General features: G+C 41.6%; 2 protein-coding genes across 6 annotated transcripts in view; both read left to right on the forward strand.

Moving 5' to 3' along the window:
• Window positions 1-20,447: 20,447 nt before the first annotated feature.
• On the forward strand, window positions 20,448-242,851 carry LOC122553033 (pleckstrin homology domain-containing family G member 1-like). Of its 5 annotated transcripts, XM_087991576.1 has the most exons (19): window positions 20,484-20,550; window positions 98,207-98,279; window positions 121,847-122,006; window positions 171,051-171,601; window positions 190,136-190,236; window positions 197,523-197,592; window positions 199,824-199,870; window positions 201,440-201,590; window positions 203,884-204,015; window positions 205,181-205,363; window positions 206,677-206,772; window positions 211,404-211,490; window positions 213,018-213,051; window positions 216,568-216,666; window positions 220,355-220,390; window positions 220,583-220,599; window positions 223,482-223,697; window positions 232,178-233,849; window positions 238,511-242,851. In XM_087991576.1, the coding sequence occupies exons 3-19, from the start codon at window positions 121,952-121,954 to the stop codon at window positions 239,542-239,544; spliced, it is 4,581 nt and encodes a 1,526-aa protein (XP_087847702.1). In that variant the 5' UTR covers window positions 20,484-20,550; window positions 98,207-98,279; window positions 121,847-121,951; the 3' UTR covers window positions 239,545-242,851. The 5 variants fall into 5 exon arrangements, with proteins under 5 accessions (XP_043552408.2, XP_087847702.1, XP_087847703.1 ...); XM_043696473.2 differs by lacking the exon at window positions 121,847-122,006 and having other exon boundaries at window positions 20,448-20,550; XM_087991577.1 differs by lacking the exons at window positions 20,484-20,550; window positions 121,847-122,006 and having other exon boundaries at window positions 98,244-98,283.
• A 36,409-nt stretch (window positions 242,852-279,260) lies between these two features.
• Window positions 279,261-288,358, forward strand: part of mthfd1l (methylenetetrahydrofolate dehydrogenase (NADP+ dependent) 1 like) — a 179,048-nt gene continuing 169,950 nt past the window's right edge. The window contains exons 1-3 of the mRNA XM_087991755.1: window positions 279,261-279,493; window positions 286,729-286,813; window positions 287,620-287,664. Coding sequence (XP_087847881.1) covers window positions 279,318-279,493; window positions 286,729-286,813; window positions 287,620-287,664 — 306 coding nt within the window. The 5' untranslated portion in view covers window positions 279,261-279,317. The remainder of the gene's footprint in view (window positions 279,494-286,728; window positions 286,814-287,619; window positions 287,665-288,358) is intronic.

Here is a 288,358-nt window from a genome sequence, read left to right on the forward strand (position 1 = left end):
TTTAAGAAAGATGGTAAGGAAAAACCAGGAAACTATAGACCGCTGAGCCTGACATTGGTGAAGGGCAAGTTGTTGGAAGGAATCCTGAGGGACAGGATTTACGTGTCTTTGGAAAGGCAAGGACTAATTAGCGATAGTCAGCATGTCTTTGTGTATGGGAAATCATGTCTCCTGAACTTGATTGAGTTTTTTGAAGGAGTAACAAAGAGGATTGATGAGGGCAGTGTGGTGGACGTAATCTATACGGACTTCAGTGAGGCATTCGACAAGGTTCCTCATGGGAGAATGGTTAGTAAGGTTAGATCTTATGGAATACAGGGAGAACTAGCCATTTAGATACAGAACTGGTTCGATGCTAGAAGACAGTGGGTGGTGGTAGAGGGTTGCATTTCAGACTGGACGCCTGTGACGAATGGTATGCCACAATGATGGGTGCTGGGTCCTCTACTTTTCGTCGTTTATATAAATTATTTGGATGTGAATGTAAGAGGTATAGATAGTACATTTGCAGATGACACCAAAATTGGAGGTATAGTGGACAACAAAGAAGGTTACCTCAGAGTACAACGGGATCTTGATCAGATGGGCCAACGGGCTGAGAAGTAGCAGACGGAGTTTAATTCAGATAAATGCGAGGTGCTGTATTTTGGAAAAGCAAATCTTAGCAGGACGTATACACTTAATGGTAAGGTCCACAGGAGTGTTGCTGAACAAAGAGACCTTGGTGTGCAGGTTCATAGTTCCTTGTAAGTAGAGTTGCAGGTAGATAAAATAGTGAAGAAGACATTTGGTATGCTTTCCTTTGTTGGTCAGAGCACTAAATATAGGTGTTGAGAGGTGAAGAATCATGTGGTGAGTAGGAATATGTCAGGCTGCTGTTTGACTTATCCGTGGAATAGATCTCCTTCTTGAGATACAATTACCAAGATATTAATGAGGAAGACTTCGCTGGTCAACATTGACCCTGCTTTTTCTCCACTGATACTGCCAGACTTGCTGAGTTTTTCTAGCTATTTCTGTTTTTTTGTCAGAGTTACTTCATATTTCTGCAGGACTGGAATCACATGTAGGTCAGACTGGGTAAAGTTGTTTTCCTAAAGGACATTAGTTAACCAGATGGATAACTCTTCCTGATGAAGGGCTTTTGCCCGAAACGTCGATTTCGAAGCTCCTCGGATGCTGCCTGAACTGCTGTGCTCTTCCAGCATCACTGATCCAGAATCTGGTTTCCAGCATCTGCAGTCATTGTTTTTACCACCTTTATTACTTGTCCCTAGTTAATCTTGAGAAAGATGGAATTAATGTAGTTGAGTGGTTTCAGAGGTCAGTTTAGTATGTGTGAGAGTAAGGAAAGCAGATTTCCTTCATTATAGGATATTACTGAGTTAGACTTCTACAGCAATCTGGGCACTTTACAATACCTGTCTTTTATTTCCAGAAATGTTGAGACATGGTTTGCTATTGTTCTACCAGGGAATTGTTATTGTATGTTGTACAAGTAGTTATGGAGATTATTTTGGATATTCCACTATTTACAGGTTAAGGAGGAAAACAACATATCACACAGGTATATTTGCACCTTAGGTGATTGAATAAGATCTACTCTTATGTCGTGAATATAGATTAGAGGAAAGGCACTGATTTTATCTGAAGTGTTGTTTAGAGACTCCATTTCAATAAGACATGGACTTCTCTTGCAAAGTTTTTTTAAAAACTTTGACAGGCCTATTATATGATCAGTGAGTATGCTTTGAATGTATTACATTCTTCAAGGTAGCCATGTCACTGGCATTCAGTAAACTTCAGTTTATAAATTTGGAGCTTTGATTCTCAAACTGCAGCAATGACATAAGCACTGAGCCTTTCATTAGTGATGGAATATATTAATAGCTAATCTCCATTGTAGTTGGTTTTGGTGTGTAGGAGAAGATGAAAAATGCACTATTTAACCTTATTTCAGAAATGATCTGATCCAAAAGACATCACCTCTGATAAATTCTCTATCTCCATGGGAGTTTCAGCTTAGATTACGCACTTAAAGTCCCTGACTCAGAGCTACTATTGAATTGAGGCCGGCAGCTGAAGAGAATTCATCTTTTTTTTATGTGCGGCGAACATCTGAGTTACAATTTTAGTTTGTTTTATTACAACAAGGAAAGTAGTATTCTTTTATGGTGTCAATCTAATGCCAAAGTTTAATCCTAATTACATGAGGTTGGTTGTGACGCTCGTCATAAATGTATATACCATAAAATCTAAAACAAACAAATAGGAGTACTGGTTGAAAATATGTGCTCTCTGGCTCAGAATATGAAGTACTACTATCAAGTTCATCTTCTGGCACTTTGTTCTAAAAATCTATACTGGACACAGTAATATCCTGATCCAAATATTGTTTGGCTCCTTTAAGATGAAAACTTTACAGTGGTTGAAGTTCTTACCCTTGGTTTGCCTTTTGCTTTTCACTTTTAATTTATTAACATGCCTTTTCGGGAATCTCCAGCTTTGCTGTTGAAGCACTAATGCAAAGACGGCATCTTATCATTTTGTTGACAGGATGCAAGGAGACTGACTCCTAACCAAATAATGTTTTGATTCTGTTATCTCAACACCAACTGCTTCTGGTGCAGCTGGAATTCTGTCCAACAATGTCTATGACTAGACTATATTGTTTGTTTTGTCTCACATGCAGAAATGTTTCAATTCCTTCTATATTTTGATTAAACTTATTGCTGTATCTCAGAATCAACTTGCAAATAAATGCCCTTATTCACAAGTTTAGAACATCCAAAACCATTTCCAAGTTAGTGGTTGCTTTGTTGAAAGTGCAGCAGCAACAGCCTACAAAAAAGCTATGAGATAATGCACAGACATCTGTTAAACTATTATTGGAGGGATACATATTGGTCAGGATACCAGGATGAAGTTCTCTTTGACTTAATGCCATGCAAACTTTTATAGATGCTTGAGAGGACAGACCGACTCTTAGTTTAATGAAATCTCCTACAGGACAGCAAGAACAATTTGTATTTTTGTAGCAACTTTAATGGAGTAAAATGTAACAAAAAGGGGTTTAACACCAAGCCACATAAATGCACAATAGGAAAATGATGAAAACTTTGTCAAAAAATCTATAGGTTTTAAGGAGAATCTTAAAAGTGGACAAAACTCAGCGTTATGAAGATTGTGAAGATAGGAATGGTGAGACCATGTCAGGATTTGTAACCATGGATGAGAATTCTAAAGTTAATGTGTTACTGGTTCAGTTGCCAATACATGTTTGTAAGCACACAGGATGACAGGTGAACAAGACCTAGTTAATGTAAGTTGATGTGTAGGCTGTCTGTATTCTCATTGGACTGTTAGCCTCAATTGTGTTCAAACTCCTACAGTGGGATTAGGCTCACAATGTATAATTCCTAGCAATAATCCCATATGACCAACTCCAAATGTCTTAAACAGCACATCATCCCTTCAAAATCTTGCAGTGCTTGTATTATAGTCACCAATCTTCCAGAATAGGTGGTCTCCCCAATCAGCTAGTCAAAGCCCACTGATTGCTGGTGTCTTTGTGGTGTGTACCTAAAATAGTCATGAGCTTAAACAATCTTTAAATTAAAGCATTTTAAGTACTGCATTGCTGAAATAACAGAGATTTGAAGTACCTGTATGTATATTATTATATTGGGTACAAAAAAAGTTTATGATATGTTAATTATTTCCAAGGGACTTGAATGCAAATAATGTTACGCTTCAGATACATAAAGCTCTGGTTGACCTAATCTGGACAGCTGCTGAAAGGGTTGAAGTGTAAAGATAAAAACAGTTGGGCAGCATCATAGAGAGAAAAACAGAGTTAAATGTTTCAAGTCCATTGACTGCACTGGTGTGCTGCTTTGTTGTGTTAGAGTGAACTGGAGTTTGCTAAAACAGGGAATTAGGTGAAAGACAAAGAGAGGTGATAAGGTCCTCCTATTCTGTCATTGCTGTTTAATATCCAAGTAATGTCTTGGGGAATTGGGGCACAAGGGGAAAGGGGGACCAGCAGGGGAGAAGGCTAAGACTGAACAGAAGATAAAAATTGAGGTCTACACACTTACATGGGAGCCAGAGAACGATAGGAGCCAGGAGAAGAGAAGACTTTGGAAACCGCAACAGTGGGAAAAACAGTAAAATCAGAGGAAATGTTCATGTTGTTGATACTAATATGAATATCTAAGTTGCTTTCAGAATGAAGGTAAATTGAAGAAATATTTATAAGTTTAAAAACTAAAGACCAATATGAAATTTAAAAATACAAATTAAAAATCATTTAAATAATTTAGTGATGCAGAGTCAGGCCCTGAGTTGTACTTGCATGATGTGGGAAATGTTAGACCCCATTGTGGTTCATAATGGCCACATCTGTAGAAAGAGTCAAAAAGTGTGGCGCTGGAAAAGCACAGCAGGTCAGGCAGCATCCAAGGAGTGGGAGAGTCGACATTTCGGGCATAAGCCCTTCATCAGGTATGTAGGTCACACTTTTTGACTCTGATCTCCAGCATTTGAAGTCCTCACTATCTCTACATCTGTACTAAGTATTGGTTGCTCGAGGAGTTGATGTGCTGGAGTCTGAGCTCCACACACTGCGACACATCAGGGAGGGTGAGAGTTATCTGGATGCTGTGTTTCAGGCAGTCTGTTGGCTAAGTACTTCAAATTTAGCCAGTGGTCAGGGACAGGAGGGTGTGACGACAGGTGAGGCATACAGGGGGATCCTGAATTTAGCATTGGAGAAGACTCAGCTGTTGGCCTTGTCTAACTGATATGAGTTACTTGATCCCTTTATGGATGAGTAAAAGGATTGCAGGGAGGATGGGCAAATTGGCCACTGCACAGTGGTACAGGATGCCACTCAAGTGGGGGGAGCAAAAAGAAAAGTGGCAGTGATGGTGGATTCTATAATTAGGGATATAGATAGCATCCTTTGTAAGCAGGATCGAGAGTCCTGCATGGTGTTTACTGCCTGTGCCAAGGTAGGGAACATTTTGAAATGGCTTGAAAGGATATTGGTGTGGAAAAGGGAGAATCTTTAATTCTTTGAGGAGGTGACCAAGCATGTGGATGAAGGTAGAGCAGTGGATGTAGTCTACATGGATTTTAGTAAGGCATTTGATAAGGTTCCCCATGGTAGGCTTATGCGGAAAGTCAGGAGGCATGGGATAGAGGGGAATTTGGCCAGTTGGATAGAAAACTGGTTAACCGGTCAAAGTCAGAGAGTGGTGATAGATGGTAAATATTCAGCCTGGAGCCCAGTTACAAGTGGAGTTCCACAGTCATCAGTTCTGGGTCCTCTGCTGTTTGTAATTTTTATTAATGACTTGGAAGAGGGAGTCGAAGGGTGGGTCAGTAAATTTGCAGATGATACGAAGATTGGTGGAGTTGTGGATAGTGAGGAGGGCTGTTGTCGGCTGCAAAGGGACTTAGATATGATGCAGAGCTGGGCTGAGGAGTGGCAGATGGAGTTCAACCCTGCCAAGTGTGAGGTTGTCCATTTTGGAAGGACAAATAAGAATGTGGAATACAGGGTTAACGGTAGGGTTCTTAGTAAGGTGGAGGAGCAGAGGGATCTTGGGGTCTATGTTCATAGATCTTTGAAAGTTGCCACTCAGGTGGATAGAGCTTGTAAGAAGGCCTATGGTGTATTAGCGTTCATTAGCAGAGGGATTGAATTCAAGAGTCGTGAAGTGATGTTACAGCTGTACAGGACTTTTGTTAGGCCACATTTGGAGTACTGTGTGCAGTTCTGATCGCCTCACTTTAGGAAAGATGTGGAAGCTTTGGAGAGGGTGCAAAGAAGATTTACCAGGATGTTGCCTGGAATGGAGAATAGGTCGTATGAGGATAGGTTGAGCGTGCTAGGCCTTTTCTCATTGGAACGGCAAAGGATGAGAGGTGACTTGATAGAGGTGTATAAGATGATCAGGGGAATAGATAGAGTAGATAATCAGAAACTTTTTCCCCGGGTACAACAGAGTGTTACAAGGGGACATAAATTTAAGGTGAAGGGTGGAAGGTATAGGGGGGATGTCAGGGGTAGGTTCTTTACCCAGAGAGTGGTGGGGGCATGGAATGCGCTGCCTGTGGGAGTGGCAGAGTCAGAATCATTGGCGAACTTTAAGTGGCAATTGGATAGGTACATGGATGGGTGCTTAAGCTAGGACAAATGTTCGACACAACATCGTGGGCCGAAGGGCCTGTTCTGTGCTGTATTGTTCTATGTTCTATGTTCTAATCCAGTTGTTGTGGTCCATATTGGGACCAACAATATATACAAGAGTAGGGAAGCAGTCCTGTTTGGGGAATATCAGGAATTTGGAACAAAACTAAAGAACAGGACCTCAAAGGTTATAATCTCTGTGCAAAAGATAAGAAAATTAGGGAAGTAAGCACTTGGCTAAAGGTGTTGTGCAGGAAAGAGAGGTTCCATTTCATGGGGCACTGAGATCAGTATTGGGACAGGAAGGAACTGTAGCACTGGGATGGACTCCACCTGAACCGATCTAAAACTAATCTCCTAGCAGAAAGGCTAAATAAGGTGGTCACAAGGACTTTAAACTTGTAAATGGAAGGGAGGGGAAGTCAGACAGTTCAAAATCAAGCAATAAGATAGACAGTAAAGAAACAGTCAGGCGTCTTACTTCAGATACTGCAAGGAGTGGCAAAACTATAAAAAGTGTATTGGTTAGACCGCACTTGGAGTACTGCATCCAGTTCTGGTCACCCTATTATAGGAAAGATGTGGATGCTTTGGAGAGGGTTCAGAGGAGGTTCACCAGGATGCTGCCAGGACTGGAGGGCTTATCTTATGAAGAGGGGTTGACTGAGCTCGGACTTTTTTCATTGGAGAAAAGGAGGAGGAGAGGGGACCTAATTGAGGTATACAAGATAATGAGAGGCATAGATAGAGTCGATAGCCAGAGACTATTTCCCAGGGCAGAAATGACTAACACGAGGGGTCATAGTTTTAAGCTGTTTGGAGGAAAGTATAGAGGGGATATGAGAGGTGGGTTCTTTACACAGAGAGTTGTGAGAGCATGGAATGCGTTGCCAGCAGCAGTTGTGGAAGCAAAGTCATTGGGGACACTTAAGAGACTACTGGACACGCATATGGTCACAGAAATTTGAGGGTGCATACATGAGGATCAGTGGTCGGCACAACATCGTGGGCTGAAAGGCCTGTTCTGTGCTGTACTGTTCTATGTTCTATGTTCTATGTATTGATTACACCGAAAGAGAAATAATAAATAGGCGAATAATGAAGCAATGCTGAGGTACAGGTTCTAGTGTATCGCCCAAATAAGGGTTCTATATATGAATACATGGAGTTTAAGGAATAAATTAAATGAGCTGAATGCACAAATTCAAAATGGAGAGTATGATAGAGTCGACATTACAGGGTTATGACTGCAGGATAGTCAGAATTGAGAACTAAATATACTAGGTTATAGGGTTTAGAGGATGGATGGGGCAAAGGGCAGAAGAGGTGGAGTAGCCTTACTGATTAGAAACAAAATTACTGCAATATGAGGGAGGATATGAAGAAGGGAAATCATTCTGTCGAAACTGTATGGATAGAACTGAAGAACAGTAAAGAATCTAAAACTGTAATAGGTGTTGTGTATAGACACCCTTGTAGCAGATTTGAGGTGCTAGTTTGGATAAATCCAGAAAATTAGGCAAATGTGTGGCAAAGTGAGAGTAGAATTAATGGGAGAATCTTATTTTTAGCATAGTTTAAAAGAGACAGACAAAGAGCTACCAGAAAAGTAGTAAATTTCAGGAAAGTTTCCTATTGCAATATGTCCTGGATGCAGTAAATGGAAAAGTAATATTAAATTTAGTAATGAGCCAGATTTAATTAGTAATTATGTGTGTGAACATTTATTAAATAGTGATCATAACTTGATCAAGTTCAATGTTGCATTTGACAGCGAAAAGCATGAATCAGCTACTAGATTTTAGATTTAGCTAAAGTTGACTTTAGCAGGTTTACAAAAGTGCAAAAAAAGGGACCAATCCTGCTGAATGGGAAAGATACAAAGACCAACTAAGTGCACAATGCAGCTTTGTCAGAGCGACTAAAAGAGAGATCAAGATCAATAAGAGGAAATTTTATATTTATATAAAGGGAAGGCAGGTGATTAGGAGCAACGTTGGTCTACTAAAGACTGGAAGTGGAGATATTGTCAATGACTATGGGGAAATGGCAGACATGTTGAATAGTTAGTTTGCCTCAGTATTTACAGTAGAAAAGCAGATAACTTGCTGTAATCACAAGAAAATTAATAGTGGATTGGGAACAGAGATTAAATAAAATTAATGTAAGTAAAATATTGGTAACGAAGAAATGAATGGAACTAAAGAGTGACGAATCCCGGGGACCTGACTGTTTCCACCTGAGGGTATTAAAGGAAATAGGAGAGCACATTGCAGACACCCTGACTATAATCTTTCGGAGTTCTTTAGACACAGGAGTTATCCCTCTGGGTTGGAAAATTATGTGTCATTCCACTTTTTAGGAAAGGTGAAAGAGCAAAACCAAGGAATTACAGACCAGTTAGCCTAACATCTGTGTTGGGGAAATTGTTTGAGTTTCAAAAATCGGGTAACTGAGCACTTTGAAAATTTTCAGTTAATCAAGGAGAGCCAGCAACTTGAGAGTGTGTTGCTGGAAAAGCACAGCAGGTCAGGCAGCATCCGAGGAGCAGGAAAATCGATGTTTCAGGCTGGAGCCCTTTTTTCCAGCAACACATTCTCAACTCTGATCTCCAGCATCTGCAGACCTGACTGTCTCCTAAGGATTCCTGACAAGCAGATCGTGCCTGACACATTTCATGAACTTTTTGAAGAGATGTCTAGGGTAATGGACAGGTAAATGCCTACATGGACTCCCAGAAGCCACATAAGCCACATAAGATAATGTTAGTTAAGGTAGAAGCCCACAAAATTGAGGCAAATTACTGACATAGCTGGGAAATTGTTTGATTGAGTGGCAGGCAACAGAAAATAGAGATAATGGGTATGTATTCAACTGGCAGGATCTGACTAGTGGTTTCCCACAAGAATCTGCGTTAGGGCCTCGATTATTCACATTATTTATTAATGGCTTAGAGAATGGTATAGAAAGTCATATATCCAAATTTGCCGATGACGCAAAGTTAGGCAGCATTGTAGACAATGTAACTTATAGCATAAAATTACAAAGGGATGTTGATAGAGTAAGTGAATGGGTAAAAGTGTTGCAGATAGAATTCAATATAAGTAGTGTGAAGTTATCCATTTTGGACCAAAAGATAATAGCTCAGAGTAATTTCTAGGTGGTATGAAGTTACACACAGTGAATGTCCAAAGAACCTTCAGGGTTCAGGTACACAGATCTTTAAAATGTCATAAAAAGGTACAGAAAATGATCAAGAAAGTTGATGCAGTGCTGACGTTTATATCTAGAGAACAGTAGTACAAGGATGCAGAAGTTATGTTGCAATGATACAATGATTGGACTCCACTTGGAGCAGATATGGACACCACACCTTAGGAAGGATATATTAGCCTTGGAGGAAATACAACGTAGGTTTGCAAGAATGATACCTGGACTTCAGGGGTTATGTCAAGATTATGCAAATTAGATCTGTTTTCACTAGAATTTAGAAAGTTAAAGGGTAACTGATCAAAGTCTTCAAGATCTTAACAATTAAAAACAGAGTAGATAAAGATAAACATAGTTTGAGAACTAGGTCCAGACCATTCAGGATCGATTTTAGCAAGAATTTCTACTTACAAGAGTGGTAGAGGTTTGAAACTCTCTTCTACAAACAGTAGTGGATGCAGGATCAGTTGTTAATTTAAATCTAAGATAGATACATTTTTGTTCAGTCATGATCTCATTGAATGTGGAACACACTCGAAGGGCTGAATGGCCTACTCTTATTCCTATATTCCTTCGTCAGAATTTCCAGCTCTAATGAAGGGTCATTGGACTCAAAACATTAACCCTTCTTCTCACTACAGATGCTGTCGGATCTGCTGAGTTCCTCCTGCATTTGAAGAGAAATACTTGCTGGTTTATGATGAATGAAGAGGAAAGTGAAGTTAATTGAGTAGCTTCGACAGCTGGTGCAGTAATGAAGAGACACATTTATCCCTCCTTTGCTATCCCCTGCTTCTTTGGGCCAAAAATGAGCTAGCCACATTCACTGGTTGTAAGATCACAGTACTGGGTGGGAAACATTCAAATTTATCTCATGTGCACAATTGCCCAAGTGTTATATCTTTGAAGCTACTTGTGACCATCTTCACTTAGCATTAGCGTGTATAGTGTCCAGGCCACTACACAGTGTGCTTTCACATTGACTTATCTGGCCATCAAAGCAGACCTTCTGTTTCTGCAGGAGTGTGGAATACTGCACCTCAGCAGCTACAGGAAATGCTTGATCTTGTGGGCCCATGGGCCTTCGATTTTGTCGGGGACAACATTCCTCCTGCTTGAGTATTCTGCTGTGAGGAGGCAACTTCACCATCTCCAAAGTTAAGGAAGTGGTGGGCGGGCACCTCTTTGTAGCAGACATTCGTGGCCAGACAGGCTTATCTACTCAAGATTAGATTTCCTCTTTGTGTCCCAAGCGTTCTCAGTCTGATCCATCAACATTAGGCCAACATTCTTTTCTGACAACTGCCTCTTGCTCGCCAAGTGTCACCTATAGGATGACCAGCGTGCAAGCAAGGAAACATGGAAGCTGAACGTGTAACTGTTGACTGCAGAACACATTGAGGAACTCAAAAGGGATGATACAAGTTAGAGAACCATGAAACCCCTCTTTGAGTCTGTAGCAGACTGGTGGGAAACAGTCAAGGGGAACATCAGGAGGTTCTTCATCCTTTCTGAAGGCAAGAAAGAAATGGGTAAAGTTGTCAAAACTCCAAAAAAGCATGCAGAACATACTCCTGTTGCAGACAATGGGAGCTGATGTCAAGAAGGACTTTCAAAAGGTGAAGAGCCAGAAAGCTTCACTCTTTGCCTCAGAGGCCTCCAAGATAATCTTCCAGTTCAGGGTCTGCTCCGTGGAGTAGAATGAGATGTGTTCACATTCTTCTTCCAAAAGATGCACAGGGAGAGCTCTGTGATCAGTAGCCTGAGGAAGAAGATGGCTCAGTAACATCATCTCATTCTGACATCGTGAGAATGAACAAATCCTTTTACAGGTATGCCTGACCGTAAAACACAAAGCCCACAGATAGCATGGCCTCCCAATTGTTCCCACCCTCTATCACAAAGGTCTTAGACAACAGCAAGCAAGAGAGGCTGGACTAGCTGTCATCTCTGGATGAGTTGACCAAGGGTCTTGAATTCTTTGAAAGATTAAAACTCCCAGAAGCAATGGCTTACTGATAGAGTTGTATTGGGATATGTGGGATTTGCCAGGTGGCATGTGTGAGTCCATGAAGAAAAGTATCATCACTCTCCTCTACAAGTGGAAGGGAAGAGAGAGGAAATTCAAAATTGGTGACCAATTTCACTGTTGAGCATGGATTACAAAATCCTGTCTAAACTCATCACCAATTGGGTCAGGTCTGCTCTGGGATCAGTGATTCACTTTAGCCAAAACTGTGCTCTAAGAGCAGAACTGAGAGCCTTGCTTTCCTCAGGGAAACAATCGCCTACATGCAGCACAGAGGAATGGATACCTGCCTCATCAGCCTGGACCAGGAGAAGGCCTTTGACAAAGATATCACACACCTACTTGAGGGATGTGCTCTCTAAAATGGACTTTGGGGAGGAAATCCAAAATTTTATTCAACTGCTGTATACCAATATCATTGGTGCAGTTTCAACTGATGAATGGAAATCAGAAAATTTCCTAATCAGATCTGGAATCAGGGAGGCAGCCTCTTTCCCCTGCCTTGTTTGTATGCGGTTTGAGTCTTGCTGAGTCCATCAGGAAGGATGAGAGCCTAAGAGGGGTGACTATTCTAGGTAGCAGAGGCCTGCAGGTTAAAGCCCCCCTGTACATGGCTGACGTTGTTGTTTTCTGTCAATGCAGACTTGTGAGCAGTTGTGACCAGTTCAAGTTGGCCTTGGGGCCAAGGTAAATTGAGGCAAAAGTTTCCAATGTTCTTTCGGAACCAATCCTTTATCCTCTTAACTGTGAGGGCAGATTATCTGAAGATGTGGAGTGTTTAAATTTAAGTTGTGAGTGGATTTCTATGTATGATTTTCTTTAAATAAGAACAATTTATGAAAGGGTATTTCTGTTACAGGACAATGTATCTTATCTACCTCTGAGTCACTTTCCAGATATATCAGATATATCCTTTCCCTGCAACAAAATACAATTAAAATAAAATTTAAAATTCTAAATTTAGTTACTGTCCTACAATTATACTAAATTAATTTATACTTCAAAATTAGAATCATTCTTAGTACTATCAGCTAATTTTGGAATCTTCTCTGTGGTTATCTATATTTTGTGAAGATCAAGTTTCTGCATCATCATAAGTTTTGAAACTGAGCTAATGCAGTTCCACTTCTGAGTCAGAGCTCATGGATTCAAGCTTTATTCAAGAGACTTAATTTCATAATGTCATATGACTTTTTGGCACAGAAAGAGGGAGTGTTGAATTATCATAGATGTGGTCTCTCAGACAAGACATTAGATTGAGGTCCTGTCTCCCCTCTTAGTAATGCTAAGAAGGGAAGTGTTTCCCATTGTCCCATTTATCCTTCATCACTAAAATAACTCATCTTGTCACTTATCTCATTGCAGTTGTGGCATTTCATGTAAGATAGCTGCCTTATTTCTTATATTAAAAGAATGACTATATTTCAAAAACATTTAATCCCCTATAAAACATTTTGGAACATCCTGAGATCTTAAAAAGCATTATAGAAAAGTTTAATAAACCAAAGTCAACCTGGGCTCCTGTTGACTGAATTTAATGGCTAGAAAATTGAGTAGCTTCGCAACTTGTCCACCTGACTTTTCTTAGTTTTCTCTAATATCCACATGCTTCTTTAACCCAACTGCAATCAGAGAAGAATCTTCTAAACTCTTCATAGAAAGTTTCACTTCACTCATCATGCAACAGTACCCTGGCCACTGTAAACTCTCTGAGATTGGGCTTATCTGAATTTGTGTCAAACACTCATCTGAGGCTATCTCTGAGCCTTTGCATGAACTGGCTAATAAAAAAAAATTGAAAATAGCTTGTGTTTGTTAGAGTGTAGAAATTTTGCAAGCATTTTCCAACATTACATTTGGTGTAGTTCCTTGCCTGGATCTTTCTCAGTACATATTGTAGTAATTAAGCAAAGTTTTCACTACAATCTTCATGATAATGCCTTGAAATAGAATTTGTATTCTCAGCAAGGAAAAGTACAAGTTAGAAACAACAGAGCTCCTGCGTGTTAAGTTTGTTCAGCGAAATTCAGAAAAATAGCCAACATCCCAAGATATGTGCAGGTTGGGACTAGGGAAATAAATTGAGCAAGGATATGCATTGGATATAGGCACCTTCTACAGACACAGATCAGACATTAAGGTAGAGTGTCATTGCTATGATCAAGCTGAAGGTCCAGGTGAGCTTCCCAGCAGTAGTCCTTCCCTGCTTTTGGATTTTCTTCACACTGTAAAAGACTAATGTCTGATTCAGATTCATTGACAATATGTGTCATCCTATATTATAGAACTGTTAAAGTATACAAGGAGGCCATTCGGCCCATTGTGGCTGTACCAGCTCTCTGAGCATTTTGACTTAGAACCAATTTCCTGCTTTTTCCCCGTGAGCCTGCAATTGTTTTCCATTTAAATAATTGTCCAATGCTTTCTTTTATGTCTCAATTGAACCTGTCTCCACCAAACTTCTGGGCAGTGTAACCCATACCCTGACTAAGGGTAAAGTAGAGTAGCTAGAGTAAAGTAGAGTAGCTTTTTATTTGTCGTTTCTACCATGTACAAATCATACAGTAAAAATGAGACAGCATTCCTCCAGGTCCGAGGGTGTTACATGGACAGCTCAAACTACACAATCATACATGGCATAAAGTGCATAAGAAGTGCAAAACATGCAAGTTACAGTGTAATAGAAGAATGATAAATAATAGACATTTTTCGAGCAGCAATTCAAAATCGTGCAGTCACCATAGATAATAAAAACAAAAATTGCTGGAAAACCTCAGTAAGTCTGGCAGCATCTGAGGAGAGAAAGCAGTTAATGTTTTGGGTTCAGTGACCCTTCTTCAGAACAGACCCAAAATGTTAACTCTGCTTCCTCTCTACACATGCTGCCAGACCAAGTTTTTCCAGCAATTTCTGGTTTTGTTTCTGATTACCAGCATCTGCAGTTCTTTCAGCTTTTTTTTAAAGTCACTGTCGTCCTACCAAATAGGGCTGTTCTCATTTTAGAGAAATGAATTGGTGGTGGTTTAACCTGAGGGACACCATACCTCAGGTGAGGCAAAAGCTTGAAAAGGAGATTTCTTCCTGGTAATCTTAACCAGTGTAGGAATTGAACCCACATTATTGGTGTCACTCTGTACTGCAAACTGGCTATTCAGTTAACTGACCACCCGCCCCCATAACCTAACTATTCATTGTGAAAGATTTTTCTTACCTTGCATTTGTTTCTTTGCAAACCATGATAAAACTGTGACCCCGGTTCCCAATTGATTTCCAACTGGGAATATTTTCTCCCTATCCACCATGTCCAATTTCCTCACAATTTTGAAAACTATCATCAAATCTCCTTTTAGCCTTTTCCTCTCCAAAGAAAACAATCCCATCTTCTGCCAATCTTTTCTCATAACTGGAACAATTCTTGTAAACCTCTTCTGCCCTCTCTCCAATGCATTCACATCCTTCCTACAGTGTCATGACAAAAACTGTACACATTACTCCAGTTGATGTCTAACCAGGTGTTTTACACAAGTTCATCATAACCTCCCTGTTCTTGCTGCTATATGTCCCTATTTATGAAGTCTATAATACTGTGAGCTTTATTAACTATGACCTCTTTCTGTCCTGCCATTTTTAATAAAAACAAAATACTACAGGTGCTAGAAATCTGAAACAAATACAGAAAATGCTGGTGAAGTTCAACAGGTCAGGCAGCATTTGTGGAGAGAGAAACAGTGTTAACATTTCAAGACCAGAGTTGAACAAGAGTCATACCAGACTTGAAACATTAACTCTGTTTCTCTCTTCACAAATGCTGCCAGACCTGTTGCATTTTTCCAGCATTTTATGTCATCTTAAATGACTTATGTACATATACACTCACGTCTCTTAACTCCTGAACGTCCTTTCTGATATTACCCTTTATTTTATTGTGACTCTTCATGTTCTTTTTATCAAAGTGCATTAACTCACACTTCTCCACATTGAACTTCAGCTGCCACCCATCTGCCCATTTCACCAATGTCTTTGATTTGATTTGATTTGATTTGATTTATTTTGTCACATGTACCGGGTACAGTGAAAAGTATTGGTTTGCATGCTAACCAGACAAATGACACTTTACATTAGTACATCAGTGTAATAGGACAGAATACAGAATATTGTGTTATAGCTGCAGCAAAAGCTCAACTCTAATATGTGAGAGGTCTGCTCATAAGATTAGATTAGATTCTCTACAGTGTGGAAACAGGCCCTTCAGCCCAACAAATCCACACCGACCCTCTGAAGAGTAACCCACCCAGACACACATCCCTCTGACTCATGCACATATCACTATGGACAATTTAGCATGGCCAATTCACCTAACCTGCACATCTTTGGACTGTAGGAGGAAACTAGAGCACCTGGAAGAAACCCACACAGACACAGGGAGAATGGGCGAACTCCACACAGACAAGTCACCTTGGAATCAAACCTGGGACCCTGGTGCTGTGAGGTAGCAGTGCTAACCACTGAGCCACTGTGCCGCCCCTCAAGTCTGATAACAGTGGGGAAGAAGCTGTTCTTAAATCTGTTGGTACATGTTTTTAAACTTTTGTAACATTTGAAGGGAACAGAAGAGAGCATAAACAAGGAGGGAGGGAAATTTGATTATATTGGCAGCTTTCCTGAGCCAGCAGCAAGTGTAGATGGAGTCAATGGAAGGAAGGCTGGTTTTCGTGATGGACTGGGCTGCATTCTCAACTCTGTAATTTCTTGTGGTTTTGGGCACAGCAGTTGATGCATCCAGAAAGGATGCTTTCTGTGGTGTATCTCTAAACATTGGTAAGAGTCATTGTGGACAGGCTGAACTTCCTTAGACTCTGAGGAAATAGAGGTGTTTGTGTGCATTCTTGACTGTAGTGTTGATGTGGGTAACCAGGATAGATAGTTGGTGATATTTACTCCAAAGAACCTGAAGCTCCAACTACCTCCACCTCAGCACCATTGATACAGACAGAGCCAACTGGGGGGGGGGGGGGGGGGGGTAATAGAGCTGAAAGACGTCTGCAAATACTCCCCCCAACTGGTCCAGGAAGGATCAGAGTGCATGGCAGGAATTCCATCTGGGCCAGTTGCTTTTGAAGTTCTATACTATCCTCCTATCAGTTTATAATTCTGCCAAGTTTTGTGTTATCCCCAGCAAATGTCCCTTCGCCCCTTCGCCTATCGCCATCACCACGCCCAACCCCGCCCCCACGCCGATCCCCGTCCCCGCCCCAGACCTAACCCCGCCCCCACACCCACCTCCAGCCCCACACCAGGTCCTAGCTCCCAGCCCTGCCGTGTTTTCACTATCCCTCCAGACCTACCGCTCTCTGAGGATGAAAGATCAGTCCTCAGCAGAGGCCTCACCTTCATTCCCCTACGCTCCCGGATTAATGAATTCAACATGCGGCGTGACATCGAACAATTCTTCCGCCGCCTTCGCCTCCGTGCCCACTTCTTTAACCAAGACTCCCGCCCACCCTCTGACGACCCCTTCTCCCGCCTCCAACACACCCCATCCACCTGGACACCCCGTGCTGGCCTCCTACCTGCCCTCGACCTCTTCATAGCCAACTGCCGCCGCGATATTAACCGCCACCTGAACTCCCCCACCCCACTCACCCACTCCAACCTCTCACCCTCGGAGCGCGCAGCCGTCCACTCACTCCGTTGCAACCCCAACCTCACTATCAAACCAGCAGACAAAGGAGGCGCGGTAGTAGTTTGGCGCACCGACCTCTACACCGCTGAGGCCAAACGCCAGCTCGCAGATACCTCCTCCTACTGCCCCCTTGACCATGACCCCACCCCCCACCAGCAAACCATCATCTCCCAGACCGTCCATAACCTCATCACCTCGGGGGATCTCCCATCCACCGCCTCCAACCTCATAGTCCCACAACCCCGCACCTCCCGCTTCTACCTCCTGCCCAAAATCCACAAACCTGACTGCCCCGGCCGACCCATTGTCTCCGCTTGCTCCTGCCCCACCAAACTCATCTCTGCGTACCTTGACACCGTCCTGTCCCCCTTAGTCCAAGAACTCCCCACCTACGTTCGGGACACCACCCATGCCCTCCACCTGATCCATGATTTTCGCTTCCCCGGTCCCCAACGCCTTATTTTCACCATGGACATCCAGTCCCTGTACACCTCCATCCCCCATCACGAAGGACTCAAAGCCCTCCGCTTCTTTCTTTCCCGCCGTACCGACCAGTACCCTTCCACTGACACCCTCCTTCAACTGAACTGGTCCTCACCCTGAACAACTTCTCTTTCCAATCCTCCCACTTCCTCCAAACGAAAGGAGTAGCCATGGGCACCCGCATGGGCCCCAGCTATGCCTGCCTCTTCGTAGGATATGTGGAACAATCCATCTTCCGCAACTACACTGGCCCCACCCCCCACCTTTTCCTCCACTACATCGATGACTGTATCGGCGCCACCTCGTGCTCCCACGAGGAAGTTGAACAGTTCATCCACTTCACCAACACCTTCCACCCCGACCTCAAATTCACCTGGACAGTCTCAGATTCCTCCCTCCCCTTCCTCGACCTTTCTATTTCTATCTCAGGCGACCGAATCAACACGGACATCTACTACAAACCGACCGACTCCCACAGCTACCTGGACTATACCTCCTCCCATCCTGACCCCTGTAAAAACGCCATCCCATTCTCCCAATTCCTTCGACTCCGCCGCATCTGCTCCCAGGAGGACCAGTTCCAAAAACGCACAACCCAGATGGCCTCCTTCTTCAAGGACCGCAATTTTCCCCCCGACGTGGTCGACGATGCCCTCCACCGCATCTCTTCCACTTCCCACTCCTCCGCCCTTGAACCCCGCCCCTCCAACCGCCACCAGGACAGAACCCCACTGGTCCTCACCTACCCCCCCACCAATCTCCATGTACAGCGCATCATCCGCCGTCATTTCCGCTATCTCCAAACGGACCCCACCACCAAGGATATATTTCCCTCCCCTCCCCTATCAGCATTCCGTAAAGACCACTCCCTCCGTGACTCCCTCGTCAGATCCACACCCCCCACCAACCCAACCTCCACTCCCGGCACCTTCCCCTGCAACCGCAGGAGGTGCAAGACTTGCGCCCACACCTCCCTCCTCACCTCCCTCCAAGGCCCCAAAGGAAACTTCCATATCCGTCACAGATTCACCTGCACCTCCACACATATCATCTATTGCATCCTCTGCACCCGATGTGGCCTCCTCTATATTGGGGAGACAGGCCGGCTACTTGCGGAGCGTTTCAGAGAACACCTCTGGGACACCCGGACCAACCAAGCCAACCACCCTGTAGCTCAACATTTCAATTCCCCCTCCCACTCCACCAAGGATATGCAGGTCTTTGGACTCCTCCATCGTCAGACCACAACAAAACGACGGTTGGAGGAAGAACGCCTCATCTTCCGGCTAGGAACCCTCCAACCACAAGGGATGAACTCGGATTTCACCAGTTTCCTCATTTCCCCTCCCCCCACCCTGTCTCAGTCAAATCCATCAAATTCAGCACCGCCTTCCTAACCTGAGATCTTCTTCCCGACCTCTCCGCCCCCACCCCAGTCTGACTTATCACCCTCACCTTGACCTCTTTCCACCTATCACATTTCCGATGCCCCTCCCCCAAGTCCCTCCTCCCTACCTTTTATCTTAGCCTGCTGGACAAACTTTCCCCATTCCTGAAGAAGGGCTTATGCCCGAAACGTCGATTCTCCTGTTCCCTGGATGCTGCCTGACCTGCTGCGCTTTTCCTGCAACACATTTCCAGCAAATGTCCACAGCACACCATGATCAGGAAAAACAAGGGACTTAATGCCAACCCAGAGTAGCTGCCCTATGTTCTTCCAGCCTGAGCAGTAGCCACTAACTGTTACTCTCTCTTTCCTATCCCATGGCTAATTTTGTATTCATGTTACTATTATCCTCTTTATCCCACAACCTATAACTTTCCCTACACGTATGTTGTGTGACAGTATCGAATGCCCTTTAGAATAAATTGACTGCCTTCCCCTTATTAAAAAAACTTCAGCAAAGACGCAAGGGGCAACGTTTTCGTGCACAAGGTATGTAGGTATGTAGAACGAGCTGCCAGAGGAAGTGCTGGAGGCTGATACAATTGCAACATTTAAAAGGCATCTGATGGGTATATGAATTGAATTCCATTCTGACGCTTCAGAATCAATCCACATTATTCCATGCTACAATTAATTCCGTCCTGAATTATCTAATTTTTATTTATGAGATGTTGTCATGTGCAAATTGGCTACCGCGTTTTTCACGTTACAACATTGAACACGCTTCAAAAATACCTCCGCTATAAAGTGCATTATTTCATGTGCCTATGAACGGTGCTACGTAAATCCACATTTTTTCTGCCACCCTCCGTTTGCACAAACAAAACGGTTGTTAAATCCCTTTCCATAAGGACGTTGCTCCCTTACACAACTGGCTCAGATTTTGCAATGACTATCAGACCTGGAATGTTAACAGATTCCTTCTAACCGGAGATTTGATGCTTGTTCACTCGCCCCTTCTAGTGGTCAATGGATTAGTAATGGTGTAGTAGTCGTAGGGGAGCAGGGAAGGAATCTTCCTCGGCTTCGGAGAGACGTACGCACTCGCGAACTGAATGGGCAGCAACTTTACTACCCATAGGAAGCATAACAAATCTGGAACTTTGGCGATTTTGATGCAACCAACCAAGGCTGTGGCAATCATTATTCACTCAGCTTGAGAAAATAAGTTTTTAAATAAATCTGGATCCTTGGAGATAATTGAGGAAAAAGAGCCCAGACAGCATCCAGTGACACTGTTTATGCGGCTTTCTGAACAATGCAGTGATATTAGTGTAGCTCAGCTGTACAGCTGGCTGACAGCCAGAGAGCTCGATTCAGTCCATTTGAGTAACTGAGAAGCTCTAGCCAGAGGCTGTGCTGTAGCTAGGGAGTGGCGTCAGCAGACTGGAGGATATGCAGTCTGTATCAGAGTTCAGCTCTCTCACCATTCAGAAGTACCTCATTGTTAAACCGCTGTGTGAGTACCGCAAGGCTGTGGATATACCTTAAAGAGCTGGGTAAGTTGTAGCAACTTTTTCACTGAACCACCATTTGTAAAGTAAGAGAAGAAAACTTGGCAAATGAATTGCTTGTAAGAGAACAAGAAAGTGCAGTTTCAGCAGTAATGGAGAAGCTATTGCAGACGATTCTGTACTATCTAGGGAGTTGGTGCACATGCAGTGAGAGAGCTTTGGTTGATGTCTGTGCTTCCATGCAGTGGTTATCCTGACCGAGAGAGAACATGTCCTGCAGTAGTTTTTAATACATATTGTTATTTTTGCATTAAATGTTGACAGCTTTTACATGAATCAGTTTTCTCCCCCACGAAATCATGCGCAGTCTGACTTCTCACGCTGCTATTTGTTTATTCACAAGTCGGTAAGCTCAGCTATAAAGTTTTTGAGTTCACCACTTGATGGACAGAGGCTGGGCCACAAACATAATTGCCCAAAACCAGTAGCGGACTTTATTTGTTTTGTCACCTCGATACTGAGAATGAGCAACTCCTGACTCTTTTAAATGGCTATTTGGAGATAAAATGCTCGCACTGATTCATCTGAATTTAAAGATCCGAATCACTTTCCAAACATCTCGGATCTCTTCAATTTTGTTTTCTGATCGAAAATGCCATTTGACTTCCCACTGGAGCTAATTGACAGCCATAATGGTCACCCTCTTGCGTCTGAGGCAGTAGGTTGTGGATTCAATCCCTGCTCCAGAAGCCTGAACACAACATTTAGATTGACATTGCATTGTTGTACTGGCAGAGAGCCATACTGTCAGCGTTGCAGTCTATCAGGTGAGAAGTTAAACCAGTCCCATAAATTTTCTCAACATGGAAAAGAAAATTCCATGAGACTATTTTATAAAGGATGGGAGTTCCCTAGTGTTCTGGCCAATATTTATCTCTTAATATCTGACATCAATTGTTATTTGTGGGAAAGTGAGGTCTGCAGATGCTGGAGATCAGAGCTGGAAATGTGTTGCTGGAAAAGCGCAGCAGGTCAGGCAGCATCCAGGGAACAGGAGAATCGACGTTTCGGGCATAAGCCCTTCTTCAGGAATGGGGAAAGTTTGTCCAGCAGGCTAAGATAAAAGGTAGGGAGGAGGGACTTGGGAGAGGGGCGTCGGAAATGTGATAGGTGGAAAGAGGTCAAGGTGAGGGTGATAGGTCAGACTGGGGTGGGGGCGGAGAGGTCGGGAAGAAGATCTCAGGTTAGGAAGGCGGTGCTGAATTTGATGGATTTGACTGAGACAGGGTGGGGGAGGGGAAATGAGGAAACTGGTGAAATCCGAGTTCATCCCTTGTGGTTGGAGGGTTCCTAGCCGGAACCCGATGTGGCCTCCTCTATATTGGGGCCCGATGTGGCCTCCTCTATATTGGGGAGACAGGCCGGCTACTTGCGGAGCGTTTCAGAGAACACCTCTGGGACACCCGGACCAACCAAGCCAACCACCCTGTAGCTCAACATTTCAATTCCCCCTCCCACTCCACCAAGGATATGCAGGTCTTTGGACTCCTCCATCGTCAGACCACAACAAAACGACGGTTGGAGGAAGAACGCCTCATCTTCCGGCTAGGAACCCTCCAACCACAAGGGATGAACTCGGATTTCACCAGTTTCCTCATTTCCCCTCCCCCCACCCTGTCTCAGTCAAATCCATCAAATTCAGCACCGCCTTCCTAACCTGAGATCTTCTTCCCGACCTCTCCGCCCCCACCCCAGTCTGACCTATCACCCTCACCTTGACCTCTTTCCACCTATCACATTTCCGACGCCCCTCTCCCAAGTCCCTCCTCCCTACCTTTTATCTTAGCCTGCTGGACAAACTTTTCCCATTCCTGAAGAAGGGCTTATGCCCGAAACGTCGATTCTCCTGTTCCCTGGATGCTGCCTGACCTGCTGCGCTTTTCCAGCAACACATTTCCAGCTCTGTTATTTGTGGGAGCTTGCTGTGTACAAATTGGCAGCCCCATTTACAACACAAATTAAAGACGAAAATGGAAATTCCTCGGAAAACTCAGCAGGTCTGGCAGCATCTGTGGAGAGGAAGCAGAGTTGACGTTTCTGGTCCAGCGACCCTTCTTCAGTTTATTTTCAAATTTCCCGTGGAAATGAAAGATGCTCTATAAATGCAAGCTCACTATTTATTAATTAGCAACCTCTGCTTTTTAATGTGCCTTGGCCAAATTTACCAAAGCATATTTCCGTCTATCCATCAGGGGCAAAGGTTCTCACATAGAATCTTAGCAGTCAACTTGTACAATATATAGTGTTCCCATAAATGGCAACAAGGTAATGACCAGATCATTTTTTTTTGTGAGAGGACTGCAAAGTACTGCAGATCTTGGTGATCTAAAATGAATACAGAAAATGGTGGAGAAATAGAGTAGACCTGGCAGCATCCGTTGAGAGGGAAATGTTTCAAGTCCAATATTTCTTAAGAATGAAAGGGACCAGAAAAGTAATGGGTTTAAACTGTAGAAAATGAGAGGAGGAGGAATAAGTGAAAGTATGGTGAAGGAGTCCCAGAACAAAAGGCAAAGGGTAGTCGAGGATAGATACAGATGAAGAATGGATGTTAATGGAATGTGTTAATAGGTCAGCAGTACTGAGAGCAAATCCATGGAAACAAGTTACTGGGAGGTGGGGAACCAGAGTGGTGGAATCAAAATGTGGACAGAATTCATGGCCTGAGGTTGTTGAAATCAATGTTGAGTCCTGAAGACAGTAAGTGTATTGGTTGAAAATGAGGTGCTGTTTCTCCAGCTAGTGATAAGTTTCCTTGGACACTGCAGCTGGCCTTGGACAAAAATGTAAGCCCAACACAAAATGGAGAAACAGTCTTGTTCTCTTGCTAATGTTTCACCACAGATATGGCCAGAACTGCTGGTTTTCTCTCACGCTCTGCTTCTATTTCAGATCTCCAGCATCTATCTATCTTTGCTGTATCTTAGTGAATCCTTTCAATATTTTAAGCACCTTGATCAGATTACATCACGATCCACTTTACTCAAGAGGATACAAATCAAGATTATGGCACTAAGATTTAACCCTTTGAATTCCAGTATTTAGGAGCAATTGAATAGATTCTGCACACAGCAAAAATGGTATCACGGAACTGAACATGATTGTACGAATCATACTCAACTGCAATGTTAGAATCAGACTGCAGAGCCTACAAATTTTGTAGTAATTATTTATCAAAGTAAAGCCACAAGCTGAGCTTTTGATCCTGAACTCTTTCCAAACTTAAATTGTAACATCTGATTTCAGGTATAATTCTAAGGCTGTTTGAAAACACTGCATCTTGTATGCTGAAAATAGTGTAATTTAGAAGCTTTGTTAAATGTTTCTTCAGTGCAAAAATGTTTTTGATGAACTTATCCTCATTCATGATGAGAATAATAAATTACAATACAAAGTTTTGAAGTGCTGCTACACTCAAGCAATAGCTCATTACGGATGCTGACGTTATATTTAATGTATCGCTAGATGATTTCCAGTGGCATTCCAATGAGGATACCTTCTTGCATAGTTATGGGGTGTTGTTAACAAAATATGATAGGGAATATGTAACAGGAAGTAATTGTAGCACCAAGGAAATGAATGTTATGCATGTGACTTATAATATTTTGCTAGCACATCTCATTGCTTATAGTGAGTCAGAGGATGCAGCTTTTTGGATGCAATGGGATAGGATGACAAGTAGTCAGTGGGATCCTTGCAGGAAATGGTCACTAGCAGAAGACCTTTCAAAAAATAAACATTATAGCTGTATTTTTGCCCCTTGTCCATTTATTTTTTCTCATTTTAGTCTCCTCCTCTGTCCAGTCCCATCCATCCCCTAGGCTGTATAACGTTGGAATGGATGTTATTTGGCTCGAGGTCTCTGCCAATAATGTTAAGATAAAGAGTGCTAGGATGAATAAGTTTCTCTCTCTCTTTGCTAAGAAGTTTTCATGTTGTTTGGGGAACGATAGTCACAATCCAGTTATACTGCTACATGACTTGAAGAGAAGGTAAAAAGACATCCCTTTAAACAGAAAGCAATAACATTGTGGAATTCTCTGCCATGAACCTTTTTAAAAATGAAAATAATAGTTTCTTGAGTAAAAATGAGAGAAAAAGTATTGTGACTGTGATTATGATGTAGTTTTCTTCTTTATCTTCTTCAATCACTGTGGCCTATAACACAGTGGTGACATCCTTTTGCTCCAGCATTACTCTTCAGTTATACAGCTCAATTGTACTATCCTCATCCATTTCCAATTTTACTGATCCTATTGCTCATCTCTGAAAATAGTTTCTCTTCGCAGTTCAATATCCTTGCCCACCTTTATATCCTCATTTACTTGCAGATTATCAACAACATCCAGGATGTTACATTTTCCACAAGATATTAACTAGCCCCAGCTCACCTTGACACCATTTTCTTGACACCTCCATTGCCATTTTGTTTTCACATTTTTGGTCTAATATTTTTTCTTCAATGAGCTGCACTTTGTTCAAAGTAAACATTGGGTAAACCAAAGTTGTTGTTTTCAGTCACATATCTGTGGCATATGACCATCTTCTACTGAATCATTGAAGATGCTTTTGATTAAGCCAACCTTAATTATCCAAGTATTCTCTGGCCTGTCTCACATCTTCCACCCTTCATAACTTTGGTTCTGTAATGTAATCCATGCTCCAGAAGTCTTATCACTCATCGCATGTGTCTTTGCTGGCCTGATTGCTGATTTTCCAATGCTCCAAACCTAAACTTATCATCATCATGGTAGCTTTATGGTAGCCTTATCCGGTCTTTCATTTTACGTTAGAACTCTCTATTAAATATATCCAGGCCTCTCATGCATGCCTTCTCTTTTCATGTCATCCCTCACTGGGAGCTATGCCTCCTTCAAGACCATCCTCAAACATCTAGCTCTTTTGATCATCACCTTCTACTTTGGCTGGGTCATCAATTTTTTTCTGCTTACATTCCTGCAAAGTACCCTGGACCATTTTCATACATTAAAATATATAACTAGAGGTTGTTGCTGTTCACATAGAGTGAAATAATGAGGTTTGTATCTGGGCTAGGGCTGCAGTATTCTGTGACTCTATATATTTAATTTATGTTAGAGACATCGCTACAGTTAGACTGCATACTGTTGGGATAATTTTATGAAGCATGCAAGAGCATCAAATGTGGCAGGCAGGGTGACTGAATTATGAAGGAGCCTGAACTTTGATTTCCTGATGGCAGGTTGAGATATAGAGTTTGAATTAACAGCATGTTGTGCATCAGGACATGCTGTGGTGGATTCTCCCTTGTGGTATATTTGCATGTCATGAATTATGCATTAACATGGATCTTATTTTCTTTGTATATCCTACCTTCAAATGAAGTCAGTGACACATGAGAATTTCTTGGCACCTGGTCTGTGATCATTTAAATATGATTTCCAACAGTTGGCGTGTCTGAGGTTAATAGGTTTCCTTGTTAACTCAGTGGCTCAAAGGAAGGGAGCAGGAGAATGGCAGCTTACAGGAAGGCCTGGCACTTGTAAAAGCAAATCACTTGTGAGGAGTGAGGATATGAAGTGGGGTCAAAGGTATGGCAAAGTGGAAGAAGGATCCAGTGGATAACAGTGAATGAGGAATGGACCTGGACAGTCAGTCAAGATAAGAAAATTAGAGGTCTGAAGTACAGTGTCAGTACTGTCCACATGAGCTCTGTTTGAAAATTGGTTGGCAGATTCCTTAGCTGGCTCTGCATTCACCTACAATATTTCAGTTATGCATTCAAGAAGTGGTCTTGGACAATACCCTTTGCATAAAAGGGAGGACCAGCTGAAATTGCAAGTTCAACCATGCCCCATAGAATGGCGAGTATCACACAAGACTTAAAAATGAGCATTTAATCAGGTAAATGCAAAATACATAATTGTTTCTTTCACAATAAAGGATTGTCCCTAACTACCCTTTAACCATCAATTCATGCCAACTATGAAGCATGCTAGTACATTTAGGTCTGTGACTAAGCTAGTTTCAACAAATAAAGATGATGCACACATGAATAAAGTGAAACCAACGTGGGATGAAATATATATCTGTGTCATTGTTGTGCTCTTGTTTAGTCATATGTTAATAACAGTGGGGTTGGTCAGGAAAGTTTGACCAACATGCAGAATTTCCCTATTTGTCTAGAAGACTCTCTTATGGTTTGCCTGTGTCTGCTTCGCTAGTGAAATATACCATCAGCAAGTAATGAAAATCTTCACTGCCATATTATTACACTGCCTCCCATGCTTGCTGCAAATTTTACATTTTAATTATAATCGTGTGGGAGCCAGCAAACAACAAGATTGTGGAAATGGTGCCCACTTCCTGTTATGCCATCAGGAACATACACCAAATTAAAATTATACCCTGTAGCTTTTCTAGTGAACAAACATTTTTTTACAAAATGTTGAAATAGAACAAATGGATTTGTTTGTAATGTTTTCTGACTTGGAGATTCAATATTTGATAGTTTTGTCCTGATCTGGATTGCCAGCTTTGCTAGGACATAGATCTAGAGACGTCAGTGCAAGAGCTTCTGCCGTTATAGTCCTGCCACTGGTCACAGCACCTGCCAATATTTGCAGTATCCTGCCTTCCCTCACCAATTGGAAAAGAAGTAGACATTTCATTACTAAATTAGATACTTCCTGGACTGTTATTCAAACAACTATTGTTTTTCCACCTTCAACATTTTTATAATTAATAAACACATACCTTCAGAGAACTTTCATTAAAAATGTCTACATGACTTTTTTTTCTCTCCCAGGTTTGTAGCTATGTTCTGGAAATTAATTTTTAATTCTTAATACTCCAATGCAATCCAGGATGTTTGGCTGGTCTAGTGCTGATAGATCAAGAGCGGTTGCTCTTTTCTCACCTAGAAAAGTCACAAACCAATATTATTTCAGTTGAACTTAACCTCTGATGGAATAGAGGTTGTTGGCCAGCCCGGTAGGTGGTAATTGATGAAATATTAAAACCTGGTATCTTGAGTATGTGATCTGCCTGACCCTGTTCATGCTATCCCATTTAGAAGACACTCCTATCGGAGAGAAATGAGAGAATTATCTTAATTTGAGATCAAAAGAAATCTCTGTTTGCCGCATTCATATCGGTTACATTTTGTAGTTAGATGGCAGACAAGCATAGGAAAATAATCAGCAAAGTTGCAAAATTGCATCCATTTTCTTGAAAGAAAGAACTTGCATTTAGTTGTAGCTTTTTTATGCCCTTAGGACAACACAAAGAATTTAACGGCTGGTACAGCAATGTTAAATTGAAGTTACTGTTGTAATGCAGTAAATGCAACAGCGTAGATTCCACAAACAGTTGATGAGATATATTAATCTGTTTAAATGATATTGTTTGTAGGATAAGAACTACTCAACTTCATCCATCTGATAAGGCAGACTGGGTCTTGATTCACCAATTCTTTGAAGGACAGTATCTCTGACGATAAAGCACATTATAATACTGCACAGAAGTATTAGTTTATGTGTTCAAGTCCCTGTAGTGGGGCTTGAACACACAGCGTCTGACTCAAAAGCAGTGCTGTATCAGATCATTGTATAAGTCCACAGCTTTAAAGTGATTCTGTAACCTGATTTTGAATCTACATCATCTGACCTCAGAATAAAGTGGAACCAACTGTACCAAGATGATACCTGGATTAATGGTTGAAATTCCAGTGAAGGGAGGGAGTATGGAAAACTACCTAAATTCATTCAAATTTTGAGGAGGGACACTTTGAGAATTTCAATTAGCATCCAGATGTTTTAACCGCATTTCATTTATGCTGTTGTAAAATTCAAGTCTTGAATATATTTTGTACTTTTGGCTTATTCTCATTATTTTGGGGTGGGCAGGACATGGAAGTAATATCTTTCCTAATGAAGGGCTTTTGCCTAACACATCCATTTTCCTGCTCCTCGGATGCTGTCTGTCTGCTGTGCTTTTCCATCACCACTCTAATATTGACTGTAATCTCCAGCATCTGCAGTACCCTCTTCTGCCATTGAGTAATACTTAGGGGCAATATTTCCATTTCTATCCACATTTAATCAAATAGAACTTATATCACCTGAGGTTGGATACCCAGTCAAGGTCCCGAAAATAAGCAAGGCAAAGATAATCCATATCTGATTGTGTTTGTCAATATGAGCATTGACTTCCTTCACAAAACAAAGAAATTATCCTTGTCCCTTCCAAGATCTTACAGTCTCCATAATGCTGCGTGCTGCTAATAGATGCCAATGGAATAGGGCAAGTATCTGTGAAGTGTCTTGATGGAAATGAAACCTGATCATGTCAATGGGACCCTCTTACTGAGATTTGACACTGGGCCTGTGTCAATTGCTGTCAACAGCAGCTGAGAATCTTACTGCATCATATGCCTGCTGTCTGACATGAATCTCTGAGGTTAAGACCAGTCAATTTCTAACATCAATAATATTTAATTCTCAACCTCATACCAACTCCCATCAGCCCATCACTCTATCAAGCATTGCCTTGTTTTTAAAGATTCTTGCCCACGTGTTCAAATTCCTTCGTAGCCTCACCCCACCCACCCGCAATTTTCTCCAGCCATACAACCTTCCAAGAACTCTCCTCCAATTTGGGCCAGTATGTCTTCAGCTGTCTCAGACCTCAGCTCTGGAACTACCTCCCCATCTCTCTTTCCTTGTTCAAGACCCTCCTTAAACCCTACCACTTTGAGAAAGATGTTAGTCATCTGGCTTAATATCTCTGTGATTTGGTATCATATCTTGTGAGATTACTTCTCTGCAGCCTCTTTGGCCATTTTATAACATTAAAGTATAAAAACAGGTCATTATTGTCATGCCATTGTTGTTTTAAATGCTAATATTAAGTATTGTCTTCAGAACATTAAAAAATAGCATCAGAGTAACTGAAACAGTACTTTTTAGATCAGATCCTGGTGACATTTTTTCTATAACAATAGGTTGAGTTATGAATTGTGATGGGGAAAATGTAAAAGAATGGAAGTGTAATAAAAGTGTGTGTAAAATGCATTATGTATTTAGAATGTAAAACAATTTTCCCCCCACCTTTTGTTCAAATGAGCCTTTATTTTGTGACAATTCATGTTTGCCTCTTCATACATGTTCATAAATTCAAGTCCCAGTCCAAAGATTTGAGCATATAATCTGTGGTGCTGTTCCTATGCAGTACGCAGGGAATTTTGCTGTGAAGGAATTGCTTTCATCAAGAAGAGACACCAAGCATCTCTGATGGATATAAGAGACCACATGGTGATGATTAAGAGTAGAGGGTTAGCCCTAGTGTCCTGTTTAATATGTGTTCCTCAATCAATGTGACTAAAATATATGTCCCAATAATTTATCATATTACTGTTTGTACTGTATTTCTTACAATAGTGGCTGCATTTAATAAGGAATTTCATTAGCTATAAAGCATTGTGGGGAACCCTGAAGATTTGAAAGGAGTTCTGTTTATTTTTTGTATTGTCCTTTTCTTTCTATTTGTTTGTCAATCTATCTACCTCTTACTGCCACTTTTTCTGTTTGTAACTATTTGTCCTTCCTGCTGTCATCCAGTCTTACTTCCTTTCTTTTGCTGCTTCCTTCCTTCTTCGTAATGGAGGTGGAAATGACATGGGTGGAGGGGGATGACATATGGTAGGCAGGAAGCTGGGGTGAGATGGGAGGGTGGGTTTAGAATGGAGGGCGAGAGGAGGACAAGCAGTTTTAGGGAAGATGCGAGAGGCAGCCAAGCATGGAAGAAAGAAGGGCAGAACCTCCAAGAAGGGGTGGAACTACCTGGGGATTATGGAAATGGGGTGGTATGGGAAGGATGGATGTGAGATAGCATAGAAGGAAGAGATACAATGAAAGTTGATGTTGAGATTGGGATGATTGGAGAAGGATTAAAGGAACAGATGGAAATGGGATGAGAAGGATATGAGAAGGATGGAATAGCATAGAAGATGGATTTAAGATCTATTGTTTCAACAAAGAAATTAATTTCTCTGCAAATATTTTGCAGGCATCTCAGTTTTATTTAATACCAACTACTGTTAGTGGAGAGGATAACTGCAATTCATGTATGATGAATGATGTTGTTGCATATTAGGCTTCAGTGTGCTGGCAAGTCTGGAGTCCTTGAAATGAAAGTTTACCTGATGTAAGACTCCATAGCTGACATTTAAGAATAGAAACTGAGCTTGTGGGACACATCTCGAAAACACTGATATTTATTTAGATGTTTGGCATCTCTTTTCAGAATGGGAAGTCAGTACAGCCGACACAGACACACAGGGGAGCCCGTTCAAAAACTGGCTTCTTTCTTAGTGCATTCTTGACAATCATCCAGATGCAGTTTCTCTCTCCCCTCTGCTAATTAAAGTCAGTAATATAGGGTTGACTGGCTTGAAAGCAGATCTGTGGTTCCAAGTTTTACCAAGTTCCAAATTTAAAAAAACTCAGATTATATTCATTTGTGAAATAGAAGAACTGACAGGGCCTCATGTAACCCGCAGCCGTATGAATCAAGTATGTCGTAGCTAATCGCCAGAATCCCTGTAGGGATCAGAGGCTAGGATTCTGTGTGAGTTCTTACATCGTTGTTTAGGAATTTGCAGTTTGAATCTGCAGACACAAAACATAATGCACTTGACCTGGGAAACTCTTCGATGATATTCAAAGAGATTAAGTTCAGAGGTCACCTTTCATTTCTGATAATTTGATATTAAAAGAGAAAATAAAATCTTGAAATAATTTTTTTCTTTAATCAAAAAACAAAGACTTGCAATTGTATGAAGTACTTTTGAATTGTAGTCACTATTGTAATGTCAGAAATGCAGCAGCCAACTTGCACACAGCAGACTTCCACAAATATCAGTTAGATAATGACCAGATAATCTGAGTGATTCCTGTTGAGAGAGAAATGTTGACCAGAATATGAGGAAGACATATTCTGCTCCCTTTTGAAAATAGTATATTGGTATATTTATGGGTTGATGGGGCCTTAATTGAACATCCCACCCAAAATGCAGCACCTTCAAGAGTGCTGCAACTTCTTGGCATTATATGGTAAGTGCAGCACAGATTTTCAGCTCTTCAACATACAACCTTCTGCCTCAGAGTCAAGACTTTGAATCAGAGCCACGGCTGGTGCTGAAATAATTGCGGGGGCTGATGCAAAAATTTTACTGAGATCAGCATAGCGATGCTTTGTGTGAGTAGGTGAGCTATATAAACTTTCTTCATCACATATGTCTCTGGCTGATATGGTAAAAGGGATGACAACTTTTTAAAAATGTGAGCAAGAGAAAGCATTTACTTTGATTGGAAGGTCTGAGTTGCCTGTATTTACCCTGGCACAGGAACAAGTATCAGGCAGTGTTTTCTGGTCTCATAGATGCTATAAGCCTTCCTGGCCTGTTGAAACAGCCAAGCAGGAAATCAATTGCAGCTGAATGGGCATGGTTTCCATATAGAATATAAACAAATCTCCCTGCTTTGAACAAATGCTTGCTTTTGGTCATCGAACCATTATCTTGCAAGTGCTTAGTTTTCAGAACTCACAATTAATTGGTTGATTATCATTCCAACACTCTCTCCCATATTTTCAAGTAGAAGGAAATTTTACTCTGCTTTAAATGTGTCTGTTGCTTGTCTCTAGTCACGGGGTGTCATGCTCACCTTTCATCTGAGCAACAATGCCAATACACGCAAACCCAAGACTTACTGATCTGTCATGCTCATATCCAAGTTCATGAGTAACCTGGTACATTCCGCACAAAGTGACAATCACCTAACCTCCTAGCCACATGACTGTGACTGACATCACAAGACTTTGTAATATATTCCCTAATGTCGGTTGGAAAGGAATTTACAAGACAGCTATACAGATTGGGGAAATCTGTAAAAATAACTTTGTCTGTTTGGCACTGGTGGTGATCAAGTTGTTGGAGAGAATCCTAAGGGATAGGATTTACATGTAATTGGAAAAGCAAGGACTGATTAAGGATAGTCAATATGGCATTGTGCATGGGAAATCATGTCTCACTAACTTAATTGAGTTTTGAAAAAATAACGAAGAGGATTGAAGAGGGCAGAGTGGTGGACATGATCTATATGGACTTCAGTAAGGCGTTTGGCAAGGTTCCTCATGGTAGACGATTTAGCAAGGTTAGATCACATGGAATACAGGGAGAACCAGCCATTTGGATACAGAGGCTAGTTCAGAGGGTGATAGTGGAAGGTTGCATTTCAGACTGGAGGCCTTTGACCAGTGGTATGGCACAAAGATTGGTGATGGGTCCACTGCATTTCATCATTTATATAAAAGATTTGGATGTGAACACAGGAAGTATGGTTAGTAAGTTTGAAAATGACATCAAAATTGGAGATGTATTGGACAGTGAAGAAGGTTACCCGAGAGTACAATCGAATCTTGATTAGATGGGCCAATGGGCTGAGGAGTGTCAGATGAATTTTAATTTAGATAAATGTGAGGTACCGCATTTTGGAAAGGCAAATCAAGGCAGAACGTATACACTTAATGATAAGGTCATGGGGAGTGTTGCTGAACAAAGAGACCTTGGAGTGCAGGTTCATCATTCCTTGAAAGTGGAATCGCAGGTAGGCAGGATAGTGAAGAAGGTGATTGGTATGCTTTCCTTTATTGGTCGGTTCTTTGAGTATAGGAGTTGGGAGGTCATATTGCGGCTGTACAGGACATTGATTAGGCCACTTTTGGAATACTGCATGCAGTTCTGGTCTCCTAAAGGGTTCAGAAAAGATTTACCAGGATGTTGTCAGGAGGATTTGAGCTATAGGGACAGGCTGAGTAGGCTGGGGCTATATTCCCTGGAGCATCGAAGGCTGAGGGGTGACCTCATAGAGGTTTCTAAAATATGAGGAGCATGGATAGGGTAATTAGACAAGGTCTTCTTCCTGGGGTAGGGGAGTCCAAACCTTGGAGGCATAGGTTTAAGGTGAGAGGGGAAAGATTTAAAAGGTACCTAAAGGGCAACATTTTCACGCAGAGGGTGGTGTGTGTATGGAATGAGCTGCCACGGAACTGGTGGAGTCTGCTGCAGTTACAGTCAATTCTGCTGTAATGTGGTAGTTCCGTTCTCATGCAATCCCATGTTATAAGAAAATCATGTTCCAGCAGCACCATTTAAACCAATGGGGTTGAAATTGCATTATAACCAATACTCGCTTTAAAAGTCCGCACTGTAGAAACAGTGTCCCAATTCATCAATCGTTTTGTAATGAATTCACATTAATGAAACGTGCATTATAGCAGAACAACCTGTACAACATTTTAAAGGCATTTGGATGGGTATATGAATTGGAAGGGTATAGAAGGATATGGGTCATGTATTGACAAATGGGACTAGATTAATTTAAGATATCTAATCAGCATGGATAAGTTGGACCGAAGGATCTATTTCCGTGCTGTACATCTCTATGACTCTATGACTTTTAATCCAGTGAACATTCTAAAGCCTCCCACAGGAGCTTGATCAGATAAAATAATTGGCTTGTGTCAAGGAAAGGATGTTCCTCAAAAGCTCAGTTCTAAGGATCATCTGGAACATAAGACCTATTTGATGTTCTGACTTATAATGGAAGGAAGGTGCTTGATAAAGTAATGAAGGATGGTTGTACAAAGGCACTGTCAGGAATATCTGCAACAATGACCTTGGATTAGGATGATTGGCCTCCAACAGTCACAGCTATTGTTCGTTCTGCTGTGCCTGAGCAGTATTCAGCTTTCCCCTGATCCCTATCGATTTAAATTTTGGCAGAGTTCTTTCAAGCCATATTCTGCCAAATGTTGCTTTGTTGTCAAGGACATTCACTATCATCTCACCTCTTGAATTCAGTTCTTTTGTCTATGTTCTGAGGAAGGCCAGGAGATTAGGAGTTGAGTATTCCTGGCTGAAGCCAAACTGAATGTCAGTGAGTAGATTATTGCTGAATGAATGCCACTTGAGAAGACCCCTTCCATCACTTTGCATCAGATCTAGAGGAGGATGGTTGTTTGGTATTTGGCCAGGTTAAATTTGCCCTATTTATTGTGGTAGTACATGGTAATTTTCCGCATTGTTGGATGAATGCAGTGTTGTAGCTATATTTGAATAACTTGGCATAAAATATGCTACTTAGCTAGTTCTGGATCACAAGCCTTCATTACTGTTGTTGTAAGGAGCTTTGCAGCATCTCTAGTCATTTTTTATTAATACATGGAGCCAAGTGGCCTTGTGTTGTAGTTTGATATCACATTTGTAAGTATACCTGGGTGCTCTTGCCCTCCCGCAGTCTTCATTGAAGGGTTGATCACTTGGCTTGATGATAATGGTAGAATGAGGAATTTGTCAGGGTGATGAGTTTAAACATTGTGGTTGAATACATTTCTGCCTCTGTTGATGGTCCATCTCAACTCTCATGGATGTTCAGTTTTGAGCTGTTTTACATCTGTTCCAAATGTATCTTATTTCAACATTGGTAGTGCGACACAATATGGTGAGTGCTACCCTCAGAAAGAAGATGAGACTCCCTGTTTATTAGTCACTTTTATCAACGCTACAGTGAATCGATGTGACAGGTAGATTGTTGAGGATAAGAGCTAGTAAGACTTTTATCCCTTCTATTTGTTTCCTCATAACCTACAACATGCCTAATTTGGGAATATATTCTTTTGGACTCAGCCAGTTCTGTTGGTTGTAGTGCTACTGAGGGAAGTTTGATAATGGACATTGTCTGCACCCAGATTACATTCTGTGCCCTTGCTCCCCTCAATGCTGCATCCATGTGGCATTTGACATGAAGTTGTGCTGATTATTCAGCTGAGGTAGAGCAGATGGTGGTAATCAGTAGGAAATTTCTTTTCCCAAGTTTGACCTAATGCCATGAGACTTCATGGGGTCTGGAGTCAATGTTGAGGACTCCCAGGCTAACTCAGTCCTGAATGTATCCAATTGTACTGTACCACTGCTGAGTCTGCCCTATTTGTAAGGACAGGGATTATCAGATGATGTCAGTGTCTAGGATATTGGAAGAATATAATTACAGGGAGTCCCCCTACTTATGAATGTCCATGCTTACAAATGTGATCCCGTACAGAGGTGTAATTTTAAAGAGCTGACAAACAAATATTTCTTGTACTTAGGAATGACTAGTTTATATTGTCCTGCATTGTGTTCCAACTTGTGCATAAATCACCTTGTGAATGGATTCCATAATGGAACTTTTTTGCAACCTGGGGACTGTGTGTATGTTAGGCTGCTGCCTGACTAGTTTATGGGACAGTTGCCCCAAAATTTGCACAATATGCTTGTAAGGAGCACCTTTCAGGTCAATATAGCTGAGTTTGCTGTCGTTGCTTCCATTGTATTAAGATAATTGATTCAAGTTGGGAGGTCATGTTGCAGCTGTATAGGACATTGGTTAGGCCATTGGTTGGAATATTGCGTGCAATTCTGGTCTCCTAGAGGAAAGATGTTGTGAAACTTGAAAGGGTTCAGAAAAGATTGACAAGGATGTTGCCAGTGTTGGAGGATTTGAGCTATAGGGAGAGGCTGAACAGGCTGGGGCTGTTTTCCCTGGAGCGTCGGAGGCTGAGGGGTGACCTTATAGAGGTTTACAAAATTTTGAGGGGCATGGATATGGTAAATAGGCAAAGTCTTTTCCCTGGGGTCGAGGAGTCCAGAACTAGAGGGCATAGGTTTAGGGTGAAAGGGGAAAGATATAAAGGAGACCTACGGGACAACTTTTTCACCCAGAGGGTGGTACATGTATGGAATGAGCTGCCAGAGGAAGTGGTGGAGGCTGGTACAATTGCAACATTTAAGAGGCATTTGGATGGGTATATGAATAGGAAGGTTTTGGAGGGATATGGGTGGGTGCTGGGAGGTGGGACTAGATTGGGTTGGGATATCTGGTCGGCATGGATGGGTTGGACCGAAGGGTCTGTTTCATCTCTATGACTCTATTAGCTTTCCATTCCAAATTTTAAAAATCAATCAGTTGAATTTAAATGCCACTAACTGCCATGGTGCCAAGATATAAGCTGGGGACTCTGGATTAGTGGTCCAATGAACTTACCAGTCCAACACCAACTCGACATGCAGGTTAGTTCTGCTAAAGTTGAGTTCAGTCAGATAACTGATGAGAGATACTTATCGGTCACCGGGCCAGGAAAAGTTCTCCTGGTCTTCTTTAAGATAGTTCCACCCAAGATGGCAGGCAGGGACTTGGTTTAATGTCTTATCTGAAAGACATAACCTAAGGACAATGTAGTACTCCCTACGTAATGGACTGGATTGGTAGCCTAGATTACTTGCTCAAATCTGATGAAGGGGGTTTGAACATAACCAAATTCATAGACAGAAATACTACTTTCTAAATAAAACCAACACACATAATACAATGACAATAGGTATATTGCAAGAACGAGTTTCCATGAGCTAATATTTCACCTCTCCATCTCTTTGCAATATTTTGGTGCATAACCAAAGGTGTAGAAAGATGTAAATGGCCTCCAAATGATTATTATGTCATTTAGTTGGATGTGATTTTGTGAAGAACAATGTCAACAGCATGGGTTCAATCCCTGTATCGATGGATGTAGTTCTTGGAGTGTGTCTTTCTGCCTTTCCCCATAGGGGTGTTGTGAGAAAGATTTTAAAAGAGGAGAAACAGGCAGCAAGATGTAGGAAGGCATTTCCAAAGTTGAGGATCTCGGTCGCTGAAAGCCAGTGGCAGGGTGAAGGGAGTCCAGGATATGCAAAATCTGGTATGCAGTGATCATGGAGGTTTGTTGTGTTGGAATGAGTTACAAAGATAGACGCTGTGGACCGTATAAATGCAAGTATGAGTTTAAATGTCGTCTGCAATTAGATTCAAAACTTGCAGAGGATACAAATATTAAATCCATCACTTTTAGGTCTGTTTCTCATTAAACTATTTGACTATGAAACTTATAATGTGAATGGATCCACTTTAAGAATGTCAGCTAAAGAATTATCTCTCTGGTTTTTATTTTAAGAGCCTTCTGGTTCAACTTATTTTTTTCTGAAGTTTTTGTCCCAACCCTGATGATAGTGAATCCATCATCTGGTAGCATGTCTTAGATTGTTTGCTGATTACCTTGTGCACTATTTCCTCAGCTATATCAGTTAGTAAGCTACCCGTAAATTAGACTTTGTTTCAATCAGATTGATTGCATTAATTTGCTTGAACTTAATTGTTGCCTAATTTACTTGGCTGAATTTACTAATTTTAGGCCAATGTATTCGTGTGAGCAATGCATAGCAAAAATGGTGCATTCTAAACAAAAGTGGACAAGTGTAAGCTAAGTGTGTTGCAGGTAATGGAGGAGGCCTTCTTTGACATTATTCTGTGCACCCTGACTGGCTGCTAGAAGCTACTAATTTCAGATTCTTCATGTTCTGTCATCTGATTCTAAATCTGGTACAGGAAATCCTGAAGACCTATTAACTTTCAGTACAACTTCGTTACATCTCTTGGGAACACTTCAATGTGAGGCAAAGCAGGCATGGAGTATTCTTGTGATTTCTTTCATTACCTGAATGGTCGATGGCATGTAGGATCCTGACAGAGCTTCAGCGCCAGTCTGCCAGTTTGGGTTGTCAGATTACCCTATTTCAGGCAATTGGGATGGAATGAAAATTACTTACTGATCATATCCATCCAAACCCGCTTCCAAGTGCCAATCTGTACCTACACCATAGGACTGGAATGAATTAGAAAACCGGTTACTACCACCTGCTTAAAGCAATCAGCAAAAGACACTAAATGCTGGCCGAGCCAGAAATGCCTGTAAAATTTGAATGAATGAAAAGTTAGTCTGTCAGCCTTAGGAAGTCAGAAACAAAGTCAATTCAAATCTCAGACAAGACCCACCTTAGGCCTGAAATGCCTTGAATTTAAATTTCTCATCCTTGTTTTCAAGTTCCTCCATGATGTCATAATTCCTATCTCAGTAACCACCTCCTGCTGTACAGCTCTTCAACATGTCTTGATTTTGTTTGCTGGACTGCTGGTGGCCCAGCCGTTAGCTCTGAAATTATCTCCCTCAACTTCTGTATCCTCCTTTAAAAACCCTCCTTAAAACTATTGCCTTTGATCAAGCTTTTGGCCAACTGTTCTAATATTTCCTTGCATGGCTTGGTGCCTAATTTTGTTTGCTTGTTTGCGAAGCCTCTTGGACCATACATTCAAGGCAACAGGATGTTGTTATATTTACTATAGCAGGAGGATGCAATGTTGTAAGGCAAATGAGACTGAGAAAAAATTAATAACCAGGAAGAGCAAAGAGAAAGGACTGGCAATCATAGTTGGGAATAAGTGTCATGTACTATGACCGTCTGTGCGGCGGAGTAACATTCAGAAACTATACTGAAGTTTGTTGGCTAAAAAAAAACAAAGCACGTGGAAATAAAGGGAAATACTTTACATAGAGATTAGGGAATGGTGCCAATAGCAGGATTCTATCAACTGTTCCCTACAATGACTGTGGCATCATTATCTTCCAGTCATATCATACATCAAATATGTTTGTTAATTCAACAGGCCTGGGAAACAAAATAATTGTTTCTTTTTAATTCAGAATGTTATTTACCTTCACTTATTCCCAGGGAGATGTGGTTGTCATAGAGGTTTCCAGCACAGAATAAAGGCTTTTCAGCCCATAGAGTATACATCAGTCAGAAACACCTATACTTATCACATTTTCCAGCACTTGGCCTGTAGCCTTGTATTCCTTGGCATAGCAAGTATACTTACATAGTCATAAACTCATACAGCACAGAAACAGGCCCTGCAGCCCACCATGTCCATACCAATCAACAAACACCAAACTAATCCCATTTACCATAGATTTAGGGTGAGAGGGGAAAGATATAAAATGGACCTAAGGACAACTTTTTCACGCAGAGGGTGATGCAAGTACGGAATGAGCTGCCAGAGAAGTAGCAGACACTGGTATATGAATAGGGGCCAAGTGCTGGCAAATGGGACTAGATTAGGTTGGGATATCTGGACAGCATGGACAAGTTGGACCGAAGGGTCTGTTTCTGTGCTGTACATCTCTATGACTCTCTATGGTTTAGATCATTTATGGAAAAAAATAAGAAGCAAATGTGAGTCACTTAAGGAAATCCAGTTTCAGTGGCATCAGAATGGATCTGTCCTGGATAAACTGGAATCAACACTTGGTAGGCCAACCCACAATAGAACATTGGACTGTCTTTATTTAAAGAGGAGATAGTTTGGGTGAAATTAGGTATTTTCCATTTTTTTTGGAAGGGAGGATGCAAAGAGAGAGAAGAGAGATAAAGAAGGCAACCCCTACAGAACTTTATTGATGTCCAGTGACATACACATCCCTTGATCATCAACCTCTGCTTCCTGCCACTCAGTCAATTCTTTATCCAATTTGCCAAATTTCCTTGGTTCCCATGAGCTATTATTATCTTTGCTATCAATTTCCCAAGCATAACTTTATCAAAGGCTTTGCTAAAGTCAAATTAGACTGCATTGAATACATTGCCCTTATATAGATACGAGATTACCTCTTTGAAAAATTGAATTCTGTCCCTCAGAATTGCTTCCAATTGTTTCTCAACCACTGAGGTGAGACTGACTGGCCTATAGTTTCCTCGTTTATCACTTAACTTCCTCCATGAATAGCGGTACCATGTTAGCTGTGCTCCAGTCCTCTGCACTACTTCTTTGGCCAGGGAGGAATTGAAAATTATTGCCATCACCCCTGCTATTTCCCCCTGTGTTTCACTCAACAGCCTGGGATACATTTCATCTGACACTGGAGATTTGTCTACATTTAAGCCTGCCAAACCACTCAGAATTTCCTCTCTGCCTATGCTCACTTCTTTAAGTATATCACAGTCTTTCCCCCTGATTTCTATACCCACATCATCCCTCTCACTAGTGACCAGTGATACCACAGTATTCATTTAGTCATGTCCCCTGATCACCGTGATCCTTAATGAGCCTTACTCTTTGCCTGGTTATCCTTTTATCCTTAATATAGTTATTGAATAACTTTATTTTACATGCCATTACTTTTTCATGCCCCCTTTTTGCACTTCTGATTTCCTTTATAAGTTTCCCCTCGCATATTCTGTACTCCTACATGGCTTCTGCTGTTTTCAGCCCCATAAGTCTCCCTTCATTTCCTCATTATCCAATCCTGTACATCCCGTGATATCCAAAGTTTACAGAATTTGTTGACCTTTGTCTTTATTGGAACATGTTGGCCCTGTACTCTCCCTATTTCCTTTTTGAATGCATCCCACCACACTGACACAAATTTACATAAAATATTGGGTTCCTATCTAGCCGAGTCATGTCTGATGCTCCGCCATTTCAGGACTTTGATTAAATCCCCTATTATCACTATCCTATTACTTTTACACTTCTCTGAAATTTAAATACATATCTGCTTTCTATTTCTCTTTGATTATTAGAGAGGGGCTATAGGACACTCCTTGCAACATGATTGTTCCTTTTGGTTTTTAAAGTTTTATCCATACAGCTTCATTTGAGAAGCCTTCTCAAATGTTATCCCTCCTTACTGCTGTAATTGATTCCCTGAACAAAATTGTAACACACCCTCCTCCCTCTTGTCAGTTGGGAACTTTGTGGGTTTAGGTTTCATCCCAGTGAGCTGAACACAAAATGTAAGGTGAGGCTCTAGTACAGTGCCACAATGTTAGAAAAACTTTTCTATAGTAAACATAAAAATCCCATACCTGAAAATGTGTTGCTGGAAAAGCACAGCAGGTCAGGCAGCATTCAAGGAGCAGGAGAATCGACGTTTCGGGCATGAGCCCTTCTTTTGGCATTATTCTGAAGAACCAGGAAGATTCCCTGCTGTATCTCTCAATATTTATCCTCCTACTAACATCATTTAAACAAATAATCTGATCATTACCTCACCATTGGTAGTTTGCTACTTGTAAATTAACTGCTAAGTTTCCGACATTACAACAGTGATTGAACTTTCAAGAGTGACTAGTGTTTGAGCTGATTTGAACTCTTGAAAGGTGTTATATTTAAAGTATATCTTTCTTTTTAATCTGACTGCTCATTAGAATGATAAATTTTCATTTTTATGAACCTACTCCTGCAGTTTCAGTGCTCAAGAAATCAAGGTGAAATTTGCAACTGGAGATTTGGGTATATCCACCCCAACCCAAAATCAGAGTAGTGTGTTTTTTCCATTCACAAGTGAAATTGCCTACCATACCACTCAGTTGTAGCAACCTACTAATAAGTCTAAAAAGAATTCAATTGAATGGATCATCTTGCATCAATTTAGGTACTGGAAACAACAATAGCAAACTCACCTTTTCATCCTCACAAAGTTGTCCTTACTAACCTCTGGAACCTGTGCCAAAATTGGGACAGCTGTCCCACACACTAATCAAGCACAACCTGATTTAGTCACACTCACCAAATTACATCTTACAATACCCCTGTCCTCACCAATAGCACTCGCAGGTATATCCCTCCTACTGGCAGAACAGACCCCCTGGCATCAAATCAAAGTTGGGCAGGAAATGGAAGGATATGGGCCAAGTGCCCATATGGTCTTGTCTGGTTTTGGATTATAGTTGGATTGATCCAATTGGAGTGAAGGATCTATTTCCATGCTATATGACTCTATAAACATCCTTCTGATTATCATCTACTACTTCACTATGAGTATGACTCCAAGAAATGTATTGATATGATCTCCCCATTGTTCAGATGGGGGATAATTATGGAGCCTCCTCTGCCAGCATTCTTCTTATTTGGGTATAGCAAGACAGCAGAGTTTAAATATGATTCAGAAGGTGGAATTGTTTAGCTCTGACTATCACATGCCACTTCTCCAATACTCCTCCATACTGTATGCCGATTGAAAGAGATAGCAAGGGTACAGGATGTAATGCTTGTCAATATCCATTTCCAAAAGTGGTTCAGTGGCATCAATGCTAGCCAAGACCTAGATCACATAGTTGATAAACTGATGTGTGGCAGATGGCGAGAAAACATACAGGAAAGAACACTTAGTAGATGTCATCCTCACCAATCAACCTGTCACAGTTGCATTTGTCCATGACAGTGTTGGTAGGAGTGAACACCACAAGGTCTTTGTGGAGCCAATGCCCATCTTTCATGATAAAAATTCTTTCACTTGTGTGGTGCCACTACCACTGTATTAAATTAAAAAGATTTTGAACGGATCTTGCAATTCAAAGCTGGCCATCCTTCATGTGTTATGGACCATCTACAACAACAGAATTGTATTCAGCATACCTGTGACCTCTGCCCATCATATCCTCCAATTTACCATTACCAATAAACCAAGGTATCAATTCTGGTTCACGAGTGCAAGAGGCATACTAGAAGTTACACCAGACACACATAAAAATGAGGTGTCAACCTGGTGAAACTACGAATCAGGATGACTTGCTGCGATTGAGGAAATCCGTGGGGAGATTCGTGCCCAGGTCCAACCTATCGCATCCATGCTGTAGAAGCATGAGCAGGAGATCCAGGGTCTTGGGGAGAGGCTGGAGGAGGCGGAGGGTCGAACTAAGGCCTCGGAAGCTGTGATGGAATCCTCGTCCAGTCGGATGCAGGTGCTGGAGCGAGAGGTGCGGGCCTTGAGAAACCATATCGATGACCCCGAATTGTCGGGCTCCCTGAAGGTGAGGAAGGTGAGCAGACAGTCAGCTTCTTTGAAAGCTGGCTACCGAAATTTTTGGGCCTTCACATCCAGTCCAGCAGATTGCAGATTGAAAGGGCGTATCGGTTTACAGTGCACAGGTCAGGCCCAGTGCTGCACCCCCGCTCAATCCTAGTGCAATTCCACTCATATAAGGACAAGCAAAAAGTCATAGAAGCTTCCAGATCCCTGGGAAAAGATCCACAGGCACTGCTGTACGAGGGGTCAAAAATCATGTTTTTCCAGGATTTCTCTGCAGTTGTAATTCGAAAGAGGAAGTCCTTCGATGAAGTTAAAAAGAGGCTGAGGAACCTGGGCATCCAGTGCTCCATGAGATACCCCGCAGTACTTCATTTCAGCCACGAGGACTCAGTTTATACATTTGACTCGGCGGATAAGGCTAAAAACTTTGTGGACACTTTAAAGTAGACAGATTGGCCTGAAGAATACGGTTAATGTTTGTCCTCTTTTCTATCTTTTCCCGTTTTTTGTTTTCCCTTTTTTTATTCCTTTCTGTCTCCCTAATAATTTCCTTTTTGGAAAGGGGGAAAAAGCTTTGGAATAAGTTGTTCCTTTTTTTTTTAATAACTGGATTTTCTGATGGGAAATTTTGTGGATGTTTTTTGTTGATTCTCTTCCTTTGTTTTCTGTTTGTCCTGCATCTCTTTTAGTCACAAGTAGGGTGACATGAAGCCAGGGATGGGTGGAGTGCTCATCCTGACTTTGTCTTTTTTTCTGTTGATTTAAGGATCATTTCCTTGTTTTTTTTCTGGCCTAAGCCTGGGGCACAGTCCGAGTTTGAAGGAGCTGTGAAGGAGGGGATGGGTAGGATGTGTGCCCCCTATGGGCAGGGGGAAGAGTCTTCCATTCAAGGTTCTATAGTTGGTTTTCTTTGTAGTTTTTTGGTAGCAATAGTTGTTTATAGTTATGATAGAGTAGTTTTTGTATTAATAGTTTTTCGATTCTATGAGTCTTTATTTACTTATGTTCAACGCTTCGTATGCAGGGTTCTCCCTCCGAGGGGTTCAAGAGTGTCTGAAAGGGGATATGGCTAAGTGTGTTATTAAATGGTGCACCTGGAACATTAAGGGAAGTCATTCGCCTGTTAAAAGGAAAAAAGTGCTTTTTAGCCTTAAGAGGGAAAGGGTTGATATTGCTTTGTTACAGGAAACCCATCTTGATGATGGGGAACACCTTAAATTACAACAGGGGGGTTATGACCGGGTATTCTTTTCATCCTTTACTACTAAAAGTAGGGGAGTGGTGGAACTTATCCAGAAAAATCTTCTGTTCACATTATTAGAACAGGTGAAAAATGAGCAGGGACAGTTTGTGATACTTAAAGCCCTGATACATGGGGAGGGATATGGCATTTTAAATGTCTACTATCCTCCGACGCATCCCCTCAAATGTTTGATTAGTGCTTTCTCTAAGTTGAGTGCTTTTGGAACATGGCACATTATTATAGGGGGGGATTTTAATTGTCTTTTGGATCCGACAGTGGACAGGATGCCTTGTGGGCCCCCAACTATTTCTTCGCAGGCCAAGCAGGTGGTTGACTTATGCGAGGAGTTGGGGCTGGTGGATATTTGGAGATGTCTTCACTCTACCAGCAGGGACTTTACCTTTTTTTCAAACCCACATAAATGTCACACGAGGATTGACCTCTTTCTGGTTCCCTCGGCCCCTCTGGATTCGATTATGAGTTATAAAATTGGGAATATAACTATCTCTGATCACGCGGCAATATATTTGGAGGTTAAGGCCAAGAGTGAAGGGCTAAGTTTGCGGCACTGGCGTTTGGAACCTTTTCTCCTTAAGGATTCCAAAATTGTGGAATACGTTTTGAAGGAGTTTCAAGAATTCTTGACTATCAACTCAGTAGTCCGTCCATGCTATGGGAGACTACTGAGGCCTTTGCTAGGGGATTAGCTATTTCCTATTCGACTAGCCAGAAACGACAGAAGGAGGAACAGCAGCGTCAACTTGAGAAACGGTTGAAAGCCGCGGAGGCAGCACATTTTGCATGGCCTTCGGTGACTAAGCTACAGCGGATCACGGCCCTTTGGGCTGCCTTGAATTCAATACTGACACAAGACGCAAAGAAAGACGCTTTTGCTAGACAGAGGCTGTTTGAATATGGGGATAGGTCAGGGAAATATTTAGCATACCTGACTAGGAAAAAGCGTGCTCCCCAATCCATTACTGCAGTCAGAGACAGTGCCGGGGTCCTTACATACGATGCTAAAAAGATTAATCAGGCTTTTCGGAGATTTTACTCTGAATTGTATCGGTCTGAAGGTTATGAAGACAGGAGGGCTAAAATGGATACCTTTTTTAAGAACCTGGAACTCCCAGGGGTAACCTTGGAACAGGCTTCTCTCCTTAATGCCCCCTTGACAGTTCAGGAAATACAGGAAGCAGCGAGGCAACTTCAGAGTGGGAAAGCACCTGGCCCTGATGGTCTTCTGGGTGAGTTTTATAAGGAGTTTATAGGGATTCTGTCAGGGCTGATGTTGGAGATGTACAATCACTCCCATATGCATGAATGCTACCACCATCTTTGAGAGAAGCTAATATTTCCTTAATGCTTAAGAAGAGGAAGGTTCCTGAGGATTGTGCCTCATACAGGCCCATCTCTCTATTAAATTCAGATTTCAAGATTCTGTCCAAGATCCTGGCGCTGAGATTGGAAAGGGTGTTGCCCCATATTATTAAAGAGGACCAGACAGGCTTTATAAGGGGCCATAGGTCCTCTAATAATATTAGAAGGTTGCTGAATGTATTCCAAGTTTGTCAGCAATGATCGATTCAGAGGTTGGTGATTTCCTTAGATGCAGAGAAAGCATTTGACCGGGTGAAATGGCCATATCTTTTTTATGTCTTAGAACAGTTTGGTTTGGGTGGAGTCTTTGCTAGGTGGGTGGAGGTTTTATATCACTACCCTCTGGCCGCGGTCATCGCCAGCAGGGTGAAGTGTGGGAATTTTACGATTGGTAGGGGTAGTCGGCAAGGCTGCCCCCTCTTGCCGTTGTTGTTTACATTGGTGATAGAGCCGTTGGCAGAGGCCATTCATCAGAACGTCCACATAACCACTCCGGAAGTGGGATCGAGGGCACACAAGATTACACTGTCCACGGATGATGTCCCTCTGTTTTTATCGAACTTGATGACCTCCGCATCCCATTTGATACAATGTATCAATTCATTTGGGGCAATTTCAGGATGTAAGACTAACTTTGCAAAATCAGAGGCTCTGCCTTTGGGGAACCTTAAGGATGTGCCAGAAGTTGAAGGTGGCTCTAAGTTCCTTTTAAGTGGTCACGGGCAGAGTTCCAGTACCTAGGTATTTTTATTACCCCCAAGTTTGATCTGTTATTTCGGACTAACTTTGCTCACTTGCTCAACAACATTAGGCGAGATCTCCAGAGATGGGAGGCTCTTCCAATTTCATGGCTGGGCCAAATATCTCTCATTAAGCTGAATGTTCTTCCTCGTTTGCTTTATCCCATGAGTATGCTCCCTATAATGTTTCCCGGGTCAATGCTGTGGAAGCTTATGGGGTGGTTTGGTTCCTTTGTTTGACAACGTGGGTGGCCCCTCATCAAACTTACTAAATTGCAATTGCCTCAAGGGGGGGAAGAGTTGATTTCCCAGACATCAGAAGGTATCAATTGAGTTCCCTGCTGCCCTTTGTCTGCAATTGGGTAGACAACGATTCAAACTCAATATGGCTGGATATTGAGGCCTCCCAAGCAAAGTGCCCTCTTATTAACCTATTGTTCATGGATAAGATGGGGACAGTTATGGACCACTGCCAGAACCCCATTGTCATTAGTACAGTCAAGGCATGGAGGACAATGTGTCAGAGTGAGGGTTGTTTGTCCAAGACTCCGCCGCTTACACCTATAGTTGGCATACCAGGGTTCCAACCAGGGATAATGGACTCAGGGTTCAAACTATGAGCAGCGAGAGGAATTTCTGGTTTGGGAGACTTGTTTGAGGGGGCGGTTATGATGTGTTTTGAGCAATTGAGCTGCAAATACGGGTTGCCCAGCAGAGATCTTTTCCGTTTTTTTCATGTTAGGGATTTCATCCAGAAGAAGACTATGCTTCTCACTAAGCCCTATAAGCCCAATACAGAGCAGTTGTTGCTACGCTCCACAAGCACCCTTTCGGTTAGTGCCCTCTATCGCCTGTTGGGTGGCAGGGCCTGGCAGAATATTAACCAGTTATGTGAGGTCTGGGATCAAGAGCTGGGAGTGGAGATCTCTTCTGAAACATGGGAGAACATATGGGAGCATACTCAAAAGATCTCAATCTGTAATAGGACATGCACTACGCAGTTAAAAGTTCTACACAGGGCTCATCTGGCACCAGACTGTCTGGCGAAGTTTAAAAAGGGGGCATCTTCAGTGTGCCCCAAATGTAAAATAAGTGTAGGTACTCTTACCCATTGCTTCCTAGACATGCCACAGGCTCCATGTTTATTGGAGAGCTGTGGCGGGAGAGGTAGGGAGGGTATTGAGAACTGAAATCAAAGTAGTCCCGATATCTCTCCTCTTAGATCCACCGAATTTACCATCTTTAGATGGGCTTGGGAAGAAACCATTTAATATTGTTGCATATTGCGCATGGAAGAATATTCTGATGAACTGGGTGTCTGAGAACTCGCCGGGCTTGCTGGGATGGCAGAAATTAATTGTGGAGCACATCCCCTTGGATTTTTTTACAAACATGGTACACCACACAACAGACAATTTTTAAAAGACATGGCAGCTTTACTTGAGTATTTGGATATAGATTTGACAGTTACCTTAACTAGGGCGCTTGTTTAACCAGGATGATTAGATTTGTCAAGCCCTGGGCCCTGGAGGCGGTCTCCCGAGTTAACACGAGTATGTATACAATGCTCCTGTTCCTTTGTTTGGGAGCTTTGTGCTCAGCATAGCTGTTCTGTATTTTGTGTTTTTTTGGGGTTTTTTTTGCTTTTCTTTCTTTTTTTGGTGTTGCTTTGCACAGTTTTAGGGTTTGCTTTGTATTATAGGGTAGGTTAGTAGTTAGTAGATAGTAGTTGTATTGTAATTTGTGTTTTTTTTATTACACTGATATTTGTTATTGATTGTTTTTTCAAATAATTTTATATGTTTGTAAAGTTAAAAAAATTTGCTAATAAATATATATTTTTTAAACTTTAACTTTTATGACGACTCCAGGGATAGCTGGGTTTAATTTCCAGTGTGCTACGCCAGTCAGGTGTACTGCAATGATGAAACAAATCCATTCAACCAGAACCAAACGTTTCGGAAGTAAAAAGTGACTTTATCACTGTAAAGATCATTATTGCTTTAAGAAGACAGTCAGTCAGTTAACATCTGGAAGTGGATAAACTGACAAGCAGTCAGGAGTACTCAAGGCAACAGGGCAAAAAGCAGCACTCCAGAAGAAAACCTTCACCTTGGAACTGATAAAAGGTGAAGGAGAAATGTGCTAGGAAAGGATTAAAACAAAGTCACAAGGGGAAGGCAGAAGTACAATCTGTGGGATTAGTTTGGAACTCTGAATAAAGTCAGAAATTCCTAGGGGCAAGGGGTTATAAACCTAACAGAATGGTGCAAAACACCAGTCTGGGAAGGAAGTGAATTGGACCCATCAAAATGTGTCTTACCACCATTGTTAGCAGGCTCCATGATGCATAGCTATAGTAGCTAGATCAAGGGACAGAGCATCTGACATCAAGATAGCATTGAAGCCAACATCTAATGAATAAATTTTTAAAATGACAGCCATACATGCTTTAGTCCCCTTAAGATGTTGGCAAGGCTACATTTTTTATCCATCCCTAGTTTTCCTGAATGCATTCAGAGAGAATAATGTGTTGGGCTGGAGGCAAATGAAGGCCAAGCCAGATAGACTTAGCTGGGCTCATTCACAGTTGGCTTTCATGGCAGTCACACTGTACCAAATACCAGCTCTTCAGGCTCAGAAAATCCTCTCTGAAGTTAATTTATATGCCTTGACACTGCCACTCTTGACCATTAGATATAAAAAGCAAGAAACAGCAGTTAACATCTGGAAGTGGATAAACCGACAAGCGGTCAGCAGTACTCATGGTAACAGGGCTGGTCCTCACTTTGATATATGCAAATATGTCTGATGAGAACTTATTGTTTGGACTTGGGCCTAAACCAAAAAGCATAGAGAGAAAATTCAGGGGCATTGACTTTAGCGATTGGAAGAATGACATCTGCCCATTTTGCTGCTAGAGACAAAATGTCAACTAACAAAATGTCAACTTCCACTTCTCCTCTCACCTTCAGGACACCAGTTTATGTTTGACGTCTCAAGTGGTTGACTCTCTAGCCTGGTAAAATCCCCCTCTTGGAAATATGTGAAATACTTTTGGATAACGTTACATGGGTTGTTTCGCATTTGATTTCCTGTTAGTAAGAGAAACATTGCATTTGGCTGTCTTTTGAATAGAGAGTAATTAGTTCGCCTATGAACTGACATTTCCTAAAGCAATGTTTCTTTTCCTCAAGGATGGAAGCTTGCTGGGAAAACAAAAGGTTTGGTCAGGGCTTGCAGGGAAGTTTGTGCTTTTGAATAATTACCAATTGTTGACTAAACAGTTGACAAGCTTATCACGAGTCAAGGTTGAGAATCCTTTAGCTGGTATGGTTGCTGGGTGTATGTGTAAATTTTTTTCTGATTGGTATCAAGTGCAGCTGGCCTTCCTTGTCAATAGTGGCTTCTCTTTTTTAACTCTTTCAGATTCTCTATCAATTTAAGAAAATAAAGCAATGATCATCAGTTAGGTGTGGATCAAAGCATAAGGAACAGGAGCAGGAGGAGACCATTGAGTTCAATCTTACCACCAGTAAGATCATAGTTGATCTGATGCAACCTTAAGCTCCATTTTCCTGCCTGTTCCCCTTATACTTGTTAATGAAAGTCAATGTAATCCAGCCTTGAGTATATTCAATGACCCAGCATCTGCTGCTTGTTGAGGAAGAAAAGTCCAAACTCTATGACTCTATGATAACACCTTACATCATGTTGTGTAGCACTATCACCATGTTAAATGGAATAGACTTCAAACATATCCAGGAACAGTGGACCACAGCAAGTAAATTAGGGGAGGACTCTGTGAAACAGAGAATGTCTTTTCTACTTTTTCAAGATATAATTAAAAGAATGACCTTTGCTACCCAGCCACGACTGTGGCACACCTTCTGCAGTGAGGAAATCACCTTCAGGAACTTCAGTCGTCCACTGCCACTTCCAGGAACCTGAAGGCTAACTGAAAAATTACAGTCATCCCCTTTTAAGCGACCATTATCAAGCTGAATTGCAGCAATGTGCAGGTGGGTTACCGTGTGGTATCCACTCACGACCAACCCTTTCATCCATCCCATCTCCAGGAGAATTGTCCAGGAATGGGAAGGAGTAGGGGTACACTAACATGCACCAGCCAACATTGCTTCATTAGTTGAGAGTGTGGTGCTGGAAAAGCACAGCAGGTCAGGCAGCATCTGAGGAGCATCCTGATGAAGGGCTTATGCCCAAAACGTCGATTCTCCTGCACCTCGGATGCTGCCTGACCTGCTGTGCTTTTCCAGCATCACACTCTCGACACTCTGATCTCCAGCATCTGCAGTCCTCACTTTCTCCTAGTGCTTCATTAGTGCCTGCATGCCTCTGATCGTGGCTCTGATTGGGGCTAAATGTTCAGCCGCACATGTGGATAGTTTGTATTGATGATGGCCAGAAGCACAGGGTTTTGTATGCTTTTCCCCCTTGTTTGTGCGAACTATTTCTTTCGGGAAGTGCCAGCAAATACTGACCTATCATTTGGTTCACTATTTTATTACTTATTGACATTTTATTACTTTTTTTGGCAGTGTAGCACCAAGTACAGTATTTACTTGAGAGACTAAATAATTGTCAACGTTTGGAAGTTTATCCAGATAATTTGTGTATTTGTTTGCAATGCATTCCATTAAACTTTGATTGCTTTCCGAATGATTTCAACAGCCTTCTCATCTTTCTTGGACCATGGAATTTTTTATAAGTTCTTTCTTTTAACTAGAATGCTTCTTGCAAATTTACCTCCCGGCAAGCATTTCCTGTGTCTGTTTACATCTGGCGCCTTGTAACCTTGGCAACGCATCTGTACTCTAACCCTGAAGTTATAGAAAATACTTCAGGTCCAGCTGTGTTTGAGTAAAGGTAGTTTATTTTCCAACCAGGTTCTCGAAAGTTTGTAAAACAAAAAATGACAAGCATACTTAAAATATGTTGATTGTTAGAGTATATGAACTGGCTGTGGTCAGTAAAAGTTGACACATGATTAATGTTCTAAGACACGGTTTCTAATATCAAGAGTTGCTTCAGTGAAGATTTGTGATAGTGAATAGATGTTTTGTTCCAAGCAGTATGCTACAGTCACACAGTTTTTAGGTGCTTGTTCACTCATTATTCTTGGAGCCAAGAACAGCTACTGGACTGTTTGCAGCCTCATCCAAAGTGGCAGAAATCGACAAAAATGTTTGCAACGAGAAAGAAAATATCGGAACATCTGGTTTCTGTCTGCTGCCAAGAAAAGGAAGGAAGGGGGTGGGGAAGGGAGAGAAGCTTGTTAAATTATACAAGTTGACTTACTAAAATGTTGTGCACAAAGGAAGAAGCAAAGAAACCTTCTAGAAGGTTGTGAGAAGACTTTTTTGATTTAACGGATGTGTGGCAAAGTGATGAGGTAGGAGAATTCAGAGGGAACCTGAGCAAAGACTTCCCAGTTGGGGGTTCCAAGATGGCAGTGACTCAGCAAATCTGAGTCTATAGTGCTCCTCCTCCCAAGACCTAGGCAAAGTGGGCCACCCTCCTCCACCACACTCACCAAATCAATTAAAAATAGTTTTTACTTAATGTAATTAGTGGTTTAGTACTAAATTTATACAGTTCAGTCTCATGTAAAAATGACTAGGGGGAAAGGAGCCCGCAGTTCTCAGCAGGCAGGAGCCCTTCCCCCACCCTCCCCAGCTGCAGCAGAGGCGTCCGCAGCCACCCCAGGGGACTTACCTGCGGTGGCGAGCCTCGCGGAAATAATCTCCAAACTCAACGCGAAGATCGATGCTTTCATAGAAGAGTCCCGAAGTCGGTGGAATTCATTCTCAGCTGCGCTACGAAAGCACGGCCGAGACATCGAAGAAATTGAATGCCGAGTCGGAGGGGTGGAGCTAAAGGCCGCGACCTCCGAGGCCATTGCAAAATCGGCCGTGGATCGGGTCCGGACTCTCAAGCAGCAAGTCCAGACCTTAGAGAATCACATTGATGACCTCGAGAATCGCTGGGCCTTCCCGAATGGGAAGAAGAAGCCAGCTTACAAGGTTCCTTGAACAGTGGCTTCCACAGTTATTGAATCTGGAGGCTGGATCAGGCCAGGTAAGGGTAGAATGGGCCTACCGAATTGCAATACGCGGGCCCAGCTCGAACCAGCGCTCCCGCCCGGTCCTGTTCCGGCTGCAGAGCTATAAGGTGAGGCAGATGCTCTTGGAAGCTTCCAGAAATCTTGGGAAAGATCCCCAAACCATGACTTATAAAGGATCCAAAATTATGTTATTTCAGGGCTTTTCCTCAGCTTTGGTCCAAAAGAGGAAGGCGTTTGATGAAGCAAAGAAGTGTTTAAGGGATTTAAACATTCAATACTCCTTGCGCTACCCAGCTATACTACGCTTTAGCCATGAAGGGTCAGTGTATAACTTCGGATCACCGGAGAAGGCCAAGGAACTTTTGGACTCTCTTAGACAAATTATAAGAGTTAATTGATGTTGTTTTGCCCTACCCCCACCCCAGTTTACCCCCCTTTTTTTACCTTTCATTATCTTACTGTTTAATATTATCTCCGGGGGGTGGGAAGAAGGGTTTATTTATTCATCCTTTACTTAGCAATTTCCTTTCCCACCCTTTTTTTTATATATATATATATAGGCCAGGGGGTATAGTTAATGTAGATGGGGGGAAGGTGGCTACCTTATTTTATCTTTGTCCTTGGGAGCGGGGTTGTTTTCCCCTGTTATTTTGTATTAATATATTTAATTATTATTTGCTGAGACTGTAATATTACAGTCATATATGTTCATATATGGTATTAACATTACCAAATTTATCCAGGTGTTGGTGTGGGTGGGGGGTGGGGTGGGGGATAGGGTACTCACTGTTAGTTCTAGTTCAGTAGTATACTTGAATTTTCTTTATCCGATTGTGGGGTGCCTGGGTCAAGGGTGGGGCAATGGTTGGGAGAGGTTATGATGGGTTTTTTGGAAAGGAAGTGATGCCCCCTGGGAATAAGGGGGAAGATCTCCATTTAAATACGTTTTATACTTTTTTTTACTATTTAGAAATAGTTTATTTTATTATCTTGATCTGAATGCACTAAAGAGCTTTTATTTTTGTGAATTTTATATGCTCTATGCTCGGGATGTTTTGGATAAATATGGGTTTTGTTGTGATCTGATGTTAACACATTCCGAGCATGTATATCACTGCTCAATTTATGTGTTATCCGTTGGATTTTTTATTTTCTCTCTTGAATAATGTAAGAATTTTAATGATACACTCTGGTTAGTTGTAAGTTAGATGAGTAGTTAGTTGAGTTTTGTTTTTATTTCTCTTGGTATTTCTGTTTTCTTGTTTGATAGATTTTGGTTATCATTTATTTAAGATTTAACTGTATATCAATGTTTATATTTGGGTTTTTTTTAGTTTTCTTTTGTAAACTTGTTAAAACATGTTAAAATTTTCAATAAAAATATTAAAAAAAAGACTTCCCAGTTAAACATCTGGGTCTGCTTGATTTTCACATGCAAGAATGCCATCCTACTACTGGTAGATATATTGTTGCAATGATCTAAGTGACAGTATGTTTGTTTTTAGTTTAATTGGGAGTGCTGAACCAGTCTGACTTGGAGTCTAGTAAAGTCTGTCTCTTAATCTGGCTGAAACACTTCATTTCCTACGAAGAATAGTGAATCAGTTGATGGAACACTTGAGGTTTTAAGCGTGAAACTGAAACTTCAACATGATGGATTAACAGGCAAATCTTGTTAGACTTTGTTCTATTAGTGAGGAGCAGGCAGGTAAAAGTGTTCTACATTGGAACAGCGCTAGGCCATTCAGCCCCTTGAGCCTGATCTGTGTCAAATTAAATCAAGGCTGAACTGTACCTCAATTTCATTTATACATTTCGGCTTCATATGCCTTAATGTGTTGTTGTGGTTCTGTTCACCGAGCTGGAAGTTTTTGTTGCAAACGTTTCATCCCCTGGCTAGGTGACATCATCAGTGCTTGGGAGCCTCCTGCGAAGCACTTCTTTGATGTTTCCTCCGGTGTTTATAGTGGTCTGTCCCTGCCGCTTCCGGTTGTCAGTTTCAGCTGTCCGCTGTAGTGGTTGGTATGTTGGAAGACCACTATACCAATAGGACTTCCTATAGGAAAACAGGAAGACAGCTAACAATCTGCATACATGAACATCAACTAGCCACGAAATGACACGACCAGCTATCCTTAATATCCACACACGCAGACAACAAGCAACATGAATTCGACTGGGACAACACTACTATCATAGGGCAAGCCAGACAGAGAACAGCCAGAGAATTCCTAGAGGCATGGGCATTCATCCACAAACTCCATCAACAAACACATCGACCTGGACCCAATATACCAACCACTACAGCGGACAGCTGAAACTGACAACCGGAAGCGGCAGGGACAGACCACTATAAACACCGGAGGAAACATCAAAGAAGCGCTTCGCAGGAGGCTCCCAAGCACTGATGATGTCGCCTAGCCAGGGGACGAAACGTTTGCAACAAAAACTTCCAGCTCGGCGAACAGAACCACAACAACGAGCACCCGAGCTACAAATCTTCGCACAAACTTTGAACACTTAATGCAAAATTTTGAATCGACCATACCGCCATAACATTAATTACTGAGGAGTGAGTTCTATATTTCCACTACCTGTTGTGCAAATATATGCTTTCTGACATCATTCTTGAATGACCTAAATCAAACTTTAATGTTATGACATCTTGACCTAGAATTCCCCCAACAGGGGGAAAATGCTATCAATTCCTTTAATCATGTTGTTTCTTAGCCTTCTGTACTTATAATAATACAAGTCCAAAACCCAAAGAACCGCAGATGGTGGAAATCAGAATCAAAAACAGAAATTGTGGGAAAAACTCCACAGTGAAATGTGCAACTGTGGGGAGTCATAGAGTCATAGAGATGTACAGCATGAAACAGAAACTTCGGTCCAACCCGTCCATGCCGACCAAATATCCCAACCCAATCTAGTCCCACCTGCCAGCACCAGGCCCATATCCCTCCAAACCCTTCCTATTCATATACCCATCCAAATGCCTCTTAAATGTTGCAATTGTACCAGCCTCCACAACTTCCTCTAACAGCTCATTCCATACATGTACCACCCTATGTGTGAAAATGTTGCCCTTAGGTCTCTTTTATATCTTTCCCCTCTCACCCCAAATCTATGTCCTCTAGTTCTGGACTTCCTGACCCCAGGGAAAAACTTTGTCTATTTGTTCTATCCGTGCCACTTGTAATTTTGTAAACCTCCATAAAGTCACCCCTCAGCATCCGACGCTCCAGGGAACACAGCCCTAGCTTGTTCAGCCTCTCCCTATAGCTCAGATCCACCAACCCTGGCAACATCCTTGTAAATCTTTTCTGAACCCTTTCAAGTTTCACAACACCTTAGCGATAGGAAGGAGACCAGAATTGCAGGCAATATTCCAACGGTGGCCTAACCAATGTCCTGTACAGCCGCAACATGACGTCCCAACCCCTGTACTCAATACTCTGACCAATAAAAGAAAGAACACCAAATGCCTTCTTCACTATCCTAACTACCTGCAACTCTACTTTCAAGGAGCTATGAACCTGCACTCCAAGGTCTCTTTGTTCAGCAACGCTCCCAAGGACTTTACCATTAAGTGTATAAGTCCTGCTAAGATTTGCTTTCCCAAAATACAGCACTTTGCATTTATCTGAGTTAAACTCCATCTGCCACTCCCCAGCCCATTGGCACAAATCTGATCAAGATCTTGTTACAATTCGAGGTAACATTCTTTGCTGTCCGCTACACCTCCAATTTTGGTGTCATCTGCAAACTTACTAACTGTACCTCTTATGCTTGCATCCAAATCATTTATGTAAATGACAAAAAGTAGAGGACCCAGCACCGATCCTTGTGGCACTCCACTGGTCACAGTCCTTCAGTCTGAAAAACAATTCTCCACCACCACCCTCTGTCTTCTACCTTTGAGCTAGTTCTGTATCCAAATGGCTAGTTTTCCCTGTATTGTGAGATGACCCTTTTTCAGAACTGATTGTAGTTAGGAAAAAGTTGGCATATATGCTGTAGGTGGGATGGGGGGTGCGAGGAGGACCCGGAGACCCTATGAGTATTCTGGGTGGGTTTCTGTTCTGATGATGCCAGCTTCTACAAGGTGACCCCCAAAATGTCCACCTTCCTCCTCAACAAAGATTTTCCACTACCATGGTTGTCAGTCATGTCTGATCTACCTCCTGCACTTTGGCACCCACCCTTTCTCTTTCTTCCCACAACATCAGTAGGGTTTCCCTCGTCCTTACTTATCACCCTGCCAGTATCCACATTAAAAGGATCATTAACTACCATTTCCGCCACCTCCAACTGGATGCCACCACCAGACACATATTCCTCTCACCCCCCCAGTCAGCTTTCTGGAGGGACCATTCCCTGTTGAATACCTTGGTCCACTCCTGCTCCATTCTCAACACCTTTCCATATTCCCAGGCACCTTCCCATGCAATCACAGAAGATGTAACACCTGCCTATTTATCTTATCCTTTTTTAATACCGAAGGCACCAGACACACTGTTCAGTTGAAGCAGCGATTTACCTGCATTGAAGGGTCACTGGACCCGAAACATTAACACTGCTTTCTCGCCACAGACTCTGCCATTTTTTACAGCAATTGCTGTTTTCGTTCCAGTTTATGCAACCTGTCCTAAATTTCTAACTCTTTTACTTTATGAATTTGAAGAATGTGGGTGATCTACTATTGTATTTATTTGGAATTCTAGTATTTTGACCAAACATGTAGGACTGGTGATTATAGTTTCAAAGAGGATGGTGTTTGTTTTGCAGGTTGTGGTATTCCTATATACCTGTTGCCCTGTCCTTGTAGGTGGAGGTCACAGGTTTGAAAGGTACTATCTAAGGAAGCTTGGTGTGTTGTTACAATGCATCTTTGCTTTTCTAACTTGTATACTTACAAGAGTAAATTAAAGGTGAAATGTTCATTTTGAAAAGTGTAAAAGATTGATAAAAAGGTGAGAGGTTCTGAATTTATCTAGCGTCTACGAGAACCCCAAGATTCTTCAAAGTGCTTCACTGCCAATTGGATTAGTTTTAAATGTTGGATTAGGCACTATGTGGCCCTGCTGGCTGTTTCAGGGAGGTAAACACATAAAATAGATTAGGTGGCTAGGTCCCCACCTTCCCATCTGTCTGAAATTAGCTGTCTCCCTACATATATACATAAACAATTAATGGTCAATTGGGCCTGTTAAAAGCTGATATCGCTTGACCCACTACAAGATATGATTGATGTGGGTGGCTTTGTGGGGTGGGCAGGTGATTCTTTGTTTTAATTATGACAGCAGACTCATAAGGCTGAACGGATGTACAGAACAGCAGGAAAAAGGGAGGTACTGACTTCAGAGAGAGAACTTTGTGCATCAGATACTCTACCCTAAAGATAGCAGTCCCCTTTCTTCTCTACCATCTGCCTGAAAGCCCTACCTGCTGGACTCCCACTACTCCCCCATCCCTCCCTGACTCAACACTCAGATTTACCTGGAATTCATTCATTCATGTCTTTTTTGTGGCGCTGCCTACTGTACCAGCAGCATCCACTCTGAGTTCATGGCACTGTCAGTATTGACTGGCAGCTCCCTTGAGCAGTACTTCCACCACAGTGATGGACAGAGTTAGGCAACATAGCTTGCCTCTAGCATGTCATGGTTGCTGGGCAGACTTCTATCTCATGTCAGCTCCCCTTCTTGGGACCAAGCAGTCTGCTACCTCTCCCTGCTCTCATAACTTTTAACCGACTGCCATAATTGTATTGTAGAACACCCAACAGCCAATTGGCACACAGGAAATTTCTACAAGCAGCAATGAGATAAATGACCAGGTCATCTGTTTTGGTAGTGTTTGCTGATGTACAGTGTTCCTTTCGCAGATTGGGCCTGCAATTATATGTAGTGTCAGCTCACAAAGTATTTATTTGTAATACAAAACACTTGACAACAAGAGTAATACACCATGTGCTTTGCAGTTGAATACCAAGTCTGGCTCAAGATTGCGACAGGAGACTGGTGAACTGTACTTCATTAAGAAAGTGCTGGGTTTGATTTACAGTTCATTAGTTTGATGGATCATGTGTAAAGAAATGTTTTTACCTGGAGTTTCAGGTAGGATCAGCTAATAAGGGTTAAAATCAAACATCAAGAAAAGAATAGCTCAGAACTTCACTGTGACTGGTTCAAAAATCTTCTGCAAGGTGTTGGCATAAAAGGAGCTACTTTTGGGATGCCTTGGGAAGGAGGGGGTGTCAAAAAGGTGAGAAGTGAAGGTGGATCTTGCCTCTAATCCTTGTGCTAAGAACACTAATCTTTGTCTCATCAAACTCATCCAAAATTCAATCTTCCGCAAGATCTTGTCCATTTTGGAAAAGAACCATCTATACATACTTCAGTCTTAACAGTCACCTATAGACTAACTGGAATCCTCCCAAACATCACAGACTATGCATCTAGTCATCTTCACTTTGAAAGATAAATGAGAAAGATACTGCCCAGGATTAGACAATACACTCCACTAAAGTGTACCCAGTGATTTATGAAGATTTACCATCACTTTGTCAGACTCAGTCAGATCAGTCATGATTTCATTGAATGACCAACAGTTTCAAGGGGCCAGATAACTTAGCCCTCCTACTATTTCTTGTGTTCTGATGTTGTTGCTTTTGTACACTGTTTCTTTTGTACAGCATGTGGTTGTGCACTAAATCTCTAGTGACAATTTCAAAGACTCTCCCTACAACAGATGTTAAATTTACTAGTCTGCACATATGACCTTGTCTATGTTCCAGATATTGCCTTACAAGGAAAGATTTTGAAAGGCTTATACATTAATAAATGTTCAAACTGGTTAGTAAAAACATTATGGCTGTACAAAGTATACAAGAGAGATATTAAAAAAAAAAGCTTTTGGACACCAAATTTGAACTTAATTTAATTCTCATATTATTACACATAACCATATAAATGGTATCAAGTGTGATATATTGTAGTTCTGTGGAAAGACTAGAGAAGCTGTAAATATTCTCCATACAGCACAAAAAGTTAAAGCGAGACTTAACAGAAGTGCTCAAAATTATGAAATGTTTGGTAAGAAGAAACTGTTTTAACTAACCAGGTGATTTAAGATAAATAATAAAAATTCAGGACAGAACTTAGGAGGATCTCTTTCACACAGAAAGTTGTTCTGAATTGAAATTCACTGACTGAGAGAATAGTGAAAGCAGATTTAACAGTGACATTCAGGAGAGAATTGGATGTATGCTTGAAAAAGAAATACATAAGTGCAAGGCCATAGGGAAACTGCAGAGGAGCGGAACTAATTAAATAGTTCTTTCAAAGAATTGGCTTGGGCACAATAAGCCAAATGGCTTTCACTTATAGTATATGATTCTCTGATTCTAAGAGAGTGGTTCAAAAGAAAGCTAAAGCCTTAAAGGATGAAATTTATGCAATTATTGAAGATGAATCAACAGAGATGAATTAATTTGGCAAAATGTAATATTTTCCTACCCAAATAGCATACAGCAAACATCAGAAAATATTTTAAAATTAGTGAGTTCATCAAATAAAGAACTGAAGGTAAATAAATCCCCTGGACTATATCCAGTGCTGTGAAAGAAACAAGGGAGAGGCTCTAGTTCCTGTAAAGTTTCATTAGAAATTCAGGGGAAATTAAACATATTGTATTAATATAAAAGCAAAATATTGCAGATGCTGGAAATCTGAAACAAACACAGAAGTTGCTGGAAAAACTGCAGATCTGGCAGCACCTGTGCACTCTCTTCATATTAAAGAAAATGGGACCATTGTAATCTAGGTAAGTAGAAGGCCATTAGTTTTGCATCAATAATTGGCATAATGAAGGAAACCTTTAAGTGCTTGACATGAACCATCTCTGAATTGAAGGGTTGTGAGTTCAAGCCCCTCTTCAGACTGTTGACCATAGACTGTTGTCTTATACACCAGTACTGTACTGAGGGAGTACTGTAGAATGAGAAACAATCAACACCTCAAGCCTGATGTGATTCCTCTTCAGAATGAAGAAGAGGCTCAGACCATCTGGGTATGACCAGGTATGGTCATTCTTGTATAGAGAACAGGGAACATTACAGAGCAGTACAAGCCCTTCAGCTTTCAATGTTGCGCCAACCTGTGGAACCAATCGAAGCTTATCTATCCTACATTATTTCATTTTCATCCATATGTTTATCCAATGACCATTTAAATGCCCCTAAAATTGGCAAGTCTACTCTGTTACAGGCAGAATGTTCCACGCCCCTACTACTCTGAGTAAAGAAACTACCTCTGACATCTGTCTTATATCTAACACCCCTCAATTTAAAGCTATGCCCCCTCTTGCTAACCATCACCATCAAAGGAAAAAGGCTCTCACTGTCCACCCTATCTAACCCTTTGATTATCTTATATGTCTCAATTAAGTCACCTCTCAACCTTCTTCTCTGTAATGAAAACAGCCTCAAGTCCCTCAGCCTTTCTTCATAAGATCTTCCCTCTATACCAGGCAACATCCTAATAAATTGCCTGTGCAGTATTTCCAAAGCTTCCACATCCTTCCTATAATGTAGTGACTGGAACTGTACGTAATACTCAAAGTGTGGCTGCACCAGATTTTTGTACAGCTGCAACATGGCCTCGTGGATCCAAAACTCAATCCCTCTACCAGTAAATGCTAACACACCATATGGCTTCTTAACAACCCTTTTAACCTCGGTGGCAACTTTCAGGGATCCATGAACATCGACACCAAGACCTCTCTGCTCATCTACACTGCCAAGAATCTTACCATTAGCCCAGTACTCTTTATTCCTGTTTCTCCTTCCAAAATGAATCACTTCATTAAATTCCATTTGCCACCTCTCAGCCCAGCTCTGCAGCTTATCTATGTCTCTCTGTAACCTGCAACATCCTTCTGCACTATTCAGGACTCCACCGACCTTAGTGTCATCCCCAAATTTATGAACCCATCCTTCAATGCCATCATCCACGTCATTTATAAAAATGACAAACAGGAGTGGCCCCAAAACAGATCCTTGCGGTACACCATTAATAACTGAACTCCAGGATGAACATTTCCCATCAACCACCACACTCTGTCTTCTTTCAGCTCGCCAATTTCTGATCCAAACCATTAACTCACCCTCAATCCCATGTCTCCGTATTTTGTGCAATAACCTACTGTGGCGAACCTTATCAAACACCTTACTGAAATCCATATACACCACATCAACCATTTTACCTTTATCCACCTGTTTGAGCACCTTCTCAAAGAACTCAATAAGGTTTGTGAGGTACAACCTACCCTTCACAAAACCATGTTGACCATGCCTAATCAACTTAATCCTTTCCAGATGATTATAAATCCTATCTCTTAGAACCTTTTCCAATACTTTACGCACAACTGAAGCAAGGCTCACTGGTCTGTAATTACCAGAGTTGTCTCTTCTCCCCTTCTTGAACAAGGGGACAACATTTGCTATCTTCCAGTCTTCTGGCACTATTCTTGTAGACAATGACGATATAAAGATCAAAGACAAAGGCTCTGCAATCTCCTCCCTGGCTTCCCAGAGAATCCCAGGATAAATCCCATCCAGCCCAGGAGACCTTTCTATTTTCACACTTTCCAAAATTGCTAACACCTCCTCCTATGAACCTCAATCCTGTCTAGGATACTGTATCTCAGTATTCTTCTTGACAACATTGTATTTTTCCAATGTGAATACTGACGAAAAATATTCATTTACCGCTTCTCCTATCTCCTCAGACTACATGCACAACTTCCCACTACTGTCCTTGATTGGCCCTAATCTTACTCTCGTCATTCTTTTATTCCTATTGTACCTATAGAAAGCTTTAAGGTTTTCCTTGATCCTATCTGCCAACAACTTCTCATGTCCCCTCCTGGCTCTGCTTAGTTCTCTCTTTAGGTTTTTCCTGGTGAGCTTGTAACTCTCAAGCGCCCCAGCTGGGCCTTCACGTTTCATCCTAACATAAGCTGCCTTCTTCCTCTTGACAAGAGATTCAACTTCTTTAGTAAACCACAGCTCCCTTGCTCAAACACTTTCTTCCTGCCTGACAGGTACATATTTATCAAGGACGCACAGTAGCTGTCCATTGAATAAGCTCCACATTTAATTGTACCCATCCCCTGCAGTTTCCTTCCCTATCCAATGCATCCTAAATCTTGTCTAATCGCATCATAGTTGCCTTTCCCCCAGCTATAACTGTTGCCCTGCTATATATTCCTATCCCTTTCCATCACTAAAGTGAACATAACTGAATTGTGGTCACTATCACCAAAGTGTTCACCTACCTCCAAATCTAACATCTGGCTGGGTTCATTACGTAACCAAATCCAATGTGGCCTCACCCCTTGTTGGCCTGTCTACATACTGTGTCAGGAAACCCTCCAGCATACATTGGATAAAAACTGACCCATCTAAAGTACTCAAACTATAGTATTTCCAGTCAATATTTGGAAAGTTAAAGATCCCATAACAAATACCCTGTTAACCTTGCTCCTATCCAGAATCATCTTTGCTATCCTTTCCTCTACATCTCTGGAACTGTTTGGAGGCCAATAGAAAACTCCCAACAGGGTGACCTCTCCTTTCCTGTTTCTAACCTCAGCTCATACTACCTCAGTAGACAAGTCCTCAAACATCCTTTCTGCCACTGTAATACTGTGCTTGACTAACAATGCCACACCTCCCCCTCTTTTACCATCTTCTCTTTCTTACTGAAACATCTAAATACTGGAACCTGCAGCAATCATTCCTATCTCTGCTCTATCCATGTCTCCGAAATGGCCACAACATTGATGACCCAGGTACCAATCCATACTGCAAGTTCACCCACCTTATTCCGGCTCCTGGCGTTGAAGTAGAGGAAACGGACCGTTGTGGGTGGCGGTGGCACAGTGGGTGGCACGGTGGCACAGTGGTTAGCACTGCTGCCTCACAGCGCTAGAGACCCGGGTTCAATTCCCGCCTCAGGCGACTGACTGTGTGGAGTTTGCACGTTCTCCCCGTGTCTGTGTGGGTTTCCTCCGGGTCCTCCGGTTTCCTCCCACAGTCCAAAGATGTGCAGGTTAGGTGAATTGACCATGCTAAATTGCCCATAGTGTTAGGTAAGGGGTAAATGTAGGGGTATGGGTGGGTTGCGCTTCAGCGGGTCAGTGTGGACTTGTTGGGCCGAAGGGCCTGTTTCCACACTGTAATGTAATGTAATCTAATCTAATCTAGATACAATTCAAACCACCATCCTGCTTGCTGGTGCACTGTTGCAACCTTGAAACCAATTTTCTGACCTCGCTACTCTCAACCTCCTGGACACTGGAACTACAATTTAGGTTCCCATCCCCTGCTGAATTAGTTTAAACCTTCCCAAAGAGCATTAGCAAATTTTCCCCCAAGATATTGGTACCCTTCTGGTTCAGGTGTAGACCATCCTTATTGTAGAGGTCCCATCTACCCAAGAATGATATTCCAGATATCCAAAACCCTCCCTCCTGCACCATCCCTGTGGCTACAACTCCTCTCTCTCCCTATTCCTCGCCTCGCTAGCTCGTGGCACAAGGAACAAACCAGATATAACAACTCTGTTTGTTCTAGCTCTAAGTTTCCATCCTAGTTCCCTGAATTTCTGTCTTAAATCCCCATCCCTTTTCCTACCTATGTCATTGATACCTAAGTGGACCACAAGTTGCTCCCCCTCCCCCTCAAGGATCCCAAAAACACAATCTGAGACGTCATGAACCCTGGCACCTTGGAGGCAGCACACCAACTGTAAGCCTCTCTTGTTCACACAGAACCTCCTATCTGTCCCCCTAACTATGGAGACCCCAATGACTAATCTCTGCTCCTCTCCCCCCTTCCCTTCTGAGCAACAGGAACAGACTCTGTGCCAGAGACCTGTACCCCATGGCTTACCCCTGGTAAGTCATCTCCCCCCAACAGTATCCAAAGCGGTATACTTGTTATTGAGGGGAACAGCCACGGAGGATCCCTGCACTGTTTGCTGGCTCAATTTCTGTCCTCTGATTGTAACCCATCTGCCTTTTTCTTGTACCTGAGGTGTTACTACATCCCTGTAACACCTTTTAATAACCCCCTCCGCCTCCCGAATGATCTGAAGTTCATCCAGCTCCACCTCCAGTTCCCTAATGCGGTTATCGAGGAGCTGAATTGGATGCATTTCCCACAGATGAAGTCAGCAGGGACACTAGTGGTGACCCTTACCTCCCACATTCTGCAGGAGGAACATTCAACTGCCCTAACCACCATTCCCACTATTCTAAATTCCCAAAGAGACTATTGAAAAATAAAGAATAAAAAAAAACGAGTTACCTTACCAATCCGACGCACAGAACCTTTTTCTTTGGTTAGAGGAGGAGGATGATGGGAGAAGCTACCTAAGTAGTGTTTTGGGTAACTCAACTGCCCAAATATATTAGTTCACATACTCAGCAGTCCCATGTCCACTCCTGCTCAGCTTGTGTTCCGCCTGTTCACGTGATAAGTTCTTAAAGTACTCACCTTGCTGGCAGCACCCTGGTTGTCGCTCCTGCTCTTCCTGCTGCTAAACAATGGAGGCCTGACTCTCGAGGTAAGTTCCGTTTAAGTGGGAAACCTGCCTCCTGGCAGCCTCCATTCCTCTCTCCCTCTCTCCTCTCTGCTCCCAAAAAATCAAATAATCATACCATTCTGAAAAAGGAGGCATGGTGGACCTGAGGCTTGACTCCGTTTCTCTCTCCACAGATGCTGCTGGACCTATTGAGTTTCTCCAAGATTCTGTGTTTGTTTCAGATTTCTAGCTTTGCTGCATTTTGTTTCTATTACTGCACAGGGTCTTTTGGATGAGACACTATGGGCGGCACGGTGGCACAGTGGTTAGCACTGCTGCCTCACAGCGCCAGAGACCTGGGTTCAATTCCCGACTCAGGCGAATGACTGTGTGGAGTTTGCACATTCTCCCCGTGTCTGCGTGGGTTTCCTCCGGGTGCTCCGGTTTCCTCCCACAGTCCAAAGATGTGCAGGTCAGGTGAATTGGCCATGCTAAATTGCCCGTAGTGTTAGGTAAAGGGGTAAATGTAGGGGAATGGGTGGGTTGCGCTTCGGTGGGTCGGTGTGGACTTGTTGGGCCGAAGGGCCTGTTTCCACAGTATAAGTAATCTAATCTAATCTAAACCCAGAGCCAGGTTACTTCCTTTGATGGATGTAGGTCCTGTGGCTTTATTTTGGAAGGCAGCAAGGCAGTACACCGAGTGACCTAGTTGATATTTATCACTCAAATAACATCTCCAAATAGATCATCTAGTAATTTCTCTCATTGCTGTTCTACAGAACTTGCTGTGTGAAAATTGACTTGCATTCCCTGCATTGCAATAGTTTTAATTGACTGAGACGTTTTTTGATCTCCTAAAGTGGTGAAATGTTCTACAAAAATGCAAGATTTTTCTTTCTTTTTCTAAAAAATGCACATTAAGAATATCTTTAAAGTAAGAGCCCTTTATAACAGACAGCATGGATTAGGGAGGTGCGGGTCCTTCTATAACGTGGCTAATCCCTTCAGTATCTTTAAGAATGTTAATAAAGTTGTGGAGTTCATCTGCAGTCTCAGACGAAGTCTCATATTAAAGACTACTAATTAAACTAAATTCACAGGAATCAAGTCTGTAGAGATTGTGGTGAGACATTCATATGCACTAGCTAGACCACAAACACAGTTTAAAATCATGGTCACCACACTTACCCATAAAACAAGAGGAGAAAAACTTAAACTTCATACAGATTTTAGAAATACAAATCGTTGCTGAAAGAGTGATAATCCTCTTATGACAATTAGATGATTACATGGTTGCAGAGGTGTTAGAGTGTCTAATTCTCTAGCTGTCATGGTGAGTGGGTTAGGTGATCTTTTCCTGAATGTTTGCAAATGTTGTAAAAATCACCATATTATTAATGGAATATAAGATGCCCAAGGAATTCAAGCTGCAGTTTGATGAGTTCACCCTCCATGAGCTTAATGTGATTTTCTAATTCACCCTCAATTTACAGCCTTTGTTGGCAAGAGTTAGCATTTATTACTTATTCCTAGTTACCGAGAGAAGGTGGCAGTGGGTTACCATTTTGAGCAGTTTATATAACTCAGCGACTATAAAGATCACTTCAGAGGAAAGTTAACTGTCGACCGTATTGGTGTGGCTCAGGAGTCAAATAAGCCAGACTAGTCCAGGACGGCAGATGTCCCTAAAAGGCATTAATGAACCAATTGAATTTTACAACAATTGGACATTGCATGGCCACTTTGATCATATCACAATACAAACTATTAACCTGCCATGGTGGGATTTGCACTCCATTCTCTGAGATATTGATCTGGGCTTCTAGTTTACCATGTTGGTAATATAAGCATTACTATAACCGGGGAGAAACGTTGATCCTCTCTGAGGTTTTTCTTTTGTATCATAAATGGACAGCACCAGTTTTGTTGATTGAAAGTGTAATCTCCTAAACGGAGAGCCAAGGTCACTGAAATGTGGAATGTGAGGATGGGATTCAGTGCTCAGTGAAGACTATTGCTCAAAGCCAACATGGTTAAAGGTAGGGTTGTTGGTAGTTTCAATTCCTCAGCCAACATTCTGATGGAATGAAGCTTCCTAACAGGTGCGTCGGGTCAATGGGTGAAATCACAAAGTGGCGTGGCACTGAAGGAAGTCTTTCAATCAGTCATCCCTGTACCAACTTTTTGAAACATCCAATTGGTTCCAATTTTCAATGTTTCCCCAAATCCCTGAAAGCGCTCTCCTTCAAATAAATGCTTAAGTCCACTAAGAAAGTTATTGTTGAAACTATTTCCACACAACCGACTCCATCAACCTCCTCACCCCTCCACTTTCAGCAGTGCATTTAGTTCACGATGCAGTGCAAGGAAAATGATTTCTCCTCATGTCACATCTGCTTCTCTTGCTAATTTCCTTAAATCTGATCTTGAACACCTCCACTAAATCCTTTGCTTAATCTTTCCCTCTCTTAGGAGAACAACTCAGCTTCCACTTAATTATGTAACTCAGTACCTCATATCTGGTTCTATTCTAGTAAATTTATTCTGCATTCTCTCTAAGGTCTTTGAAATAACACCATAGATGCTGATATCCCATCACCCTTTATTTACACATGGAGAGTCCTTGACCCTGATCCAGTTCCCTCAGAACCAGCTCTCAGACTGAGAAGAATGCCTGACACTCCTGTTCTTATCTGTCAGCCAGGGCTCCTTGATTGGACCAAATTAATAGTCCCAATCAGGGAACTAATTCTGAGGTCTATCTGGCTGACTTTGTTACAATCGCTACAATGCTTTCTAAAGTTTGATGTCCAGAAATGAATAGAAAACTCAAACTGGTGCTTCACTAGTGCTTTTTACATTCTTAGAATAATACCCAAGTCCTTATGCTCAACACTTCTGTTTATAAAGCCAAGGATTCCATATCTGTGTTTTTAGTAGAGTGTCCTACCACATTTAAAATTTTGTGTACATACTTTCTGAGATGCAAGACTCCACAAACCTTGCATTAATTTTGTTGCAACATTTCTGACTCCCCAGCATTTAGAAATACCACAGGAGTGGCGAGACTATCTTACGTTGAAAGATTGGAGCTACTGGGCTTGTACACCCTTGAGTTTAGAAGGCTGAGAGGGGATCTGATTGAAACGTATAAGATTATTAAAGGATTGGACACTCTGAAGGCAGGAAGCATGTTTTCGCTGATGGGTGAGTCCCGAACTAGAGGACATAGTTTAAAAATAAGGGGTAGGCCATTTAGAACAGAGTTGAGGAGAAACTTCTTCACCCAATGAGTGGTGGGTGTGTGGAATGCTCTGTCCCAGAAAGCTGCAGAGGCCAGGCCTCTGGATACTTTCAAGAAAGAGTTGGATAGAGCTCTTAAGCATAGTGGATTCAAGGATTTATGGGGATAAGGCAGGAACAGGATACTGATTGAGGATGATCAGCCATGTTCATAATGAATGGTGGTGCTGGCTTGAAAGGCAGAATGGCCTACTCCTGCACCTATTGTCTATTGTCTAAAACAGACAACATAATTATCTCTCCCAGTGGTGGCAAATTGGTCAATGTTGTGAATGTCTGTGAGAAAATTGGTTGCAACCCCCTAAATCCTGCTACTAATTAAAAGTTTCAAAAAGGTTTGAACCACAGCTGACAGCTATCTCCCCTCCCCCATGTATTTTGAATTTAGTTGTACAGTGATACCCAAAATAGCATCAATATGAAAATAATTATGGATTATTTCTGTGCAATTACTGTGGAGTCTGTTTAACTTAGTCACGTATAGTTGGTGCCATTTATATTACTGTACTGTTATTAGAGCCAGGCTTGTATTAACAGGATACGGTCAGCAATCAGCCCACTGCATCCCAGCCCTCTCTTAAAAAGTAATCTTGGCACAAAGAAAAGCAGCCTGTGGGTCTGTCTGAATTACTTGTGAAGATTTACACAGATGATACCCAGACTGCAAAGGTCAAACTATCTGAACATGTTGGAGGTCTATTTTAAAGAAGAGTATATTGAGATGTGTCCTTATAGAACTCTTCAGATTATGGGAGGAACTTCACACCATAGACAAAGAGAACATCATAGACAGAGAGGAAAAAAAAGTTTCCATTATGAGGAAATGTAAAACTAGAGATTATGTGTACAGGTGGTCACCAATACATTCAGCAGCGATATTAGAAAAAATTATTTACTCAGATCATGGTTAGAATTTGGAACTCACTGTGACACTAGAGTAGCTGAAGTGAAAAATAAAAACTTGTAATTCATAAATTACAGACTCCTGTTCTATACTTCACTACCTGGATATTTGAATTATAAACGTGATAGAAATATATATTGTTAATGTTAAATGAAGAGTGTTGAGAGGAAGCTGTCATAGAACATGAAAACTGTTGTGGAGCTGTTGGGCTATAAAATTTGGTGTCATCAAATGTAAAGGATGTGAACAAAGTTGTGACTTGTACTGATGTCAAATCTTGAAGAAGTTGTGCAGAGTTATTGTTCCAAGGATGAAGAGAGTTATGTGGAGAGATTAGAGAAGTAGGAAACATTTCTTTGAGATTAAGGGAGGAATTAATAGAGGTGTCCAAACTTGATAAATTATATAGGGAGAGACTGTTAACATTGGCAATGTTAAGAGAGTCAATAATATGAGAACACAGGTGAGGAAACTTGACATTCTATCCCCTGATTCTCTTGCTGAGAAATTCTTTTTACACAGCTAGTTTTTATGATCTGGAATTCATTGTAAAATGGGCAGTGGAAGCAATTTCATTAGTATTTTTCAAACAAGAATCAAATAAATGCTTGAAAATGAAATAAAGGTCCTGGGTGCATGGATTTAATGTCCTTCTTCAATGCTGCTGTATGATTCTATGATTCTATTTGAACTTATGTATTTTTTTTCCATGCACTCTATCTTACATTCCTCTACAAACTCATGTTTCATTGAATTTTCGCAGAACTCTAACCCAAGTGGTCCCTATTGGCTTTCCTCAGAACTGCCACCAGTGCTTCAATGTGACACAGTATTCAAATTGCATTCCTACAGAATTTGATTGTAACCTTCGCTCAGTCATAATTTACAGTTCTGATTGTATAGTTCTGACTTCTATTTCCTTTTCTTGTTTGTTATACTACCTTTGTTGACCTGGAAGAGCACAGCAATTCAGGCAGCATCCGAAGACAGGCAAAATCGACGTTTCGGGCAAAAGCCGATGAAGGGCTTTTGCCCAAAATGTCGATTTTGCCTGTCTTCGGATGCTGCCTGAATTGCTGTGCTCTTCCAGCACCACTGATCCAGAATCTGGTTTCCAGCATCTGCAGTCATTGTTTTTACCCTTGTTGACCGTTGAATCTACAAAGGTTCCTAAACCTCTTTCAGCTTTTTTCTTAACTCACAGAATCACATCTTACAGGCAAGGTCCCAGACAATACCATTGCTTTCCTATGTCTTGTCCCACAGGCAGGACAGACCCAGCAGAAATAGCAGCACAGTGATGTATAGTCGGGAGGGAGTAGCTTTGGGAGTCTTAAGAGTCATACAGCATGGAACAGACCCTTTGGTCCAACTCAAACATGCTGACCAAGTTTCCCCAAACTAAATTAGTCCCACTTGCCTGCATGTGCCCCATACCCCTCTAAATCTTTCCTTTTCATGTACCTATCCAAATATCTTTTAAATCTTGTAAGTGTATCTCATCTACCACTTCCTCTGGCAGTTAATTCCACATACAAACCACCCTCTTATGTGAAAAAGTTCCCCCTCAGGACCCTTTTAAATCTAATCCTCTCAGCTTAAGTGTATGCCCCTAGTTTTGATCTCCTAGGAGAAAGTGAGGACTGCAGATGCTGGAGATCAAAAAGTGTGGCGGTGGAAAAGCACAGCCATTCAGGCAGCATTGAGGAGCAGGACAGTCATCAGAGAGCTTATGCTCGAAACGTCGACACTCCTGCTGCTCGGATGCTACATTTTTTTACAGTAGTTTTGATCTCACCTACCTTGGGGAAAAGATCTTACATATTCACCTTATCTATTGACTCCAGACTCCATGAATTCTTATGGCTTAAGGTAAAACATGGGCAAGCAAACTTATTGCTGATTACCACATACTGTCCTCCCTTGGCTGATGAATCAGTACTCCTCCATGTTAAACAACACTTGGAGCAAGTACTGAAGGTAATAAGAGCATAAAATGTACTCTGGATGGGGATTTCAATGACTACCACTCAGGGGCTTGGTGGCAGCACTAATGATTGAGCTGGTCAGGTCCTAAAGGACATAGCTGTTAAACTGGGTTTACATCAGATGGTGAGGGAACCAACAAGAGGGAAAAAAATACTTGACCTAGCCTCATCAACTTGCTAGCTGCAGAGGCATCAGTCTATGATAGTACTGGTAAGAGTGATCATCACCCACTCTGTATGGAGACAATATCCCACATTCACACTGAGATCATGTTTAACATTATTACCATGCTAAAAGGGACAGACTTCAAACAGATCAACAAATCAAGACTGGGCGTCCACGAAGCACTGTGGGCCACCTACGGCCACTGAATTGTACTCCAGCACAATCTGCAATCTCATGGTCCAGCATATCCCCCACAAATCATCATCATGATCATCATCATCATCATCATCAAGAAACCTTAGTTCAGCTGTGAGTCCAGGAGGCATGCCAGGTACAACACCATGCATACCTAAAAATGAGGTGTCAACCCGGTGAAGCTACCAAGTAGCATAAGCAATATGTGATAGGCAGGGCCAGGTGATCCCACAGATCTAAGTCCTGCAGTCCTGCCACATCCAGTTGTGAATTGGTGGTGTAAATATCTCACTGGAGGAGAAGGCTACACAAATATCCCTATCCAGTCCTTCAGTGCAAAAGATAAGGCTGAAGTGTAAGCAGTAGTTTTCAGCCAGAAGTGCCAAGTGAATGATCCATCTTGGCCCTTCCAGTAGTCTCCAGCATCAGAAATCCAATTTTCAGCCAATTCAATGTGATATCAAGAGATGGTTGGAGCCGTTGGATAATGCAAAGGTTATGGGCCCTGACATCCTTCGAACAATAGTACTGAAGATTTGTACTCCAGAACTTGCTGCTCCCCTAACAAGCTCTTCCAATACAGTTATAATGCTGGCATCAACCAAACAATGTGGAAAATTGCCCAGATATGTCCTGTACACAAAAAACGGGACAAATCTAACCAGACCAATTACTGCCCCATCAGTCTACTTGCAATCATCAATAAAGTAATGGAAGGTGTCATCAACAGAGGTGACAAGAAGCACTTGCTCTGCAATAACGTGCTTCAGCAACGTTCAGTTTGGCATCAGCTCATCTCCTGATCTCACTTCAACCGTGGTTCAAGCATAGGCAAAACAGCTGAATTCTAGAGGTGAAGTGAGAGTGACAGCCCTGTATTTGACAGAGGGTAGCATCAAGGAGCCCCAGAAAAACTGGAATCCATTGGTATCAAGGGAAAACTCTCTGCTGGTTGGAGTCATATCTGGCACCAAGAAAAATGGTTGTGGTTGTTGGAGGTCAGTCATCTCAGCTCCAGGACATCCTTGCGGGAATTCCTCAAGATAGTGTTCGAGGCCCAATCATCTTCAGCTCCATCATCAATGATCTTCTCTCATCATAAGGTCAGAGATGGAGATGTTCACCATTGATTGCATACTATTCAGCACCATTTGCAACTCCTCAGAATCTGAAGCAGTCTATGTTCAAATGCAACAAGATCTGGACAATATCCAGGCTTGGGCTGAAAACCGACAAGTAACATTCGTACCACACAAATGTCATGCAGTGACCATCTCCAATAAGAGACAATATAACCACGACTCCTTGACATTCAGTGTTACCATTCCTGAATTCCCTCCTATCAATGTCCTGGGGGTTTTCATTGACTAGAAACTCAACTGGACTCAGCACATAAACACAGTGGTAGGTCAGAGGTTTGGAAGACTACATTGAGTAATTCATTTTCTGATTCCCAAAGCCTATCCACCATTTACAAGGCACAAGTCGGAAATACTCCCAACTTGCCTGGATGGGTACAGCTCCAACAACATTCAATAAGCTTTACACCATCCAAGGCAAAGTAGCCTGCCTAGTTGGCAACACATTCACATGCATCCACTACCTACACTATTGACATTCAGTGTATATTATCTACAAAATGCACTGCAGAAATTCACCAAAGATCCTTAGGCAATACCCTTCAAACCCATGACCACCTTCATTTTAAAGGACAAGGGCTGCAGATACTTGGGTACACCACCACCTGCAAGTTCCTCTCCAAGCCTCTCACCATCTTGACTTGGAAATGTATTGCTATTTCTTCACTGTTACTGGATCAAAATCCTGGAATTTGCTCCCTAAGGGCATTGAGGGTCAGTTTTCAGCAGGTGGACTGCAGCGATTAAAGAAGGCAGCTTCTCGAGTGCCTGGATTAGAGTCGTGCTGGAAAAGCACAGCAGGTCAGGCAGCTTCTGAGGAGCAGGAAAATTGACATTTCGGGCAAAAGCCCTTCATCAGGTATAGAGGCAGGGTGCCTGCACAGTGGAGAGATCTTTTTACCTAGCTTCTCAAGGGCAACTAGTGACAGGCAATAAATGCTGGCCAACCAGCAATGCCTACATCCCACAAATGAATTTTTTGAAAATTTTTAAATGTGGGATCTTCCCCTTCTGACTCTACTTTGACTAGTGCTTTTTCAATTATTTCCCAACAGCCTTGACTCAAAACACTCTGGCCTCTCTTAGGTTGAAAGTTGTACTATCACAATAGAGAAGTGAATACATAAATTTAGACTGGCACTTCAATACTGTACTGATGGATTATTTTTAAATATATTTTGTATGGGAAATAATCTTACATTTATGTGTAATTCTTGTCCACAAAAGTACATCCTATTGTCATACTTTAGTCACATTTTGCTCTTAACTTTCCTTTTAAACATTCTTGTTTACAGTCGAAACTGCCTATGTAAACATGTCACATTGTAATTACACTATCCTGCCAGTAATGGTGCTATAACTTACATATTTGCCATTTGCTAGATTTCAATCTGTCATTCATGCCCATGCTCCATTACATGCTATTACCATTCCAAACCACTGTATGTTTTTCTAGTTAGCTAATATAAAATAAATGTTTTATGCATAGAATACAGCCAGACCCTGAAAATTCCTCAAGCTTCTGCTGACTGATAGCTATGACTTGCATGGAGGGTTGGCGAAAAAAATAAGTTGTGTATTTTAAAAAGAAATCTTCCATCATCACTTCCTACTGCATGTTTAAAGGACATCATTGATATTCTTCTGTTTTTTTGGTCTGTGTTCCAACTTCTTTCATTGAAAGGAAAGATCAATTGATTTGTTCTGACACCCATACAGTTGAACTTCACCATAAACCAACGCTTGTTCTATTGATGAAGATATAATTCATACCAGATGTTCTTTGCCTGAGGGTAATGAAAAATGGAACAAAATGCTGCCTGTGCTAATAGTCTGACAAAGTTGATGTAATATGTAGAGGGTGTATTTAGTTTTGGCCATTAGCGTATGATGGACAGTTGCGACTGGCAATCTGATTTACATCCCACCTGATTTTCATCTCATTGTTAGGGCATATTAGTATTGCCCTAGCTCTCAAGGCCAATTTGAACCCAGGCCCCAGTCCCCCAATTTACTTGTCTTCATTTGTCAGCATGTTTTCTACTCTGATATAAAAAATGATTGCCAATTCATTCCTGTAGGCAGTGAACCTGAGGAGTTTATGTATTGGATTGATTGAGAATCTAATTTGAATTGAGGTTACACAATTGGCTGAAATGTATGGGATAGCCTATCTCAGACACATGTACTCCCCAGGCTGAAATTTTGGGTGGAGCACAACAAGGGGAACAGCAGCTGCACCTCAGCCTTTAATGGCCAATTGCTCAAAGGAATGCAGGCTTTGTGTAAGTGTTGGGGGATCTCGGCGAGTGACTGGCAGGCTGTGCAGTGTGAAGGGGATCAGGGAGCTGGGTTCAAGATGCCGTGGGGAAATAGCAACCTAGGAGGGATAACACCTGAGAGGTCCTGCTGTGGAATTGGGTGTTTGATTATCGGCATTTCCCACCCCAGATTTAATTTTGGCAGTGGTGGTATGAAGCCATCAAGTGGCTTTAATTGTCCATTTAAAGGCTTCAGTTGGGACACCACTTTGTGAACTGTCCAAAATAACTCCTGTCACAGGTATAATTGTGATGTGGGCAGTGTGAGGCAGGAAGACAGTGGGTAGACTGCCTGCTGGATTTAAGGAGGATCCCAGCTGCAAACCTATCAATAAACCCAGCCTGGTGTCACTAAAGTGTGTGCAGAGGCAGAAAGTTAACTTTGAATTTTTGTTTTCAGAACAGTGTGATATAATTAAGTTTCCAATTTAAAGAGTACCTCCAGGCCGAAACTTGCAACTCAAACCTACCCATTAATCGAGTCAAGCTATTTGGAATGTTTGTCATCATGAGGCCGAGTGGGTTTTCTTGTCATATCTTACCAAACTCGTCTAATTAATTACCTACCATTTCCCTATGGTGTGCCTCAGATCCGATTTCCGCCCCATCTTACCATGTGGCACTAATGGAACAATTCTCATCTCAGCAGATATCCTGTAATTCAATAGCATTCCTTGCACCCACGCGATCTTCAAAAACCTGTTGTGTACCCAGAGAAGCATTGTCAGTCCAGAGCAACCGTGTAGAGTTCCTGATATTTGTCTCAGATGTGGCAGAGGGAAATCAGGGCCCTACTTTGTAAGCAGGGTCCTGCTGGATGAGGTAGTGCCACCCCCAGGAATTGCAGTAGAAGCCACAACACTTGACCATGCCCTGGTCCAAACTTGACACCTGAGTCAGTGCACTGTCAGCTGGCTGGAGGAATGCACAGCACTGCTGGAAGAAGCGGTGTGTTTCTCCACTCCAGTATAACTTCCACCATCTTCTCTCCATTATCTCTCACTCATTGTCTCTGCTATTGTATGTTCCTTTCACCAAAGCTCATTCTCTACCATCTCACAATTGCCTACAACATCACCTTCACGAGTTCTCACCCACCCCAACTTCCAACACCACTAACCCTGCATGCATTCTGTGCTGCCTACTTGCTTGCTTCGGACACCTGTCCATCTGCATCAACATTTTAGCTGTGCCACTCACTTACCTTTCCTGTAATACCTGCCTTTCTTTCATTTCATGAGGAAAATAACCCACAATAGGATAGACAGAGCCAGGAAGAATGGTGGGCTACTTGTCGCTTAACTCCTTGCCTCTTATGCAGAGAGGATCCTGACTCTGATAACCCTGAGCAGAGGTTTCCTTTGACTTACTGTGAAGGGAACTCTTGAGAAAAGGGTATCCCCTTTGTTTGAGGCCTACTGATAAAATGCAGGCTCCCTGGCTTTGTGTATGTGCTAAATGTCACAGCAAGGCAGCAGTAATATGAGCCTGGCATCTCTGAGGAGCAGGAGAATCGACAGGAGTTTCAGGCAAAAACCCTTCATCAGGAATGAGGCTTGTGAGCCAAGGGGATGGAGAGATAAATGGGAGGGGGGGTGTGGGGCTGAGGAGAAGGTAGCTGAGAGTACGGTAGGTAGATGAAGATGGCGGTAATGGTGATAAAGTTGGAGAGGAGGGTGGAGCAGATAGTTGGGAAGGAAGATGGACAAGTAGGATAGATCATTAGGGCGGTGCCGATTTGGAAGGTTGGATCTGTGTTAAGGTGGGGGGATGGGAAATGAGGAAACTGGTGAAATCCACATTGAGCCCGTGTGGTTGGAGGGTCCCAAGGCGGAAGATGAGGTGTTCTTCCTCCAGGCATTGAGTGATTAGGGTTAGATGATGAAGGAGGCCTAGAACCTGCATATCCTTGGCTGAGGGGGAGGGGGAGTTGAAGTGTTCGGCCACGGGCGAACCTACCAGTACCTACTGCAAATTCAAAACCTCCAGAAACAGTTCTCCTTCTGGATTCTCCGCACCACACTCGCAGCCATGCACTGCCACTTAATCTCTCTACAGTCAGCTCTGCCTCAGCTGAGGGCCACACTCTCTCAGAAACCCCAGGACATGCAGGTCCTGGGCCTCCTCCATCGCCTAATCCTAACCACCCGACACCTGGAGGAAGAACGCCTCATCTTCCGCCTTGGGACCCTTCAACCACATAGGATCAATGTGGATTTCACTAGTTTCCTCATTTCCCCTCCTCTCACCTTATCCCAGATCTAACCTTCCAATTCAGCACCACCGTCTTGAACTTTTCTACCTGTCCATCTTCCTTCACACTTATCCACTCCACCCTCCTCTCCGACCTATCACTAATACCCCCACCTTAATCTACCTACCGTACTCTCAGCTACCTTCCCCTCAGGCTAACCCCCCTTCCCATTTATCTCTCCACCCCCTTGACTCATAAGCCTCATTCATGATGAAGGGCTTTTGCCTGAAATGTTGATTCTCCTGCTTCTCGGGTGCTGCCTGACCTGCTGAGCTTTTCCAGCACCACACTCTTCAACTCTGATCTCCAGCATTTGCAGTCCTCGCTTTCTCCTAGTATCTCTGGTTGAGGGAGAAAAATACAAAAAATGCAAGGCAGGGCAATGCACGGCAGTGATGCTGTGAGCATCCAGGTAAACTCAGAATGAGTATGTGGCTTGAGAGCAAGTGAAGAGCCTAGAGATGCAACCTAGTCCACTCCAAGTTGGGCATCTGTGCCTGATTGCACAGTGTCCTTGTTGTAGCATTACAGTACCATTCCTGGTGCAGCCCAAACTGCAACATTGAAGTGGAGAAGTGTCCTGTAGATTGGATTGAAGATGTGCTGAGAGGGTTGTTAGAGGTTGGTAAATATTGGATAATAGTTTCCGTTGACGTGCTCATGTAGCATGCCCTGTGATGTTGATGTCCAGTCTCCAACATTGAGGTCTTTCAAAGGTGGCAGCAAGATGAATCTACCGGATAATTGCTCTGGTTTCCTTGCCACATTTTCCTGACAATTCAGTTTGTTTCACAAGTTTGATACATTGAGGGCTGGCTAAACATTAATGGAATTTGGGCTGTTAACAAAGCATTCAACAATCACTGAGAACCATCAATTGGCATCTTGCCATGGTCTAGTGAGATTCTCACCAGCTGCTTGTGAAAAACTTAACCGATGGAGTGAGATGAGCTTGATGTCAAGATGGGCCTTACCACACTTTGTAGTCTGGTTCTGCCAAACATCTTACCATAGCCCATGTCTCTCAGACACCTATAAGATTCCGCCTTAAATGTTTGAAATTGAATAAAAGAAAATTAAAGAAAAAATATTGTATATTATTGTACCTGCCATGATGCAAGATGTTCCAAGATGCCTCACAGCCAATGAAATACTTTTCTGAAGTGCAATCATAGTTAGATAATGTAGGAAACTCGACAGTAAGTTTACAAACAGCAATATCCTGCAAAAAGAAATTAGAAAGAGACCAGAGGATGTAGTTTGGTTAAATGATGAATATTTGTAAAGATACCAGTGAAAGATTCACATTCATCTTTGAAATAGTGCTCTGAGATCTTTTATGCACACCTGAGAAGACAGACACACTGGGCCTAACTTTAATATCTTATTGAAAAGGTAGCAGTTCCACCAATGCTTCATGTGTTCAGTATTTTCACTGGAGTGACAGCCTACATTATATCCTCAAATTTCTATCGTGCCATTTGATAATATGCAATCTTCTGATCTCACCATTGAGTCACAGCTGGTATCTTGTCTCCGGGAGATGGTAATGAAGAAATTGCAAAGGCTGTCTAAATGATGTATATTTGCAACATAATATTTATGCTGTAGTTAGGAAATTTTTCGCTGTGCGTGATACTGAAAAGGCACCAGGTCAAAATGAAAAGTGAATGGAGTCTGCAGGAAATGACAGACATAACAGCTGTTAGTGTTGAACTTCGCTCCAGTTTGCAATTAAACAACTGTGCATTGAGACACAGCACCAGCAAATGGAATTTTACACTTTAGATACATGGTCTTGTGCCACAGGAATGTGTCTTGGAATATGTCACACAAGTCAACCCACCAGATAAGAAGCTTAGCCAGCAGCAGGAGCTATCTACCCAGGCGGATACCGGAAACTTACTGTGGGCCAGCAATGCATGATCAAACTTCCACATAATGTGGTCTGGCCAGAGTTGGCAACCCGGCTTTTTCATTGTAGAATTCATAGTCGTTTTCATAGTAGGATTCAAAGCATTTGACAGTGCTATTAGCATTGGTATTAACTTCATATCTTCCTATCCTTCAAGAAAAAGTTATGTCTTGCCAGGCTTGAATCAGTCATTCATTTCTTCACATACTCACTTGCTTTCTCTTTTTCTCTCTGTCTTCTTTCTGTCTTTTCTAGTGTCGTTTTCTAATCATTTTCCTAACAAGATGGAGAAGGGAGTTATAGAGTTAATGCAAGACTATTTGATGACTCAGTTTTTAAAAGACACAACCCTGGGATGTAACATCCTGAATTTGATACTGGTTGACAAGGGTTATCACATCTCCAACCCAAAGTGGGTGAGGCTTTAAATATCAGTGATTTTAATCTGATCAAATTTGACATTCTAAGAATTGAAGATTACATAAACCATACAGAGCAGCCAGATTTTGAGGGGACTAACTTTATGTCCATGAGAAGGCATGTCAGAATAAGCCTGGATAATGGCGAAGAGAGTGGTGGAAGTGGAGATGCATTTTGAATGTGATGGACTAGCCAATGTGTACCTACACAAAATGAAGTTCCAAGTTTCAAGGCGTTCCTGCCTGATTTAATAGTACTGATAAGCAATTAGTAAAGCAGAAAAAAAAAACTTAAGGCCATAAAGCAAAATGGCACAAAATTAAGATGAATTGAATACTAAAAAAAAGCCAGAAGTGTAAATAAGGCATAATTTGGCATAAAAGAAAGAAATTGAATTGAATATGGCAGGAGATGTGAAAGATGATAAACTTTTTTGCAGAGAAATGAAAGCATGAAAGGAAATGTTGGATTACTGAATGTGGAATTGGGTGACAGTATTAGAACTAAAGCAACAAAGTTTGAAAAAGACTTAAATACTTTTTTCCTCAGTGTTTATCTAACAGGCGATGTGTAACTTAATGATTTAGATACATGATTACCTGCATGGTTGTAGGTCAGCTGTGCAGTCTTCAGATAAACAAATCACGGAGTCAAATAAGGATCATCCAATGATTCTTAAGGAAATAAGGGAATAAATTGCAGGAACTCTGGTTCTGTAAATCACTGAACACTGGAGAAAAGCAATGCTACTACTATGTTCAAAAATGGTAAGTAGTTACCCAAGATACTATAGTCCAATGAATTTGATGTCCCTTGTGGGCAAAAGTCTATATTTCTCTTGGATGCCATTTTAACATCATGGAGGCAGCATGGTGGCTCAATGGTTAGCACTGAGGTTTGATTCTAGTCTTGGGTGACTGTGTGGGATTTGCATGTTCTCCCTGCGTCTGCATGGTTTTACATCGGCTGCTTTGATATTCTCCCATAATCCAAAGTTGTGCAGGTTAAGTGGATTGTTTATGCTAAATTGCCCTGTAGTGTCCAGGGATGAGCAAGTCAGGTGAATTAGCCATGTTAAATGCAAAGTTATGGTGATAGGATGGGCGTGCTGGGTCTGGGTGAGATGCTGTTCAGAGGATCAATGCAAACTTGATGGGCTGAATGGAATCTTACACTGTAAGGATTCTATGAAAGTTTCAGAAACATTTATTGAAGGTAGGAATATCTAGATAGAAATAAAATTGCAAAAGAGAGCTAATGTGTGTTCATGAGGAGGAGGTTTTGCCAATGTAACAGAAGTTTTCTTTGCAGGTTAACTAAGGAGCTTGATATAAGTAAATTACTGGGTATAGTTTGTTAGGATCATGGACAAATTACTTATCAACCAGCAACCTTCCTTAAAGAAGTGTGAGATGAATGGGACTTTCACTGAGAGATAAAAGCCACAAGATTTCATGGTTTTGAGCAAACAATACACTTCATTATACATAAAATAGTAATAGTAAAATAATCTACAATATATATACAACTTGAATTCCAACACTCAGAATTAACGTGATAAATATGGCACCAACTCTAGCAGCACAATCAAAGAGTCTCACTGATGATGCATTGACATGAGACGAGATGTGACCAAGAAGTGAGGGCTGTTCGCACAATAATGGGTCTTTAAATAAGAACAGACAAAATAAACAACTATAAAACAGAAAACTTTCAAACAGGGAACTTAAAACAAGGATGCTCTACAAATGGAGTTAAAAATCACACAACACCAGGTTGTAGTCCAACAGGTTTAATTGGAAGCACACTAGCTTTCGGAGCGTCGCTCCTTCATCACATGGTAATGGGACCACTATCACCTGAGGAAGGAGCGACGCTCCGAAAGCTAGTGTGCTTCCAATTAAACCTGTTGGACTATAACCTGGTGTTGTCTGATTTTTAACTTTGTACACCCCAGTCCAACACCAGCATCTCCAAATCATGACTACAAATGGAGAGTATTGTAACAATGTTTGGTGGCAGTCAGTAAAGTAAATTAGATGTTGCGATTAAAAGGTTTATTTTAAATTGAAACCTTACCACATATGTGGAGGGGGAAGCTTGGGCTCCATGGCTTGGGAGGAAAGCTGAACTTTGGATCTATCCCTGTGGGGTTTTCCTCCTGTTACATTCTTTTATGTTGTAGACCAATTTGATTGGAAATTGAGTAAAGCAAACAATCAGTGACTCCAATATGGTTGTTTTATCTGACTACCAGAAAGATAGACAGCAAGTTTGTAGGTGTTTTTATTGATGATGGTTATTAGTTTACAAAAAAAGGATGTAAAGTCAGTGAGAAGGTCACTTGGTTGCGTGTGATAACACTTCTGGGTAGGAAAAGCAAAACAAATTCAAGTTTGAATGGATCTCTTGTGGTACAGTGGTAATATTGTTACCTCTGGCCCAGAAGGCCTGGGTTCAAGTCCTATTTGCTCCTGAGGTATATCATAATATGCCTTAATAGGTTTATTAAAAGAATTAGAAAGCAAATTTGATCCACTAACATGTGAGTTTTTAAACACTTTGCCTTCATCTTGAGCCTTCATAAGACAAGGTACGAGAAGGAGATAGACAGTTTACTGGGATGTTGCAAAGACAGCAACCTCTCTCTCAATGTCAGCAAAACAAAGGAGCTGGTCATTGACTCAGGATGCAGAGTGGAGGACATGCCCCTGTCTGTATCAACGATACTAAGGTGGAGGAGGTCGAGAGCTTCTAGTTCCTAGGAGTCACCAATAAGCTATCCTGGTCCTTCACATCGACACTACAGCAAGAAAACACACTAACACCTCTACTTCCTCAGAAGGCTAAGGAAATTCAGTATGTCTACAATGACTGTTACCAATTTTTCTAGATGCATCACATGAAATTAGATTAGATTAGATTACTTACAGTGTGGAAACAGGCCCTTCGGCCCAACAAGTCCACACCGACCTGCCGAAGCGCACCCATCCAGACCCATTCCCCTACATTTACCCCTGCACCTAACACTACGGGCAATTTAGCATGGCCAATTCACCTAACCTGCACATTTTTGGACTGTGGGAGGAAACCGGAGCACCCGGAGGAAACCCACGCAGACACGGGGAGAATGTGCAAACTCCACACAGTCAGTCACCTGAGGCGGGAATTGAACCCGGATCTCTGGCTCTGTGAGGCAGCAGTGCTAACCACTGTGCCACCGTGCCAAAGCTTTCTATCTGGACACATCACAGCTTGATATGGCAACTGCTCTGCCCAAGACTGCAAGAAAGTACAGGGTTTTGAATGCAGCCCTGTCCAGCATGAAGACTAACCTTCACTTCCTTCCAGTGATTCCGTCTACACTTCCCAGTGCCTTGGGAAAGCAGCCAACATAATCAAAGACCTTTCTGACCCCAGTGATACTCCCTTCCACTCTCTTCTATCAGACAGAAAATACAGACGTTTGAAAACACGTACCAACAGATTTAAGAACAGCCTCTTCCCTGCCGTTATCAGACTTATGAACAGACCTCTCACATATTGGAGTTGATCTTTCTCTGCACCTTCTCTGTCACTGTAACACTTTATTGTGCATTCTGTTCTATTACCCAGATGTGCTTCTGTTAGGTAGAATTTGTCTGGTTATCCCAATACTTTTCACTGTATCTCAGTACATGTGACAATAATATGTCAAATCATGTTTAAATCCCTCCATAGCTTCACAGCTTCTTATGTGTTTGCTGTTTAACTGTACCCTGTTCCTCATCTTTTGTGCTTGCTTGCTTTAACCTGTCTGTCCGAACGTTTCAGAGAATACCTCTGGGACACCCGGACCAACCAACCCAACCACCCCGTGGCTCAACACTTCAACTCCCCCTCCCACTCCACCAAGGACATGCAGGTTCTTGGACTCCTCCATCGCCAGACCATAGCAACACGAGAGCTGGAGGAAGAGCGCCTCATCTTCCGCCTAGGAACCCTCCAACCACAAGGGATGAACTCAGATTTCTCCAGTTTCCTCATTTCCCCTCCCCCCACCTTGTCTCAGTCCCAACCCTCAAACTCAGCACCACCTTCCTAACCTGCAATCTTCTTCCTGACCTCTCCACCCTCACTCCGGCCTATCACCTTCACCTTAACCTCCTTCCACTTATCACATTTCCAACACCCCTCCCCCAAGTCCCTCCTCCCTATCTTTTATCTTAGCCTGCTTGGCTCACTTTCCTCATTCCTGAAGAAGGGCTCATGCCTGAAACGTCGATTCTCCTGCTCCTTGGATGCTGCCTGACCTGCTGCGATTTTCCAGCAACACATTTTCAGCTCTGATCTCCAGCATCTGCAATCCTCACTTTCTCCTGTCCAAATATAAACTTTTAAAATATATTTAACCAACTTGTTCAGACATTTTATTAAACACCTTTGGGGCAAGTGGAACCCAGAACCTGGACTTTTTGTCCAGAGGTAAATGTCACTAACACTACACCACAAGGGCCTCTTATCCTTTTCTTTACAAGTGTCAAAATTTGTCTACTAATGGTCTTGGGTAGCATTTTGACATGTTATATTACATTAAAGATGCTTATAACATGCAAGCTACAATCTGTAGATGCAGCTGTTGTTTTTTTGACTCCCTTCCAATGTGCTTTTAACTGGAGTGCCACCATCCTATTCCAGTTCTCAATCTATAAATTTGAACTAAAAATACTTAATTATCTTTAGCAATCAATCTCCAATCATAAGGAGGTGCATCTGCTGTTTTGAATGAGCTGTAGCCCCTGTAATTGGCTGTTAAATTTTCTGCAGCTGCACTTGATTTAAAAAAAAGTCAAATTGCCCCTCCCCATTTAATTTGACACCAAAAATTAGGAAAAACAATATGTTCTGTGTTAGAACAAGGATTAAAGCATATGTGTGAGAGTTTGGGATTTGTTTTTGGCTGGAAGTGATAGAATTGACTGGATTCTACCTTGAATGATAACTATTTTGCAAAGTAAACAGTTTTCAAGGCTTAAGCTTCATTAAGGATATGCCTGAGGTGTTTTTCTCTTTTTCCTTTGCAAACCTTTAATTAGGTTGGTGGGGAATGAACATGGTTGAAGGTACCCTGGCTGAATAAAGTAATTGCCATCATCGTGGTCCATTTAAGATACAAGAGTTGGGTTACGTAGGTGAGTCTTGCTATGATGGATAAAATAAATGGGGATATGTGTAGGTTATGAATTTACTGTAAGTATGTGATCACTAGGAGTGGAACAGGAGGAGTGGAAGATAACTAGTGATAGGTAGAGCTTGGTTATTTTTGTGTTGAAGAAAGTGACTTGCTGCTTCTTGGATGGGGGTGATCTTGCTTTAATGTAAAGGGAGGGCTGGTTCACTGAATCCAAAATGTCCTAAATTGCTTCCAGGGCTTTAGTTTATTTATCTTAATGGATGTTGTACTAATCTGCTGTTTGTGTATAAAACAATTTTTTTAAAAATGTGACTTGACCGTAAATGTATTGTGAATTGTAGTTCCATTTTGCTTGGTTTATTTAAACACTTGCATCTGAAAGGATAAATCCAACTCTGTTACATCCTCAGATATAAATGTGCCAATGCTCCCAGTTAAATTGTTTGGTGTCTGTCTGCAATTGGAATAAAACTGTTTTAAAGTGACAGTTAAAATGTTGGAAAACTCTGTTTTCATCTTGTGCTCACAGATGATCTCTAATTTGAAGGAAACATTACCTGGTGAGAAAAGCTAGTCCTAATGTATTCAAATGGTCCCTGCAATCAAAGTACATTGTTTGGATAAGTATTGAGCTGTCAGTAACTGGAAATCCCCTAATATCTCACTGTCCGTGTTTCTGTGTGGAGAACAATAGATGTTTCCGAATGCAAATTTATCTGAAATTAACTTGTTAACTAATCCAATTATAATCCTCAGCCCTTGAGGAAATTTCTTTAGTACCCTGAAATTGAAAATTAATCTCTTGATTACTGCTCCAAACAACATAGGAGAACAAAAATTCACACTAACACTTCTAAAACGTTTTCAATTTTTTAATGTTGGGGGTGAAGACTGCCTGACTGTCAATGCTCAACTAAGTAGCAGTATTTGCTTCAATATTGATATGGAAAGTCTTAGCCATGACAATGGTATTCATTGGCAGCTGATGTTTGTATTTGGGTGAGAGGCTGTAGTTGGTGATCGGTCAGGAGATAAAGCTTCCTGGAATATATTCATCCAGTGTTAACAATGCTAAATCCCATACAAGCTGAAGTTAAATCTTGTTATCTTTTTGTGTAGCCTCTATACTTCTGAATGGTAGAATTGAATGATTCGGTCAAGGTAACTGGCTGTGGATTTAGGGTGAAGACATTCCTGATTAGGCTATTCCAGTAAGATCTGTCATTAGGCTCCTATCCTATTCTATCCATTTCCACAAAAGTGATCCTGTCCTAAATTTTTCAAACTTCCTTTTCTCCTTTCCTATGTGACGTTTCCTCCTGTATTATATAATTGATTGCTAGTAGTGTAACCTGAATAGTAGTGTAAAAATAATTAAAAGGGACTAGCTGACTCTGGCTTGTTCTTAAATTTAAAAAAAAAACTATTTTTCTAAACAACCAGTTGAGATGCTATTGAATTTACTCAAGGAATATTACAAGAGAAGAATTTGGAGGCAGAAATGTCAGGCCAAACTTCACGTCAATTGATTTTCACGATGAGGATATTGATGGCCATGAAAATGAGGAGGAGAAAGTCTGTCTGCTTAGTTAGATTTTAAACTAAACTGAATAGGATACTAGACTAGATGGGATTGAGGTGCATAAGGAGGAGGTATTAGCAATTCTGGGAAGGTAAAAATAGATAAATCCCCTGGGATGGATGGGATTTATTCTTGGATTTTCTGGGAAGCCAGGGAGGAGATTGCAGAGCCTTTGGCTTTGATCTTTGTTGTCATTGTCTACAGGAATAGTGCCAGAAAACTAGAAGATAGTAAATATTGCTCCTTAGTTCAAGAAGGGGAGTAGAGATAACCCTGGAAATCATAGACCTATGAGCCTTACTTCAGTTGTGGGTGAAGTGTTGGAAAGGGTTATAAGAAAGGATTTATAATCATCTAGAGAGGAATAAATTGATTAGGGATAGTCAGCACGGTTTTGTGAAGGGTAAGTAGTACCTCTCAAATCTTTAGCGTTCTTTTGAGAAGGTGACCAGACAGATGGATGAGGGTAAAGTGGTTGATGTTGTGTATATAGATTTTAGTAAGGCTTTTGAAAAGGTACTCCACGGTAGGCTATTGCACAAAATATGGAGGCATGGGATTGAGGGTGATTTTAGTGGTTTGCATCAGAAATTGGCTAGTTGAAAGAAGTTAGAGGGTGGTGGTTGATGGGAAATATTCATCCTGGAGTTCAGTTACTAGTGGGCTATTGCAAGGATCTGTTTTGGGTCCATCGTTGTTTTGTCATTTTATATAAAATGACCTGGATGAGGACATGGAAGGATGGGTTAGTAAATTTGTGGATGACAGTACGGTCAGTAGAGTTGTGGATAGTGACGAAGAATGTTGTAGGTTACAGAGACCTAGATAAGCTGCAGAGCTGGGCTGAGGTGGCAAATGGAGTTTAATACAGAAAAGTGTGAGGTGATTCACTCTGGAAGGAGTAACAGGAATGCAGGGTACTAAGCTAATGGTAAGATTCTTGGTAGTGTAGATGAGCAGAGAGATCGGTGTCCATGTAGAAGATACTTGAAAGTTGCCACCCATGTTGATAGGGTTGTTAAAAAGGCAGAGATGGTGTGTTAGCTTTTATTGGTAGAGGGATTGAGTTTCGGAACAATGAGATCATGCTGCAGTTGTACAAAACTCTGGTGTGGCCACATTTGGAGTATTGTGTACAGTTCTGATCGCTGCATTATAGAAAGGATGTGGAAACTTTGGAAATGATTCAGAGGAGATTTACTAGGATGTTGCCTGGTATGGAGGGAAGGTCTTCTGGAGAAAGGCTGAGGGACTTAAGGCTGCTTTTGTTAGAGAAAGGTTGAGAGGTGACTTAATTGAAACATATGATAATTGGGGAAGAGAGAAGTTGGATGGTGAAGCCTTTTTCCGTCAGATTGCGATGGCTAGCACAAGGGGTCATAGCTTTTAATTGAGGGGTGATAGATAAAGAAACTACCTCTGACATCTGTCCTATAATCAGTAATAGGGGTGTGGAACACTGCCTGCAACTGTAGTAGACTCACCAACTTTAAGGGCATTTTAATGGTCATTGGATAGACATATGGATGAGTGCGAAGTAGTGTAGGTTAGATGGGCTTCAGATTGGTTCCACAGGTCAGCACAACATAGAGGCTGTAGGGGTCTGTACTGTGCTGCAATGTTCTACACACCTCTGGAGCAGGTGGCACTTGAATTCAGGCCTCCTGGTCCAAGGGTAGGAACACATACCAATGTGTCATGAGGGCTCACTTGTTTTTAATTGTAATCCTGATTTGTTTAGTACAATTGATTATTAGAAGTGGAATAGCAAACTAATGATGTGGAACTGGAGTCACATAGCAGACCAGGTAGAGATGATTGGCTTCTGACCCATTGGTCACTTTGCTGTTAATATCCAGGTGCATTTTTAAACTTTTCTGGCTATAAAACCTGTTTTCTAGATTACTGATTCAGTTCTTTTGGTTACACAACTGTAACAATATGTACTGACTTTCTCGACCTGGCATCTACTCAATGCTGCATACTGACACTGATCAGGAAGTCTGTTGGTAAGGACTTTCTGAAATGTATCTCACTACTTTCTGATATGGCATGTTTAGAACACTGACAAGTGCATATCAACAGAATGTTTGATTGAGAAATACATTCCTTTATTTTTGTCTATGTTGAGACTAGCATTCAGAAAACTGCTTTATAGAATACAAGCGGCACATTACCCATGTGTTTCCTGTACATTGGCCTCATTTCAAGAGTATCTGACCTTTTGTATGTTCAGTATCTTGAAGATACTTTTCCTGAAGTATTGCTTCACTAATGTTGACTAGTCTCATTATTCCCTGTTAGCCATGTCATCTTTGTTTCAATGCTGCAGGCACCAATTGAAATAGTTTCCAGATGTAATACTGAAAAGTAAAAGCCTCATTGTGTGTATTTTTTTTAAAATGACTTCCTGAAAGAATTACTACATAGTATGCAATGCAAAGAAATACTTATTCTGTCTAATTAATAAAAACACTTTATGGAGTAATATCATAGTATTGACCGCTTATGGGAAGTAGGAACAAGGTATTGCTGAAAGCAGGGAAATGAAGATCAAAGGGTTGTAGATACTAGCTTTAGAACAGAGTGCAGAAGAAATGGATATCTGAGCAGAACAAGAAAGTGTGAAACTGTTTGTTTGCATTTATGCAAAGTGGTGCGCTGGATTGATTTAAATGGCCTGTTTCAAACGGTAAACAAATGACAATAATATTGATATTCATGAACAAGAGATAATAGACAGGATCCCAGGAAAACACCCCAACTTTTTGAATGAATCCCTTGGTTTTGCTGAGCTAATGAGGGTACCTCTAGTTTAGTGTCATCTGAGGGAATAGCTAACACTTTTTTTAAGAGCTAAATGGTGATGTGGCTTTGCAGTCACAGACTGGACTAAGCAGATATTGTTTCTAAAGTTTTTTTTTGTGCCACATTCCAGTAGCACCATGGTTCTTTCTGATACCAGTTTTCTTAGTAAATTGTTGAAATTTGAACTCTCCTTTTTAGAATGTTACACCCAGCTCTTGGGTTTATTAGTCCAGTAATGACATTACTATCTCTTCCTAAATTAATCATTTTGGTACACAAAGTGGGAGGGTGTCACTGGCCAAAGGGTGACTGAAGACCATGTATCTGTGTTTTATGGGATGTGAGTGTTACAGGCAAGGCTTGTATTCATTTACCTGGTCACCCAACCCCCACCCCACCATTGCCTTTTTTAAGGTGGTGATAGACAAGTTTCATGAACTACTACAATCTGTGCTAACGGAACTGAGAGGTAGCAATTTTAAGTTTTTTTTTTATCCAATAATACATTTTCAAGTCCAGTTGGCGTGTCACTTAGAGAATTTACTAGTGTTCCGATGCCTTTCTCTCTTTCGGTAGTAGAGGTTGTGGATTTGGAAGATGTTGTTGTAACGATGCATCTTGTAGCTGGTGTGCTTTTTAATTAATGGGATATAACTGTAGGGCTGCTTGGAGCATCTTGAATGTAGGAGCTGCCCTTATTCTGGAAAGGGGAGATTATGTCACAAATGACATGTTCCTTGGAGTTGGTGAGACTCTTTGAGGACTCAAATGGACCACTAATCACAATACAATCTCTAATTTGTTCTTCGAGGAGAAAGTGAGGGCTGGAGATCAGAGCTGAAAATGTGTTGCTGGAAAAGCGCAGCAGGTCAGGCAGCATCCAAAGAACAGGAGAATCGATGTTTCGGGGTATGCCCGAAATGTCGATTCTCCTGTTCCTTGAATGCTGCCTGACCTGCGCTTTTCCAGCAACACATTTTCAGCTCTGACACTGGCTACAAGAACAGATCATGGTTCATGAAGTTTTTGGTTAATTGTGACCCTTGGCTGCTGGCTGGCATGAACACTGAATGTGCAGGGAAGATAGTTAGGCAATCCCTTCATTGGGAATTGATGGTTGCTCTTTTGTTTGTACAGAGTGATTTTTCTCGTTCATCAGCCCAAGTGCAAGTGTTGTCTGAGTTGTACATGTTGTCATACATGTGCTTTCTAAACAATTTATCTGGGTGAAATTTGGGTGTCTTTTTGCCCTTGTTCTAATTTAAATAAGACAGCAAGGTTTTATATGTTTAAAATAAATTCTTTTCTCATACTTCAATTCATGTCACCTACTTCATCTAATGAGTGCATGCTTAAAGATTGGATACAGGTAAAGACTACATTTAGTTCATACTTTATTTTATAATTTCCCACATGGCAGGCCTGTAACTTCTTTGGGTTTGGTGATTTTTGAAAGTTGGAGTGGGGATCTTGTGAATCCTGTTTTTCTTAAGATCCGGTTGTGAAGTTCTTTGTCAAAGAAGACTGACTCTTGTGTAAACCTTTTTAAAATTAGAACAGGTACCTTTCAATAACTTGCAGTGAGATTGTCTGCCAACTGCTTCTGATGGATTTGCTAGGTCCTGTCATATGGCTGTAAAATTTGAAGCCCCACCCATCTAGCTTACATGGGTGAGGCCATTGTAATACAACAGAAAGTTGATGGTGGCAGTTGAGTTTGATCTTTATTTTTTCCAGTCTGAAAAGGGGCTTAGTAACTCAATCCTCTTCTTTGTGTTGGGCCATTCCTAATGATGTCCCCTTCCACAGGTGACTATGAAGTGTCAATATTTAATTGGATATTCATTTGACTTTTTGAGCTGCTATCTTAACAGCTTTGTTGTTTGTCTCCAATGTTTAAGTATTGACTGAAGGTTCACCATATTTCATATCTGTACATGTTTGAGTTAGTACAGTCTGTTAATGAACTTTCCCTCTACTGACCTAATGTTGAAGTGATAGATATTTTAAGCAGGATATTTCTGTTTTCACTGAGGAACCTATGCAATAATATCCTAAGGATGAAGATGATTGACTCCCAAAATGATTATCTTTTGTGCTGAGGTATGATGTGCAGGGGCTTGGTGCAACCACACTTGGAATACTGTGTACAGTTTTGGCCTTTATTTTGAGGGAAGGATTTTATGGCTAAGGAGGGAATGCAACAAAAGCTTGCCAATCTGTATCCTGGAATGGTGGGACCAATTAGTGAAAAGAAACTGGATTGGTTAGAACTGTAGTCATTGGAGTTTAGGGGAATGAAAGGTACCTCCTACAAATGTTTAAAATTCAACAGGTAAAAGTAAGGAGGATTTTCTGGACGACTGTGGAGTCCAGATCCAGGGTCACAGTCCTAGGACATAGGGTAGGTAATTTAGGACTGATGACAAGAAACTTCTTTACCCAAAGCCTGCCACAAAGCAGTTGCAACCAAAATAGTTTTCAAGAGATTGATACCTTTAACACCAATGAACAGCATGAGGAGAAAATGGGAACAAGGTATTGAGTTGAATGATCAACCAGGATCAAATTGAATGGTAAAACAGGCATGTTGGGGCAAATGGCCTTCCAGCTGTTTCTATGGTTCAATGGCTCCAGTCAGTAGAAATACCTTTTTCTTGATTCTGATTTAACTTTAATTTTTCTGGAGGTTTTTTTGGAAGCCATGCTCAATCAACTGTCAACAGCTCTTTCATTATATTTTGTGAGGGCTGTAGTGAGTTCAGAGGTAACTGGTCCATGAAGAACAGAAACAGAGTATCAGACCATGAGATGAGGCTGTCCTGCCTCTGACAGCATGAACTGAGAAAAATGAATGAGAATTAGCAAAAGCATTTGAGCTTTCTATCACAAGCTTTATATAACCTTTTTTAAACAAGGTTTGCTGCAAGGTGCCTTGGAGACTTCCAGAATCTGGATATTGCTACTGGACTTGATCACTAACTAAAACAGAAGTTGCTGGAAAAGCTCAGCAAGTCTGGCAGCACCTGTGAAGAGAAATGAATTAACATTTTGGGTCAACCCAGATAACTGATTAGTCGAACTCGATTGAACAGGCACCATTCCCACACTGTTCAGAAGCAAAATGGAACATACCTTGAAGCAATCCAATACTACTTAGTAAACCTTCCTGAGAATACATTACTCCCATTTCTGATCAAATGTAATCCTTTTGAACCTTGAATCTGAAGTCCTTCCTGCTGCACCATCTTTCCAACCACGCATACATCTGCCACCTCCTCCTCCTTTTCCTACACTGCGTTAGAGTAATCCAGAGACTTGTGTCATGCATTTCAATTTCCTGCCTAACGTCAGCTGGATCTGTCTGTCCTCTTTTTTTTTTTCCCCCCTGCCCCCCTCCCCAACATCATTGGTCCTGACCCTGGATCATGAACTCGACCACCAACCACCCCTGCCCCCACTTGGCAGTCATTCCATAACATTTTCTGGAATGCAGCTACAAAACCAGCTAGCTCAGTCAACAAGCTTTTTCATCCCATCCCAGGATTGGATTTATCTGTTTTGAGTGTAGGACATACTTGAGCAGTTTTTGCTTTTCTTTGTCATATGTTTGTAGCTGCTGGTATTGCACAGGCCTTCAATACTATCGTTGGGTGCTGTCGGGACCCACAGTCTTTGCAATATGCATATGGAATGAATATAATAATAGTAGCTGTTAGCTTTCCAAACAAACCTAAAAATTAAGTTGCTCTGGGTAAACATTTTGTGGTTGGACCCATTCTAGGCTGGTGACTTTAATAATCTTGGAAACATTCCTTGAGGCAGACCTCCAGTGCAGGAAATTGATCAAGGACTCCAGGGATAGATAATGTAGACCAGCAAATGATCAGATGAACCAGAAGCTACAGCCTGTACTTCGAATTTTGTAGGGGGAGTAAATTTCCATTTACTGGGAAAATTTATTGCTGACTGAAATAGTCAATGAAACAAAAATATGGAGGAGTTTCTATTTTCATAAAAATTAGATTTAATTCAAAATCTTGAAAAATAATTAAAGATGAGTGCAGCAGGTTCCAATGTTGGAATTTACTTTTGCGTTTACAGTAAACTAATAAAAGATGTTGATTAGCCAACAACTTCATTGTTGTCATAACCAACAAGCTTATGGGTGAGTTGAATGGACTGTGCTCGCTTTGTGTAGCAATACCTATAAATTTGGAATGTAGGGAGGTGTTATGGATGGAAAATACTGTCTATTTTCCTATTAAACTTAAAGTGTACGAGCGGTGTCCTGCTGTGAATGGAAATACAGGCAAGGAAATAAAGAACATGACCGGACAAGCACTGTGTTCTGATTACAATTGCAGATGCCTAACACCTCGCACGCACAGCAGCCAGATGAAAGCTTTCAGTTGGATGATACTTAGCTTCTTTTGTAACAAGTTGTGAAACTCCCTGACTGGATCATATCCTCTGTTTTGGCTTCCCCGAAGGTGGTGCACTGAGTCAGCTGTTCACTGCAGGATGCTGAGCTCACTCGTGTTCAGTCCTGTGGCTTGTAGAACCCATTTATTTCTGTTTAGAAGATTGTATGCCTAATGTGGGACATAGTGTAAATATTAAGACTAATACAGCTGTATTGAGGCATTGAAGAGTGGAACATTTGCAATAACAATTTTTTTGGCTGAATTCTGGTAATATTAAAATTGATGTTTTGTAACAGGTTTTTATAAGCTTAGTAAAGAAGAACCAGGGATTCTTGACCTAATGCTTGTACTTAAGATGATCCCATACAGGAGTGTAATTTTAAAGATTCAGCATATGAAAATTTTCTGTACTTATGGCTGACTTATTGTCCTGCATTGTGTTCGGATTTGCATGCAAATCGACTCGTGAATAGACTCCAGAACAGAACCTGTTTCCAACCCAGGAATTGCCTGTATTCTAATGTAGAAATTTTAAATTTGATGCCTACCTGTACAGCTTTCTGATTCAGATTTTATTCTTCCAATTTCCTACTCAAGTCTTCGCTCTTTGAATTTTTAATACAGACTCCTTTTAATTTAGTAATTAATGGCAATGTGACTGACTGCAAAGACCCATGCTATTGTGGGGCCATCACCAATGAATAAATTATAGAATTTAAAGACTAGTCTAATAGTGACCATGAAACTGTCACAAATCCATCTGGTTCACTTGAGGAAAATCTGGTATCCCTCCCTAGTTCAGTTTACATGTCACTCCAGATCTATTGCAATGCATTGACCCCTAACTTGCCCTCTAAAATGGCCTAGAAAACAATTGTATCAAGCTATTTCAAAGACATGACAGAAATTTTTTAACTGGATGGACCACCTGGCATCTACCAAAGCATGACAAACTATGACAAACTTGGCTCTCTTGAACCTGCAAAGTCCTCACATCTTTGTAAATTAACTTTGTAAATGGGCATTGCTGGCTGGACCAGCATTTATTGCCAGTCTTTAATTGCACTTGATGGTGGTGAGCTGCCTTGTTTTTTGATGTAGCAAGGGATTGAATGTGATCTGATGTGAAATGGTGGTTATATATTCCAAGTCTAGATGGTGGGCTTTGAGGTGGTGGTCCCCTTCTACTTCAAGATGGTAGTGATTGTGTGCACTTGTCTAAGGAGCCTTGGTGAATTTCTACAGTGATCGCTTAGGTGGTGTACCCTGCAAGTACTGATGATATTGGTAAAAGAAACAAATGGCACCACATCCACAAACTATTAGATTGGCTGACTGCTTTATCCTCGATGGTGTTGAGCATCTTGTAGTATTTGGTGCTGCATTTGCCCAGCCATATGGGGAGTATTACAGCACATTCCTGACTTCTACTTTGTTTTGTAGATGGACAGGTTTGGGAGTCCAGAGATGAATTACAATGCAGGACCTCAGCCTCTGGCCTGCTTTGTAGCCATGCTGTTTTATACGGCTAGTCCAGTTTCATTTCTGGTTAATAACCTCCAGGAAATTGATAACGAAGATTCAGTAATAATAATGCCATTTGAATGTCAGTGGGTATTGGTTAGATTAAATAGCTAGCAAAGCTCACATCCTGATCTTTGTTCTAAAAATAAATGTGTTAATTGCAGGTATGGTGGGGTTTTTTCCCGTTTTTAACATGCACTGTTCTGAAGTACTTCTAAACTTTGGAAATGTGGTTCATGTGGTAAAGTCTAGATGCTGTTAACCCACCAGTCCATTTCTGCTGAGATTTTTTTTCCTTTACTATTGTCAAAGATTTGCATTCATATAGTACTTTTTTCGCAATCCCTCGATGTTCCCAAAAAAGGCTGTTTAATGGTCAAAATATATTGGAAGCATGGTTTCTGAAATGCAAGAAATTTGCACATAACCATGAGCCCGCAAACAAATGTAGTAACGATCAGGTAATCGGTTAGTTGCTGAATAAAGCAGAAATGTTGGCAGTATCTGTGGAAAGCAGAACAATTTAATATTGTCAGGTGATTGATTCCAGAACTGAAATGTACTCCTCACCTTGTGATGAAAGTTCAATGGATTATTATTTGGAAATTTGGGTTCTAATGCAGACACAACCATATTGCTCTAATTTTGTGAAGAAAGGAAATTGGTTGCATAGCAACAGGGTGCCTTACTGCAGGGAGAGGGGTTTGGGGGGGTGGGGGCTAAGCAAATGAAGGTATAGTGCTAACTCAGCAAGAAATTTCAAAAGTGGAAACAGGGTATCCTTTTACTGTTTGACTACCTGTGCTGTTGAGAGTAATAGGGTTGAATCTTGTGCACTAAAACTGTTCTAGCTAGTTCGTTCAGCATATTAGTTCATTCTTTTTCCTTATGTAATAAAGCTTTGTGCTAATGATGTTCACTGGCTGTTTGCTAAGGTAGCCAAATTGCAAAATTAAAACTTGTGGTTTATCAAGCCAGTTTTCATCCTGGAAACCAACTGATCAGTGTTACCATCGACTGGGAGCATCAAGCTTCACTTATTTTTTCAGCATCTTGGTACAGAAGCAAGATACTGCAAAAAGAATACCCTTGTCCTTAATAGGGCCATGGTATAATTTGAGCCCACCTGAATGGGGGACAAATGGAACTAAAGTGATGACTTTTTCCTGAACAGCGTTACTGTACAGCAAATGAAATACACTGGACCAAGGACCAAAAGTGCTTTTCAATTAGTGAGTAAAGTTTCACTTGGGATTCATTTGGTAACATTGGGGTTATTAGCACGTCCTGCTCTGCTCTTGTAATACTTGTAAATTATTACCTCAACTGTACTATTGTATGCATAACTTTTGGTTGAGAGATGCAAATACTAGTTTCATCTTTTTGTCCATGCATAGCATTCCTTTCCCACAAACTTCTGCCTATGCAAATTGGTCACAGTAGATGGTTTACCTCTTGAATGGAGTAAATGTAACCTGAACAGTAGACTAAGCAATGAGTTATTCAGGTTGGCTTCAGTTCTGAGCTTGTGCAAAGCTGCCTTTTAAACTGTATGTCTGTGGATGAATTATTTGAACTGACCTATCTAAAAGCAGCTTAGCACATCACTTGTCTGTCCTTATCATTTTGTTTTTTTTTTAAACATGATTAGCCCAAAGCATTATGCTGATGAGTCTCATACCTTTCTTAACTCTATCAACATGCCCTGCTTTCTCAAGCCTCCTGTATGTTTGTCCACTTCATTTCAACTTGTCTGTAATGCTCACCTTGACCAGACCCTATGGTAGCAAGTTCAGCATTCCTACTGCTGAGTCTCTTCTGAATTTCCTGTTTTCTTTCTGTAACTATTTTATTGAAGGCAGTTAATTTTTGTTTTTCCCACCAATAGATTTGAGTGCTTTCTTTCAAAACCTAACTTAATTTTAAAGACCTCTACTAGATCTTTTCTCAATTCCAGTTTTATTCTTGTAAAGACAGGTTTTTGCAACGATTTGTCTTTTTTAAATGACAACCAGAGCTGAACACTTTGACACTTTTTCACCACAATGTGTGTAATGCAAGCTTACCATTTGTTCTACATTTTTTTTTTGTTACAATCCCTCCAGTCCAAATGTCTGCTTTGTCTTTAAGGTTTTACTAACCTGTGTCACTTTTTTTGTTTTTTTTAATGTAATTCCAATCCCTTTAGCTTCTCTAGCTTATTTTGCATTTGGAGTAATGTGGTCAAACGAGAAGGGCTGAAGGTCTCCTACTGTGGTTCTACAATCTTTAATTCTTGCTAACATCTGATATTTAACATTTTCTGTTAATTCCCTTGATTTGTCTGTTATGTAACTAAGTCAATTTTGTCCAATATTTCCACAAATGTAAGTGTGGCAATCAGATAATCTAGTTGATTGGATGTATACTGGCCAGGACACCAGTGTGAGCTCCCTTCCTGGTTGTCTTTGTGCCAGGGATCTATTTCACACCCACCTGTGAGGGTGGCCAATGTTTGTTTAATATCTCTGAAAAATGGCACCCCGATATGTACATTATACCTTCAGTAATGCAAACCAGCCTAAATTGAATGGGACTTGCCTCTGTCAGAAAGTTACTGATTTCAAGAGTGCTATCACAAGGTTGATGCAAGATTCCAGGTATAGTTTTAGGGGTTTTTTTGTCACCAGGATGTTTGGACCATGTTTAAGAAGTCACTCCTTTCTCTTTCTCTTCAGGTTCTGCTCGTGAATTCTGTCAAGATGCCAGGTAAGGCACTGGAAGGGATAGAGGCCACTTCCAAAAGTGAAGGTTGGTATGTTTGTGTTTTAATTTTGTAAGCTTTTAGTAAATTTATTTTAAAATGACTTAAATGTAGAACGTAAGTCTTTTGAGTGACTCTGCTTCAGTATTTTGCAGTTATTTACAATTGGAGTTGTGCCAGAACTGTTTCCTAGTTTAAATCGTCACTCTTGCTCAGACTTTAAAGTTATGCATTAACATGCATTACAGATGTTAAACACTGCAATTTGCGTTGGTGACTAGATGTTTTGTGGTAGTGGATAAGCTGCTGATTAAAATGGTCTATTTTAGCCTTGGATGATGTCCAGATTCTGTCCTGAAATTTCAAGATGTTAGTTAGTCTTAGAAAGTTGTAAATAGATCCAATAAATTTGGTCTTTGATATGCCTATTTGAAATGCTGTCAGATATAATTTGAGCTAAGTTGCTTACAGTTGCCATAATTTTAATAATTTAATGAGCCAGTTTTAACATTTTACATTCCTTACAGTCTGGATACAGGTCCTTTGGCCCATCAAGTCCACACTAACCCTCCGAAGAGTAACCCACCCAGACCCATTCCCCTACATTTACCCCTGACAAATGCACCTATCATTATGGGCAATTTTGCATGGCCAAGTGACCTGACCTGCACATCATTGGATTGTGGGAGGAAACCCACGCAGATGCAGGGGAAAACATGCAAACTCCACACAGTCACCCGAGGTGGGAATTGAATATGGGTCCCTGGTGCTGTGAGGCAGTAGTGCTAACCACTGAGCCACCATGCCACCCCTATTTTAAGTGAACAGATTTGATTTTTCTGACCTGTTCTCTTTGGACGTGCTTTATAATGAAACTTATTTCTCACCCAATAAATCATTGGTTCTGGTTGTGCTTTCTAAGGAATCAGGCAGAAGTGGGTACTGCAGATGCAGGAGATTAGAGTCAAGATTAGAGTAGTGCTGGAAAAGCACAGCAGGTCAGGCAGCAGGAAAATCAATGTTTTGGGTAAAAACCCTTCAGGGATCCTGATGAAAGGCTTTTGCCGGAAACGTCAATTTTTCCTGCTCCTCAGATGCTGCCTGACCTGCTATGATTTTCCAGCACCTTTCTCTGGAATCAGTCCAGGCAACTTCCATCAGAGGTTGAAAGCTTCAATTTCTGTTTCTCTTTTTTTTTAAGACCCTAGTTCACACATTTCAGTTGCCAAGATGGTTTCTTTAGGCAAAATAATTTAAGCCAGTGGTTCACTTGATCTGTTGTTTTGAGAGAACACAAAATATTTGAGAATGGAATATTTGTGGGGATTGGAATGAATGATTGGACACTTTTTTTTTAAACGCAAAGAAAAATATCGGGCAGCAGATTGGGATTTGTTTTGGATTTCTATTGCAATATACTAGCATAGGCATAATGGACTAAATGGTTGTCATCGGGAGAAAATGAGGTCTGCAGATACTGGAGATCAAAGTCAAGAGTGTGTTGCCAGAAAAGCACAGCAGGTCAGGCAGCATCCGAGGAGCAGGAGAGTCGACGTTTCGGTCCAGAGCCCTTCATCAGGAATGTTGTCATACTGTGTATCTCTGGTTTTTAAACTTGCTGTACTGCCTTTCAGAATGTGTTGTTGAGAAAATATTTTCTCACTTGCTCTCTTTCCCATTTATCCCTTTTTGTTTTTCTTTTTCCTTTTTCCTCTAACTTGAACAGCTAAAATGGAATTGAAAGAGCCATTTGGCTGCTGCAATCCTTGTTCTAAGGCTGCTGTGGATACCCAAGTAGCATTTTATAATTTACTTCATTTTTTTGGCAAAGTTCTGTACAAAGGATTTGCAATAAAACTTAGTCAAAGGAGTTTGGAGCTGAATATGGCATTTGAGCAAGAAATTGGATTTTAAAATGTGAAAATTGTAAGTTTTATGCCAAATGAGGAGGATGGTGGTGGAGTGTTGTCTCGGTGCCTGGATTATTATTACTTCTAAACTACAAAAATGACTTTCAAAGGTCGTGTAGCTTTTCCATTTCTAATCTTTCTTCAGCCCACTGTTAAGAAGGGCCACTTTCCCTCCAGAGATGACAACGAACAAATTGTTTCTTCCTTTTCCACATTAATCCAACAGCTCCTGTAGTCACCTTGTTAATTCCAACTTTTTTTTAATTCACAGATTTTTGAGGGGAAGAGGGAGTGGGGTAAAAAGACTATTTATATTCTGACTGAGGGATTTGAACATATTTGAGGATTTGCCAATGCAGATTGTGGCACAATTGCCCAATAACATGGCTGTTACATGATGGCCCCATCCATGATCATGTACTTAAGAATCAATTAGCCATCAAACTACAGCTATTTGTGGATGTTAAATGACATTACTCCCATTCTGAGAGTTTTAAAACACAACCACATGTATCTATGAAATAGGGTCTGCTTAATAGATTTTAGACATGATTCACTGAATGAAATGTATTCTCTGCAGTTGATGCAAGGGAAATATAGTAGCTAATTTGTTAGTATTGAACAAAGTGAATCAAAAATTCCATTTGTTGATCACATGAGACATGGAGGATTTTAAACCTGATTATTGAATCTTTAATGTCCAAGCTGGATGGTGGATTAAACTGGCTTAGAGTCATAGGGATGTACAGTACGGGAACAGACCCTTCGGTCTAACCCGCCCATGCCGAGCAGATATCCCAACCCAATCTAGTCGCACCTGCCGGCACCCAGCCCATATCCCTCCAAACCCTTCCTATTCACATATCTATCTAAATGCCTCTTAAATGTTGCAATTGTACCAGCCTCCACCACTTCCTCTGGCAGCTCATTCCATACACGTAACACTCTCTGCATGAAAAAGTTGCCCCTTAGGTCTCTCTTATATCTTTTCCCGCTCACCCTAAACCTGTGCCTGCTAGTTCAGGACTCCCCCACCCCAGGGAAAAGACTTTGTCTATTTATCCTATTCATGCCCCTCATAAACCTCTATAAGGTCACCCCTCAGCCTCTGATGCTCCAGGGAAAACAGCCCCAGCCTGTTCAGTCTCTTCCTGTAGCTCAGATCTTCCAACCCTGGCAACATCCTTGTCAATCTTTTCTGAACCCTTTCAAGTTTCACAACATCTTTCTGATAGGAAGGAGACCAGAATTGCATGCAATATTCCAACAGTGGCTTCACCAATGTCCTGTACAGCTGCAACATGACGTCCCAACTCCTGTACTCCATACTCTGACCAATAAAAGAAAGCATAACAAATGCCACTTCACTATCCTATCTACCTGCGACTCCACTTTCAAGGAGCTATGAACCTGCACTCCAAGGTCTTTGTTCAGCAACACTCCCCTAGGACCTTAGGCAGTGTATAAGTCCTGCTAAGATTGGCTTCCCCAAAATGCAGCACCTCGCATTTATCTGAATTAACCTCCATCTGCCACTTCTCGGCCCATTGGCCCATCTGGTCCAGATCCTGTTGTAATCTGAGGCTATCTTCTTCGCTGTCCTCTACACCTCCATTTTTGGTGTCATCTGCAAACTTTACCCCTTATGCTTGCATCCAAATGATTTATGTACATGACAAAAAGTAGAGGATCCAGCATTGATCCTTGTGGCACTCCACTGGTCACAGGCCTACAGTCTGAAAAACAACCCTCCTCCACCACTACCCTCTAACTTCTACCTTTGAGCCAGTTCTGTATCCACATGGCTAGTTCTCCCTGTATTCCGTGAGATCTAACCTTGCTAACCAGTCTCCCATGGGGAATCTTGTCGAACACCTTACTGAAGTCCCTATAGATCACATCTACTGCTCTGCCGTCCTCAATCCTCTGTTACTACTTCAAAAAACTCAATCAAGTTTGTAAGACATGATTTCCCACGCACAAAGCCATGTTGACTATCCCTACTCAGTCCTTGCCTTTCCAAATGCATGTACACCCTGTCCCTCAAGATTCCCTCGAACAACTTGCCCACCACCGACCTCAGGCTCACTGGTCTATAGTTCCTTGGCTTGTCCATACCACCCTTCTTAAACAGTGGCACCACGTTAGCCAACCTCCAGTCTTCCGGCACCTCATCTGTGACTATCGATGATACAAATATCTCAGCAAGAGGCCCAGCAATCACTTCTCTTGCTTCCCACAGAGTTCTAGAGTACACTTGATCAGGTCCTGGGGATGTATCCACCTTTATGCGTTTCAAGACATCCAGCACTTCCTCCTCTGTAATATGGACACTTATCAGTTTCCATCTAATGAAGTGGTTGATTCTGTCTGTCTGTTCACCTCCACCTCTGTGGTGCCATGTTCTTCTTTTGACTCTCTCCCATAAAGGCTTGCCTTGTTTGTGAAGAAGGGGCATTTGTTAACTTTCAGTGATTCTTGCTTCCTGCTTCCATGGATGAAGGTAGCATATCGGAGCAGCTAAAAAGCTCAGTCCTATCACCAGTGCTGGTTTTGGATTACACTTGGGAGGGAATTGTGATTTGTCAAAGTAACAATTTATTGTTTGGATCATGGCATCAAGTTACTATATCTCCAGTTTCAAGCTACTGTTAAATCTAATTCTGAGCTTTTCCTTGGACTGTATGGATTCCAACATATACTTTGTCATTGAGTCTCTCTCAAATTCAAAAGGGATTGGTTAGGGGTGAGAAGAATCATTGAATCCCTACAGTGAGTAAGAGGCCACTTGGCCTATTGAGTCTGCACTAACCTTTGCCTGCCAGAGGGGGCAGACGGGTCTTTGTTTAACATCTTATTCCAAAGGATTGTCACTGGACTAACAATCCAGAGTACCAGACTAATGGCCTGGGCACATGAGTTTGAATCCTGTAATGGTCTAAATGTGAATTCAATAAAATCTGGGTTAAAAGGTAGTCAAGTGGTGACCCTAGTGTTTAGTGAACCAGATTTTTATTGTAATACCTTTTTTTTTTTAGGTCAGATCAGGTAAAATGGTTTTTAATCTTTGAATAAATCCAGACCCACAACAATATTGCTGACTTTTGGCTACCCTCTGAACTAACTTTGCAAACAACTCCATTCAAGGGCAGTTAGGGTTTGGTAATAAATGCCATCCTAGCCAATGATGCTTGCTGCCTAAATCCCATGAATGAATGTAAAAACAAATCTTCCCATAGTGGAAGCCTCCTTCAATGCTTCACTGGAGTGCCATTCTGGAATGTGTTTGTCCCAGAGTGAAACTTGCTTCTATGCTTAAAGGTCACTGGGAACACTCTGAAGCCTACAGGCTACTAGTCTCCTGGCGAGTCTTTCAGGAGAAGTTTGCTGAAGAAATTCCTTTATTTCTTTCTATCAGGAAGTGAGTTCAGGTTTTTTGGAAGCAATGAGACCTTGATTTGGCTACAAGATGATAACATAGCAGTAATACCATTGGACTAGTCCCAAGCATTAGCTTGAACCTCTGGATAAGAGTTCACATCCCAACATGACACATGATGGAACTTTACTTTTTTAACACAGACAGCCAGACTAACCAGCCTTTCTCCTCTTCTATTGCAACACAGTATAGTTTAAAACGTACAACGAATCTTCAAAATTGATTCCAGTGGTACCTAACCAGACTTCAAATCATCAATCTTGATGCTAGTTTGTGGCTTAAACAAAAGATTTGGATTACTTTAAGGACCAGACCTGAATGTCTTAAAATATTTTTAGGTATCCTAGAACCTAACTTTTTCTCTATTTTTAAAAGCAAATGTAAACTACTGTGTTCTAGATGCAATTTGACAGGTCAAACTACTTTATTTTAAATTAGTGTTTGAATAAATTGTTTTGCTTAACATATAGCAAAAGAAATAAGTTTTTCAATGGAGTTAAAGTTTAACAGAATAATAGATACAGTAACTATTACTAATTAACTGTTCCAAAAAGTACCATCGTGTAATCAAGAGGTAGAAATAGCTTCCACTTCAGGCTCACCACAGCAACTGCTGAAAGCTAGCTAAAATTCTTAGACCTTGACCACACCCATTCAGGCTGCTGTTACTGTTGCAACTTTTTGTTTTAAAATAAAGACCTCCAACGTTGTTTATCTTGCACTGCTTCGAACCTGTTCCCCAATTTCTCTGTCAAAGAAACCAGGACCAAACGCTCATCTTCCAGCCACAGCATCATGTGTATTATTAAACTGCTGGCTAACTATGCTATGAAACAAAACCTTTGTGTGAATGGGACTGAAACACAAACTCACTTGAAATAAATAAAACTGGCCTGTGTTTAGTTTTTTAACATGTGATTCCACAGATATAGATGATTTCTTGATTAATTCTGAAATCAATCAGGGTCACCTGAGTTCACTCTAATAAAGACAGTAATGCTTAACTTTCTACTCTGAACCTCCAAGAACTGATAAGGGAGATTAGGCAGGCAGTTTCTGATGTTTGTGCTGTAGAACCAATGGCCAGGTTCAGTTTTCACAGAAAACACCATCCAAAACCCAGTTGAAACTCTGACCACACCCTGACAGATTGACTGTCTCCTCTACATGGTTCCTGTTACCATTCAACATCTAGCAACTGCTGCAGCATAATGTCCAGCTTGCTGGAACCAATCCCAAGCATTGACCTTGCTCAATAGCCAATGTCTGCAATCTGTTTTAAATATTAATACTCTTTACTGATTATATAGCAGTTTATAGGATTCCGTCTTAAATTAACCTTAAGGCCTGGTCTCAAGCACAAGCTTGTTTGTTCTTTTTCACTTTAAGACTAGCTGTTCCCCATTGTACAAAAGTTGAGACTAGGCATCAATAACTGCTGGCTGCCTGTGGCAGCAGAACTCTATTCAACCACAAAATATAACACTTCCGATTCTACCCTTACCATAGGAACAGGCCTGTATCAATGAAAAGGCATTGTTAGGAACAGCACCAGGCATATCTTAAAAATGGGACTATTTGCACACCGAACAGAGGAAGCACCAGTCAATAGACCAAGCTAAACACACTCAACCAACATACCATGACCATAAAACATAAGAGCATTCAGCCCATTTGAGTCTGTTCCACATTTGATCATGCTGATATATTTCTTAATCCCATTCTCCTACCTTTTTCACCGTAACCCTTGATTCCCTTTAATCCCCAAGAACCTATTTATCTGTCCTAAACGCACACCATGACCTTGGCCTTAACAGGTGCTGATCCTTAGATTAGCCACCCTTTAGGTGTAGAGATTCGTCCTCGTTTCAGTTCCTTCACTGAGGCTATGCCCTCTGGTCCTAGTCTGAATGGAAAGATCTTCTCCAATCTACTCAGTGTAGGCTTCTCTGTATACTGAATCTTTTTCTCAACACCCCTGCGCAAGCCTTTAACATCAAGTACACACCCAGAGTCCGCAATCGCTCCACATATGGAAACTACTTTTTTTGTGAAAAGACTTATTAGACAAATCAAAGGCTTAGAGGAGAAAGTGAGGACTGCAGATGCTGGAGATCAGAGCTGAAAATGTGTTGCTGGAAAAGCGCAGCAGGTCAGGCAGCATCCAAGGAGCAGGAGAATCGACGTTTCGGGCATAAGCCCAATCAAAGGCTTAGCATTGCAAGTCTACCCTTCATGCTACAAATGTGAAGTGATCCTTATAGTTGGTGAAGCTTAGTAGTCCAAAGTACAAAAGTAACATTTGAAGCAACTGCAAGAACACCTAAATGTAATAAGATCACATGGAAGGTATGGCTTTTTTTTATTTAGATATAGCAAGGAAATGACTAGCCTTTCAGTTTTAAAAGGCAATAGTAGAAAAACTATTCATTGGTAGAGGCAGTACACCAAATGAAAGGCTAAGGCAACTCGAGCTGCAGGTTGGCCCAAACTGAATCTTCAACTTGAAACTATTTGTTACAAGATTGACAATCTGGTATCCCACCAGTCATGATTTACACACCCAAATCTAACAATATCACAAAGCCATTGAGAACAAGCTTCTTGCCGTCCATCTCATGGAAGCTATTAATGTCAAACGGTTAAAAGTACTTGTGCAACTTAATCATCTGTTCTTTAGACTGGCGACAGTTATTGGCACTGGCCTGGTCAATCTGGCCATCAGAATACTGTGTATTTTTAAAAAAACACATCAGAAGCCATGAAGAAATCTAAATTATAAAATTCTCACCAGAAACAGTTAATCAATTCCACATGTTGGAGTGTAAACATAATCATCTGTTTTGGATGTCCTATCTTGCATTGTAGATACTTGGGTCAGCAATTCTGGGTACACCATTGTTGTCACCTCACTAGTCACAATCTGTAGAACCAGTCAATTGTTAGAACTGTGACATAAACCGCAGCAGACTACTTGCAGATCTGAATATGAAAGAATGGTAAATCTGAGGGCCAATTTCTCAGTACTTGGGTTGAGTAAGAAAGTAAAATTCAAGAATAGGTTACTGAGCAAATGGCTCGGAATGAATCTAAACTTGCAAATATGGAGATGTCTTTTTTGAGATCTCTTAGCTTACATTTCTCAACTCTCCAGATGAATTATATTACCAATGTAATGAAAAATGTAACATGCTGTTGAAAGACCTGGAACAACACACTCCTTAAGCAGATCAGGCTCTGGAAGAGAAGTTATAGAAACTTTGCTTTGAATCCAAAGTGATGCTGGGGACATGACAGACTCGCAAAAAGTAGCTCCCACACCAATGAGTGGCAAACCACTCAAGACTGCTGACATTTATTTCTGAAATTAGTGATGTTCCAGTGAGGGAACACCAAGCAGGACATAGAAACCAAATTACCCTATGATGCAGCAAATGGGAGAGATGCAGGCTTCCAAACAAAAGTTAACTCTACAAACAGCAAAGTCTGACCACACTCCACTTGGCTGTGGAGATCAAGGGAACACAAGACAAATCGGCATGAGATCTGGGTATTTGATGAACTATTTGCATGATAGAGACTGACTCACTTGCTATTATAAATAGTTTAACTTCCCTTTTTGTGGAAAGGAGGGGTATGTTGTGTGTGTACTTTTCTTTTTGCATTTAGCTGACTTGTCATTTTTCAGGACCCCAGATGCTATTTGTGAATGTAAGTTTGCAACTGCACCTATCCAGTCCATCTGACACTGCAGGCAGCATATACTGAAATCAGTTGATCTGCTATAATGCTAGTTTCAAACTTTGGGGATTGACTAGAATAGGATAGTAATCAAGGGATTAGCTTTATTAGACCAACATCATTTAACACCGAGCATCAAATATTGTTTGCTTCAATCCACAAGACATCAATAAACAGTTGGAGGTACTGGATTGTGCACAAATTGAGGCCTGTCTGCATTTCAGCAATAATACTGAAGACTTGTGCTTCAGAATTAGATGTGTACCAAGGCAGCTGTTCTTATTCTTCAGCATTTGCATCTACCTGGTTATGTGGAAAATCCCTGAAGAACATACTTTCCACAATGCACAAATCCGTCATGGCCAAATACAACCTTATTTGTCTACTTGAAGTGATGGAAGGGGTTACCAATAGGTTATTACTGAGCAATAGCTATCAACTGACCTTCTGTTTAGGTTCTGCCGGGGCGCCTCCACTCCTGGCTCATTCACCGTGTTTGTTTACAAAGATGTAATATCAGCAAAACATTTGACCGAATGCAACGTCAAGGAGCCCCAGCTAAACTAGAGTCTGTGGGAATGTGGGCGGAGTAAAAAATTTTTTTTTAAAATTCTCATCTTGCCTAGCACAGTGGAAGATTAGTTGTGGTGTGTTTTAATGTTTTTTAAAAAAAAATTCATTCATCTTAGTCCCTGGGCATCAATGCACGATGAGCATTTGACATCGCCTGGCCCAGCAAGCCTCTGCTTTTATCAAGAACTTCCTTTCACCATGTGGTCAATGATATTCTATCTTAACTCCTTAGATATTGAAGTAGTGCAAGTCCAACTCTTGTTATGTTTGGACAATATATTTTATTTAGTTTCGGGAGCTAAATTATGTGGCCTGAATGTTACTTGCTGATGTCAGGCAGTGACTATCTCCAAGAACCAATTTAATCGCCTTATTAACATTCAGTGAATTTTGTGTCCTTGAATCCTCCATGACCTGAGAGATACCATTGCCAGAAATTGAACTGGTCTCGTGATACTGTGTCTACAAGTGTAGCCCAAAAGCTGGGAAATGAATAACTCTCCTCCTTACTCTCCAAGACCTGACCATCTACAAACTGCAAATCAATATGATTTGAATACCCTCTGTTTGCCTAAATCACAGAATCACACGTGTTACAATGCAAAAGGAGGCTATTCTGTCCATCATGCTTGCATTGGCACTTCAAATGAGCATCGTTATCTAAATGTCAGTTTCCTCGTCTTCAGTGCTGCCTCCCCCCCCCCCCCCCCCCCCCCCCACCATACACTTGTTTTTAATCTAAATAATCATCCAAAGCCCTCTAATACCTCTTTTGAATGTGCCTCCACCTACTTCCATGCAGTATGTTCCATATCCAAACTACTTAGAATCATAGAGATACAGCATGGAAACAGACTTAGGTCTGACTCCTCCATGCCGACCAGATATCCTAACCTAATCTAGTCTCATTTGCCAGCACTTGGCCCTGTATAACCATCTAGACGCCTTTCAAATGCTGCAATTGTACCAGCCTCCACCATATCCTGTGGTAGCTTATTCCATACATGCACCACCCTCTGAAAAAGTAGCCCCTTTGGTCCCTTTTTAAATTTTTCTCCCTCCTGTTTTCCCCCCACCCTAAACCCTCTCATTCAGGACTCCCTAAACTCAGGGAAAAGACCTTGTCTATTTATCCTATCCATGCCCTTCATGATTTTATAAATCTCTATAAAGTCACCCCTCAGCCTCCAACCATCCAGGTAAAACGGCCCCAATCTATTCAGCCTCTCCCAATAGCTCAAATCCTCCAATCCCGTCAACATCCTTGTAATATTTTTCTGAACCCTTCCAATTTTCACACGATCCTTCCAACAGGAAGGGGACCAGAAGTGCTCACAATGTCCTGTATAGCTGCAACATGACTTCCCAACTCCTGGACTCAATGCTTTGACCAATAAAGGAAAGCATATCAAACGCTGCCTTCACTAACCTATCTAATTGCGACTCCACTTTCAAGGAGCTATGAACCTGCACTCCAAGGTCTCTTTGTTCAGCAACACTCCCTCTGACCTTACCATTAAGTGTATAAATCTGTCTATTATTTGCTTTTCCAAAATACAGCACCTAGCATTTATCTAAATTAAACTCCATTTGCCACTCGTCAGCCCATTGGACCATCTGATCAAGATCCCGTTGTAATCGGAGGTACTCTTCTTCGCTGTCCACCCTACTTCCAATTTTGCAAACTTACTACCAATACCTCCTATGTTCACGTCCAAATCATTTATGTAAATGACAAAGCACCAATCCTTGTGACACACCACTGATCACAGGCCTCCAGTCTGAAAGACAACCCTCCACCACCACCCTCTGTCTTCTACCTTCAAGCCAGTGCTGTATCCAGATGACTAGTTCTCCTGTATTCCCAGAGATCTAGCCTTGCTAACCAGTCTACCTTGAGGAATGTTGTCAAATGCCTAACTGAAGTCCATATGGATCACATCCACTGCTCTGCCCTTATCAATCCTCTTTGAATTTTTTGAACAAGTAACAATCAAGTTTGAGACATGATTTCCCACACACACAGCCATGCTGACTATCCCCAATCAGTCCTTGCCTTTCCAAATACATGAACATCCTGTCCCTCAGGATTCCCTCCAACAATCTGCCCACCACCAATGTCAGGCTTACTGGTCTATAGTTCCCTGGCTTTTCCTTAACAATTTAAATAGTGGGGACCACGTTAGCCAACGTCCAGTCTTCTGGCACCTCGCGTGTGACTATCGATGATACAAATGTCTCAGCCAGGGGCCCAACAATCACTTCCCTAGCTTCCCACAGAGTTCTAGGGTACACTTTATCAGTACCTGCGATTTATCCACTTCTATGGGTTTTAAGACATCCAACACCACCTCTATAATATGGACACTTTTCAAGATGCCACCATCTATTTTCCCCCACATTTGAGATCTTCTGTGTCCTTCTCCACAGTAAACACTGGTGCAAAATGTGTTTAGTATCTCCCTATCTCATGTGGTTACATACATGTGGCCTTGCTGATATTTAAGGAATCCTATTCTTTCCCTAGTTACCCTTTTGTCCTTAATGTATTTATAGAATCCCTTTGGATTCTCCTTAACCCTATTTGCCAAAGTTATCTCATGTCCCCTTTTTGCCCTCCTAATTTCGCTCTTGTATACTCCTACTGCCCTTTATACTCTAAGGATTTACTTGATCTCTGGGCGGCACAGTGGTTAGCACTGCTGCCTCACAGCGCCAGAGACCCGGGTTCACTTCCCGCCTCCGGCGACTGACTGTGTGGAGTTTGCACGTTCTCCGTGTCTGCGTGGGTTTCCTCCGGGTGCTCCGGTTTCCTCCCACAGTCCAAAGATGTGCAGGTCAGGTGAACTGGCCATGCTAAATTCCCCGTAGTGTTAGGTAAGGAGTAAATTTGGGGTATGGGTGGATTGCGCTTCGGCGGGTCGGTGTGGACTTGTTGGGCCGAAGGGCCTGTTTCCACACTGTAATGTAATGTAATGTAATCTAATCTATATCTGACACATGCTTCCTTTTTATTCTTAACCAAAACCTCAATTTCTCTGGTCATCCAGCATTCCCTACATCTACCAGCCTTGCCTTTCACCTGAATAGGAATATACTGTCTCTAGACTCTCGTTATCTCATTTTTGAAGGCTTCCCATTCTCCAGCTGTTGCTTTACCTGCAAACATCTGCCCCCCCCCCCCCAAATCAGCTTTTGAAAGCTCTTGTCTAATACTATCAAAATTGGCCTTCCTCCAGATCAGAACTTCAACTTTTTGATCTGGTCTATCCTTTTAAATCACTGTTTTAAACCTAGTAGAATTATGGTCGCTGGCCCCAAAGTGCTCCCCTACTGACAACTCAGTCACCTGCCCTGCCTTATTTCCCAAGGGTAGGTCAAGTTTTGCACCTTCTCTAGTAGGTATCCATATACTGAATCAAAGTGTCTTGTACAGACTTAACAAATTCCTCTCCATCTAAACCCTTAACACTATGGCAGTCTCAGTCTATGTTTGGAAAGTTAAAATCCCTTACTATAACCACTCTATTATTCTTACTGAGATCTCTTTACAATTTTGTTTCCCAATTTCCCACTGACTACCTGCCGAGTGCTAGTTTCCTTTTTTTGTTTGCATGCCACTTTAAATCTGGAATTTCCCTTTCTTTTTATGACCACAAATGGGTTCTGCCTAGCTACTCTTTTTCCTCATGATTTTGAAAACCTGTATCAAATCTCATCTCAACTCCTTTATGTCCAAGGAGAACAGTCTTAACTTCAATCTGTCTTCATAGCGGAGGTTTCTCGTTCCTGGAACCATTCTTGTAAGTTGCTTCTGTACAGTCTAATGCATTCATAGCTAAGCTGAGTGGCACACACAACTTGTATATACATACTCCAGCTGATGTCTAGCCAGTATAACTTAAAACAGGAGAGCAGAGGACATCAAATTAAACGAATCCCCTCTGCCTGCACTTGGTCAATATCCATCCATTTCTTGCATGGTCATGTGTTTATGTCAAAGTTCCTTCAATGCCTTTGTTGTATCTGCCTTCACCACCACCCGAGCATCACGTTCTGGAGTCCTGTTACTGTAAAGGAAAAAAGAAACCAGCTCCTCACATCTCCTTTAAACACCCCTCTGCACCACCTCCTCCATAACCCCCCCCCCCCCCCGCCCACACCCCCAAAACCTTGAATACAAGTTCCCTAGTTTCAGACATTTCAACTCTTCAGGGTTGGGGGAGGAAAGATTCTAACGGTCAACCCTATCGCTGCATCTCATAATTTTATAGACTTCTATCCAGTCTCCCCTCAGCCTCCACAGCTCTAGAGAACACCATATGATTTTTTCCTAGCCTCTCCTTATAGTTCATATCTGTTTAATCCAGGCAGCATCTTGATAAGCCTCTTCTGCACCCTCTCCAAAGCGTCCATAATCTTCCTTGTAATGTGGCGATCAGAATTGAATGCAATATTGTGTGTAGAAAGTGAGGACTGGAGATCAGAGTCCCAAGTGTGGTGCTGGAAAAGCACAGCAGGTCAGGCAGCATCCGAGGAGCAGGAGAATCTATATTATCTGCCCGTTTATACATCCTGGTCCCTCTGTTCCTGCACCCGCTTTTAGAATTGTACCCTCTCTCTATTATACTGTCTTTCAATGTTCTTCCTTCCAAACTATATCACTTGTAGCATCAATGCATTTTAAAAAAGAACTTTATTTCATTCAGCTTTTAGCTATATTTTTGTATTTGTTCACTAGCTTTCATGTGTGCAGAAAGATTTTCACATCTGTGCCAGACAGTTTCTCTCTGGCCATTTCATAAAATGGTTTATTTCATCCTCCCTCATTAATACTTCGTTTGACTTAAAGTTCCTGTGTTGCCTGTTTTGATAGTTATCCAATTGATATTATTTCTGTTCTTTCTCTTTCCCCCTCCCCCCCCCCCCCCCCCCCCCCCACCTTTGTTTCCCCCTAGTACTTATTCAAGTCACTTCAATTTTTATTGAATCTGCTCTAACATTCTCTCTCATATTTTGTTTTTTTTTGACAATCTCATTTTCGGAATGGGTGGGTCAGTTGGTAGTTTTACTGCCTCCTGAATCTTGTGGATCCTGCTGACAGTCATTAAGGAGAAATTTGAGAACCCAGCAACCTACTGATGCAAGCTCCAAAAGGTTTCGCTTTTATAAAACGAAAATTTAAGAATTAAACAAAGGTCAACCTTTGGTACAAATAGTGATAAACCGTATAGTGTAATGAACACTCATTTCTTTTCCCCACTTTTTTTTTCTCTCAGCTTTTGGAATTCCCCATCTGAGCTCAGTGTCACAGCTATTCTCCAAGGTATTACATGTTTACAGGAATCACTGCTATCCTTGCTGTTTGGCCAAATAGCTCTCCAACCTTCACTTAAAAGCTCATGACAATAGATATCTTGCTCCTTGTTTTGGTTGCCCCCATCAGATACCAAACTCTTTTTCACAGCTTCCAAGCTAATTTGGAGTGCTTTCTGCCCCCATGCTGTGAGAGGAATACTGAGGATTTCTTCCTTTAGCTGTACTTATACAATTCATCTTACCAATGTTTCCCCTCCAATTACAAACTGAGTTTGAGCCCCACCTGCAGTCCACCTGGTGAACAATGATGTTAGTCAGACCATCACTTAAGTGGGAGAAAAATACTACAAATCATCTGTTTGCATCTTGCCTGATAAACTGCCATTTCTTCTGTTTGTTTCTCAAACTGAACTGTTTGCTTTCTGTCAGCAAGTGAATGTAGATAAACTAAACAAAGGACCTTCTAACTGTGGTACAATGAAATGCATGTAAAATTATGTAATTAACTTTCAACAGGAGAGATCATGAAGACATCAGTTTAGAATGAGTCTGTGAAGAGTGGTCTTAAAGATGACAGTTGTATTTGGTTAACCTACATACAGATATCAATAAAGGAGTGTTACAATACTAAGTATCGAAGAGCTCCACTTGGAGTTAAGGAGCAGGTAGCCTTGGGGACTGAGAATGTGCAGACTCCCACAGCTCATACTCCAAACCAGTATCTCAATGTGAAAGTAGCAATATTCACTTAAAAGCACAAGATAAAGCACTACCCACCACAGCTTGACCTCTGTGGCATACTATGGGATTTTGGAACAGAAATGCAAACTGATTAATTGTTTTATCTCCAGTACAACTTTGGTTCTGTGACTGATATGGATAATTATCTCTAACAGATACAATTGCCCTCTTTAAAAGAGTTGCAAACATGTTGGTCATTCTTTCACTATCAACTTGTCTTTTTGGAAGATTTAAATACAGATTAACAAACCTGGGTTTGTCTGATTTTTGATTTGACTTAATGTTAGGTGCAAATCAGTTTTTTTTTAACATTTCCACCTAGTTTCCACTTGGTCTGTATTTAATATTTCAGTCCTGAAGTTTAAGTTCTAAAACAATTATGAACTAGATATGAACACCAGTGAGTTCAGGTTCTACATCTGGGCTCAACTGCTAAACTAAAAAGCTGGCATTGTCAGAAGTGCATTCTTTTAGATAAAGGTTTAAACCAGGGGCCCACCTGCCTACTTCAGTGGGTGTAAAAATCTTGTGGCACCATTTTAAGGAAGTTTCCCTGGTGTCCTGGTCTGTATTCCTCAATTTAAAATCTCATTCCCCTGGTCATGAACATTTTGTGGTTTTCAAAAGAGACTTTGGTTGTTGTCTACAGAGGAAATGTTTGTAGAGCTGGTGAGAAAAGGCAGTGATGTAACCTTTTTAGATGAGTTTCTCTTAGTGAGTTGGAACAAACCTCTCGAACCAAATAAATACCACCTGCACCCATAACTATCCATAGTCATGCAGCACGGAAGCAGACACTTCAGTTCAACTCATCCGCACCAATCAGCCGTCCCATTCTAAACTAATCCCATTAGCCAGCATTTGGCCCTAATCCCTCTCAACCCTTGGTGTTCGTACATCCATCCAGATGCCTTTTAAATGTCGTGATCTTTATCCACCTCCACTACTTCCTTTGGTAGCTTGTTCCATACATGTGCCACCCTCTCCATTTGAAAATGTTACCCCTTTTTTGTCCTTTTTTTAAAAATAAATCTTTTCCCCCCCCCCCCTCACCTTTTAGTTTTGGACTCCTTTCTTCCCCCCCCCCCCCCCCCCCAACACCCCTCTTTAGGAAAAAGATCTTAATGATTCACACTATCATGCCCCTCACGACTTTATAAACCTTAGTCAGCAAAGCCCCAGCCTCTCCATATAGCTCAAACCCTCCATTCCTGGCAGCATCCTTTTAAATTTTTATCTGCATCCTTTCTGTAGAAGGGTGACCAGAATTGTGTGCAGTATTTCAAAAATGGCTTCACAAATATCCTGTACAGTCACAATATGACCAATGAAGAAAAGCGTGCCTTCTCCACCACTCTGTCCAACCCTTTTCAAGTGTTTATCCACCTACACACCTAGGTCACCTTTCTTTTTGGTAACACTCTCCAGGGCTCCACAATTGTTTAATCATTATTGTATACTTTTGAGCTGTTTGCATGAGCTTGCACTGCCATTTTCTACATCACAGCAGCGACCAAATTTTAAGTAATTATTTGGCTGTAAAGCACTTTTGAGATTACCAGTCCTTATCAAAGCATGATAACAGTACAAGTTGTCTTTTCATTCTCTCAAACCCTTCCAACATTCAACACAGTATTGCCTTTTATTTATTTGTCAAAATCTATAAATGATTTAGAATACCTCTCAAGTCTCACCTTTTAACAAACTTTACTGTAAGAAAAGATGAGTGAAATTTGGTTTTCTCTGCTACAGTTCTTCCCAGCTGTCATTTTTATAGATTTCTTCATCTTTCTCCAAGGTTTTGAAGTCCTAGAATTGAACTCTACTCAGCAATTTTTTTTTTTAGAAAAGCACCCCGACTTGCCAGTTTCAAAGATTTGCATACATATACTGCCAAATCTGTTCATGCATGCCTTTGAAACTTTATAATATTTAGTTCATAATGGCTTTCCTCATTCTTCCTATCAAAATGTATTGCTTCAGACTTCTCTGCAGTGAAATTCACCTATGTATTCCCACTTTACGGGAACATTTTTTGGCATCCTGATTTCTAATACAATCCTTCATGTATGACTTATTTGCATAAATTTAGTTGCTAGCTCCTCATCAATTGTTTCTCAGCTGTGAATTTTTACATCCCTACATTATTTTCTGGGTCTTGCTGGTTTAAATGTTTGCTCCTTACCCTCATAATTAATGTACCTTGTATTGTCAAATTTTGGTCAGCTCGAACTTGTTTTAACAGATCTATGCAAATGACCACCTTTTCCACTTTCCATCATACGCTTATCAAAGCTGAGCCAGGTCCCAATCTGGTTTTAACATGCTATTCATCCTATTGGTGGATTTTTCTTTGGTCACGGTTTGACTGGTGAAATTTTGAATCTGTCAACTCTCTCCTTTCCAATCCAATCCACACTGAAATTTCATTGGTGTCTTAATCCTGGCATTTCACATCTAATGTCAATATGTGGTAGCCCAATCATAGACTACAGTGATTTAAAGATGGACATCACTTCACCTTCCAGGAAGGTGGGCAGTACATTCAGCTTTTCAAGACTCTTTTTATTTCAAAAATACTCTTTGGAAGGTTAGGATTAAAACATAAATAGATCAGGAATAGCTGTGCATGCTTTGCCACTTGATACAATCCAGTCTTGATTTCCTGAGAATCAAAAATCTGTCTTATACTCTATCATTTGCGTTTCCTGGAGTACAGAATTCGCAAAGGTTCCCAACTCTTAGTAAATTGGTCCTAACCTTAGTTCCAAATAATTGTCCCCTTATTGTGAGACATTGCCTTATTGTTCTAGCTTCCCAACTATGGAAAGTCACTTCTATCTACTCTTTCTAAGCCCCTTTGGAATCTTGCACTCTGACTTCACTTCACAATCTTCCAAACTCCAGACAGTATAGGTCAATTTATTCAGCTTTTCATTGTAGGAGGAGAACGCTCTTATCCCAGGAATGAACCAATAAAGCAAACTAGCTATTTATTGTAAATTTAATTATAACTTGAGACATACAGATATGTAATTCATTGAAAGTTGTCACAGGGTGGTAAAGAAAGCATTTGGCACATTTGCATTCATTACTCAGACTGTTAAGTGATTGAGGTGGGATGTCATGTTGTGCTTGTAAAGGACGTTGGTGAGGACACTGGAGTATTGCGTACAGTTCTGGTTACCCTTCTATAGAAAGCATATTATTAAATTGGAGAGGGTGCAGGAAAGATTTTAAATGAGTTTACTGGGACTGGAGGATTTGAGTTGCAGGGATAGGCTGGGACGTTTTTCCCTGGAGCACAGGAGCTTGACGGGTCATCTTCTTTTATAGAGATTTTATAAAATCATGGGCATAAGCAAGATTTTCCTGAGAGTAGAGGGTTTCAAAACCAGGGGACATAATTTTAAGGTGGAGGAGAAGGATTTAAAAAGAACCTTGGGGACAACTTTTTTCAGTGGGTGGTTTGTATGTGGAATGAACTGCTAGAGCAAGTGTATATGCAGGTGGGGTTACAACATTTAAGAGTCATTTGGAAAGAGACACAAATAGGAAAGGTTTAGGGGGATATAGGCTAAATGCAGGCAAATGGGACGAGTTTATTTGGGGAAACTTGGGTCCGCTTTGACAAATTGGATTGAAGGTTCGGTTTCCATGCTATATGACTCTAAGGCATTTTTCTTTTAACTTGCCTGATATCAGAGTTGTAGAGATGTACAGCACAGAAACAGACCCTTAGGCCAACCGAGTCCATGCTGACCAGATATCCCAATCTAATCTAGTCCCATTTTCCAGCACTTGGCCCATATCCCTGTAAACCTTTCCTATTCATATACACATTCAGATGCCTCTTAAATGTTGCAATTCTACCAGCCTCCACCACTTCCTCTGGCAGCTAATTCCATACACGTACCACCTTCTGGGTGAGAAATTTGCTCTTTAGGTCCTTTTTATATCTTTCCCCTCTCGCCCTAAACCTATGCCCTCCCCCACCATAGGGAAAATACTTTGTCTATTTATCCTATCCATGCCCCTCATGATTTTATAAACCTCCTGAGGTCACCCCTCAGCCTCCGACGCTCCAGGGAAAACTGTCCCAGCCTGTTCAGCGTCTCCCTGTAGTTCAAATCCTCCAACCCTGGCAACATTCTTGTAAATCTTTTCTGAACCCTTTCAGGTTTCACAACATCATTCCGATAGGAAGAAGACTAGAATTGCACTCAATGTTCCAAAAGTGGCCTTACCAATGTCCTGTACAGCCACAACATGACCTCCCAACTATTGTACTCAATATTTTGACCAATTAAAGAAAGCATACCAAAGGCTGCCTTCACTATCCTATCTATCTGTGACTCTACTTTTCATGGAGCTATAAATCTGCAGTTCAAGGTCTCTTTGTTCAGCACCACTCTCTAGGACCTTACCGCTAGGGTATAAGTCCTGCTCTGATTTGCTTTCCCAAAATGTAGCACTTCACATTTATCTATATTAAACTTCATCTGCCACTTCTCAGTCCATCGGCCCATCTGATCAAGATCCCGTTGTAATCTGTGGTAACCTTCTTCGCTGTCCACTACACCTCCAATTTTGGTATCATCTGCAAACTTACTAACTATATCTCCTACGTTCATATCCAAATCATTTACGTAAATGACGAAAAGTAGTGGACCCAGCACCGATCCTTGTGACACACCACACTGGTCACAGGCCTCCAGTCTGAAAAACAACACTCCACCACCACCCTTTTGTCTTCTATCTTCTAGCCAGTTCTATATCCAAATGGCTAGTTCTCCCTGTATTCCATGAGATCTAACCTTGCTAACCAGCCTCCCATGGGGAACCTTGTCAAAGGCCATACAGAAGTCCATATGGATCATGTTCACAGTTCTGCCCTCATAAATCCTCTTTGTTACCTTTTCAAAAAGCTCAATCAAGTTCAGCTCTGGCTCCTCTGAGAGTTCAAGCTACTTATCTTTTCTGGGCTTTTTAGGAACCGAATCAGATTTTTTTGTTTTGTCCCTTCCTATTTTACCAACCTCTGGGGTGAGAAATTTCATTTTTAGTGACACAGTTGAATATTTACAGTTTTTAAAATGGCACATAATGTTCCACATGTGGCCTTCCCAAAGAACTGGTGATAAAATGCCCTTGAGATGCATCCCAGTCCTTGACTGAGCTTGTTTCAGTCATAACTATTTTCTTGAAAGAAAATAAACTGATTTTTTTTTCTCCTGCCACCCACCCCTGTTGTTTAAAATAAACACTTCATGTTTTCATGATTCATCATTTTGTGCTTGTTCTTATGATTATTATTAGCTAGCCAAGCCCCTTTTTCCAGACCATCTGGAAACAGTAGGCATAAATGGGTCATTTTCAGGTTGGTGATCAAGATTAGTGCTTCAGTTATTTACAATGTATTAAAATCTTGAATGAAGGAACCAAATGTACAGTTGCTGAATTTGCCAAAGACTCTAAGGTTCTCTTCACAAATTATATTCCTGCCTTGGTGTAGATAGGTTAGATAATGGGCAACAAAAATTGTCTGCTAGAATATAATATAGGAAGATGTGAATTTGTCTTCTTTGGCAGAAAGAAAAGGAAAGCAGCATATTTTTTAAATGGGGGGGGGGAAAAAAACTGAGCCTCAGAGATTTGAGAATCCTGCTATATCAATCCCAAATAGTATGCAGGTATAGCAAAGTGGTGGTGATGGCCTAGTGATCGTGTCATTGGACTATTAATCTAGTGACCTAAGTAATGTTCCAAGAGCCTGGGTTCAAACCCTATCATTGAAGATGGTGCGGTCTGAATTCAATTTTAAACAATCTGGAATTAAGAGTCTGATGACCATGAATCCATTGTCAGCTGTCAGAAAAGTCCAATTGGTTCTCTAATGTCTTTTTTCTTTTTTTCTACAGAGTCTTTGTCTTTTTACTGCTTTGGAAACATTCTGGTGCAGTATGCTGGCTTGTTAATGTCATTTAGACAAGCCAAATACCCATTAAAATTATAAAATATTCAGGTGATAGTAGGACTACAAGTTGTAGAAGCAGAGACCATTGGCCTAGAGTGTGCTCCATTATTCATTGCAATCATAGTAATTTGGCATTCGGGTTAATTTTTACACACCCTACCACAAACTATTTGTGTGCAAGGAACTCTGGCTCACTGGTCTAATGGATAATATTTGTGCAAGGACACTCCAGAAGGTTGCTTTCAAACTCGAAAGGTAATTGCAGTGAAGTGCTACAGTTATGCTTCTACTCATCACATGTTAAAGAGATTCTAGACCAAATGTTCAAATAAAAACATCTGTGTGGACCTGGTTGGAAAGAATTCCAGATTTGACTAATTGATCCTGAAGTAATGCATCGTAGGTTAACCTAGATAATGTCTAATAAAATGTCTAGCTTCACAACTATGGATGCTGGCTTAATTAATGTTTCCTTTATGTCCTTTTCATGTATTTTTTTTCTCTTGATGCATTGCTGAGTCTCGTTTGTGACTGTCCTGGAAACATTATCTGAACTTGTGAATTGTGTGTGTTTGTGCTTCAACTACTTCTGGTCTTGTCTCCATTTTTTTTTAAACAAAGTAATAAACCTGACAAGTATAGGCCAATCAGACTAATGTTACTGGCACAAAATATTTGCCAGATAGCAATTAACTGTTGTTTGAGAAAATCTGGGTTAATAAATGGTGGCAAGCTTGGATTTATTGACAGGACAGCCCAGCAATGATATGATGGTAGCAGTGAATGATTTTGTTTTTTTCACAATGAGCAAAGTACACACCTTTTGTACAAAAGGTCAGCATTCCAGTTTCTACCCTAATGACCTAAACTAGAGAGAATTTCCATGTTTGACTTAATTATAACAAACTGAACAGAATAATAACCAACCTTGAGAGGATATAGACAAACTGGAGAATAGATTACATCTGTCATGTGGCCATAAAATGTAGTAAAGTGAAAGTGTTGAATCTTAATTGGAAGCATTAGAAGTTTTCAAAATAAAGTAATACAATATTATTAGATTGAAAGAACAGTAACTATATGTACCTAAAACTTTGAATCTGGAAAAGTAACATAAGGCATTTCCTTTCTCAAATGTAAGATGGATATTTCACTTCATGATAACAAGAATAAAGTCAGAAGGCAGACTAAAATAGCATCTCCAACAATGCAGTATTCTTAAGAAGAGAAAAGAATCCCTACAATGTGGAAACAGGGCCTTTGGCCTGATAAGTCCATACCGACCCACCGAAGAGTATTCCCACTCAAACCCATGCCCCATTTACTCTACTTTTACCCCTAACCAACACATCACTGAACACGATGGGCAATTTAGCATGGTCAATGCACATCCTTTGACTGTGGGAGGAAACTAGAGCACGCAGACACGCTGAGAATGTGCAAACTCGCCACAAACAGTTGACTGAGGCTAGAATTGAACCCTGGTGATGTGAAGCAGCAGTGCTAACCACTAAGCCACTGTGCCACCCCTATTCCCTTGGCTCAGAGAGCAGTTGAGAGTCAACCACATTTGCTGTGGATCTGGAGTCACTTGTAGGCCAGACCAGGTAAAGATGGTAGTTTCCTTCCCTTAAAGGACCTTAGTGAAACGGATGGATGTTTAAAAAAATCAACGATTGGTTAATGGTCATAATTAGACTCTCAACACTAGACTTTTTAATTGAATTTAAATTCTACTATTTTCCATGGCAGGATTTGAACCCAGATATCTAGAACGCTTACGGTTGAGTGGTAATACCACTAGGCCATGACCTACCACTGTAAAAGTTTAAAGTCTTTGTGTTAGTTTAGTAGAAATTAAAATGTGTCTGTCCATACTTTGAAACCTCACACTGATTTCTTTCCAAATGGCAGTGACGTCAGCCTTGCTACAGTACTTCCTGTCATAGTGGAAGAGACCAGTGTTGCAGTAGGACTGATGTCACCATCATTTGGGAAGTCCAACTGAAAGCACACAGGATGGAACAAACGAAGAAAATTTCAGACAACCTTGAAAATATGATTGCTGTTTTCAGTAAGTAGTATTCTACTCTGGAAATTCTCAAATTTGGAAAGGGTGGTGCATGGGATAAGATTGTAAAGAAAACTGACTAAGCAATGGGTCTAGCATGGTTGCTGTGCAGAGGGTTAGCAATGATGTGGTAGACTAAGTCACATCTTGTATTGTAAACAGTCTTTGTGAGGAGTGTAAAGGAGACAGTTGGTGGCAGAAAAGAAACTGAATGCTACCTTTGTGCAAAGATGATCCTAGATTAGTGAAAAGTTTTGGTAGAGGACAGCAGAAAACTAATGTGTGAAATGGTGCAACAGGACTTGCCACTGAATGGTTAAACTAGCTGAAAGCTATATAGTTTAAGGTCTGTATCTCAAGAGAATTAAGGTGAACAATAATGCCGAGAGTGCAAGAGATTTTTAGGAAAATCTTGCAACTGATGCAGTTTGTATCTCATGTATTTAACCCTTTCTTAAATACAAAGCCGTGTACTTGATTTCATGACCTGTCATGGCCGGCTGAATTCACTTTTCAGGAGACAGTGGTGTACTTTTAAATTCTTCTTCAGGAACCTGTGATGACCTTTTCCTTTTGGGTATAAACTTTCAAATGGAGAGAAGTTTCAGAAAAGTGAGGGCAGAGGCTGTTGCTGCAGGCAATTTTTTTGACTGTTTGCTTCAAATCCAAGATCCTTTTTTATTTCAATCCAAAAACTGGTTTATGACCATTATGTTGCGGTCTTGGGTTTTCATCCATGCAGCTTGTTCCTTGCAAATACAACACTGCTGTTCAAGCTGGTCATTTTTTTTTTTTGCTTTTCACTGTTTCATCCAAAAGTTCCAGATTTCATATACACACACCCAGGTGTACTGTCAGGTCAATGAAAACTTGGGAAACTGAGAGCAGAAGTAGGCTGATCCTCTATTTTGATGCCATTATTCTAGCTTTCTCCCCATGTCACTTGATGCCCCTAACTGTTACCTCTGTCTTTCCTGAATATATTCAATGACCTGGCCTCCATCGCCTTCTGTGGGCAAGAATTCGATAGGCTCACTACCCTTGCAAGTGAAGAAATTTCCTCATCTCATTGCTAAATGGCCTACTGATATTCTGAGCTTAAGTTCCCTGGTTCTAGATTCTTCAATTGGAGTAAACCAACCTTCCTGCATCTGTCTGTCTAGTCATGTTTATAATTTTACATTTCAATTAGATCCCCTCACCCTTTAAATTATAAATGGGTTTAGGCCCTACCAAACCAATCACCCCTCATTTGATGGTCCTGCTATCTGCAGTTTTAGCCTAGTGAACCTCTACACTCCCTTTATGGCAAGTAATCCTTTCTTTTATAGGCCAGCCAAAACTGTATGCAATACTGTAGGCATAGTCTGAACAAGGAACTCTACAACTGCAGCAGGACATCCCTGCTTCTGAACTCAAATCTTCTCAAACTCAATATACCATTCACCTTTCTAATTTATTTACTGCATCCACTTGTGTACTTTCCTTGACTGGTATACAAGGTTACCCAGATCTCTCTATCCATCCACACTTTTCAACATATCATAATTTAATGCTTTCCTGTTTTTGCACTCTAAAATGTATAACTTCCCAGTTAGCCATGTTGTACTGCTTCTGCCACGTTGGTCAGTTCACTTGACTTGTCTAAATTATTTAGAAGCATCGGTATATTCTGCTCATAACACTCAATCCTACTCAGTTTTGTGTCATCAGCATACTTGGAAATTTTGCATTTGGTTCCCTCATCCAGGTTATTTACATAAATCATGACTAGTTGGGGCTTAAGCACTGACTTTTATGGCATCCTACTAGTTACAGCCTGCCACTTGGTAAAAGACCCATTTCTTTCGATTCTGTTTCCTGTCTGTCTCACTCCATATTATCCCCATCCCATGTACTTAAATTTGTCCACTAATACCAATGAGGTACTGTATTAAGGTACTGAAGAAGGGCTTATGCCCGAAACGTTGATTCTCCTGTTCCTTGGATGCTGCCTGACCTGCTGCGCTTTTCCAGCAACAAATTTTCAGCTCTGTATTAAGGTACTGTACTTCCACTGAATTGCTGTTGCCAGACTAGGAAGTTTAGTAAATACACCATGTCCACTGGTTCTCATTTTTCTAAGTTCCAGTAGATTTAATCATAATGTACTTTTAATAAACTGGCTTTATCCAATCCCATTAAAGCTTTCCACATGTACAGTTATCACAATAATAGGCTCTAGTATTTTCCCCACTAATGAGTACAATATAATTAGATATTACAAATTAATATTTGAGATCTTTTATCACTGTTTTAATTTAAGAAACACAGCCGGATAGTGAGATAATGAACAGACAATTTCCTTTATCAACTAATATCATTTAATACCCTGGACACTGGGCAAAACTCTTTTTTTCTAAATGGGGTTGTAAATTATTATTTTACTTTCACCTGACAGCAAGCATTGTTTATGGTTTCTCTGCAAGATGGCACCTTTTTAAAACTGCAGCGTGACCACTCCAGGTTCTACACTCCAATTTTGAGTGCGACAAGGCCACTCACTGAATCATGTTTAATGTAAAGCTAGTGTCCTGTGTTCAGAGACTCAAGACTGCTTCTAGCTCAACATAATTTTAAACAGCCATATTGTCTTAAAATTAGCAATCCTGTTTGTTTTTCCTGGGGAAAATAAGTGAACTGGATGTGAAACCATTCCTCAAACCTGTTTGTGTTTTTTTGGTGCTGGCTTTGTACTATGTTGACATCCAGGAATGAGGATCTACAAAAGTGCTGTGGACTCAGGTGTTTACTAATGGAAAGCTATTTTCTCTCCGACTGATGGAGTGACTTAATGATGTGCCACACCTTTTCCATTGAATTGCTATTGTCAGGCTAGTAAATTTAGTATTCTGAAAGGAGTCTTTTTAAATTAGAATTCCTTGCAAAATTAGCAAGGAGTGCAACTGGTGTTCTAATGAGTGTTTCAGTGCTTTTCCTCTTTATTGCCAATCAAGTTTAGTGGGCACTCTGCCTCAGTACGTACTTAACAAATGAGTGACATTTATTCAAGAGCTGAAGTACTTATTCAGCAAGAGACCTTTTAATGTTGCAGTAATTTTCTCTGAAAATAAGACTTCAGCACTGACCTATACTGTTAAAGAATGCATATTGACCTATTTCTACACGGTCTGTTTAGAATGCTGTCGTGAATCAGTAGTCACACTCAGCTGCAATGTAAAAGCACTAGTATCAATAGAGATTAACTGCTAAATATTAAACTGGGCAAAGTCCAAAGTTTATTAAATAAATCTTAGAAAGCAAATTAGGAGTTTTCAATTAAATCCATCTATGGAATGTCTCTCAAACTCATCCTGCTTATTAAGTGTACTTCAGTTGTAAAGGCACTGTATCATGAGTAAATTTTTAAAATATGCCACACCATTATAAGACATCTTCCCATCTGAGAGGTGTTTTTTCTTACAACAAGGGATTACTTTCCAAAGTGTTTTTCAGTCAACCACATTCTTGCACCGTGGTCTCACGTACAGCAATGCAATTTAGGCCAAATCACCTGCTTTTAACGGTGTGGTTGAGGGATTGCCAGGATTTGGGAAGAGCTCTCTTGCTGCTTTTTGGAATTGTGCCTTGGGATCTTTTAATGCTCCCTAAGGTTTCTCTTTGGGATTGCTTCCAGTAGTTTTCTGGAAATGATTTTAACTTTTTTTTGCTTTCCTTTTAATATTGGATAAGATTTGGAAGTGAGGGATAAGGTTGTTTAATAGTCAAGAATTGTGCATTTGGATAACAGAATCTGAAAGTTGTCCAATCTGTACCATTTTTCCCCCAGACTCTGGACACTTGGGTATCTAATGGTGGAAGTTTAGGAACACTCGGGGCAGGAGATCATTTTTGTGCAAGTTCCAGGAATATAACTAATCAAAGATTGCAGTCCTAACTGTCATTGGAAGGCATACAAGAATCAACAATATATCTTGTGACATGTGGAATACTGAGGGGACATCAAAGGCTTGGTTTCCAGCAAATACTTTGAGTGTCTGACTTGATATGTCATCTTTTTAAATGAATGCAAGAATCACAATCAAAAAAATCCATGTGTAAATGTTCATTTCAATTACTTTTCCCTGAATTATATAAATTGAAATAGTGAAAATTCTAAAAATGAGACAGGCCTGTTTGCATCTGTAAAGAGGAAATGTTAGTTATAATAAAGGCTCCATAAACTGAATCATGAATTTTCTCTTCTCTCCAGGTGTTGACCGTGTATCCAGCATCTTTTTCTTTTGAGATTACTAGCATCTGTATTTACCTAGTTTTAAGTTCAAATGAAATTGCGATCCCTGATGTACATGCTCAACAAAAGTTTTCAGCTGAAGGTTTTGGTCAAAAATGGCAAACCTTGTTGGATCTGTTCACCGAGCTGGGAATTTGTGTTGCAAACGTTTCATCCCCTGTCTAGGTGACATCCTCAGTGCTTGGGAGCCTCCTGTGTAGCGCTTCTGTGATGTTTCCTCCGGCATTTATAGTGATTTGTACCTGCTGCTTCCAGTTGTCAGTTCCAGCTGTCTGTCGCAGTGGCCGGTATATTGGGTCCAGGTCGATGTGCTTATTAATTGAATCTGTGGATGAGTGCCATGCCTCTAGGAATTCCCTGGCTGTTCTCTGTTTGGCTTGTCCTGTAATAGTAATGTTGTCCCAGTCAAACTCATGTTGCTTGTGATCGGAGTGTGTGGCTACTAAGGATAGCTGGTCGTGTCGTTTCGTGGCTAGTTGGTATTCATGGATGCGGACCGTTAGCTGTCTTCCTCTTTGTCCTATGTAGTGTTTTGTGCAGTCCTTGCATGAGATTTTGTACACTATATTGGTTTTGCTCATGCTGGGTATCGGGTCCTTCGTTCTGGTGAGTTGTTGTCTGAGAGTGGCTGTTGGTTTGTGTGCTGTTATGAGTCCTAGTGGTCGCAGTAGTCTGGCTGTCAGTTCAGAAATGTTTTTGATGTATGGTAAGTGTGGCTAGTCCTTTGGGATGCGGCATATCCTCATTCCGATGTCTTTCCCTTAGGCATCTGTTGATGAAATTGCGGGGGTATCCGTTTTTGGCGAATACATTGTAGGAGGTTTTCATCCACCTATATCCACCATGGCATTCATCCACAGATTCAATTAATAAGCACATCGACCTGGACCCAATATACTGGCCACTGCAGCGGACAGCTGGAACTGACAACCGGAAGCAGCAGGTACAAATCACTATAAATGCCGGAGAAAACATCACAGAAATGCTTCACAGGAGGCTCTCGAGCACTGAGGATGTCACCTAGACAGGGGACGAAACGTCTGCAACACAAATTCCCAGCTCGGCGAACAGAACCACAACAACAAGCACCCAAGCTACAAATCTTCTCCCAAACTTTGAACACCATTTTGGAAGACCGTTTTATGTAAATGTTCTCTCAACTATTTGCTACTGACCCCAACAGTGTACTCTGCCAACAAGTTGTCATTCAGATTATTCCTGAAGTCCAGCAACAAAAGAGTTTTGTTTCTTAGTCGCATCCTCATGTTCAGATCCTTCCATGGCTTCTCTCCTCACAATAACCCCTTGCACATTCCTGATGTTTAATTATTATTCAGCTGTCTAGATGTTAAACTCTGGAATTCTTTCATTAAACCTCTTGTGCCACTTTATTTTTTCCTTTAAATTATACTTTTAAACCTACTTGGCCCAAGTTGTTAGTCACTTGCCCTAAAACTCCTTTATTTAGCTTGGGATCACATTTTAACTATTTGCTGTCCTGAAGCACTTGGAATGTTCGTGTTAGAAGCACCATATACATTTTTTTTATTCTAGATGACACTCTCCAAAAACATAGCTTTAGTTTTAACTTGTATAGGGACAACACCCAGCTCTACATAACTATCTCTTGATTCCTGCTATGTTTTTGAATAGTTGGACTAGTTAGATATTATTAATCAACCTGGTCAGATGTTATGATACATCTGAAGGAGGTTAAATTTTAACCTAGGTTTTCTGAATCAAGATGTAGGGATGGTACCATTGCACCACAAGAAAACCAATTAGATAGTCTATCTCCTATTCAGTAATAGACAAAACATAGAAAATGAGAGTAGGTTATTTGGCCCTTCAAGCCTGTTCCACTATTCAGTATGTTTTATGGCTGATCTTCCAACTCTGTATCCTGTTCAAGTTTTCTCCCCTTAAACCCTTTTCTGATCTTTTTTTCAGTCTTAAGAACTTGGTCTTGAAAGCAGTGTTTTTGCCTCTGACTTCTCCTCTTGGTGCAAAATTGCACAGATTCACACACTCTCTCTGGGTGAAGAAATTTCTCCTCATCTCAGTCCTAAATGGCTGACTTGTATCCTTAGAGTGTGACCCCAAATTCTGGACTCACTGGTCATTTGGGAACATCGTTCTTGTGTTTATCCTGTACTCCTGTTTGAATGTTATAGGTTTCTTCTAGGAGATTCTTTTCTTCTCTCCTCGCCTCCTTTCTTACCATCCCAGTCCTACCCTTTCCTGTCCAGCAACTAGAGTCCTCACCAATCCAGTTTCAGTCCCACCATCTTGGGGATCAATCTAGTAAACCTCGTGTCACAATCTCCAATGCCAGGTCATTCCTCCTTCAGAGAAGGAGACCAAAACTGCGCGCACAACTCCCAGGCATGGTCTCACCAGGCCCTGTACAATTGCAGAAAGACCCCTCTACTGTGAAGTGTCTTAGAATGTTTTGCTATGTTCAAACCAGTTTCTCATTCTAGCTCCGTTCTATGATCAAATTCAAATAAAATATTTGACATGTTCTCCTCAATCAAGGAACAACTTAATTTTAGCTGGTTACATTAGTCTTTGGGATAGAACTGCAAAGAAGCTCAATGGTTGATTATTGTTGTTATAGAAGTGCTGCTTTACTCCCCATAATCCTGTCTCATAGCAGTTGAGATTGTACACTTGAATGTGCTTGCCTGTGCAAACAGGTATTTCTTTCTATGTGACTAGCCACCGGCAGAATTTACAATTTTCTGTGAATCCATCTAATTTCTCTATTATAAATCAACCTCTTTTGAAGCTGCTCTAGAAGTTTTGGTCTATATTTAAGAGGAAATAACACCTCCTGTAGTGTTTGCAAGTTGTTAGAATTACAGAATGTACAGTGCATGAACTGACCAACTGGATCGTATCAGTGTTTGCATTTCACACAAGCCACCTCCTGCTGCTCTTTAAATATCAGGAAGTGAGGCTTGCATATTTCTAAAAGTAAAAGGAATCTGACCCCGAAAGCCAACAGCACGTTAGTCTGACTTTCAGTTATATACAAGATGACTGAAGGACTCCAATGCATTGTACAAACATCTAACAAAGAAGGGGTTAATGGGGACTCTCAGCACTGTTTCGGGATTAAAAAAAAACTTGATTGGAAATGCATTGGTCTAGCAGCATTGGGAAAGAGAAACGGTTGGTGTATCAAGTCAAATAACTGTTGAAATTGGTAAAATGCAAACAAACATTCTTACACATCTGCAAGATGATCAGCATTGGCAGCACTGCAATATTCAGGTTCTGCACGACAAAGCAACAGTGAACAGGGTATTGGAATATATTGGCATGACTATGTTAAATGAGAAATACTACTTGCCTGTAAAAGGGATGTTAAACCAGGATAGACAGTGATGAGTATTTTGTGACCACCCTCCACCTATTGTTTAGACTTTCAAAGAGATGATATGGAGATCATAAAAGTATTTCAGGGTCCAAATAAATGAAGTTAACCTGGTGTTGTGATTTTTATAGTCCAACAGGTTTATTTGGAAACACTAGCTTTCAGAGCATTGCTCCTTCATCAGGTGGTTGTGGTGTATAAGAGCGTAAGACACATAATTTATAGCAAAAGTTTACAATGTGATGGAACTGAAATTATATATTGAAAAAGACCTAGATTGTTTAAGTCTCTCATCTTTTAGACTGAACATGTTGGTTTCAGTTCTTTCATATATAATTTGCAGAACTACTTTGAAGTTACATTCTCAAGTGAACTTTAACAATTGGTGTCATGTCGGTCCATTTAAGGTGTGAAGTGACCTGTCTGTGCCACAATGTTCAAACTGATTCTAATCTAAAAAAATGGATTTACAGAATTTAACATGGATTTATGCTGTTTTTGAGAAAAATAAAATGTAATTCTGCGAGTACAAATTCACTCCACAAACTTGGGTAGGGTGGGGATGGGGGGGATTGTTATGAGCCTCCGTGAGAGGGTGTGTGTGTGAATGTAAAGGGGTCTAAGTCTGTGAGAGGGTGTGGGAGTGTATGAGAGAGGGTGGGTGTGTGTGTGGGGTGCAGTGGGGCCACCTGTAGTGTGACATGAACCCAAGGTCCCAGTTGAGGCCATCCCCATGGGTACCAAACTTGGCTATCAGCCTCTGCTTGGCCACTTGCATTGTTGCCTGTCCCAAAGTCCACCTTGGAGGACAGTCACCCGAAGGTCCGCGATTGAATGTCCTGGACTGCTGAAGTGTTCTCCGACTGAGAGGGAACACTCCTGTCTTTTAATTGTTGTGGGGTGTCCATTCACCTGTTGCCATAGCCTCTGCTCGGTCTTGCACAGACAGTCTCACTTAGGGCACCTCCCACCTTTAAATGCATTATCTGGGCCGAAAAGACTCCATTGTTAAAATGCACTTGAGAATGTAACTTTAAAAAAGTTCTGCAATTTCAGTATGAAAGAACTGAAACCAACATGTTCATTCTAAAAGATGAGACTTAACAAACAATCCATAATATAATTTCAATATATAATTTCAGTTACATACTGTAAACTTTTGCTATAAATTCTGTCTTACAATCTTATACTCCTCAACCACCTGATGAAGGAACAGTGTTCCAAAAGCTAGTCCTTACAAATAAACATGTTGGTCCATAACCTGGTGTTGTGATTTTTAACTTTGTCCACCCCAATCCAATACCGGCATCTCCAAATCATGATTACCAAATAAATGAGCAATTGTGAGCTCCAATGTATAAGAGGACCAAAGGATGCAAAGTTTCCGAAACCACGGGACTGGATTAGATTCTGTTTTTCTCCTAGGTAAAAACAATGACTGCAGATGCTGGAAACCAGATTCTGGATCAGTGGTGCTGGAAGAGCACAGCAATTCAGGCAGCAGAGCAGCTCGTCGGATGCTGCCTGAATTGCTGTGCTCTTCCAGCACCACTGATCCAGAATCTGTTTTTCTCCTGTCTGTTTCTGGAATGAATCGTTGACTTCTGACGATAATGAAAATCATGTGGATTTTGCTGTAGATTGGATGATCTTGATGTGGGTTTGAACTAGGGGACAGCTGAACATTGATCCTAATGTGTGCTATGTGAAATTCCGAATGTACCAAGATAGGAAAGATTGTAGAGCTGCAAATGCAGTTCAAATTCATTAGCCATTTTTGGTGCAAAGCATTTAGCTATTCAATGATACAAACCTTTCCAGGTAAGAGTGAAGTGGGAAACCACCTGTTCGAAAATAATGGTTAGAAGGCACGTGGAAGCAATATTATCGCTAGCTTAGTCATCTCTTTTGTGAAGTTATTTAGTACCCAAAGTGGCCTGCAGTATATATGCTTGAATTTTAAAATATTCCAGTTGCATCAAGGCAAATTTTTAAATGGAGTACAGTAAGGAAAGTCAATTTGCATACAAACAATTAGTTACATTGGAGGACATGGCAGCTAATGGAATTTGAATTTTCAATTAATTTGTTTTAATTGCAGATTGTTTGTTTGTGTGTTGTGGAAATCCATTTGGTTCTTTTCTTAAAGAGAAGTCTGTTAAGCTCACCTGTTCTGGCCTAAATGTCACTGTAGATCCATCAGAAAAGTGGTTGATTCTTAATGCCATCTGCGGTGGCTTAACAAGCAACTTTGTTCAAGGCCAGTTAAGGATGGGCACCAATAACTAATATTGCTGACAACACCCATATCCCATGGTAGGATTATAATTAAAGTTGATGCACTGTTTGGAGTGGAGTTTGAATACTGAGCTGCCTGATATTTGGCAGGATTTTGTCATTTCAGCCAAAGGACGTTCTTCCATAGGTGGTAGTTTCAATAATTAATGCTCACTTTTCACATCGTGAACAATTAAGCTTCATATAACTTGAGACTCCAAACTCCACTTAAACCTTCCACAATTGCTATTTTGCCATGCACAACCATCCTTTAAAACTGACTACTAAATGCCTACTTGGGATTGATAACTGCGAATGTCTTCCGAGTGAAATCACTATGAATTGAAGTATGAATAGGGAACAAGAACAAGCAACTGGGTTGTTTCAGCCTGTTCTGTCATTCAATAAGGTCATGGCTGACTTGATTTTAACCTTACTCCACATTCCTGCATATCCCTTTGGTAATCCAGAATCCAGCTGTGCCTTTAAAAATATTTTTAAAATTAATAAGTTTCCTCATCTGTGTTAAATTGGTGACCCTTTTTTCCCTTGTTCTGTAAGTGTCTCACCCCACAATTGCTCATTGTTGTTTGGTCACATGTCAATATTCCTAGTACAGAGCTTTCCAGTCGATTTGGAAAGGCGAACAGGCTATTTGCTATCTGTCCGGATAATTCTTGACTATTCCACAAACTGAGAGAAAGTGAAGGCTGCAGATACTGGAGATCCGAGTCAAGAGTGGGGTGATGGAAAAGCACAGCAGGTCAGACAGCATCCAAGGATCAGGAGAATCCACGTTTTGGGAAAAGCCCTTCATCAGGAATTCACAAACTGCCTTTCCAAATCCAATATTTTTGTTAACAGTGAGCAAGTACTCAAAAAGTCACAATTTGATTACTCCTATGATTAATCTTTTTAATTCCTGAACATTGCAAAGAATTTCTGGAGTTTCAGTAATCACTAAACTTGCTGTTGATTGCATAGAATCATAAAGCTGTATAGCATGGAAACTCAGTCCAACTCATCCATGCTGACCAAATATCCTAAATAAATCTAGTCTCATTTGGCCCATATTCCCTCAACCCTTCCTATTCAAATACCCACCCAGATGCCTTTTTTAAATGTTGTAATTGAATCAGCCTCTACCATTTCCTCTGGCAGCTCACCACCTTCTGTATGGAAAAAGTTGCCCCTTCGATCCCTTCTAAATCTTTTCCCCTCTCACCTTTTTAAACCTGTGTCCTCTATTTTTGGACACTGCTACCTTGAAGAAAAGATCTTGGCTATTCCTCCCATCCATGCCCCTCATGATTTATCAACCTCTAAGGTCATCCCTCAGCCTCTGGTGCTCTAGGGAAAATAACTTCAGCTTATTCAGCCTCTCACTATATCTCAAATCCTCCAACTCTGGCAATATCTTTTCTGAACCCTTTCAGGTTTCACAACATCCTGCCTAAAGAAGTGGATGCATTATTGTGTCATCTGCAAACTTTGGTGGACATACCACCTCTGTTCACATCCAAATCACTTTTTTATGTAAATGACAAAAAAAAGTGGACCCAGCATCAATCCTTGTGGCACGCTGCTGGGCACAGACCTCCAATCTGAAAAGCAACATTCCTCCTCCACCACGCTGTCACCTACCTTCAAGCCAGTGTTGTAACCAAATGGCTACTTCTCACTGTATTCCACGTGATCAAACCTTGCTAACCAGTTCCCCTACCATGCAGAACCTTGTTGAATGCCTTACTGAAGTCCATATAGATCACGTCCACTGCTCTGCCTTCATCAATCCTCTGTTATTACTTCAAGAAACTCAATCAAGTTAGTGAGACATGATTTCCCACTCAAAGCCATGTTGACTATCCCTAATCAGTCTTTGCCTTTCCCTAATCAGTCTTTGCCTTTCCAAATACACACACATCCTGTCCCTCAGGGTTCCAATCAACAACTTGCCTACCACTATAGTTCCCTGGCTTTTCTTTAGCACTTTTCTTTAATTAATGGTGCCACTTTTGTGGGCAGCACGGTGGCGCAGTGGTTAGCACTGCTGCCTCCAGGCGCCAGAGACCTGGGTTCAATTCCCACCTCGGGCAACTGACTGACTGTGTGGAATTTGCACGTTCTCCCCGCGTCTGCGTGGGTTTCCTCCGGGTTTCCTCCCACAGTCTAAAAATGTGTAGGTCAGGTGAATTGGCCATGCTAAATTGCCCGTAGTGTTAGGTAAGGGGTAAATGTAGGGGTGTGGGTGGGTTGCGCTTCGGTGGGGCGGTGTGGACTTGTTGGGTTGAAGGGCCTGTTTCCACACTAAATAATCTAATCTTTAGCTAACTTCTAGTCGTTCGGCACCTCACCTGTGGCTGTCGATGATGCACATATCTCAACAAAGATGCCCAACAAATTTCCCTAGTTTCCAACAAAGATCAAGTGTACCCTAGAATAGGTCCCAGGGATTTATCCACCTTTTATACATTTTAAGATGTCCAGCAACTTTTGTAATATGGACATTTTTTCAAGATGTTGTTTATTTTACCAAATTCGCTAGCTTCCATAGCCTCCTTCACAGTAAACTGGAGCAAATACTCATTTAGTATCTTTCCCCCCCCATGTTTTGCAGTTCCACACAAAGACTGCCTTGCTGATCTTTAAGGGCACCTATTCCCTCCCTAGTAACCCTTTGTCCTTAATGTGTTTGTAGAATCACTTTTGGATTCTCCTTAACCCTATTTGCCAAAGCTATCTCATATCCCCTTTTTGCCCTCCTATTTTCCCTCTAGTATACTCCTACTGCCTTTATACTCTTCTAAGGATTCACTCAATGTCTCTTGTCTGTACCTGACATATGCTTCCTTCTTATTCTTAACCAAAACCGCAATTTCTTTAGTCATCCAGCATTCCTACCTACCAGCCTTGCCCTTCACCCTAACAGGAATATACTATCTCTGGACTCTTTACCTTATCTTTGAAGGCTTCACATTTTTCGGCCATCCCTTTACCTGCAAATATTCACCCCTGGTCGAAAATTCTTGCCTAATGCTGTCAAAATTGGCCTTCCTCCAATTTAGAACTTCAACTTTTAGATCTGGTCTATCCTTTCCCATTACTATTTTTAAAACGAATAGAATTACAGTCACTGGCCCCAAAGTGCTCCCCCACTGACACCTCAGTCACCTGCCCTGCCTTATTTCCCAAGAGTAGGTCAAGTTTTGCACCTTCTCTGGTAGGTACATCCACATACTGAATCAGAAAGTTATATTGTACACACTTAGAGTTTCTCCCCATCCAAGCCCTTAACAGTGTGGCAGTCCAGTCTGTGTTTGGAAAGTTAAAATCCCCTACCATAACCACCCTATTTTTCTTACAGGTAACTAAGCTCCCCTTACAAAATTGTTTCTCACTTTCTCGGGGTGATGGATTCTCAGGGGAATGTAGCACAAACAGCCAAGTTTCTGACATGGAGACTAGCTCTAATGCAATGAGGGGTACGTCGGGTTCAATTGTGTTAGGGAACTCTCTAGTCCGAGGCACAGACGTTTCTCTGGCCAGCAGCGAAAAATCAGAATGGTGTGTTGCCTGCCTGAAGCCAGGATCAAGGATGACTCAGAGGGTGCAGAATGTCCTCAAGAGGGAGAGGGACCAGCAGGAAGTCATTGTACACGTCAGAACCAATGACATAGGAAGGGAAAAGGATGAATTTCTGAAGGGCAAATATAGAAAGGGGCAAAATTAAAATTCAAAATATCTAGGTTACTCTGTGCTGTGAGCTAGTGAGGGTAGGAATAGGAGGATACAGCAGATGATTGCATGGCAGAGAACTGAGGGAGGATATTCCTGGAAATACATCCAGGGAAGTTATTTGGGTTGAACTGAGGAATAAGGAAGGGATTGGTCACCTTTTATTGGGATAGTATTATAGATCTCCTGATAGCAGGAAATTGAGAAACAAATTTGTAAGGAGACGTCCGTTATCTGTTAGCATAATAGAGTGGTTATGGTCAGGGATTTAACTTTCCAAACATAGACTGGGATGGCCTAGTGTTAAGGGTTCAGATGAAGAGGAATTTGCTAAGTGTGTACAAGAAAATTTTCTGATTCAGTAATGTGGATGTATCTACTAGAGAAGGTGCAAAACTTGACCTACTCTTGGGAAATAAGGCAGAGCAGATGACTGAGGTGTCAGTGGGGGAGCACTTTGGGGTCAATGAACATAATTCTGTTAGTTTTAAAATAGTGATGGAAAAGGATAGACCAGATCTAAAGGTCTGGCAAGAACTTTCAAAAGTTTATTGGGGCAGAGCGCATGTTCGCAGGTAAAGGGACGGCTGGAAAAAGAGATGAGTCCAGAGACAGTATATTCCTGTTTGGCTGAAAGGAAAGGCTGATAGATATAGGGAGTGCTTGAGGACTAAAGAAATTGAGGGCTTGGCTTCGAAAACGTAGGAAGCATATGTTGGGTATAGACAAGATAGATCAAATGAATCCTTAGAAGTATAAAGGCAGAAGGAGTATACTTAAAAGGGAAATCAGGAGGGCGCAAAGGGGACATGAGATAGCTTTGACAAATAGAATTAAGAATCCAGTTTTTACAAATACATTAAGGACAAAAGGGCAACTCTGGAGAGAATAGGGCCCTTCAAAGATCAGCAAGGCAGCCTTTGAGATGGGAGAGATACTAGACAAGTATTTTGCATCAGTGTTTACTGTGGAAAAGGACATGGAAGATATAGAATGTAGGGAAATAGGTGGTGACATCTTGAAAAATGTCCGTATTATAGAGGAGGAAGTGTTGGATGTCTTGAAATGCAGAAAGGTGGATAAATCCCCAGGACCTGACCAAGTGTACCCTAGAACTCTGTGGGAAGCTAGAGAAGTGATTGCTGGGCCTCTTGCTGAGATATTTATATCATTGATAGTCACAGGTGAGGTGCTGGAAGTCTGTAGATTGGCTAACATGTTAGCCAATGTTTAAGAAGGGCGGTAAGGACAAGCCAAGGAACTATAGACCAGTGAGTCTGACATCAATGGTGGGCAAGTTGTTGGAGGGAAACCTGAGCGACAGGATGTACATATATTTGGAAAGGCAAGGACTGATTACGGATAGTCAACATGGCTTTGTCATGGGAAATCCTGTCTCTCAAATTTGAAGTAACAAAGAGGATTGAGGGCAGAGCAGTGGACGTGATCTATATATGGATTTCAGTAAGGCATTCAACAAGGTTCCCTATGGGAGACTGGTTAGTCAGGTTAGATCTCATCAAATACAAGGAGAACTAACCATTTGTATACAGAATTGGCTCAAAGGTAGAAGACAGAGGGTGGTGGTGGAGGATTGTTTTTCAGACTGGAGGCCTGTGGCCAATGGAGTGCCACAAGGATTGATGCTGGGTCCACTACTTTTCTTCATTTATATAAATGATTTGGATGTGAGCATAAGAGGTACAGTTAGTAAGTTTGCAGATGATACCAAAATGGGAGGTGTAGTGGACAGTGAAGAAGGCTACTTAAGATTACAACGGAATCTTGACCAGATGGGCCAATGGGCTGAGAAGTGGCAGATGGAGTTTAATTCAGATAAATGCGAGGTGCTGCATTTTGGGAAAGCAAATCTTAGCAGGACTTATACACTTAATGGTAAGGTCCTAGGGAGTGTTGCTGAACAAAGAGACCTTGGAGTGCAGGTTCATAGCTCCTTGAAAGTGGAGTCGCAGGTAGATAGGACAGTGAAGCCGGTGTTTGGTATGCTTTCCTTTATTGGTCAGAATATGGAGTATAGGAGTTGGGAGGTCATGTTACAGCTGTACAGGACATTGGTTAGGCCATTGTTGGAATATTGCGTGCAGTTCTGGTCTCCTTCCTATCTGAAGGATGTTGTGAAACTTGAGAGAGTTCAGAAAAGATTTTCAAGGATGTTACCAGGGTTGGAGGATTTGAGCTATAGGGAGAGGTTGAATAGGTTGGAGCATCAGAGACTGCGGGTTGAGCTCAGAGGTTTATAAAATCATGAGAGGCATGGATAGGATAAATAGACCAAATCTTTTTCCCTGGGGTGGAGGAGTCCAGAACTAGAGGGCCTAGGTTTAAGGTGAAAGGGGAAAGATTTAAGAGTCCCTAAGGAGGCAACATTTTCCCAGGGTGGTACGTGTATGGAATGAGCTGCCAGAGAAAGTAGTGGAGGCTGGTACAATTGCAACATTTAAAAGGCATCTGGATGGGTTTATGAGTAGGAAGAGTTTGAAGGGAAATGGACTGGGTCCTGGCAGGTGGGACTAGATTGAGGTGGGATAGCTAGTCAGTATGGATGAGTTGGACCAAAGGATCTGTTTCCGTGCTGTCCATCTCTATGACTCTATGGAATGTAATTCCATCTATCCATTGCCACTTAAAATTGGTGGTTCATGTCAAAAGGGCACTTTTTAATGATCTGTAATTCACAATTATGAAATGCTACTTGACCTTCAAGACAGACAGGGAATAATGAAGCACCAATTCTCTTGTCTGCAGATAGTAAACTGCTGCTCAAGATTTTAAACATAACTTTACCAATCATGGCAATGTGTTTGGTGAATGTTTGTATATTGGCACATCTACCTGTCATTGTCAAGGACCAATATAGCAACACCAAACTCAACTGTTACTTTTTCATCTCTTTCCCTCTCTTCCTTCCTCTTGGTCCACACTTTCCTTCTGTTTTTGACTTGAGTTCCTCCTATTTCCATCTTGGTTTCTTTCTCTGTTCTTCTACTTTTGGTTAAGGATTGGGTGTGACTATGTCCCAAATCCCCTTTTTATGCTGCAAGCCGATGATATATAAATAGGAAGATATGAAATCCAATTGATATCCCTTGCTGTGAGATGTGCAATTTCTGACCTGTTTAAAAACTGAACACTCGTTCTTATAACTACCATGATGGAATTTGACCTAGTTCTCTCAACCTTTTTTAAGCAGAAATTCCACACTAATGCACACTTAGATCAGGAAATGGCAATTGGGACTGTTCCCTCATTAGATGGTTTTGGCTTGTTAAAATAATTCACAAGCAGTAAGAAAATTTGTTCACAATCTGATTAGCTCTTCCCTCATTAGTGAATGAAGAAGTGGGCCAACCCTGATGTGCTATAGAGCCTTTTCCTTTATGCTGAGATGCTCAATAATTTAACATTGAAACTTGCCCTTCCTGAAATGGGGTTTCCTGTGATAAGAGTTTGTCTATGTGCTCAAAGCTTCCTGACTACTATTTTTGAATTTCTTGGTTCACAAAGCTGTAAAATAGAATGACATTGTCCCTAGGTTGCTAGGTGGAGGATTTTGTTTTAAATGGAAGGTTCAGATTCTATAGGAAAGGTTGTTTATTTCATTACTTCCCATATGAAGTGAAATAGATAGGGACAATCAGTTTGAACCAATCAAAAAATGATTTGCAATTTTTGATTAATCTGACTGCACACTTGTCCTTGGAAGACCTTTTTTAGTAATTAGAAAAGAAGAAACAACGTTGTTACTGGGTGTTGTTCAGTTAACCCTATCTCAACTGGTTAGTGTCCTTCTGTTGTCTAAGGATGTTATTTGGGGGAAATGGTGGCATAATTGCATCACTGCTGGACTAATCCACAGCTTTTGACTAATGTTCTGGGGCATGGATTTGAATCCTTCCATGGCAGGTGGTGAAATTTGAGTTTAATTTTTTTTTTGAGCAATAAAAAGCAAAGATAGCCATGTAACCATTGTTTATTTGTTGTAAAAACAGTTCTGGTTCACTAATGTCCTTCTATTGGGAAGGAAATATACTGTTGTTACCTGGTCTGGCCTAAATGTGACTTCAGACCAGAATTCCTTGAATTTCTTTTCCCCCAGCATAGGTTAGAGGTCCATATGTGGCAGCCATTTTCAGAACTGAGTATACTGTGATCAGTCTTGGAGGGGATATTGCTTCAGACCCACACAAGAGATTGACACTTAACTGCTGTCTGGGAATAATGTAAAGAGTTAGTGACTCTTTTTAATTTAGTAATTTAGAACTTTAATTTAAAACATGGGCTCTTATCTGTGGAATGGAAGCTAAAAATCTAGACTGACTCTTCCACACATTTTTGAGAATATGCTGCATTATTGAGTATATTGTCTTTCAGATGAAATGTCAAACCAGGGGCCTATTTGTATCCTTGGTGGCTGCAAAAGAAGTTGCCATGACACTAATTGTAAGAAGATCATGGATGTTTCCTCTGGTGTCCTGGCCTACATTTAACTTTCTTTCTCTCACTGTGATATTACATGGTCAATATTTGGCTCTGCATTGTAGGAGCTTGCAGTACTTGAAGTGGCTACTGCAATTATGATGCACTTCAAAAAGTACTTAGTAAACTGTGATATATCATGCCTACCTCACTTTGGAAAGAAAACAAAAAAACACAGGGCCAATAAATCTAAGGGAATTCCAAAGTTTAGCACCTGGACAGCCAAGGTAAAGTGTTGGTGTGCCTTAATATTGTGAAAGGTGCTCATCTGTTTTGGCCAGTACCTCAATCACATCTTCCTGTCCTGATGTTCTGACAGCATATGTTTCTTCCTCTATTTGCCTTTAATTTCATGGTTACTTCATTTCGTTCAGCTTTACAATCCCTGCTGGATGGTAGTTGATTTTAATGTAAACTGGTCAGTCATAGTAGGGAGCCTTTCCCATTCGCTTTGTGTCTGGCTATTAATGAAACAGAGCTAACCAGTCTTAAGAACCAGTGCTGTGCCCTTCGGAAGCAGCGATTCCAAGAAGAAAGCTGGATAACCCAAAGGTCTGCACATCCTAACCTCTACTAAATCCCATTTCACCACCGTCTTTGTGTTCTGAGCTACATTGGTTCCAATTCTAACAACAGGTTAAATATACAATTGTTGTGTCACACCTCCATTGTCACAGTTTTTTTAGGCTGCACTTGGCATAGATCCATCATTTCTTTTTGGTAATGTTTGAAGTTGTTAATCACTTTTATCAACACTCCCCTCTTTTCTCTTTCACCCAGATTGTACGTGAAATTCTTTTTAAACCCTGAATTGAATTGAATTTATCCTCATGTGTACTGAGGCACAGTGAAAAGCTTTGTCTTGCGAGCAGTACAGGCAGATCACATAGTTAAATAGCGTAGATATATGACATTGCCAACCCACTGATTCTCTGTACATACCACCCAGCCTTGCATTTCTGCAATTATGGTCTCTTGCACATCTCTCATTTTAAACACTTCTTCATTGCTAGCCTGTCTAGGTGCTAAACTTTGGAATTCCCCTAGATTTATTGGCCCTGTGTTTTTTATTTTGTTTTCTTTCCAAGGTGAGGGGGGCATGATGTATGTAATCCTGATGCTCCAATCCTTGAATGTGGGCTAGTTTGATGGGAATTAGTCTCCTCTTGTTTATTTTTCAGTAATGTATGTTATTAGTTTGACAATTACTTTTAGCCATGTGACAGATTTGATGTGTTGTCCGAGCCACTTGTTACATTAGTTTCCCCACTTTGATCCATTTGAGTGTTGGTTTTGGATTTGATTTAAAGCATTGTATATACTTGAGGTTGATCTCCTGTAAAGGTCAATCTCCTATTTTGGCCGAACAATCTGGAATTTTCCATACCTCGTGTAAAAGTCAACCCCAGTTCTTCACAGATAACCATTCAATCTTTGTGAGTCAAGGTATTGTCCCATTTATAAAAGTTACGATGAGGAAATTAATTTTTTGCGCTATTGTGTGTTTTGATGCCCAATTCATCAATTTGGCATGAAATTTTATGATGCATCAGAGTCTGGCAACAACTTCTTTGTGTGCAGCTCAGCTGAACTCCGTTCCCTGTAGCACTTGTGGAATACAGTCCTATATACCTGGTTGAGGCTTTGAAATTTCTTGATTTTTTTGTGTGAAAATGCCCTCCAGAATGAAAACAAAAAATACACAGCAGAGTTTAAATTGAAAGTCATTGAAGTTGCAGAGCAGAGAAATAACTGTGCAGCAGCAAAAGAATATTGTGTTTCTGAGAAACCTGAGAAGGATGTCGAACCAGCTTCAGACAATGTCAAAGCAAAAGTGTGCAGCAGAGTTAAGCCTAGCAAGTGGTCACAATTTGAGGAATATATTGCTGAGTGGATATTTGACAATTGTCAAAAAGGAAAATGCGTTAGCCATGAAGCCATCTGAGTCTGTGCATGAAACTAATCCAAGGAGGATGGAATTGCAGATTTTAAGGCATATGTTGGACGGTGCACCAGGCTCGTGAGAAGGCATGACTTAGTATTTCAGCAGAGAACTAAGATTACAAAAGAACTGGTAGGTAAGATATTAGTTTCACCAGTTTGTAATCCAAAATTGCAGAAGGAAGGCTTCTGTTAATGATACAATATTTTGGACTGTATCATGAATTTCAGCCCTTCAAAAGAAGTAACAATTTAATAGTTGACCCCATAAATTTAACTGCAAAATAATAAAATCTCAAAAATTTGACTTTTACACTAGTATATATGGTATGTGATTGCATTAGAAACAGTGCAGAGAAGATTTGCTTGCCTAGTTCTTGGAATAAAGAGTTTGTCTTGTGTGGAAAAGTTAGGCTTGTGTCCATTGGTGTTTAGAAAAATGAGATCATCATATTGAAAGAGGAGATTCTGAAGAGACTTCACAGAACAAGTACTTTTCCTTGTGGAAGAGACTTAAAGTAGGGGGAAAACCATTTCAAAATAAGGGATGTCTCATTTTAAGATTGAGAAGGAGGGATGTTTTCCCAATGGATAGTGGTACTTGGAATTTTCTTTCCCAGATGATAGAGGCAGGATTTAAGGATGAATTGGATTAATGACTGGTAATTGAGTCCAAAGCAAAGGCCCTGTTCAATTAGTCATGATCTTATCAAGAAGAACAGGCTTTGGGAGCCAAATGCCTTACTCTTTCTATTTGCTTGCATGTAAGCTCACTCCAGGATCCAAAATATGATGGGAGTCACTTTGTGTTAGCAACTTTTTCAGCATTGTTCTGGAATAGCTGGCTGGTTCAGTGGTTAGCAGTCTGCCTCACAGTTCCAGAGACCTGGGTTCAATTCCACCCTCAAGTGACTGTACAGTCTCCACACTGACATTCCCCCGTGTTTGCATGGGTTTCCTCTGGGTGCTCTGATTTTTCTCCCAGGGATGAACAGGTTAGGTGGAATAGTCATGGGAAATGCAGGGTTATGGGGGTTGGGTCTGGGTGAGGCTCTTTTTGTATTTTGGAATGTTGTTGTTGATTCAATGGACTGAATGGCCTGCTTCCATTTGAAGGGATTCTAAGATTCTACATCTAGAAATTGAAATTAGTTAGTCACTACTGTGTGCAACCCAGGGCAAATATCCAAGGGATATTTTAAACCAAAAAAATATTTTTGAGCATTCTGACGTTGGGGAAAATAGGCTACCTAAATGAAATAATTTTAAGGTGAGGTCATGTGATGAAGCCACCAGGAATACATCTGACCAGAGTCAGGAATTCCTCAGTACTTATCTGTTCATACAGTTCCTGTAAGTTTTTTTCAAGAATAATAGGAAGTAGTGCAGCTGGGAAGAACTGGAACTGGAATTCACATGGAATTTGATACCAAGGAAAGTCATTAAACTCAACTTTTTGACTGTTCAAAAAACGACTGGATTCTCTTTCTAGAGAAAAGGATCTAGTGATTATTCAATTATGTGCAAGGTATTAGCTCTTCAACACTCTTTGAAATAGTAAGAATATGGTTGAGAAAAACAGTAACAGTTTGTTAGACTAGGTTGAATGGAAGTTAGGAAAAAGTCCTCTGAAAATTATCCTGAATGTAGTAGCTGAGAAATAACATTCTTCAGTTTGAAACTGCCAGTTTGTACATACAATAGCTTTCTTTTGAATTAAATAGTTTTTTTCAGTTCTTGCATGTTGCACACCTGAGAACTTTTTCGGTTCCAGTTGATTGGACTCCATTCCCTTGAATAAGTGACAATACAATTCTTTGTGCTCTTTAATGACTTGAGTCACAGTTCACACGCATTTGTGATTATGATCAGTGGGTAGTGAATCACTCCTTAATGATTTGGCTCCACTTATTGTCATTCACCCAGGGACCAGAACCTGTTTCTCTGGTGTATGAATGATTCTTGGTTTGGATTTTGTTATACTTCTAAAAATGCGCGCACGAACAAGAGGTGGCCATTCAGCCACTCGAGCCTGTTTATCCATTAAGTTAGATCATGGCTGATCTGTATCTTTCTTCCCTTGTTCACTTAATACCATTTTCTCAACAAAAGCAATCTGTTGATCTCAAACTTTAAAGCTTCAATCGAGCCCTTAGAATCCATATCATTTCATCAAAATATTGTGGGGGCTGGAAGAACGAGCCAGATGTACAGTGCACTTTCCATGAAATTTGACTATAATTCTAATATAGTGCCCTTTGTTCTGAATTTTCTCAACTGAAGAAAAGTTGATAGATCAATAATCTTAAACATTTTCTAATACTTAAAAGTTAATTTAGTGGAGGCATTCATTGTTCAACCTCCTCTCAATTTAGTTAACTCTCTCTTCGTGCAGTTTCACTAGAATGATGTTAGGACTATGTGAAGGCTAACATATACTACTTAAGTTGCTGTGTCTGGACGAAATACAGCACTCCTGGTGGAGTCTGACCAAGCTCTGATTATAACTGAAGCACAATATCCCCTTCTTCTAATTTTATCTAATGAGTGCTGCAGCAGATAAGTGGGCATGAAGGAAGGAGTGCAGCAGTTCTAGTACATCAATGGCCACATAAAGGTGACCTCTGTGACCAGGAGTGTCACTCCAGCATTGGTCTCTTCAGTCACAAGCGATGTTGCTTCAGGGAAGCAGGAAGTTAGTAAAACAAGGATGCAAACCCATGGTCAGCCATGACTGAAAGGGGCCTCACATGTATTTAATCCAGGTGATTGTTATATTGCCAACTTGCCTACATTTGAGATGGATTGATTACTCTTACCACACTGACTTGTACACATTGAACAGAAGTCTAGTTCTTGCTGAGTTTGAGTATGATTTACTGTTGTTACATATGTATGTAGTTTTTTGTGCTATTCAAGCACATCATGCCACACAGTGTATCAGACTAGTAGAACACAGTGCAGGATACACTGTATAGTGGTAGAAAATGTGCACAGAGAGAGATCAACATTAATGTTTGAGAGGTCCATTCAAAAGTCTGATAAGTGTCAAAGAAGCTGTTCTTGAATCTGTGCAGACTTTTATATCTTCAGCCCAATAACTGGGGTGGGAGGGGTCTTTGATTATGTAAGCTGCTTTCCTGAAAAAGCATGAAGAATAGATGGAGTCAATGGATAGAAGGCTGGTTTGTAAGATAAATTGGGTTGTGTACATGACTCTAGTTTCTTGTGGAGAAAGTGAGGACTGCAGATGCTGGAGATCAGAGCTGAAAATGTGTTGCTGGAAAAGCGCAGCAGGTCAGGCAGCATCCAAGGAATACGAGAATCGACGTTTCGGGCATAAGCCCTACTTCTAGTTTCTTGTGGTCTTGGGAAGAGCAGCTGCCATACCATGCTGATTTGCATCCAGATTGGATGCTTTCTATGGTGTATCAAGAATAATTGGTAAGAGTCTTTTTCGACATGCCAAATTTCTTTAGCCTCCTAAAGGAGAGGTGTTGTGCTTTCTTGACCGTTGCATTGATGTGGGTGGACCAGGACAGATTTTTATCATCACTCCCTGGCATTTGACATTCTAGATCATCTCCACTCGACACCATTGATACAGACAGGGGCATACCCTCCACAACGCTTTCTGAAGTCAATGAGCAACTCTCCATTTTGCTGGTGTTGATGGAGAGATTGTACACCATGCCACTAAGCACTCAATCACATTCCTGTATTCATTCTCATTGTTTGAGATCTGACCTACAATGGTGGAGTTAGCAAACTTGTCATTGGAGTTGGGGCACAATTTGGCAACAAAGTAGTGTATAAGGACTGTGGTAGGGGTCTGAGTTTGCAGCCTTGCGGGGCAATGGTGTTGAAAATTATTGTGGAGGAGGTGTTATCGCTGAACCAGCAGCTTGGATATCTCTTTCTGGAGCGCAAATACAAAAAAAAAAAAATTTTGGCCTGCTTAAGGAAGTGTCTCAAAAGCTGAGCACTGTTACTGCAGGAAAAGATCCTATACCCAAGTCTGAATGTGAATGTTCATATCACGTAATTGGATAGTAATGACCCAGAACTTATACTGTCTTCTCATCGAAGTGAATCACATTGCTAGTCATAGTCAGAGTCCTAGAGGTGTACAGCATGGAAACAGACCCTTCGGTCCAACCCATCCATGCTAACCAGATATTCCAACCCAATCTAGTCCCACCTGCCAGCACCTGGCCCATATCCCTCCAACCCCTTCCCATTCATATACCCATCCAAATGCCTCTTAAATGTTGTAATTGTACCAGCCTCCACCACTTCCTCTTCCAGCTCATTCCATACTCCGTACCATCCTCTGTGTGAAAAAGTTGCCCCTTAGGTCTCTTTTTTTTTTATATCTTTCCCCTCTCACCCTAAACCTATGCCCTCTAGTTCTGGACTCCCCCACCCCAGGGAAATGTCTGTCTGTTTACCCTATCCATGCCCCTCATAATTTTGTAAACCTCTGTAAGGTCACCATTCAGCCTCCGACGCTCCAGGGAATACAGCCCCAGCCTGTTCAGCCTCTCCCTATAGCTCAAATCCTCCAACCCTGGCAACATCCTTTGTGAATCTTTTCTGAACCCTTTCAAATTTCACAACCTCTTTCTGATAGGAAGGAGACCAGAATTGCATGCAATATTCCAACATTGGCCTAACTAATGTCCTGTACAGCCGCAACATGACCTCACAACTCCTGTACTTCAGTACTCTGACCAATAAAAGGAAGCATACCAAACGCCGCCTTCTATCCTATCTCCCTGCGACTTCACTTTCGAGGAGCTATGAACCTGCACTCCAAGGTCTTTGTTCAGCAACACTCCCTCTGACCTTACCATTTGTGTATAAGTCCTGCTAAGATTTGCTTTCCCAAAATGCAGCACTTCTCATTTATCTGAATTAAACTCCATTAGCCCATCTGGTCCAGATCATATTGTAATCTGAGGTAACCCTCATCGCTGTCCACTACACCACCAATTTTGGTGTCATCTGCAAACTTACTAACTGTACCTCTTATGCTCGCATCCAAATCATTTATGTAAATTGCAAGAAGGACCCAGCATTGATCCTTGTGGCAATCCACTGGTCACAGACCTCCAGTCTGAAAAACAACCCTCCCACCACCACCCTCTGTCTTCTACTTTTGAGCCAGTTCTGTATCCAAATGGCTAGTTCTCCCTGTATTCCGTGAGATCTAACCTTGCTAACCAGTCTCCCATGGAAAACCTTGTGGAACGCCTTACTGAAGTCCACATCTACACAGCTGTCCTCATCAATCCTCTCTGTTACTACTTCAAAAAACTCAATCAAGTTTGAGACATGATTTCCCACGCACAAAGCCATGTTGACTGTCCCTAATCAGTCCTTGCCTTTCCAAATACGTGTACATCCTGTCCCTCAGGATTCCCTCCAACAACTTGCCCACCACCGAGGCCAGACTCACTGGTCTATAGTTCTCTGGCTTGTCCTTACCACCCTTCTTATACAGTGGCACCATGTTAGCCAACCGCCAATCCTCCGGCACCTCACCTGTGACTATCGACGATACAAATATCTCAGCAAGAGGCCCAGCAATCACTTTTCTCTAGCTTCCCACAGAGTTCTAGGGTACACCTGATCAAGTCCTGGGGATTTACCCATTTCTAGACATCCAGCACTTCCTCCTCTGTAATCTGGACATTTTGCAAGATGTCACCATCTATTTCCCTACAGTCTATATCTTCCATATCCTTTTCCACAGTAAATAATAATGCAAAATATTCATTTAGTATCTCCCCCATTTTCTGCGGCTCCACACAAAGGCTGCCTAGCTGATCTTTGAGGGGCCCTATTCTCTTCCCTAGTTACCCATTTATCCTTAATGTATTTGTAAAGACCCTTTGGATTCTCCTTAATTTTATTTGCCAAAGCTATCTCATGTCCCCTTTTTTTTTTTTTGCATCCTGATTTTTCTCTCAAGTATACTCCTACTTTCTTTATACTCGAAGGATTCACTCAATCTATCCTGTCTATACCTTACATATGCTGCTTTCTTTCTTAAGCAAACCTTCAATTTCTTTAGTCATCCAGCATTCCCTATACCTACCAGCCTTTCCTTTCACCCTGACAGGAATATACTTTCTCTGGTCTCTCATTATCTCATTTCTGAAGGCTTCCCATTTTCCAACTGTCCCTATACCTGCGAACATCTGCCTCCAATCAGCTTTCAAAATTTCCTGATGAAGGGCTTTTGCCCGAAACGTCGATTTTGCTGAAGCTCCTCGATGCTGCCTGAATTGCTGTGCTCTTCCAGCACCATTGATCCAGAATCTGGTTTCCAGCATCTGCAGTCATTGTTTTTACCTTCAAAATTTCTTGCCTACTACTATCAAAATTGGCTTTCCTCCAATTTAGAACTTCAGCTTTTAGATCTGGTCTATCCTTTTCCATCACTATTTTAAAACGAATAGAATTATGGTCGCTGGCCCCAAAGTGCTCCCCCACTGACACCTGAGTCACCTACTCTTGTGAAATAAGGCAGGGCAGGTCAAGTTTTGCACCTTCTCTAGTAGGTCCATCCACACACTGAATCAGAAAATTGTCTGTGCACACTTAACAAATTCCTCTCCATCTAAACACTTAGATTGGGACTGCCATAGTGTTATGTTTGGAAAGTTAAAATTCCCTACCATAACCACCCTATTATTCTTACAGATAGCCAAGATCTCCTTACAAGTTTGTTTTGCAATTTCCCTCTTACTATTAGGGGGTCTATAATACAATCCCAATAAGGTAATCATCCCTTTTCCTATTTCTCAGTTCCACCCAAATATGTTTTCCTGGATGTATTTCCAGGAATCTCCTCTCTCAGCACAGCTGTAATGCTATTCCTTATCAAAAATCCCACTCCTCCTCTTGCCTTCCTTTCTATCCTTCCTGTAGCATTTGTATCCTTAACACATGGATATGACCCCTGAAAGTTGTTTTTTTTTCCTCCTCCAAACAGTTGTTACATGAGGATATGTATCAGAAGAATTGTTATGACAGCAAGTCTGCAGGTGTTGTTGTAGTTCTGCCAGGCTGTGGTTTGGATATTGAGACATCTTAATGTGGTATAGTCTTCCTGAAAGTGGTGCGAGGAGCTCTGAGTGAAAAGTTGGAAATAATGTTTGTCATGCAAAGTACTTTGGGCTAGAATTTTCTTGCAAGCTAATGGTAAATTAAATTTGTATGTTTTTTTTAAAGGCACTCAGCAACTTATACTAAGAAAGATGCCTCTTAAGTTGCAAATTGCCACAAGTTCCTGATGATTGAGGTGGGACCTTGCTGTCAGCCTGCCCGAGTGTTTCAGTAAATTGCTGCATTTGTAATACTACTATGAATTAAGCTGTTATCGTGAATTATTCCACTTTTTTTTAAATGAAGAAATGTGTCCAGCACCAGGGACCAGGTTTGATTCCTGCCTCAGTCAACTGTCTGTGGCGTTTGCATGTTCTCCCCGTGCCTGCGTGGGTTTCCTCCAGGTGCTCCGGTTTCCTCCCACAATGTGCAGGTCAGGCGAATTGACAATGCTAAATTGCCCATCGCGTTGGGTGCATTCGTCAGGAGTAAATGTAGGGTAGGGGAATGGGTCTGGATGGGTTACTCTTCGAAGGGTCAGTGTGGACTTGTTGGGCCGAAGGGCCTGTTTCCATACTGTAGGCAACCTAATCTAATCTAAAAAAATGTGTGGCTCTGCATTACCACCCAATCTTTCCAGTCTCGAAAGGAAAAAGTATATTGTGGCATCTCTGCAATGAATTATCATTGGTGATTTGTACTTTTTCATTTCCTTCAACTTTTACATTCCCCGCCATACTGCCCCTTTGTTTTCTATTCACTTTAATTTCTTTTCAATGGGCGTTGCTCCTTTCTAATCTTTTTTAATACCAAGAGTGTGACTCATTTGGTAGCATGTGCCTCTGAGTCACAAGGTTGTTTGTTCTAGCCCCTCTTCTCAAAATTTGAGGCCTGAAGGGCTGTGCTGGATTTGGATGACGTATTAAACTGAGATCTGACTCGCCTTTTCAGGTAAATGCAAGATATCTTGGCACTATTTAGAACAGGAGGGGAATTTTCCTGTGTCCTGGCCAATGTTTATTCCTCCATCAATATCACTAAAACTGATTTCTTCTATAAAATTTGACAATGAGTTTTTTGTTTGTGGAAGTTTGCTATGTGCAAATTTGGCTGCTACATCTCCTACGTTAGTGGTTGCAGATCAAAATGGTTGTGAAGTGTTATTTAAATGCAAGACATTTTTCTTAAATCCCTTTTGATTGAGGCATTACTCTTGGTCTCCCTGTTCATCAAGTCCTGGATGCACTGTTGGCTTCTTGTGCAAAGTTAATTGAAGCTGAATGATGACCAAAAACAATCCAACTTGTGACACACACACCATGAGATTTTTTTTTCCCCTTTTCAGTAAATTTTGGTGCTTTTAAAACAATTTTCTGTGACATTGTGTGGTTTTGGTAAACTTTGCTTGTTTGTTTATGACCTTCTTTGTTAAATCAAAATATTGTCAAAAATATTGTTGCATTTCAGCTGTTGATCATTAGGGAGAGTATCTGGCCTCTCTTCTCTCCTTTCCAATTTAAGGCCTTGGAATTCTTAAATTGAATTGAATTGAAATTTGGAAGTATTCAGGGCTCCTGTTTTCCCTACAAGAATTGACCCGTAGAGCTTTAGCTTGTATTGCACTGAAGAACTGTGATATGACAGAAGGGGGGGTCAGACATCTGTTTATCAAGTTGGAACTTCAAAGAGGTTTTTTAACTATCTATGTATTTTATGTTCCAGAACTCATTGGATTTATTTCCTGATGTGGTTTGTGGGGAAGGGTGGGGGTGTGGGTGAGAGAGCAAATATTTTGAAATGGATGTCTTCCTGTTTTCATGATCTTGAGTCTGAGCTTGTACATTCTGATTTGGAATAGTATGGACAGTTAGAATTGAAAGTATAGAAAGATGAGCTGGACAGATATAGTGCAAATGATAAAATCAAGGGTGACGAAGGAAGTTTGATTCAAATCTGACTGTATTAAGGAACTTCATGATCTTGTAATTTAGAGGAAATTGCAAATAAATGAATCTCTGGACTGGATCCCCTCAAGTAATGAAAGATGTGATGTTTTTAAACTTTTTCAGATGATTTGCTCCAGAGAAAGTTTGACCAAATGGTGGTTGAACTAACCTGTTGTTTTTAGAGACTTTTAGACAGTGAAGCAAACTAAAAGAACTTGTATTTAGTCAGGCCTAGTTTTTGCAGGGATCCTGTCTCACTGATATTACCGACCCTGTTGTGTCCTGGGAACTGATATGTATATGTCACCTGAGAACCTTTTTTGTTTTGCTTCCATATTAAGGAAGAATGTTCTAAGATCCCTCTTTCTCCTGGACAGTTGCAAAAGAAAATGCACAGGACCTGATAATGGATGGTCATTCCACAACCCCTTTGTGTCTGGCCTAATCTTTTACTCTCTCGCTGTGGTGTCTTTCTTTATCACCTGAAGTTATGATGGGTACTCCAAAAACCTTTTCTTACAATCGCATTCTGCGTATTGTACTTTGAATCCCCTCAGCCTCGAACTGTGGTATTCTTTTCTATCTTGGTCTATGCTACTTCAATCTTTTTGCCTTTTTATGCAAGAAGCTTGTTGTAATCTTATTTTCTAATCTATCTTGTTAATTTAATATATCTTGCAGTATAGGATTCAGTCCTACATTTAGTGTCTCAAGAAGCAATGCAGTTAATTGGGTCACTTGTCTCACTGGCTTGCAAGTTTTATATTCTGTGATACTGTAACCTTGTAGTTAGGTTGTTATAACCAAGTTATGAAGAATGCTATTGGAATCAACTTTTAACTTTGTTTCTCTCTCCACAGATACCGTCAGACCTGCTGAGTTTCTCTAGCACTTTGTTTTTATTTCAGCATTCACAGTACTTTGCACTTGCTTGTAACAGCCGGTTTCAATGCGCAAGAAACATGTTTTAATGTTTTGAAAACTGATTGCGATGCTTAAAACTCAAAATTAGTATTGAAGTTCCATCTTTGATTTAGAAAGAAATAATAGTTTCTGTCATGCCTTGCTCTGCCTCTATTTATGAGGTCCTATTTGAAATGTAGTCACAGTTACAATGCAGACAGTCAATTTGCACAACAATTTTACAGAAAATGATGGTGACCAAGTGACCTGTTTATAGGTGTTGGTTAAGGGAAAAATTATTGGCTAGAACACTAAAGATGATCATTCCTGTTCTTCTTTGAAATGGTGCCATGGGATTCTTTTTGATATCTGTCCTCTGGTTTCATGTCTTGTATCACTGACACTTCAGCACTGCCTCAGTTTTGCACTATTACCTTCAATTAAGTCCTCGTTTTTAAAAATGGAACTCAAACATCCAAAGTTTTTGAGTTGAGAACATTGCCAACTGAACCACAGTTCGTCTCTGTTCATTTCAATCTCTAGCCTCCTGTGTATTCCCTGATGGTCTGCATCCCACTAGTATCAGCTGTGCCTTCAACCACTCAGATCCTTCTTTTTACCTTTTAAGTCTTTCTACATCCTTTTTTTTCCCCCAAAACAAAGTTTCAAAATCCACTTTTCTGACCAACACTTTGTCATCTTTCCTTTTGATTCAGTTTCCTTTTCATTTGTCCCTCTGTAACGCCAGTAATTATCTGCCCCCACCTTTCTTGGACTCTAACTGGTACAAAGTTCAAACTTGCATAAAGTTGATTTGCAATCTGATAGCCCCAAAGGTACAATTACCAAATGATTGTTGTGCTTATTGTGACCCATAAGGCTGCTTAGCATTCAGTCTGTGGAATTTCAACATTTCATGGGAACAAAGGAAATAGCAGTTTTGATATTTCAGATATTGGGCATGATGTGAATGCCCTGAAAAGTATTGATGTCTGTTTTAGTTGGAGTACATATTGTTGTTTTTAGATGTTGACCATGAGTTGGTGGATACTACTAGAGTTCAAGTGGTTAGTTTGTGGGGAAGATGTAGGAACGTGGATATGAGGAATGTTGAATCAATTGAATGGCAGAGCAGGCATGAAATGAATGGCCTATTCCTATAACTATTGCTATGGTCTTCAAGCCTTGTGCCCAATCACTAATGCACCACTTCCTTTAGTATCAGATTGAACTGTCAGAGGTATCCCTTGTGTATAAGAGGAAAGAAGGGAGATCTCCCAAACTCAGTTGGAGAGTGCCAATTCACAAAGGATGAGAATAGACTTGACCACTCAAGTATCAATTCAAACCTGGACCAGTTACATTGCAAGCCATAGGAATAGTTGCACCATGGAGCCTTGAACAACAAAATGCTGCATTTTGCAAAGGAAGAAACTAGCAGACTACAGGAAGGTTGGAAAACAAATGAAACCTTACAAATCAGCACCCTTCTCAATCCCAAATTCAAAAATGATCTATGACAAACTATGTATTACTTGAAGTGTAGCCTCTGGTGTGCTATAGGAAATCCAAGCTGATTGTTTAATGACCTTGTTAAATGCCAATGATGTTTTCATTGTCCACCTAAGAAATTGCATGACAATCACACTCATTAGCATTGATTGCTGACAATCATGACCAGATCATCTGTTAATGATATTTGCTCCTCCCTCAACATTTGCCCAGGTGACTGGGGTGAACTCTCTTACCGTTCTTGATGGAGTGCCTCTTATGGTGCCTTTATAAGGCATGCCTAAAAGTGCAGAGGACCGTAGTTAGAATTATCTCATAGAAACTTATAAAATTCTAACAACAGAACTAGACAAGGTAAGCACAGGAAGGTTGTTTTTGATGACCTGGTGGCTCAGTGGTTAGCTGCCTCACAATGCAAGGCATGGGTTTGATTCCAGCCTTGGGTGACTCTGGGCTTCAGCCAAGTGCTCCAGTTCTTCCCACAGCCCAAAGATGTGCAGACTGGATGGATTGGCCAAGCTCAATTGCCAATTGTGTCCCGGGATGTGCAGGCTAGGTGGACTAGCCATGGGAAATGCAAGATTATGGAGATAGGATTGGGGGCTGGGTCTGCGCTTGATGCTGTGTTGATGCACATTCGATGGGCCAAATGGCCTCTTCCTGCACTGTACGGATTCAATGACTGGGGAGTCCAGAACCAAGGGTTCGCAGTCTAAGGATACAGTGTTAGCTGAGTTGAGAAGAAATTTCTTAATCCTGTGAAATTCTCAGCCACAAAGCAGTTGAGGCCAAAACATTGAATGTTTTCAAGAAGGATATAAATGTAGGTCTTGGGGCTAAAGGGATCAGAGTATGGACAGAAAGTAGGAACAAGGCACTCAGATGATCAGCTGTGATCATACTGAATCAGGCTCAAAGGGCAGAATAGCCTACTGCTATTCCTTTTTTATGCTTCAATATTAACATTGCATCTTGAGTGATGGCACATCTGAGTGTAGCATTCTTTCTGTAGCGAATTAAGGGTTTAAATCTACTCAAATATAGATTTCAAGAAACTGAACAAAACAAACTCCATTGTTATTGTGCTTCTGTGTTCATCTATGTTATAAAATAGAAATCAGTCCAAAAAGTGGTAATTGTAATAATCAAGATCATACCTTTTTTCCTGAGTGCTCTCATTAAAGAGTACCCATTTTTAGTTTGGTATGTTATATTTTGGTTATCTTTTCAAAATAGATTACTGTTTGTTTAATGTTGTTTTTGTTGCTGTCTGCCCTCACTATTAGATTCAAGATCCATTGATGTCATTTCAAGGAAAGTGGGGTTTGTTTTGGTGAACTGGCCCAATACTTGTCCTTCAGTCAGTTTTACTGAGAGATTTTCTGGTCATTTATCACATCATTTATGATGTTTTGCTCTATCCAAAATTACTGTGTTTCCAACATTGCAGTTGTGACCATACGTGGCCAATTTTTTTAAAAGAAGTGTATGTTGAAATTTCAAAATGGTAAAAGTATAAATAGATAAAAAGTACTGTTTATTGGCAAAGATCTTGTGAATGAAGATGTTGCTTTTGGCTGTAGTTATACTTGTCTAATATCTGTAATGTCACTTCAAAAGATGTACACATCAAATCTTGTTGGCATTCTCCAGAGTAGTTGTTGCTTTCCTAGGTTTGTGTGCACAAATCTAAACTTCTCTCCCATTCCATTTGATAAGACTGATTTGATTGCTTATCATTTAATCATATAACTGCTGTAGTCTCCAAACTCTCCTGAATGAATCTGTATTAGCTAATTACATGCTCACTACTATTCAGGTACATAATTATGTTGAAGAAAACCATGGTTTACTGCTATGATTTTACTCTTAAATGCAATCCTGTATTTTTCACGGCGTAACCAAAGTGCAGTTTTTTTTTTCATGCTTCAGTTCTCAAAAGACTTAAATTTCTATTCTGTTGGACTTCTTTTCAGGTCATTCCAATTGGTTGCAAAACATTTAAGTTTATTTTTGTTGCAGTTTAATTGTTATTTGGAAATGGAAAAATCAAATTGTGCACAACAAGGTGCTGCAAATAGCTACGTGATGGTGATCTGTTCAGGGCTGAAAATCCATGGATATCTCTGCTCTCTTTGTTTGAAATAATACCAGTATCCTGCTCCTAGAAATAGTTCAAGGAACAACTAATTGCAGCTGACTCACTGGGGCTTTGGCTGATGTCAGTTTGCCCCTAGACATATATAGTTCCTTTTGAATAAAAAAAATCACCTTGCTGATAACTAATAACCACAACTAGCTTTAACCAGTACTACAAAAATGAAGTGAAATATAGGAGTGTCTTCTTTATTACATTTTTAAAGGTGCTGGTAGACGTTTAAGCTGCTATTCATTTCTTTCAAGGCTGTTCAAATGTTCCATTTAGTTCTTGACTGATTTCTACCTTCACTCCTATTATTCACCTTTTATAACTAATATCCCTTACTTCAGTTTTGTTAAAAAGGTTGCTATTAGTGTCATCATCTATATCAATAGACAATAGGTGCAGGAGTAGGCCATTCGGCCCTTCGAGCCAGCACCACCATTCATTATGATCATGGCTGATCGTCCACAATCAGTATCCTGTTCCTGCCTTATCCCCATAGCCCTTGATCCCACTATCTCTAAGAACTCTATCATCTCTTTCTTGAAAGTATCCAGAGACTTGGACTCCACTGCCGTCAGAGCATTCCATACATCCACCACTCTCTGGGTGAGAGTATGGAGTTGAAGAGCAGAACAATTTTGGATCTCTGAAGGAATGTTTGGTGGTTCACAATGTTCCTGTAGCTGTGTCATTTGATTAATGCAAACTTTATCAGTTATTAACATGAAATAAATGTACCTTGCTAACTGAAACTTCTGATTTGGCCAGCAAGTTGTTTTCCTCTACTACGCCATATTAAGTGAGTCCTGCTTAATTTTAGTGTTCAAGTGCAGAGTCCCACATAAAAGATTAATACGTATAATTAATTGGGGTAGTGTATTGAGATGGATGGAAAATTGGTTAGCAAGCAAGGAATATTATTAATAATATTATTCAGAAGAGATCTGCCAGGATGTAGCTGTGAATGGAGGGTTTGAATTGCAAGGAATAGCTGAATAGGCTGGTACTTTACTCACTGGAGCATAGGAGGTTGAAGGGTGACCTTAGTTTTTAAAATCGGGTGTAGATGAGGTGTATGGCAGGTGACTTTTCCTTAGGGTGAGGGATTTCAAGACTAAGCATATTTTTAGGATGAGATGAAGATTTTAAATGCCATGAGGGGCAAACTTTTTTTAATGGTTCATGAGTGGAATGAACTTGTAGAGGAAGTGGTGGATGCAGGTGCAGTTACAATGTTTAAAAGACATTTGAATAGGTACACGAATAAATATTTGGAGGGATATGGGCCAAGTGCAGGTAGAGGGGGGACTAGTTTTAGTTTGGAATTATGGTTGGCATGGATTTGTTGGACCGAAGGGTTTGTTTCTGTGCTAAATGACTCTTGAGTATTCCCTATACTTGGAAATGCCAGCAACCCTCACTGTAAGACAAAGCTCCAACAATGTTGGAGCTGACACATCCCCATGAAACAAAAATATATCAGTCTTAGTCTTAACTTTCAGTTGGTTTTGCAGCATCCACAACTTGTTTAATGAATCTATATTTTCACTGTGTGGGAACATGCCTTTTTCTGACTTCAAGATAATTGCATAAATATTTACTTTTTGGTGATTTAAATTTGTAATTGTGTACGTTAACTTTTATCATCTTGATCTTGTGTGGTCACAGAAGCTCCCCACCTTTAAAAGAAACTTTTATATTTTGTGAAAAGTGGGCAAGTCCCAAGGGACTTCAGCTATCAAGTATAAATAGTAGCTGGAAGTCACTCAGATAAAATGGTAATAAGTCACCCTGTCTTTGATCATGGAGTTTCTGCAGACGTGAGGTGATGCAGTAAACCTCTTGAGTTCCTTCCTTTTTCAATCTTCTGTTACCGTCTAGCTGGCCACACTAGTGACTGGTCATGATGTTCACAATGCCTGCTTAAACAAAAACGTCACCTTTCAGGCCTCATTTTCTCTCCCTGCAGTAAAGTAACCCCCCTTTACTGCATTGAGAAACAAGAAGCATTGTCTGCAGTGACAGGTTAAACTAGTCCCCTAGGCAGCTCTCTGCTGACTCATGTTTAGGAGTCATAATTTGGTTATTATTTTGTGATCCTGGTCCAATACTTTGAAATACTGAATGTTTGTTCTTTTTTTTTCTCCTATCTGATTGTTGTCTTGAGTGGAAATTTCTCTCCCTCACACGGCGTGAGTCATGGTGCATATGGTGACAAAATGGTGAGAATGGAAAAATTCTGGATGTGGATGAATAGCTGAGGTCTTTTCTTTGCCCCCAAAGTAGGGGAGTTCAAAACTAGAGAGCATAGGTTTACTGTGAGAGGGGAAGGATTTAAAAGGGACCTAAGGGGCAACTTTTTCCATGCAGAGGGTGATGCATGTATGGAATGTGCTGCGAGAGGAGGCTGGTACAATTACAACATTAAAAAAGGCATCTGGATGGGTATATGAATAGGAAGGGTTTAGAGGGGTATGGGCCAAATGCTGGCAAATGGGATCAGGTTAATTTAGGATATCTGGTCAGCATGGATGAGTTAGACCAAAGGGCCTGTTTCCATGCTGCACAACTCTGACTTTGACCTTCATTTTAAAAATGTTCTTTTTCTCTTGAATAGTGACATCAGGATCTTGGCCTTGAATGGTGGCTACTTTATTTCATGTATTTGCACATCATTAAAATCCCAACAACCATTGTTTACATCCCAATAGCAATTCTCTTGGCCTCCTTTTTAAAAAGAAAACTAGATGTAAGTTCCCAAAGGTCAAGACTGGTATTTTCAGATCACCAAGTATCTGTCCTGGCCATCCTGACACTGCTGTTAATGTACAACACTCCTCCATGCTCTAAGGTTCATCATCCTCCTTGACCTTTCAGCCACGTGACTCCACATCAGGCAACCACATTATGATGTTTACTATTGGAACATCTCAGCCATGGCTTCAGTTCTTGAATGTTACTTTGGAGCTGTTGAATGCCTAGGACGTGCAAGATTTTGCCAGTCACTTTTTGTGTGCAGGGACAGCCGTGAATTTCTTGGGTCTACACAGTATGCTTTAGTGCTGACATAGACATTCATCCAAGAGCTCTTAGCTTGCTTTCTTGTTCCTCATTGAGTTACAGGCTGCAAGCCTTTGTATGGATTTTATTGCTTTCTTTTTAATAATGCTTTGGGTCTTGAGTGCTCAGTTGCAGGCACCTCTGCAGTTTGCTTCTCCGAGCTAAAAAGCCAATCGGCTTGTGACCGGTGGAATGAGACACCAAAGAGTCAATGTGTCAGTCAGACAGTATGGCACTTTGAATTAAATGTAGCAGTGCTACAGCAGCTTATGTGGCAAACATGCTACATGAGTTTGAAGCAAGTGATTTTTGAAAGTTAATGGGGAAGGAGCCCTTGAAATGAAAGGGGACTATCATAGATAGTTGAGGGCCTCATTTGATTACACAATGGTTGGTCCTCCTATCTGAATTACAGATTGGTCAGTTGGGGGCTGCCATGTACCAAAAGGATTAGTCATTTGGGAGGATGATGGTGAGAGGCGTTGAATGGACATCGTACATATACTTATGAGAGCTGTAGTCCATCAGCCTTGTAACCTGTCCAGTAGTAAAGTGATGGGTACTGGCCTTTTTGGAGTGTGAGAAAGAAGAGAGGAGGTAGTGGCATTTACCCTTGAACATTAGTCAGCAGTGCTGCAAGGTCAAATGATCTATCTATATATTTAGACTCTGCATGGGTCAGTGCTGAATTATTTCTGACTAGGCTGGCTGGTCTGTTGGCATGCTGGTAGTGGTGTATATTTAATTCTGTCTTCCCATCTTTGCCTCTAGCTTTGGTCATGCAAACTTTTATTAATATAGAAACATTTAGCAAACTGCAGGAAAATGATATTAATTTGGGTAGAAACAGGGAATTAAACGCTGAAGAATTCTCTTGACAACTGGAGCTGTCTGAGAAATGGGAGGCCTTCATTCAATCTTATCAGTTGGTTGTGATATTTATTTCTGCAACTTTTTTGGTATTCAGTTTGGAGATATGATCATGGTTGGTGAAGCTGATTCTTGTGGCTTGGCAAGTCGTAGTGGAGGATATATGTCTGCTGATTTGGTGGAGGACTGCTTTCAGAAACTAGATAGTTTCTATCTAGCCCATTCCCCTCCTGCCATCAGGCAATAAGTGGTTATAATATCTAGAATCTGTGCATCAGAAATCACACTTTTCATTGTGTGGGTTTTACACAGCATGCACAAGCCAAGAGCCAAAGCACAACATGGAAAGAACATGTCCACATTATCGTCCTGCATGCCCTACTGAATTTATTGTTGACTATCTTCTATTTATGAATTTAAAAATAACACAAGACCAGGTCATAGTCCAAAAGGTTTATTTGGAAGCACTAGCTTTCAAAGTGTGTTTCTTCTTCAGATGATTGACCACCTGATGAAGAAGCAGCGCTTCGAAAGCTAGTGCTACCAAATAAACCTGTTGGACTATAACCTGGTGTTGAAAAATGTGTTGCTGGAAAAGCGCAGCAGGTCAGGCAGCATCCAAGGAGCAGGAGAATCGACGTTAAGGGCTCATGCCCGAAATGTCGATTCTCCTGCTGCTTGGATGCTGCCTGACCTGCTGCGCTTTTCCAGCAACACATTTTTCAGCTCTGATCTCCAGCATCTGCAGTCCTCATTTTCTCCTAAAAACCTGGTGTGTGTTTTAACTTTGTCCACCCCCAGTCCAACACCAGTTCCTCCAAATCATGATTTCTATTTAGGAATCTTAGTTTTGGACTTTGCTATAAGTGAAAACATCTTTCCCTATAATCATCCTCTAATTGTAAAGATGATTACCCAGCTTGTTTTGATTTTTAATTCACATGCATGTCCCCCCTAGCTGTTTTCTTTGGTTAATTTTACTTTCATGAAAAGACAATACATTTTAGTTGTGGCCTGTTTTTCCTATTGGTTCATATTCCATAAAACTTCATTTCACCATGATCTGACTTTAACTGTACATTTTTAAACATTGGGCAGATGGAAATGGGGTCTGCTGGAGAGGGAGGTATGATGGTGTTTTATTTTTAACATCTCTCATTTAAAAATTTCTTTTACTGACCCAGATAAAAGGAGCAATGAAAATGTTCCAGCAAATTCATTCATTCCCTGTTCATTTTGATAAATGGTCAAATGTGACAGCATGACACATTTGAAGACGGTGGATGGGGCGGGGGTGGGGGGGTGACCACAAAATAAGAGTGCCTAACAGCAGATGTTTCAGATGCTCGGGAATACTGTGAAAACTTCTTGTGAAAGTCTTTTCTCATTTCCTTGACACACAATCACTACTTCCACTTTTCTTTTGCTCGCTAGCTCACACTCCCAATAGTACTTTGTCCTTGTTTCCACATCCATTTTTTAAGACGTTTCAAACTTCTAACTGGAACACAGTCCACAAATGAATATACAGAATCCAAACAGATTTGATTCAGGGTTAAAGGTAAGAGAAACTTGCACCTCTGATTTTATTTTAGTCCTGACTTAATGGCATTTGCTCACTTTTAACTTGTAATTTCTTTACATCTTTGGATTGATCTTGTCCACTTGATCAGTGGAATCCAGCACCTTAACCATTTAAAATCCTTTTCCTTTCTCTCCACCTCTGTACCTACTTGCTTTATTTGGCTGTCCTTGCAGATAACCCATCCTTTCCCACCAAAGTACTCACTCTGTTTTTGTCGTCTTTTCCCTGCATATGCCTCCTTGCTTCTCTTCCCTCCCTGATTTCTCTTTCTATGCATGCTGTCAAATTTTTCTCCTCTCATTACTACTACCAGTCAACCTTCATTTCAATTTTCTTTGACTATTTTGTGGTTCTGCATATGTCACTTCACAAATCCAGTTGTTAGTACTTTGCAAATGTATAATCAGTAACAGCCAGTGTGTAGCAAAATTCTGAAAAGGAATGGTGGGTCTAAGTCTCATTCATTGTGGCTTGTGCATCTACAAATTTTTGTTTTAATCTATTCAACAAATCTTGAGGTCAGATAATTATTGCTTTTTGTATCCCCTGTGTGTTCATGACTGGGAGGTAGGAATCTGTTCTCTTCCCCTTTCTCATTATCTTTCCTTTTTTTTATCTTTCCCATCTGCCTCATTCAGTCCCACTGGTAGGAGTGAGTCTCATTGCCATTCCCACTTCTGAGTCAGAGTTTGAAAACTACTCCAGAGCTCCAGCTTTGACTTCTGCATTGACGTCTTAGCGTTGGCTCTAGAGTTCGCTCTCTTATTCTCTCACTCTGTTCCCTCTGGCAGGTTTACCTGTTCTGTGCTAGATATAACTGCTTGATAAGTTTTGTGGTATGATTGTAGGTAACCTCTAGGTCCCATCTTCCAATGCTTGAGAGCTATGGACAGTGTTGGTGAGTTGGCTCAGAATGAACTAACTGGGAAGTTGTCCCTTTCTCTGCAACAGTAATTTCATATCATCAACTCCAACAAGAAAAGATCCACTTTTCTGGAGTACCTTTCAAAACCTCAACACATCACAATGTTCCACAGCCAGTGAAATACATTTTGTATTCACTGTAATGATGAAAATGGTACACGATTTCCACATGGCATCACATATACAAAGATAAATAATCCAGTCAAACACTCGTGATGTTGATCGAGGCATAAATATTAATCAGAGTCTAGAGTGTGGTGCTGGAAAAGCACAGTAGGTCAAACAGCATCCGAGGAGCAGGAGAATCGATGTTTCAGGCATAAGCCCTTCATCAGGAATGGCTCATCAGGGCTTATTTCTGTGCTTTTTCAGCACCACACTCTCAACTCTGATGTCCAGCATCTGCAGTCCTCACTTTCTCTTAATAAATATTGATCAAAACATCAGGGAAATTAAAGACTTTGCGGCTCTTGCAAATGTTGCCATCGGATCTTTTATAGGCATTTAGAAGGGCTGGAAACTACTGTTTTGTTGTCTTGCCTAAAAATGGTACTTCCAGTCCAACACTCCTTCACTTCCACACTGGAGCATTTTGAATTGGACTGGACCAATTATTTCTGACTTGAACAAGAGCGCTAGTAATCGAGCCATGGCTAATAACTGAATAGTCAAGAATTGCAAATGAAGTAATAAATGTGGACACAGCTTTTTCTTTAACTCAATATCTGTAGAAAGTAGAAGAAATGGCAATGAGAAACATTTTTAGATGTTCAGGGCTCTTTAAATGCTCTTGTGGTGAATGTGTCCTGAATAGAAATGCTGCCCTGCAGTGCTGGCAAACTGCCACCTTGTGAAATCAGCAAAAAGTGGAGCCTCCTGTCTAAATTTTAATGTAGCTGATGGCTCATCTCGGCTGATCGTTAATCTTCTGACTGGTGCCAAGAGTTAGCTGCGGGTCAACTATGAGTGAGGACTGCATTCAGCACTGCTGCACATTGCGATGTGCACCTTTTCTGCACAGACTCAGATGAAGAAAACCCTCATTGGCTTGGGTTGATCAGTGTTACTGCACTGGGTGAGGAGATTCCATGAAGGGTTTTTGCTTTTCTGTTTTTCTTGGAGTGAAAATTGAAGATGTGCTAATGAACTGTAATCGCAAAGAAATCTTGAAGTCTAAGCAATGCAGACTTAAATCATTGCAGGGAGGCCAGCCCACTGGGTAAGTTGTCGTGCGTGTGTGTGTGTGTGTGTCTGTTTTGTGCTTTTTTTAATCATTTGTTTTGAGCAGATGAACATGATCTCTAATCTGATTTCCTTTTAAAGGTTTGCAGTGAGCTGTCAAGTGGCAGCAGCTGCCCTGAGCTTCCACCCACCCTGAATAATTGCCCCTTATTTTAGGGTTATTATCCAGCTGATGAATGGCTTGCTGCATGGCTGAATGTTTAAGAGGTATAATGCAAAGGAGCTGGATTATAGGAGGTTTGTTTTTTTTTTGTGAGACACATCCGTAATTTGAAGGAGCAATTTTTGTCTGGAGCATAATACAAAAAGCGGTACAAGCAGTCATTTAGGCATAAAGCCAGATAATCAGGGTTTATCTGAGAGCTGTTTACCTTGTAAGTATGAATGTGACCATCTAACTAGATGGCCTTCTTGACTTGGACTCTATTCTGGACTTTGTTTCTAGTTGTCAATTTTCCCCAATTGTAGATAGAAATCATCTTAACTGTTGAAGCCATGTTGTGATGCGACATTTCCATTAACCCAAATTTAACTTTCTTCCCTAATGGAGAACCTCTTTCCGCATTCCAGGCAAATCAAATGCTATGCTTCCATGGGGAAAGCGCTCAATATTTTCACGTGCTCTCTAATTTTCATTCTTTTTGGAGAAATTTTCTTTTGATTTATAAATTACTTTACTTTAATTCACATTGTTGAGGAAGTGCCCAGGTTACAAACCATTGGCTTATTGTAAAAATCACAACTTCCTGACTGAGGAAAGGGGGGGGGGGGGGGGCTGAGCAAGACGCTCACCCATGTTTATCTAGCTTGCAAACTGGATGGTTACAAGGATGGATCAAAGCAGAAAGTTACCAGTATTTAAGCATGCTCTCCCTCTAGTCTACTCTTTCACCCAATCTCAATCCTTTGTATCAGACACCACCGTGTGACTGCAGTATGTTCAGCTTTGCATCCCAAGTCTGGAAATTTGCTGCTCACTCTGTCAATGCATTTCAAGTCTGACTGACAATACCTGATTTCAATCTATGTTCATCTGTTCACTTACTGCTTATATGGTATCATCTGACACTCAGGACAAGTTACTTGAAGAAAACAGTACAAGGTTTCATCCTTAATTCGTGAACACTCTGTCCTATTGTAGTATTCAAGTGCCTTGACTAATCGGCTCCAGAACAGGTTTCTTGCAAAGGCATGCACTCTGTGTGAGAACTGCATTTTAAGGGGGTATGAACTTGAACCTTTAAAGACTGTTGGGAAAGCAGGCTATGTGAGGGTATTTCGCATCATACATTGTCAAAGATTAATTTAATGGGATTGGTCGTCATCTGTTTGACCAAGCCCTTTGTTAGCCTGTAAATACACTTTTTGGAAGGTGTATTTACGGGGTGCCATATCTGGCTCAGTGGGAAGCACTCTTGTCTCTGTATCAAAAATGTTTTGGATTCAAATCCCACTTTTGGAGACTTAAAATGTTCTAATAGAATTTTTATAGAAGTGACTCGACGGTTTGTGCTTCAATAATGTGAGGGATCGTCCAACTGATTTGTTAATATCCCTGATCACTATTAAATTTATGGCCTGGCTCTCCAAATTTGTTTGTGACACAGAGGGTCACCAGATCTCATTTAAAACCTCTGACTCCTTCAAGGGATTAAAATTCTTCACTTTTTTTCAATGGTTTGGTTTCAGAACTCTGTCACAAATCTCTGACTTGGATTGCCTGAATAACTGCTAACATCTCGGTAGTTCAATTCTTTTTCTTTCCTGAGACAGGAATTGCAGGGAGCTCTCAAACTACTCCCAAGCATCTAATTACTAACACAATTGTAGGTTTTATCAAACAGCTAGCTTCACCTTCTGCTGAATTTCTCCAATGTTTCTCAGTTACATTTCAAGCAAATACAACTTGTGGGCTTGCTTCATCCCACAATTCACTGTTGTGAGCTATCAAGGATTCCCACGGATTTATTTTCAGCCCAGCTTTTTCCAAGGCATGGAGTTGCCACTTCCCGCACCTCTCCTCAGCTTTAACTGCCTAAAATCTGTTAGTAGCAGCGCTTTGTTTCAGCATTCTCCCAGCTCCAACTGGAAGCAACTACTATTTCCCAGCAAACACACCGGATATATATTGAAACCAGTGAACCACCAATGCTTTGTGCTTTCCTTAACCTGACCTTTTGGGGTTTACTATCCCCAATTTCTAATAACTACTTCGATAAAAGTCAGCTTTACAACCTTTTCAGGGTTTACGGAATACTCTTTAAACTATTTTGGCTAATTTTCTATTCTGATTCTACCACTTTAGGGCAGTGTAGTAGACATGGTCTATATGGACTTCAGTAAGGCATTCGACAAAGTTTCCCATGGGAGACTGCTTAGCAAGGTTAGAGCTCGTGGAATACAGGGAGAAGTAGCCATTTGGATACAGAGCTGGCTCAAAGGTAGAAGACAGAGGGTGGTGGTGGAAGGTTGTTTTTCAGACTGGAGGCCTGTGACCAGTGGAGTGCCAAGGATCGGTGCAGAGCCCACTGCTTTTCGTCATTTATGTAAATGATTTGGATGCGAGCATAAGAGGTACAGTTAGTAAGTTTGCAGATGACACCAAAATTGGAAGTGGAGTGGACAGCAAAGCAGGTTACCTCTAATTGTAACAGGATCTTGATCAGATATGTGCCAATGGGCTGAGAAGGGGCATATGGAGTTTAATTCCGATAAATGCGAGGAACTGCATTTGGGAAAGCAAATTTTTTTTCCCTATTTGGTTCCATTATCTATATTCCAGGAAACTGCCAGCACAAACATTCTTTGAAACACCCCTTTTATACCATTTTTGCCAATTGGATTGCCTTAGTCCATGTGTAGATTAAAAGCCCCTATTAGTATAACATTGACATTGTGATAAGCACTTTACTCAACTGTCAGCAGGGCCTAAAAATTGCTGGTGGGAGCAGTTAACTGACTCTTGTTGTTCCCAATATCTATTATTACTGGCTTTATGTTTCATGATTATCTGATTCAAATTTTAATCACTAATGACCTTATTCTTGATTATTGGGGCTACCCCATCTCTTTGCCAATCTGTCTGTGTTTTTCTGAAAAGTGTACCTCTAAATTTATTGCCTAATCTTGGTCACTTTTTGAAGCTATGTCTTTGTAATGATGAATCTAAACACTTCCTATATGATCATGCTTTATAAATTCCTATCTTAGAAGTTATTTTGATCTGTGAGAAAGAGATCCCAGCATTCATAGTGGTAACAAAATCCCAATTAGAACTACAGGACCTACTATGTTGATGGAGGGTTTTCACATCTGCAGTGAATACTAGAACAACTATTTCCATAGCAGTAAGGTAATGCTTAAATTTCTCCATTTGCTCTTTTTTGGCTCCCTGGCTGTGGAGATGCAACTTAAAAAAAAATGTAATTGTTCATTATGGGCAATTGTGATTAGACATGGTTAATTCCATGGTCATCATTTGTCTGCATTCTGCTTTAGGAAGTCAGTCAGGTATTCCTCTCCTGATTGCAGATTGACAAGTGCCCAGGAACTATCTATTACCATTGTTAGTTCTGTGGAAAATATAGGCCATTAGTATCTTGGTCACACTGTAACATATTTGTTCGTTAGTGATTTAAAGTACCTATTTGGAGCTGTCCTTCAGATGACTTACAAATGTTACGAATTAGTATCCCCAGAAACCTGTTCGAGTGAAATTAATTCAGGCAGGGATCGAAACACAGTTCGAAATACCACTCTACCTCACCCTCCCCAAAAACTAAAGGGAACTGTTGAAGGGGAGAGGGCAAATATAAATATTCTCTCAGAACCCACTACCCTTAACCATGCGAATTGCACGCTCCTTGTTCTCCAGCATTGCAAGAAAAATACAGGACTTGAAATAATCCCCGTGTTCCCACTCACGAAACAAAAATATTCTGGTACGTAAGAGTTAAGTGTTTTTTTTAAAACCAAAAAAAATGAACACAACGCCATTCTTCCTGATTGAACCACAGGGGAGGGATGCCTCCTGATTAAATTCACTGCTTCCTTGGTAAGTACAGAGCTGAAAGCGTTTTCTCCTCCTATTGCACGCACAAAGCTGCGGAGGATCTGAAAAACTCCAGAACGTGACCCTCTGTTCCATCCCAAACAGCATCTGACTGCTGCAGCAATGTCGACCTATTCCTGTCACCACAGCAACGGCTGCATCACAACTTAAACCAGTCTGATGTCCTGCAGTCTGCTGAACAAAGACCCCAGATCCAATGGTGGGTTTTTTGTTCGGAAGCGGATCAGAGCAGGCTGCTGATTGGCGCTCACGCTTGATTGAAAGCATCATGTGGATTAAGCGAGAGAGAGGGAACTCTCCAGTGAACTGATGATCATTGTTGACTAAGATTTTATTTGCTTTTAAAAGTTGCAGTGCGTTTTTGAGGAGCACTGAGCCAGATTTCTGCAGAGCCTGGAGTCTGAGTGAGTATGCCAGTTTAATAACTGTGGTGACGAACCGTACTCACTGAAGTGATACCAGACATGCAGGCCTCCCAGCGATAGATGTCAAGGCAGAGAAGCTCAATAGTGAATGTACCTTATTGTTTTTTGTTTGCAATAGTTCTGTGGTTCAGTATGTCTCAACAAACTGAATTATATAATTTTGTATTGGAGGCCATTCAGTCCATCATCCTTGTTCCAATTCTTCAAAAGATCTATCCAATTGCATCCACTCCATGCTGCTCACTCTTCGTTGCCAGCAGAAGTTTTCCTCAAGATATCTATTCAGTCATCTTTTTTGTTCTATACAGATTTAAGACACTTTTTGCCCTTTCTGGAAGTGGATTCTAATTCATTTGTTTTAAAAAAATCCCAACTCCCCCGGCCAATTGTTTTACATCTATGACTCTCCTGTCCATGGATTTGCTTGCTCACTAATTGCCATAACATATTGTTAACTGTTTTGGCCCTCCTTGTTGCTTTAATAAATCATATATGGAAGTTTTCAAAATCTGAAAGAATAATGTTTCTGAAATCCTTGCTACTGGCTTTTAGTAAGCCTCCCTGTAACTTGTTTTCATCCGAGTGCAGTGAAAGTGAGGGGATTTCTGATCAGCTGAGTGCACTGCTAATAATTAGTGAGATGTCCTTGGGTAAGCTTTAAAGGTTGAAAAACTGAGCACTGCCTTCTCATTTTTAAGGGGAGAAAGCATATATGTAAGGGAAGGGCTCTTGTGCAGTGGTATCTTTGGAGTGGGAGGCCTGGGTTCAAGTCTTAACTTGCTCCAGAGATATGTAATATACCACTGAATAGGTTGAGAAAATACTTAGTGAGGCAGCAAGGATTCAGGTACTAATCTCCTCCCTCCTCCCAGAATGTTAGCATCGGAATCTATAACAATTACCGTTACTATTTAAAAACAGACATTTTTACCATACAAAAGTAACCAGTTTCTATGATGCTGTCTGATTAAACGAGCACATGCTTTTTGTAGGGAATTAACTATACTCTCTCCCTTGGCTAATTAGTCATATTTGTGCCTCTGAATCAGATGATTGTGGATTGAAATGCCACTCCATGTTTATTATAAAATTTTAGATCGGTACTCCAGTGCAGACTGCTGCTTTGTTGGAAGTGCGATGTCCCAGATGAGTCACTAAATAGAGTCCTATCTCCCCACTTGGGGCTGAAGATTTTATTTTGAAAAGAGCAACTGGAGTTCTCCCTGGCATTCTGGCCAGAGCTCATCCCTCAACCAAAATCTCAACTGAAAGATCATTATTGCATAGTTTTTGGGAGCTTGCTGTATGTAAATTGGCTGTCATATTTCCTTATTTCACAAAAGTGACTTCTGATATCCTAAAGTCATAAAAGATGGCAACAAAAATAAATCTTTAAGGTCGGAGTACAAATAAAGCCAAGGAGGGGGTGGGTAAGCCTTTGAGTTCTGAATGTTATCGATTGTATTGTTAGTCATTTGATCATAAAACTTTTATTGTGCAACTTGAACTTCTGAAGATCATTTAAGGGCAAGATGAAGTGCTTCTCTGCAATTCATGTAAACTATAAGAATCACATTTTTCGATCAGAAAATATCTGTGCAAGCTTTTGAAGTTGGTCCTCTACCTGATTTCTGCTGTACCTTCTATTCAGCTGGGACTGCACTGCAGTGTTGTGTTAGTGTCTGCATTGCGGGGCTCTTCAGTACACTCTGACACTGATAATGATCTGAAGAGTTTGAGAAATGAGACTGCTCATGCAGTCATATATTAATACAGCATGGAAACACATCTTTCGGTCTAACTCATCAAAGCCAACCAGATATCCCAATCTTACTTAGTTGCATTTGGTCCATATCCCCCTCAACCCTTCCTATTCACAAATCTATCCAGCTACCTTTAAATGTTGTAATAGTACCCACCACCATGCTTTGTGTGAAAAAATTACTCCTCCGGTCCTTTTTTTTTCTTAAATCTATCTCATCTAAAACCTATGCCTTCTAGTTTTGGACTTTCTTTTCTCTACCCTCCTGTCCTCTCTCCTCCTCCTTTCTTTCACCCCCCCCCCCCCCCCCCCCCCCAATGAAGAAAAATACCATAGCTATTCACTCTATCCATGGTCCTCATGATTTTATAAACCTGTATAAAGTAACCCCTCCGCCTCCAGGGGGGGAAAAATGCCCCAGCCTATATAGCCTCTCCCTATAAGTCAAAACCTCCAACCCTGACAACCTTGTTAATCTTTTCTGTACCCTCCCATCTTTCCTGAAGAAGGTGACCAAAATTGTTTGCCATGTTCTAAAAGTGGCCTCACCAATGTCAAACATTGCTCTAAATTGAAAAAGGTATTGTGGAATGATGTCATGTGTATGTCTAGTACAGTATGGACATGAATGGTAGTGATTTCAGAGCATTTCATGTTGAGTTCTTTTATTTTTGTTTGTCTCCCATTTCTGACATGGAGATTATATGGATCCTACTAGTTTTTAGTTGGAAATAAAAACTCAGCAGGTTTAGCATTATTGAGGTGACTAATAGGAAATGGAGCAAAATACTGAGGGATGACTACTTTATCTGGAGGAAAGAAGTCTATTATTTTGCACCCTGGCCAGCTCTTGCTGTCCCCATCTCACGGAGAAGCTCTGTTGCACTTGAATGGTTACAGAAAAGTGCAGGGCTGACTGATCACCATGTGGAGAATTGTAGATCTTGCAACAGAAAAGGCAGCCATTTGGTCCATCATACCCATGCTGCCTCTGAGATATCCAGTTAGTCTCTCTTTTTGCTTTTTGTTCATGGTACTCCAAACTCTTTTTTTTTTTTATCTGCAATTCTTGTCTGAGAGTGATTTTTGCTTTCACCAATCCGTAACGGAATCCCGACAATTTTCTTAACCACCTCTTCCCTGTTGTTTGCCCTGTCCAAAACCCTAATTTTACTGAAATGGTATAAAACTTTTGCACAAAGCACTGGAAAATCTATTTGTGACTCTTCAGTCCACGTTTTAAACTGTTAAAAGTTAGATTTTGCATGATTTAAATCTTTAAGTCTGTTTGACCGTTTTAAAGTGGGAAGTAACTTGACAACTCAAATGTTTCATTCTCTCTTGTTTTACTTTTACAGATGAGTACCATGTTCTTCCAGATGTCTTGCCACCTGTTCGAGAGTCTCTGTCCCGTAGAGCGACCTTGACTGCGCCTATTGGCTTCTTGCACACAGATAATAGACGGTATGGTGGAACGAGAAGCATGGATTCATCTGACCGCGATCGCCCAGTCAGCTATAGTTCCACATCTTCCTCTGCCTCCTCCAGGGATAGCCACTGCTCCTTGAGCAGTGGGATGACCCTGGTCTCCAACAGCCACTTAGGCCTTCCTGGCCAAGAGAAGGAAGCTGGGGCCATCCGGCTGGAGCTGATCCCAGCAGGGCACTTGGCTGGCACAGATGATTGTGCAAAGGTTAATTTGCCACATACGAATTCTGGAGAGCTGGATGTGAAAAGGCCCGGATTCATTGGAATCAAAAGAGTTGACTCCAGGGTGCCCCACAAGAATCGTGCAATGTCACCAGGAGCTGCATCTGCAAGCCCCAAGCTGCTTTACGTGGACAGAGTGGTGCAGGAAATTCTGGAGACTGAGCGGACCTATGTTGAAGATCTAAGGAGCATTGTGAAGGTACTACTCATCTGTTGGATCAAAGAGTTAATTTTGTCTTGTACTGATGAGTTCTGTTTTGGGCTTAGAAAATGCAGGCAGCAATTATTAGTTTATGTGGAATGTTGGTCTTATTTAAGAGATCTAGAATACAAATAGGTGTTAGTCGTATAAAGCTCTAATTTGACCATTGTAAAAAAAAAAGATGGTGAGGGTACTTGGAACAAAATACAAGGAGTGCTAATGGTAAATTTAGGAAAAGTAGAAGTGCAAATGATTAGGTGTGAAAATGAGGAGAAAAGAGGTCTGTTTTGCTTAGAGCAATGTGAACAAGACACAAGATTATGGCTTTTAGGGTGGTGGGGGAAATTATTGAACTCCATCCATTTTGTGTCCTAAAGGCTATAAAGTACCAAAGTGGAAAATAGTGGCATTCCTCCAGCTCATGTGGAGTTTTGTTGTAATACTGCAGTGGGCCCAGGACAGAAATGTTAACATTGAGGCAAGATGGTTCAGTTGAAATGGCAAGCAACTGGAAGATTTGGGTCATTATTACAGACCGTGGAGGGGTTCTACAAAGCAGACATTTACATAGTTTTGATGTTTCCTCATCAGAAGCCATTGATTTATTTTTGTAATAGAAATCTGTTGGGTCATTATTAGCAAATCAAGTCTGAATGGCTTTGGTGGTTCTCTTTAAGTTCTGGCTGAGGGAGACACCTTGTTTATTCTCTACTTTTTTTGTTCTGTTGGCTGGCTGGAATGTTCATACGTGCATGGAATGTTTACAGTCAGAGGTGGTGAGTTTGCTTTTGCTCGGATAGTTGCTAGAGATTATTGAAAGCCGCCAATGTGAACATAGATGATCAATAGCAGCCATTTTAAATCTGGCAGTGTAAATTTTAAAATTTGTTTTTTTAGTTTCACACTCACACTCTCTCTTTCCTGTCAATAGTTACCTTCTGTGAATCATATAAACTTAATTAAAACATGCTCAAATTATGAATTACATCATTTATGTAGCATCTTCAGAAACCATATTAATGATGCTACACTTAAAATACAGAACAAATTAGTTCTGTTTGACTTCTGTTGACTGGTATTGTATCAGATCAGTTGCTCAATTGTTGTTTAACCCTCATTTAAACTGTTCCAAATAGGCTGGATTTTGTACTGTTTTGCTTCGACAATATGAACAATCAAGGCAGTTATTTAATCTGCAGAATGTTATTGGAAATGTTGCTCACAAGATCTTGGAGGCTCCTAGCATTGATGGGAGGATGCTGAGGCTTTTCTCTCTTGACAGAGGGCACTTTTGCCTTGCACTCCAGTGTCTCCATTTTATATCTCCCTTTAGTTTCAATTGGTCTGATTAATGATGGGACCTATCCATTGTCTGAAAGAAAACTGGAATTACTTTTGGACCATTACCTCAAGTCAATCATGTTGAAAGACAGCATATGTTGAATGTACGGAGTGTGGGGACTTTAAAGTGTTAATTGAATATTCTCCATAATGAACAAAGAATTTGTGGTGCGGGGGAGGAATTGGTCTTTCAGGATGCTCTTTTTAAGATTGTAGACCATCAAGTTGTACAGTGTACAATGTGTGGCCATCAGTACATTGTACTTGTACCAGCCCTTTGTAAGAGCTTTCTTAGAAAAGGTCTGGAGAAAGATACTATTTAATTGTGTAACTACAGGAATTCCCTTTTTTGCTTTTAAATTTATGCCTAAAGATGCTTTAACCGTCCATTCAAGTAAGGAATTCCAGATCATACTGGTACTTGGGTCAATTAATTTGATATAGTTATTTCCTTCATGCATGAAAGTGGGATATAGGGGGCTTCTGAAATGAGCCATAGGCAAACTAATCCGCAATAAACCATGATGTAATACTGTATCATTGACTGACTGTTTCATGGTATGGTACAATTAAGTCTCTTATTTATCATTATTATTGGCTACCAATTACCCTATTGTGGTGTAATATTACTAGTTTGACTGCCTTGGTACAATGGTGCTTTGTAAAAATAAGTCTTTAATTCAATGCACAAGATTTTGTTATTTTACTTTTGACTTGATCACAGATCAAATTCATGAGAATTTATTTAAGCCGAAGCAACATGTGTCCACAATATGCTGAAATGTTCCTTTGTACATAAGCTTTTTAAAGCATAGTGTCCTCAATTATTTCATTAAACATACTTTCTAATTCAGATTCTTCTAATTCATGTTATGCCCTAAACTCTTTCTCTCTTATCCCCCCACCCCCACCTCTTGCCCCATAGCAATAGTGTTCTTTTTGAAATATCCAGCTAAACTTTTGGGTCACCTACTAGGCACTGTAACAATTCCATATGAAATGATTCAAACTTCCCTATCTCAATTCAGAAGACATCTGTGCAAGTTTCCGATTTCATTATGGAAGTGAGGAGTGCTCATCCACAAATAAATCCATGCCCCATGCCAAAACTGAATACATATTAAGTATCTTGATTGTTTCTACATGTGCAAGTCTTAAGTTGGAGAGTTTTTTTGGCACACTTTTTAATGAGGATAAAACTATTATGGTGAGTCTTGTAATTGTGCCTACTTTTTACTTGTTCATTTTGTTATGATTTTGTTTCTATGAGCTGGATTTTACTCCCTTGCCAACTGATTTGAAAGTGGGGTCGTTCATAAAATCTAGCACATGTCCTTGCTGTTTGCCAATCATTATGAAATTTTACCAGAGTCGGTAGGAGGAGTAGTTGGAGGTATTAGCCTACCCACCCCTGGGCTAATTTGAGGCCCTGAAGTATCCAATTAAAGGCTGTTTTCTTCATGTCTAGTGGTAAGCCAGCATATTTAACTGTATAGACCTAGTGTCTGGCAAGGAGTGTATAGATTTTGCAGGGACTCTAGCTCAGAGACACTCTGATCCTTCTCTCTTTTATCCTCCCCTCCCTCTATTCATGCCAACCTCTGCAACCTACCTGTGCTGACCCCCTGGCAAAATGAACCCCACTTAAACTTGGTGTCGAAATCCATTTGAAAACCTCTGCTGCAGGAAATTGTAATCCTACCATTTGCCCAGTGCTCCTTCCTGACACAACTGGGATTACAGTTGGTAGCCATTCAATTAAGCGCACAATGTCCCATGAAATCCAATCCCACCCCACCCCCAAGCGTTCTCTTTTTTTTAAAAATTTTCTGCTGTTGTCCACTACTTGATCTGTCTTCAGACACCTCTCACCACTTTTTGTTCCTCACACCCAACAAGCCAAAGGATGATTGTAGTTAGTACGATCAATGGAGAAGTAGTTGAAAAGAAGGGAACATTATGTTAGATGATTTGCTGGTTGTACAGTCTACAAATCCTTTTTAAATAGTCTGAGAACATTGGCATTGTTTTGCACAGATTCCCTGTGGTGCCACCAATTAGCAGAAGTAACATGGGCAACTGTTTGGATAAAGTTTTATTAGGGGTCAGTGCAACAGGTGGTGACCTTTCCAAGAGCCCTTCACTAGGCGAGAAGTCTCCTTTCATCTGGCTCTTTTAACGGCTGGGATAGAGCACAGGACAATGGGCAGATTGACCTTCCATTCTGTTCAAACCATTAGCCTTTCTGGACAATGGAAGCATTCTTGACAATTCAGTTATTTTTAGTTGTGTACTGTTTAGCATCTTGCTGTATCAGGGAAATTTTCTGGGGGATTAGCTTGATTTGATTTGTCAAATTCAAGTCTACAAACAGAATATCAAAATTTTACAGCGCAGAAGTAAATACAGGTAGTTCTGGGATAATACATGTTTCGCAGCGTGATTTGGCAATAATGTTGCTGAAGACATAGGACGGTATTTTGGAGTACATTTACCTCTTGGCAACAGTGTGATTCCACGGAAGTCCGTTTGCGTGCTTCGTTCTGTGTATGTGCTGAAATCTCCACGGCTTTTTGTGTATGCACCAATGTTCTTACATGCATCCCTGTTCGTGCGTGTGTGGCGACTGTGTCGGTTTTCATGCAGTTCTGTGTATGCACCGATGCCCGCACCATAGTCTCTCCTCTTGCGCGTACACTGTCAGCTGCCGATAGAGCAGTTTTCTGAGGAACTGGCCAGAGAGCAGCTTTCCTATGTTTTTAAATATACTGCTTTAAGTTTTTTACTTTTTTTTCTTTTCATTGATAAATGATTTCAACCTTGATGCAGGCTGTACTATACTTTGCAGTATACTTCTGGGGGATTTTGTGTGTGATCAGGAGTGATTTTGTTTTGCTGTTCTGCCCCAAGCCCCACTTTTCCCATAGACCCCACTGTTTCTACTAAGCGAGGTTTCACTGAAATGCAACTGCTGTGTTGTAGGAGAATTACCTGTAATCATTTAATCCGGCTTTCTGAAAGAGCTCTTCCACTTCCTGGCAATTGGTAGCTTTTTGGATGTTGGCCTTGCTACCGTTCTTTCTACCGGCCTCTGAGGCAGAAGGCTCGGGTTCAAGTCTCATATTGGAGATATGAGCACCCATTTAGGCTGATGCTATAGTATGCTATCTTTTACATGTGATAGTACATGTAGGACCTTTTGTTTAATGAGATTCCATGATACTGTCAAACACCAGAAAATTCTCCCCAAAGTCATGCCAACATTTATCCCTTTATTAATGTTGGTAAGTGAAATCACTGGGTCATTAATCCCTCATTTTAAAAAAAAAGAACAATTGTGATAATGTATACAGGACTGGCTGCTGTTTTCTCTACCCTACAACAGTCTCTAGACTTTAAATTGGGTGAAGAGTACTTTGGGATGACCTGATGTTGTGAAAGGTGCTGGTTTTTCTTTGTTTCTAAAAAAAATATAAATGGATTCTGTTCACTCCACAGTATTGATTTGAGTTTCGAATTCTTAACTGCTCCCTTTTTTGTTTGGTGCATTTTCTAATGCCTTCCCTCCACTCCACTTTTGCATCTTAAATTTCTATAACAAACTGCACTTCCACTCCAATTTCTGAAATAATTCTAATTCATCTACTTTGACTCTTCTATCATCCTCTCTATAAGGGGGTGTCGAGAATTACAGGTGATACTGCAACTGAGGCCTCGCCAATATTTTTCCTTGCTTTTTATATTTGCCTCCGTGTATAAAACTAAAGTGTCTGCTGTGGCTTAGTCATTGCTCTCAACTGAGTTAGATGGTCATAGATTTGAGTCCTAGAAGCTGGAGTTTATATTCCAGGCTGGTACTGTTGCAAGTGTCCTCTTTATTAATGAAGCAATTCAGGCCCTCCCTCCCCTGACCTGCTTTGGTAGAGTACAGGATCCCAGCATTCCAGTCAAAGAAGACCAGGAGTTCTCCCGGTATCTTGGTCAGTATTTATTCCTCTCAACAAAATCTGATCCTTGCTGTTTGTGGGACCTTACTGTGTGCAAATTGAAAGCCATGCTTTCTAAATTACATCAGTAACCACACTTTTCAAGTACTTTTTATTCATTTATGAATTATTTTGGGACATTGAGTTGGTGAAAAGTACAATATAAATATAAATTTACTTCATTTCTTGTTGCTCTAAAGCATGCCAGGAGGTGTATTCCCTATTTGTCTGAAGCATCTCTGTTTGCAGGTGAGTGGAGCCTATAACAACCACTGTCAGTGATATCTAATACAGACTGTAAGGGTGGATTATCTTTTTTAAAATTCAATGTAAGGTGAAGGTTAAGTATCGTCTGCTTGGATCAATGAAGAAACTTGAGCAGAGAGGCAAACAGATCTCAAGCATGCACTTGTGCCATCAGTCTGTTTTGAGCTATAGATGATGTTGTGGTGGTTCCCTTATCAACGGCTTACAGTTGCTGGAGCTTGTTTATGTACTGTGTGTTCTACAGATATCAAAGTTAAAATGCACTGTTTACTTGGTAAAATTGCAAGCTTTCTCTAAATGAGATAACAAGAGTCCAGAGACCGTTTAAGCCTGTTAGGGTGAAAGGCAAGGCTGGTAGGTGTAGAGAAAGCTGGATGATTAGAGAAAATGAAGTTTTGGTTAAGAAAAAGAAAGAAGCATATATCCGGTATAGACAGGAGCGATCAGATGAATCCTTTAGAGTATAAAGGCATTCATAGAGTCCTAGATGTACAGCATGGAAACAGACCCTTCGGTCCAACCCGTCCATGCCGACTAGATATCCCGACCCAATCTAGTCCCACCTGCCAGCACCCGGCCCATATCCCTCCAAATCCTTCCTATTCATATACCCATCCAAATGCCTCTTAAATGTTGCAATTGTACCAGCATCCACCACATCCTCTGGCAGCTCATTCCATACACGTACCACCCTCTGCATGAAAAAGTTGCCCATTAGGTCTCTTTTATATCTTTCCCCTCTCAACCTAAACCTATGCCCTTTAGTTCTGGACTCCCTGACCCCAGGGAAAAGACTTTGCCTATTTATCCTCTCCATGCCCCTCATAATTTTGTAAACCTCTAAGGTCACCCCTCAGCCTCCGACGCTCCAGGGAAAACAGCCCCAGCCTGTTCAGCCTCTCCCTGTAACTCAGATCCTCCAACCCTGGCAACATCCTTGTAAATCTTTTCTGAACCCTTTCAAGTTTCACAACATCTTTCCGATAGGAAGGAGACCAGAATTGCACACAATATTCCAACAGTGGCCTAACCAATGTCCTGTACAACTGCAACATGACCTCCCAACTCCTGTACTCAATACTCTGACCAATAAATGAAAGCATACCAAACGCCGCCTTCACTATCCTATCTACCTGAGACTCCACTTTCAACGAGCTATGAACCTGTACTCCAAGATCTTTGTTCAGCAACACTCCCTAGGATCTTACCATTAAGTGTATAAGTCCTGCTAAGATTTGCTTTCCCAAAATGCAGCACCTCGCATTTATCTGAATTAAACTCTATCTGCCACTTCTCAGCCCATTGGCCCATCTGATCAAGATCCTGTTGTAATCTGAGGTAACCCTCTTCGCTGTCCACTACACCTCCAATTTTGGTGTCATCTGCAAACTTACTAACTATACCTCTTATGCTTGCATCCAAATCATTTATGTAAATGACAAAAATTAGAGGGCCCAGCACCGATCCTTGTGGCACTCCACTGGTCACAGGCCTCCAGTCTGAAAAACAATCCTCCACCACCACCCTCTGTCTTCTACCTTAGAGCCAGTTCTGTATCCAAATGGCTAGTTCTCCCTGTATTCCATGAGATCTAACCTTGCTAAATAGTCTCCCATGGGGAACCTTCATATACTTAAAATGGAAATCAGGAGGGCAAAAAGGGGACATGAGATTGTTTTGGCAAATAGAATTAAGGAGAATCCAAAGGGTTTTATAAATACATCAAGGACAAAAGGATAACTAGGGAGAGAATAGGGCCTAACAGAGATCAGCAAGGCAGCCTATGTGTGGAGCAGCAGGAGATGGAGGTGATACTAAATGAGTATTTTGCATCAGTGTTTACTGTGGAGAAGGACAAGGAAGATATAGAATGTGGGGAAATAGATGGTGACATCTTGAAAATGTCCATATTACAGAGGAGGTGGTGCTGGATGTCTTGAAACAGTTAAAGGTGGATAAATCCCCAGGATCTGATCAGGTGTGCCCTAGAACTCTGTGGGAAGCTAGGAAAGTGATTGCTGTGCCCCTTGCTGAGATAGTTGTATCACTAGTAGTCACAGGTGAAGTGCCAGAAGACTGGAGGTTGGCCATTATTTAAGAAAGGTGTTAAGGAAGAGCCAGGGAACTATAGACTGTGAGCCTGACCTCAGTGGTGGGCACGCTGTTGGAGGGAATCCTGAGGGACCGATTTACATGTATTTGGATAGTCAACATGGCTTTGTGCATGGTAAATCATGTCTCATTTATTTGATTGAGTTTTTTGAAGATATAACAAAGAGGTTTGATGAGAGCAGAGCAGTGTATGTGATCTATATGGCCTTCAGTAAGGTATTCGACAAGGTTCCTCATGGGAGACTGGTTAGTAAGGGTAGATCTCCTGGAATACAGGGAGAGCTAGCCATTTGGATATAGAGCTGGCTAGATAGTAGAAGACAGAGGTGGTGGTGGAGGGTTCTTTTCAGACTGGAGGTCTGTGACCAGTGATGTGCCACAAGGATTAGTGCTGAGGGTCCACTACTTTTCGTCATTCATATAAATGATTTTGATGTGAACTTAGGGGGTATAGTTAGTAAGTTTGCAGATGACACCAAAATTGGAGGTGTAGTGGATAACGGAAAAGATTACCTCAGATTACAACAGGATCTTGATCAGATGGGCTAGTGGGCTGAGGAGTGGCTGATGGAGTTTAATGTAGATAAATGTGAGGTGCTGCATTTTGGAAAAGCAAATCAGAGCAGGACTTATATACCTTAATGGTAAGGTCCTGGGATGTGTTGCTGAATAAAGAGACCTTGGAGTGCAGGTTCATAGCTCCTTGAAGGTAGGATTGCAGGTAGAAAGGGTAGTGAAGAAGATGTTTGGTATGCTTTCCTTTATTGGCCGGAGCATTGAGTATAGGAGTTGGGAAGTCATGTTGTGGCTGGGCAGGACATTGGTTCGGCCACTTTTGGAATATTGCATGCAATTCTGGTCGTCTTCCTATTGGAAGGATACTGTGAAACTTGAAAGGGTTCAGAAAATCTTTACAAGCATGTTGCCAGGGTTGGAGGATTTGAGCTATAGGGAGAGGCTGAATAGGCTGGGGCAATTTCCCTGGAGCATCAGAGGCTGAGGGGTGACCTTATAGAGGTTTATAAAATCATGAGGGGCACAGATAGGATAAATAGACAAGGTCTTTTCCTGGGGTGGGGGAGTCCAGAACTAGAGGTTTAGGGTGAGGGGGGAAAAGATATAAAAGGGACTTAATGGGCACTTTTTCACACAGGATGGTGCATGTATAGAATGAGCTGCCAGAGGAAGTGGTGGAGACTGGTACAATTACAACACTTTAAAAGGCATCTGAATGGGTATATGAATAGGAAGGGTTTAAGAGGGATATAGGCCAAGTGCTGGCAAGTGGGACTAAGTTAGATTAGGATATCTGGACGGCATGGACGAGTTGGACCAAAGGGTCTGTTTCTGAGCTGTACGTCTCTGACTCTAAACATAGAACATAGAACATTGCAGCGCAGTACAGGCACTTCGGCCCTCGATGTTGTGCCGACCTGTCATACCAATCTGAAGCCCATCTAACCTACATTATTCCATATACGTCCATATGTTTATCTAATGACAACTTAAGTGTACTTAAAGTTGGCGAATCTACTACCGTTGCAGGCAAAGCATTCCATACCCTTACTGCTCTGAGTAAAGAAACTACCTCTGACATCTGTCCTATATCTATCACCCCTCAATTTAAAGAGATATGAAGTGGTTGGAAAGGAATTTCCTACACTATCATTTTGTAATATTTTCCTCCCACCTTTTTCCTTTTTGCCACTGTCTGGGAAATTACAACACTGGGGCCAGAGAATCGATTGGCTATGATGATTTGGTCATTGTGATGTAGGGCAGGCTAAGTGTGCCTGAATGGACTTTTTCTGCCCTTCATTTATAATGTATCTGTCACTCATTTCAATATACTGAATCAATAACAACAAATGCTGTCTCTTGTTTTGACTGCTTTGGTACTGCTTACTACATGGGAGATCAATGTATTGAAGTATCAAGGCTATCACATCAGTGGATTGATGTTTTAAATGCACCATATTTAGTACAATGCCACTCTTGCTTGTTCAAGGCCAAGATGTCATTTGGGGCTTACTTGGGGAATACTTTGTTTTTCCTCTGCTCTGTGTAAGAAGGCAGGGAATCATGTCCCACTGAAAGATTTAAACATAAGTCAAGCTGATAGGCCAGTCCAATAAAAGTAAAATAGATCCTGGAAATAAGGGGTTATGGAGGAGGGTGGGGCTGGAAATCAATGTTGGAAAATCTCAGCCACTGACTGCATTGTGGAGAAGAAAAGTGCAATATTTCAAGTGCAATTGTCTGTTAGGAACTGAAGAGAGGTAGAAAGCTATGAAAAAATATTATTTTTTGTTAATTGTTTCTATCTCCAGATCTGGGCTTTTCTGATACTCCTGTGTAATAGAGGGAGTGCTGTGCTGTTGAAGCTACAGCCTGTCTGATGATACGAAGCAGACAGGACCTGTTTTTACTTCGAGGAATGGTGAAGGCTCCCATATTGGTATTTGTGTGTAAGAACAGTTATTCCTGATATCCTGGCCAACATCATCACATTGGTGGAACCTTGAGGACAAATTTGCTGCTGCTGCTTCCTACATTCAAATAGTGACTCAGTATCAGTGCTTTAGCTGGTGTCTAGGGGTGTCCTGGGATTGAGACCTCCTCCATCAATGCAAGTTAGCTTGTTCATTTCTTGAAGCTTTGCATGTCGGAAGAAAATTTTTTTTATTTTTTTTTGCCCAATTAAGCGATGCAGGTGAGCTCCCAAGAGAGTTAGCCACAGCACTTTGATTGGAATCAGGGCTTTGTTCCATCAAAGTAAGAGATGGTTAAAGTGTTGCCCATGGACACCATTTCTTCATTGTTTTCATTAATATGATCTTTAGGTTCTCTTGAGCTTTGACTTTAGATATTAGCTGATACTGCTGTTCATTTATTGTTAATTCACTAGCTCTAGAGCTTGGTTAATGTTTGTATTGCATTGTGATAAAAGTTGAAATAGAAGGAGTTGCATGGATTACCTATTGCTGTTATTTTCACAAAGATCTATACAATTAATTTCATTGGATTGACAACGTTGTGCTTGCACCTATTGTCATGACTGTTTTGATACACTTTTTTTTAATAGAAGTTCATTCATGTGGCATGGGTGCTGCTGACTGGGCCAGCATTTATTGCCTATCTTCAGTTTCCTTTGGAGATACTGGTGAGCTGCCTTTTTGCACCACTGCAGTCTGTTTGGTGTCATTATATCTAATGTTACGAGAACAAAGTTTTAGAAATTTGACTAAGCAACAGAGGAGGAACTGTGACAGTGTTTCCATGCATTTGCTGTCCTTGTTTAAAAGATACTACTGAAGGAACATTGAGTTCCTGCAATACATTTTGTAGATGTTATGCACTGCTACCACTCTGCATTGGTGGAGAGTGTGAATGTTGGTGGTTGAGGCTTTTTAATCAAATGGGCCTTTTTAGTCCTGGGTGGTGTGGAGCTGCTTGAATGTGGAGCTGCACTCATCCAAGCAAGTGGGCTTTATTCCGTCATACACAGGATTTATGCTTTGTATGTGGTAGACTTGTTTAGGGGAGAACTTGCTGCATGACTCCTTGCCTCTAATCAGCTGATGTAATCACTGTATTTTTAATGGCTAGTTGAGATCTGTTTCTGGGCTTCCTGATATGTGGATGATTCCACAGATTGAGTCAGCTGTCACACAGTAGACCTGCATTTGACTCTGGCCTCCAAATCTAAAGATTTGTTTCCAGCCCAACGGTCTTCTGCATTACTGACTGCATTCTACAATTGCAGGTGTTATCTTTTAGTTTTAGACTAAAGGTCAAGGATTCATCTTTTCTTGCAGGTATAGGTTAAAAGATCCCTTTAGTAATGTTTGGAGAAGGAATGACTGTTCTTCCTGGTTAGTTGTACATCATTGAACCTCGTTCTTCCGGTGTTTGGTATTAAAACAGAGAAATCTACCTATTCTGCACCCCAACAGTAAAATGGATGTGTCACTTAGTTTATCGAAGGAGAGTGTAATCAATCGACCAATGAAGTTGACCTACACAGTGGTGAGGATAGAGTCCTGCTGGACAGTGTAGACCTGCTTTGAATTTCAACTTGTTACCAGGAATACGTCCAGGCTTTTTAGAACGCTGAAATCGTTTGCTTGATCTTTTGTGCTTTATAAAAGCACATGGGAGAATAGTTCACAGGAAGATGATTTGCATTTATATAATGCCCTCAATAGGGCTGAGTGCAGAAACACCATCAGTCACCATTTGGTGCCAAATCGCAGGAGAAGTTAGAACACATGACTTAAGAAATTGGTCAAAGACAAAAGTCTTGTAATTTTTTTTTAGATTAGATTAGATTACATTACATTACAGTGTGGAAACAGGCCCTTCGGCCCAACAAGTCCACACCGACCCGCCGAAGCGCAACCCACCCATACCCCTTACCTAACACTACGGGCAATTTAGCATGGCCAATTCACTTGACCTGTACATCTTTGGACTGTGGGAGGAAACCGGAGCACCCGGAGGAAACCCACGCCGACACGGGGAGAAGTCTTGTAGAACATTTTTTTAAAAAAGGGACCTGGAGAGGTTTAGGGTGCACATTCTTAAGTTCACATCCTAAACAACTGAAAGTAGATGAATGCCAAATCTAAACTTAGAGGGAAAGTTCTGGGTTTGGAGGAGAATAGTGGTATGAAAAAATTCGTAAATGAGGCTAATAATTTTGAAATGTTCCTTGATCAGGTGCCAGTATAGAAGGTTTGTGAGCATAATTGATGGGAGAATGTATCTTGGTGCAAGTTCAGATATAGGCAAAAAAGACATTCCAATATTACAAGATAATTATCCATACACATGATTTCCAGACAAGAAGCCAATTATGTGAACGTCAATTGGAAGATTTGACTGGTATACGCCTTTTGCTTTGACAGCATCAGAAGATTGCATTCAATGCTTTCATTACATAGTCCCTGATATCATAACCCCCTTTTAATTATGTGGATTTTACAAGAAGCTTGTAAAATCCACATAATGTGGACCATTTAATGAGAGGCTGTCCAGATGTTACAGTTTTGGCATGAAGGTCTGAAATGCAGTAAAGGCTCATAAGTACCAGATGCTGTTTGCTGTTCAGATTTGTCAGGTGAACCCCCCCCCCACCCCCCCAACACGTTTGGAATTTTCCCCAATGTCCTATCCAATATTGTTCGTACCTAAAGACTGCTGCTAAGAAAAGAGATACAGTTGAAGCTTTTAGTTTTGCTTACATTAAGATAATTTGAAGAATGCCAAATATTTAAAGCAAGCAACAAATTGTAATGCATAAATGAGGGTGCTGAGTTGTCGGCCAAGTGCCGTCGCATTAGGGAGAGGAAATTCCACTTTTGTCTTTGGTGCCCAGCGACTTTCCAAATTGCAAGTTTTGGGAGAATAGCTCTGGACCTCTGAGGGGACTGATGTGTCACCTATGTCACTAAATAATTCGCTTATGTAACTTGCACCTAATTATTAATGGGGGCAGGAATGTACTGTTTTGTTAAGGTGCTGTTTTCTTTAAGTCTCTTAAATGGATATTCCTCTACCACTCTAAGCAAAAATAGTCAGTTGCATCTAGTTGAGGAAAGAGGGATAGTGGCAGCTTCCATCCACAAACTGTCATTTTTGTTCTGCATTTTCTTCTTTGCATTGGTCCAGATGAGTAGACAATCTGTTCCTGCATCTATACAAATGCTGCTCTGTCCATTGGATTTTTTTGTCAGAAGACTCACCGTTTAATAAACCCAGACTTCAAGACCTTTTCATAAAGATCTTATGTAAATGCTATTGGATAAGTGTAAGGCAGTGAATGTTCTGGGCGAAACAGGACAATAAAAAGAAGTACTATACGAAGTGCTGGAAATGATCAGTCGACTTCCGCATCTATGGAGAGAGCATAAGGTTAACATTTCCAGTCAATGACCTTCCATCGACTGGGAAAAGTTAAAAATGTAACAACAAATTTTAAGCAAGTACAAAAGAGAGGTGGAAGTGATGGGGAAGATGAGAAAGGAAACTCTGCTTGGGTTCAAGCCAGGAGAAATTAAATTACAAAAGATGCCAATGGAAAACAAAAGGTTGCAGTGATGGAGTAAATAAAAACAAAAGGTGTCTGCTAGAAGTGCTCATGGTTAAATAGAATCCTCACAGACGGCAGGCTTTCAAACCAGGGCGAAATCATGAAACAAGCTGAATGAATGATTAGAATAGTCAGGTGCCAATTAAGCCATCTTGAATTAGAAGCGTCTCAATGGTTTAGATAAGTCCCATCAGAAAGGGAAACTCAAAACCCCAATGATCAAAACAATACTTCCTACTGATGGATCAATGATGGCCAAGGTATAATTCTGATGAATGCAAGACCTTCTACATGTTGGATGCTATTTGCATGAATCGGAAGAAATTCTGAGTTCCAGGAAAAAATGTAAATATCAAGTTTAGTTTGAGTTATTAGAAAGTGAATTGAATTGAATTTACTGTCACATGTACAAGGCACAGTGAAAAGCTTTGTCTTGCAAACATTACAGGCAGATTGCATAGTGAAGTAGCATCGATAAGTAAATAATAGGTAAACAGTGACAAAAACACAAGTACAGGCGAATGTTAAGAGTTTGAGTCCATTCCATATTCTAACAACAATAGGGTAGAAACTGTTTCAAGACCGGCTGGTGGGTGTGTTCAGGCTTCTGTACCTTCTTCCCTGATGGTCGAGATTGTAGAAAGTGAATAGACAGTTGAATAATTACCAGACCAGCAGAAATAAACTTCCGTTTCTATAAAGTTTTTCATAATATCAAGGCACTTGGATACAGTACAGCCAATCAATACTTTTTTGAAGTCTGGTCTCTGGCATTTAGGAAATGTAGCAGCCAAATTACACAAAACAAGGTTCTATAAACAGGAAGGCAGTGATAGGCCAGATGTTATCCCAGAAACCCTTTTCTTTTGGAATACTGCTATGGTATTGTTCATTTCTAATGGAGCCCAATGGTATTCTGGTTTAATACCTCATCTGATCATCGTGTTGACATGGAGTGGAGTAGACTCAGTCCTCTGACTCAAATGTGGACTTTAGTACTGCCAATATCATGGATCATCCTCTACCTGCATGGGGAATTGGTCAAAGGAAGCAAACTGGAGCAGAGAGTAGCTTTGCTCTTCATCCCTCTGCAATTGAATTTTCTCACTGGGAGAAGTTGTGTATTGAGGTTGTAGGGGTAATTGAGGACCTTGAACACTTACCTGTCTGAATAGAGCATGACATTTGATGCACTGTGCCAATGGATCCCAAAAGGAAAATCTCCAATTGAGTCTGTCCAAAAGCAATGTTGTCATTCAACTACAGGTGGATCATTGTATTATATGTTAATTTCTGATTTAGAATGCAGCTGTTTCCAGTTTAGTAGGCCTTGGTAATTCTGTAGAGAAAGGAGTGGGAACATGTAGAAAGGGTATATAGACATTGAGTTGACCTTTTGATTTTGGATGTTTGAGACCTGAGGAAAACTAACAGCTCTGACCCTTTCCTTTTAAAGGTGTCACATGATAGGAACCTTTTTTGAGATCTATAAATCTACCAGTAAGTAGAAAATAAAAGTTTGTTTCAGTATTATTATGCTAAGGCAATTTCTCAGAACAAAACTACAAGATTGGAAACTAGAAAATGTTTAGAATTTTGGTTAGACCATGTTTAGAGTCCTTGCACAATTCTGATCTTCATTTTAAAGAAAAAAAAGGAAATACCAGAGAATTTGGAAGAACATATTTGCAAAAACTATACCACAACCAACAGATAACCATCTTGACAGATTAAATAGGTTAGTGCTGCCTCTGAAGGAAACAAAAGGCTAAGGGTTGACTTGATAAAGGTTTTGAAAAGTTATGAAGTAGTTTGTTAGTTGATACTGAGCATAAATATTGTTACAGTTCACTGGAGTAGTGCACTTGAAAACTAGCCCTGCTATTCCTGGACTTGAAATAAAAGTTCAGGATTTTATAAAGCATCCAAAATTCTCCAATATACCTGAATTTCAGATCCAGATTAATTAAGAAGTGCACAGCAAATTCTGCACTGAAGAATCACTATTTTTTGCAAGTAGTTAGACTCTAGCTGCAGCTAAGGATTTATAAACCATTGGCACATAACGCTACTAATTTAAAAACTCTTCCTTACTTGCAGACAAACAAATAGATTAAAAATAGGTTAGGACAGAGGGCAAAATTGGGATGTCAATTCAGTAGGAGAAAGTGAGGACTGCAGATACAGGAGATCAGAGTTGTGTATGTGCTGGACCACACATCTGATACCAAAGTCAATTCAGTAGTCTTTGTTACTAGGTTATGTTGTCGAGATGATTCTTATTCTACTGCTGTGCAGCACTTCAGTCACTTTCTCTGGATACTTCTGCTATTTGGTATAGGGTAAATGTATCAATGTCTCTGATTTATCAGTTTAAAGTCATAGCTACAACTGTCACAGGAAAGAAACTGTTTTCTTTTGGGTTTAGTGAGTTTTGTCTGCAGACAGTGTGCCCTCCTGAGCTGGTGAAGAATTGAACTCCCCTCATTCTTTCTGTAAATTGTTCCCAGCTACCTGGATTACACTTCTTCCCATCCTACCTCCTGCAAAAATGCTATCCCACATTCCCAATTACTCCGCCTCAGCAGTATCTGCTCCCAGGAGGACCAGTTCCACCATAGAACATACCACATGGCCTCCTTCTTTAAAGACCACAATTTCCCTTCCCACGTGGTTGAAGATGTCCTCTTATGGATCTCATCCACATCCCGCACCTCTGCCCTCAAACTCCACCCCTCCAACTGTAACAAGGACAGAACTCCCCTGGTCCCAACCTTCATGTAAACCGCATCGTCCGCCGACATTTCTGCCACCTCCCAAATGGACCCCATCAGCAGGGATATGTTCTCCTCCCTACCACTTTCCGCAAAGACCGTTCCCTCCGTGACTACCTGGTCAGGTCCATGCCCCTCAACAACCCACCCTCCCCTCCTGGCACCTTCCCCTGCCACCGCAGGAATTGCAAAACCTGCACCCACACCTCCTTCCTCACCTCCATCCAAGGCCCTAGAGGAGCCTTCCACATCCATCAAAGTTTCACCTGCACATCCACCAATGTCATTTATTGTATCTGTTGCTCCTAACGTGGTCTCCTCTACACTGGGGAGACTGGACACTTTATCTCGCAGAGAGCTTTAGGGAGCATCTCCGGGACACCCGCACCAATCAACCCCACCATCTCATGGCCCAACATTTCAACTCCCCCTCCCACTCTGCCGAGGACATGCAGGTCCTGGGCCTCCTCCACCGCCACTCCCTCACTACCCGACTCTTCCGCCTACGAACACTTCAACTCCAGGTCTTCAATGTGGATTTCACCAGTTTCCTTATTTTATTTCCTCCCCCTTCCCTTCCCTATTGTACTCTTTGTTACCTTCTCCCCAGCCCCACTCCACTCCCATTTATCTCTCCAACCTGGAGGCTCCCTGCCTTCGATCCTGATGAAGGGCTTTTGCCTGAAACATCTATTTTCCTGCTCCTCGGATGCTGCCTGACCGGCTGTGCTTTTCCAGCACCACTCTAATCTAGACCCAACTCAAAGCTGCTCAGTTACCTGAGAACCAAACAAACAAAAGGTCTGCCATTGATAATAGGTCCTTAGTCTATGATCAATCAAATTGTTACTGGCAAAAGGTGCATATTACACTCCTTTTGTCTCCAAATTGTTTACAACTCCAATTGTAGTTATTACTTATTCAAACTGTTGTTTACATGCTGCTTGCCATGGGTGTCAGGTTACTTCCTTTTCAAAACGACATCCACCCTTTTAAGCTGGTCTTTCTCATTTTAAGTCTACCATGTTTTTAAAGCTAGTCATAAATATGAAGGTTAGTTAGCCAGTGCATCAATAAAGGATTCAGGAAAAATCTGATTTGCTAAAGGATGGTGAGATTGTGAAGTTTGCTACCACATTGACTGACTAGTTGGAATGAGTAGCAAAGATGTGCTTCAGGGAAAGTTAGGTAAGTATGAGAGAGCAGACAATAGAAGCGTATGGCAATTGGGTTAATGGAGTAGAACAGGAGGTAACTTGTGGGAAGCACAGGCACTGACATAGACTAATTATGCCAATTGGCCTGTGCCAGTATAAAATGCAATGCAAATTCGGTTCTTAATATTAGGAAGTACCACACCACAAAGCAATGCTTCTAAATTGGCATCAACATGGGAAAAGAAATGAATGTTTTGGTTGTTTGGTAGTGCAGACTTTTTACTGAAGGAAGCTTTTTATTTTGCATTTCAAAAATGTATGGATGCAAGAAAAACAAATTTCAAAGGGAGAAACCATTTTGTTCTGCATGAGAAGAGGGTGCTGATTGGTTGTGTGGCAATTTCAACACAACTGATGAGTTAATACGGGGAATGAAACAGGAAGCAATTGTCATAGAGTCATAGAGCTGTACGGCACAGAAACAGACCCTGTCTCCAAAACGTTTCATTCAATTAAAAAATGCAACACTCAAATGTGCTTTTTTTTTCTGCAGCAGATTAGTTCCTGTGTATGAAATATGTGCAGCTTTTTGCTAGCGTAAGTGAGCCACATTGTGAGCCCAATTGATCCCCTAGTGACTGATTTAAAAGTAATTTTTTGTGCACTCTGGTATGAATTAAGGAATTTTTTTCGTTGATGAACTGAGAAAAAGAGTTGAAAGAATGCGAGTGCGTTTGAACTAGATGACATCACCTATGTCTTGCAACTAGACTATAAACTTGATTCTCTTGTGCTCTTAGGACTATCTTGACTGCATCACTGACCAATCACAGCTCCCACTGGGGACAGAAGAACGCTTGGCTCTGTTTGGAAACATCAGAGATATCTATCGATTTAATAGGTGAGTAAATCCTGATCTAGTGAACTCAAAAAGGCCTCAGATTGTAAATGCAAGTTAGAGTTCAAAAGTACAGATAACTAGTTGACTCTAATTCAGCTTTCCCTGTTCCAAATTGAATTTTTTTAAGGTATTGTCATTAAGTTGTTTGTGGGAATATTTCTTGTATAGTCCTGACTTAATTGCTGCAACATTGATCATGCGGTAAATTGCTAATGCCTGAAGATCTAAAATTCCCCCCTACTTACTTACCCACCCACCCACCTACCCATGTTCCTCAACCTACTACTTCGATCAAGTTTCTGACCATCTGTCTTAATTGCCTTATGGATCTCTGTGTACTTGATCAAAAATCCTCTGTAGAACTGCGAGATGCTGTATTATTGTCTTGTTGCATAACCTAAATTTGTTGTATTCACTGAGCAATAAGCAGCAGGAAGGTAAACAAAATTGGGGGTGGTACAGTGGTTTGCACTGCTGCCTAACAACTCTGGGGACTGTTTGTCTGTGTGGAATTTGCACATTCTCCCCATGTCTGTGTGGATTCCTGCCAGGTGCCCTGGTTTCATCCCACAGTCCAAAGATGTGCATGTTAGGTGGATTGGCCAAGTTAAATTGCATCTACTGTCTAGGGATATATAGGTTGGGTGGATTAGCCCATGGTAAAATGCAGGGAGTGGGTCTGGCTAGGATGCCCTTCAGAGGGTTAGTGCAGACTTGATGGCCCAAATTGTATCTATCTGCACTAATTGGATTCTATGATTCTAATAACAAAAATGGATGATTTAAGAAGGCATTCAAGGCTGAGAGGGGAGGTGTTAAGATGGTAGTCTAATCACAGAATTTGACAGTAAAGAGGAATGTCTTTGCCCTGTCCAGTTGCTGGGTCTCCGAAAAGTGTTCACTTAATCACAATCTCCACACCACATTTTCTTAATTTTCACATGTTTATTTATTTCTCTGCTTCCACTGCCCTGAGTGTTTCCTGCATGTAAACTTACATAGAGACCTTTTCAGCCCATTTCTGCCCGTGCTAATGTCTTAAAACAGCTAACCAGTTAGTTCCACTTGTTATATCTCTCTCATTCTGTAACTTTTTTTCTCAAGCCTATATCCATTTTGTATAAATTTCTATTGAATATTCTATTCCTTCCAGTACTGCTTTTTCATTATAATTTGTGGAGAACTTGGATTTGTCTTTTTTTTTCCACAACTCCAGGCGTTCCAAAGCACCTTGCAGCCTGTAAGGCACTATTTGTAGTTGTCGTCTCTCTCTTGTAAAGTAGGAAATTTGGAACCTCATTTTGCTGTGAAGCTGTCCCAGATAAAGCGATGGTAGTGTAATCTGCTTATGTTGGTTGAGGAGTAAATATTGGTTAGGATAATTTTTTTTGTCCACTTTTATCAGGGCAGGTGGGCCTTTGCCTATGGTCACATCCTGAAGGGCAGTGCAGCAAGATGTCAGCCTAAATGATGGGCTGATGGCACTAAAATGAAGCTGATCGTTTAAACGTGAAGTATTTGGTGTTCTTGAACATGTCATGTCAAGCAGATAGGGAATAACATAAAAGCATTAACTAAGAGTAAACAGCACCTGATGCTGCCCACCAAAACTCATGTGTTATTAGTAGGAATCTGAACTCAAGTTGGAAAACAAGGACACTTGCAGCTGTGTTATTACAATGGCTGCACACTGTTTGGTCTCTTTCATTGACTGTTTACTGTAACACTCCGAGCAGCTTTCATAAACCATAAAAGTTGTTTTAAAAGGTATATATAACAGTGATGAGACTTAGCCAGAATTTTTTTTGCCCAGACTAATTGGGATGGGGGTGTGGTTGGGGAAAGAAAACAACTTCTGAGAAGGGGTTTTGAGTACATACTGAGCTCCCTCTTGGGATAATATGATGTGACTCATGCTTTCCTCTTTTACTTGAAGCCACAGGTTCTGTGTATTTTTATTTCTAAATGACTTGGGAATGGAGAACTGTATAATTAAGTTTATTACAATTGTGTTAGGTGGCACAGCAAGTAATATGTATGTAAATAGGAAGATTCAAAAGAACGTTGATAATGGAACCCAATCTGTAGAAGCGTAATGTCATCTGCTTTGGGGATTTAAAAGGGGACCTGAGAAGGTTCAGGACTTTTGTTTTTTCAGAAATTTCTAACTGCAACCTTTTTTGAGAAACAGTTGTTTGATTTGCTAAGTCATGAAGTCTTACAGCACAGAAACAGACCCTTTGGTCCAACTTGTCCATTTCTAACCTGAACTATTCCCATTTGCTGCATTTAGTCCATATCCCTCTAAACCTTTTTCTTATTCATGTACCTCTACAAACTTTTACCTGCTGTAATTGTACCTGCCTCTACCACTTACTCTGCCAGTTTGTTCTACGTACAAACCACCCTCTGAAAAAGCTGCCTTTTTTTTTAAAAATCTTTCCCCTCTTACCTTAAGTCTATTGGACTCCTCTACCCTAGGGAAAAGGCCTTGGCTACTCCTCTTATCTATGCCTCTCATGACTTTATAAACCTATATAAGGTAAATAAAAATCCATTAATTCTGAAAATTAGGCTCCACACACTTTATAAAGAAAATCACCATATCTACAGAAGGTCTCCACTTGATAATTTAATTTCTTCAGACAGGTAGGGAAAAACCCACATGTCACTAGAGTCTTAGATGTACAGCACAAAAACACCCTTCAGTCCAACTTGTCCATACTGACCAGGTATCCTAAATTCATCCAGTCCCATTTACCAGTATTTGCCTATATCCTTCTAAACCCTTCCTATTCATGTATCCATCCAGATGCCTTTTTAAATGTTGTCATTGTACCAGCCTCCTCCACTTCCTCTGGCAGTTCATTCAAAATCCAAACTTAACACACATGATATTAAACATACTGGAATTACAGACCAGTTAGCCTGTCATCTGTGGTGGGGAAATTATTATTGGAAATTATTTTGATCACCTTAATTTCAGTTAATTAGGGAGAGTTGGCATGAATTTGTGAAGGGTAGGTCATGCCTGACAAACTGAATTTTTTTTGAAGAAGTGACAAAGGTTGTGGACAGAGGTGAGTCAATGGATGTCATTTATATAGAATTCAAGAAGGCTTTTGATAAAGCCCCACATGAGACTGTTAGCTAAAGTGGAAGTCCATGGAATTAAGGGCTCATTATTGACATGAATAGGAAATTTGTTTCCTGCCACCTAACCAGAGTTTGGGGAAAATTGGATAAATACGCTAGCTGGTAGGACGTGACTAGTGGTGTCCTGCAGGATGTGTTCAGGTCTCAATTAGTCACCATATTATTTAATGACTTGGATAATGGCATTTAAAAAAAATCAAATATCCAAATAGCTGACAATACAAAATTGGTCAGCATTGTAGACAGTATTGATGATAGCATAAAATTACAACTGGATATTGATAGATTAGGTGAATGGACAAAATGCCACATGGATTTTCACGTAAGCAAGTATGAGTTTGTTCATTTTCGACCAAAGAAGGATAGATCAGGGTTTTAAGAAGGCACCAAATTGAATACAGTGGATAGCCAATGAGATTTGTGGGGGTTCAGGTGCATAACTCTTCTTTATATTTTAAAAAAACCCACAAACCAGCATAAAGGATAATGGAATGCTGACCTTCATATCTAAAGGGCTGGAGTATAAAAATGCTGATGTTACGCTGCAATGATACAAAACCCTAGTTAGACCCAATGTAGAGTACTGTGAGCCGATCTTAGCACCACACCTTAGGAAGGATACTTTGACCTTGGTGGGGGGGGGGGGGGTTCAACACAGTTTTAAATAAAACCTGGACCAGGGGTTTTGAGAGATTAGACAAATTTAGGCCACCTTCTCCAGAATTTAGAAGGTTAAAGGGTGATTAAATAAAGATTTTCAGTATATAAACAGGGAAAAACAGGGTAGAAAGATAAATTGTTTCCATTGGTTGACACTTTAGACCAAACAGCATAGCCGAACAATAGGCTAGGCCATTCAAAAGAGATGTTAGAAAGCACTTCTACATGTAAAGAGTAGTGAAGGTTTTGGACTCTTCTCTCAAATGGCAGTCGTGCTAATTCAGTTGTTCAATTTTAAATCAAGGCACGCTTTTGTTTAGCAAGGATATTGAAGGATATGGGCCCAAGGCAGACAAGAGTTCAGCAATGGATCAGCCATCATCTTACTGAATGGCGGATAGCTTGAAGGGCTGAATGGCCTACTCCTGTTCCTATGTTCCTAAATCGCTCAATTGACATCATAAGATGCAAATGTATAGCTCAAAGGTTGATATTGCCTATATGACTGGAACGAGAACTGTTTGGATGGGCTTTATTTGAACCATTGTCCTAGTAACTTGTATAGCGTAGTTTAAAGACCTACCTACAAATTGGGCATGGGGTGGTGCACTTTGAGAGAAGTTTTAAAACAATCAAATACCTGAAAGTGCAGAAGTACAGAGAATGCAAAGGTAATCAAAATATAATAGGAATGGATAGAAAATATAAGTAGACTGAAGCAGGAGTTAGAACAAATGTAAGGAGTAATGATAATTGAAAGCTTAAGGCTCTTTATCTGCATGTGCACATTTCTAACCAGACAAATAAGTTTATGGCACAAATGGAAATAACTAAAAATCATGTGAAATCAAGTTGTGTGGAAATGAGGAATAGTAAGGGGAAGGGGTTGCAGGTATCCATAGGCCCCCTAAAGAGGTGCTTCTCGATTGTAGGACAAAGTGTAAGGGGGAAATAAGGTTGGTATTTAAAAGAGCACTATAACTGTCATTGGAATTTTTAATCTGCACATTTGATTGCACAAATGAGATGGGGAGGGGGAACATGGAAGTTGAATCTGTAGAGTACATCAGAAAGTATGCAACATACTGCTTTAACAAAGCAACTTGGAACAGCTATTTTAGACTAATATCACAGTTTGTAATGAGAATGGGATTAATAGTTCAGTATCCTCTAGGGGGCAGCAATTACAACATGGTAGAATTTTGAACTTCAAATTCCACTTGAGGGAGAGCAGCTCTGGTCATAAACAAGTGTTCTTAACTTAAATAGGGATATTTACAAACGTATAAAGGAAGTTGTCTAAAGTGAGTGGAAAATGCATTAAGGGGACAGTCAGTGGGTGAGCAATGGCAGAAAACTTGTGTATATACTTCATAATCAAAGAATCCCTATAGTGTAGAACCTGGCCATTTCACCCATTAAGTCCACACTGTTGCACCTAAAACAGTGTTTTAACTCTTAAAACTAGCAAAGAAACTGCGAATTGACTCTCAATAATAATAATAATAATAATAATAATAATTAACACAATTCGTACTATATCAACAAAATATACTATAAACTAACAATTTACACTATAAATCTAATTTAACTATCTTGTGCTTTAACTTACCTTTGGATGATCATATACCACCAACTAGATAGAACATAGAGAACATAGAACAGTACAGCACAGAACAGGCCCTTCAGCTCACGATGTTGTGCCGACTACTGGTCCTCATGTATGCACCCTCAAATTTCTGTGACCATATGCATGTCCAGGAGTCTCTTAAATGTCCCCAGTGACCCTGCCTCCACAACTGCTGCTGGCAACACATTCCATGCTCTCTCAACTCTGTGTAAAGAACCCGCCCCTGACACCCCCTCTATACTTTCCTCCAACCAGCTTAAAATTATGACCCCTCATGTTAGTCGTTTCTGCCCTGGGAAATAGTCTCTGGCTATCAACTCTATCTATGCCTCTCATTATCTTGTATACCTCAATTAGGTCCCCTCTCTTCGTCCCTTTTTCAAATGAAAAAAGTCCGAGCTCAGTCAACCTCTCCTCATAAGATAAGCCCTCCAGTCCAGGTAGCATCCTGGTAAACCTCCTCTGAACTCTCTCCAAAGCATCCACATCTTTCTTCTAATAGGGTGACCAGAACTGGACGCAGTATTCCAAGTGCGGTCTAACCATTCCTGAAGAAGGGCTTATGCCCGAAATGTCGATTCTCCTGTTCCCTGAATGCTGCCTGACCTGCTCGCTTTTCCAGCAACACATTTTCAGCGGTCTAACCAAAGTCTTATAGAGCTGCAACAAGATCTCACGACTCTTAAACTCGATCCAAACTAGATCTTGGCCTTGATTCATGTGGCGATGGTCATCTTCTTCCAGTGGTCCTGGTATTTTATCTTCAGTGATTGGTCTCTGGTTACTGCTCCTGAGGGTGGTATTGCAATGGTTCTTATACTTGGTCTTTGTCCACTTTTGGGACTGTCCTTGATAGATCTATCAGGGCTTGATCACCCTAATCAATCGGACCCAACCAGGCAATGACATGTTGATGGCAGGGTGGTCCTTAGCCATGCATTTCTGGAGGTGTTGGGTGCATGTATGTCAGGTAGCCCTCTCCAAATAAGGGTGTGAGGCACCTCCATGTCTGGTAAACAACTCAATATTTCAGATTGTCCTGGGAATGGCATTCAGTTGATTCTATTCAATTCCAAATTAGAGTTTATATTGTTTTGGCTGCAGCTGCTGGGTCAATTACATACTGTCAGTCTGTATCTGTAGCGTGAGTGGATTCTGCAGCATGTTTATTAGCACAGTCACTTTGGTCAACGTTTGTCTCAATTACCTAGCATGCCTCATTTATTTCCATTTTTCATAAATCCATCATAAATGCATAAGTTTGAGTGGCTTGTCCAGCCACAGCGCCTGAAGAGCATGCCACCCAGGTCCACCCCCTTACTCTAACCCAGTAACCTTCCAATTATCATGTGCAATGGTTATGTTACTAGACTAATAACCCAAAGACTGTGAGTTCAAACCACAGCAGTGTAAGAATTTAAAAGTGGGTACATAGTGCAACAATTATCATGGCTAATCGACCTAGTCTGCACATCTGTGGATATTATGGGCAATTTAGCATGGCCAATGCACCCACCCTGTACATCTTTGGACTGTGGGAAGAAACCAAAGCACCAGAGGAAAGCGACACAGACAAGGGAAATGTGCAAACTCCACACAGTTGCCTGAGGGTAGAATTGAACATAAGTACCTGGCACTGAGGCAGCAGTGCTAACCACTACCACCCATCAAAATGTTAAGGAAAAATTATTCCAGTTAAAAAGACCAGCATTTACTACCCATCTCAAATTCCACTTGAGAAGGTGATTGTGACTCAATGTTCCAAGATCTATGTTACTAGTCAGTAGATCTGTGACTTAGTTTCTGTATTAAAATGTAACTTTCTTCTCTTTTTGTTTAGTGACCTGTTACAAGATCTAGAGAGTTGTGACAGTGATCCTGTCGCAATTGCAGAATGTTTTGTAGCAAAGGTAAGTAGCTGCTTTTCTGTGCAAGGTTCCAAATGCAAGGTAGATTGGAGTAGCTTTCAGTTGAAAACTTTTTTTTAAAAAATTGCTCCTTAACTATCTGTTAATGTTCATCCTGGTCTTTAACTATGCTCTTAAAGTAGTGATGAACTGCATTGAATTGGCACAATCATAGAGTCATAGAGATGAGCAGTGCGGAAACATACCCTGCGGTCCAACTTGTCCATGCCGATTGGTTAGGGATACCTAATCTAGTCCCACCTGCCAGCACCTGGCTCATATCCCTCCAAGCCCTTCCTATTCATATACTCATCCAAATGCCTCTTAAATGTTGCAATTGTACCAGTCTCGACCACTTCCTCTTCCAGCTCATTCCATACATGTACCACTCTCTGCGTGAAAATATTGCCCCCTAGGTCTCTCTTATAATTTTCCCCTCACCCTAAACCTATGCCCTCTAGTTCTAAACTCCCCCACCCCAGGGAAAATACTTTGTCTCTTTATCCTATCCATGCCTCTTATAATTTTGTAAACCTCTATAAGGTCACCCCTCAGCCTTTGACGCTCCAGGGAAAACAGCCCCAACCTGTTCAGCCTCTCCCTATAGCTCAAATCCTCCAACCTGGCAACATCCTTGTTAATTTTTTCTGAGCCCTTTCACGTTTCACAACATCTCTCCGATAGGAAGGAGACCAGAATTGCACGCAATATTCCAACAGTGGCCTAACCAGTGTCCTGTACAACCGCAACATGACCTCCCAATTCTTGTACTTTGACCAATAAAGGAAAGCATACCAAACGCCTCCTTCGCTATCCTATTTACCTGCGACTCCACTTGCAAGGAGCTATGAACCTGCACTCCAAGGTCTCTTTGTTCAGCAACACTCCCTAGGACCTTACCATTAAGTGTATAAGTCCTGCTAAGATTTGCTTTCCTGAAATGCAGCACCACGCATTTATCTGAATTAAACTCCATCTGCCACTTCTCAGCCCATTGGCCCATCTGATCAAGGTCCCGTCGTAATCTGAGGTAACCTTCTTCGCTGTCCACCATGAGAGTTTTGTACAATCTGCTGTTAGGAAGGTAGTTCCAGATTTTGATCCAGAGGCAGTGAAGAAACTGAGAAAGATCCAAGTCAGGGTATATGTAGCTTGGAGGAGAATGTGCAAATGATCATGGTCGCATTCATTTGCCATCCTCTGACTAGAGGTTGGGAAGGTGTTGTCAACAGAGTCAGTTGTTCAGAAACATCCAGAATAAAGAAAAATTGATGTGCTAGAGATTTCCTTATTTCCTGTGTATATGTTAGGTGCATTCTGCGCAGGAGTATGAAATTGTCTTGTTTTCCTTGGTTCTCATCAGAATTTAATTCAAACCAAGTCTGTATTGTTAATGTTTGTTTGGGTTACCTTCAGTTGAAATAATAATAGATTCCATATGTCATTGGGACATATGTTCCATGGGGCGCACTCTAATCTCATAGAACATAGATAAGCTATATTAGTTGGTTGGAATATATTAAACAAATCATTCCAATAAACAGCAGAGTTTGGGTCAGATGAGAGGTTTCTTGAAGCCTACCTTTTGCCAGTCCACGTTCAGGGTTACCAGGACAGGAGATAGGCAATGGATACCTGCCGAGAAGCCAAGTTAGTTACTTTTTTTTTAAATTGAGGCTGGGAACCTGAGGTTTGAACATGCTTTGTTTGTGTGGCTGCCTAGGTTGCTTAAATGTTGAGAAACCTAGCAGCCCAGGGAGGCAAGGAAGAGTTGGGGAAAAGCTCAGCACCAGCAGCACTGCTTGTGAACCAAACAAAAAACTCTTTCCTCAAATCTTACACTTGCCTCCAAATCTACTCATTAAACTGATCAATGTTGGGATTGTTGTGGGTACTATGTTCTCTGCAGGATGCCAAGACAATAAAAACTAAAAGAACTGTGGATGCTGTAAATCAGAAACAAAAACAAATTGCTGGATACGCTTAGCAGGTCTGGCGCGTGGGTGGAGAGAAATCAAAATTAATGTTTTTTGGTTAAGTGATCCTTCTCAGAACTAATAGTAGTTGGGAAAATGTCTATTTATATACAGCAGATATGGTGGGGGAGGGGCTAAGGAGTAAATGATAGGTGGGGATAGAGCTCAGAGATGAGAGCAGTTGGACAGACAAAGGAGCTAAAACTGATTTACTTTGCATTGGCATGTTTGTTTGATTTTTGCTTTCTTCTTGTGCAGAGTGAAGAGTTTCACATTTACACTCAATACTGTACAAACTATCCCAGGTAAGGTGGCAAAAGATGTGGCCCAATTTTGTCTCACATTGAAGCTTGCCCTGTTACACTGTGCAGATCTTGTCTTTCCCATGTATTTTCAAGTGGCTCAAAGGCCACTTTTCACTCAACCTGGCTGTCGGGGAGCTAATTAGAACATGTAGATTGCTGGCCTTGCGATCCTCGTGGCTTTTGAATCAATGAAGAGTATTAATGGAGGGGTTATAAAACCAGTTTTCTCCCCTCCAACTTGTCCAGCTGGTAGAGGTTAAAGTTCACCCCAAAATGTCAGGCAACCTTTGGCTATGGAAGTCCATGTTTGGAGCTAATTAAAATTCCAACATCTGTTGTTTCAAGGAAATAATGAAGTTGGATCTTCTCTTTTGCCTGTTCATTCTGCAGATATCGTCGTAGTGCTACCTCTCCCTTTCCTATTGAGCCCCTTGATCAAACTAATGGATTTAAACCCAGTCAGCTGCTGAAGAGTTTATGAAAACCTAATTTTGGAGTTCATTTGCTTTAGTTTAGCTTGTGTGTTGAACAATTCTAAAGGCATTTGATTCTTCAGAGAGCCTAAAACTTATTCAACAGGAAGGTATTTGTTGAAATATTTTATGTTGCACTAATATATGTAAATGTCATCTCCTAATATTTAAGGTGAGAAGGATTTCATTGTCCATTTTTTTTCAGTCCGATATTCAGTACTGGCGCTCTGAGCAACTGTTCAGGAATCCAATAACATGAATTGTGTACAGTCTTGGGCTCCTTACTTAAGAATCCACTTATCATAGAGGGAGTACAAATAATATTCACCAGCTTGATCCCTGGAATGGTAGGATTGTCCTTTTGAGCGGACTTGGCCTTTAGACCCTAGAGTTTAGAAGAATAAAAGGTGATCTTATTGAGGATAGAAAATTGTTGTTGGGCTTGCAGGGTAGATGCAGGAAGGATGTACCTCCTGGTTAGGAGGCCTGGAATTGGGGTACACCCAATTAGAGAGGCAACTTTAATACTGACGAGTGGGAGAATTTCTTCCCTTAGACTGATGAACCTTTTAGAATTCTCTACCACAACTGTGGAGGCTTAGTTCTTGAGTATGTTCAAGAAAGCAATCAAAACATTTTCTAGTCAGCCAAAATATCAAGGAGTATTGTGAAGAAAAAGGCATGAGAAAGGTGGTGAGCTATGTATTTAGTTGATTAGTGGTGCTAAATGGACTACTCCTGCTCTAAGTTCCAGTGTGCCAATGTGATATATAGAGTATGTTGCAGCTTTTGAGATCAAGTAATGTTACAATGGATTTGTAGCTGCTTCAGTGGATTACAACATCTGCCAAGTTCATTGCAGCTGTTGAGGTGATTCAGTAACCCTGAATGATGACATGCAAGGAAAAATTAGGCAAAAATGCAAAGGCCTCAGCGCACCAGTCAGGAAGAAGCAAACCTCTAGAATCGGCCAAACAGAAAATACTACTTGTAAAGTCTTGATAAAAGACTGAAGTAACAGTAAAGAAAAATTCCATTTATTTTGCACAAAGTCAGTTATTTAAAAGGGTCACTAATCTTTCTGGATCACTTACAGATCTGTGGCAGTGTTAACAGAGTGCATGAGAAACAAAGTGCTTGCCAAATTCTTCAGAGAACAACAGGAGTCCTTGAAACACTCCCTACCTCTGGGATCTTACCTTCTCAAACCAGTGCAACGCATTCTGAAGTACCATCTCCTCTTGCATGTAAGTGGTCATGAATGACTTTCAGTCCGCAGTTCAGATTTGAAGACTGCTGACAATTGATGCCACTTTCTGCATCCAGAAAACATCTTGCTATTAGTGTCAGTGATTTGCCAAAATCATTTCTTGTGAAGCTTTACCCTATTTAAGATCCAGTGTTGAATGGATCCAGCAACATCATTGTTATTAAAGCTCTGAACTTACAGCTGTTGTGAAGATAAAGAAATATCAATGAGATATGAGACTTACCTAGCTTACTACAACTTAATTTTGAAGTCTTTGCTTTCATTTTTGATTGTGCAGGATAGTCTCTCTTGGCTGCCATCTGCTGTAAGGCTGCCACTATTGCCGTCTGTGTAAGAATCGCTTGTTACAAAAAGCATACCAATGCTTCTACTTCCTCCAGAAGGCTAAGGAAATTCAGCATGTCCACAATGATTCTCGCCCATTTTTTTTAATGCACCATAGAAAGCACCCTATCTTGATGCGTCACAGCTTGGTATGGTAACTGCTGTGGAGAAAGTGAGGACTGCAGATGCTGTAGATCAGAGCTGAAAATGTGTTGCTGGAAAAGCGCAGCGGGTCAGGCAGCATCCAGGGAACAGGAGAATCGACGTTTCAGGCATAGGCCCTTCTTCGGGAATGAGGAAAGTTTGTCCAGCAGGCTAAGATAAAAGGTAGGGAGGAGTGACTTGGGGGAGGGGCGTCGGAAATGTAATAGGTGGAAAGAGGTCAAGGTGAGGGTGATAGGTCAGACTGGGGTGGGGGCGGAGAGATCAGGAAGAAGATTGCAGGTTAGGAAGGCAATGCTGAATTCGATGGATTTGACTGAGACAAGGTAGGGGGAGGGGAAATGAGGATCCAAAGACCTGCATATCCTTGGTGGAGTGGGAGGGGGAGTTGAAGTGTTGAGCACACATCATCTATTGCATCCTCTGCACCCGATGTGGCCTCCTCTATATTGGGGAGACAGACCGGCTACTTGCGGAGCGTTTCAGAGAACACCTCTGGGACACCCGGACCAACCAACCCAACCACCCTGTGGTTCAACACTTCAACTCCCCCTCCCACTCCACCAAGGATATGCAGGTCTTTGGACTCCTCCATCGCCAGACCACAACAACACGACGGTTGGAGGAAGAGCGCCTCATCTTCCGCCTAGGAACCCTCCAACCACAAGGGATGAACTCGGATTTCACCAGTTTCCTCATTTCCCCTCCCCCCACCTTGTCTCAGTCAAATCCATCGAATTCAGCACCGCCTTCCTAACCTGTAATCTTCTTCCTGACCTCTCCGCCCCCACCCCAGTCTGACCTATCACCCTCACCTTGACCTCTTTCCACCTATTACATTTCCGACGCCCCTCCCCCAAGTCCCTCCTCCCTACCTTTTATCTTAGCCTGCTGGACAAACTTTCCTCATTCCTGAAGAAGGGCCTATGCCCGAAACGTCGATTCTCCTGTTCCCTGGATGCTGCCTGACCCGCTGCGCTTTTCCAGCAACACATTTTCAGCTATGGTAACTGCTGTGCCCAAGACCACAAGAAATTTAGGGTTGAGAATATAGTCCAGTTCATCATGAAAACCAGCCTGCCTTCCATTGACTCCATGTACACTTCCTGCTGCCTAAGGAAAGACTCATCCCACCCTGGGTTTACTCTCTCTTCCACCCTCTTCCCTCAGGAAGAAGATACAAAAGCTTGAAAACGTACTAACAGATTAAATAACAGCTTCTTTCTCACTGTTAACAGACTTATGAACGGACCTTTCATATCTTAGAGTTGATCTTTCTCTGTAGCTGTAACATTATATTCTGTTCTGTAACCCTGATGTAATAATGTAAGGCATGATTTGTCTGGTTAGCACACACTTGCGCTGTGTCTCAGTACATGTGACAATAATACATGTCACATGTACTGAGACACTTGCGCTGTGTCTCAGTACATGTGCAGTCAGTTGGCAGTTTGATTTGGGATAGTCATTGTTTGTGGTTCAGCACACTTTTTCCGAATGAAACTTGATTATAGCATGTGCCATTCTTCCATTTGCCCATAACCATCTGCTTAACATAGGTGATGGATGAGATCACAGCATAAGTTTTAAGTAGCTTTCAGGAATTGACACAATTAGTGAAAAGAAGCTGGGCATCCAATCTCAACAGTACCTCCTTGTCAAAGTGCATGCATGCCCTGTGGTAAATTGCTGGAAAGTGAAATATTGCTGAAATTCTACCCATCCCTGATATTACTTTTTTTTTCAGCATACTTTGCCCATCTTTTACTTATTGCTCTTTACAGGAAATAGCTAACCATCTGGAGAAGGACACAGAGTGTTATGATGTAGTACAGGATGCCATTGACACAATGCAAAGAGTGGCTTGGCACATTAATGATATGAAGAGGAAACATGAGCATGCAGTTAGGCTTCAGGTAATTTTTAACTTTCTTGCAATATAAATGTCAGTGCAATTGATGTTTATTGCCATCTCTTATTGCCCTAAAGAAATGTTGGTGGACCTCCAAGCCAGTGATGGTTTGATGTAATCAAATGCTTTGCTAAGCCACTTCAGAGGGATATAATTTTGTTGTGATTAGTGTGTGCATGTCATGTCCTTTTTGTACAGGCATCTGTTGGGACATCATGCAGCACTTTTTTTCTACAGCATTGGCGTGATTTGTAAAGATACAACAGAAGTTTGAGCAGTTCTAAAACTGTTCAATAAATTTAACTTGCAAGAGTGCTATGATCCCAGTTAATGGCACACTGGCTTAGGCATTGCAATCTTATGACAACTACAAACTGTAATGTCCAAATTACAAGAAGAATTTGGTCCTCAACTACCCTGTATTTGAATAATGTGACTTTTAATATTAGTTGTGTTTTGACTCCAATGCATCATCTCAACAAAGTATTGGCTTTTGGAGGTTGGAGGTGTACAGCACAAAACCTTTAAGATGTTCCTGGAAGTCACTGCTCAGGATTATGGGACATACAAGGTCAGCTGAGGCTTTCTAAAGGGAATTAGATCATTTTCTGAAAAGGAAAATTTGTAGGGCTACAGCAGGGGCAAAAGGTATGGCAGCAGAACAATGAATTGTTCGTGTTGACCCTCTGAAGGAGCAATGTGTTGAACGACTTCGAGCTATAATCATTGATTATATAATGAGGACAGATTATGTATACTAGAGATGTATTCCTTTTGGGGTTAGAAAGTTAAGATATAATTTTTTTTTAGTTTGATTAAGGAGATCTATTCTCCCTATAAATTTCAGAACAACTTGTCACAACCGATTAGAGAGCGGTCCTTCAGGAGTAATGTCAGGAAGCACTTCTTAACAAGTCGTGAAAATCTAGAATATTCCCTCACGTCCTTCGAAGCTTTTAAAGCAAATGATTTGATTTTTGTAGGGTGAGGCTATTGAGGAATATGGGGTTAAAGAGAATAAGTGAAGTTTGTATTGAGATCAGCAATGATCTAAATAATTTGCGGAGCTGATTTGGATTGCGTGGTTTACTTCTGTTCCTATGTTTTGATAATGTTTATCATTCCCTTGAACTACTTCTGTGTGATCATTTATCTGTGTTCTCATTAAGGAAATACAGAGCCTGCTGACAAACTGGAAAGGTCCAGATCTGACCAGCTATGGAGAGCTGGTCTTAGAGGGGACATTCCGCATTCAGCGAGCCAAAAATGAACGCACTTTGTTTCTTTTAGATAAACTTCTTCTCATCACTAAAAAAAGAGAAGAAACTTACACCTATAAAGCTCATATTTTGGTAAGAATTATTCTCTTTGTTTACTTGAAAATGTTGGGGTTTGCTTTTGTAAGTACTGTGCTACCATGTTCTCCTGAAACACTGGCTCATTAGCACTGTCAAACTAAATCAGTAAAGATCAGTCACTTTAGTTTCTTTAGCTGACCTCTGTCTTCCATTCTCCCATAACTTTTTAGCTAATCCAAACTACTCACCAATTCCTGCTCTAGTATCACATCAATGCTTGCTGACCTATATTGATTTCAATCTACCAATGCCTTAAATTAAGATTCTCATTGACTCTTTCAAATTGGCCTAATCAGTTGTGGCCATCTTAGCGAAGCTGATTTCCTTCATCCCACGAGTAATGGATATGCCTTGGCCTTAAACTGGAGTTCCCTCCTTTACTTTTTTAAGTAGTTCCTTTAAAACCTACCAATTTGATGACGATCTTGCTTTCTTGTCCATCTAACATCTTTTGGCTCAGTGTCTGGCTTAGTCACGGTGGCACAGTGGTTAGCATTGCTGCCTCACAGCGCTAGAGACCCAGGTTCAATTCCTGCCTCAGGCAACTGACTGTGTGGAGATTGCACACTCCCCGTGTCTGCGTGGGTTTCCTCCGGGTGCTCTGGTTTCCTCCCACAGTCCAAAAGTGTGCAGGTTAGGTGAATTAGCATGCTAAATTGCCCGTAGTGTTAGGTGAAGGGATAAATGTAGGGAATGGGTCTGGGTGGGTTGCGTTTCGGTGGGTCGGTGTGGACTTATTGGGCCGAAGGGCCTGTTTCCACACTGTAAGTAATCTAATCTAATCTTAGTCTGTATAATCCTGTGGCACACCTTGTAAAATTAGTCTGCACTTAAAGATTTACTTGTTATAGTTTTGTCCATGCTGTTCTGAATTCTTTCCAATTTTGGGTGAATGCAGCTTTTTCTATCCTGATCCTGAGCTTGTAATTCAAGTTGATACGCCATGCTGAGGGAATGCGGGATTGTCAGAGTTGCCTCCTTTTGGATGTGACATTGAATGAAGGCCCTAACTTCCCTCTCAGCTAGATGGACGTGACCTTTTGTGGCATTATTCACTCATAGCAGGAGAATTCTATCTCGGTCAACAGCACAGAATCCAATTTGCCAAGCGTGAAATTTAATCACTGGGTTTAACTTGCAATGCAAGAGCCACAGTTCATCACCCATTATTTACTTTAAAAGTTTTTAGGTTGTTTTAAAGGTATACAAGGTGCTATATTATTGCAGTTTACTTGACTAGAAAACCAGTGTGGAAAAGTGAGATTTGGAGTTCTGAATTAAAGACCTAATGTGTCTCCTTCCCCCAGTGTTGTAACCTGATGCTTGTGGAGGTAATTCCAAAGGAGCCCTTGAGTTTCAGTGTCTTCCACTACAAGAATCCCAAAGTGCAGCACACAGTACAGGTAAGAAATCCAGTTATAAAATCTTGGTGCTTCTACAACTACTGAATGGCTGGGTTCCTAAATAAAACAGGTTGAAATTGCAGGCTTTTGTCAGGCATTATGAAAACTAAATGAATGAAAATAGGAAATGTATTCAGGAACTGGTTTGTAAGAACAGTAGTAGGTTATTCAGCTCCTTGAGCCTGTTCAGCCATCCAATGAGATCATGGCTAATATTTGGCCTAACTCCATATACTTGCCTTTGGCCCATAACCCTTTAAAACCTTTTGCTGCTTAAAAGTTTATCTACCTTTTTTTTAATTAAAAAGCATTCCAGCAATCACTTCTATTTGAGGAAGAGTTCTAAACTTCTACCAGCCTTTGTGTGTAGAAGTGTTTCCTCACATCTCTTCTGAACTATGCCTCCTTGTTCTAGAATTTCCAACTAGTGGAAATACTTTATCTTTATCTTTATTCCATCTTTTTCTGCTAATATCTTGAAATTCAATGCTGCCTGTTTTAAATTTACCTGCCTCGTCATGTCAGCTTCTGGATCAGTGGTGCTGGAAGAGCACAGCAATTCAGGCAGCATCCGAGGACAGGCAAAATCGACGTTTCGGGCAAAAGCCCTTCATCAGGAATAAAGGCAGAGAGCCTGAAGCGTGGAGAGATAAGCTAGAGGAGGGTGGGGGTGGGGAGAGAGTGGCATAGAGTACAATAGGTCAGTGGGGAAGGAGATGAAGGTGATAGGTCAGGGAGGAGAGGGTGGAGTGGATAGGTGGAAAAGGAGCTGGGCAGGTCGGACAAGTCCGGACAGGTCAAGGGGACAGTGCGGAGCTGCAAGTTTGAAACTAGGATGAGGTGGGGGAAGGGGAAATGAGGAAACTGTTGAAGTCCACATTGATGCCCTGGGGTTGAAGTGTTCCGAGGCGGAAGATGAGGCGTTTTTCCTCCAGGCGTCTGGTGGTGAGGGAGCGGCGGTGGAGGAGGCCCAGCACCTCCATATCCTCGGCAGAGTGGGAGGGGGAGTTGAAATGTTGAGCCACTGGGCGATTTGGTTGATTGGTGCGGGTGTCTCGGAGATGTTCCCTAAAGCGCTCTGCTAGGAGGCGCCCAGTCTCCCCAATGTAGAGGAGACCGCATTGGGAGCAACGGATACAATAGATGATATTAGTGGATGTGCAGGTAAAATTTGATGGATGTGGAAAGCTCCTTTGGGGCCTTGGATAGAGGTGAGGGAGGAGGTGTGGGCGCAGGTTTTACAGTTCCTGCGGTGGCAGGGGAAAGTGCCAGGATGGGAGGGTGGGTCGTAGGGGGGTGTGGACCTGACCAGGTAGTCACGGAGGGAAAGGTCTTTGCGGAAGGCGGAGAGGGGTGGGGAGGGAAATATATCCGAGGTGGCGGAAATGTCGGCGGATGATTTGGTTTATGCGAAGGTTGGTAGGATGGAAGGTGAGCACCAGGGGCATTCTGTCCTTGTTGCGGTTGGAGGGGTTGGGTCTGAGGGCGGAGGTGCGGGATGTGGATGAGATGCGTTGGAGGGCATCTTTAACCACGTGGGAAGGGAAATTGCGGTCTCTAAAGAAGGAGGCCATCTGGTGTGTTCTATGGTGGAACCGCTCCTCCTGGGAGCAGATACAGCGGAGGCAGAGGAATTGGGAATACGGGATGGCATTTTTGCAAGAGGTAGGGTGGGAAGAGGTGTAATCCAGGTAGCTGTGGGAGTCGGTGGGTTTGTAGAAGATGTCCGGGTCAAGTCGGTCGTCACTGATGGAGATGGAGAGGTCCAGGAAGGGGAGGGAGGTGTCAGAGATGGTCCAGGTAAATTTAAGGTCAGGGTGGAATGTGTTGGTGAAGTTGATGAATTGCTCAACCTCCTCGCGGGAGCACGAGGTGGCGCCAATGCAGTCATCAATGTAGCGGAGGAAGAGGTGGGGAGTGGTGCCGGTGTAATTACGGAAGATCAACTGCTCTACGTAGCCAACAAAGAGACAGGCATAGCTGGGGCCCATACGTGTGCCCATGGCTACCCCTTTGGTCTGGAGGAAGTGGGAGGATTCAAAGGAGAAATTGTTAAGGGTGAGGACCAGTTCGGCCAAACGAATGAGTGTGTCGGTGGAGGGGTACTGTTGGGAACGTCTGGAGAGGAAAAAACGGAGGGCTTGGAGGCCCTGGTCATGGCGGATGGAGGTATAGAGGGATTGGATATCCATGGTGAAGATGAGGCGTTGGGGGCCGGGGAAACTGAAGTCTTGGAGGAGGTGGAGGGCGTGGGTGGTGTCTCGAACGTATGTGGGGAGTTCCTAGACTAGGGGGGATAGGACAGTGTCGAGGTAGTTAGAGATGAGTTCAGTGGGGCAGGAGCATGCTGAGACAATGGGTCGGCCAGGGTGGTCAGGCTTGTGGATCTTGGGAAGGAGGTAGAACCGGGCAGTGCGGGGTTCCCGGACTATGAGGTTGGAAGCTGTGGGTGGGAGATCTCCTGAGGTGATGTTCTGTATGGTCTGGGAGATGATGGTTTGGTGATGGGGGGTGGGGTCATGGTCAAGGGGGCGGTAGGAAGAGGTGTCCTCGAGTTGGCGTTTGGCTTCAGCGATGTAGAGGTCAGTGCGCCAGACTACCACTGCGCCCCCTTTGTCCGCTGGCTTGATGGTGAGGTCAGGATTGGAGCAGAGGGATTGGAGGGCTGCGCGTTGTGAGGGTGAGAGGTTGGAGTGGGGGAGGGGGGTCGACAGGTTGAGGCAGTTAATGTCCCGGCGGCAGTTGGAAATGAAGAGGTCGAGGGCAGGTAATAGGCCAGCGCGGGGTGTCCAGGTGGATGCAGTGTGTTGGAGGTGGGCGAAGGGGTCCTCGGAAGGTGGGCGGGAGTCCTGATTGTGAAAGTAAGCGCGGAGGCGACGGAAGAATTGTTCGATGTCACGGCGTGTATTAAATTCATTGATGCATGGACGGAGGGGGACGAAGGTGAGTCCTTTGCTGAGGACTGATCGTTCGTCCTCAGTGAGGGGGAGGTCTGGGGGGATGGTGAAAACTCGGCAGGGCTGGGAGCTGGGAGCTGGTGTGGGTGTAGAGCTGGGAGTGGGGTCGGAACCAGTACCTGGAGTGGGTGTGATGGTGGGGGGAATGGGGGTAGAGTCATGAGCAGGGGTAGTGTTCCCCTCGGGGTTCTGGGGGGTGGGGATAGTGACAGTGGGGTCTGTGGGGGGCGTGTCAGCAGAATGCAGGTGAGTGGCGCTGGTGGGGTCGGAAGTGGTGGCAGACACGGCAGTAAGGGTGGCGGAAGTCAATGAGCGTGTGGCATCGGCAATGATGTGAGGGCCGGAAGTGGCTGTGGGAGTGGCCATGATGGGGGCAGAAGTGACATCATCAATCAGCGTGGGGGTGGTAGCTGCATCAGCCGCATGGCTAATGGCGTTTCCGAGGCCAGGGGAATCTTCTGGAATGTTCAAGGAGCGCTGGTTATGGAGCTGGGTAGATAAAAGTTTGTTGTACTTAGTTTTTGATGTTTGAGATGGAATTGAAATACTGTTTGTTGAGAGTATGAATTCTCCTGAGGATGTAGTACAGAGTGGGTCCTTTGCAATTCTGAGAGAGTGTGGCCCTCAGCTGAGGCAAGGCAGACTGTAGAGAGGTTAGGTGCCGGCGCATTGCTGCAAGCGTGGAGCGGAGGATCTTGAAGGAGAACCGTTGCTGGTGTTTTTGAATCTGTAATCTGTACTGTTTGTCCTGTTCGGGTCCGAACTCTGCTGGTTTAAAGGTGGTCCGGAGTCCGTGTGGGATAAGTTGGTTACGGAGGCAGGCACTGAGGAAGCAAATGTGGCTGTGGTAGCGAGTTTGTTTCAGGACATGGTTGAAGAGCTTCAGGGCTGAGGAAATGACCTGGGAGTTGCAGTGAGAGAGAGACTCCCTGAGATTCTTGTAGAGAGAGGAGGAAAACTTCTTCAAGGCAGGCATCCTTGCAAGAGGATTCGCAGTAGGGTTAAAATCAACGAGGTAAAAACAATGACTGCAGATGCTGGAAACCAGATTCTGGATCAGTGGTGCTGGAAGAGCACAGCAATTCAGGCAGCATCCGAGGACAGGCAAAATCGACGTTTCGGGCAAAGTCTATGGAGGTTAAAATCTGACCCTTGCTGTCAACTTTTACAATGGGCACTCTTTTTCAAGTGCACAGATTTAACTAACTGCGTGAGTTATACAACAAATGGCTCTGTGTAAAGATGATGGAAGAAGAAACGGGCAAATTCCTGGTAGCAAATAAAATCCACATTTACGTAGGTATAGGAGGTGATGATTAAACACCTCAAGCCCGTTCAACCATTTAATTAAAACCAGGCTGAAATGTACCTGAAATCCACTGCCTGCCTTTGATCCAAATCCCTTGATATCCTTCTCCAGAAAAAAGTATATTGTTATTCGGGCATTTAAGTGACTGATGGGCAAGCACATGGACAGCAGTAAGTCGAGGGGTGTGTAGGTTAAGCTGCTCTTAGATTAAGATAAATGCTCAGCGCAACATTGTGGGCCGAACTCCTGTTTGTCCAAAGTTTTCATAGAATTTTGCATGATGTTAGATGGATCGGTCTGGAAGTGGTTACTGTGCACTATCTGGTTATCCCAGGTTCTTTGTTTTTTTTGTCTTTCTCTAACAGGCCAAATCAACACAGGACAAGAGGCTTTGGATTCTTCATTTGAAGAGGCTTATTCTTGAAAATCACCCAGCAAAGATTCCAGCTAAGGTGTGAAATGGGGGTCACGAAGCTGGATTTTCAGATACTTGAGGGCATAATTGTATTATACTCCTTGAGGCTCAGAACTGACTAAACTTGTTGGTGCGACCTTCCCACTGGAAGCACAATTGACAAAAATGCACCCAAAACGTGCTGGGTGCAGTCTGTGTATTTGAGGTGAAGTTACACTCCATGCAAACTCACTAGCATGTGCTTGAATAATTAAAGGTAACAATCAGTGTTGGACTCTACATTAGACCTGTCGTCAACACCGAGTTGAAGTCTGTGTCCTTTGGAATTGACAACATAAAACTTGCATAGACTGAATCTAAACTAACTGCAGCAGTTCTGAGTGTGGCATTAATTGACCACTGGTCACTGGAGATGCAAATCATTCATGCTGAATTAATGGCTTCTTGTGTTTGAGAATCTGGGTTTAATGTCGTGTAACTCCTGAATGAGTTTATTTGATGGAAATTCTCAGTTCTGGCCAGAGGATGATGGGTAGGGATTGCTTCAGAAAATGAGCCAGTGTAAAAGATTGTGAAAACTCATTGTTTAAAATTCACAATTAGAGTGCAGAATAAAACCGGAGTCGAAGAGTGTGGTGCTGGAAAAGCACAGCTGGTCAGGCAGCATTCAAGTGCAGGAGAAATTGCATTTTGGGCATGCGCCCTTCACCAGGAATGAAGGCCTCATTCCTGATGAAGGGCCCATGCCCAAAACGTAAATTGCCCTGCTCCTTGGATGCTGCCTGACTGGCAGTGCTTTTCCAGCATCTGCAGTCCTCACTTTCTCCTATTGGAATCAAACCATTCAGCCCATAATTCCATAATCCTTGGAACAATGATTTTGGATTGCTGGGCTTAGATCATGCAGCAACATGACACTGGCAAGCAGAGTCAAACTCCCTCAAATCTAGTACCCACTGAGCACTTGAAATGGGCAAAGACTCTAGATTCAAGTTACATATACACTAAAGCTGTGCGAATAATGTAAAACAAATCCCCATCACTCCAATGCCACAAGGTATAGTATAAACATGACCTGAATGGCATGTTAAAACAAAACCTGTTCCAATTTTGTGGGGAGAAAAAGGGATGTTAACCGCATAGTTAAAAGCATGTTATTCAGGTTGTTCCATTTATAATTGCATTTGTCATATCCATCTATTTTATAACCTCTGATTATGGTATAGTTAGTAATTATCTTTGGCAACAAACAGATTTAATTTGAAAGCCTAATGTCTTGTTAGAGGTAAACATAATAATCGTTAATCATTCTTTATAGTTTTTTTTTAAAAAGTTCATCTTTTTAAAACAGTCTACTGTAAAACTTTGTTGCCATTCAAGTACAGTCTTGTTTGAGTCCTATTTCACACTTGAAACACTTGCATCCTTTATTTGTTTATGAAGGGAGGGGTCATTCTAAATATAATTAAAGCAATGCTTCCAGCTGTCCTTTTTGTTTGAAGTCAACATGTTACAACTGAGTTTGGTGAAAAGAGATTGAAGAATAATTATTTTTACTTAACAGGCAAAACAAGCAATTCTGGAAATGGATGCCATTCGTAAGTAAAGTTTAATTTGCTTTGCATGAGCTTGCTGACAATTTATGTTCAGTATTTTATATGGCGTACCATAACTGAATAATGATGCCTAGGATGTATCCATTGCTTATCCATGGGTTTTGTGTGCCTAATTGCCCTGTTAGAACCTAATGCCTGCTCTATCACAAATCCTGGGCCACATTAGGGCAGGCTCTTAGATGAATTGTTTCTCGTGACTCTTCCAGGTAGTGATAATGTGCTGACGCCTGCTAATTTTGGTTTTTGGCTGAGCTACACAAGTTGTCATTATCAAATATACAGAGACTCCTCTTTCTATAAGCTAAATATCCCCTCTTGGCCCCCTTTTTCTGTATACACCCAACAATTTCTCCCTTTTTAGTGTATTTTTCATTTTCTAACCATTAAGTGAAAATGGTTAGATTCTCTTGAAGGTAGCTTTGCTCAGCACTTATGTGGTGCATGCTGTTTGCCACTTATAAGCTCAATCTTGAATTTTGTCCAAACTTTGCTGCATTTGGATACTGACTGCTTCAGTATCTGAGGAGCCAGAAATGGTGCTGAACATGTGTAGTCATTAAGAAACGTCCCCGCTTTTGACTGGTGGTGAGAATGAAGCAGCAGATTTTTTCCCTAGTTCCCATTGACTCTGGTTTTGCTAGGGCTCCTTGATGCCACGCTCAGTTGAAAGCTGCCTTGATATCAAGGGCAGCCACTCTACTCTTGCCTCAGGAATTTACTATTGTCTGTTTGGACCAAGGCTCTAATTGGGTTAGGAATTGAATGGTGCAGGCAGAAATTAAACCAAATAAGTGTGTAGGTTGTTATTGAGCAAGTGCAGTTTGACACTGATGTTGATAAATTTTGCTACTATGCTGATAATCTAAAATAGATTCGAGCAATAATCAACTGGGTGGAATTCTTCCTGCTTTTTTGTGGACAGGATGTATCAGGACAATTTTCTGGTGGTATAGTTGTGCCCTAACAACCTGACTAGAGGTGTGACTGATTCTGGAGCCCAAGGCTTCAGTACAACTTCTGGAATATTGTCTGGGCCCAGTTGCTTCAACTTTTTCCTTCTTTCAAATAGAGTGGATTGAATCTGTGGAGCTGGAGACTTTGGAAGACTAAGGTGGAACATGCATTTAGCACTTAGGACTAAAGATAGTTGTGAATGCTTCAGCTTTGTCCTTTGCATTGATTGACTGAGGATGTGGATATTTGTGGAGCTGCTTCCTTCTGATAGTTGTGGAAGGACTGCGGTGCTTGAATCTGATCTTTTGGCTGCAGGATTATTTTAGCCCAAACTATTGCATGCTACTTGGTGTGTACAAGTAGTCCTGGGTTACAACATCACTAGGTTGTCACTTCATTTTTCAGTGTGCTCGGTGTTCCTGACATACTGTCCTGCATCCTTCATTGATCTGGGTTGTTATGGTAGAAAGGGGAATCCGTTTAAGGTGTAAACATAATTCTGATAGCCCACACTTACTTTCTTGTGACAGTGATTGGTTTTACAATTAGATGGTCTATTCCAAATTGTTGGAGTTGACCGTTTAATATGGAATATCAATGTTTGAATTGTTGCATCTGTTCAAAATCACTGTGCCACATAGGATCGAGAATATCCTCAATGTGAAGACAGGACACCTTCACAAGGATTGTACAGGGTCACTGCACCTGACACTGTCATGGACAGATGCATATGTGACAGGTAAATTGGTGAGAATGAGATCAAGTAGATTTTTCCTTTTTTTTTTTATTTGTTGCCTCTCTCAGCACTTGGTGCAGGCACAATCTGCATCTGTTCTATAGGTTTAGGTAAACTCCGTCAATAAAGCCTACTGAGCAGTCTTTGATGTACTTTGAAAACTGTGACCCCAATCACTGTATATTGTGTTCTTTGCTGCCTTCAGTGCTTCCTTCAAGTGCGTAACATGGAGTATTGATTCATCAGCCTTTTTTGGGGGATGGGGGTCCCGGTAAGTGGTGATCAACAGGCGGTTCTTTGATGCCAATGTTCAGGGCTTTCAGGACAACTCCTTCCAACTGTATATCACTGCACTGCCACTTACAGTGGGTTGTTACTGTTGTTTGGGAGAGACATGCCCAGAGATAGTGACATCTGGGATGTTGTCAGCAAGGTACGATACGAAGTATTGTGTTGTTTGAGTCTGTTGGACAGATCCCCCAATTTTGGTGCACTGTGTGACCACTGTCTGTCTGGTTTCATTATCACCATCACTGACTGACTAGCACTTAATTGCATTAAAATTCCACTAGCTACTTTGGTAGGATATGAATGAGTGTCCCGAGAGCAAATGCATGGGCTTCTAAATTGTTAATCTTGTAGCATTACTTCCATACTAATGCCTCTCATTGGCTGAAGAATCTTTTGTGCTGTACGGTTTAATTTTTCAAATCGTTTTAGAACCAATCTTTGTATTGAAGAATCTTGGACTGATGCAAGTTATTGTCAAAGACTATATTACAGTGATTTGGGATGCTGTGTCCAATTGACACATCTGGACGTATCACTTGGAACCCTTGATTTTAATATGAAAACATGTATGCAAATGTTTAAACCGCTGGGCTTTGTAGAAATGTATGTTTTTATGTATAGAATATTAATCCCTTGTATCCATTTTCTATTTTGTATCATCTTTTATTGTGTAGTTTAATCTATATACATAAAATGTCCTGTGATGCTGTGGAAATAGGACATTACTGGGTAATTTGAGATGAAGTGCAGATGAGATAAGCTAATAGAATGGCTTATTTTATGTTTCTCCTTATCAGTCCCTCAAATTCCAGTTTCCCATATTCTGTTGTACAGCTATTACTTAACGTGACAGGGAGGCGAGGAAGGAAGCTTTTGTCTTAAAGTTGCAAGCACAATATGGAAAGAAGGTAGTAGTCTTAGCAACCTGCCATTAACTCTTTATATACAAATCTATGCCTGCTCCTTTTTTCTAAACTCAAATCTCTTAGTACCTAGCTAGATCTATTCGAAGTTTACCGAGTTTTTCCCTGGAATGGGCACTTTGTCCTGCAATCCCAACATAAGATAGAGTGGATTTCCACTGTAGACGAGTCAAGGGCAATTTTATTGAAGTATGATCCTGAATGATCTTGGCAAGGTGGATGTGGAAAAGATTTTTCCTCTTGTGGGATGAATTCAGAACTGGGGGGACACGATTTAAAAATTAAAGGTCACTTTTTTTTTAGAAAGGAGATGTGAAGAAACATTTTGAGAATTGGATGACTTTGGAACTCCCTGCCTCAATGCAGTGGAGGCAGGATTATTGGATATTTTTAAGCATTCTCTTGCTTAAAGAATCTGATTATTGGCACAGATGAGAATGTGGAGTTTTGAAGCAAACTGGTCAGCCGTGATCTTATTGATTGGGGAACAGGCTCAAGAAGCTGAATGGCTTACTTCTCCTAATTTATGTGTTTGGGAAACTGGAAAGTACTATGTCCAGAAAAGATTTATCGATTGCAATATTTTCTCTGCAGATCATCCTGGCTTTCACTACAGCCCAGAGGGTGAGAGAGAGGCAGAATCACGTGTGAAGGAAGACCGAATCACAACTCGCAGACTCCGAAGGAAGTCTGGTACAGTGACTTTATTGCTTATAGCGAGTGTTGAGGACAGCACAAACTGTAATGGAATGATTCAGATTAAATTATATCTCCAAATTATTGTGCTAAGGAGCAGAGTGTAGTGGATTTATGGCACTTACTTTCTTGTGACAGTGATTGGTTTTACAATTAAATGGTCTATTCAGAGTTGTTGGAGTTGACCGTTTAATATGGAATATCAAACTGTTGGAGGAAGGCAGCTTGCTTTGGAGGGCATTCACATATCTAGAGTTTCTATAGCAATCTGGTCATTTATCATGTCAGTCTACAAATAACACAATTTGAATTAAATATTGGCTATGGTGAGATTAGAGTTTATGGAACTATACTTTGCCCATGAGTAATAAAAATTAGGAGCTGGAAACAAACCTGCTTTGTATTCCCTCGTCTGTCTCATGCTTGTTAAGTGCAACTTGCATAGAGTTAGAGGTGGATTTGCTGTCTGTTAGTTGGGGGTGAAGCTGAGTAGGTTGAACAGGTAGGCAAAAGTGGGTACTGCAGATGCTGGAGATCAGAATCCAGATTAGAGTGGTGCTGGAAAAACAGCATCCGAGGAGCAGGAAAATCGAGGTTTCGGGTAAAAGCCCTTCATCAGGAATGAGGCTGGTAGCCTCTGGGATGGATGAGATAAATGGGAGGGGTTATGGGATAGAGGCAGGAATAGATGCTATGAGGCATTAGGGAAGTGGGCAGTCTTCTGAAGCATGTTGCAAACCTGTGGCACCTGTCTGGGCATGGTACTAAGGTGAGTATTTTCATCTTCAAAATGGACAGCTGGAATCGGGAAACAGAGAGAGAGTTTCTTATTCAAATGTTGCTGCTCAGTTGTTTTTGGTCCAAACTTTCACTGCCCTGGTTCAATCCCATTTAGAGTACTGGGAGCAGATCTGGGCACTACACCCTCGGAAGGATATATTAGCCTTGGAGTAAATTGTGGGTTTACAAGATTGATATCTGGACTTGGGTTATGAGGAAAGATTATACAAACTAGGCCTGTTTTGTCTAAAGTTTAGGTTAAGAGGTGATCTGATCAAAAGCCTTCAATGTTAACTAAAAGAGACAAGCTGGATGAAACTATTTCCACTGGTTGGAGATTCTAGCACTGTGGTCATAGTCTAAGAATTAAGGTCAGACCTTTCATTTAAAAAAAAATGTTAGGAAGCACAGGAGGTAGTAAATGTTTGGGACTCACTTCCATAAATGGCAGTGAATGTCAGATGAGTTAATTTTAAATCTGAGATAAGTAATTTTTTGTTAAGCAAAGGCATTAAAAGGTTTGGACCAAAGGGAGGTATTAGGCATGATCGCATTGAATGTAGAACAGGCTCAAGAGGCTGAATGGCCTACTGCTTTTACTATGTTCTCCATAGCTAAACTGTTTCAGTTTTGTCATCCCAAACCTGCTTAGTTACAATTGGTCAGTTCCCAATAGTCCTGAAATATTAGTAGGCTAGAATACAAACCCTTGAAGAGTTTCTCAATGTCCTTGTTCAATTAATCACTCGACTGTGGCAGTCTCACTCTTCCTCAGCTCACCTTCTTATTATCTATATGCTTCTCTCATGCCTTACAACCCCCTACGCAAAAAAAGTTAAAACTGGGAAAGAGAGCTGTGTTTGGAATTGGAAGTATTTGACCAGCCATGTCTCTTGTCGTTTTTGTTTCCATTGTTTTTGATTTCGGGCAGGAAAATCCTGCTGATGTCCTTTGCTTATGCAAGTGAGAAATTACAGGCTAGTGCAGTCTTCTGGTCTTGGCTAACAAATCCAGAGGATTAGTGCTCACCCTTCAGAAATGACAGGGGTTACCACAGCTCCCCTTGTATACCTTCTGTGGCTGGTTAGTAACAAAGGCTAAAGTCTGCAAGAACCCTCCCAGTTTATTCTTCAGCCTCCTTGGAGTCTGAAGGAAATTATTTGGTTAATATTTTAGAGCACAGTTGTTGGGATGGAGTTTACATCTTTTGAGTAGAGATGTTGGGAAGAATCTATACCTCAAATTCACTTAGCATACTAACCAACTTCCTGTGGTAAGTTGTGAGTGAGCATGGCAGTTGTGTAAGTGTAGTGAAGTTGGGATGATGGGGTATGCAAATGGTGTTGACCTATCTAGATCAATTGGTACATTCTGTGATGAGGAACAGAAGTCGATTTGAGTTTTGTTTTGCATAAACAGATTCAGTTTTGTTAAACATAATTTTATTTAATGGCTTGTAGATAAATTGCTTAAATTGAAATGGTAATCGTGTAACCAAAGTAAGAGTGTATTGATTTTGGGTTCCACTTGTTTGAAAACATGCCAAACTTCTCATTTTGGATTTGAGCATTGAAATGAACAGACCAGTTAAATGCCAAACATTACAATTCATCCCTACAGCTGCTAAGACCATTTTGAACTGACTAGAAGTAAGATGCAAAATGCCAAACAACAGCGAGTGTTTGCTATCAGTTGGGCCTGTAAAAGAATGAAGAAAGGATTTTTAGAAAAACTTGAATTGGATCTGTCAATGACTTCCACACATCCCACAGCCACTGAAGCGTAGTCATAGTTGTAACATTTCACAGAAGAATAGTGGAAATCTGCTGCTGTTTTCCCTAAAAGAGCTAGGGAGGATCAATTAATAGTTTACTGACATCAGAATTTTTTGGTCACGGGGCACTAGTGATTCAAGGGACATGGAATGGAAGCAGTTAAAATTAATTTGAGGCACAGATTGGCCTCTGTTTAATTGAATGGGTGATGAAGCTTGAGGAATTCATCTACTCCTGCACCCACAACCTGTGGAAAGGCAGCAGCTAATTTGCAAACAGCTATTCCATAAACAAATTGAATAAAATTACTAGATATTCATTTATGATGTTTGAGGCATAAATGTTGGTAAGAAAACTGAGATTTCCTAGAATAAGGCACAGGATCTTTTGTAACCACCTGACAGGGCAAGGCAGAGTCTCCATTTCAGGTCTCAACATTTTAAAAACATTTTTTTTTTTATTGGGAGGCATCTACAGCAGAGAAGCTGCTAAACACTACACTGGAGTGTGAATCTGGATTGTGAAGTCTCTGGAGGGAGCCTGGAAACCACAATCTCTGGCTCAGATTTGTGTGCTACCACTGAGTTGAGTGGACCTCAGAGCTTAGAAATATATGGAGCCTAAAATTTGTGACCCTTCACTATCCAGGCATTTGACAGATTCAAAATGCTACATCTGCCTGGTGCAAAGCAGTCCAGAGCATTTGTGAAACCATGGTGAGGTAGGGTTGGTCACTGTTTGTCACCGAAGACTAGACGCATAGCAAATGTATAAAAAGACCTTAACACACAAGTTGTATACCATCATGAACTTGAACATTATAACCATAACTAGATCAAAATTATGCTCTCTACTTAATAGCACTGCAATTGTACTTTCACCTTAATAGTTCCAGGATTACCACCATGACCTTGAGCAGAACTAGGGATAGATAATGTCAACCTTGTCAAAGATGTTGATTATCCCCAGAGTGATTTGCAAATTTTTCTCTTTAATGGAAATGTGTAACTGTTGCAAGCACACCTGGATCAGAGAACTTGGAGTCTGACAGCAGGTATACATTTGCACTGATGCAATTTGACCTTTTTATAAAAGAACCATCCTTCATTCTACTTTTCTATATTTTGCAGAACCATCGGCGAGGCTGAAGTCTGCTAAACAATTGGGTCAGTGACGAAACTTCTTTATTAAAGTACTGAACAGAACATAACCCATAGTTTATTTGATTGTTTCTTGCCATTATGGTGTAATCTGTAACTCTTTCAGCAATGCACACTTAGAGTTAAAGATCCAGTTAATATGTTTTATGCCAGTTTTGCAACTAATTTTTTATTTTTTGTTTCTTTGTCCCCTTTCAGAAAGAAGACAAGATAAGGTAAACGTAACCTTTAAGTTTAGTGTTATTTCTGCAGTGAGATGGGAGCACTGGGTGGGTGTGTGCATGCACTGTAATGTACTTTCACATGGTTCAAGAAAATTGAATTTGAGCTACTTGATAAAATTGCCAAAAGCTGTTCCTTTCAAAAAAAATTAGGTTAGAAAGAAATGACTTCCATTACTGTACATAGTTTGTCTAGTTATCCCAAAACCCATTTAAGCCACTTAGAGTCAGCACTTGCAGAAATAGTGGCTAAGACCTGAAGAAAGATGGCTTCTCAGTTTAGAATCCCGTCAGATATTCTCTTCACTGAGTATTGACTTGAATTATTTGATCAAGTCTTTTGGAGAGATGCTCAAACTTTATTGACGTTTCAAAATGTTCTATAGTCCAAGATTGTGAAAGCTGAGTTCTTCCTGTTTAGAAGAAAAAGCTTAATCATGCATGTCATTAGAAACTACTTGACCATTTTCATCAGTAATTCTGCCATGATCAGAGGACTATTCCAAGTATTTTGGAGGAGGGGTATTAATGATCTTGAAACAAAGCTATTACTCTGGGGAAGATCTTTCTCTGATTTATTTCATGTCTTAGTTTATTTAAGATGGGAAAACAGATTTAAGCTGATTGGCAAAACAGCTAGAGAGAAATGAAAGTTTTTAAAAACTGTGACCTGCAATGCATTACTTGAAATGTTGGTGGAAACTTTATTGAATGGTATATTTCAAAAGAAATTAGCTAAGTGCTTGAAATTTAGAGTTTATAGGGCAAAAAGGAAAAGCAGAGTGGCTCTAATGGGCTAGCTCTTTCAAAGTGCAAGCACAAGTGAAAAGGGAGGGATGAGGATGGCTCCAAATCTGCACAGGTTAAGTAAGTCAGCAAAAACTTAGCAGATGAAATAACTTGTGGGAAAACGTAAAGTTATGTACAAAGGCAGGAAGGATAGAGGAACTGAATATTGTTTAAATGGAGAAAGACTGCAGAGGGGTTTTGAAGTCCTTGTGCATTGTGGGTAATAAGGAATGTTGGCCTTCCTTTTCAAAGGGAGTGGATTATAAAAATAGGGAGGTCTGGTTGAAAATTTACAAGGCACTATAGTCAGACCACAGCAGGAATACTGTCAATGATTTTGGTCCACTTATCTAAGGAAACATATAGTGACATTGGAGGCAGTCCAGAGAAACTAGGCTAGGGTAATCCCAAGTTGAAGACACCCTCTTATGAGGAGAGGTTGAGTAGGTTGGGCGTGTACTCATTGGAGTTCAGATTAATGAAAGATGACACTGATGAAATGCAAAATTCTTGGGGAATTTGCCAGGGTAGTTGCAGAAAGGTTGGTTCCCCCTTGTGGGAGAGTCTAAGATCAGAAAGCATAATCTCCGAATAAAGAGTCATCCCTTTAAGACAGAGGGAAAAGAATTTCTTGTCTCAAGGTTATGAATCTGTGAATTCTTTATCACAGAGGTCTGTGGAGGTTAGGTGAATTAAAGGTAGATGTAGACGGATGTTAATCAGTAAGGGAATCTGAGGTTATAGATATTGGGCAGAAAAATTGGAGTTGAAGATTATCAGATCAGCCATGATCTCATTGAATAGTGGAGCAGACATGATGGGCTGAATAGTCTACTATTTCTCCGATGTTATGGTTCTTAACAGGTTAAGTGAGTGGGCGGGCAACAAGAGAGCTGCTGGATTATAATGTGGAGAAGTGTGACTGACCGTAAGAATAGAAAAATAAAATTAGTGTGAAACTTTTTGAAGTTGAAGATATTTTGTTGTACAAGTACATGCAAGGACAGCAAGTAATTAGGAAGACAAATGTCACGTTGGCATATATTGTAAGGGAATTGAAGTACAGTAATAAAGGCATCTTGCTACAACAGGATAGGGCTCAGGTGAAGCTACATCTGTGTTCAGTTTTGGTTTCTGATGCTTGGAAGAATAAGAAGTAATCTCCCTGCCTTCTCAATTATGAAGGGTAGATGCTGAGGTCTTTAGATTAGATTAGATTCCCTACAGTGTGGAAACAGGCCCTTTGGCCCAACAAGTCCACACCGACCCGCCAAAGCACACCCACCCAGACCCATTCCCCTACATTTACCCCTGCACCTAACATTACAGGCAATTTAGCGTGGCCAATTCACCTAATCTGCACATTTTTGGAGTGTGGGAGGAAACCGCAGCACCCGGAGGAAACCCATGCAGACACTGGGAGAATGTGCAAACTCCACACAGTCAGTCGCCTGAGGCGGGAATTGAACCCGGATCTCTGGCGCTGTGAGGCAGCAGTGCTAACCATTGTGCTACCGTGCCGCCCACGGTCTTGTTTTCTCCTTTATAAGGTAATCCATAACATTGGGTATATGGTCAGGGTAATGGACAAATCATTGAGGTCCGAGATTAGAAATTTCCTGAAAGTGTTATGAATCTACGGAAATAGTTAACTACGGAAATAGTTACAGTTTCTCCATCACAGAATATATTCAAGGTTGCGAAAGTGTTCTTGTGCTTTCATAGAATTGAGGGACGCAAGCAGGTGGGAAAGTGGAGTTGAAGGTCAAATGAGATCGTATTAAATGGACTGTTCATACTTAAGGAGCCATAATGTTGCTTGTTTGCTCCCATTTCTTGTCCTTTTGCTCTTAAGTGTGATAACCTTGGAATCTCCTTTGTAAATATAAATTAAATACTTCTGGTATTCCATTTCTGGAATTCCGCTTACACATTTTATGGAATAATTTCTTTTTGTTTAGAATAACAGAGGTAGAATTCAGTCTACCTGTCTTTGTGTGTGTGTGTGTGTGTGTGTGTATACATATAAAGTATTAAACAATGAAAATTTGTGAACAGTCAGTGATGAATATTCCCTCTCCTAACAGCGTGCCAGCATTGAAGGCACTCTCCTTTCTCCATCGATGGAAGTATTATCTTCCAGCTCCAAGTGTGAAATCAGTGCACTCTGTCATGGTGACACAGTTAACCAATCGCAGGAGTCCTTGGAGCCAGCTTATCCAAGTGATCAAGAGGATAGTGTCCAGCTACGCACCTTGGAGCAGACTGATGCCGATGATGAAGAGGAAGCTGACATTGATCAGGTTGAAGATAGCTCTGATTTTGCTGATATTCAGATGCATACCTGTTGACGTCTGTAATATCTTGATGCTGCCCTGAAACTTACCCAGTGGGAGCTCTTGCTGTTTGTGGCTCTGTTATACCAAATGCATTATAACTCTTGTTCCAAATTAATTAAAAATAATTGGCAGCAGTCAGTGACAGACCAAGCAGACGTGAGCATGCAATCTACACTGACAATTCCCAGCACAGTGAGGGTGTGCAGCATTATTGGAAGTGTAAATCAGATAAGATGCTATTTTAAATAGAGCAGTTAGTCTCCTCCTTCAGTTGACTATAAAATATTTTATTTGAAGGGCAGTGCAGTGCTCAGTGTCTTGGTCAGTGTTTTATCTTCAACTAGCACCAGTTGAAAACCAGTTCCCTGTGTGATGCGATTGATGTTTGAACGGGTTACCATGTTTTTCTTTCTTTAAAAGTCATTACATGTTTGTAAAATACTGTTGATCATCCTGGAGATGTGATCATTTGTAGATTAGATTAGATTCCCTGCAGTGTGGAAACAGGCACTTTGGCCCAACCAGTCCACACCGACCATCCGAAGAGTAACCCACCCAGACCCATTTCCCTCTGACTAATTGACCTAACACTATGGGCAATTTAGCATGGCCAATTCACCTAACCTGCACATCTTTGGACTGTGGGACGAAACCGGAGCACCCAGAGTCATGCAACATGGAAACAGACTCTTCAGTCCAACTCGCTCATAGCAACCAAGTTTCCCAAACTAAATTAGTTCCATTTGCCTGTGTTTGGCTCACATCCCTCTAAACCTTTCCTATTTGTGTACCTGTCCAAAAGTCTTTTAATTGTTGTAACTGTATCTGCTGCTACCAGACCTTCCTCTGGCACATTCCACATACAAACCACCCTCTGTGGAAAAAGTTGTCCCTCAGGTCCCTTTTTAAATCTTCCTCCTCACATCTTAAAAATAGTTTAGGACTCCACTACCCTGGGGAAAAGACCTTTGCTGTTCAATTTATCATGATATTATAAACCTCTATAAGGTCACCCTCCGTCTCATAAACCCTAGTGAAAAAAGTCCCAGCCTATCTGGTCTCTCAAACCCTCCATTCTGGGCAATATGTTGTAAATCTTTTCTGAACCTCCTCCAATTTAATATTATAATAGCAGAACTGTACAAGTATTCCAGAAGGCGCCTCACCAATGTCCTGTGCAACCTTCTCATGATGTCCCAACTCATATATTCAATAGTTTGAGCAATGAAGGTAGGGGTGCTAAATGCCACCTTGTCTACCTGTGACACAACTTTCAAAGAACTGTATACCTGAACCCCTAGGGGTCTCTGTTCAACAACACTGCCTGAGCCTCTGCCATTTACTCCAAGTCCTGCTCTTGTTACTCTTACCAAAATGCACCCCCCTTTCATTCATCCAATTAAAGTCCTCAGCCCATTGGCCCAATTGATCATGAATCCTTTGTAATCATGGATAACCTCAGTATCTGCTATACCACCAATTTTAGTGTCACCTGCAAACTTACCATGCTTCCTGTATTCTCATTCAAGTTCTTTTATAATAAGAAGAAACAAAAATGGTCCCAGTACTGGTCACAGGCTTCCATCCAAAAAAACAACTCTGAACCATCATCTACTGTCTCCTACTGTCGAGACAATTTTGTATCCAATTGGCAAGAAACCCACATGATCTAACTTTACCAGCCAGTTTACCATGCTGAACCTTGTCATAGGTTTTACTGAAGTCCATGTAGATGACGTCTACAGCTGTGCTGTCATCTATCATTTTTGGTCATGTCCTCAAAAAAAAACTCCATTAAGTTAGTGAGATACTGTATCCCACGCACAAAGCCATGCTGACTATCCCTAATCAGTCCTCGCCTCTCCAAATTCTTGTAAATCCAATCTCAGAATCCCCTCCAACAACTTGCCCACAATCAATATCAGACTCTCTGGTCTATAGTTCCCAGATAACTTACAGTTTGCCTTAAATGTAGGCACGACATTAGCATTTGACTACAAATGCAAGCTTTTTATGATTTGCAGCATTGCACAAATGCATGGTGATATCTCAAGGAACTGTATCAAATAAATGTGATCGTGAGATGCCAGCAAACATAGAGACAGATGACCAGGAATTTAGTCAGAGTTATGTTTTAATGAATCTGAGGCTGAGGGGTGACCTATAGATGTTTATAAAATCAATAGTGTGGATAGGGTACATAGACAAGATCTTTTCCCTGGGTTGGGGGGAATCCAGAACTAGAGGGCATAGGTTTAGGGTGCGAGAGGAAAGATTTAAAAGGGACCTACTGGGCAACCTTTTCACTCAATGGTGTATGGAATGAGCTGCTATAGGAATTGGTGGAGGCTGGTACAATTATAGCACTTAAAAGGTATCTGGATGGATATATGAATAGGAAGGGTCTAGAGGGATATGGGCCAAATGCTGGCAAGGCACTAGATTAATTTAGGGTATCTGGTTGGCAATGGACAAGTTGGACCAAAGGGTCTGTTTCTGTGTGGTACACCTCTGTGACTTAAGGCATGAGAGAAGTTTAAGAAAGAATTCCACACTTGGCATTCAAGTAAGTGAAGGCATCACTGTGGGAAAATCCAAATTGGATGACTGTAAAGGATTCTAGTGCTGGAGGAATTAGAGATGGCAAAGGACAAGTCCATGGAGGAATATGAAAATCAGGATGACAAATTTAAAATTGCACCTTGCCCTACCTTTAGTTTGAAACATCAAATAGCATTTAAAACCACTGTAAAATACCTCTTACTTTCCATGAGTTGGAACGCCACTACAATACAAAATGAAGTATACTAGTGTTTTGGTGACACCTAGTGATGGATATGTAGAATTTCCATGGAGTGTGATAGTGGTCTCATCTTAATAGAATTGCAACAGACTTGCTGTGTTGCAAACTAGATGTCGTGGACCTTTTTCTGAATTTAGACTTGCAGGTGAAGAGAGAAGGGAAGTGAAGCAAAGTCGGCTCTGGTCAAGTGAGCCATTTTGATCTTCTGTTTCCAAATCTTTAAAAAAGGATTTGTATGTCTACAGCACTTCACTTCTCACATCCTTCGGATGACCCAAAGTGTTTCAGAACCAATTAAAAACTAACTGAAGTGCAGCACTTATAATATAGGGAAATATGGCAAGCTCCCACAAAGTACAGTGTGATATTAGAGGTTAAGGGATAAGTATTAGCTACGTTTCAATTCATGTTTACATGTCTTGAGCTAAGCATGCAGATAATCTGCTTTAGATGGTGGTCATTGAAGGAAGACTGTTGACTAGATCACTGAACTCTTGCCACTTCTCTCATTATTGGGATCTTCCAATGTCTACTTGATCCATGGGTCTCTGTCTAAGGTGTTAATTGGAGCTTGGCAGTGCAAACAGTACAGTGCTCTGACAGAACTGCATTCAAGTAGCAACTTACATTTTCATGTTCATCTTTTATGGGCAATAATTTGCTACCCAGACTTGAGAAGTGAAAGTGACATCTGCTAAGCCATATTTAGTCTTCAAAGCTAACCTTGCAAGGTCCTGCATGCTAACTTGGGGCTTTCTAAGATTTAAAGATTGAAAATACTGACACATCCAACCGATGTTTACTGTTACCAGGCTGTGTGGTGATAAAGGAGTCTTTGTGGGGAGAAACAAGTTGCCCATGCTGAGGTTATCCCAGCTCAAAAAGGTCAGCAGATGTAGTTGGTATTTTTCCCCAGCTGATTCAGTTATGATATGGAAGACAAAGAAGAAGATTTGCTGCCTCCTGTCTTCCTAAATCTCTCTCCTCTCCTGACCAACTCGCCCACCTAAAAATTATGGCTTCTCCTTTTGCCTGTTTGTTTTGTGGCCTCTATTTCTGTTGTCTCTTAAATGGAATTACATGAAATAAAAATAGAGTTGACTAAAGTGATCTTATTGGACAGATTAGCAGGAATGAAAATAAGCAAGCAGTGACAGACATTTTAAGGAGATAATTGAGGGTTCTCAGCAAAAATACATCCCAGTGAGCAGGAAAGACTGAGGGGGATAAACTGACCATGGAAGTTAAGGAAAGTACAAAGTTGGAAAAAAAAACATGTAATTCAGAATCCAGCAAAGGGGGAATAAAAAGACAATAGAGACAAAATAATCAACAAGGCAAACTAGTGAGCAATATAAAAACTGATGAGCATCTTTTAAGCATGCAAGACGGAAAAGAGATCAAAGGGAACATAAGTCCCTTCAAAAATGAACCATGGGAGATGATTTTGGGAAACAAGGAAATGGTGGAGGAGTTAAATATATTTTGCATCAATCAGTCTTATCTTTGAACATTCCAGTAATACCAGAAGAATATGGGGGAAAAGAATTAAGGTCTATTGTCACCACCTAGAGACATCATATTAGACAAACTAATGGGACCAAAGGCAGATAGTTCCCTGGCCCTGATGGCTTGCATCTTAGGATCCGAAAAGAAGTAGTTACAGTGATATTGGATGCATTGATTGTAATTTTCTAAATATTGTTGGATTCTGGATTAGTACTGGAGGATTGGAAAACTCTGCTCCAAAAGGGAGGGAGGCAAAAATGGGTAACTAGGCTGGTTGGCCTAACGCCTATTGTTAGAAAAATATTGAAATCCATTGATAAGGAAGTAATAGCAGAACATTTGAAAAGTCATAACCTGTTCAATTAGCATAACTTCATGAAAGGGAAACGTCTGTCTAATTTATTGGAATTTTTCGAGGAACCTTCAAACTAGGGTGGATAGAAGGGAGCCCATAGATAATGTTGTATTTGGATTTCCAGAAGGTGTTTAACAAGGTAACTCAGCAAAAGTTGTCACACTGTTGGAGTGAGAGTGTTAGTTCATTATATTGGCATGGCTAGTGGACAGGAAACAGCAAGTGGGGATAAGTGGTTCCTGTTCAGGTTGGTGACCCATGACTAGTGGGGTTCCACCAGGATCAGTGCAGGAACAGTAACTGTTTACATATGAAGACTGGAGGGAGGAATTGAATGTACTGTCCCCAAACTTGCAGACGAGACAAAAATAGATGGAAAGGCCGGTTGTGACAGATACAGTTTGCAGCGGGATGTTGATAGGTTAAGTGGGCAAAATGTTGGCAAATTGATTATAATGTGGCAAAATATGATTTTGAAGGGAGAATAAAAGAATTAAATGGAGAAAAACTGCAAAGCTGCAATACAAAGGGATTTGGGGTTACTTGCACAACAACACAGCTAGCATACAGATACAGCAGGTAATCAGGAAGGCTAATGGAATATTGTCCCTCTTTTACAAAGGACGTTTGAGTATGAGAGGAGGGAGGTTTTACTGCAACTGCACAAGGTGCTAGTTAGACTGCACTAGAGTATTGAGCAGTTCTCATCCCTTTATTTAGGAAAGGTTTCATTATACTGGATGCAGTTCAGAGAAGGTTCACTGGATGATCTCTGGTTTGGAGGGATTGTGTTATGAGCCAAGGTAGGTTGGGACTCTACTCGCGAGAATTTAGAAGAACGAAAGGTGGCCTCGATGAAACAAACCGGATTCTTAACAGGCTTGACAGGGCAAATGCTAAAAGGATGTTCCCAAGTTGTGGGCGAGTCTTGGACCAGAGGGCTGTGATTGTTTGGAACTCCTTGCCACAGACAGCTGTGGAGGCGGTGTGTATAGTTAAGGCTGAGATTCTTGATCAGTAAGGGAATCAGGAAAATGAGGAATATCTGATCAGCCATGATCCTATTGAATGGTGGAGCAGGTTCAAGGGGCTGAAGGGCCTGCTGCTGTTTCTATTTCTTGTAGTCTTATTGGTGATTTGAGACCATAAGACTATCTCTGATTTCTTGTATTTCTCTTCGCACTCAATCCCCTCCCAACGAATTTTTGTATCTGCCATCGGGAGAGGGAAATGTTTCCCTCCAGGCACTTAAACTTCCAAAATCTTGACTATCTAACCTTTGGTCCTCCATTTAGCTTGACATTTCTGTAGTTGTTGATCTGATTCATTCCTTCATCTTTTTTATGACCATCTTTCCCCCTAGTAAAGTTCTTTGGTCTCTCCTAACCAATCTCTCAAAGGCTCCATATAACTGCAGCCAGATGTCTTTACTACTAAAATACCCATCCTCTGGTAATAAAGGCCAACAAACCATTTGTTTTATTAATTGCTTGCTGTACCAGTGTGTTAACTTTGTGAATCCTGAACCAGGCCACCCAGATCCCTTTTGAAGTTCAATATTTCCCCATCCCCCTCCATTTGAGAACTGCTCTGTAGTTTTGTTTTCCTGACCTGAAGCATATGATCTCTGGCAGAATGTAGGGAATCATTTTTTAGATCTGGCTAGGCCATATAATGCACCAATGAATCCTATTGTTCTATTAAAACTGCTCAGCAATCAAATAATCCTGGAATACAAAGTTTAATCAAGGGAGGCTGTCAAGTATATTGATTAACCCTCTGCTTACTGTCACCAGTAAGAGATGTGGGATATTTTTTACTAGGTAAAACAATGACTGCAGATGCTGGAAACCAATTCTGGATTAGTGGTGCTGGAAGAGCACAGCAGTTCAGGCAGCATCCGAGGAGCAGTAAAATCGACTTTTCGGGCAAAAGCCCTTCATCAGGAATACAGGCAGAGAGCCTGAAGGATGGACAGATAAGTGAGAGGAGGGTGGGGGTGGGGAGAAAGTAACATAGAATACAATAGGTGAGTGGGGGAGGGGATGAAGGTGATAGGAAGGGGGGAGTGGATAGGTGGAAAAGATAGGCAGGTAGGACAAGTCATGGGGACAGTGCTGAGCTGGAAGTTTGGAACTAGGGTGAGGTGGGGGAAGGGGAAATGAGGAAACTGTTGAAGTCCACATTGATGCCCTGGGGTTGAAGTGTTCCGAGGCGGAAGATGAGGCATTCTTCCTCCAGGCGTCTGGTGGTGAGGGAGCGGCGGTGAAGGAGGCCCAGGACCTCCATGTCCTTGGCAGAGTGGGAGGGAGAGTTGAAGTGTTGGGCCACAGGGTGGTGTGGTTTTTTTGACTATTACAACGGAGTCCATCCATCCAGTTGCTTATTACTGTCTTTGCACACCTTACCTCTGATCTTGTCCTTTTTTAATTTTAACTCCAAACTAATTTGCTGTCTAAATTTTTCCTGTCCACAAGACCCATCTCCTCCTTCCTTTGACCTCTTTGCTACTAAACTGCTGATCACCAAATTACTTTCTGTTCTGTCTATTAACTGATATTATAAAGTTCTCCATTAAGATACTGATCTGTGCTTTTCAAAAAAAAGTCATTACATCCCTACAAGTGAAGACTTTCACCTTTTCTGCTTTTGCCAAATGCCATGCTATTTGGGGGCGATGATGGCTTAATGGTATTATTGCAGGACTGTGAATCCAGACACCCAGATAATGTTCCGGGGACCTGAGTTTGAATCCTCCGCAGCAGATTGTGGAATTTGAATTCAATAAAAAACAAATCTGGAATTCAGAGTCCAATAATGACCATGAAACTATTGTCAATTGTTGGAAAAACACATCTGGTTCACTAATGCCCTTTTAAGGAGAAAGCTGCCATCCTTACCTGGTCTGAACTACATGTGACTCCAGATCCACAACAATGTGGTTGACTCTTAACAGAAACTACCCACTGGAATGGATAATAAATGCTGGCCTAACCAGCAATGCTTTCATCCCATGAAAGGATTTATTTTTATTCTATCTTAAGTTATTGATTGTGTTATCACCCAAATCCATTGCTAATCTTTTCTGCAACTGCATATTGAAATTGCGCAGTTGGATTTTTGCCCAGGTTGCGATACCGAATTGGCCTTAGTCATCCGACTTGACTGGAGCCATGCTACCATATTATCCCTTGTTATCTTCCTAAACCTGTATGCAAACTTGACACAGTTGAATAGACTGACCTCCTCCAATGTCTCTTCTCTTGTTCAGCTTGAGACTGTCCTTACTTGATTCTGCTCCATGTAATCTTTATCTCAAACATTGCCTTTGGCCATCTCTAATATTACCTAGCTGTACCTTGTCTCAAGGAATCTGCTATTGAACCGCAATGTGCTTTTGTTACCTTCAACTTGACTATTGAAACCCACTCCAGGTCAGTTTTCTACTTGGCAGCCTCTAAAATTAGCATCCCAAATTCTGCATGTATTCCTGAATTGTACCAACTCCTGATGAATCTCTGTCCCTGTGTTTGACGTATATGGACTGCAGGCGCAACAGATTTTGAATTTACAGGTGTTTTAAATCTCTCTAGCTCTTCCCCTTCCTCTAATTCTTGCAAACCCCTCCAGTTCTGTGATTCTGGCCTCTTAGGATCACCTGCTTCCTTTAGTCCACCTTGGTGGCTGTACCTTCAGTTGTCTTGGTCCCAAGTTCTGGAATGCTCTTCCTAAATCTCTGTACAGTTTTTAAAAATACCTTTTTATTATATTTTTCAGGTGTCTTCCAAATCCTCAACCAACGACTCTCGACTGTTTAATGTTCATTTCGAATGTTGGAACACTCAACCAGTTACCCATACTGCAGAACAGATTGAAACCACAGGCAGTGTGTGTGGACTGCTGGACATGGAGTTGAGAGATGTGTGGACTGAGCCTCTCAATGGACGTGCCTCATTCCCCAGTCAAGCATTATCCCATGGGGGTCGAGGGGGCGATGACTACCAAAAGTTTGTGACAACAGCCTCCACGCCAAATCTCTCCTCCACCCCGATCCGTCCACTGTACCACAGTTCCAATATACCGAACAATGGCCGCACTGAGACCTCTGCTCTGGATTATCTATGTGCAGGCACTGAACGAAGGGTTGTGAGGAGAGCTAGCAGCGCTGGGGAGCGTCATTTGGCTTCCCGACACCGACCGCCTGCTGACAGTCATTCCCGAACAACACCAGGGATTTCCAGCTCTCAAACCTCCGCTGCTCGAAATGCCAGCTCCGCAAAGTCTGAAGGACTAGATGAGGAAATGCGGAACTCGCAGATTGCAGTCAACTTGAGATCCAACACCACTGAAGGCATATATGAGAACATCATGCTTGCCAGTGAGGAGACATTAGCTGAAGAGCAACATGAAGTTACCTGCAGTCCAGGGGAGATAACTGGTGCCAGTTTCCAGTCGAGTGGTCAAGCTGAAAAGAAACACCAACATGGCAACCTAAGCCACAAGGATGTTGAGATTCAAGGAAGGTGGGAGGGGAGAGCCAGCTCCATTCATCTCACTGAGACCGGCCTGGTGTCTGGCCAAAATTCTCCAGCTTTGCCCAAACTGGAATTGAAGACTGTTGAGTCACTGAATGAGAGGCTGGTGTTGCCTGAGAAAGCGCACACAAAGCTGAAGAATGATTGGGAAGAATGCAGCAAGAGGCACAGCTTCCTGGCTCCTGACAGCGATTTGAGTTCTTGTGGACTGGGAGGTTTTGTTTCTGAGGAGAGCCTTCGGTTCAGTGGCGACGAAGCTCCCAATCTCAACCACCTGATGGAGAAGAGTCAGTCGGGCTGGAACAGCTCTGCCAATTCTCACTGTGAATCACGTGAATCCATCCCGGACATACTGTCTGAGGAGGTGGACGAGATCTGGAATGACCTGGAGGACTACATCAGGAAAAGCGAGGAGACCAGGCGGGACCGTCTACCTGCAGCCTTCCCGGTCAGTGAGGATGATCTGAGTGGACCGGCTAGCACCCAGGAAAGCCAGAGGGAAAGGTCGCTTGCTTGCTCCACTAAGGTGTGCCCTAGCTTTGTTGAAGCAGTGAAGAACAAATCTGGCAGATTGAGCACTAGCAGTGTCAAAACAGACAGCAGTGAGCCAAGTGGGGAAGCGTCAGTGTTAACTGCGAGTGTTGCCTCCTTCTTGGATGGTGAGGTGGTTGAGACAGAGAGTTTGTGGCGCAGTACTAATGTTGAGACTGTTGTTCAGGATCTAGATATCATGGATCGAACCAAACGCAGAGTCTATTACATGGCCCGGCAGTACAGCCAAAAAATCAAGAAGGCTAATCAGCTGCTCAAGATGAAGAACACAGCAGAACAATCACCCTCTGATCAACCCAAGAGAAAATGCAAGGACCTGGTGGCTATTTTGGAAGAAAAGAAACAAGGTGGAACTGCCATTGGTATGTAGAATCATCCCCAAAACCTTCTATTTGTTGGATGAGCTTCCAATGCTTTTGCAGTGACCTACTTTCATCTTTAACATTGTCCATCTCTGCCCTTCACTCAATGCTTAATGTTTCAACCTTAACCTCACACTTCTGTTCTTAAGTTTGAGCTATATCAAAATTCTGTTGCTTGTATCCTCAATCATACCATTTTCTATTTTCACATCGTCCATGCCTTCGCTGACCATCATAGCTCCTGAAGCAATGTTTGTACTTCTTTCCAAGTTCTTCCTCCTCCCCTTCATGTCTGTATAACCGCTTTCAGCTTTCTAACCCTCAGTTGCTGCTCTAGTTCTGACTCCTTGTGCATGCCTAATTTTACTGGGTCCACCATTGTTGGCCATAATGGCTTAAAATGATTGGGAGGGGATGGGAACCTGAAAGGATCTCCAGATCAGAGACAGTTTAAAAACTGCTAACAGAAGTTTAAAAAAAAAATCTGAAGATGGATAATGTAAAGGCAAGTAGCAAACAGGAATAGAATGCCCAATTAAAAGCACTCTTATGAGAATGCACATCACATTGCAAATGAGGTTGAGTTTTGAAGGCTTAAATTGAGCTAAATGTATTATTTAGTTAACACAAAGATGTGGCAACAGGGTGACCAAGGTTGAGAACGGAATATTCAAGAGTACTCATCATTTTAGCCAAAAGGGAAAGGTGGGATAGCACTCTTAAAGCATCACTAAGATCATTAGTGAGAGAAGAACTTCAGTCAAAGGATCAAGATGTAGAATTTGTTTGAATGGGGCTAAGAACCAGCAAAGGGCAGCAAATATTGGGAGTTGTTCATCCACAAAACAATAGTGGTAATGTTGGGCACAATTATGAATTGAGAAATTAGAAATGTGTTGTGTGTAATACAGTAATGATTGTGATTTGGATTTACTTGTGGTTTGGATGAGCAACAGTGCTATGGGTGATGTGTATATGAGAAATTTCTGGAGGAGTTAAGATCTTACTAACACAAACAGCAAACAGAGTTTCAACCTTTCAAACACCATCCTTTTACATATGCTCATTTAGAGAGAAATTTCTCTTCTATCTAAACTCTAAGTTTGTACCTAACTCCTCCCAGTTCCCTCTCGTTGGAATGCGTCAGCAGTTTTACGATTCCTTTGAGTCCACTAGCATGAATCTTTCACAGTTTTATGGCCTCCATTCTACCAACCTGAAGATTTCTATCTGAAGCTCTCCTGGTTTGGAAGCTACATAAACAAAAATACTTCAGCTGGAGTGACTGGTTCCCTTGAATGAAAAGCTTGATTCTCCTGCTAGGAGAAAGTGTTGCTCTTCTGAACCAAACTCCTGATTTCCCTGAATCAAATTCAAAGCTAAAACTAATGGTGATTTCATCTGTTGTAAATTTGAAGTATAAACGTTCCATCTGCTAACACTATAGGGGTTCTGCCAGGCACTTAAATGTGATTATCTGTTTTTGTAATCGATGCACAGCTTCAAGTCATTTTTTTGACCAGTTTTTAAAAACAATGACCCAAATCCATGTGCGTCTGTTTTGAAATAGAAGTCCAAAATATACATATAAAATAACCTTCTATCACATGAAGGGCTTGGAAACTGAGAAAAAATAGAGCTAGCATTTGAAAATTTTATCAGATTGAAAGTTGGTAACTTCTGGTCCAGGTGCATTACCTTTCAAAGGATTGAAGGTGGGGTTTATTACAGCAGCGGTAGCTATCTTTTCAAATTCTGTAAATTATAAAAAACATTCCTGCAGACTGGAAACTAGCAAATGTGACCCAGTTTTTTTTAAAGAAAGGAGGGGAATATTAGAATGCAATGGATGTCCAGACTAATTCCAGGAATGACAGGTTTATCTTATTCTAAGAGACTAGAGTCTAAATTTGTATTCTCTAGAGTTTCAACAATTGAGAGATGTTCTTATTGAAACTTATATTCTCATAAGGTCTGATAGGGTGGATATCGGTAGATGTTTCCCTTGGTAAGTCTATAATCAAGAGACATCTCAAACTAATGGGTTGACTGGGAAAGACCTGAGGAGAACTTTTTTAGTGGTAAATCTTTTGAACCCGTACCCTCAAGGATTGTGAAAGCTGATTGAGCATCTTTGAGACTGAAATTGTTGGATTTGTGGAGAATGATGTGATCTAAGAAGAGGCAATCATTGATCCAATTGAATGGTACAACAGGATGTTCTTTTTTCTTTGGCTGTCATGGATGAGATCTGGAAATCCCTCATTAAGCACTTATGCTACTATTCTCATTCATTTTTCTTAAAACTACCTCTTTTATCCAATCTGGTGTCAGTCTTTTCTATTATTACTTACGAGGTGACACAGGATTTAAGATTAGACCAGGGTTTAATATACAGTCGGTTCTGCTATAACGCAAATTGGCTTTAACGCAATTCCGGCTCATTAGATTAAACGCTGTGGGTATTGTATGATTTTCAGAACACAAGATCGCATGAGAATGGAGCTGTTGTGTTTTATCAGAACCAATTGTAGTCCTTTTATTTGTAAGTTTGCATTGGTCAAGTTTACTGCAGCCTTTTTCCTTCAGTTTTTGTGAATGCAGTCTGATCAGTACTAAATGCTGTTAAGTTGTTTGGTGAAGATTTGTAGAAAAGTAGCCTCTTGTCTCCGGAATAGAGCAGTTTCTCTTAGATGCTTGCCTAAGCAATTGAGCCAACATGTTTTATAATTTATTCATGGGTTGTGGGAATCATAGGCAAGACTAGGATTTATTGCCACCTTGAAGTGGTAGTGAGTGAACTCCTTGAACCCTGGCAGTCTGTTGCATAGGTACAGCCTTGCACAGCTTTCAGGAGATACTTACTTGGATTTTAATCCAATTAGTGAAAGAATGGTGAAATAGACCCTAGACAGGAGTGTGTGTAACCAGGAGAGGAATTTGCACATGTTGGTTTTTCCATATATCTGCCTTTTGTTCTCCTTGATGATGAAGGTCAGGACTTTGGCTGATGCTTCAGGATGAGCCATGGCCACTTGTGCTGTTATCACCTTGAGAATTCAGGATCCTGAATCATCCATCCAAAATGTTATGAACTACAGAAGATGAAGATTTCCATTTATTCAGTTACTTACATAACCACAGGGAATGCCTAGCTGTTTTATTTCTAAATTTCCGCTTGGGTGGTCTAAATTTAGGGGACACAGTTTAAAAGTAAGGTTTAAAAGCTCATACAGATGAGCTTTTCTCCTCTAGGATTTGCGCAATGTGGAATCTTTCCCTAGAAGATAATGAAGGGTAGACTTTTGAAGTTTATTCAAAACTGAGTTAGATTTTATCATAGAGGAGTTTGAGGTACAGATAGGAAGGTGGAGATGAGACCACAGGCAGGTCAGCTCTAACCTTATTGACTACTGGAGCAGGTTTGAAAGGCCAAATGGCCTATTTTCTGCTCAGAAATCCTATTGTGCCCCCTCTGCCCAGACCTGTCATCAACATAAATATCCCCCCCTTTTTCCTGTCTGCTCTCATTTATAAAGTTAACTCTGCTTTCTCTCCACAGATGTTATCAGACCAGTTGAGTTTCTCCAGCAGTTTGTTTTTCTATGTTAAGATTAGAATTAGGCCATTCATGGTGATGACATAACATACCTTTACACATAAGATGGTGGAAAATGGGAACACTGTCCACCCAAGAACTGCTGAGGCTTGGTTAATTGTAATTTTCACATCAATTTTTTTTGGTCTGTAAGGATTAAGGAGATCAGAGTAAACAATGAAACATCTAGGGATGGGGCTGAATGGCCCACTGTTGTTCCTTTACTCCTCTGCCTGTTCCAGTAGAATTGCCCAGATGTACGAAAGACTTGGTAAACTTCCAAAAGCTTCCTTTTTTAAAATTCATTCAGAGAAAGGTGCTGGCTAGGCTGGCATTTGTATGCCAACCCTGATTGCCTAGAAGATAATTGAGAGTTAGTCATATTGCAGTAGGTCTGGAGTCACATTTAGGCCATACTGTGTAAGGATGGCAGATATCTGATTTATTTGAAGGAACTTAATGGACCAGATGGGTTTCTATGACAATCAAGTGATTACACAGTTGCCATTAGGCTAACCTTTTATTCTATAGCTGAATTTGAATTCAATAAATATATCTGCCATGGTGGAGACTTGAGCCCATGTCCCTAGAACATTAGCCTGGGGTTCTGGATTGCTAGCTTAGTGATGTTACCATGGCACTGCCACCACCTCCTCTAAACCTTCATTGATATACAGCTTGTAATCATAGAATCCTTACTGATGGAGGCTGTTTGGCCCATTGAGTCTGCACTGACCCTCAGAAGATTCTACGTCCTACCTTACCCCTGTAACCCCACATTTACCATAGCCACCCTACCTAGCTTGCACAGCCCTACACACTGCAGGGAACTTAGCATGGCCGATCCATCTAATGTGCACATCTTTGGACTGTAGGAGGAAACCAGAGCACCTGGCGGAAACCCACACAGACATAAGGAAAACATGCAAACTCCACACAGACTGTAATCAAACCCAGATCCCTGGCGCTGTGCTAACCACTAAGCCACCTTGCTGCCTCTGTAATGTCAGGGTTATTTCTGTTTACACTTGTTTAACCAGTAATTTTTTTTTTTATTTCTCAGGTGCCCGAATTGCTGAATACTCCCAGCTGTATGACCAGTTCCTGTTCAAAGAGACTCCGTCTAAATCATCACCAAGTGTGCCAGTAGACAACAGTGGGGAGGTGTGTGCTCAAAAGACTATGCAAAGCCCAGTCTCTGGTCATCCCTCCCATGGGCAGTCCCTGGGCACTGAGGACTGGCTGCTACACTCTACCTACAGTAATGGGGAGTTGGCAGACTTTGTTGCCTGGCCAGATATTCAGGGACTTGCAGCTAAATATTCCATCCAAGAGAAGAATGTGACAAATGGGCGACTTCAGAGTAGAGGGGGGTTGGCTGGCTCAGTCCCCTCTGTTGCAGCCTGTCCATCTGTCCCAATGCAGCAACGATGGAGTGCCATTATTGTCCCACCTGGTGGGTCAGATTGCTCGGTGGCCCATGGCGACAACTCCCTAGGTCGCAGGACGAGTGAGGGTAAGCAGCGGGAGACTTCGCTGCCTTCTCCAGCTGTGATAACAAGCCAATCTGCTGACTCCATCAATCGTACTTTGGATAAGCAGGCACTATTCTCTAGCCAGGACCCTGCCTCTGACAGACTACATGTTGGGAGCCAAGAGATTGACGAGCCAGCTCTGACTTTACGGGACTCGCAAAAGGTCGTTGTAGTTAACAGGGTTCCACCCCTTGATGCCCAATTGGCAACACAGAACTACTTTGCCAATTTCAATGACACTGGGGAAGATGATGAAGACTACGTGGAGATTAAGTCTGAGGATGAGGATTATGAAGACCTGGATGAGGGAACCTTTACTCATGACCTGAGCTTCCATTTTAATGGCAAAGCAGAATCTGCTCCCGAACCTGGCAATACCCGTTTGGCTCGTGCCTCCTGTATCCCATTGTCAGATAGCGATGCAATGGGCTCTTTAACTATCTTGGCAGAGCCTGACCAGCTGAGCCACTATCTCTGGCGGGAACCCTCTCCCAGCCAGCAGAATATTGTTCAGACTCTGCGGGACAAGTTTCAGTGTCTCAGCTCCAGCAGCTTTGCTTGAACATTTCATCTCCGTTTGAAGACTGAAGAGAGAGAAGAGGGGAAACCATTACGTATTAACTGTTTGCAAGCACTTCGTGTAGATTTCCAGTTATCTTGCCACCATTGTGCTATTGCTGCTGAAGTCAGCGAACCTTTTGTGTTAAATAGTATCTAGGTTGTGGCAATGGACAAGTTTTGAAAGAAAGAAATGCAAATGAGGGTTTAGTTTTGTGTAAAGCAGGAACCAGTGGAAAAAGTGACTAGGAAATGCAGATATATCTTGCATGCTATGAGGAATTTGGGTGGTCAAGTGTTCCACTTGGGGGTTTGAAGGTTGGACCTGGGGTGATTGCCTGCCCGTCATTGTTCCAGTTCATGTATTGACTCCAGTGTCATTCAGTTTTGTTTTATGGGGCACGGGGTGGAAATGATCTGGACGGAAGATGGCCTGGTCTGTGGGCGTCCTAATCTCTGAGACTGAGGATATTACAGTTTCTCACATTGAATTGCATAAAACTGCAAATGGAACAAGTTGGGCAAGATTTCTTCTCCCTGCTCAGCCAGCTATGGGACCATTATTGAAATTCTGAGCAATGCATAGTAAGGGATGGAAAGACTGGCAAGTGTGAACAGTATAGTGGTCTTCTTGGAATCCGTCAAATGAAAAATCAGATCAAAGAGGAAGAAAGCCCAGTCCTCTATCAGTTTGTCTGTCATTTTCCACAGACCACCAGTGTGTTTTATTTTTATTCTAAACAACACAAAGGTTCAGTGCTCTTGACTAGTCAGTGACCAGCTGGAAAAGTGACCTCATGATATAACTGGAATCCTATAGCCTGTTGGTTATCCATCCCCTATATTTTTTACTGTTTTCCTCTGTACTAAACACCCCCAGCCAACCTCTCACAGCCCCTGCACCTCACCTGATGGTATTGCATCAAACAGATTTGATTCCACCTATCAAAGCACTAATGCTAAATGCCTTCAGGCTTCTCTTACTCACTTATGCTAAGCTAGCCATCCTTTTCAAAAGAATAGACATTGAGAAACTGGGAACTTTAACAGTTTAGCTTGCTCAGCTGAGGCTAAGATTAAAGGCAAAAGTACCTCTGCTCACTTGGAGAGGGAGGCAATTTACATGAGCACTGCACATTCTGAGACAGGTGAGGATAATCAATGACAGTGATGGGGGCTAGGGTAAGAATGGGTGATGACTGGTGGAGAAAGCATTTTGAATTTCAGGAAGCACTGTTGATGCCCTATCATGAGCCACTTACCAAATAGACATCTCCTATATTGATAGTCTCTGCCAGTTCGATGACAGTGACTTTTCTTTTCTATTATTAAGCACAGAGTGGTTAGGAGAAGGTGGTACTACAGATTATGGTGACTAATGAAGAAATGAGGGAATGCACTACCTTAAAACCATGTACTGATTACATTGATGCATTGGTCTCTGTTTGATTCTGTACATTCCACATGGTTATTTCATGGTTATAGATTTTCACATCAACTATTGGTTATGGGTAACTGGAAGTTGTTTCAATTGTTGAATCTGTTTTTCATCTTCAGCTCATTCATTATTCTGAGACTAGGGTATAAACTTGTTCATAACCCTTTACCCTACTCTGACTCCATCCACCTCCATTCCAGCTCCACAGAGGGTGACAGTTACTGCTAGTGTAATCTCCATCCTAATCATAACTCTAATTGTGAAGAAGATCTTAATGTTCAGTGAAAAGATGCTGTTTGTGATCAGAGATCAATTGCAAAGTGTTTCTCATGGATTTATCAAGCATTGAAAATGAGTAACATGTTCACAACCAATGGGCAAATCTAGATGTAACACCAATCCAAATCAAAATTTTGCATTCAAGTGTTGTCAAGCTATTTGTATAGTCATTTGTGTAGTATTCTTAAAGTGCTCAGAATATAGTATCTTAATATAATTGAAACCCCAGTTTTTAGAAATCCAGTCTCCTAAGGGTTAGTGTATCTGTATCGCAATTTAGTTGCTGTAGTAAATTCCATCAAAAAAATTTTTTCAAATTCTCCCTGCCTGTGTAGTTGGTTGAACCAGTCACCTTTTTCATTTTAGTTATCAGTGGGCTGGATATAAGGGTAAGGAAGGTTCCACTCCATTCATTCATTATGAATTTACACTGTAGGTTTATTATAGAACTGTGTACTGCTTTGAAATCTTGTAGAATAAGCCATACATTAGGTGCCCAAGAGGTTTTTATAGATTTGCATCACAGCTATTCCATCAGTACATCCCCAGGAAAATGATGGTGAAAATTACTGCGTTGTTTATATCTCTGTGCCTCCTTTCAAAATACATAAGCAATAAGTGTATATTGAACCCAACTGTAGGTGACAGTACGGTGTATGACTCTATTGATATGAATTCCATTGCTTGGTTTTCCATTGCAAATTTGCTATTCCCTCATATTCATCCATATAGAAAACTGGAAAACAAATGGAGAAATTGTTTTAAAGTGATGCACAGCTCCTATTTTAAGCAATAATGAGATGCACTTGTAGGAACTGAAGTGAGCATTAAATGACTTCTAATCATGAAAACCAGTGGGACACAATAGTTCGCAAAATATAGTTAGAAATGTGTAAATTTTGTATCAATTATTTTTAATATTAGGTTAATACTTTATTGCAATTCTTCATTGGATATTTGCTCTAGTTAATGAGATTAAAATGAGAATCACTGAACTGGAGAGGAGAGATACTGGCGTTTATATTCTGGAAAATTATTTAAAGATATCCTGAAATTACCTGTTAATTTCCTATTATTAAAGATATCCTGAAATTACCTGTCATTCCTTTTTAGAAGCTATACTGTACAAATTACATTGCCACCTGCAATGGTAAGGGATCATAATGAAAATCACTTGCAGTTCTGACATGTGGTACTTGAAGGTAATTTTTTCCAGTGTTAAAACTGAAGTGACTGCTGAGGTGACCATGTTAAATAAATAAAAACTATCTCAGAAACTGGGGTTGTGATGCCTTGTCCTATGGATGAGAGATTGAGCTGAATAATGACTTCCATTTTAAAAAAATGCACTTTTTATGGTTTATTTTGTAAAAATATCTGAATGTTGAACATGTAGCAAAATATTTTTTAAAAATTGCTCGCTTAATTAATTTTACTTTGCTCAAAGAAAAGCTGAGCCTAATGCATGCCAAATTTACCAGGAATAGTTCTAAAATCTCATTTTAACTTTTATAATATTGTTTTGTCTGGAGGGACATTCTCAGTGTACACGATACAGAAATGATTGATTTGAAATAAATAACTCGAGTCTTCACGTATTTGTCTGGACTGATTTTTGTTGATCTTTTTTTTCCAAATGTTATTCAGCATGTGGAAGTGAGTAAGAGTCCATGACAGTAAATGTAAAGGCTGTGAAGCAACATTTTGTGCATGTGCGATTGCCTGAAGCATTTCTCGCAATCAGTCAATATAGAAGAAGGTTTTATGTTCAAGGTGATTGGTTTGGCTAAGGCTGGCATAATTCTCTTCATGGTGTCTCATACTAGCTACAGTATCCTAGAACCAGCAGCAGGTAGCCAAAGGGGGAAAAGTTGGGAACTGGAGTGGAGAGCACAGTCATAAAGATAGGTAACCAACCTCTTCTTGATTGTGATGGGTCTGAAGGGGACATTGGCAGAGATCAGTGGTAGACACAAACTTGATTTCTCATTGAGTGAGAAATGACCCCATCCCCACAAATGAGTATCTCTTCTAACCGGATCATTTGACGTCTCTCACTCTGCCGCCTCTGTCTCTCCATCTCCCCTCCCTCCCTCCCGTTCCTTGCTCTTTGTTTGTCTGTGCTCATTTGCCTCTTTGTAGTAAGTGCTCATTATGGGGGATAAATGGTCTGGTACAAGTCAGATTGGGGAAAAAAAAGAAGGAAAACCTGAGATCCAGTAACTGCATCCATAAAACAGTTTAATAACTTCAAATAGTCTTCACTTGGCAAAGACTGTTGTACTGAGATCCATCTTCAACGAGGTGCACATTCACAGTTCAATTAAGTCAATTATTCCTCAGCCTGCGATTTCTTTCCTCTGTGCACTATTTTCAGCTCTCCAATATTTTTATCTGACTGACTACAGTTACTTCCTCAATCTATTTGACCTAGTGCCAGAAGGAATAGTTGAGCCAATGTTTCATCTGCATACTACATAAGGGAGGGTAAAAGTCATAAGTTGTACGAATCAAGCAACTTGTTTGGATGAAACCTAGAATATAGGTAGTATCCCTTAGGATGGAAATATTGACATTGAAGCGAGTGCAGCATAAATTAAAGAGGAGGATTTCTGGACTCTAAGGCATTGAGGGATTTCACCAACTCTTTGACCCTTGTAACTCCATGGAATGCAAACCTAGTTTAAGTTTTAAAGACATTGCAAGGATAAGTAGACAAATTATTTCTGGTTGGGGAATCAAAGCCACTTGAAGTTAAAATGTAAACACTTAAACCACCTTTTATGTGTGGAAGTTTGGAAGTCCTATAAACAGCAATTGATGCTAGACCAATTAATTATATCTGAGAACAATACCTTTTGAAGGTCTTTGTAGTGATGCAGACCTGTAGTTAGTAATCATCTCTAGGTCAAATATGGAAAAGGGTCCTTTTCCCCCAGATGCTGCCAGACCTGCTGAGTTTCTCCAACACTTGCAGTTTTTATTTGATTCCAACATCTGCAGTACTTTATTTTTAGTGTCAAATTCCAGGGTGTTGGCTCACTGAATATAATGTGCATTTCACCACCTGCTGGGATGATCACTGAAAACATTTCAATGAGGATATAGAACATTGGAAGAAGTTCTTGAGTAGTTGATTTGTGCAGATATCTTGCTGATTTTTACTGAGACACTTTCTGGGCTGGCTGTTACTATGATTGGATAAGGTAGGCTTCATACTGTGGGGAGCTAATGTGAGAATGATCTCCTGTCAAACTAATGATGTTCCTTCTGTCCATTTGTCCAATCTAGTCTTCAAAAGGCAAAAGTAAAATTTCAAAGATTGGAAATCAGCAAATACCTTAATGGATCTCTGAAAGGAAAATGCTTTTATTTGAGGGTGGGGAGGGGTGTGTTTGGGGGGCGCGGGGGGGGGGGGGGGAGGAGAAGAAGAGGTTCTCTCAACAGCAGGAAAACTTGCTACAGCAAGCAATATTCAGCTGGCAGGCCATTGTAAAAACACATTCTATCAGAGAAGGTGGTATTTGAAAGTCACTTTGCCTATCTATATGTATTCTGTGCCATTTCAGAGTAATTCCTGTTATATATGGCCAGATGGAAAAAGGTATGAAGAGTTCAGGAGCAGCTGTGAGTGCAGTGGCCATCGCTAAGGAGAAGCTGCTGGGGGAACCTGAAAGGTGTGAAGGCTGGTAAATCATCCGGACTAGATGGACTGCAGTTCAGGGTTCTGAAGGCGATGGCTGAGGAGATTGTGGAGGTATTGTTTTTTTAGCCATTTTCCAGTCATCTGCAATCCTTGCTGACTCCAGAGATTCCTAATTTTTAAAAAGGGAGGGAGGCAGAAGATGGAAATTCACGGCTGGTTAGCCTGACCTCTATCATTGGTAAGATTTTAGAGTCCATAGTTTGGGGTGAGATTGTGGAGTACTTGGAAGTGCATTGTAAAATAACAATGAGTCATCACAACTTCAAGAGATAGTAATGCCTTACACATCTGTTGGAATTGTTTTGAGGGGCTAACAAGCAAGTTAGACAAAGGTAATAAGCATGATTTATTTGGATTACCAGAGGCCTTTAATAAAGAGCTGCTAAACACATTATTCACCAATGGTGTTTAGGATAAGGGACTGGCATAGATAGAGGATTGGCTGACTGGCAGAAGGCAGTGTGGATAAAGGGGTCTTTTTTTCAGGATGGCAACCAGTTAGTAATGGAGTTGTGCAGGTGTCTGTGTTTCGGTCACAATTTTTCACATTATATATGAATGATCTGGATGAAGGAACTGAGGGCATGGTTGCTAAGTTTACAGATAATACAAAAGTGGGGGAACAGGTAGTGTTGAGGGAGCAGGGAACCTACAGAAGGTTTGGACAGGTTAGGAAAGTGGGCGAAGAAGTGTCAGATGGAATACGATGTGAGAAAGTGTGAGGTTGTCTTTTGGTAGAAAGAATAGAAACATAGACTATTTCTAAATGTGGAAAGGAGTCTTAATTCCCTTGAGGTTAATATGCAAAATCAGTTGGCAGTTAGGAAGGCAATGCTAGCATTCATTTCAGGAAGGCTAGAATACAAGAACAATGTACTACTGAGGTATAATAAGGCTCTGGTCACACCACATTTGAAATATTGAGAGCTGTTTTGGATGGATGTGCTGTCCTTTGAGGGAGTCCAGAGGAAGTTCACAATGTCATATGAGGTGGAGGTGCAAATCTAATTGAGAATTACAGAATACTGAGGGACCTGGATAGAGCAGATGTGGAGATGATGTTTCCTCAGCAGGAGAGACTAGGACTAGAAGGCACAGCCTTGGTGTGAGATGTGAAAAGCTTTCTTCAGCCAGAATGTGGTGTATCTGTTGAACACGTTGTCTCAGAAGGCTGTGGAGGCCAAATCATTTAGTGTCTTTAAGGCAGGTTTTTAATTTAAGGCAATCAAAAGTCATGGAGTGGTGGAGCCAGGAGAAAAGAATGAGAGTGTCGGTGGAAGGGTCCTCCAGACCAAAGGGGTAGCCATGGGCACACGTATGGGCCCCAGCTATGCCTGTCTCTTTTGTTGGCTACGTAGAACAGTTGATCTTCCGTAATTACACCAGCACCACACCCCACCTCTTCCTCCGCTACATTGATGACTGCATTGGCGCCACCTCGTGCTCCCGCGAGGAGGTTGAGCAATTCATCAACTTCACCAACACATTCCACCCTGACCTTAAATTTACCTGGACCATCTCTGACACCTCCCTCCCCTTCCTTTACCTCTCCATCTCCATTAGTGACGACCGACTTGACACTGACATTTTTTACAAACCCACCGACTCCCACAGCTACCTGGATTACACCTCTTCCCACCCAACTCTTGCAAAAATGCCATCCCGTATTCCCAATTCCTCCGCCTCCGCCGTATCTGCTCCCAGAAGGACCAGTTCCACTATAGAACACGCCAAATGACCTCCTTCTTTAGAGACCGCAATTTCCCTTCCCATGTGGTTAAAGATGCCCTCCAACGCATCTCATCCACATCCCGCACCTCCGCCCTCAGACCCAACCCCTCCAACCGTAACAAGGAAAGAACGCCCCTGGTGCTCACCTTCCACCCTACAAACCTCCGCATAAACCAAATCATCCGCCGACATTTCCGCCACCTCCAAAAAGCCCCCACTGCCAGGGATATATTTCCCTCCCCACCCCTTTCCACCTTCCGCAAAGACCGTTCCCTCCGTGACTACCTGGTCAGGTCCACGCCCCCCTACGACCCACCCTCCCATCCTGGCACTTCCCCTGCCACCGCAGGAACTGTAAAACCTGTGCCCACACCTCCTCCCTCACCTCTATCCAAGGCCCTAAAGGAGCCTTCCACATCCATCTAAGTTTTACCTGCACATCCACTAATATCATTTATTGTATCCGTTGCTCCCGATGCGGTCTCCTCTACATTGGGGAGACTGGGCGCCTCCTAGCAGAGCGCTTTAGGGAACATCTCCAAGACACCCGCACCAATCAACCAAACCGCCCCGTGGCCCAACATTCCAACTCCCCCTTTGCCGAGGACATGGAGGTCCTGGGCCTCCTTCACCGCCGCTCCCTCACCACCAGACGCCTGGAGGAAGAACGCCTCATCTTCCGCCTCGGAACACTTCAACCCCAGGGCATCAATGTGGACTTCAACAGCTTCCTCGTTTCCCCTTCCCCCACCTCATCCTAGTTTCAAACTTCCAGCCCGCGCTGTCCCCATGACCTGTCCGGACTTGTCCGACCTGCCTAGCTCCTTTTCCACTTATCCACTCCACCCTCTCCTCCCTGACCTATCATCTTCATCTCCTCCCCCACTGACCTATTGTATTCTATGCTACTTTCTCCCCACCCTCACCCTCCTCTAGCTTATCTCTCCACGCTTCAGGCTCTCTGCCTTTATTCCTGATGAAGGGCTTTTGCCCGAAACGTCGATTTTGCTGCTTGTCGGATGCTGCCTGAATTGCTGTGCTCTTCCAGCACCACTGATCCAGAATGCAATGATCCTTTGATATGCCAGAAAGTCCTGTTCATAAATATCTGTTCACCAGGTATTTATCACTTCCTTGCAGGAGGCACAAAGAAACTGGTTCACAAATTTGAAGGCTTGACTTATTGGTTAAAAACAATAGCATACAAAACTGATGGGAAAAGATAACTGGCTTTTTATTCAGTCTTCAGGTATTTAATTACTGCAGAAGGAGACACATCACCCCTTTACACAATGTTATGGACCAGGCCAGACCCCCTCAAAGTATTTCAAGAAAGTAGCCCAGACCCTAACTTTGCTAGTTATAGAGTCAAAGAGTCATAGTGTTGTACAGCATGGAAGCAGACCCTTTGGTCCAACCCGTCCATGCCGACCAGATATTCCAACCCAATCTAGTCCCACCTGCCAGCACCCGGCCCATATCCCTCCAAACCCTTCCTATTCATATACCCATCCAAATGCCTTTTAAATGTTGCAATTGTACCAGCCTCCACAACTTCCTCTGGCAGCTCATTCCATACACTTACCACCCTCTGCGAGGAAAAAGTTGCCCCTTAGGGGTCTCTCGTATCTTTCCCACCCCCACTTGAATCTATGCCCTCTAGTTCTGGACTTCCAACCCCCCCCCCCCCCCCCCCTCACCTCAGGGAAAAGACTTTGTCTATTTATCCTATCCATGCCCCTCATGATTTTATAAATCTCTGTAAGGTCACCACTCAGCCTCCAATGCTCCAGGAAAAACAACCGTAGCCTATTCAACCTCTCCCTACAGTTCAAATCCTCCTATCCTGGTAAATCTTTTCTGAACCCTTTCAAATTTCATAACTTATTTCCAATAGGAAGGAGACCAGAATTACACACAATATTCTGACAGTGGCCTAACCAATGTCCAGTACAGGTGCAACATGACCTCCCAACTCTTGTACTCAATACTCTTAATAAAGGAAAGCATACCAAAAGCCACCTTCTCTGCGACTCCACTTTCAAGGAGCTATGAACTTGCTCTCCAAAGTCTCTTTGTCCAGCAACACTCTCAAGGACCTTACCATCAAGTGTATAAGTCCTGTTAAGATTTGGTTTCCCAAAATGCAGCACCTCGCATTTATCCAAATCAAACTCTATCTGCCACTTCTCAGCCCATTGACTTATCTGATCAAGATCCTGTTGTAATCTGAGGTAAAATCCGTTTAGATCATGTCTACTGCTCTGCCCTCATCAATCCTCTTTGTTGCTTCTTCAAAACACTCAGTCAAGTTTGTGAAACATGATTTCCCACACACTAAGCCATGTTGACTATCCCTAATCAGTCCTTGCCTTTCCAAATACACGTACATCCTGTCCCTCAGGATTCCCTCCAACAACTTGTCTCCCACTGACATCAAGTTCCCTGGCTTGTCCTTAGCACCCTTCTTAAACAGTGGTACCACGTTAGCCAAACTCCAGTCTTCCGGCACCTCACCTGTGGCTATCGATGATACAAATATCTCAGTAAGAGGCCCAGCAATCACTACTCTAGTATCCCACAGAGTTCGAGTGCACATCTGATCAGGTCCTGGGGATTTATCCACTTTTATGCATTTCAAGACATCCAGTACTTCCTCCTCGGTAATATGGACACTTTTCAAGATGTCAGCATCTATTTCCCTATATTTTATATCTTCCATGTCCTTTTCCACAGTAAACACTGATGCAAAATACTCGTTTAGTATCTCCCCATCTCCTGGGACTCCGCACAAAGGTTGCCTTTTTGATCTTTGAAGGGCCATATTCTCTCCCTAGTTACCCTTTTATCCTTAATGTATTTGTAAAAACCCTTTGGATTCTACTTAGCTTTGGCAAATAGAGCTATCTCATGTCCCCTTTTTGCCCTCCTGATTTCTCTCTTAAGTATACTCCTACTGTCTGTATTCTCTTCCAAGGATTCACTCAATCTATCCTGTCTATACCTGATATATGCTTCCTTGTTTTTTCTTAACCCCCCCCCCCCCCCCAAACCCTCAATTTCTTTAGTCAACCAGCATTCCGTATACCTACCAGCCTTCCCTTTCACCCTGATAGGAATATACTTTCTCTGGATTCTCGTTATCTCATTTCTGAAGGCTTCCCATTTTCCAGCCGTCCATTTACCTGCAAACATCTGCCCCCAATCAGCTTTTGAAAGTTCTTGCCTAATACTGTTAAAATTGGCCTTCCTCCAATTTAGAACTTCAACTTTTCCATCACTATTTTAAATTTAATAGAATTATGGTCGCTGGCCCCAAAATGCTCCCCCACTGACACCTCAGTCACCTGCCTGCCTTATTTCTTAAGAGTAGGTCAAGTTTTGCACCTTCTGTAGTAGGTACATCCATATACTGAATCAGAAAAATGTCTTGTACACATGTAACAAATTCCTCTCCATCTAAACCCTTAACACTGTGGCAATCCCAATCCCAGTCTTTGTTTGGAAAGTTAAAATCCCCTACCATAACCACCCTATTCTTCTTCCAGATAACTGAGATCTCTTCACAAATTTGTTTCTCAATTCCCCCCTGACTATTAGGGGGTCTATAATACAATCCCAATAAGATGATCATCCCTTTCTTATTTCTCAGTTCCACCCAAATAACTTCCCTTGATGTATTTCCGGGAATATACTCCCTCAGCACAGCTGTAATGGTATCCCTTGTCAAAAATGCCACTCGCCCTCCTCTCTTGCCTCCCTTTCTACCCTTCCTGTAGCATTTGTATCCAGGAACATTAAGCTGCCTGTCCTGCCCATCCCTGAGCCATGTTTCTGTAATTGCTATAATATCCCAGTCCCATGTTCCTAACCAAGAATCAAATTCATCTGCCTTCCCTGTTTGGCCCCTTGCATTGGAAATAAATGCAGTTTAATTTATCAGTCCTACCTTGTTCTCTGCTTTTTCACTACCTGCCCTAACTGTTTGACTCACTCCTGTTCTCAACTGTACCAGTCTCAGATTGATCCCTTTCCTCACTATCTCCCTGGGTCCCATACCCCCCCAACCTTACTGGTTTAAATTTTCCTGAGCAGCTCTAGCAAATCTCCCTTCCAGTATATTAGTCCACTTCCAATTCAGGTGCAATCCATCCTTCTTGCACTGATCACTTCTACCCCAAAAGAGCTTCCAATGATTCAAAATTGTGAATCCTTCTCCCATACACCAGCTCCTCAGCCATGCATTCATCTGCTCTATCCTCCTATCCCTGCTTTCACTAGCTCTTAGCACCGGGAGTAATCCAGATATACTACTCTCAAGGACCTCCTTTTTAAATTCCTGCCTAACTCTATATTCTCCCTTCAGAATCTCAACCTTTTCCCTTCCTATGTCATTGGTTCCAATGTATACAATGACCACCTGCTGGCCCTTCTCCCCCTTGAGAACATTCTGCACCATCTCTGAGACATCCTTGATCTTGGCACCAGGAAAGCAATGCACTATTCTGACTTTCGCTGCTGGCCACAGAAAGATCTGTCTGTACCTTTGACTAGAGAGTTCCTTAACACGATTGATCTCTTGGAACCTGATGTACCCCTTGCATTAGAGCCAGTCTCAATAACAGAAACTTGGCTGTTTGTGCTATGTTCCCCTGAGAATCCATCACCCCCTACATTTTCCAAAACAGCCTACTTGTTTGAAATGGGTCCACAAAAGACTCCTGCACTAGCTGCCTATCTCTCTCACCTTTCCTAGAGTTAACCCATCCACGTGACTGTATCTGCAACCTTTCCCCCCTCCTATAACTGCTATCCATCACATCCCCTTGCTCTTTTAAATTCCTCATTGCCTCTAACAGTCTCTCCAACCGATCCATTCGATTTGATGAGATTCACAACCAACGGCATGTATTGCAGAAATAATCCTCAGTGACCGGTAAACTCTCCCTAAACCCCCACATCTGACAAGAAGAGCATATCTCTCTACTAAAGGCCATTTTTGCTTCTTCCAATCTACAGAAAATAGCACTGTCTTATTCCTCTAAAAATACTGCTCCAGGTTGAATTAATACTTATGGCTTATATTGTAAAGTTTAATCAAGAGACATATCTCAAAATAACATATAATCAAGAAAGAACCCATTCAAGTCACTACTGCAGACTTACTGTAAGGCCACGCTTGAAATATTCACTTATCTGTTTCTGTGCTGTGAACTCTCCCAAACAGGTTCATCCAAGATTAGTTGTGAATTTCTCTGTTTGTTAATTTTCCCAAATGTACTCCGATGTCTAGCGATACATGAATTCAAACAGCAAAGGCAGTAGCTGTGCAGGTCCCCTCCCTCTCTCCCTCCCTCTCCCTCTCCCTCCCTCTCTTTCCCTCTCCCTCATTCAGTTTGTTGTTGGGAATGACTTGGCAGGATCCAGAGTGGGAGTGACAACCCTTGTTGTGGAGAAGCCCAATGAAGACTAAGAAACTGAGGAATTAAAACAGAAATATCCTGGTATTTTCCCAGACTCTGTGATAACCAGATCCCATTATCATAAGTCACAGCTCAAAGCAAAAAGTACGGAGAAAGATGAAGGAGTTAAGGTTCAGTTAGTGGACACCCTGTTTGATGTAATGATGCAAGAAAACCCTGAGCAGGCAGAGGATCAGACAGAAGTTTAAGAGACTTGCAACAGCAAGACAAGATGATAAAAAATATATATGTGGATGCATACTCTGAAAAGGAGGCAGAGAATATTCCAGATGGTTATTATCTGAAAGATAGAATCCTCAGACAGAAATGGAGACCACGGCAGGTTAATGAGAAGAGAAATGGACTGAGATGCACCAGATTGTGTTGTCAGTAGCATACAGACAGGAGGTGTTACGGGTAGCGCATGAACTACCTGTAGGGGGTCACCTAGGGGTACGAAAGACTCCGGCTAAGGTACAAAAACAATTTTATTGGCCTGGAATGCACAAAGATGTGGTTAAATTTTGCCGTACATGTCATACATGCCAAATGGTAGGTAAGCCACTGGCGGTAATAAAACCAACACCTTTGTTGCCAGTTTCTGCATTTGAAGAATCTTTCACATGGATTATAATTGATTGTATAGGTCTCCTCCCAAGAACTAAAAGTGGGAACCAGTATTTGATAACCATAATGGATGCGTCTACCAGATTTCCAGAGGCAATTCCATTATGGTGTATCAAGGCAAAAGAGCTGGTGGAGGAGTTAGTAGCTTTCTTCACACAATATGGGCTTCCCAGAAAGATTTTACTGCTAGGCTGTTTAAGGAGATTATGCATAGCTTGGGTATACAGCACTTTAAATTCAGTGCGTATCATCCTGAATCCCAGGAAGGTTTAGAAAGGTCCTTGAAGAGCATCAGACTTGAAGACCATGTTGAGAGCATACTGTCAGGATTACCCGAATGATTGGTATAAAGGTATCCCATTTGCATTGTTTGCCATTAGAGATGCCCTAAATGAATTTACTCAGTTCACTCTCTTTGAGTTAATATTCAGTAATGAAGTGAGAGGCCCTTTGAAATTAATGTAAGAAAAATTGACAGGACCAAAGTCGAAGACCTCATACCTAAATTATGTATCAGAGGTGAGGGAGAGACCAAATCGAGTAAGGGAGTTAGCTAAACAGCACCTAAGCAGGTAGCAGATAAAAGCTCTGAGACTCTGGTGTTTTCCCGAGCAAATGACGTGTTAGTGATGGGCGATCCATTCAAAGCCAGGTTAAATGGTCCCTATCAAATTGAGAAAAAGTTGAGTCTGGTGAACTATTTAGTAAAGATGCCAGATAGGAAAAACGGTATTGGGTATGTCATGTGAACATGTTGAAACCGTATTACACTACAGAGAAAGAACTGGAGAAACAGGTGTTAGTTACTGCCCTGCACAGTGAGGAATCAGATCCAGATAATCTGGATTTTGATGCGCCTCAAAATAGGTTAAAAAATGAAGAAGTCCTTGAGGAGTGGGATAGGTTAGTAAGCGTTCTGCCTCAGGAGAATAGAACGCAGTTGAAAGGCTTGTTACTGCAGTATAAGGACATATGTAAGAATTAGATGAGGAGGACTAATGCTATTGTACATGAAGTAGACATCAAGAATACTGCTCCAATAAAGCAATATCCCTATCGGCCTAATCCTTTCAAAGCCAGATAGGTCCAGAAGGAGGTGGACGCTATGCTTGATGGGAACATCATCAAACCAAGTCAGAGCGAGAAAATTCACCGATCGTCTTAGTTCCCAAACCTGACGGGACTCGATGATTCTGCGTGGATTATCAGAAGGTCAACGCCGTTACAAATTGGACTCCTATCCAATTCCTAGATTGGAGGACTGTATCGAGAAAGTCGGACAGGCCAGTTACATCATCAAGTTGGACTTAACGCGTGGTTACTGGCAGGTACCTTTATCAGAGTCGGCAAAAGAAATTTCTGCATTTATAACCCCAAATAGGCTATATCATTTAAAGTGATGCCCTTTGGAATGAAGAATGCACCCACCACATTCCAAAGATTCATAAACAGAGCTGTGGCTGGCTTAACAAACTGTGCACTCTATTTCGATGATGTAATGATCTTTAGTAAGTCCTGGAAAGATCATATGGTGCAGTTGGCAGAGCTCTTTCAACGACTACGAGAAGCAAAATTGGTGATAAACTTAAATAAAATGGAATTCATGAAAGCAGAGGTGACATTCTTGGGACATAACATTGGTCATGGAAGGTTGACCCCACAGAACGCAAAGACGAAGGCCATTGAGGAATTTCCACAACCAACCTCAAAGAAAGAGGTGCTTCGATTCTTAGGACTCAGCAGATTTTAACGGATGTTTGTTCCAAACTTCAGCAGTGTAGTGGCATTGTTAACTGATTTGCTGAAGAAGAACACAAAGTTTCAGTGGACAGAACCATGCCGGGAGGCATTCGACCATTTGAAATCAATATTAACCACCAAACTAGTTTTAGTTATACCAAACTTTTCAAAACCTTTTGAAAGTCACCATCGTTGCTAGTGACATTGGAGTTGGAGCTGTACTCCTACACGAAGATGAGGATGGGATTGAACTGCCAGTTGGTTACTTTTCGAAGAAGATCAACATCCACCAAAGGAAATGACCCATGATCGAAAAAGAACTATTGAGTTTGGTACTGGCCTTATAACATTTTAATGTGGATGTCACGAACAATGTGTTGGAGACAGTTGTGTACACAGATCACAATCCACTTACATTCTTAGAACACTTTAAAGACAAGAATATGAGACTATTTCTTTGGAGTCTTATGTTACAGACTTTTAATTTAAAAATCATACATGTTGCAGGTCAGAAGAATGTAATCACAGATTCATTATCGCGGATTTAACTGACAGAGTTTAGATGAGATTTGTCTTTATTTAATGCATATATTGGTATATGGGAAGAAGTTAAGGTGAATTTATATTAACGTTATGTGTATGTTAGAGTAATGTGTTTAAAAAGTAGAGAAAAAAAAGAAGCCATTTTTCATTAAGATGGTTCATTTCTTTCTTAAGTGGGGAGGTGTTATGAAGATGTGGGTGTACTGTACCTTTTAAGAAAGTAAAAGCTAGCAGTGACAGCACCAAGTTTTCTCAACAAGATACAATGTAAAATGTGCTCCAGCTACTGGGATAACTAGTGTAGCTGGTTGCCTGGAAGCAGCAAAACAGACTGGAATTAGGCCAATCAGTTTAAATTATATCCCCAAAAAATACCAAATTCCAATACCAGTTTGAATTGAGTATATTGGCAATCTTAAAAGCCAATGACTCAATCTGATAAGACCGGGAAAAATTGAATAGTTGGGAGGAGAACTGCCACCAGACCAACAGCTGTAGACTGTTATTCAGAACTCTTTGAGAGGTACCTGTCTCGAGAAGGAGTTTGCACAGAGAACAACCTTAACATTGACCTGGGGAGAAAATCTACCAACAAAGAAAAAGAGAAGATTCGACCACTGGCTGATTTTAAAATTTGAATTTTTCTGTAAATTTTAATTGGGAATTTTATTGGACTTGTATTATAGAAGGGAAAGTAAAAGATAGGTTAGAGGAATGAGTGGTAAATAGTTGTAAGTTAATTATTCCCTGTTCTACTTTAAGAAATAAAGTTGTTAATTTTTACTTGAAATAGTTCTTGGCCACTCGAATGTTTACTAATTACTGCACGGGTAAGTCTTTTCTGTGTTGCTGGTCTTAAATTAAGCAGAAGGGTTTACCCCATGTCATAAAACCCAGCGGCCTCAAACTGACTAGCAGTTCTGAACCCAAACCGAAGGAAAACTGAGCTGGAAGAACTGGCCACTTCCTTTTCATTGTACAAGTGTTTTTATTGGAACTTGAAAGCCTTTTTTCTGAGGCAGTATCTGTTAGAGTGTAATAAAATTGACCCAAAAACCCTTCAAACCTCGAATTTTTGGAATCGCTGTTTTTATGATCTCTGTGGAGAAAAAAAAGCCAAGGACAGAATAACCATGTTAAAGGAGCAGCATCATCACTACCACCCCCTTAAAATAATGAACCATCACTATCCAAAGATGGCTTCATTTTAAAGCCCCTTAATCCTAACTTGTTAGTACACTACACCACCAATATACATTACATTGATAATAATCACGAAAATATGCACTACTACATTCTGTTTCAGCCTGTTTTACTCCTATTGCCTAATGCCTTCATTTCTCAATCAAGTCTTAACAATGCGTTGGCAATCATGTTTTCACATCCTGCCACATGCACAATTTTCAAATTGAATGGTTGCAACTACAAGCTCCATTGAAACAGTCTAGCATTTTTCTCCTTAGATTTCTCCACAAACCTCAATGGGTTATGTTCAATATATGTAATTGTCTCAGATACACCACTGGTAACATAAACATTGAAATGTTGTAAAGCCCAACACCAAGCTCAAAATCGCCTTCTCAACTATCAGATATTTCTGCTGTTAAATGTTCAATTTCCTGAAGAAATACCCAATAGGTCTTTCTATCTTTTTGTTATCTTCCTGTAAGAGCACAGCACTGACACCCACATCACTTGCATCAATAGCCACCTTAAATGGCTTTGCAAAATTAGATGTGGCTAATACTGGGGCAGTAGTTAACACAGCTTTCAGGCTGTCAAATTCCTTCTGACAGTCCACTGTCCCACTGAAACTACTTGCCATTCTTTAGCAATCCAGTGAGTGGAGCAGCTACATTGCTAAAATTTGGTACGAATTTTCAATAAAATCCACTCAATCCCAGGAATTGTGGTACTGCTGTTTTTGTTGATGGTATGGGAAACTCCCCAATTACCTTTGTTTTTGCATCCTGTGGGGCCATTTGTCCATGTCCAATAACGTGGCCCAGGAAGGTGATTTTGGCTTTGGCAAATACACTTTTAGCCAGACTTATCACCAAGCCTGCCTTCCGAAGTCGATTGAACAAGTCTGATAAATGTTGCAAATGTTCCTTCCATGTGAGACTAAAAATCACCAGGTCATCTATATACTGTGTATGGCGTAATTGGGTAATCCAACAATGGCCTTATTGGTTAGTCTCTGAAACGTGGCTGGTGCATTTTTCATACCAAATAGCATGACTTTAAACTGATACAGTCCATTTGGTGTTACGAGAGCCGAAATTGTCTTATCTCTTTTGAAAAAAGGTACCTGACAGTATTGTTCTGAACTAGGGCCAGACCACCTCAAAACATTTCAGCAAGTTAGCCCAGACCCTAAGTTTGCTCGTTTTTTTTGTAAGCAGGTGTAACGCAGATATTCCAGGAGGGATACAGCTGGTTAAACCACTTAGTTTTAAACAAAACAGAATTTAGTTACAAGATTACTGAATGAAACACAAAAGAAAGCGAACAAAATACTGAATAACCTAACCTATCCAAAAACCCAACAGATCATCCCAAATTAATGATGCTGCTCCAAATTCTTGCAACAATCCCCATAAACACCCATTGGCACAATAGGTAAAGCCAAACGCAAGGTCTTACAGGAGAGATGTCAGAGAGAGAGAGATGGCAGCATGGAACACCTTCTTCCATGTAGTTGTTTTTTTGGATGAGCAGCCTCAAAACTACCTGATTGCCAAAAACCAAGTCAAACCAGAGAGAAACTGAGCTGGAAGCACTGGCACTCCTCTTTCATTGTGCAAGTGTTTTTTTTAGGCTTAAAAGCCTTTTGTCTGAGGCAGTTCAGTATCTATTAGCGATAATCAAATTGGTCCTAAAAGCCATCCAATCCAGACTTTTCGGATTCATTGCTTTTATGGCCTCTCTGGGAAAAAAAGCCAAGGACAGCATCGCCTTGTTAAAGGAGCAGCATCATCACACCTCACCCCTTAAAAAAATGAACCATCAATATCCAAAGGTGGCTTCATTTTGAAACCCCTTTATCCTAAACTGTTGGTACACTCCAACACACATATACATTACATTGACAATAATCATGCAAACATTTTGTTTCAGTCTGTTGTACTCCTGCCTTCGAACACCTCTGTTTCTCATTCAAGTCTCCACAACGCATCAGCAATCATGTTGTCTCGTCCTGCCACATGCACAACTTTCAAATTGAATGGCTGTAACAACAAGCTCCAACTAAACAGTCTGGCATTTTTGTCCTTAGATTTCTCCACAAACTTTAATGGGTTATGATCAGTGTATGTGATTGTCTCAGATATATTACTGGAAACCTAAACATTGAAATGTTGCAATACCACAATAGTCAGAGGGAAATTGAGAAACAAACTTGTAAGGAGATCTTGGCTATCTGTAAGAATAATAGGGTAGTTATGGTAGGGGATTTTAACTTTCCAAACATCGACTGGACTGCCATTGTGTTAAAGGTTTAGATGGAGAGGAATTTCATAAGTGTGTACCAGACAATTTTCAGATTCAGTATGTGGATGGACCTACTCTTGGGAAATAAGGCAGGGCAGGTGACTGAGGTGTCAGTGGGGAAGCAGTTTGGGGCCAGCGACCATAATTCTATTCGTTTTAAAATAGTGATGGAAAAGGATAGACCAGATCTAAACGTTGAAGTTCTAAATTGGAGAAAGGCCAATTTTGACAGTATTAGGCAAGAACTTTCGAAAGCTGATTGGAGGCAGATGTTCGCAGGTAAATGGACGGCTGGAAAATGGGAAGCCTTCAGAAATGAGATAACAAGAATCCAGAGAAAGTATATTCCTGTCAGGGTGAAAGGGAAGGCTGGTAGGTATAGGGAATGCTGGATGACTAAAGAAATTGAGGGTTTGGTTAAGAAAAAGAAGGAAGCATGTGACAGGATAGACTGAGTGAATCCTTAGAAGAGTATAAAGGAAGTAGGAGTATACTTAAGAGGGAAGTCAGGAGGGCAAAAAGGGGACATGAGATAGCTTTGGCAAATAGAATTAAGGAGAATCCACAGGGTTTTTACAAATATATTAAGGACAAAAGGGTAACTAGGGAGAAAATAGGGCCCCCTCAAAGATCAGCAAGGTGGCCTTTGTGTGGAGCCACAGAAAATGAGAGAGATACTAAATGAATATTTTGCATCAGTATTTACTGTAGAAAAGGATATGGAAGATATAGACTGTAGGGAAATAGATGGTGACATCTTGCAAAATGTCCAGGTTACAGAGGAGGAATTGCTGGATGTCTAGAAACGGTTAAAGGTGGATAAATCCCCAGGACCTGATCAGGTGTATCCTAGAACTCTGTGGGAAGCTAGAGAAGTGATTGCTGGGCCTCTTGCTGAGATATTTGTATCATCGATAGTCACAGGTGAGGTGCCAGAAGACTGGAGGTTGGCAAATGTGGTGCCACTGTTTAAGAAGGGCGGTAAAGACAAGTCAGGGAACTATAGACCAATGAGCCTGACCTTGGTGGTGGGCAAGTTGTTGGAGGGAATACTGAGGGACAGGATGTACATGTATTTGGAAAGGCAAGGACTGATTAGGGATAGTCAACATGGCTTTGTGCATGGGAAATCATGTCTCACAAACTTGATTGAGTTTTTTGAAGAAGTAACAAAGAAGATTGATGAGGGCAGAGCAGTAGATGTGATCTATATGGACTTCAGTAAGGCATTTGACAAGGTTCCCAATGGGAGACTGATTAGCAAGGTTAGATCTCATGGAATACAGGGAGAACTAACCATTTGGATACAGAACTGGCTCAAAGGTAGAAGACAGAGGGTGGTGGTGGAGGGTTGTTTTTCAGACTGGAGGCCTGTGACCAGTGGAGTGCCACAAGGATCGGTGCTGGGCCCTCTACTTTTTGTCATTTACGTAAATGATTTGGATGCGAGCATAAGAGGTACAGTTAGTAAGTTTGCAGATGACACCAAAATTGGAGCGAAGAGGGTTACCTCAGATTACAACAGAATCTGGACCAGATGGGCCAATGGGCTGAGAAGTGGCAGATGGAGTTTAATTCAAATAAATGCCACGTACTGGATTTTGGGAAAGCAAATCTTAGCAGGACTTATACACTTAATGGTAGGGTCCTAGGAAGTGTTGCTGAACAGAGACACCTTGGAGTGCAGGTTCATAGCTCCTTGAAAGTGGAGTTGCAGGTAGCTAGGATAGTGAAGAAGGCATTTGGTATGCTTTCCTTTATTGGTCAGAGTATTGAGGACAGGAGTTGGGATGTCATGTTGCAACTGTACAGGACATTGGTTAGGCCACTGTTGGAATATTGCATGCAATTCAGTTCTCCTTTCTATCGGAAAGATATTGTGAAACTTGAAAGGGTTCAGAAAAGATTTACAAGGATGTTGCCAGGGTTGGAGGATCTGAGCTACAGGGAGAGGCTGAACAGGCTGGGGCTGTTTTTCCTGGAGCGTCGGAGGCTGAGGGGTGACCTTACAGAGGTTTACAAAATTATGAGGGTGGTACGTGTATGGAATGAGCTGCCAGAGGAAATGGTGGAGGCTGGTACAATTGCAACATTTAAGAGGCATTTGGATGGGTATATGAATAGGAAGGGTTTGGAGGGATATGGGCTGGGTGCTGGCAGGTGGGATTAGATTGGGTTGGGATATCTGGTTGGCATGGACAGGTTGGACCGAAGGGTCTGTTTCCATGCTGTACATTTCTATGACTCTTTGACTCTATAACTCAGTAAGGTTTGTGAGGCAAGATCTACCCTCCACAAAACCATGTTTACTATCCCTAATTAACTTATTCCTCTCTAGATGATTATAAATCCTATTTCTTATAACCCTTTTCAACACTCTACCCACATCTGAAGTAAGGCTCACAGATCTATAATTTCCAGGGTTGTCTCTACTCCCCTTCTTGAACAAAGGAACAACATTTGCTCTCCTCCAGTCTTCATATGATCTTTTCAAACACAATGTATGTTTGACCAGGGTCCCTCCTTCAATTCCTGAAACGTTGTCTGTAGGCTTCTGGCACAAGCTCATATTCATGTAAGATGGCTGTCTTCCCCTCCTCATATGGTCCAGATATCTCCTCTGATAGTGATGCGAAGACCTCACTCGCTCTACCTACAAGTTTTGTTTGGATCAACAAAACCCACATGGTCACTAGCCACCGCATTTGTTTAGCTACCTTTTCAAATGAGATGAAAAAGGCTTCACATCCTTCTCATCAAATTTAGGGAATGCTTGAATATATTTAAACAGTTTCTCGCCATGCTTTGGGCTACCATGGGTGTGCTCGTCCTCACTCTCTTCCTCACTCAGCTTACCTTCAGCCTGCATCTTCATCCTTTTAAGCTGACTTTCTTAAGTGCCAATTTCTGAAGTACAAACTCCCTCTCTTTCTTCCTTTCCTCTCTCATCTCTCTTTCTCTCTCTTTCCTCTGCTTTTAATCGTAATCCAAACCATTTCATTCCTTGTTTTTTGCCTCTAACTCAAGCTGCTTCATTTTCAATTGAACCTCAGCCATCTCTAAAGATTCTGATGGCGTTTCTAGCAAATGTAAATGCTGAGCTGCTGCTGTAATTATCTCTCCTTTCCTCATGGAAGGAGGTAGCTCTAACCCCAGTTTATTAGATTAGATTAATTACAGTGTGGAAACAGGCCCTTCGGCCCAACAAGTCCACACCAACCCGCCGAAACACAGCCCACCCAGACCCATTCCCCTATGTTTGCCCCTTCACCTAACACTACGGGCAATTTAACGTGGCCAATTCGTTTAACCTGCACATTTTTTTGGACTGGGAGGAAACCGGAGCACCCTGAGGAAACCCACGCAGACACAGGGAGAATGTGCAAACTCCACATAGAGAGTTGCCTGAGATGGGAATTGAACCCGGGTCTCTGGCGCTGTGAGGCAGCAGTGCTAACCACTGTGCCACCGTGCCGCCCGCTTGTTGGCTAATTCCCAGAAAACACTTTGTGACTGAAAGAGCCATTGCAATCCCAAGCACTGTTTAAACCAATTGAAATCAACACCCAGAACAAAAGACACTCACAGCATTTGAGTTCAACAACCCTAATCCCAGTATGGAACTATGGAACAAATCCTGCTTAGAGCCCGCAATCTGTTCTGGATCAGGCCAGATCCCCTCAAAACATTCCAAGAAAGTAGTCCTGACCCTAACTTAGCTAGTTGTTTTCAGCAGGTGTAAGGTGGATATTCCCGGAGTGATGCAGCTGGTCAGACCACTTAGTATGAAAGAAAAGAAAACACTGGTTAAACAAAACAGCAATATAAACACCACTTAGAATTTCAATAAGTGCAACAATCCCTTAAACAATCTTTGATCCCAAAATAATATTTTTTGCATTTCAATCCACAATCAAAAGTACAGAAAAGAAAGCAATGCATGGTCTTTAGAGTTCTTGTATGACCCTACTGATTTCTGCTCTTCAGTGAAATACTGTTAGGGAGTGGGGCCAAGAAATCATTCCCTCAAAGGATCACTTACTTTTGCTACTTCTTTTCTCTACTCAAAATGACTCTGCGTCTTTCAAATTAAGTTTATTTTAAATGTTGAAACAATTTCATTCTTAATGAACAGGGCTACCTTCATATTTCTTAGATTTGTCATTCAGTTATGTCACATGCCCTTCAAGATTAAGATCCCAGCGTTGGTCACCTTTCAACCATGTCTCTGTAATGCCCTCTAGGACAAACATTTATCTCCATCTGTGCTAATCATTTATCCATATTGTTTACAAATGCAGCACGAATTCAGATACAGGGCCTTAAACTACTTTTCTAAATCATGTTTACAGTCATTGGTCTTACCTTCTGGTGAGTCTTACATTTGTATGCTCAGTCCATTCCTGTCAAACTCTAGCAAGCGTTAACCAAATTACTGCATTGTCCTTTTACTGATGTTTTCCATTACTTCACCCTTCCTTGATTCACCCCTCCCATTCTTAACTTTAAAGCCCTCTCTCAAATCCAGTTGTACAATTTGCCCCAGCATCATTTAGGTGTGTGTCCATTGGTACACCTTTCACTTTACCCAGTGTTGGCACCAGTGCCCTAGGATTTGAAACTCATTTCTCCCACACCAAACTTTAAACCACACATTTATCTCTCTGATCTTACTTTCCAAACAACAAGTTAGATAAGGGTCTGCAAATAATAGAGTTTATTAACTTTTGACAGCATTTTAATTTGGACTCTAGATGCTCATACTCAGCAGAACTATTTGATATAGTTCTAGCTTCCACTATCACTGGAACCTCCCACCCACTATCACCCCCTCCAACAATGATTCAATTTCCTCTCCAGCCTACAGCAGATGTCCCAAACTCTGGCACTGAGCAGGTACTTTGTCCTTTGCTGAAGCGAACAGTATCCAGCTCCCTGACTACAGTGACCCCTACAAACAGTAGGTTCCAATGAACACCTGCCACTTGAATGTATTTCTGCACCACGGTGCAATGGTGAATTATTTCATCCACTCTGCTACCACCATTTTCGTCCATACAGATCCCTGAAACTTTCAGGTTGTTGGACAATAGGAGAGGCTGAAACTTTCAGCCTGTTGGACAATAGGAGGGGCCAAAACACTTTCACTGTCATCTTCTGAGTTCCCACACCTGCTTTATTTCAGTCACTCCTCTGTCTCTGAGCAAGGACAATATCAGATGACCCTATCCTAAAGGGTGTGACTGCCTCCTCAGGTAAAGTGTCCAGGTAACTTTCCTCCTTCCTCATGCAGGTCAGCACCTGCAGCTCAGACTCCAGTTCATAAACTCTGAAGCTTAGTGAACCTTCTTATTCATAAAAGTATCTTTATGTACGTACATAGTCACTAAAGCAGTTTGATTCTGTACAATAGCATATGAAGAAACAACCAACATTGGAGTTTGACTCTATCCAACAAAACAATTGAAACATCTTTCTTACTTGTACAAGATTTTACTTACATATATTTGAGGCACCAGAAAGGTCTGTTTATTGAATAGACCCTCACTTAACTTTGGCAGAAAGACCTCAGATGGTCGTCTTTCTCCACTGCACCTTGGCAGCTGCCTGAAGCTTTAGTGTATCCCACAGCACATGGTCTTGCAACTTGGAATGTGCCAGTCTGCAACACTGGGTTGGGGTCAACTCATTGTTCTGGAAGACTAACAAGTTTTGGGCCTACCAGAGAGTGTCTTTTGCTGAGTTGATGGACCTTCAAGTGGAGTTGATGTTTGTCTGGGTATGCATCCCGGGTAACAGAGCATACAGCATGGAGTCCTGTGTCACGGGGCTGCTCAGGACAAACCTCAAGTGAAAACACTGCATCTTTCTCCAGATTTTCTTTGCAAAGGCACATTCCAGAAGGAGCTGCCTAAAAGTCTGTAATCCCACCCCACAACCACTTCAAGGCAGCGTGCAGTGACACAGAGAGTTTGAGCATACGTGAAAGATCTCACAGGTAGTGTCCTTATCACTGCCAGCCTAGCAATGTCTTGGTGTTTGTTGGAAAGTTGTGGTGATGTGACAGTCTGCTCAGGGAACCATGCGACAGGATCCATCCCCCTCGCCCCCTCCCCTTTCACTGCGAGGTCTCGAGAAAGCTACGTGCTGACCACTTCCTGATGGACTTGTAATCAAAGTTGTTTGTCTTTGCAAATTTCACCACGTAGGACAGGTGATATGGAACAGTCCAACTCCTTGCAGTGTTCTGCAGCAACAAGACCAGTCCCATCCTTTGCAACGCTGGGGAGAGGTAGAACCTCAGTACATAAGAACAGTGCTTGATGCAGCCACACACAAAGGATGAAGGCAACGTTGAGTATGTTCTTCAGCCCCTTACCCAGAGCTTTTTCTGAGGTGTCCCTGCAGACACAGTCCATCTTAGACCTCCACATGAATTGGAATTTTGGCTCAAGTGACTGCAGTTGTGCAGGTTCTGGGATGGGCCAAAATTGGCTCACGTGACTGCATCACATACAATGGAGAGAGTGCCCCACACCTGATGACCAGGTTTATACTCACAATAGAGACGGAGCGGTGCTCCCAAAAGCCCAGTTTCTGATTCACCTTCTCAGGTTTTGGTGCACACACCGGCCCCTCTGAACCATATCCCCAGCACCTTCAGGGAAGCTGTCCTGATGATGAAGGGGATAATAGATCGGTAAGCCCAGTTCCCAAAGAACATGGCCTCACTTTACCTTGGTGCCCGAGACCAGTTCGAACTGGTCACAGATGCTCATGAATCTGTGCACTAACAGTGGATCTGAACAGAAGACAGTGACATCTTCCTTGAAAGGGAGGCTTTGATATCTAGGATCCTGCTGACAGGAGTAGTCCCCTCTCTCAAGCTTGTATCCTTCCTGATTGACTCAGCATAGGGCTCCAAGCAACATACAAACAAGACAGGAGGGAATGGGCAGCCCTGCCTGAATCTGGATCTGACTGGGAAGCTTTCAGATTGCCACCCATTGATTGAGACTGCGCTAACGATGTTGGTGTGGAGCAGTCAGATCCAATTGTGGATTCCCTCCTCAAAGAGAGCATGTCCCACGTGGGTGTGTGATATCCTGACAAAGGCCTTCTCCAGGTCCAGGCTGATGAGGCTGGCGTCCACCCCCCTGTCCTGCACGTAAGCAATTGTATCCACGAGGACTGTGAGGCTCTCAGAGATCGTCCTGCCCAGTACAGCACAGGATTGGTAGGGGTGAATCACCGATCCCAGAGCAGACCTGGCCTGGTTGGCGATGACCTTAGACAGGATTTTGTATTCAGCAGTGAAACAGGTCATCAATTTCTAATTGCGTCCCTCTCCCCCTTCCACTTGTGGATGAGGATGATGATACCTTTCCTCATGGATTTGCACATGCTCCCTGCCAGAAGCATACTGTTGTACCCCTCCAGCAGGTCCTGGCTAATCAAATCTCACAGAGCTGAATACAACTTGGCTGGTAAGCTTCCGGGAGTTTTATTCTGTTATAAGGATTCGAGGGCCTTGGTCAGCTCATCCAGAGATAATGGTTGGTCCAGCCTCTCCTGTGTCATCTAAGACCTCCGTGATCGAGTTCAGGAACCCGACCATGAGGCTGTGCTGTCTGTGGGCTCTATGCCATACAGTCTGGCATAAAAAGATTTGCTGATCCTCAGGATATCAGACCCTGATGATGTTACTGAACCATCTTCCTCCTTCAGGCTGCTGAGCACAGACCTCTCCTTTTGACCCTTCTGGAAGAGGTGTGAGCAGAACTCATCCTGCCCCACAGTGTGGACGCTGGACTGGAAGATTATCTTGGAGGCCTCCGAGGCCAAAGACCGAGGTTGGGTGGCCCCTCATTCCTGGAGATCCTCCGTGACATTGACCCCCATCGTCTGCTGCAGGAGTAGGTTTTGCATACTTCTCTGGAGTTTGGACAATTTTCCCCATCTCTCCCTCTCTCTCACCTTCTGAACACCTGGAAGGATAAAGAACCTCTTGATGTTTCCCTTGATTGTTTCCCATCAGTTTGCTGGATACACACAATTTCTTGGAGAACCTTTTTTTAAAATGTATTAATTTGTGAGATGTGTCATTGCTGGCTGGGCCAGCGTTTATTGCCCGTCCCTGGTTGCCGTTGAGAAGGTGGTGGTGAGCTGCCTTCATGAACAGCTGCAGTCCATCTGCTGTGGGTTAACCCATAATGCCATTAGGGCGGGATTTCCAGAGAATTCCAGTGTATAATCCCTTTTGAACTCCTCAATGTTTTCTGGCATCAACAGTTTCAGATGCCACATTCCTTTGCTGATCCACTGGTCATTCTGCAGATGTCAGTTGATCAGCAGGAGGCAGTGTCAGAGAAAGAACACTGGCTTGATGTCAGCGGATCTGATTGAAAATGCGTGAGTCACAAATAGGAAATCTATCAATGAGTGGATAGATCCAACTGGCCGTGACCTGGTGTATCTACGCTGTGCTTTGTCTGCAGGGGTGCTGAAGACATCATACAGCTTGATGACTTTAACCATTCCCATCAGGAATCTGAACATGCTGTCAGCCCATCCAGATTGTCCATCTGCATCAATAATGCAGCCCATGCCTCTGGCCAGAATGACCAGCCTGGACATCGCCAAAGCTGACACTAAATGAGCCTACTCCAGATGTTTGTCCTGGATCACGATGGCATCCAGGAGCTTCCGCATTGAAGGGGTCACCTACCATGCCATCTTCATTATGTGTTAACAAATTTGGGATTTTGTAATGAATATGTGAATAACAAACCCTAGTTCCCTCAGACCAGCTTTATAACTGCTAGTAAAGATTACTAGTTCTAATAAACCCTTACAATTAATCGATTTCCTGAGCTTTAAAAAAATTGGAGCAAAATACTTAACCCGGCAATAAGGTTCCCTGTAATATTACCTTTCAGTTGTGGTTGTGAGGATTTCACGGAACTGAGTCGGCAGTGGTTTCCTATCTCTTCTCTGCCACCCAATCCCACCATCTTTTAACTCCTGCTGTCCTGGAGGCTGATAAAGTTAGCAAAAGAAAGGAATACCTCCTTTCCCTGCTTGCCAAATTCCTAGCTTTATACTTTGTTACATGCTACACTCTGCCTCATGCACTCATCCATTTTCCCCTCACCAACCTCTACTCCTTTCATCCTTGACTCTCACCCACTCAGCTGGTTGTCTCCAGCTTGTCTGCATGTGAGAGAGCTGGAATGGAGAGAATTGGTCATCAGTTTCTGAAAGTGGGCAGCCCCGCGATTGGTTGGTATTTAGTAAACTGTGACCTGTCAGTTTTACTGGTGGTCTCTCTGGTTGAGCTGTTTCCAACATTTCAAACAGCGTTGTGGGTTTCCAGACAGTCAGGTTGACATCAAATGAGAACTGTCAGTGGAAATATAAAACTGACAGTTCTGGTTTTCTTCTTAGTTTGACTGGACAGAAAAACACGAAGTTGCCCGAAGGTTGGGTGTAACTATCAGTGAGACTGACAAGTTCTTTTTAGAGTTGGGAGGCTGGAAACTAGAGTCCAGAAAGCAAATTTCCAAAATCTCAAAGTCAGATGTCCACCATTTGGCAGGAATTTCTCATTCCTAAAGTAAGAAATAGTTCTTAACGCGGCAAAAAAAACAAAGTGCTGTAGCAATTCTGGGAACATCTGTCAAGAGAGAAACAGAATTAACATTTCGAGTCTGATGATTCATCCTTCTTCTGAACTGTTGACAAAAGGGACAGAGCGGAACAATAAATGTGCTCCACAAGTAGTCCCAAAATGTATAAAATCCCACTTCATCCGCCAAGATGACCAATTTACCTGACTGACTGCTATTCTGAATAAAAGCTACTCACACCAGGTTTCATCATTAACACAAAATAACTATATTTATTGTAGCACTCTTCATTCTAACTAATGGTAGAGAAAAGAAAGTATTCTAAATCTACTACTAGATGACTTAACCAGACCCACTTTTAAAAAGATTTTTCATTTTGAAGATAGGAGGAGGAAAGGGTAATTTGATACACATGGGTGGAGGATAAAGTGAACTCGGAACAAAATTCTGAAGATCAATGTCCAGATTATGAGTGGGTTACCTTGCCTTACACAGTTCCTTTTGATGTTTAGCATTTGTTGCATGTCGTATCTGTAAAACAATAGTTGATTCGGTGAACCTATATCTTTTCTTGGTAGAATTGTTTCTTTTAAGCTTTCTTGGTATTCTTGTATTTTCACCCAGTGTGGAAAGAGAGATGTTTTCAGATTGCACAGTGGCTCAGTGGTTAGCACTGCTGTCTCACAGCGCCAGGGACCAGGTTCGACTCCAGCCTGGGGTGACTGACTGTGTAGAGTTTACACATTCTACCTGTGTCTGCGTGGGTTTCCTCAGGATGCACCGGTTTCTTCCCACAGTCCAAAGCTGTGCAGGTTAGGTGAATTGGTCATGTTAAATTGCCCATATTGTTCAAGGATGTGAGAGCTAGGTGTGTAGGTTAGGTGCATTAGTCAGGGGACATGTAGAGCAATAGGGTAGGGGTAATGGGTCTGGGTGGGATACTCTTCGGAGGGTCACTGTGGACTTGTTGGGCCAAATGGCCTGTTTCCACAGTGTAGGGATTCTATGATGATTCTATAATGATGATGATGAAAGCACCGATGTCTCTATCTCTGCCTGGCATCTTTAGATTTGTAGTAAACTGCAGTTCACCGAATCTGAGGGCTGTCACCATAGAGTCATACAGCACAGAAACAGACCTTTTGGTCCAACCAACCCATGGTGACCATAATCCCAAACTAAACTAGTCCCACTTCCCTGTGCTTGGCTCAGACTCTCTAGTTCTTTATGTACTTATCGATATATCTTTTAAACCTAATAACTTCCTCTGGAAATGCATTCCATACAAGAATCACTCTCTGTGTAAAAAAAATGCCCATGTCTTTCTTAAATCTTTCTACTCTCTGTTTAAAATTATGACCTCAGTCTTGAAAGCCCCCACCTCAGAGAAACATCTGCCATTCACCTTATCTACATTCCTCATAATTTTATAAACCTCTATAAGGTCATCTTGCAACCTTCTACCCTCCAGTGAAAAAAGACCCAAGCGCTGATGATGTCGCCTAGCCAGGGGACGAAACGTTTGCAACAAAAACTTCCACTCAGCAAACAGAACCACAACAACGAGCACCCGAGCTACAAATCTTCGCACAAACTTTGAAGATCCAACCTATCCAGCCTCTCTTTATACTCAAACCCTCTCGCAAAATCGTGGTGTATCGGCTGAACCCTCTTCAGCTTAATATTCTGCCTGTAACATGGTGACCAAAACTGGACACAGTTCTCCAGAAGAGGAGAAAGTGAGGACTGCAGATGCTGGAGATCAGAGCTGAAAAATGTGTTGCTGGAAAAGCTCAGCAGGTCAGGCAGCATCCAAGGAGCAGGAGAATCGACGTTTCGGGCATAAGCCCTGAAGAAGGGCTCATGCCCGAAACGTCGGTTCTCCTGCTCCTTGGATGCTGCCTGACCTGCTGCGCTTTTCCAGCAACACATTTTTCTACTCCAGAAGAGGCCTCATCACTTCTTGTACGACCTCAACATGACGTCCCAACTTCTATACTGAAAGATCTCAGCAATAAAGACAAGTGTTCTCAACACCTTCTTAGCCACCCTAGCTATATATGATGCAAACTTCAAAGAATTATGGACTAGAACACCAAGTCTCTCTGCTCTACAATACTTCCCATGACCCTACTTTTAGTTGTATTCGTCCTGCTTTTGTTTGTTTTGCCAAAATACAATACTTCAATTTATCCAAAATTAAACTCCATCTGCTGCTCAAGGTCTCTTTGTAATCTTAGATAACCTTCTTCACTCCCACCAAAAGAGAAAATGCTGGAAAATCTCAGCAGGTCTGGCAGCATCTGTAAGGTGAGAAAAGAGCTGACGTTTCGAGTCTAACTGACCCTCGAAATGTCAGCTCTTTTCTCACCTTACAGATGTTGCCAGACCTGCTGAGATTTTCCAGCATTTTCTCTTTTGGTTTCAGATTCCAGCATCCGCAGTAATTTGCTTTTAACCTTCTTCACTGTCCACCATACAACCAATCTTGGTGTCATCCACAAACTTACTAACAATGCCTTCTATATTCTCATCCAAATTATTTACATAAATGACAAACAAAAGTGGACCCAGCACCGGTCCCCATGGAACACTGCTGGCCACAGGTTTCCAGTCCAAAAAGCAACCATCACTCTCTGTCTCCTGCCATTAATCTAATTTTGGATCCAGTTGTGTGTGTGTGTGTGTATATATATATATAGAGAAAGAGAGTACCAAGATTCTTGTAATCAAGGAAAGATTACCTGACATATATCCTTTACATATTCATACACAAGAATCTTGGTACCATTCTGCCTGAAAGTATCCCCCTCACTGCTTTGCTTTGAAAAGCAATATTGTCATTTACAGCTAAAAGTATCCACCACTTGACCTTCCTAAATTGGAAATCCCTCCTGATATTTCAGCTATACAGGAGTGTCCAATTGCTATTCCAGTTTATAGTCCAAACAGGAAAAATACATTGTCCCATACACTTTAGGTTCTCCATGTTTCTGTTCTAGTTTTTGAATGCTCCTTTTTTCTATTAGTTATGACTTTAAATGCTTCAAGAAGTAACTTGTAACTTATTCTCTCTCTTTCCACACCTACATTTATAGCAAGTTTTAAGTATCACTTTTGCAGATGAGGGTTTAGTGAGGGGTCTGTTTCAAAAGAAGTTGTAAAATTCAGTAGTAACACTCCGGAGAAGATCTAAATAAAAAGGTGAGAATCCAACCTAAATTATGTATAAAAGCAAATTCTGCCCTCTGCTTCTGCCCTCCCCTCTGCTTCACCCATCCCCCACATATTTTGTCACATAGCACTGGCTTTAGCCTTGGTCATTCACAGCTCCTAATCTCTTTATGCACTGTCATTATCACCTCTTTATTGCTACCTTTGCTTCTGGACCCACGACTCACCTTCTCTCAGCCTAGTATTTCTCCATTTCTCCCTTTTTTTAGCTTTGACAAAGGGTCAGTTAGACTCGAAACGTCAGCTCTTTTCTCTCTTTACAGATGCTGCCAGACCTGCTGAAATTTTCCAGCATTTTCTCTCTTTGGGTTCTAAATTATGTATATATTTGTGATGGTGTCAGTATTTTAAGGACTTGTCTTTGATAGTCGCTGTTGTTTCTTTTTCATAATACATTTATACAGCTTTACGTTTTTTTATTGAGTGTTTTTGACTGGACAAATGCAAAATTTGTAACCTCGTATTCTGCCTTGGTTGCAATTATTAATCTAGACCCCCTTCATTCACACATAATTTTGTACCAGGAAGGGATGGATTTCTTGTAGTTGATTGACATCAGTTGATTCTCATTTGAGCATTGATCAGGTTGGCTAGCTCCCTGTTAGGTTAAGCAGGAGGCTAGCAGAACACAACAAGCCAGACAGCATCAGGAGGTGGCAAAGGCAACATTTCGGGTAGAACGCTTCTTCAGGACTTGGGATGAGTGTAAGGGGAGCTGCAGATAAAGGGGGTGGGGTTGGGGGTGAGATAGGAACAAGTTGAACACAGGTAGAGGGTATGACCTGATTGGTTGATGGGACGAATGAATCCAGCTGATAGCTGGAAGGAAGGGCCGGTGAGAGGAATGGAAGGGAAGGGGGCGGGGTTGGGAAGGGAGTCAGGGAATGGGAAGGGAGGTTATTTGAAACTGGAGAACTCAATGTCGGCTGCCCAGGCGGAAGACGAGGTGTTGTTCCTCCAATTTGCGGTTTGGTTCAATGTGGCAATGGAGGAGGCCAAGGATGGCCATGTTGAAGAGGGAATGTGAAGGGGAATTAAAATGGACGGTGACTGGGAGGTCAGGTAGGCTGAGAAACTCGGCAAAACATGCTGAGTTTACATCTGGTCTCCCAGGCACCTTCCCCTGCAAATCATTCCCTTCAGCAATCCTTGGTTGGCGCCAGTCTCCCCACCACTCCCCCCCCCCCCCCCCCCGAACCCCCAGACACCTTTGCCTGCAACATGTATCCAGTTAGGACATCCAGTTCAACTGAGAAGTTGAATTCTGAATTGGTGTGAATAGGACTGAACTAGTCCTAGGAGGAGATGTCAGGACTCCTATGGCACAGTGCTAAAGCTCCTATATCTGAGTCTGGAAGCCGAGATTCATGTCCCACCTGCTCCCTAAATGTGTGAGATAACATCTTTGGAAAGGTTGATCAGAAAATATCCAAAAGGAGGTGTCAGTTTTCTTACCTTTGTGTTTCCTTAAGATCTTCTTATAAATCTAATTCTGGCCAGGTTTTGTTGTTCCCTCACTTTTCCAATATCTATGTAGTCTGGTGTCAAATATTATTCGATAACACTACCATTAAGCATCTTGGAATGTTTTACAATGTTAATGGTTCCACATAAATGAAGTTGATTCTTGTTCAGTTAGGAGTCCTCAACCTGAGTGTGCATTGCTGTTTGAAAACTGTCTTCTTCTACAAAATGTTTAATCACATAATTCTACACCAACTGTTTGTGGAATGAAGACAGAAATGAAAAGTAAAGTGTTTGCCTCCTCTCTCATTTTGTGTCTGGAATGCAGAATATTAAATTAGATTGCATGTGACTAATTGCTTTAAATGGTGAAACCCATGATGTCTAATGCAGAATATTTCAAAAGACAAAGTTCGTATTAAAATGCTAAATCTGTCTTAAATGGCAGATTTCTCCAAGAATAGGATGGGATCTCTCTCTCTGCTCTGGTTTACAAGCATCTTGGAAAATGTTCATCTCTCATGAAGCTCATAATATAATTATTTCAGGGAATCATAGAATCGCTACAGTGTGGAAACAGGCCATTTTGGCCCAACAAGTCCACACTGACCCTCTAAAGTGTAACCCACTCAGATCCATTCCCCTACCCTAATATTTGCCCCTGACTAATGCATCTTGCCTACACATCCCTGAACACTATGGGCAATTTAGCGTGGTCAATTCACCTAACTTGCAGAAGGTATGGTACTCGAGGTCTTAAAATGCTTAAAGGTAGATAAATGCTTGGGACCTGGTCAAGTGTATTTCAGGACATTGTGGGGAGCTAGGGAAGAAATTATAGGCCCCCCGGGCAGAGATATTTATATTATCTACAGCCACAGGTGAGGTAATGGAGGATTGGAGCATGGCTAATATTGTGTCTTTACTTAAGAAAGGCTGCAAGAAAAAGCCAGGGAACTATAGATCAGTGCGCCTGATATCAGTGGTGGGTGAGAGTCGAAAAATGTGGTGCTGGAAAGGCACAGCCGGTCACGCAGTATTTGAGGAGCAGGTGAGTCGACTCTCCTGTTCCTCAGATGCTGCCTGATCTGCTGTGCTTTTCCAACACTGCACTTGTTGACTCTGATCTCCAGCATCTGCAGTCCTCACTTTCTCCTAGTCAGTGGTGGGTAAGTGGTTGGAGGGGAGTCTGAGTGATAGGATTTATGTGCATTTGGAAAGGCATGGACTGGTTAGAGATAGTCAGCATGGCTTTGTGTGTGGGAAATTGTGTCTCACAAACTTGACTGAATTTCCTGATGAAGGGCTTTTGCCCGAAATGTCGACTCTCCTGCTTCTCGAATGCTGCCTGATCTGCTGTGCTATTCCAGTACCACACTCTTGACTCTAATCTCCAGCATCTGCGGTCCTCAGTTTTGCTGAATTGTTTTGAGGATATGTCCAAGAAGGATATGAGGGCAGAGCAGGAGACGTTGTCTACATGGACTTTGTCAAGACCTTCAACAAAGTTCCGCATGGTAGACTGGTTTGTAAAGTTAGATCACATGGGATCCTGAGTAAAAAAGAATTTCTCATTTTTGTTCTAAGTGCCTCTCCCCCCCACAATTTGGAAACTGTATCCCAAGGTTGTAGATTCCCCAACCTGGAAATCATCTTACCTGCATCTACCTTGCCTATCCTTTATACATTTTGTAAATTTCAATTAGATCACCTCTCCTTTTTTGAAACAGTAGAGAATAAATATAGATCCAATTTCCCCAATCTCTCTTCATTGGGCAGTTCTGCTATCCTGGGAACAAAACTATAATCTTTTTTGTACTGCTTCTGTGGCAATAATATTCTCCACAAGGTAAGACGACAAAAACTGCACATAGTACTCCAGGTGCAATCTAAACAAGGATCTAAACAACTGAAGTAAGACTTTGCTACTCATGTACGGAAATCCCCTTGTGATAAAGAATTACATACCAGGAACCTTCCTAATTGCCTGATGAACTTGTGTGTTAGCCTCCAGTGATGCATTGACAAGGACACCCAAGTTCTTCTGTATATCTACACTTTCCAACCTCTCACCATTTCAGATATAGTCTACACATTTCATCCTACCAAAATGGATAACGAGTCTACCTAACCCTTTTAATACCTCTCATAAGTCAGCTGTGACTCAGTTCTGGTATTGCTGCCACTGGGTCATGAGATTCTGGTCTCTAGTCCCACTCCAGTGCTTTAAAACAAGAATTAAGGATGGCATTCCAGCGCAGTGTCAGGGGTGCGGTCTTTCAGATAAGGATGTTAAACTATGCTCCCTTCTGCCCTTTTAGGTTGATATAAAACATCCATTATTGCTATATTAAAAAGGAGCAGTGGAATTATTCCCATTGTCTTGGCCAACTTCTATCCTTTAATTAACATCAGAAAATGATTTAGTAATCGTCATATTGTTGTTTATGAAAGCTCATTATTTGCAAGTGTACTGTTGTGTTTCCTACAATGAACATAGTTCACAGGTAGTTTAGCAACTTTTAAGCATTTTGTAAGATCCTATGATTGCAAAATTAAATAAGTGCACTTTAAACAATATTTAAATGCTGCAGAGAAAATGCAGCACTAGAATACCAACTTCGACCAGTTACAAGGTAGTTTATGGTTTTGTAATTAAAAATAATCAGTATAGTTTGTGATAAAGCAGTATATATAATATGCAGTAGGAAGAATAACTGCCTCTGAAACTCAAGTTCCACCAGAATAATGCTGGGAAGTTTTAAGATTAATATGGACTAATGGATCCACCACATTTTAAACAATTCTGAGGCTGACAACAGTTTGAAGCAGTTGCTTAGGATTTGAGAAGAATTGGTTGGTGCTGAGGCTAAGCTAGTGTAGGTCTCCTTTAACAGAATCAGGGGAGGCATTGTTGAGGGTAGAAGGTGTTGGCAGTATTGAATGGGTAGCTGAACACATGGGGATAGAATCACTGAGATCTACAGCACAGAAAAAGGGCCTTTAGTCCATTGTTCCATGCCAGACAAAAAATCCAACTAATCCCATTTGACAACATTTGGCCCATTTACTTGTGCACATGAGATGCCAAGACATACATCTAAATACTGCGTAAGATAGGTGGAGGGGCAGGTAGTATTGAGGCAGCAGGGAGCTGCAGAAAGATTTAGACAGGTTAGGAGAGTGGGCTAAGAATTGGCAGTTGAAACACAATGTGGGAAAGTGTGAGTAGGAAGAAGAGGCATGGACTATTTTCTAAATGAGGAGAAAATTCAGAAATCTGAAGTACAAAGGGACTTGTGCGTCCTAGTCTAGGATTCTTTGCAGGTTAGCTTGCAGGTTGAATTGATAATTAGGAAGGCAAATACAATGTTGTCATTCATCTCAAGAGAACTAGAATATAAAAGCAGGGATGCACTGCTGAGACTTTATAAGGCTCTGGTCAGACCACATTTAGAGTATTGTGAGCAATTTTGTGCCCCATACCTCAGGAAGGATGTAATATCCCTGGAGTGGGTCCAGAGGAGGTTCACGAGAATGATCCCAATAATGTAAGATTAGATTACTTTAGATTAGATTAGATTAGATTAGATTACTTACAGTGTGGAAACAGGCCCTTCGGCCCAACAAGTCCACACCGACCCGCCGAAGCGTAACCCACCCATACCCCTACATTTACCCCTTACCTAACACTACGGGCAATTTAGCATGGCCAATTCACCTGACCTGCACATCTTTGGACTGTGGGAGGAAACCGGAGCACCCGGAGGAAACCCACGCAGACACGGGGAGAACGTGCAAACTCCACACAGTCAGTCACCTGAGGCGGGAATTGAACCCGGGTCTCTGGCGCTGCGAGGCAGCAGTGCTAACCACTGTACCACCGTGCCGCCCACGGCTTAACATATGAGGAACGTTTGAGGACTCTGGCACTATACGCGATGGAGTTTAGAAGGATGAGGAGGGATCTGATTGAAACTTACGGAGTACTGAATGGCCTGGACAGAGTGGATGTTGGAAGATGTTTCCATTGGCAGGAGAGATGAGGACCTGAGGGCACAGCCTTAGAGTAAAGGGAAGACCCTTTAGAATGGAGATAAGGAGAAGCTTTTTTAGCTATAGTGGTGAATCTGTGGAGGCCAGGTCATTGAGTATTTTTAAGACAGAAATAGATATGTTCTTGATTACCAAGGGATCAAATGTTTATGGGGAGAAAGTGTGAAAATGGGTTTGAAAACTCTACCAACCATGATCCAATGGTGGAGCACACTCGATGGGCTAAATAGCCTAATTCCTGTTTCTATGGTCTTATTGACTTCATATCATTATGAAGTGAGATCCAGATTCCCATCATCCTCTGGGAAAAATATATATTCCTCACACCTCCTCTTAACCTTCCGCCCCTTAACTAATCTATGTCTCCGGTCATTGATCCATCCACCAAGGGAAAACAACTTTTCTTCCTGTCTATGCCACTTATAATTCTATATATGGGCAGCACAGTGACTCAGTGGTTAGCACTGCTGCCTCACAGCACCAGGGTCCTGGGTTTGATTCCCACCTGTCTCTGTGGAGTTTTCACATTCTCCCTGTATCTGCTTGGGTTTCCTCTGAGTGCTCCGGTTTCCTCCCACAATCCAAAGATGTGCAGGCCAGGTGAATTGGCCTTGCTAAATTGCTCACAATGTTAGGTAGAAGAAGAATACAGCGCAGTACAGGCCCTTTGGCCCTCGATGTTGCGCCGATCCAAGCCCACCTAACCTATACTAACCCACTATCCTCCATATACCTATCCAATGCCCGCTTAAATGCCCATAAAGAGGGAGAGTCCACCACTGCTGCTGGCAGGGCATTCCATGAACTTACGACTCGCTGAGTGAAGAACCTACCCCTAACTTCAGTCCTATATCTACCCCCCCTTAATTTAAAGCTATGCCCCCTTGTAATACCCGACTCCATACGCGGGAAAAGGTTCACACTGTCAACCCTATCTAACCCCCTAATCATCTTGTACACCTCAATCAAGTCACCCCTAAACCTTCTTTTCTCTAATGAAAACAGCCCCAAGTGTCTCAGTCTATCCTCATACGATCTTCCTTCCATACCAGGCAACATCCTGGTAAACCTCCTCTGCACCCGTTCCAGTGCCTCCACATCCTTCCTATAGTATGGCGACCAAAACTGCACACAATATTCCAGATGCGGCCGCACCAGAGTTTTATACAACTGCATCATGACCTCAGGACTCCGGAACTCAATTCCTCTACCAATAAAAGCCAGTACGCCATATGCCTTCCTCACCGCACTATTTACCTGGGTGGCAACTTTCAGAGATCTGTGTACATGGACACCAAGATCCCTCTGCTCATCCACACTACCAAGTATCCGACCATTAGCCCAGTACCCCATCTTTTTGTTATTCTTCCCAAAGTGAATCACCTCACATTTAGCTACATTGAATTCCATTTGCCACCTTTCTGCCCAGCTCTGCAGCTCTGCAGCTTCTCTATATATAGTCAGGGGTAAATAGCGGGTAGGGGAATGGGTTTGGGTGGGTTTCTCTTCAGAGGGGCAGTATGGACTTGTTGGGCCGAAGGACCTGTTTCCATACTGTAGAGAATCTAATCATAGAATCTAATATCTCAATCATGTCCTCCCTCAGTCTCCTCTGTTCATTGGAAGCAACACAAGTTTATCCTGTCTCTCGTTGTGCGTAAACCTGTACAGCCCTGGCATCATCAAGGTAAATCTCCTCTGCACCACCTCCAGTGCAATCACATCCCTCCTTTAATGTTGATTCTAGAACAAGGGTTTGTCCTTCCCCAACTGCACCACTTCACATTTATTCAGTTGAATTTCTTTTGCCACTATCAGCCTGTCTAAATCCTCCTGTAATCTCAGGCTATATTCAGGCTCACTGTCTACCACCCTTTTGTATCAGCTGTAAATTTCCTGATCAACCCGACGAAATTCAAGTGCAAATCATTTAGACAAACTGCAGACAGGAAGGGGCCACTGGACTCAGGTTTCCGGTCACAAAAACATCCTTTAACCATCGCCCTCTGTTTCCGGCCACTCACCCAATTCCCCTGGTGGTGGGCGTGACCAGGGGCTAGAGGGTGTGGTCACGGGCGGAGTTTGGGATTAGGGCGGGGTCAAGGTAGGGAATAGTGCGCGGACTTGAGGTTAGAGGGCGCGGAAAGGCGACGGAGGAGGCGCGGCTAAGTGCGAGAGGAGGAGGCGTGATTAAGGGCTGGTGTTGATGGCGGAGGGGCGGTCCAGCGGGCGGGACTAGGAGCGAGGGGGCGTGGCCAGAGGCGGGATGGGGGTGTGTCCACCGCTGAAGCGGCGGGAAATGGGGCAGGTTTAGTCTCGGGTGCGCAAGCTCGAGCTACTTCAGTTTTTTGTTCGCCGCGAGCTCGAGGTTGAACCATGTGGATGTCGTTAGCAACGAGAGGCCGGGGGGCAGCGGCGGCGGTCACAGCCGGCGGAGTCACCTGGTGTGGGCTGCCGGCCGGCCTCCGGGGCTGTGCTCAACGGTTACCGGCCATCGGCATCAAGGATGAACTGGCACCGGGATCCGGTACCAGGGTGAAGAGGAGCGTTAGGTAAGCCTGGGACCTTTCCGGTGTGACCTGGGGCAGAGGGACTGAGAGATGGCGGTTAGGGGGAAGTGTGAGGGGACCGCTTGAACGGTCTTCTCGGGTTGGGGAAGATCCCGGGATGGGGAAGCTGGAAGATAGAGCCCGGGAGGAGGTGGGTGTTGGAATCTGGGGAGTAAAGATGGAAATTAAAAGGGGGTTAAAGAGAACCCGGTGAGGGAGTGAGAGGTGGTTTGCAGGGTTCTGGTGCTGGAGGAATGAGGGTCAAGTGGGTTTGGATGTGGCGAAGTGGGGGGGGGGGGTGTTTGAATGATTCTGGGTGTGCGGTAATACAGATTTAAAGGGGTTTTGGGTGTGTGGAGAAAGGGATCCGAGTGTGGGCTACAGTGAAGTGTTAAAGGACTCTGGGGCAATGGCGAGAGAGGCTCAGGTGAGGAGAGGATGTTTCAAGGAGCCTGGGAGAGAGTGGTTTAAAGGTGCATGCTGGATAGGGAGAAGGCAGTTTAAGGGATCTGTGCATTAGAAGAGGCTGGGTTAAAGGGAACTGGGGAAAGGGAAGAAAGGAGGTTCCAGCAGCCCAGAATGGCAAGAGAAGAACACTAAAAGGTCCTGGGTGGATGGTGGGCAAAGAGTGTGGAGGCTTTTTAGTGGGTGAGAACAAAGCATTAAAAGATTCCACATGGTGGTAAGGAGGTGGTTAAAGGAATTCCATCGGGCAGGTAAGGTTAGGAGATTGTGTGATAGACAAAAGAGCAAGCTGTGACATGAATGTAGAGGATGTGAACAGTGAGTGGGCAACAATGTGATGTCATTGAGAGAAGTGTGAAGTCAGCCACTTTGGATGGAAAAATAGCAAAGCACTTTTTTTTAAATTGTGAAAGACTAGGAAATGCTGGTACTCAAAGGAACTTCGGTGGTCCTTTTGTATGAAGTTAACACGCAGGTATGACGACCCATTAAGAAAGAGTGAAGAAGACTTCCTGCAGTTGCATTTGGGTTTGGTGAGACCATACCTATAGAATTGTGCACAATCTTGACCTTTTAAGTAGAAAATATTTCTGTTAGAGGGAGTGTAACAGATATTCACTGGATTGCATCTTAGAATGGATCGCCTAGAATGAGCTGTTTCCACATTTAGGACTCAGATGTGTAAGCAAACGTTGGCATTCCCAAGGCAAAGAACACTGTCATTGAGAAGTTTGTGGAGTTTGGAATAGAGGGATAAAGGGATATTGAGGGAAAGTGGAATTGAGGAAGAAGACCAGCTGTGATTGCATTGAATGTGGTGTAGGTATGAAGGAGCAAATAGTCTACTCCTGGCTTATGTTTCTTATGCTCTTACATTAAGATGGCTCAGGGAAGTGGAAGGGAACATTCTCCTCCAAGTCCCCCCTCCCTACCTTTTATCTTCTCCTGCTGAACACTCTCTGCTCATTCCTGAAGAAGGGCCTGTGCCCGAAACGTCGAATCTCCTGTTCCCTGGATGCTGCCTGACCTGCTGTGCTGTTCCAGCAATAAAGTTTCAACTTTGATCTCCAGCATCTGCAGTCCTCACTTTCTCCTCGAACATTTTAAAAGGGTCCTGGGAAGATAGTGTGTTGGAATGGAAATGTTAAAAAGCTGCTGGGATAGTAGGAAGGATGTTTAGGAGTAGATAAGAGTTAAAAGGGTGTAGCGACTGAGTTAATTAGTGGAATTAAGAACAGAAAGGCTATCGAGGTCAGGACATGATTTAAAGGAGTCCAGGAAAAGGTTGTAGAGATCTGCAGAAGAACAGAGCGATGAAAGGGGAACCAAGAAGTGAAAGAGATCTGAGGGAAGAAAGAGCAGGTTTAAAGGGGAGTGAGTCTGGAGCCATGGGTAAGAGGGGAGGATTTGAGTTCCCATGCAAAGATCCTTGGTCAGTCTGATGCAGAGAGTGAAATCAATGCTGATTATTGATGCATGATTTCTTGCTTATGTGGAAGGGGTTAAGCAGAATTTAGATTGAATGTCTTTCACAGAGGAATAGCTGACCTATTTCTTGTAGATGAAGAATCACGAGTGCAAAAAGATTCTTCAACATTGCTTCTACCACATTCTTTTGGATCCAGTGGAACAAGCATTTAGTTTCCTCCTTGAAGTTGGCTTCACAATCATTCAGACAAAATCAACTTTTGATAGACTAGGCAGGTGTTTTCTCAACTCTCAAAAAGGAGAAAGTGAGGAGTGCAGATGCTGGAGACCAGAGTTGAAAAGTGTGGAGCTGGAAAAGCACATCAGGCCAGGCAGCTTCCGAAAGCAGGAGAGTCGACGTTTCTGGCATACACCCTTCTTAAGGAATGAGGCTGGTGTGCCAAGCGGGCTGAGATAAAAGGTGGGGGGGATTTGTGGGAGGGGTGCTGGGAATATGATAGGTGGAAGGAGGTGAAGGTGATGGGCTGGAGAAGGGGTGGGGGCAGAGAGGTCGGGAATAAGATTGCAGGTCAAGAGGACCGTGCTGATTTCAGTGGTTGGGACTGAGATAAGGTGGGGGGGGGGGGGAGGGGAAATAAGGAAGCTGGAGAAATCTACATTCATCCCGTGTGGTTGAAGGGTTCCTATGTGGAAGATGAGGTGCTTTTCCTCCAGGCGTCATGTGGCCAGGGTCTGGCGATGGAGGAGGACAAGGACCTGCATGTCCTTGGCGGAGTGAGAGGGGGAGTTAAAGTGTTCAGCCACAGGGCGGTTGGGTTGGTTGGTGCGGGTGTCCCAGAGGTGTTCCCTGAAATGTTCTGCAAGTAGGTGGTCTGTCTCCCCAATGTAGAGGAGACCACATCGGGTGCAGTGGATACAGTAAATAATGTGTGTGGAGGTGCAGGTGAATTTGCGACAGATATGGAAGGATCCATTGGGGCCTTGGAGGGAGGTGAGGGGGGAGGTATGGGCGCAAGTTTTGCACTTCTTGCGTTTGCAGGGGACGGTGCCGGGAGTGGAGGTTTGGTTGGTGGGGCGGTATGGACCTGACGAGGGAGTCGCGGAGGGAGTGGTCTCTCTGGAACACTGATAGGGGTGGGGAGGGAAATATATCCCTGGTGGTGGAGTCTGTTTGGAGGTGGCGGAAATGACGCAGGATGATACGATGTATATGGAGGTTGGTGGGGTGGAAGGTGAGGACCAGTGGGGTTCTGTCCTGGTGGCGATTGGAGAGGTAGGGTTCAAGGGCGGAGGTACGGGAAGTGGAGGAGATGAGGTGGAAAGTGCAGGAAGTGGAGGAGATCCCATATTCCCAATTCCTTCGCGTCCGCCGCATCTGCTCCCAAGAGGACCAATCCCACTACCGAACAGCCCAAATGGCCTCCTTCAAAGACCGCAATTTCCCCTCTGACGTGGTCGATGATGCACTTCACTGCATCTCCTCCACTTCCTGCACCTCTTCCCTTTAACTCCGCCACTCCAATTGCCACCAGGACAGAACCCCACTGGTCCTCACCTTCCACCCCACCAACCTCCGGATACATTGTATCATCCTCCATCATTTCTGCTACCTCCAAACAGACTCCACCACCAGGGATATATTTCCCACCCCTATCAGGGTTCCGGAGAGACCACTCCCTCCGTGACACCCTCGTCAGGTCCACACACCCCACCAACCAAACCTCCACTCCCAGCACCTTCCCCAGCAACCGTAAGAAGTGCAAAACTTGCGCCCACACCTCCCCCCTCACCTTCCTCCAAGGCCCCAATGGATCCTTCCATATCTGTCGCAAATTCACCTGCACCTCCACACACATTATTTACTGTATTCGCTGCACCCGATGTGGTCTCCTCTACATTGGGGAGACAGACCACCTACTTGCAGAACGTTTCAGGGAACACCTCTGGGACACCCGCACCAACCAACCCAACTGCCCTGTGGCTGAACACTTTAACTCCCCCTCTCACTCCGCCAAGGACATGCAGGTCCTTGTCCTCCTCCATCGGCAGACCCTGGCCACACGACGCCTGGAGGAAGAGCGCCTCATCTTCCGCCTAGGAACCCTCCAACCACATGGGATGAATGTAGATTTCTCCAGTTTCCTCATTTCCACTCCCCCCACCTTATCTCAGTCCCAACCCCTGAATTCAGCACCGTTCTCTTGACCTGCAATCTTCTTCCCAACCTTTCTGCCCCCACCCCCTCTCCGGCCTATCACCCTCGCCCTCACCTCCTTCCACCTATCGTATTCTCAGCCCCCCTCCCCCAAATTCCCTCCCCACCTTTTATCTCAGCCCGCTTGGCACACCAGCCTCATTCCTGAAGAAGGGCTAATGCCCAAAACGTCGATTCTCCTGCTCCTCAGATGCTGCCTGCCTGCTGTGTTTTTCCAGCACCACACTTTTCAACTCCACTCTCAAAAAGTCAACATTCCAGGCAAAGTGGAAGAAATGCTCCAGAGATACTTTGAAGGTCTTTTTGGAGGATTGGGGCACTGATTTTAATGATTGGAAGAAGTTTACCATTCAAAGTAGTGATAATTTGACCACTTAAGTGCCATGATGTTTTCAGTCTCAAAATCTTAATGATGTGGAGACAGTAAGGTCTGCAGATGTTGGAAATGAGAGTTGAGAGTGCGTTGCTGGAAAAGCACAGCAGGTCAGGCAGCATCCGAGGAGCAGGAAAATCGACTTTTCGGTCTGGAGCCCTTCATCAAGAAAGGAAACGAAGCAGACCAAATCGTCTAAACTGTCCAAAGGGGTTGTTCCCTCTGTGATACACTGGTCCAAACCTGTGTCACTCTAATGATTCCTCTCCCTCCCAGAGCATCTTCCCATGCAATCACAGAAAATGTAACACTGGGCTTTTTATCTTCTCTCACTGTCCAAGGCATTGCAGCACCTTTTGGCAAAGCTGTAGTTTACTTGTACTTCATTCAATATAGGCAACTGTTTTCACACTAGAGCCTCATCTTCATTGTGTAGACCAAATGCATACTGAATGAACACCTTGCAGAACATCTCCACTCAGTCTGCATGCAGAATTCTCACCTTCTGCTTGCTTAGCATTTCAATAAAGAGTGGTTGCAAACAAGGAATGAAAAGGAAGCAGACCAAAGTGACTGTTGACCATCAGTGTTTCAGAGGAGTTCTGTCTGTGACACTGCTTCACCCCTCTATCACCCTATCAACTCCTCTCCCTCCCAGATTGCTCTTGTGCTTACATTTCTATACTAAGAATGACTGATGCACTATTCCAGTGGAGCTCATCCCAACTCAAGGAACAGCTCCTCAACATTGAGTTCAACAAATTCAGACCGTGAAACATGTCCTCTATTGTGTATTTTCTTTCTCTAGTGTCTGTATCTTGTTTTTGTGTTCTCGCTTTGTCAGAGCTGACTTATAGTCTATTAACATCTACACTGGACCATTGCTTTTTGTTCTTTATAATCATATTTGCTCCAATTGTCTTTTGTTCTAGATATCTGATTCCTAAATTCCTTGCCGTGTAACTTTTCTCTGACTGTCTCTCTTTCACCATTACCTCGTTAGTGTGGTAGGCCCAGTGGGGAAAGATGGCACCTGAGGATTGACGACTTTGTTAGTTGTGTCCAGTGCTGATGATGGCAGAAGGACATCGCAGTGACATTGAGACAGGCCAAGCAGTGAGAGATGCAACTCTGATGTGGGTTGGTCTGGTGCAGGCAGTGGCAAGGTGGCGGCGGAGGAGTATCAGCCCAGCTCTAAATGATGGTGCCTGAAGATCGACAACTTCATTGGTTGGGTCTGGTGTAGACGACAGCGAAGTGGTTGAGGAAGGATGGTGGTGCAAGCCTCTTTGCTGATAAACTGACTCAGTACTGATGGACTGTCTTTAAGCTTTTTTTTAAAATTCTTATTCTTTAATTATTCAAAATGGTGACAGATTGTGGTGACAAATGAAAGCTTCTTAGTGTATTTTATTGTATTCTTGCTGTAAAATTCACATGACAATAAAATCATTTATCATTTTATCTCCATCTTTCTCCAACAGCATAAACTCTCATTATTTTTCCAACCCCCTCAGTGCTTCAGAGAAGTCATATTGGACTCCATGTTAACTCTGTACTTCCAAATAAATTTGTTGGACTGTAACCTAGTGTTGTGATTTTTAACTTTGTCCATCCCAGTCCAACACCAACACCTCTACATCTGTTTCTCTAGCATTTTATTTTTTATTGAAAAACTGAAGCAAATCCTGCATTGCAATCTAGTTGCTTCCTGGAACATCTTGTGAACCCGAAGTTGAAATTCAAAAATCAGCTTGTTCATGAAAACCCATGGTAAAAACATGCAAATCTCAGGCACCATCTTTGAATCAAGGGACAGCTGACTAGTTGAAGAGTGAGTTGGATTTGCCTTGAGGAAGAAGTAGAGGAGATTTAGGAACACGGAACAAAGCTGTACATTTGGTCAGTGATTAGATTTTCCATTGGCAAATTGAGAGTTTAGTGCTGGTGGTTGGAGGTTAGACAGGGTTCCCTTGACCAAGTAATTGTGTAATAAAAAGCATACTTCCCCTTAAAGCAAATCATTATCATTGCAAAGAAGATTGCAAAAGCGATTTCTTTAACAGGGAAAGAGATTGAAATAGTTTACATTTATATCCTTCTGGTCATGACCTCAAGTGCTTTACATCCAGTTAACTACTATTGAACTGGAATCGCTGTTAATGTGGGAAATGCAGCGTGGGCATGACCAGTTCTTCCAACCAGGAATGTAGTTAAGGTTGGATAAGGGTATGTGGGGGTTAGAGGTGCAGTGGAAGGGATACATCTCTTGCCCCCCCCCCCCACCCAACCCTGGGTATTTATGATATAGGGGAACAATCAACAATGGTGACCATTGTAAATATAAGCTTTTAATGGGACTTCTGACATTCCAAGAGTAGCGATTTTAAAATCTATCTTAACTTATTTGTCTATGTAGTACTTTTACAATAGAATATTATCTGTGTGAGATTTTTCATTTCCCACCAGCATTAAAGTTGTAATCTACATTGGAAGCAAACAACATTCTGACTGCAACTTCAGGGGAGTAAAGAATTACTTCTAGATACCAATTCTAAATTTGTACAGTGTGTTTACACTACAATTGTGTAGATACAGTCAAAGGTGTGGATTAAGTTAGTACATTGATTGAAAGGTAAATAAGCCCAATTTCTTGAAAGGTGTGTTGTGCATTTAATTGTTGATGCAAGACTTATTTTTCTCTGATTATGAATACTGTTAAAGCTAACTGAATATTTCTGTTGAACTCTCCCTTAGGCAAATAATCCTGAATTGTAAAACAGAATTGGCAGATTTACAGAAAACTGAGCCGCGCTTTCACCCGGGACTGGCCATTGTTCAGGTTTGTTTTCAAGTTACATTCAAATTTACTTTTAAGTTTCTTTTTGGTCAACAATCAGAAAATGGATTCTGTTTTTAGCCCGTCCCACCCTGGTCCATGATTTAATTTGGTCACAGAACCATATTGTTGCTGTTATTGAAAGCTGATCGTTTTTTACTCATCCAAAGTTACCTTTGAATGGTTTTCTGGATCACTTCAAACGGCAATTAAGAGCCACTGTGTTGGTTATGGAACTGGAGTTACACTTAGGCCAGACCACGTGAGGGCAGCAGTGAAACTTGGGATTTTATATGACAGTTCAACAGTTTCATGGCTACCTTTGTACATTAGTTTACTTTTAATTTGGAAGATGAACCCCTCTACAGTGTAGATAACTAATTTCTGGAGTGGGGCTTGAACCCAAGATCTTCTGATTTTGAGATAAAAGTTTTACTCACTGAACCACTTTTGACACATGTACATGTTAATAAAATGACTCGTTTTCATTATTGTCTAAGCTTTAGGGTTGAAAAAGGAAGGGGTGATCTGTCTCACCATAGTGTATTTATTTCCAATAGAAACCGACCATGTTTCTTGATTACAGAAATTTTATACTCTGTAATTCAGAAGCAAACTTTTATTGAATTAGATATAGGTAAGTATGTGATATTCTGTATATTGAATAATCACCATCCCAATGCTCCATCACCTTGTTTTATAATTTTCAGGTGAAGTTGTGTTTGTGGTTTGTGCATATTTTCTGACAGGTGATTTTAATATCCCCTGCCACATCCAATTTTTTTAAAAAATGATTATTTTCCCATTAGATTACCGATAATGATATATTGGAGGTCAAAAAGATGGCAGCAGAGGTGAGTTTTCATCATTATGTTCAAAATGTAAATTGCTGATTGTTTAAACATTTATTTATCACAAGTTTAACCCAGTTTCCTTTCCTCTCTGTTAGTTCATGAATTTTATAATTCATACAGTTCTACTATGGTATTATATAGACCAGGAAGGGGCTGTTCAGCTCATGATCCCCGTATCAGCTCCAGTAATCTTGTTCACTGCTCTTAGCCTGCACATGTTTTCTTTTCCAAGTTACTGTTCAAATTCCATTTTGAAAATTTGTATTGAATCTGCTTCCATCAGCTTCTAAGGCAGGGTGCATCTGTCTGATCATTATAAATTGCTGAGAGGAAAAAAAAACTTCGTTTTCCTTCTGGTTCTTTAGTAAGTTGGAATTTTGACAATTTTTGGTTCCTACCATTCTCTGAATCAAGCAACTTCAGTTTATTCCTCTTTTACTAAATTGATCTGCATTTGTGATCTTCCTAACCATAGAACAATTTTGGAATGTTTCCTGTCTTAATTGAAAAAAATAGTTTGATTCTCAGTCTTCCCCTCACTTACTGAAAATAAGTTCCGTATCTCTGTTTGTTTCTCTGCTAACATTTCTGCTGGTAGGTCCACTGGTCTGTTTCTGGGAAAGGATTGTCAATCTCTGTATCCAGATTCTCATAGATTGATAGTCCAAAATATTCAAACTGGCCACTGACATCT

The sequence above is a fragment of the Chiloscyllium plagiosum genome, unplaced genomic scaffold, assembly GCF_037043375.1.
Source record: "Chiloscyllium plagiosum isolate Xiang-an unplaced genomic scaffold, Cpla_swu_hap1 HiC_scaffold_10, whole genome shotgun sequence".
NCBI lineage: Eukaryota > Metazoa > Chordata > Chondrichthyes > Orectolobiformes > Hemiscylliidae > Chiloscyllium > Chiloscyllium plagiosum.

Coding starts and splice junctions, on each gene's coding strand:
- LOC122553033 (XM_087991576.1), top strand. CDS start 121,952: ATGGAACAAACGAAGAAAATTTCAGACAACCTTGAAAATATGATTGCT. Junction 204,016..205,180: donor AGCATGCAGTTAGGCTTCAG/GTAATTTTTAAC, acceptor GTTCTCATTAAG/GAAATACAGAGCCTGCTGAC. Junction 233,850..238,510: donor ACAAGGTGGAACTGCCATTG/GTATGTAGAATC, acceptor TTTATTTCTCAG/GTGCCCGAATTGCTGAATAC.